A 288,358-nucleotide genomic window follows, 5' to 3' on the forward strand; every position below is an offset into this window, starting at 1 on the left:
CCTTCTGTGTAGCAGTGAGTACAATCCTCAGACTACGGCCCTAGTCCGCACAATTGCTTACAATATCTTTCAACTTAGTCTTTCTCTAGGAACGTATTATAACAGAGAGCTAAAGCACGAGTTATTAATCTACAACATAAATTGCAAAGACAATTTAGACTATGTTCATGATAATTAAGTTCATCTAATCAAATTATTCAATGAACTCCCACTCAGATAGACATCCCTCTAGTCATCTAAGTGATACATGATCCGAATCAACTAGGCCGTGTCCGATCATCACGTGAGACGGACTAGTCATCAACGATGAACATGTCCATGTTGATCGCATCCACTATACGACTCATGTTCGACCTTTCGGTCTCTTGTGTTCCGAGGCCATGTCTATACATGCTAGGCTCGTCAAGTCAACCTAAGTGTTTTGCATGTGTAAATCTGGCTTACACCCGTTGTATGCGAACGTTAGAATCTATCACACCCGATCATCACGTGGTGCTTCGAAACAATGAACCTTCGCAACTGTGCACAGTTAGGGGGAACACTTTTCTTGAAATTTTAGTGAGGGATCATCTTATTTATGCTAACATCGTTCTAAGAAAATAAGATGCAAACATGATAAACATCACATGCAAATCATAAAGTGACATGATATGGCCAATATTATCTTGCGCCTTTGATCTCCATCTTTGAGGCGCGGCATGATCACCATCGTCACTGGCATGACACCATGATCTCCATCATCGTGTCTTCATGAAGTTGTCTCGCCAACTATTACTTCTACTACTATGGCTAACGGTTAGCAATAAAGCAAAGTAATTACATGGCGTTTTCATTGACACGCAGGTCATACAATAAATTAAGACAACTCCTATGGCTCCTGCCGGTTGACATACTCATCGACATGCAAGCTAGTCGTGATTCCTATTACAAGAACATGATCAATCTCATACATCACATCCTTTTGGCCATATCACATCACATAGCATACCCTGCAAAAACAAGTTAGACGTCCTCTAATTGTTGTTGCATGTTTTACGTGGCTGCTATGGGTTTCTAGCAAGAACGTTTCTTACCTACGCAAAAACCACAACGGTGATATGCCAATTGCTATTTAACCTTCATAAGGACCCTCTTCATCGAATCCGATCCGACTAAAGTGGGAGAGACAGACACCCGCTAGCCACCTTATGCAAAGTCCATGTCGGTCGGTGGAACCAGTCTCAGTAAGCCTACATGTAAGGTCGGTCCAGGCCAATCCAACAATGCCGCCGAATCAAGATAAGACTAGTAACAGTAAGCCAATTGACCAAATCATCGCCCACGACTACTTTGAGTTCTACTCATGCATAGAATCTACGCATAGACCTAGCTCGTGATGCCACTGCTGGGGAACGTAGCAATAATTCAAAAAAATTCCTACGTGTCACCAAGATCAATCTAGGAGATGCTAGCAATGAGAGAGAGAGGGAGTGCATCTTCATACCCTTGAAGATCGCTAAGCGGAAGCGTTACAAGAACACGGTTGATGGAGTCGTACTCGCGGCGATTCAAATCACGGAAGATCCGATCTAGCGCCGAACGGACGGTGCCGCCACATTCAACACACGTACAGCCCGGGGACGTCTCCTCCTTCTTGATCCAGCAAGGGGAGAGGAGAAGTTGAGGGAGAACTCCAGCAACACGACGGCGTGGTGGCGATGGAGCTCGTGGTTCTCCTGCAGAGCTTCGCTAAGCACTACGGAGGAGGAGGAGGAGTTGGAGGAGGAGAGGGCTGCGCCAGGGGAAGGGGTCACGGCTGCCCTCCCACCCCCTCACTATATATAGGGGGAAGGGGAGAGGGGGAGGCGCCCTACGGTTTCCCCTAGGGGGCGGCGGCCAGGGCAGATTGGATCTCCCTAGGAAAATCCCAGGGAGACTTGCCCCCCAAGCCAAGTCAGGTGGAGGCTTTCCACCCAAGCCAGGTGGAGGTGCCCCACCTCCCCAAGCAACGTGGGAAAGGGTGTGGGGGCGCACAGCCCCTTAGTGGGCTGGTTTGCCCCCTCCCCTTGGCCCATGAGGCCCTGCAACACTTGTCGGGGCTCTCGAAACATCTTTCAGTCATGCTAGCCATAGCCTGGTACGTCCAGAACAATTCTGGACTCCAATACCCTTACATCCAATATATCGATCTTCACCTCCGGACCATTCCGGAGTTCCTCGTCACGTCCGAGATCTCATCCGGGACTCCAAACAACCTTCGGTAACGACATACTATTCCCATAACAACTCTAGCGTCACTGAACCTTAAGTGTGTAGACCCTACGGGTTCGGGAACCATGCAGACATGGCCGAGACACCTCTCCGGTCAATAACCAATAGCGGGATCTGGATACCCATATTGGTTCCCACATGTTCCACGATGATCTCATCGGATGAACCACGATGTCGGGGATTCTATCAATCCCGTATACAATTCCCTTTGTCCATCGGTATGTTACTTGCCCGAGATTCGATCGTTGGTATCCCTATACCTTGTTCAATCTCGTTACCAGCAAGTCTCTTTACTCGTTCCGTAACGCATGATCCCGTGGCTAACTCATTAGTCACATTGAGCTCATTATGATGATGCATTACCGAGTGGGCCCAGAGATACCTCTCTGTCATAGGGAGTGACAAATCCCAGTCTCGATTCGTGCCAACCCAACAGATACTTTCGGGGATACCTGTAGTGCACCTTTATAGTCACCCAGTTACGTTGTGACGTTTGATACACCCAAAGCATTCCTACGGTATCCGGGAGTTGCACAATCTCATGGTCTAAGGAAATGATACTTGACATTTGAAAAGCTCTAGCGAACGAACTACACGATCTTGTGGTATGCTTAGGATTGGGTCTTGTCCATCACATCATTCTCCTAATGATGTGATCCTGTTATCAATGACATCCAATGTCCATGGTCGGAAACCAAAACCATCTATTGATCAACGAGCTAGTCAACTAGAGGCTTACTAGGGACATATTACGGTCTATGTATTCACACATGTATTATGGTTTCCGGTTAATACAGTTATGGCATGAACAATAGTCAATTATCATGAACAAGGAAATATAATAATAACCATTTTATTATTGCCTCTAGGGCATATTTCCAACAGGCAGCCAAGTGCTAAAGCCTCTGTGGCGTGCGGTAGTATTGCTCAAGGGAGCGGTAGTACCGCAAGGGCCAGCGGTAGTAGCGCTCCTTGTGAGCGGCAGTACCGCTGCCTCCAGCCCCGACTTTGACTCATGCGGAAGTAGGCGCAGATGTAATATTTTACATCCGCCCTTACGCAGTAGTATCGCGACGTCTGTCCAGTACTACCGTGCTGGCCTTTTGCACAGTTCCAACCTCAGCGGAAATTGTTACAGAAGTAATTACATCTGTGCATTTCAAGTGCCAGTTGATACCTGCCTTATGGTAGTACCGTAGGGGCGCGTGGTAGTACCGCTCATTGCCCTATGCAACAGGTCCTCATCTGGTCACTACCGTGCAAGCGGTAGTACCGCACCCTGCAGCGATAGTACCGCACCCTGCAGCGATAGTACCGCAACCCTGTGCAGTAGTACCGCACCCGTGTGTTGTAGTACCGCGTCGCACGGGCTGAGAGAGGGGATAACGGTTGGATCTTTTCCCCCACTACATAAAGGGGGTCTTCTTCCCAAGAAGACCACCTCTTCCCTCCCCAGCTCCATTGTTACTCAAACCTCCATTTTCGCCCAATCTCTCTCCCTAGCCAATCAAACTTGTTGATTTTCTAGGGATTGGTTGAGAAGGCCGCGATCTACACTACCACCAAGAGAAATTTGATTCCCCTACTAACCCCTTGCGGATCTTGTTACTCTTGGGTGTTTGAGCACCCTAGACGGTTGAGGTCACCTCGGAGCCATATTCCATTGTGGTGAAGCTTCGTGGTGTCGTTGGGAGCCTCCAATTAGGTTGTGGAGATAGCCCCAACCTTGTTTGTAAAGGTTCGTTCGCCGCCTTCAAGGGCGCCAATAGTGTAATCACGGCATCTCGCATTGTGTGAGGGCGTGAGGAGAATACGGTGGCCCTAGTGGCTTCTTGGGGAGCACTGTGCCTCCACACCGCTCTAACGGAGACGTACTTCCTCTCCAAGGGAAGGAACTCCGGTAACACATCCTCGTATCACTACAAAAAAAAAAGACACTTCCGTGATGATACGTGTTTGTCACAGTAGGTCGCGTTTTTTGTCATGCATGTACATCCATGACAAATTTATGACAGAATCAAGATAGTCATACCTGTGCTGTCGTAGAAGTGTTCCATGACATTACCAAAATTATCATCACGGAAGTGTCCACTTCCATGATGATAAATCGCGCGTCACAGAAGTGCTTTCGTCAAGGGTGACCGACACGTGGCATCCACCGTAATGGAACGCCGTTAAGCTATCGGGTCGGGTTTTGGATCCGATAACCCGTTAACAGCCCCGACCAATGGGGATTTTCCACGTGTAAAATCATCATTGGCTGGAGGAGACACGTGTCAGGTCCGCGTTGGCATAGGTGTCACTCATCCAATGGGCGAGACGCGCCTATGATATGTTGACACGTGGACCGGCCCATCAAGTTTAAATGGGCCGGCACAACTGAAGGCCCACAAGATTTTGCGGACCATAATGGGCAGCCCAGCTAAAGGCCCACGAGATTTTGCGGACCATAATGGGCTGGCCCAGCTAAAGGCCCACAAGATTTTGCGGGCCATAATGGGCCAGCCCAGGTAAAGGCCCACAAGATTTTTGTGTGCCATAATGGGCTGGCCCAGGTAAAGGCCCACAAGATTCTTGCGGATCATAATGGGCCGGCCCAGCTAAAGGCCCACGAGATTTCGCCAACATTAATGGGCCAGCCCAGCTGTAGGCCCACAAGATTTTGAGGACCCTGGTAGGCCGGCCCATTAACTGGCTGCCATGTTTTGGGCCAAATGCCGGCCCATATTTGATCCGGTCCATCAATGGCCTGCCACGCTCCGGGCCTAATAGTGGCCCATATGAGATCCGGCCGTTAAAAGCCTACCACGTTCTGGGCCAAATTACGGCCCAGATCAGGTCCGGCCCTTTAAGAGGCTTTTGGCTCAATTATGGCCCATATCAGATTCGGCCCGTCAACTGGACACTATGCTTTTGGGCCCACTTGCTAAAGGCCCACTTAGTAATTCGGCCTGATATTAGTTTTGGCCTGTTAAGGGCCCATTTAACATTTCGGCCCTATATTAATTTCGGCCTGTTAAAAGCCCGTCATATAGTTGGGCCTAACTACGGCCCGGTTTGCATCCGGCCTGCTTGCAGCCGATATCTGATTGGGCCAAACAAGGACTGAGACAATTTTGGCCTGTTAAAAGCCCGTGATTTGATTCGCACAATCATGGGCCGGGGTTCATTTCGGGCTGCTGCCAGCCCGTGAGCTGTTCGGCATGTTTCAGGCCCAACCTACATCATGATTGCATGACGGCCCGATTATGTACCGTAATTTTACAGTTTGGCCGGTTTACTGCAAGGACAGGATATATATACAGTAAAATAACTGCAGCATCGTGAATAAGAAAAAACCTAGACTATACAATAAATAAATTACGTCATATTACATCCACTGGGCATCAAAGTTCGCCACTATGATAATAAAGCACAAGCAGACAGCAGATTACATACACTGGGCATCAAAGATCGCCACCAGTGCAAATAAACATGCCGACAAAATAATATACAAAACCGACAACACTTCAATAGAGTTCAAGAAAGGTTAGCCCTGTTGGGGAGCTGCAGCGCAAGCAGCTGAGCAAGATGATGAGACTGCGCTTGTTCAACACTTATATCTTCCTAACTCTGAAAGATAAACAAGCAGACAGATGACAGGTTTTGCACATAAAAGTATCAGTGCTGACAATTCATCACATTTCTTACCGACGAATAAAGTGACACAGTTTAAAATTGCATTAACACAATATGGTATTGTTCAGGTCAAGACATGGCAGGAAATGACATTGTGAAGGAGTTGGCAGCTTCACGACACCACTAGATTACAGATAAAGAACTCATAAGTATCAATGGTTAGTGTGCTGTCAATTTATACCATTTCAGATTGGCAAATAAAGAGAAGGTTTAAATAATAGTAGAATGATATGACATTGTTCATAGTTAAGACATTGCAGAATATGACATTGTGCTGTAGTGGGTAGGTTCACCACACCACTGGATTACGGATTAAGAACGGAAGCATACATGCAGTGCAAAATAAGATCACTTGCTCTGTATAGTTTAATTTACATGGTATGAAGAAGGAACTTGGTTGTACAACTGAAAACTTAAATTGAGAAAGGACAAACTTTTGTTTATGAACTACATAATAAACTTTAAACAAGCAATTTGATGCAAACACCAAAAATAAACAGCTGTTGCAGTCATGCCTAACCAAATATATACAACAAAGTTTGATGGCTTGAGATGGACAAACTTACATTATTGGTGAAGACAGGCTCTATAAAGGGCTTGTCCATGCTGATGGGGGGGGGGCAATTCAAGAAGTTTACCACAGAATCTTCTTCAAAAGCATTGCCTTTATTCTACATTTTGTTAAGAGTAAATATAGATGTGATAATATATGAAAAATGGAGAATATTTAAGATAAGATGAAGAGTGATGCTACATAACCAAGTAGCTATAAATGTAAGTGCAGCGATACAGGCAAAAGGTACAGCCAAGAGCAATGCACAGCTAAACTTCTTCAGTACCAACCTTATGGTAAGAGTAAATATAGATCTGATGTGTAGAAAATGGAGGGCAAAGGAAAATAAGCTGCAGAGTGATGGTACATGAACAACTACCTGTCATTATAAGTACACTAATAAAGGACAACATGTACTTACAAGAACAACGCAGAGCTAAAAAAACATTGGCATTGGATATATTCTACACTAACGTAACCATTCATACAGATCAGATAATTTGGAGCGAACAATTGATAAGCAAGCTATCATGCATCCTGCTGTCACATAATGAACCAGGTATGTATGCAAGTACAGTGATACAGGACAACAGGTACTAACAAGAGCAAAGCAGCGGGCAGCATATTTGCGATATCCTGTCGCTCTTGTCAAACTGGAATTCTTCTTCGAGCAGATTTCCTGCAAAAAAGATCCGTAAGGCACATGCGGAAAAGTAGAAGTTCAAATTGTCATGTGATTTCATATACAGTACCTCATGCTGGGAACGAGACCAGTGCATAACAAGGTTTTTCCATTCAATGTCTTCTAAATTTAGCACAGGAGACTTCACCGGAAATTCGTTTATAGACTTGCCATCAAAGTGTGATTTCCTCAGGTAACACCGATACTGCTGCAATGCTTCCTTGAAAAGCACAAGCAAGCTTTGCTCGTCATGACTATCCAGATTGACCCTCGCCTAGTTACAACAATGTAATGTAAATCATTGATGTGTTCAATCAGCAGAAAACAGGAAAATAATAACCATGAATAATAGCACTTACACGTAAGTTGGACAAGAAGATGTGAAAATGGTGTTTGTCTTCACAATAATCTTCCCATGATGGGAATATATGCACGTAGTCCCTAACAACATTGAAAGCATTGTCTTTTAAACTTGGAATAAATGGAATGGGGTTCCAATCTGCAGGAATTGGCCGTCTCTGCAGTTGGGATAGGTCTTCGGCCGGTGGACTTGCTGTACTTTTTGCTGGAGTGGGATTTTTCTGTGGTACAGCTGGTGCTATGGCAAATGAAATCGGTATACCTTTTGCTGGAGTGCAGGTCCTGTGTGGTGGGGCTAGTGGTGTGGCTAGTGAAGTATGGGTACAGTCTGCTGGAGTCGGTCCTACGTTTTGTGTCACTGGTTGTACAACTAATATAAGTGGGGTGCTGTCTGATTTCTCCGGCACCACCACGTTTTTCAAGGACTTTGCTGGTGCTCCTTCAGGTTCGGCAATCACCCTCTTCCTTTTTGATGTCTGATGCACAAGAACAGCATTTGAGTGGAAAAACATGGCATGATGACAGATGGAATATGTATTGATAATGGATGGGCATGGCATCTCGACATATATGATGAGTAAACTAAGCAGATGGCGGTGCAACAAAGTAGAAGAAATGCAAGACAACATATGCAAGATACCCGCAATCAATAAAACATTGCCAAATTAGAACAGGCACCTTGATGGGTGAACAGGACATGCCATCTGCCTTTGACTCCTCGAGGTTAGAATAGTCATTAGGATCATATTCTGAACAAGAATCAACAGGTGGGGAGCATATGAGTTTCATTGCATCCAGAATGGCACTCAATGTCTTGGTGCCAATTTTGTAAGTCATTGCAGTGTTTAGCTTCAAGAGTGGACTGCTGCTAGTGCGACACAAAGCAGCTACACAGATCATAGTGTAGATATAACGGGAAAACCTTAAGCATCAGAGTAAAATCAGCAAAGTGGAACTTGCTGGAATATATGTGCTAGTATTGCCGGTACGGCTAGAAAGGCTTCGGATACCAGCTCTCTTCAAGTGAAGGTGCGGTACTGTTAATATCAGTTGTAACGCCCGGATAATCAAGCTACAGTAATCCCACGCTGATGGTGCCACGTCACCACAGTTACTGTTGCTAAGCTACCGTTAGGTCAAACCGTTTCAAAATTCAAATTCAAATTAATGTCAACAATAAAAGTTTTTCAAAATTTACAACAAAAATGTTTGGGAGGTGCCATATTTTGCATAAGTAAATATGGTGTAGTAAACACATTTTTATAAAATGCCTAAATAATTTAAATTGAAATAAAACGGAAAAGCAAATAAATAAAAGAAAGAAAATACAAAAGAGAAAACAAACAAAAAAAGAGGAGAAAACCCCCTGGGCCGTGGCCCAACTGGGCCAACCCATCAGGCCCAGCCGGCCACCCAATTCCCCCCTTATCCACTCACCACCCCCAGCCACTCCACCGACACCCCCCACTCTCCCCCTCCCTCCACCGATCCAGATCCGATCGGGCTCGACGCCGCCGCCTCGCCCTCGTCCGTCGCCGCCCGGAGTCGCCTGGACCTCGCCGGACCCCCTCGCCGGCCTGCTTCCCCTCGACGCCGTCGTCCCCGCCTTCCACCCCGAGCCCCGCTGCCCCAGACCCCGCGCCCCCCGTGAGGAACCCCCTCCTTCTCCTCTAACCCACGCCCCGCCAGTGCGTGCCCGCACGCGCCCGCCGTGGCTGCGTCCGGCCGCCCTCGCTCCGCCCCGCCGCTGCAGTCCCGTCGCCTGCCCCGCACCCCCCTGTCCAGCGCGCACACGCCGCGGTCGCCGCGCCCCGCGCGCGCTCGGCCGCGCTCGTCTCCGCGCGCCCTCGCTCCCTCACTCTCTTCCTCGCGCGACCCCGCCTGCGCGCGCGCTCGCGCTCGTCACTGCGGCCGCTACCGCCGCCCGCGCGCACCGCGCCACTCTGGCCACTCCGGCCCCCCTCCCGCACCTGTCCCGCTCGCCTCCCTACTGGTCCTAGCCACCGTCGCGACCAGAGCGTCGGGGCCGTGCCCATGTGGCTCGGCCACGGCCACTCCCCCCCACCACGCGCGGCTGTGCCCCGCCTGCCGTCGATCGTTGCTTCCCGCGCCCTCCGGCGCCGCCCCAGTGCTCGCCTCTGCCTCCCGCCGGAGCTCCACACCGGCCGCCGCCCTGCTCATCCCCTGTGGCCTCGCCGCTGCCACGCCGGTGCCGCGCCGGCATTTTTCGCCTCGCCGTGGCCCCGACTGGCTGCGTCCAGTTCGGGCGCCCGCACCCGCACGTTCCGGCGCCCACCCGCGCCCGTGTGCCTGATAAGGCCCCCAGGGCCTATGACACATGGGCCCCCGCGCCCAGAACGAAATAAAAAAATGATTTAAAAAAATTTAATTAATAAAAATAAATAAATAATAATAAAGATAATTAATTAACTTAATTAATCTTTTTAATATTAATTAATTAAGATTAATTAACTTAATTACTAATTAACCTAATTAACTACTGTTAATTAGCTAACAGCCCCTGACAGGTGGGACCCACCTGTCAGGTTGACCAGGTCAACGGTCAACTGCTGACGTCATGCTGATGCATTAATTAAATTCGAATTAAATTAATTTATTAAATTCTAAAAATGATTTAAATGTTTAAAATTTAATATAAAAATAACCGTAGCTCGGATGGAAAAACTTTGTACATGAAAGTTGCTCAGAACGACGAGACGAATCCGAATACGTAGTCCGTTTGTCAGCCACATATTCCTAGCATAGCGAACATGGAACTTTCCCCCTCCGGTCCATCTGTCCGAAAACGCGAAACATCGGGAATACTTTCCCGGATGTTCCCCCCTTCGCCGGTACCACCTACTGCCGCGTTAGGACACACCTAGCACCACTCATTGTCATGTCACGCATCGTCATGCTTATGTTTGCATTGTATTTACTGTTTCTTCCCGCCTCTTCTCTCCGGTAGACTACGAGACCGACGCTGCTGCTGCCCAGTTTGACTACGGAGTTGACGACCCCTCCTACTTGCCAGAGCAACCAGGCAAGCCCCCCCCTTGATCACCAGATATCGCCTATTCTTCTCTATAATGCTTGCATTAGAGTAGTGTAGCATGTTACTGCTTTCCGTTATCCTATCCTGATGCATAGCCTGTCCTTGCTTCTACTGTGGTTACCTTTACCTACAATCCTACATGCTTAGTATAGGATGCTAGTTTTCCATCAGTGGCCCTACATTCTTGTCCGTCTGCTGTGCTATACTATCGGGCCGTGATCACTTGGGCGGTGATCACGGGTTTATACTTATATACTATATACATGACACATGTGGTGACTAAAGTCGGGTCGGCTCGTAGGAGTACCCGCAAGTGGATCTTTGTGGCGGAGCGACAGGGCAGGTTGAGACCACCTAGGCGAGAGGTGGGCCTGGCCCTGGACGGCGTCCGCGGTTACTTCAAAATAACATGCTTAACAAGTTCTTGGTATTTGATCTGAGTCTGGCCATTTGGTCTATACGCACTAACCATCTACGTGGGAGTAGTTATGGGTATCCCGGCGTCGTGGTATCAGCCGAAGCTCTTTTTGACGTCAGCGACTGAGTGGCATGCGCCGCATTGGACCGTAAGCTCGCGCTTGTATTAAGGGGGCTAGGTCTGCTTCCGGCCGCATACGCAACATGCAGGTGTGCAATGGGCGATGGGCCCAGACCCCTGCGCATAGGGTTTAGACCGGCGTGCTGACCTCTCTGTTGAGCCTAGGTGGGGCTGCCACGTGTTGATCTTCCGAGGCCGGGCATGACCCAGAAAAGTGTGTCCGTCCAAATGGGATCGAGCGTGTTGGGTTATGTGGTGCACCCCTGCAGGGAAGTTTATGTATTCGAATAGCCGTGTCCCTCGGTAAAAGGACGACCCGGAGTTGTACCTTGACCTTATGACAACTAGAACCGGATACTGAATAAAATACACCCTTCCAAGTGCCAGATACAACCCGGTGGTCTCTCTCTAACAGGGCGACGAGGAGGGCATCGCCGGGTAGGATTATGCTCTGCGATGCTACTTGGAGGACTTCAAACTACTCTCTCCTACATGCTGCAAGATGGAGATGGCCAGAAGCGTAGTCTTCGACAGGAATAGCTATCCCCCTCTTATTCTGGCTTTCTGCAGTTCAGTCCACTGATATGGCCCTTTACACATATACCCATGCATATGTAGTGTAGCCCCTTGCTTGCGAGTACTTTGGATGAGTACTCACAGTTGCTTTTCTCCCTCTTTTCCCCCCTTTCCTTTCTACCTGGTTGTCGCAACCAGATGCTGGAGTCCAGGAGCCAGACGCCACCGCGGACGAGGACTCCTACGACACTGGAGGTGCCTACTACTACGTGCAGCCCGCTGACGACGACCAGGAGTAGTTAGGAGGATCCCAGGCAGGAGGCCTGCGCCTCGTTCGATCTGTATCCCAGTTTGTGCTAGCCTTCTTAAGGCAAACTTCTTAACTTATGTCTGTACTCAGATATTGTTGCTTCCGCTTACTCGTCTGTGATCGAGCACTTGTATTCGAGCCCTCGAGGCCCCTGGCTTGTATTATGATGCTTGTATGACTTATTTATGTTTTAGAGTTGTGTTGTGATATCTTCCCGTGAGTCCCTGATCTTGATCGTACACATTTGCGTGCATGATTAGTGTATGGTCAAATCGGGGGAGTCACAAGTTGGTATCAGAGCCGACTGCCTGTAGGAATCCCCCTTTCCACACTCCTTGGCCGAAGTCGAGTCTAGACATTACAAAAACTTTTACTAACATGGTTGTGTGTCTTACGGGCCCACGTCGCCATTGGGTGGTACTAGGATCTTTTACTCCTCGACCTTTACTCTGGGACTCTGAACTCTCTTCTACTCGGGTTAAACGAATTTGCTAACTCTAACACTAGGATCCCGTGACCGCATTCACCCCAAAGTTGGATAAGCCATAGTTATTTCTTATAATAGTATTTTGAACAATTCACACACTGTCATTTGACTCATTTGAAACATCTTTGCTTTCAGATGGAACCCACGAGGCGGGTCGTGCGCCACACGACGGCCATTGGTGCCTCGGGATCACCTGCTGTGCTAGCTGAGATGATGACCTATCTGGGTTATCGCTGGCACCCTGAGTACACCGTCTACGAGGAGTACCAGGACTTTAACCAGGAGCAGAACTGTGCCATCGTCCACCTCTACTTGCGGGAGTATGACTCGACTACTGTGCAGCACACCGCTCATGGTGTTGGAGTGACCATCGATATTGCTGTCCACGATGCTGCCTATGCTGCTCTGACACGTCTTCGTGGAGAGTATCGGGAGTTGGACACCTCCCCTTTCAGGCACATTGCTACCGCATCTGATGTTGGTGCGGAGGGATACTATACTGCTGCCTACTCCACTGTCACCCGAGAGCCCTTCTACCATCAGAACCTGGTTTTGCATGCTGATGGGCTGGATCGAGCTAACCGAGCTCTTCGCCACGAGTTGTACACCACCCGTCAGCACCTTTACCGTGCTCTGACGCTCTTGCACCCCTTTGTCCGATCTAGGGAGCTGCCCCGTTCTGCGATCTACCCAGCCAGGACTGTGATGCCCCAGGGTGTCGGCTGGCCAGATGTGGGAGGCCACTCTCCCGCACTTGGACCTCTTCTGCCACCTGAGCATCAGGTTCTGCACTAGAGTATTCGCGGACCCCAGGTTGCTGACGTGGAGTTCCCGATGCGACACTACCAGCTTTTAGGCTACACCTACCTCCACAGTACCTCTTGGGACTGATGTAGGCTTGCTTGTTAGTGTTAGATGCATTCGCCGCGAGCCTGTGTGCCGCCTATGATGTTTTAGTCTATGTACTGAACTCTGTGTACTGAACTCTATGCATGACCCCTTTTGTAAGTTATGCCGACTACTATGTAGTAGCTATCGTGCTCCTTTTCATTATGCATGTTTCATCATGAATGATTCTTGTCTTTGCAAATTTCTCAATGCTGAACTACCCCTGTTATATATGAGCAGGATGGTTAGACCAGGTGGTCGTGGTAGTGGTGGCAATGCCCCACCACCACCTGAGTACATGGCTGGTATGATCCAACAGTTCGAACTGAACTGCCAATTCATGGAAAATATGATGGCTCAGTTTCCTCGCCCCAATATGGACCAGCAACCAACCCCAGTAACTCTGCAGGAATTCATGCGCCTCAATCCAACTGTGTACCGCAGCTCAACTCAGCCTCTGGATGCTGATGACTGGCTCCGTGACATCACCTATGAGATGGAGTCTGCCAATGTAGCCCCTGCCAGCTATGTCAACTTTGCTTCCTTCTTTCTGAAGGGACCCGCAGCTCAATGGTGGGACAGCCACAGGCGTACTCTGCCAGCTGAAACAATCATCACCTGGCCAGACTTCCAAGCAGCTTTCCGTGCCCGCTTCATTCCTCAGGGAGTCATGGACCGGAAGAAGCCTGAGTTCCGCAACCTCACCCAAGGCAACAAAACTGTTGAAGCTTATCAGCGGGAGTTTCTGGACTTGTCTCGCTATGCTGAAGAGGACATTGCAACTGATGCACGCAGACAGGAGAAGTTCCATGATGGCCTTCAAGCTGACATCAAGCTCACACTTCTAGTGCATGACTTTGCTGATTTCGCCACCCTGGTGAACAAGGCCATCAATGTCGAAACTGGTCTGCAGGAATACCAGAGCTCTCACAGGCGCAACCGTGACACGGGCTCATCTTCGGGCCCGCCCTCACAGAAGCGTAAGATATGGATCCCGAACAACATGTACCGTCCAAATGCATCTGCCCCAAGGCAGACCTATGCTGCACCTCGTGTGCCTCCACCACCATCTAGGCAGTCAAGACTTCCAGCTCCACCATCCCAAGCTCCTGTTCCCACTCCCAATAATGGCCTGTGCTACAAGTGTGGACAACCAGGTCACCGTGCCAGGGACTGCAATCAGAATCAGAATCAACTTGCCCTTCCCGCAGCTGGCCGTGGTAACAACCAGCCCCGCAACAACAATGCTAAGTCTTATGGTCGTGCTCATGCCAACCACGTTGATCTGAACGAAGCTCAAGACCAGCCTGCTACTGTGATGGGTACACTCATAAATTCAGTACCAGCATCCGTTTTATTTGATACAGGTGCATCGCATTCATTCATGTCAGAAGATTTTGCATACAAGCACGACATTAAATGTGAGGAGATGAACACCTCGGTATTGGTCAAAACCCCAGTGGGACAGTGTCAAACCTCCCTGGTTGGCATCGACGTCCCCGTGGAAATCGAAGGGCTGGAATTCTATGCCTCTCCCATTATCCTGAAGTCGTCTAACATCGACCTCATTTTGGGGATGGATTGGTTGAAAGCGCATACTGCTTCAATCGTTTGCGCCACTAAGACCGTCCATCTGCTACGCCCTTCAGATGAAATAGTTGCTTACCAAGCTCATCTGGTGCAAAATGCCGAGGCCAGGCTCTATGCATTGAATGCATTGAACGCCGCACCACTCGAGGGCATTGAAAACATTCCCGTCGTGCGTGAATTCCTCGACGTCTTCCCTGAAGAACTTCCAGGGATTCCCCCTGCTAGAGCTGTCGAATTCATCATCGACTTGAAACCAGGCACCACTCCTATAGCCAAGCGACCCTACAAAATGCCGCCGCATGAAATCCTTGAGCTTAAGGAGGAAATCGACAAATCTCTTCGCAAAGGATTCATTCGCCCAAGTTGCTCTCCTTGGGGAGCACCTTCTCTCTTTGTCAAGAAGAAGGATGGGACAAACCGATTAGTTCAAGACTACCGTCCTATAAACCAAGCAACCATTCAGAATAAGTATCCTCTTCCTCGGATCAATGATTTGTATGATCAACTGGCTGGTTCATCAGTGTTCTCTAAGCTCGACTTGAGGTTGGGTTACCACCAGATCCGTGTTCGTGAAGAGGATATCCCAAAGACCGCCTTCGTAACTCGCTATGGTTCATACGAGTACACCGTCATGTCTTTCGGTTTAACCAATGCTCCAGCCACCTTCTCTCGTCTGATGAACTATATACTCATGGATTACCTCGACAAGTTCGTCGTGGTTTATCTGGATGATATCCTGGTATTTTCCAAGAACGAAGAGGAACATGCTGAACATCTTCGACTTGTGCTGGAAAAGCTACGAGAGCATCAACTATATGCCAAGTTCTCCAAATGTGAATTCTGGCTACCCAAAGTAACCTATCTTGGGCATGTCATCTCTAAGGATGGTATTGCCGTCAACCCTGAACGAGTCCAGGCTATCCTTGATTGGACTCCTCCCAAGAACGTTAAGCAAGTCAGAAGTTTTCTCGGTCTCGCCAGCTATTGCCGTCGATTCGTCGAGAACTTCTCCAAGATCGCCAGGCCTCTGACTAACCTGTTGCATAAGGGCGTCAAGTTCCAATGGATAGACAAATGTCAGGAAAGTTTCCAGGCACTCGAAGACAAGTTGACTTCTGCCCCAGTTCTAGCTCCACCTGATACTAAGAAGGACTTCGTCATTTACTGCGACGCTTCCCGTCAAGGATTAGGCTGTGTCCTAATGCAAGACCGCAAAGTGATTGTTTATGCCTCTCGGCAATTGCGCCCTCACGAAGAGAACTACCCAGTTCACGACCTCGAACTTGCTGCTGTCATTCATGCGCTGAAGCAGTGGCGACATTACCTTCTCGGTAATCGTTGCGAGATCTTCACTGACCACCAAAGTCTGAAGTATCTGTTTACTCAGCCAGACCTGAACCTCCGTCAGCAGAGATGGATGGAGCTTGTTGCAGACTTTGACTTGGGTATTTCCTATACGCCAGGCAAGGCTAATGTAATGGCTGATGCCTTGAGCCGCAAGTCTTACTGCAACCACCTCCAGGTTCACAAAGTTCAGCCCTCGCTTGTTGAAGAATTCAGGAAGCTGAACCTCCATATTGTCCCTCCGGGTGCACTCGCTCCCCCTCCTAAGGAGTTTCGCAAGATGAACCTCCGTGTTGTTCCCCAGGGTTCCCTCAATACCCTGGCCGTCGAACCAGATCTCTTGGACTCCATCAAGAGAATATAGGGATATGACTCTGAAGCCCACAAGATTAAGCGCTACCTTGCAGAAGGAAAGCCCTCATTCTTCACTATTGCTGAAGATGGCACTTTGTACTTCAAGGGCCGCCTAGTGGTGCCATGTGCAGAGAAAAACCTGGATATGACACAGGAAGTTATGAAAGAAGCTCATGATACGCCTCTATGTATCCATCCTGGTAGTACAAAAATGTACCAAGACATCCGTCAGAGATTCTGGTGGTGTAATATGAAGCAAGACATTGCTCGTTATGTTGCTGAGTGTGACGTTTGCCGTCGTATCAAAGCAGAACATCAAAGGCCTGCTGGAACTCTGCAACCTATCTCTATTCCTGAATGGAAATGGGACCATGTTGAGATGGACTTCGTCACTGGATTTCCCAAATCATAGAAAGGTAATGATGCTATTCTTGTCGTCATTGACCGGCTTTCCAAAGTTGCACATTTCCTGGCGGTCAAAGAAACGATCACTGCTAGTCAGCTGGCAACGCTCTATATGTCCAGGATTGTTTCACTCCACGGTATTCCATTGGTTATCAGCTCAGACCGTGGCAGCTTATTCACTTCAAGATTCTGCGCAAGTTTCCAAGAAGCTATGGGAACTCATCTGTCATTCAATACTGCATTTCATCCTCAGTCGCAAGGGCAAGTTGAACGCGTCAACCAAGTTCTCGAAGACATGCTTCGAGCTTGTGTTATTTCCTTCGGCAAGAAATGGGAGGAATCTCTCCCGTATGCTGAGTTCTCTTATAATAATAGCTATCAAGGTAGTCTAAAGATGCCCCCCTTCGAAGTGTTATATGGACGAAAGTGCCGAACCCCTCTGAACTGGTCAGAAACTGGGGAACGTCCACTCTTCGGTCCGGATATTATCCAACATGCCGAAGAACAAGTCCGCATTATTCGTGAGAATCTCAAGACTGCTTAGTCACGTCAGAAGAGTCGGTATGACCGTCATCATAAAGACATGGTCTATCAACCTGGCGAAAAGGCTTATCTTCGAGTCACACCAATGAAGGGTGCTCACCACTTCGGAATCAAGGGCAAACTAGCTCCTCGCTATATTGGCCCATTCACTATTCTGGAAAGGCGTGGAAAAGTGGCATACCAACTGGAGCTACCGCCGAACCTTTCTTAGGTTCACGATGTGTTCCATGTGTCACAGCTCCGCCGTTGCTTCAAGGACCCAATCCGAGCTGTGGATCATGAAGTGCTCGAATTGCAGCAGGACCTCTCCTATAAGGAGCATCCGGTCCGCATTCTCGACCAAGCTGAACGCCGCACACGCCAGAAGGCGATCAAGTTCCTCAAAGTCCAGTGGTCGCACCATTCTGAAGATGAAGCCACTTGGGAATGCGAGGATCGCCTGCGTGATGAATACCCCGCACTGTTTCCTTCTACCTCCTAAATCTCGGGACGAGATTTCTTGTAGTGGAGGAGTTTTGTAACGCCCGGATAATCAAGCTATAGTAATCCCACGCTAATGGTGCCATGTCACCACAGTTACTGTTGCTAAGCTACCGTTAGGTCAAACCGTTTCAAAATTCAAATTCAAATTAATGTCAACAATAAAAGTTTTTCAAAATTTACAACAAAAATGTTCCGGAGGTGCCATATTTTGCATAAGTAAATATGGTGTAGTAAACACATTTTTATAAAATGCCTAAATAATTTAAATTGAAATATAACGGAAAAGCAAATAAATAAAAGAAAGAAAATACAAAAGAGAAAAAAAAGGAGAAAACCCCCTCGGCCGTGGCCCAACTGGGCCAACCAATCAGGCCCAGCCGGCCACCAACTCCCCCCCTTATCCACTCACCACCCCCACCCACTCCACCGACACCCCCCACTCTCCCCCTCCCTCCCCCGTTCCAGATCGGATCGGGCTCGACGCCGCCGCCTCGCCCTCGTCCGTCGCCACCCGGAGTCGCCTGGACCTCGCCGGACCCCCTCGCCGGCCTGCTTCCCCTCGACGCCGTCGTCCCCGCCTTCCACCCTGAGCCCCGCTGCCCCAGACCCCGCGCCCCCCCATGAGGAACCCCCCCTTCTCCTCTTCCCCACGCCCCGCCAGTGCGTGCCCGCACGCGCCCGCCGTGGCTGCGTCCGGCCGCCCTCGCTCCGCCCCGCCGCTGCAGTCCCGTCGCCTGCCCCGCACCCCCCTGCCAGCGCGCACACGCCGCGGTCGCCGCGCCCCGCGCGCGCTCGGCCGCGCTCGTCTCCGCGCGCCCTCGCTCCCTCTCTCTCTCCCTCGCGCGACCCTGCCTGCGCGCGCGCTCACGCTCGTCACTGCGGCCGCTACCGCCGCCCGCGCGTACCGCGCCACTCTGGCCACTCCGGCCCCCCTCCCGCACCTGTCCCGCTCGCCTCCCTACTGGTCCTAGCCACCGCCGCGACCAGAGCGTCGGGGCCGTGCCCGTGTGGCTCGGCCACGGCCACTCCCCGCCTCCACGCGCGGCTGGGCCCCGCCTGCCGTCGACCGTTGCTTCCCGCGGCCTCCGGCGCCGCCCCAGTGCTCGCCTCTGCCTCCCGCCGGAGCTCCACGCCGGCCGCCGCCCTCCTCATGCCCTGTGACCTCGCCGTGGCCTCGTCGCTGCCACGCCGGTGCCGCGCCGGCATTTTCCCCCTCGTCGTGGCCCCGACTGGCTGCGTCCAGTTCGGGCGCCCGCACCCGCACGTTCCGGCGCCCACCCGCGCCCGTGTGCCCGATAAGGCCCCCAGGGCCTATGACACATGGGCCCCCGCGCCCAGAATGAAATAAAAAATGATTTAAAAAAATTAATTAATAAAAATAAATAAATAAATAATAAAGATAATTAATTAACTTAATTAATCCTGTTAATATTAACTAATTAAGATTAATTAACTTAATAACTAATTAACCTAATTAACTACTGTTAATTAGCTAACAGCCCCTGACAGGTGGGACCCACCTGTCAGGTTGACCAGGTCAACGGTCAACTTTGACTGCAGACGTTATGCTGATGCATTAATTAAATTTCGAATTAAATTAATTTATTAAATTCTAAAAATGATTTAAATCTTTAAAATTTAATATAAAAATAACCGTAGCTCGGATGGAAAAACTTTGTACATGAAAGTTGCTCAGAACGACGAGACGAATCCGAATACGTAGTCCGTTTGTCAGCCACACGTTCCTAGCATAGCGAACATGGAACTTTCCCCCTCCGGTCCGTCTGTCCGAAAACGCGAAACATCGGGAATACTTTCCCGGATGTTCCCCCCTTCGCCGGTACCACCTACTGCCGCGTTAGGACACACCTAGCACCGCTCATTGTCATGTCACGCATCGTCATGCTTATGTTTGCATTGTATTTACTGTTTCTTCCCCCCTCTTCTCTCCGGTAGACTACGAGACCGACGCTGCTGCTGCCCAGTTTGACTACGGAGTTGACGACCCCTCCTACTTGCCAGAGCAACCAGACAAGCCCCCCCTTGATCACCAGATATCGCCTATTCTTCTCTATAATGCTTGCATTAGAGTAGTGTAGCATGTTACTGCTTTCCGTTATCCTATCCTGATGCATAGCCTGTCCTTGCTTCTACTGTGGTTACCTTTACCTACAATCCTACATGCTTAGTATAGGATGCTAGTTTTCCATCAGTGGCCCTACATTCTTGTCCGTCTGCTGTGCTATACTATCGGGCCGTGATCACTTGGGCGGTGATCACGGGTTTATACTTATATACTATATACATGACACATGTGGTGACTAAAGTCGGGTTGGCTCGTAGGAGTACCCGCAAGTGGATCTTTGTGGCGGAGCGACAGGGCAGGTTGAGACCACCTAGGCGAGAGGTGGGCCTGGCCCTGGACGGCGTCCGCGGTTACTTCAAAATAACATGCTTAACAAGTTCTTGGTATTTGATCTGAGTCTGGCCATTTGGTCTATACGCACTAACCATCTACGTGGGAGTAGTTAAGGGTATCCCGGCGTCGTGGTATCAACCGAAGCTCTTTTTGACGTCAGCGACTGAGTGGCGTGCGCCGCATTGGACCGTAAGCTCGCGCTTGTATTAAGGGGGCTAGGTCTGCTTCCGGCCGCGTACGCAACGTGCAGGTGTGCAATGGGCGATGGGCCCAGACCCCTGCGCGCATAGGGTTTAGACCGGCGTGCTGACCTCTCTGTTGAGCCTAGGTGGGGCTGCCACGTGTTGATCTTCCGAGGCCGGGCATGACCCAGAAAAGTGTGTCCGGCCAAATGGGATCGAGCGTGTTGGGTTATGTGGTGCACCCCTGCAGGGAAGTTTATCCATTCGAATAGCCGTGTCCCTCGGTAAAAGGACGACCCGGAGTTGTACCTTGACCTTATTGACAACTAGAACCGGATACCGAATAAAATACACCCTTCCAAGTGCCAGATACAACCCGGTGGTTGCTCTCTAACAGGGCGACGAGGAGGGGATCGCCGGGTAGGATTATGCTATGCGATGCTACTTGGAGGACTTCAAACTACTCTCTCCTACATGCTGCAAGATGGAGATGGCCAGAAGCGTAGTCTTCGACAGGAATAGCTATCCCCCTCTTATTCTGGCTTTCTGCAGTTCACTCCACTGATATGGCCCTTTACACATATACCCATGCATATGTAGTGTAGCTCCTTGCTTGCGAGTACTTTGGATGAGTACTCACGGTTGCTTTTCTCCCTCTTTTCCCCCCTTTCCTTTCTACCTGGTTGTCGCAACCAGATGCTGGAGTCCAGGAGCCAGACGCCACCGCCGACGAGGACTCCTACGACACTAGAGGTGCCTACTACTACGTGCAGCCCGCTGACGACGACCAGGAGTAGTTAGGAGGATCCCAGGCAGGAGGCCTGCGCCTCGTTCCATCGGTATCCTAGTTTGTGCTAGCCTTCTTAAGGCAAACTTCTTAACTTATGTCTGTACTCAGATATTGTTGCTTCCGCTTACTCGTCTGTGATCGAGCACTTGTATTCGAGCCCTCGAGGCCCCTGGCTTGTATTATGATGCTTGTATGACTTATTTATGTTTTAGAGTTGTGTTGTGATATCTTCCCGTGAGTCCCTGATCTTGATCGTACACATTTGCGTGCATGATTAGTGTACGGTCAAATCGGGGGAGTCACAAGTTGGTATCAGAGCCGACTGCCTGTAGGAATCCCCCTTTCCACACTCCTTGGCCGAAGTCGAGTCTAGACATTACAAAAACTTTTACTAACATGGTTGTGTGTCTTACGGGCCCACGTCGCCATTGGGTGGTACTAGGATCTTTTACTCCTCGACCTTTACTCTGGGACTCTGAACTCTCTTCTACTCGGGTTAAACGAATTTGCTAACTCTAACACTAGGATCCCGTGACCGCATTCACCCCAAAGTTGGATAAGCCATAGTTATTTCTTATAATAGTATTTTGAACAATTCACACACTGTCATTTGACTCATTTGAAACATCTTTGCTTTCAGATGGAACCCACGTGGCAGGTCGTGCGCCACACGACGGCCATTGGTGCCTCGGGATCACCTGCTGTGCTAGCTGAGATGATGACCTATCTGGGTTATCGCTGGCACCCTGAGTACACCGTCTACGAGGAGTACCATGACTTTAACCAGGAGCAGTACCGTGCCATCGTCCACCTCTAATTGCGGGAGTATGACTCGACTACTGTGCTGCACACCGCTCATGGTGTTGGAGTGACCATCGATATGGCTGTCCACGATGCTGCCTATGCTGCTCTGACACGTCTTCGTGGAGAGTATTGGGAGTTGGACACCTCCCCTTTCAGGCACATTGCTACCGCATCTGATGTTGGTGCGGAGGGATACTATACTGCTGCCTACTCCACTGTCACCCGAGAGCCCTTCTACCATCAGAACCTGGTTTTGCATGCTGATGGGCTGGATCGAGCTAACCGAGCTCTTCGCCACGAGTTGTACACCACCCGTCAGCACCTTTACCGTGCTCTGACGCTGTTGCACCCCTTTGTCCGATCTAGGGAGCTGCCCCGTTCTGCGATCTACCCAGCCAGGACTGTGATGCCCCAGGGTGTCGGCTGGCCAGATGTGGGAGGCCACTCTCCCGCACTTGGACCTCTTCTGCCACCTGAGCATCAGGTTCTGCACTAGAGTATTCGCGGACCCCAGGTTGCTGACGTGGAGTTCCCGATGCGACACTACCAGCTTTTAGGCTACACCTACCTCCACAGTACCTCTTGGGACTGATGTAGGCTTGCTTGTTAGTGTTAGATGCATTCGCCGCGAGCCTGTGTGCCGCCTATGATGTTTTAGTCTATGTACTGAACTCTGTGTACTGAACTCTATGCATGACCCCTTTTGTAAGTTATGCCGACTACTATGTAGTAGCTATCGTGCTCCTTTTCATTATGCATGTTTCATCATGAATGATTCTTGTCTTTGCAAATTTCTCAATGCTGAACTACCCCTGTTATATATGAGCAGGATGGTTAGACCAGGTGGTCGTGGTAGTGGTGGCAATGCCCCACCACCACCTGAGTACATGGCTGGTATGATCCAACAGTTCGAACTGAACTGCCAATTCATGGAAAATATGATGGCTCAGTTTCCTCGCCCCAATATGGACCAGCAACCAACCCCAGTAACTCTGCAGGAATTCATGCGCCTCAATCCAACTGTGTACCGCAGCTCAACTCAGCCTCTGGATGCTGATGACTGGCTCCGTGACATCACCTATGAGATGGAGTCTGCCAATGTAGCCCCTGCCAGCTATGTCAACTTTGCTTCCTTCTTTCTGAAGGGACCCGCAGCTCAATGGTGGGACAGCCACAGGCGTACTCTGCCAGCTGAAACAATCATCACCTGGCCAGACTTCCAAGCAGCTTTCCGTGCCCGCTTCATTCCTCAGGGAGTCATGGACCGGAAGAAGCCTGAGTTCCGCAACCTCACCCAAGGCAACAAAACTGTTGAAGCTTATCAGCGGGAGTTTCTGGACTTGTCTCGCTATGCTGAAGAGGACATTGCAACTGATGCACGCAGACAGGAGAAGTTCCATGATGGCCTTCAAGCTGACATCAAGCTCACACTTCTAGTGCATGACTTTGCTGATTTCGCCACCCTGGTGAACAAGGCCATCAATGTCGAAACTGGTCTGCAGGAATACCAGAGCTCTCACAGGCGCAACCGTGACACGGGCTCATCTTCGGGCCCGCCCTCACAGAAGCGTAAGATATGGATCCCGAACAACATGTACCGTCCAAATGCATCTGCCCCAAGGCAGACCTATGCTGCACCTCGTGTGCCTCCACCACCATCTAGGCAGTCAAGACTTCCAGCTCCACCATCCCAAGCTCCTGTTCCCACTCCCAATAATGGCCTGTGCTACAAGTGTGGACAACCAGGTCACCGTGCCAGGGACTGCAATCAGAATCAGAATCAACTTGCCCTTCCCGCAGCTGGCCGTGGTAACAACCAGCCCCGCAACAACAATGCTAAGTCTTATGGTCGTGCTCATGCCAACCACGTTGATCTGAACGAAGCTCAAGACCAGCCTACTACTGTGATGGGTACACTCATAAATTCAGTACCAGCATCCGTTTTATTTGATACAGGTGCATCGCATTCATTCATGTCAGAAGATTTTGCATACAAGCACGACATTAAATGTGAGGAGATGAACACCTCGGTATTGGTCAAAACCCCAGTGGGACAGTGTCAAACCTCCCTGGTTGGCATCGACGTCCCCGTGGAAATCGAAGGGCTGGAATTCTATGCCTCTCCCATTATCCTGAAGTCGTCTAACATCGACCTCATTTTGGGGATGGATTGGTTGAAAGCGCATACTGCTTCAATCGTTTGCGCCACTAAGACCGTCCATCTGCTACGCCCTTCAGATGAAATAGTTGCTTACCAAGCTCATCTGGTGCAAAATGCCGAGGCCAGGCTCTATGCATTAAATGCATTGAACGCCGCACCACTCGAGGGCATTGAAAACATTCCCGTCGTGCGTGAATTCCTCGACGTCTTCCCTGAAGAACTTCCAGGGATTCCCCCTGCTAGAGCTGTCGAATTCATCATCGACTTGAAACCAGGCACCACTCCTATAGCCAAGCGACCCTACAAAATGCCGCCGCATGAAATCCTTGAGCTTAAGGAGGAAATCGACAAATCTCTTCGCAAAGGATTCATTCGCCCAAGTTGCTCTCCTTGGGGAGCACCTTCTCTCTTTGTCAAGAAGAAGGATGGGACAAACCGATTAGTTCAAGACTACCATCCTATAAACCAAGCAACCATTCAGAATAAGTATCCTCTTCCTCGGATCAATGATTTGTATGATCAACTGGCTGGTTCATCAGTGTTCTCTAAGCTCGACTTGAGGTTGGGTTACCACCAGATCCGTGTTCGTGAAGAGGATATCCCAAAGACCGCCTTCGTGACTCGCTATGTTTCATACGAGTACACCGTCATGTCTTTCGGTTTAACCAATGCTCCAGCCACCTTCTCTCGTCTGATGAACTATATACTCATGGATTACCTCGACAAGTTCGTCGTGGTTTATCTGGATGATATCCTGGTATTTTCCAAGAACGAAGAGGAACATGCTGAACATCTTCGACTTGTGCTGGAAAAGCTACGAGAGCATCAACTATATGCCAAGTTCTCCAAATGTGAATTCTGGCTACCCAAAGTAACCTATCTTGGGCATGTCATCTCTAAGGATGGTATTGCCGTCAACCCTGAACGAGTCCAGGCTATCCTTGATTGGACTCCTCCCAAGAACGTTAAGCAAGTCAGAAGTTTTCTCGGTCTCGCCAGCTATTGCCGTCGATTCGTCGAGAACTTCTCCAAGATCGCCAGGCCTCTGACTAACCTGTTGCATAAGGGCGTCAAGTTCCAATGGATAGACAAATGTCAGGAAAGTTTACAGGCACTCGAAGACAAGTTGACTTCTGCCCCAGTTCTAGCTCCACCTGATACTAAGAAGGACTTCGGCATTTACTGCGACGCTTCCCGTCAAGGATTAGGCTGTGTCCTAATGCAAGACCGCAAAGTGATTGTTTATGCCTCTCGGCAATTGCGCCCTCACGAAGAGAACTACCCAGTTCACGACCTCGAACTTGCTGCTGTCATTCATGCGCTGAAGCAGTGGCGACATTACCTTCTCGGTAATCGTTGCGAGATCTTCACTGACCACCAAAGTCTGAAGTATCTGTTTACTCAGCCAGACCTGAACCTCCGTCAGCAGAGATGGATGGAGCTTGTTGCAGACTTTGACTTGGGTATTTCCTATACGCCAGGCAAGGCTAATGTAATGGCTGATGCCTTGAGCCGCAAGTCTTACTGCAACCACCTCCAGGTTCACAAAGTTCAGCCCTCGCTTGTTGAAGAATTCAGGAAGCTGAACCTCCATATTGTCCCTCCGGGTGCACTCGCTCCCCCTCCTAAGGAGTTTCGCAAGATGAACCTCCGTGTTGTTCCCCAGGGTTCCCTCAATACCCTGGCCGTCGAACCAGATCTCTTGGACTCCATCAAGAGAATATAGGGATATGACTCTGAAGCCCACAAGATTAAGCGCTACCTTGCAGAAGGAAAGCCCTCATTCTTCACTATTGCTGAAGATGGCACTTTGTACTTCAAGGGCCGCCTAGTGGTGCCATGTGCAGAGAAAAACCTGGATATGACACAGGAAGTTATGAAAGAAGCTCATGATACGCCTCTATGTATCCATCCTGGTAGTACAAAGATGTACCAAGACATCCGTCAGAGATTCTGGTGGTGTAATATGAAGCAAGACATTGCTCGTTATGTTGCTGAGTGTGACGTTTGCCGTCGTATCAAAGCAGAACATCAAAGGCCTGCTGGAACTCTGCAACCTATCTCTATTCCTGAATGGAAATGGGACCATGTTGAGATGGACTTCGTCACTGGATTTCCCAAATCATAGAAAGGTAATGATGCTATTCTTGTCGTCATTGACCGGCTTTCCAAAGTTGCACATTTCCTGGCGGTCAAAGAAACGATCACTGCTAGTCAGCTGGCAACGCTCTATATGTCCAGGATTGTTTCACTCCACGGTATTCCATTGGTTATCAGCTCAGACCGTGGCAGCTTATTCACTTCAAGATTCTGCGCAAGTTTCCAAGAAGCTATGGGAACTCATCTGTCATTCAATACTGCATTTCATCCTCAGTCGCAAGGGCAAGTTGAACGCGTCAACCAAGTTCTCGAAGACATGCTTCGAGCTTGTGTTATTTCCTTCGGCAAGAAATGGGAGGAATCTCTCCCGTATGCTGAGTTCTCTTATAATAATAGCTATCAAGGTAGTCTAAAGATGCCCCCCTTCGAAGTGTTATATGGACGAAAGTGCCGAACCCCTCTGAACTGGTCAGAAACTGGGGAACGTCCACTCTTCGGTCCGGATATTATCCAACATGCCGAAGAACAAGTCCGCATTATTCGTGAGAATCTCAAGACTGCTTAGTCACGTCAGAAGAGTCGGTATGACCGTCATCATAAAGACATGGTCTATCAACCTGGCGAAAAGGCTTATCTTCGAGTCACACCAATGAAGGGTGCTCACCACTTCGGAATCAAGGGCAAACTAGCTCCTCGCTATATTGGCCCATTCACTATTCTGGAAAGGCGTGGAAAAGTGGCATACCAACTGGAGCTACCGCCGAACCTTTCTTAGGTTCACGATGTGTTCCATGTGTCACAGCTCCGCCGTTGCTTCAAGGACCCAATCCGAGCTGTGGATCATGAAGTGCTCGAATTGCAGCAGGACCTCTCCTATAAGGAGCATCCGGTCCGCATTCTCGACCAAGCTGAACGCCGCACACGCCAGAAGGCGATCAAGTTCCTCAAAGTCCAGTGGTCGCACCATTCTGAAGATGAAGCCACTTGGGAACGCGAGGATCGCCTGCGTGATGAATACCCCGCACTGTTTCCTTCTACCTCCTAAATCTCGGGATGAGATTTCTTGTAGTGGAGGAGTTTTGTAACGCCCGGATAATCAAGCTATAGTAATCCCACGCTAATGGTGCCATGTCACCACAGTTACTGTTGCTAAGCTACCGTTAGGTCAAACCGTTTCAAAATTCAAATTCAAATTAATGTCAACAATAAAAGTTTTTCAAAATTTACAACAAAAATGTTCCGGAGGTGCCATATTTTGCATAAGTAAATATGGTGTAGTAAACACATTTTTATAAAATGCCTAAATAATTTAAATTGAAATATAACGGAAAAGCAAATAAATAAAAGAAAGAAAATACAAAAGAGAAAAAAAAGGAGAAAACCCCCTCGGCCGTGGCCCAACTGGGCCAACCAATCAGGCCCAGCCGGCCACCAACTCCCCCCCTTATCCACTCACCACCCCCACCCACTCCACCGACACCCCCCACTCTCCCCCTCCCTCCCCCGTTCCAGATCGGATCGGGCTCGACGCCGCCGCCTCGCCCTCGTCCGTCGCCACCCGGAGTCGCCTGGACCTCGCCGGACCCCCTCGCCGGCCTGCTTCCCCTCGACGCCGTCGTCCCCGCCTTCCACCCTGAGCCCCGCTGCCCCAGACCCCGCGCCCCCCCGTGAGGAACCCCCCCTTCTCCTCTTCCCCACGCCCCGCCAGTGCGTGCCCGCATGCGCCCGCCGTGGCTGCGTCCGGCCGCCCTCGCTCCGCCCCGCCGCTGCAGTCCCGTCGCCTGCCCCGCACCCACCTGTCCAGCGCGCACACGCCGCGGTCGCCGCGCCCCGCGCGCGCTCGGCCGCGCTCGTCTCCGCGCGCCCTCGCTCCCTCTCTCTCTCCCTCGCGCGACCCTGCCTGCGCGCGCGCTCACGCTCGTCACTGCGGCCGCTACCGCCGCCCGCGCGTACCGCGCCACTCTGGCCACTCCGGCCCCCCTCCCGCACCTGTCCCGCTCGCCTCCCTACTGGTCCTAGCCACCCCGCGACCAGAGCGTCGGGGCCGTGCCCGTGTGGCTCGGCCACGGCCACTCCCCGCCTCCACGCGCGGCTGGGCCCCGCCTGCCGTCGACCGTTGCTTCCCGCGGCCTCCGGCGCCGCCCCAGTGCTCGCCTCTGCCTCCCGCCGGAGCTCCACGCCGGCCGCCGCCCTCCTCATGCCCTGTGACCTCGCCGTGGCCTCGTCGCTGCCACGCCGGTGCCGCGCCGGCATTTTCCCCCTCGTCGTGGCCCCGACTGGCTGCGTCCAGTTCGGGCGCCCGCACCCGCACGTTCCGGCGCCCACCCGCGCCCGTGTGCCCGATAAGGCCCCCAGGGCCTATGACACATGGGCCCCCGCGCCCAGAATGAAATAAAAAATGATTTAAAAAATTAATTAATAAAAATAAATAAATAATAAAGATAATTAATTAACTTAATTAATCCTGTTAATATTAACTAATTAAGATTAATTAACTTAATAACTAATTAACCTAATTAACTACTGTTAATTAGCTAACAGCCCCTGACAGGTGGGACCCACCTGTCAGGTTGACCAGGTCAACGGTCAACTTTGACTGCAGACGTCATGCTAATGAATTAATGAAATTTCGAATTAAATTAATTTATTAAATTCTAAAAATGATTTAAATCTTTAAAATTTAATATAAAAATAACCGTAGCTCGGATGGAAAAACTTTGTACATGAAAGTTGCTCAGAACGACGAGACGAATCCGAATACGTAGTCCGTTTGTCAGCCACACGTTCCTAGCATAGCGAACATGGAACTTTCCCCCTCCGGTCCGTCTGTCCGAAAACGCGAAACATCGGGAATACTTTCCCGGATGTTCCCCCCTTCGCCGGTACCACCTACTGCCGCGTTAGGACACACCTAGCACCGCTCATTGTCATGTCACGCATCGTCATGCTTATGTTTGCATTGTATTTACTGTTTCTTCCCCCCTCTTCTCTCCGGTAGACTACGAGACCGACGCTGCTGCTGCCCAGTTTGACTACGGAGTTGACGACCCCTCCTACTTGCCAGAGCAACCAGGCAAGCCCCCCCTTGATCACCAGATATCGCCTATTCTTCTCTATAATGCTTGCATTAGAGTAGTGTAGCATGTTACTGCTTTCCGTTATCCTATCCTGATGCATAGCCTGTCCTTGCTTCTACTGTGGTTACCTTTACCTACAATCCTACATGCTTAGTATAGGATGCTAGTTTTCCATCAGTGGCCCTACATTCTTGTCCGTCTGCTGTGCTATACTATCGGGCCGTGATCACTTGGGCGGTGATCACGGGTTTATACTTATATACTATATACATGACACATGTGGTGACTAAAGTCGGGTCGGCTCGTAGGAGTACCCGCAAGTGGATCTTTGTGGTGGAGCGACAAGGCAGGTTGAGACCACCTAGGCGAGAGGTGGGCCTGGCCCTGGACGGCGTCCGCGGTTACTTCAAAATAACACGCTTAACGAGTTCTTGGTATTTGATCTGAGTCTGGCCATTTGGTCTATACGCACTAACCATCTACGCGGGAGTAGTTATGGGTATCCCGGCGTCGTGGTATCAGCCGAAGCTCTTTTTGACGTCAGCGACTGAGTGGCGTGCGCCGCATTGGACCGTAAGCCCGCGCTTGTATTAAGGGGGCTAGGTCTGCTTCCGGCCGCGTACGCAACGTGCAGGTGTGCAATGGGCGATGGGCCCAAACCCCTGCGCGCATAGGGTTTAGACCGGCGTGCTGACCTCTCTGTTGAGCCTAGGTGGGGCTGCGACGTGTTGATCTTCCGAGGCCGGGCATGACCCAGAAAAGTGTGTCCGGCCAAATGGGATCGAGCGTGTTGGGTTATGTGGTGCACCCCTGCAAGGAAGTTTATGTATTCGAATAGCCGTGTCCCTCGGTAAAAGGACGACCCGGAGTTGTACCTTGACCTTATGACAACTAGAACCGGATACTGAATAAAATACACCCTTCCAAGTGCCAGATACAACCCGGTGGTCGCTCTCTAACAGGGCGACGAGGAGGGCCTCGCCGGGTAGGATTATGCTCTGCGATGCTACTTGGAGGACTTCAAACTACTCTCTCCTACATGCTGCAAGATGGAGATGGCCAGAAGCGTAGTCTTCGACAGGAATAGCTATCCCCCTCTTATTCTGGCTTTCTGCAGTTCACTCCACTGATATGGCCCTTTACACATATACCCATGCATATGTAGTGTAGCTCCTTGCTTGCGAGTACTTTGGATGAGTACTCACAGTTGCTTTTCTCCCTCTTTTCCCCCCTTTCCTTTCTACCTGGTTGTCGCAACCAGATGCTGGAGTCCAGGAGCCAGACGCCACTGCCGACGACGACTCCTACGACACTGGAGGTGCCTACTACTACGTGCAGCCCGCTGATGACGACCAGGAGTAGTTAGGAGGATCCCAGGCAGGAGGCCTGCGCCTCGTTCGATCTGTATCCCAGTTTGTGCTAGCCTTCTTAAGGCAAACTTGTTAACTTATGTCTGTACTCAGATATTGTTGCTTCCGCTTACTCGTCTGTGATCGAGCACTTGTATTCGAGCCCTCCAGGCCCCTGGCTTGTATTATGATGCTTGTATGACTTATTTATGTTTTAGAGTTGTGTTGTGATATCTTCCCGTGAGTCCCTGATCTTGATCGTACACATTTGCGTGCATGATTAGTGTACGGTCAAATCGGGGGAGTCACATCAGTGTAACTCTCAAAGGCGACACAGCTCCCCGCATTTCCTTGCTATTCTTATAGGATTCAAGTGGGCAGTTCATTACAAATCCTATTCCTATGTTTACAAGATCCTTCAAATCAAAGAGGCTCAAAGTGTCCATCACAACCGACCGTATAGACCTCTACACTGCAAATGTCCCTGCTCATCTTCAGTACGAGGAACATACTGTACTAGTATCATACTCCCTCCGTTCCAAAATATAAGTCTTGGTAGAGATTTCCACTATGGATCACATACAGATGTATCCAGATACATTTTAGAGTGTAGATTCACTCATTTTGCTCCATATGTAGTCCATGGTGGAATCTATACAAAGACTTGTATTTAGGAACGGAGAGAGTACATATTAAAGAAGAATGGAAGAGGAACATGGTAAAGAAGAGCAAGCAGATTTTGGATAATAAAATGTTGGTTGCGCAGTGCCCACACATGATGAACCAGAGCGCATTAAGAATGCAACTCCCAGCTGTCTCTCGACCATTTCAGGCGGTTGGATGAAGATCCTACGTCTCCTAACCCTTCTTCTTCCTCATCTCTGATTCTTCCCATACAGAACACCGCACGGGCCGCCGGCCGAACCACCGGCCCCCACCGCATGTGTTCGTCCGCCACCCCACCCCCACCCCGCCCCAACCCCCACCCGCGTCGAGTTTTCTTCGTTTGGCGAGGCCCCACAACCACCCGAGCCCCTTCGATCGCACCAGCAAACTCCGGCGAGCTCTGGAAAATCGACTGACCCAATTTTGAAATTTAGTCTACTGTGATTTAACTAGTGTGGAATATAAAAGTGGAAAACCATAAGCATTGGGAGAATAGTGTTGAGCGTGCCATGGCGGATCTGAAGGTGCAAACCGGACAAAGGCAACTTCGCAACCAAGACAAGAAATCAGAGTAAAGCAGTGGCGATCTATTTTCTTGCTGCGATAAATAAGTTGAGCAGATACGAAAGGGTACCGCCTTTGGTGCGGCGCCGTGTACGCATCTGTTGAGAATTTGACGGTGCTGCGGTAGCGATGGCTGTCGGCGGCGTGGAAGCAGATCTAGGAGGGTAGACGGTGGCGGCGGGGCGCGGTGGACGAGACGGTCGTAGGAGTGGCGCCGGCAAGGTGGACGACGGCGGGGATGAAGCGAGAGGACGGGATGCAAGGATCCCGGTCCGAAGCCGTGGATGAGAGAGGTCGATCTCTTGTAATGGACAGCGGCGTCGGGGTATCAGCTCCGGCATGGTGGAGGAGGATGGCGGTGGATGGGGTGGCGGACGGCGGCGGACGGAGGAGGCTGGGGTGGAGAGGGTGTTTTGGCGCCCACGGAGTACGAATGGGGAAAAGGGAGGTAGAGAGGAAGGGGGGAACCATGTATTCAGGGCGCGCTTGTCTCAAATGCGAGGAAATTTACAAACTTAGCACCCGTTTCAAATTTCGACTACATCACAGCAACATTAGTCGGTTGGGGATAGGACGGTAATATCGCATACACCGAATATTTGCCGATGAGAGTTTGTTTTTGGCGCCCACCGTGTATGAATATGAATCGGGGAGGGAGTCGATTTCGGCCGAGGACACACTGTGTTTTGGCGCCCACCGTGTATGACTCCGGGTAAGAGGCGGTTACGTCACGTTTGGGTGAAATTACAAACCTACCCCTATCGAAACCTATAGAAATCCAGCAGATAGGCTTTGCGTGGCAGGGATAGGCAGTAGTGATTTCCATCTCGCAGATTTTGGTTTCGGGCGGTTACTGCGACTTTCCCCGCTTCATTCAAATTTTGCAGAGTGCACGTTTACCGTGCCAACTCAATTCGAATCCCGTTTGTATTCTATTTTTTCGGGCGGGATCCATTTTCAATTGGAATTACATTCTATATACATCATTTTTTATATATACTTTCAAAAGCACAACACCATTTATACATAAATATGGTTTACAAATGGCATGATCTCAGATTCATAAGGTTGTATCCATCAATTTGGATCTTCAAATATTTGAAACCACTTTATGTTGAAATCCAATGTATGCATTCCTCGCTAACTGTCTCCAATTAATGTGTGTTTCATGCGGGTTTTTTTACTTCTCAAACATGTATAATGTGTTTCACACACGCAACATATAGTGTAATCCCCTTTAGACATTAATTGCATATAAACTATGCATTGTTTGTAATTGAAGAATCTATGGATCACCAATATTGATAAACTATATAACATTACACGTGTGCCCAAATTCAAATGAATATGCATGTTTGATACACCAATTTGCGTTATGATATTATCGATGTCGTGATCTCCAGTTTAAATATTTGAATCCCCTTTAATCCAGATATTCGTCTCATATAGCTATCACTCATGCTTATATAGGACTATCTCTCTGGACCTATACGCGTTCATCGTCTCTCAGGTATCTCTCGTGCTACCTGTATGTCAACAATGATCTTTTATCTTCGTAACACACTGACGGTACTCTCTCCCTCGACCTTCATCACTCTATCTCTCTCTAAGTATATCTCACTCCCTGCTATGTGTCTCTAACTATGATTCTCCATGTGGAATCTCTTTCTCTCACACAAACACAAAACTTTGTCTCCCGGGGTCTCATTTCTCTCTACTATTCCCATGTGTGCCACTCGCACACTCCTCATACAGAGATGTCTTTCGCTCCTTAGATATGAGAACCTACAACTCTTCCTCTTCAATATCTCTTTCTCACACACAAACACAAACTCTGTCTCCCAGGGTCTCATATTTCTCCATTGTTCTCTTGTATGTCGCTCACACACACCCTCTCTCCCTAGAGATATCTTGCGTTCCCTCGTATGTCTCTCTAGCTATCACTCTCGTTGTGAAATATCTTTCTCTCTCGCAGACACAAAACTCCGTCTCTCTGGATCTCATTTCTATCTAATATCTGTTTGTATGTGACTCACATGCACCCTCTCTCTATCTCTCTCACACCCACACACATAACCCAGCCTTCTGATCCACTCGACTCCTATCTCTAATGCACACTAGCTAGCATCTTTATCTTTCTATTTATCTGTTTCTCCATCAACCTTCTTTCTCGCCCTCACTCTTGATTCCTATCACGCACACTACATATGTTTCTCTCTACATGCAGTCAAGTGGCCTCTCACACACATATATAACTTCACCCTTTGAACCACCCGACGGTCATCTCCAACACCCAAACTAGCGGATGTCCCTCTAGCTAGCATCTCCATCTCTGTATCTATCTGTAGTTTCTCTGTCAACATTTCTTTCTCGCACGGAGTCTTGCTTCCTATCACCCACACTATATATGTCTCTCCATACATATGCATTTATAGGTTGGTCTCTTTTGCACAATTGTTGCGCCTCACTCCCTCTGCTCGCCATAGATGCATGCTCCAGCCCACGCCACTATCTCTTAAAGACAAAAACACATGCTCAATTGTCGGGCATTCTTCCCTGTATTCTCACATGCATGCATATTGTCATACCGATCCGTCTCTCCCATGTCGTTGATCTTATGACTTATGTCTTCTTTCTTTTATCTCGATCATGCGCGCGCGCACACACACATCCCACGTATACATGTATACCTCTCACACATGCACGTTCAAGGTCTCTATGTCTCCATACGTAGTTAGTTACCCTCAATCCTAATGCCCCATCGAATCGTTCTCCTCTTTTGTGCACATAACTTCCGCCTAGATGGGTAAAACACACACTCACACTTAACAATCTCCTTCTAGCTACCCCCCACCTCTCACTCTTCCCCTATATCCCCGAAACCAATAAGACCATCCCTTTGTTTAATTCCCGCCTACATGCACCATCGATATATAGTAGTCTTCCTCGGTGTCTCTCGAACAAACACGTTCTCTCGATGTCGACTCCTCTCACGCGCACACACCTTCTCTTCCCTCTCTACGGGCATTTTCTCTCTCGCACCCCATCGTTGGTGGCCTCTGCCATACACATCACCTCTATATGATGAAGCCATGCACACTTAAATTACATCCGCCACAGAGGACCCCGCGACACACACACACGCACGCACGCACCCCCCCACACACACTAAGACTCCATCTCTCTCTCTCACACACACACAAACACACACGCACGCACTCACGCACCCCCCCACACACACTAAGACTCCATCTCTCTCTCTCTCTCACACACACACAAACTAAGACTCCATCTCTCTCTCTCTCCTCTCTCTCTCACACACACCCACACCCCACACACACACTAAGACTCCATCTCACACACACATGCTCTAGGCGGAGCATTTGTTCCTACCACCCTTCATCCAACCTTACCCGTATGATAAACAATCACCTTTATTTACTTGCATAACATGGACAAATTCCACTTTACTTTAGTAGTCAGCAAACTTATCATCTATACCCTTATAAAAAAAACAAGTTGGCGGTGATGGTGTGCCTGCCATCTTGTAATATAGACCGTATGATCTATATCTGAGGATAGAAAGCAAACTATGATAATTTTACAAAAGATACCCGCACCTCTCTCCACATCATTATCTCCCGCAACCTCATTGCTCAGCAATTAAAAAAGGAATAAGTCTCTGGAACAATCTAGCATGCATGGTGGCCGCTGCCGCCTGCCGGCGCCGTCCATCCCCATGCCTCCGCCCATTTCGACCACCAGTCACCACCACGCTCCACTCCTCCTCGCCTTATCTCTCATCTTTCATTTTTTCGATGACATTCTCGAGATACCAGTTTTCCGATAAAATTCTCGAGATATCATTAGTTTTTACACATGGGATTACTCCTGCATGGGTCAATCACAACAGGTGTTCTGTAAAAAAATGCATATTGATGTTCCATGCAATGCACGAGAATCTTGCTTGTAATTATATAACACAAATCACGAGCCGGAAGTGACATTTTTTTGACACAACCACGTTAACATGGCCACGTAAATCACTAGCTAAACTAAATACCATTATACTTATATCCCGCTGCAAAAGGTTGAGTACATGTCCGAAGAGTAGAGTCGCACACATGCACTCTGTATCTCAGAATCTCTCTCACACACACACCAGTTACGTGACGCCCACTTAAGCAGACATGTATGTTACAATTTGTGCACCCGCGGGTACACGTGATGCTGCGCATTTATTTAAGCCGGAGGGCGAACCCAAACAGTAGCTGCATTCATTCCCCTCCCGCCGCCTCTTCTCTGGTCGCCATCGCCCGGTAGCCATGGGCCGGCCGAAGGTAACAACATACGCCATACTCCCGCCGGAGCGGCGCTTTAATATGGAAATTTTAGTGGTCATGCATGCATCTTTTTGTGCTAGCACTCGTATATAAGGGTTGACCGGTCGCTTCCCGCGGACGTGCGCGGGTGGTGGAAGAGGAAGGAGAAGGGAAGCGGGCTGTGGAGTAACGTTTTTTACCACAATTTCTTAGGAAACTGAGTGCAATAATTGAGTAGTTTTGCAAACTACGAGTACTACACCTGAAACGGTTCAAAACCTATGCTCCCTTGCCAGCACGCGCTTCCCGCGTGAAACGGTCAGCGTCGCCTTGGAGCGTCAGTGCCGCATTAATGCCCGGCCAGAGCGGAGGTGACCTCTCACTGGCGCCAGCTTTGAAGTGGCGCGACGGCCGAGAGAGCGCCGCTTCCCGGTGCACGCGACTGCTCTGCGTCGAGACTGGCCATAGGCCCTGTTTGGATCCATGGGTTAGAGTTAGTTTGAGCTAGTTGGGGCTCAAATAGCCCTAAAGTATCCAAGCATGAGGGTTTAAATTGGAGCAAGTTGCACCGAACCCACCAAAAAAAACTATCCCACCCAAGAGGTGCTAACTGGAGATAGTTCTCATTGGGACCACTGAAAAATCACTTTTATCTCTCCATGAAGTGCATTTATTGTCAATCTAACCCTGTCACCCAAACACCTCTTTGGCTATAGTTAGTTCAGGGTTAGTCATGAGTTAGTCTAACCTCTAGCTAAGTTAGAGTATCAAACAGGAGCAGTATAGGACATGCAAGTTGCTCAAAGCATACAGGCAAATTCGTACGTGAAAGGATTTTTTTTCTTTTTGAAAACGGAACGTGAAAGGAATTTTTTTAGAATGCTCTTGGCATGTCGCTAACATGTGATAGTTAACCGACCTCAGTAGATGGCAGAAATGCCAGCCCGCCGCACTTTGATAGAGATGAGGAGGGAGAAGCGATACAGGCTGCTGGATTACTAGAGATAGGTGTCGCACGGAAGCCAAGAAATATGGTGATAGCGTGGGTTAGCCATGTACTAGTATGATGTAACTACACTGGGCTGCCGTGTTTCGTGCTCTTCCAGTCCACTGTGGAGATGATTGGTTAATTTTATATCGCTGAATAATATTAAATATTATGAGTGCAGACGCTCCACCACGAGGTTCCTTGCTCCTTCTCGGTCGTCCGGAATCTATGTTCTTCCACTCTATTTTTTTATGTGAGCTTTGTTCATCCTTTTGCCAACACGCGAGACATCTAGCATCAAGGTGCACGTGTTATGCAAGGATCGTTCCATCTATATGAAGAACACGTGGGACTGGAACTACGAGACGGACATGTACCCAGGAGTGGACGTACGAACCTGAGTAATGTAGCGCGGTAAGTGAAGTAGAAAGGCACAAATGGTATGAACATGCGTGGCATATAGGGTGTGTTTGGTTGCGTTCTCGTCTCAGCATAGTTGTTCCCTCTTCATGCATGCACAACTCAACACCCCTCTTCATGCATGCTTCTAGTGTATTTGTGCTAAACTAGTGTGGACTCATGCACCCTCCATACACTCTACCAAACACCCAAAAGTAGGTCGAGAAGGGAACTCTTGGGCGGCATTTGTCTCTTACTACGTACTACCACTAAATGGTGTACGTGCAATGCACGGTGATGTTATGGAGTATGTGCCTAAGTACTCTACTACTACTATATTAGTTGGAGGCACATATTAACTTTTATATTTGTTTACGTGTATGCCCCGAGACCTTCCAACTAGACGTGTCTTTCTCTCCAGGTCGCACTTTGTATCGTTCATACCACTAAGTACTACTACTGTGGTCTCCGACCCAGAAGTGGAAGAAGTGGAGACGCTCTACCACGCTGTTTTTTTACGCTGGGCTCTACCATGTTGTTCATGTCCCACTCCTTTCGCTGACGTGTGGGACATCCAGCACGTGCCGTGTTTGGCACCCTTCGTCGTAAGAGTTGAAACGCTAGCATTCATCAGAAATAAAAAATAATTATAAATCGGCAGTGATACTATTATTTTTGCAAACCAATCAGCAGTGATACTATACCACGCGGTTTCCTTGCTCCTCGATATCGGAAAGAATACTTCCGTTCGCCAACATGTGGGATGTCGACCATCCTGGTCCACTTGCCATGCACGCAGAACTCCAAGAGAGAGTCACCCAGGTCGTCGCGCCGCAGTAACAATGACTAATGAGCCGTCAAATTACAGGCCCACTTCCCACTTTGAAGTTGCTCGGATGAAGGAACCATCATGACTTCGTTGAATTCCGCTTCTTGAAGAAAACTACTGTACCAGCAGTACTGCTAGCTACAGTAGTTACTCCAACAGAGGCCTCCTTTCGTTCATAGGATAGGAATATGAAAATCATACGAAGTGAGATGACATGCATCTCAATTCCTATAGAGAAAGAGATGCCATTTGATGCTTAGGATAGGAATTTTTCCATTTAGTCTAGGCTAATGTACTGGTAATTTGCTCTGAAAACTACAATAGTAACTAGTAGTATTGGTACATGCTCGTACTCAGACATAGACACACACACTAACTACTACTACTACTACTACTACTACTACTACTACTACTACTACTACTACTACTACTACTACTACTACTACTACTACTTCTCACATGCTGGCCAGACGTCGTCGTTCTCCTTCCCAGCTTTGTCGGCGACACCCCACCGTGCTTGGATCTCCGCCGACCTCTCCGCAGCAGCGCGTCGTCCTTTTCTTTCTTGCGGCGGCGGGCCTCTCTTTTCTTGAGTGCTTTCTGACTTTTCCGCTCCCTCTGTGCGGCTTTGGCCGCCTCTTGCTCTACCGCCCATTCGGCCTTGGCATCTTCAAATTCCTCCCACATAGTTGTGAGGTCGCGAGTGGCGATGAACTCGGCACGGCGGGATGCCATCGCTTCCCTACCATTTTGTGTGCGGTCGTGGGCGGCGAGGAACTCGGCGTGGCGGGATGCCATCGCTGCCTTACCGGTTAGTGTGCGGCGCGGTGGCATGAACGACACTTGGTGAGAGCTCTGGGGTGGAGTGGCCGGACAACCGTATAGTGCATTGGTTTGTCAAGAGCTCAAGGACAGAAGATGAAGCAAATTTGGATTCCCCTTCAATCCTGGTCATTTATTACCGAGTAAAATGCATTGGCGGTCATCGAACTTGTCTTGATAGCTCACTTTGATCATTGTATACGAGATATGGTGATTATACGGTCACTAGCTCAGCGTATAGCTCCGTATTTGTCTGGTTGACCAGTCAAACAGTCCGCATGCGCCTCATCAGCTCGTGTTCTTTATCTATCTACGCGGGCCTACCTGTCAATGGAGAAAGAAATACTGTAAAAACCAAAATTATGCGTATGTGGGGAATCAAACCACGGACTCGTCGCTGCAACGCACCCTCATCAGCCAAATGAAAATGAAATACTTCGCGTCAGACACTCACGCTCACGCTATCAAAGCATGCTAATGCATGAACGTCGCCCTCTAAATAAAAGTCGTGCTCATGGCACAACGCAAACGGCGAGCCCATCACCTGCGCGCCCCGGCGGTGCCTGACATTACTGATTAGACGTTTGATGGAGGCCTACGCGAACGCCGAGCATGTATTCAGCTGGCTCAACACCAACGGTCATACTCGGACCGCCTTGCTCATGTATATCGTCCATCACAACGACAATCTATAAAACAGCCTAAGCTAGAGACGGTACTATGGTAGTATGGTACGGAGTATGTACTATCGTGAGCGACCGATCTTAGTGCCACTGCACACCGAAACCCCTTCCATCGCTAGCGCGCGCTTCCCGCCTGAAACGTTCACTGTCTCTCCAGAATGTCAATGCCGCATTCACCGGACTTAACTGCAGGTGCAATTGGTTTGTCACTGACATGCGGGCCAGATGCCCGTTGGGCCCACATGTCAGTAACCCAAACGCATCTGCAGTTAAGTCACTGAAGCAGCATCTGCATTCACGCCCGACGAACCTATTCCGGCGCCAGTTGTCCATCTGTCTGCCGCGGCTCATTGCCATTCGCCCGCTATATTAACTTGAGCCCCAACTCCCAGCCATAGCCAGAGACCCACACTTATTCTCCTACGGTCCCTTCCTTATGTCGGCACCACTTCAACCATGGCCTCCTGGTGCTCCGAAGCTCTCTTAGACGTACTGTCGCAGGAGCAGACGAGGGACATCGGCGGCTCCGCTCCGGGCGCGCTCCAAAGCTCTCTTCGACGTACTGTCGCAGGAGCAAACGAAGGATATCGCCGGCACCCCCCGGCCGCCCTCCGCCGCCACGACCACGAAGCTGGCGCGCGTGCGCGGGCGCAGCCGACGGCGAGGAAGAGTAGTAGACGGTAGGTCGCCGCCGCTCTGGAGGAGGAGGTTATCGAGGCGGATGAGGAGGAGGCAAAGGCAATGGCCGGCTTTCTCGGGTTCATGGACGGACATGGTGGTCGGGCGCCGGCGATCGTTTAGATTAGGTTTACAGTAGGTTTTAGTACAGTTTGTGCAAAATATGTAATGAATTTCGTCCAGTTTGTAGGAAAAGTTTTCGAAATGTAATGAATTTCATCCGGTTAATTTGAAATTTGCTTTGTTTGCACGAATTTCGTCCGGTTAGTTCATATAGTTATCGAAAGGTATGCGGGCAGCATCGGATGGCATCCAGCAGTGTCCTCGAACAGATGCCGGTGTAAATTTGTGGGCCAGCGCTAGAGATGCCCTAACTATCATGCTATAATCGCTAACAATCCTCCATTATTTGGTAGGGAACAGTTATCCCTCGATCAAAATCAGATCCGCGGTGTTTCGCACTCCTCCCGCGTAAGAGTGTAAACTCTTGCTTACATAAAAATGGAGCAAGTGGACGGCACTGTAGCATGTCATATCACTCGAACTAGCCCGCCTAACGAGTAGGAAAGCACCACCCTCGTCATTTTGTTCTGGATTTCTATCAATCGATCGCGCGAAAATGTTACGCTTCGCAAATGCTAAAGGAAAAGGCGGCACACTTATGACTCGTACGCGTTGCAACCCCGACAGTCCGGCTCGCACGCCGCTCACCAGAGGGGACACGCGTTGTCTTGCAATTTCACTGACATGTGGGACCGTAATTGAATAAACCGTCGATAGCCGAAATCTAATCGCTCGGCGGACGTCGGCTGAGAAGAGAGAAACGGGGGAGGGAGAAGAGATCGGCCGCCCGCTGCGCACGGACTCCAAGAAATATATGGTGATAATGTGAAGTGGGCCATGCTGGAGTCCGGACCGCTTCCGGAGCCCGCTCTCACCGCCTTGGCCCCTCAAGACGCGAGCTGCCCGCCGCATGCATGCATAGCAAGTAGTACTCCTTATGTGGAGGAGAGAGAGGCATTGACAAAGTCAAGCAGTGGGCTCTGCAAGAGCCCGTCTCTACACGTGCTCCTAGGTATAAAAAAATAATTCTAAAAAAGGCATAAAAAACAATTGTGTCTTAAAAAAAGAAAGGTAAAAAAAATTTGAGAGGAAATAGATAGAGAGAAAGTGAGAACAAGCTGTAACCTGGGCATTACATGAGGAAGGAGGGAGTGGTGCACATGCCAAGTTCACTGGGCTGCCGTGTTTCACACTCCTCCGTCGTAACAGTGGAGAAAATAGCTTTCATCAAAAATAAACAATGAATAATCGTTGCTCGTCCTCTATATCGGAAAGAATATTTTTATTCGCCGACATGTGGGACGTCGACCATCCTGGTCCACCTGCCATGCACAAAAATATCCTGGTCTACCCCAGTCGTATCGCAGGTCCAACCTTTCCCACTATAAGTTGTTCGGACAAAGGAACCATCATGACTTCGTTGAATTCCGCTTCTTCAAGAAAACTTACTGTACCCGCAATACTGCTACCACACGCGAAGACTGGACGACACTGTACCACGTCATATCACTGAAACCCACTAGGCCAAACTAGCCCGCCTAGGTCATCTACTATTTTGGAACGGAGGGAGTACGTCTCTGCACTGCTATGATTTTGTGTTACACGTTCTCTGTACTTTTGCTACGATTTTCCTACCCTATGAACCAAATGAGGCCTGAATGTATGTTGACTATTGTCTGATCAATCGCTAAGCCTACAATTTTAGGAGCTAGGGCTATTGGTCGATCGACGAGGGATAAGTATAAGCGTACCACAAGCTCATCAGCCCCAACGTTTCTCTTCGGTGAGTGTTTTGCAAGTACTATAGCTCGCACAGTAGCTAGCCTAGTAACACCAAGAATCATCAAACAAGCCCTGCTGATATGATAAACAGTTCAAACTTACATCTAAGCATGCCATATATTACATCAAAAGCTGGTGAGGATACATCTGTTTCCATAACTCGGAGAGGTTTCGCATGATTCATCGCATGATTCACTATCAAACAAAAGTAGCAAGTTCCGCCCACACAAGACAGTGCACTAGCCCTAAGATGGTTTGATAACACGCATCGTTCTGGTAATTAAACACAGGGCAATGCAAACTACCCTGAAGGATTAGCGCGGCCAACTATTTCTTGTCATCGATCTCTCGGGCAATGACCACAGCACGGACAGCGGCATGGGAATCGATTTCTGGGGCTATGTCCATAGGACTGACCGCGACATCGGAATCGATCTCTGGGGCGATGTCCACAAGATGGACAGCGGCATCGGAATCGATATCCGGGGCGATGCCAACAGGACGGGCCACGACATCGGAATCCTCAAGGACGTCCACCGGCACCTGCACAACCCTAACATATTAGCAAGCACATTGCAAATAATCAAAAACCACAACTATGGTAATAAGCCATTATTTTTTACCTTGTGCAGCTCACCGGGGGATCTCATCCCTCTTGGGGCCATCTCCTCGTCCTCGATGGGGGCCATCACCTTGCCAGGAGAATACTGCTTCTCAACGGCGACTATCTCCTCAAACTCGGTCTTGAGCCTCACATAGGTGGCAATCAAAGTTCCTGGGGTAGGCACGGTGGGGCCCTTGCTGTTCTTCCAACTTTCTTTGAGGAGTTCGTCCGCCAACGTCCTCAACTCTTTGGCCAGTGCTTGTTTCTTGGAGTTCTTCGTCTCCATGGGTTGGCCCGCCAACATGGTCAACTCGTTGGTCGGTGCTCGCTTCCTGGAGATCGCTGTCTCCAGTGGGTTGTCCGCCGGCAACTCTTTGCCTAGTGCTCCAGGATCCATCAATGAACTGACAAACAAAAAGCACTTGAAAGGAAACCACAATCGTAATGAAAATGGGAAAAGAATAGGATGTGAGAATCGGTCGGTGCTTCGCAAAAAGAAGATTCTTGGAATGAAAATATAGCAGCATAACTGATTCGCCCACCTTTCCTTCATCGGTACAGAAGAAAAATGGCAGAAGTGAGTAGCCTGGAGTGAGGTTTTCTTCAAGAAAGGGAAGAAAGGGCTTGAACGAGCATTCCAGTGAAATGATGGTTGCTTCGTCCAGTCCAACTTGGAGGCCACCTTACCACTGCTGGTAAAGGTGTGGGTTTTGTGATATGACGGGTCATGACGGCCACACCGGGGTGATAGGTGAGTCTCGACTGTAGCACCTCGCTGTGAATTGGTGGATGGCACGCGGGCCCGGATGCTTTGAAATGTCCCGCATGTAGATAGAGCGGCTAGTCATATAGGAGTGGTCAATATTGTGCACCGCGACCAAGGCGGAGAGGAAAATGAGAGAACTACGTAATTAATGCATGAGTTTAATTAGGGTAGTTTTGTAAAGTACGAGATACATTCCTCCAATCGCAAAATGCCTTGGTTCATGAGATTTGAGATTTGAGCCCTATAAACCGGAAGGGAGGGAGTACTGCACACGGTGTAGTCTAGTCACTTGTTGAAATCTCTAGAAAGGCAAATACCCCTTTCCGGTTTACAGGGCTATACTACTCCCTCCGTCTAGGTGTGTAAGTCATCTTACGAAAAGCAAATAGTCCCAAAACACTTAGGCGCGGTGCATTAACTTCTACCTTGTTTCTTGTTTCTTGACATATCAACCAATAAGAGATGAGAGGTGTGCTTGCTTTTAATGACTTGCAATGGCTAGTTCATTGCATGCAATGCTATTAATTAGCAAATAAACATTGGTGACCCCAGGAGGAAACGGTGCTAAGCGCGTGGACCTATGCAGAATGAGTATCAACCAATGGATAATGGAGTTTAATTGTTAAACAATAGGAATTTTGTCTCATGCAAGAGCCTGGCTAGTACTCCAAGGAAACGCACCACGCGAGCGTTCGCAACTGCCACGTTCGGGTTGCGCTTGGCTCTTCGCCTCTTCGAGAAGACGAACAATGATGTTACTCCTACTTCTACAGTATCGAATCCACTGCTGCATGTCCGTCCACCTCGTGCGGGAGGGATAGCGTGTAGCGAAAGCTTCTACTTACTGCTCCTGCCTTTGCGTCTATGACAGGTGGGCCCAACAGGTGGTTGGCCCTCCTGTCATGCAGCCAAAGGCAGGTGCAGTTAAGGCACCGGAGCTCAGTCCGCGAGGGAGAGGGCGTTGTATTAATCAAATTTCTCGGTCTTGTACGATTTGACGCGACACATCAAAGCACTGCACTTGATATAAGTCTTTTTACACATTTCAAATGGGCTACTTCGTATGTAGGAGTAGACATATTCTGCTTCGTATGTAGTCACTTGTTGCAATCTCTAAAAAGACTTATATTTGGAAACAGAGGGAGTACAACACATGCATGCATGCCGTGACTTTCCTTTTGATACTTGCATGTGTTGATTTGATGCACCTTGCCAAATTTTGACTATAAATTTAACTAACCAAATTTTCATGCATGTCACAAAAAATTACGGGGCTGTTTGGATTGTGACTATGTTTGTCTTATGTTGCCACATTATTTTTCCCACACTTGCCTAACCTGAGTTGCTCAAATTGTTAGACACACTTTGGCTTGCCTAAGGGAATCTTGCCACAATTTTTGTGTCTATGACATGTGGGGTGCACTGGTAATAAAAAAAATCTTGTCTTAGGTGTGGCTAATAAAAAAGACTTATATTTAGGAATGGAGGGAGTAGAAAATATAAATAATAATGCATGTTGGGGCAACCCACGTTTCTGCTAATTTTAGCCGTGGGCTTGTTCACAATTTTTACGAGGGGGTGGTTGTTCATTTAATGGAGGGACTTGTAGTACCAGACTTGAACGATACAAAGTGCGACCTGGCACACCGTAACACCACTTGGAACAAGCGGGTAGCTATCTCAAAAAACAATCAACAACTAAAAAAACTGCGACCTGGCATGTAGTAGTACAAAATTTTAAACGATTGTTTTGATGGAGTGAAAAAGGAAAACTACCCCACTACGTATATATAGGCCGGAGCCTCCGCGCTTGCTTGCTAGGGTTGATCTATTCACACACTCTCATCCTCTCCAGATCTAAAGAAGATAGGGGTAGTAACACTGTCTTTCTCCCTTCAAAAAACATTGGCTTTCTATCCTCACCACTGGTTACAGATCCGGACGTATCCCCCTCCGCCGGTGAAGGGGAGGAGGGGCAGCGTTTAGGCCGTCATCGACAGTGAGGGAGGAGACCCACTGCCGGCTGCACCGTTATCTCTGGCTGAGCGCCGGCGCGGGAGGTCCTCCAATCCCTTCGTCGTTGCCTGTGGGCGGATCCGGCCTCTCGCCGCCCACCTATCCACATCCCGACGACCTTCAGGTATATCTTCGTTCGAAACCGCCTTAGCTCTACTTCCCCAGCTCGCTACGTCGCTGCATGTGCATCATTTTCTACCTCTCAGCCCCTCTCGATCGGATGGTCCAACGTCACATATTTTTTTCTTCTATTGTTAGAGGTAAAGCTACTTCATGGAGTCGAATCTTGTACTCCCTCCGTCCGAAAATACTTGTCATTGAAATGGATGTATCTAGATGTATTTTAGTTCTAGACACATCCATTTTGATGACAAGTAATTCCGGACGGAGGGATTACTTGGTTCAAACAAGAAATAAAGTGGGGGTGGGGGAATTTAGTATGTATATCGGACTTGGTACAAACAGGAAGGAAAGGGGGTGAAAGTAGTACAGACTGGTCATCCAACCGGTCTCTTGGTCGAAAAGGGAAATATAGGTGTAACGCTGTACACAGTGGTATGACCAGGACTAGATTTGCTATTCACACATAGGAGTAGGTGGCTAGAGTGAACAAAAATGGGACCAACCCAGATATGTTTCTTGGATGTTTGTTTCTCGGGGCAACAAACTATGAATCACCACTTTATGCCCCTGTTTACGTACATGGTGCTGGACTGCTGGTGCACCCACTGTCCCATGCCCTTATACCAAATATTTAGGCTCCGTTCGGAATAAAAGGGCAGAAAACATAGGTCTTGATGAAAATAGAGGAATAGGAAAGGAATGTAGGTATAAAACTATGGAACAGCGAACCGGAGGAAACTCTCAAGAGAATGTGTTCGGATGGACTACGAAATGTACAGATTTGTTTTTTTAGAGTAGCATGCTTGGCAGTATGAGATGCTATTTGTTTATTTAGCTGCACAGTGACTACTCTTGTCCTCACCTCACGTACCACACATAGGTTGATTTTTTTATTCCGGCAACACAACACAGCAACCTGTCTAACGCATGGCAGCGAGCGCCTGCCTCGGGCTTCCGCCCAAAAAATGAGCAGCGCGTGGATGTTTCTAATCCTATGGAATCAGTACTACCAGACCAGCTTTCCTATGAAACACTATTCACCTTTCCCGTGTTCCGAACGGTTGGAAGGGAAAGAATACCGTAGGAATTGTGTTCCTACGAAAATCCTGCACCAAACCTATGAACCGAACGCAGCCTTAGCTGTTCTTAATCTAATGTCCCTAGTAAAAATGAAGCCATGCCACTATTATAAGCCATGACAAGTTTAGCCAAATGTTTTTGCCTGTAATTGTTTGAGACTCTGACTGTTTCCTCTGTGCCTTTTTGTGCAAATAGGGATATCCAATTCACCTGGTTGCTGTTGTGACCTTTTGGTGCACTGCACAAAACTCTTCTTAAAAGAAGTGACTTTTGTGTTGTTTAACTGGAATGTCAGAATGGAACAGTTGGTTCATTTTGGTGGAACTGCACAAAGGGAGATCTGTGTTCCAATCCTCATCATCCATATTGGCGCCATAACCTTCCTTTAGGTAAGAATGATATTTAATGCATGTGTTCATCTCTATTTTCCGACTGCCATGAGAAAATAATGCTGTTTTTTACTAGTACACTTGTACTCCCTCACTGACAAAACCAATTCTGAATTAGAAGGCCAATCATGTACTTGGTTTCACCAACTGGTGAGGAGAAAGAGAAACAGAGCATGAAGAGGAGGAAGAAGAAGAATAAATAGTGCCAAGGCGATCTTGCTGACGCCAGAGGCCTCAGTCGAGGCCATTCAAGGGCTCCGGCAACGACTACATTACATGTGAGACGATCCTCCAGGGAGCCCTTCCACTCCTTCTGTCTCACTTAATTAATTAGGAGTACTTAAGTACCACTAATTTATTACTGCCTAATTTTCCTGTTGGAGTTAAACAAATCTTTAGTAGGACCCTATGCTGAATCATGTACGTGTGTATGTTTGTCTATGGAGGTGAATCATGTGGTGGAGCAGGGAGGGAATATTATTAGTGTCATGACATAATAGTGCAATTGTTTTGCATGTCAATTTATTACCATTGGTTCAATGAGGCAATGTTTTGCGTATTGTCCATCATGAATTTGATGCTACTGTTTGAGTAATATGCTAATGTCTTCCTATCCTTTCTCACTAAGCTAATGAAGGTTTCACCTTGTTCCTACTTGTGCAAACAGGGATCATGTTGTGCCAATCATACATTTTAGTGGAACTACACAAGACAATACAATGAGCTTTATCCCAGCCAGTGCTTTAACTCTGCTGGAAGTTCTTGATAATCTTTCGATATAATCTCAGCACTGGTAAACAAGAGTGATTTCAACCATACATTTGAAGTGCACAAAAATATATACTATTGTGTGATTCCAGTGAGTGCTTTATCATCTCTTATGGGACTACATGAATAAGCTTTTTTTCTCAGGTTGGTACGGGCCTAAGGCCTTCATCCATATTAGTTTGCTGTCATCTCTATTTGTATCGTGCTACTGTCATGAGAAACTCCTTTATCTTTGCACGTTAAAGTTTTGCAACCTATGATAAATGGCAATGCTTTGAGTGTTGAGTTGAGCTAATTGGCACTGATTAAATAAACTAATACCTCTCTTTAAGCAAGAGTACTATGTTGCTAACTTTACCCATTAAGATAATGAGGGTGCTTCTATTTGTTAGTGTATGTTTAATCAACTAGTCCCACTATTACAGTAATCTCACTCAATATATGTGCCAACAGGGATGCTCGATTTTGGTGGAACTGCACAAAAACTTTGGGTGCTTCATTGCCTCGACAACTTCCGTCCTTTCCTGTCAGTCGCTAATCTCCGCTTGCTTTCTTCCTTTGCTGTCAGTCGCTTGGCTTATCTCGGCTTCCAGTCAAAGGAAATAGTAATTGATATGCTACCTCACACAGGTTGGTACTGGTCTTTATCCTGATTATTGTGCCTATCATATGTATTGGTAATTTGGTATTGTGCTACTGTTTGCCGATTTCATAAAGGAGTAATTTGGAGCCTGAACTCGCAGGCAAATCATTACATCGGGTGATTTCAGTAGAACTGCACAAAATGATCAGATGGACAGGTACTTATGCTGCTGCTATGTACTCCAAAGTTCACTCAGACAAGCATCGATGTTGACAAGAAGTGCCTATATTCATGCGAGTATCAACCGACGTCAACCAATTGTCAAACTCCAAGTATTAGGAGAGTGAACGCCAAAAATATTGCTTGGTGCACAGCCCAGAAAAACGCAGTCCAGTCTTTGGTCCCAACTTGTGCCTTTTGGTTATCGGCACATATGGTAGAGAACTATATGGCATGGAGTCTAAAGATTCCAGACAAGTTGGTTGACGCATATATTCATCTGGCACTTAATCAGTCTGCACGCCAAGGATGCTCCACTTCAGTTGAACTGCACAAAAAATTTGGGTGGTTCATTTTCTCAACCGCCTCCTTTCTCGTCTGCAATGTAGAATTTTGGCGAGATACAAGACCAAGATGAGCCAGTAAACTAGTTGGATGAAAGTAGTGGCCAAGTTGCTCAAACCTCCCTCGGCACGAGGCCACTATTTGAGGATAAACCTACAAGCAAAGTTCAGATTGTCTGTGCTGCCTCTTATGTAGTCGAAAGTTTACTCGTACAAGAACTAATTTTAGCAAGAAGTACCTCCGATTGAACACCATTTACCAGTCTGTACCCTAGGTAATTAAAGTTCGTCCATGGATCATATTGTCTGTGATCTCAATCATTTGGATGCATAAACATACTGAACATGTGTATATCTGAATCTTTTTGTGAATTATGTATGATTATTGTCGTGTGATCTATCAATCATTTGGATGCATAGATATGCTGAGCTTGTGTATATATGAATCTTTTGAGTTGTTGATAGTGAATGTTGGCTATGAATATGAACGTGTCCTGTGAACCTGAGCTTGATATGAATGTTTACCTTTTCTGTTGTGTTTGTGTGTGAACTTGTTAGTATGCCTACTGTGGGGTATAAAACGCAGGTCTCTTATAAAAGTAATGCTGTGTCCAATTTATGTTTTCGCTTCTAACCACATTATATATATTTATATTATTACTATTATCGTATATTTTACAGAGACTTATATATACATTATAAAAACATCCCACGTGTTATTAACTTATAAAAGAAAATGTTTAACGGAAGTTGGCAAGGAAAATCCTGGTTGTTTTTGACTCACAGGCAAGGAAAATCCTGGTGATTGCGTACAAAAGCTTGCGAAGATTTTAAGGACCAATTTAATAATAACGCGCTCATTTTTATTTTGAGCAATAACTCGCTAATTTCTTAATTATATATATAAAATGTGCCTCTCCGGTTTATTCTTTGATATTAATTGCTCCTTCTAACATAACATTATATATATAACGAGCCCACCTAATACGTGTATTTCAAGGAAGTGCAAATGGGCTGGGATTTCTTAGAAAATATAAATGGGCCCGATTGACGCGAAATTATTTGTTCACCCAGCCCAGCAAATGTACTGTACATTCTAGAAAACATGGGTTAAATATATGCCACATTTTTGCACGCTGACACGTGGGCCAATAGGTCGAAGCCTACGCAGGGCGTTGTCAACTTGGTCAACAAATGATTGTGTCATCCACAGCCATTGGATTTATATCCAACAGCTGGCATGCACCTTCAATCTCTTGTCTTCTTCCTCCAGCGTCGCCGGGACCGCCTGGTCCGGCCTCCGGCGGCTAGCGGCTCTTCTTAGCACGCATCGCTACGAAGCGCTACCCCACCGCCGGCCAGGCTATCCCTCCACCCCTCGACACCTCCTGTTATTCTCCACAGACTACAGCCCCACGCCGCAAAAGAACCAGTTATAACCCTTCTCCTCCTCTCAATCTGCGACTCCACTGCCGCGTTTTCCCATCTCCCAGTCGTTCCCGTCCGGGGCCTCGCCGTCGTCCACCGCCTCGCTACGTTCGGTGCGGCGTGGTCAACAAACGAGAGTCATTGGAAGAGGACTGTACGTGGAGAGCCTGACGGCTGGGACCCACGAGGTCCATGGTCGCACGCAAGGAAAGTTTCTCCTTATTAAGCCGAAAAAAATGTTTCCTCCACCTGACAGCTGGGACCCATCGGCTGTATCTTCGCACGGAAGGAAGTGCCTCCTTGTTTTGCGAAAAAAATTATTCATCCCGTTGACAGCTAGGACCCGTCAGATTTGGTGACTGACTTGTGGGCCTACTAAGCAGACGTGTATGCACGGCTTTGTCAACTTAATCAACAAATGATTCTAGCAGCTGGACCGTTGGATGTTAATCCAACAGCCGTGCTCCTTCTTCAACCTGTATTCTTGCTCCTGTCTCCCGTGGGCGGCACCGCGGCTGTGCTACCGCGCACCCGAACCAGTGAAGTTTCCCACTCCTCTCCATCTGCGACTCCACTGCCCCGTCTTCCCCATCTCCGGGTCGTTCCAGTCTGGGTGCGCTCGGCACGGTGTGGTCAACGTGGTCAACAACCAAGAGTCATCGGAAGATGACTGTACGTGAGAGGCTGACAGTGGGGACGCACCACACCCATGGACGCATGCATGCAACGGAACGCGGCGAGGTCAACGTGGTCAAGGAACGACTTCCATCGGAAGTATACTGTATGTGGAGAGTCTCAGCTGAGTCCACGGCCGCAGCAAGTAAGTGCCTCCTTATTACGCGGAAAATAATGATTCCTCCAACTGACAGCAGGGACCCACTGGACGGGCCACCGTATTTTGCGAAAAAATGTTTGCCCCCTAACTGCTGGGACCCACCTGACAAGTCCGAGGCGAGGCGGAGGACGCCGGTGCCGGCGTTTAGCGTGTACCGCAGATGGCGGCCGGCATCGTCTAGTTAGCTAAGAGTAAGTTAGTACTTGTACGCTACTAGAGTATTAGTGGAAGTAGATAGTTAACTTGGCTATGATGGTTGTCAACGTGGAAGTTCAGTACTCTATATGTGGATCAGACCTGTTACTTTGCTCTGAATGTTGAACTTTCTGTTTGAACATATGGAATGGGCTGTTATTTTTTTAAATAGGTTGTATTTGTCCTCCACGGGTTTAGAGGCTGACTTGTGGGCCTACCAAGTTGACGCGTACACAACCAGGAGATGATTGTACGTGGAGAGGATGACAACATGGACCCGCCAAGGTCATGGCAGTACACAAGCAAAGTGCCTCCTTATTTCAATCCAATAAAAAAATGGCTCCTCGTAATGGATTTCTGACATCTGGGTCCCATGCCATTGTCAACATAGTCAATAAACGAGAGAGTTGCACAACGAGCGACTAACATCAGAGACCCAGCAGCTCGCCCAGTTATTTTTGTTTTGGGTTAATTTGATAAATGCCACTCCAAATCTGGTGTTTCTAAGAAATGCCATTGCAATTTCCAAACTTTGAAAAATGCCATTTCATGCCATCCCCAGTGGCATTTTTCGAAGTCTGGAGTGGCGTTTTTCAAAGTTTGCAAATTGCAGTGGCGTTTTCCAAAGTTTGCAAAAATTGTAGTGGCATTTTTCAAAGTTTGAAAATTGTTGTGGCATTTTTATGAATCACCATATTTGTTGTGGCATTTATCTAATTTGTTTTTGAGACGGAAGCAGGGTGTCAACTGGGCTGTGCGGGGCACTCTGGCATGTCTAGACAGCCTTCTCTTTTATGTTTACCACAGACCAGCCCAGTAGTTTTTTTTCTTTCTGAAAATGGCTAGCCCAGTTTTTTTGTGATTTGCCAAGTAAGTCGCTTTGTCAGGCCTATTGGGCTGCAAATCTTTCAAGACAAGGAGAGCTTCATTCGGCTGGACGAGAAAATGGCCTATCAGTAATGAGAAATGGGCTGTACATTTTTAAAACACATCAAACCGGCAATTACTTTCAAATTTCTTTTTTTTCATTTCAAGATTTTAAATTGCATTAATTTTTATGCGTGGAAAATTTGTTGGATTTTATATTGATATACATTTATTTTTAAAATCAGTTTGAATGTGACTCGAAATTTCGGGATTAAAAACAGTTCGGACCGCACCAAAATATGCAACATTTCGTATAATTTTTTAACCGTGGCCACAATATGGGCTGTAATGCTAACAAAAAGAATATGGGCTCCAAAAAAACCTTCAGAATTAGCAAATGGGCTGTAAATTATTAGAAATAATGGCAGATGGGTTGTATGCTGTTTTCCCCAGATTTGAGGCTTTCCTAAAAAAAGGTTGACACACAAGCAGTGACTGTTGGATGTCCATCCAACGGCCGTCGTGCTTCTTCAATCTCTGCTCTTCCTGCTCCAGCCGCTCAAACAAGCGCCGGTGGGACAACCTGCTCCCTCCTCCCCACGGCCGGCTGTGCTGCCGCGCAGGCTTCACCGCCCTACCGTACTCCCATCGCTGGCCTAGCCATCCCTCTACTCACCCACACCTATTGTTATTCTTCGGCGACGGCAGACGAACCAGTAAACCCTCGTATAGTCGTACTCCCCTCCGCGTGGGAAACAACTGCCGAGTCTTCCCTGCCTCCGTGTCGTTCCCTTCCTAGGCCTCGCCGTCGTCCACCGCCCTGGTGCTCCCGGCGCGGCCTGGTCAACGTGGTCAACGATCGACATGCATCTGAAGTGGACTGTACGTGGAGAGGCTGACAACTGGGTCCACGGCCGCACGCAAGGAAATGCCTCCTTATTACGCGCAAAATAATTATTCCTTCACCTGACATCTGGGACCCACCGAAAGGGCCTCTGTATTTCGTGAAAAAAATGTTACCGCCGCTGACAGCTCGGACCCATCCGCTATATCTTCGCATGCAAGGAAGTGCGTCCTTATTACGCACAAAAAAATGAATACTCCCCCTGCTAGCTGGGACCCAGTATAGTGGCAGGCTGACTTGTGGGCCTACTAAGTTGACAGGGACGGAGGGCTTTGTCAACTTAGTCAATATGCACGATTCTAGCTCCAGTGACCGTATGATGTCCATCCAACGGCCGTAGTGCTTCTTCAACCTCTGGTCTTGTTGCTCCAGCCGCCCAAAGCAGCGCCGGTCGTGCCACATGCTCCTGCCTCCCGTGGCCGGCTGTGCTGCCACGGAGAACTCACCGCCCCCTACTATTCCCACCGCTGGCCAGGCCCTGCGGTGATGGCAGCCTCACACCGCAGCCGAACCAGTGAGCCCTCGTACTCCTCTCTGCGCGGGCTTCCACTGTCGCGTCTTCCGCGGCTCCGCGTCATCCCCTTCCTAGGCCTCGCCGTTGTCCACCGCCCTGGTGCTCTCGGTGCGGCGTGGTCAACATGGTCAAGGAGCGGCTTCCATCGGACGTGGACTGTACATGGAGAGGCTGACAGCTGGGTCCACAGCCGCAGCAAGGAAGTGCCTCCTTATTACGCGCAAAATAATTATTCCTCCACCTGACAGCGGGGACCCACCGGACGGGCCACCGTATTTCGCGAAAAAACGTTTCCCCCTGACTGCGGGGACCCACCAGCTACATCTTCGCACGCAAGGAAGTGCGTTCGGGCAAAAAAATGATTCGCCCCCTGACTGCTGGGACCCACCAGCTACATCTTCGCAGGCAAGGAAGTGCCTGACAGTCGGGACCCACCTGGTCGAAGCGTACGCAGCATTGTCATTCTGGTCGCGAACGTGTACGTACATACTGGTCGATGTAGAGGCGAGCACGTGTCGTAGTAGAGGCGCGCATGTAGCATGTACACGTACGTACATCGGCCAGTGTGCAAGAAAGAAAATACGGCCACGTACGTACATACGGGCAGGGTCTCGAACGCCTACTCGCGCATACGTACGGCCAGGGCTCGTGTACATGGCTGGGTCGAAACAGAGAAACAGCGTCATCGTCGTTTTCATGGGGAGCCAACCGGCTGGGTCGGAACGGAATGCGTCGTCGTGTTCATCGGGAGGGCTTGGATGGAACAGCCGATGGAAACGAGGCCTGGCGTACCGCAGAATGGAGGAAACGGCCTTGTGTTCGACCTGCCACGTTTGAAACGGGATCCTGTTCATCGGGAGGGGTCTGGCGTACCGCAAAACGGAGGAAACGGATCTCGTACGGTCGAAACGGGGGTCCTGTTGATCGGGAGGGGTGTGGCGTACCGCTATACGGAGGAAACGGACTTGTGTTGGAGCGCTACGGTCGAAACGGGGGTCCTGTTCATCGGGAGGGGTGTGGCGTACCGCAAAACGGGACTCCACGGGATACTGTTCATCTCCACCGTCGACCCCCTCCAGCCTCCACGGGCTACTGTTCATCCACCGTCGACCTCCTCCAGCCTCCACCTGCGACTGTTCATCCACGGGCTCCTGTTCATCCAGCCTCCACCACGCGCTACTCCACCGGCTACTGTTCAACCAGCCCTCTCCACGGGCTCATGTTCAACCACCCCTCCACGGGCTACTGTTCATCCAGCCCTCCACCATCTACTGTTCATTCTGCCCTCCACGGGGTGGTCCTGCCCTCCACGGGGTCCTGTTCATCCAGCCCCAACCGGCTCGATCAATCGGGGTCCTGTTCATCCAGAGGCAACACCACGGGGTCCTGTTCATCCACCCCCACCGGGAACTGTTCATCCAAACCCCCCTAGCAACGCTCACTGTTCATCCAGAGGCAGCATCGATCGGCTTCAGTTAGCAGCAGTAGCGAAGGAATCGCTCGATCGGGTTCAGTAACGCGTAGCCTGCAGTGCAATCACTCGGGTTCAGTTAGAGCCCAACGCCTCGCTCGGGTTCAGTTAGACCCCAACGCCTCGCACCCACGCGCGTGCGTGTACGAGAGAAACGCGCATCGCTCGGCCCCGACCACCCACCGTAACCGGGAACACCCCGATATTTTCCTCGCCCTCGCTTCTACCACAGGTTTTTCCGTCATGGACGGCCGAAAGAATGTCATGCAGCTGCGTCTCCGGCCCGCCCAGGACGAAAATCCCATTTTCTGTCATGATTTTTTGTCATAGAAGTAGGACCCCACCATATCTATGATGATACCGGGTTTTGTCACAATTATCGTCATAGAAGTGTCATAAGTATGACAGAAAAAATTTTTGTTCGGCCCAAAATGTCACGGATGTGTCTTTTTTACTAGTGTATCCACCGGCTCCACTCTTGGTTATCTCTTACCTTTACTTGTGCAAGCTTTTATTGTGTTGTATCCCTTGCTTGCTTGTGTGCTTGTTGTTGTTGCATCATATAGGTTGCTCACCTAGTTGCACATCAAGACAACCTATTTTGATTCTAAGTTTAATTTGGTCAAGAAAAGCTAAAAATTGTTAGTTGCCTATTCACCCCCCCTCTAGTCAACCATATCGATCCTTTCAATAGGGAACAAAGCAGCATATTACATACACTGGCCGTCTAAATTGGCCACCAGTGCAAATAAACGCGGCAGCAAAACAAGTCCATAACTGAAACAACTTCGGAAGAGCTCAACAAACGCTATCCTGGGTATCCACCATGCTGGCAATAAGCTTAGCAAGCTTATTAGCTTTCTCCTATTGGGCGCTAAAATCTTCCAACAGTTGCTGTTGCATCAGAAAGTATGCATCTGAATGCTCTAGGGACTTCTGCAGTCCTTCGGCTTCTTGTCGCAGCACAGCTGATCGATGTCTTTCAACTTGTAGTTGAGACTCAAGAAACCGAACAGATTCAGACAATGAGTTTGAATAGCTTGTGCTAGCGGTAGTGGCCAGTAACTCGAACACTACACCAAGACAAGACTTTGGGGTTGTCTCACTGTCTTCAAGATAGTTTTCCTTAGCTGTTTTATTAGCTTTGTTGGAGACAAACAAGGATGTCTCACTATCCTGAACCTTATCTGCATTACTTCCTTTACCATTGCTTAATAAGGGACTCTTCCCCAATATTCTTTCAGCATTCTAAAAGAAGAAACAAGCAGACACATAACAGGTTTAGCATGTACTAGTATATGAAACTCATTTTGGTGAACCAGTTCATTAGTAAGCTGGACAGGACTAAACTACCAAGTCTTCTATTGCCAAGTAGTACATAATAAAAGCATCAAACAAACATATATCTATGTCCTATGGTCACTGCATTGTCTTGCCAAATCAAAATAGAGACACAGTTCAAATCATATTAGTTCAAGACAAAGCAGCACTGAAAGAATACAAAGCGTGGGAAACTACATGGCACAACAAGATTTCAGATGGGCACCACTGGTCTACATGTACAACAACACTATTGGCTCTATTGTGATGCTAGTAATGTGCATGATATGAGAAGTCAACTGTATACACAATTGAAATTGAAATCAACAGATCTATTTATAAGAGCAAACCTGTTAAAGAAACATGCGTAAACATACCTGTTGTGCCATTGGAGTTTCGATTGTATCCTTCAATTTAAACATAAGTTTGTATGAGTAAATACAATGATACTAGAGCAAAGCAGTATGCACGATAGCAATTGAATCTTAAATGAGAATAGATGTTCTTCAGGTTTAAGCACTTGTTCTACATGAACAGAGTACAGTAAGACACCGACATATAGTACTTAAAAATAAAAATGAGCTCATAGACCTGTAAGTGCATCTAGTGCCCCTTAGTTATTTTGGTGTACTGAAGACTTATAGGTTAAGGGACTAATGTGTTTGTGAGTGTACACAGGTCTATAAGTCTATGAGGAGTTTGATACTTATGATGAAAGTCGACCCCTAAAAATGAATGTCTTCAGTTGAATACTTTTGGTTTTCTTGAAGAATTTGAAAGTGAGGAAATTGGTGTGACCTTGAAGACTTGATAGTCATGCGAGGATTATGAAGCGTGAAGACACTTTTGTTTTCGTAGTTTCATTTTATCTTTCTTGAGTCATAGGAAACACCGTACTGTTAAAGGGGGTCGAGGTAAAACTAAGGAAAAGCTTCCAACTGATGCTCATCTGAAAATCCTACACCCACCCAATCCTTTTGAGTCAAGCCATTGGAAATCTCATACAGTTCAGTCAATTTCTGCAATGACAGAGACGAAGTTCTTCTGGTCTCTGAGGAATTTGTTCTAACCGAGGAGTTAGGAATTCGCCAGTGTGGATTACCTACAAGTGAGGAACATGATAGCCCCGAGGAATTTGATACTCAAATATCCGACCATTGTTGTGCTACGCGCCAGCTGTCCCAAATTATCTACCCACCTAATGGTCATATCATTGAAGGGCATTTATGTCTTATCATGTCGGGCTACTCCCTAGGCTATAAATAGCCGCCCCCTACAACCACTAGTTGGTTGGCTGCTCCAAGAGAAACTGACACTTTTCATTGAGAGCATCCCATCCTCCGAGGACTTTGAGCAAAAATCATCAGTGAGGAAAACCCAAACCCAAAACACCTACAAACCCAAAGTGATTGAGCATCATTGAAGAGATTGTTCCTGTGTGGAACCGATGCTTGTTACCTTTGAGGACTGTGCATCCTCCAGACGGTTAGGCGCCATTGTCTAGAGCATCCAAGAGGAAATTGTGGATCGCCAAGTGACCGAGTCTGTGAAGGTTTGGAAGTCACCTGAAGACTTACCATGATTGATTGGGCAAGGTCTGTGTGACCTTAGCTCAAGGATAATACAGTGAGGACTGTGTGTCTGTGACTGTGTGTCCTCAGGTTTAAATACCTAGCCAGTCCAACCAGACGTACGACTGTCACAACAGTTGGAACTGGTCTACCAAATCATCGTCTTCACCAAGCAACTGGTTCTACTTCCTCAACCCTTTCATTTCCTCATTCATGTGTTGATGAACTTGACTGTTACTGTTTGAAGACTTTGACTGAAGACTTTCTCAATTTCCTCAATCCTATTTCTTCAGTCACTTTGTCTTCAGCCTGCTTATCCTGTTTACACGCTACTTGTGCTCTGTGTATGTTTCATTTCATCATGATGACTATGCTACTGCTCTGTTATGCATGCACCTGAGTACTTATTCCGCTGCCTGTAGTTCGTGACTTAGGAAATTCCTCAAGTTGAATTTCCTCAGTGAGGAATTTGTAAAAATCGCCTATTCACCCCCTCTAGTCGATATAATGCACTTTCAATTGGTATCAGAGCAAGGTACTCCCTTGTTCTGTGTGATTTTGGTTTAACCACCTGGAGTTTTAGTTATGTCAACTACAGGCATGATCAAGGTCTCGGCTGGGTGTCTTACCTTGGATGGAACGGACTACCCCTACTGGAAGATTAAGATGCGTATGCATCTTGAGGCAACTGACAACGATCTCTGGTACGTTGTGGAAAATGGTGTTCCATCCGTCACTCCTTCCGTGAATGTTGCTGATGTGAAGAGATTCAAGAAACTCGACTCTCAAGCGAAGAATATCATATGTGGCCATCTGAGCAAAGGGTAGTATGGTAGAGTGAGTGCTTTGGAGACAGCAAAGCTTATCTGGGATAGGTTGTCCAAGGTGAACGAAGGAGTCACAACACAACGTGACTCTCGAGTTGACATTCTTCGCAATCTCTTCAACTGCTTCAAAAGACTCGACAATGAAAATGTTCAGCAAACCTTCGATCGCCTCACTGACATCTCAAATGAGCTTCAAGCACTTGGTGCCACTGACATAACCGACCATGAGGTGGTGAAGAAATTGCTGAGATCGCTTGATTCCTCATTTGACACTCTTGCACTAATGATTCAAGAACGTGTAGACTACAAGTCACTTGATCCTTCTGATATCCTCGAGAGGCTAAAAACTCATGAGTTCCAACTTGCTGAGAAGAGAGATCTCTACAGACCAAGCTATGGTCGATCTCGCGCACTGAAGGCCAAGGCAGTCTCTGAATTTGAAGAAGAAAATTTTGGTAGCAGCCTTGGTGATCCTGAAGAACTAGGCCAGGAGCTAGCAATGCTCGTGAGGACATTCCAGAAGTTCTCAAGACGTGGTCGCTTTGGAAAATCCTCAAGAGGTGATGATATGAGATCAGATTCCTCATCCCGCGACTACAAGAAGAGGACTTGCCACAAATGCAAAAAACGTGGTCACTACATTACTGATTGTCCTCAGTGGGAGAAGGAATCAAAGAAGAAGAAATACAAGGATGATAGTTCTGATGACTCAAAGAAGAATAAGAAATCTTCAAAGTCCTCATCGTCAAAATCTTCGAAGTCTTCATCTCACAAGAAGAGCAACTCCAAAAAGGCTCGGGCATTCATTGACAAGGAAATGGACTCTGAACCTGAATCTGAGGAAAATGAGGAAGAGGAGGCATCTGAGGAGTCAGACTCTGGTGTGGCAAGCCTAGCTCTAGTTACTGCTTTCATCAGCAAGTCCATCTTCAACTCCGAGGAAAATGACTTCCCCAACACTGCTGGCGACGGTGATGATGACTACGCTTCCACCTATTGCTTCATGGCAAAAGGTGCCAAGATACTCAAATATCCCTCCTCTGAATCAAGTGAGGATGAATCTGATGAAAACCTCAAGCCTAGTTATTCCAAACTTGCTAAGATTGTTGTAAAAGAACTAAAGGCTTTTGAAAAGGTTCAAAACATGCTAGACAAAAGCGATGACCTGTTGGGTGAAGAAATGGATCGAACGCAAACTCTAACTGATAATCTTCGGAGACTTCGGTTTAAGTTTGATAACCTTCAGAGTCATCATAACACTCTCTTAGCTGATCATGAGAAACTTTCTTATGAATTTCTTCAAAGAAAGCAAGATCTTGAGAAGCTAAGAGTGAGTTATGAAGATCTTCAGAAGGAACGTGATTCATTCTTGCACAATAGACCAGTTCCGCTCAGGATGAATTCATTCCACCATGTTTGAAATGCATTGAATGTGAATCTGCTAATTCTTCACCTGAAAGTTCAAATTCTTCTATTGCTGCAAATTCTTCAACTGTTTGTGTGGTCACAAATTTCTCATCTGAGGATACCACAAGTATCACTGACAATGCAGGGTTGAAGGAATTGTATGTGACAGGCATGTACAAAAGCCTCAAAGGGCATCAGCCTCTTTGTGATGTGCTTAGAAAGCAAATACTCAACAAGAACCCTAGGAAAGAGGGTATTGCCTTTGAGAGGAAACTCAATGCTGATGGGACCTACTGGAAACTTGAGCAGTATCCCAAAACCTCATGGGTTGCTGCGAAAGGACATCTCATAGATCCATCCACTTTATCTGGCTTTTCATGTGAATCTTCATATTCTTCTGATGAGTCATTTGACTCAAACTATAAACTGTTCAAAAATCATAATGATGAAGTATTTGCTAGATATGTTGGAACTAACTGTAGGAACGGTTCCCCTATGAAGAAAATCCGGGTTCCCAAAAGGTGCCTTGAAAGTATTCAGGTGAATGTCATCATGATTTTACTTCCCTATATTGATTCTGATGATTTCCACAAAATCTTCAAAAGGTGTTTATTCTTCAACTTCCATGTCCTTAAACACCAACTTGCATCTGTTCTTGATTTCTAAGCAACGTTTTTCCTCAAGATTCCTCAATTGTGTGGATTTTCAATCTATACAACTCTGGAACCTAAGTCAAGAACACTTGGTGAAATTCCTCAAGACACTCCTGGTTAAATTCCTCAAACTTGATTCTTTTGAAAAACTTCTAAGAACGCATATGACCTCTCCAAATTCTTCGCACCTATATTCGGTTCACTGGTACACATTGTCGGTGTCAAAACCGGCAGATCTCGGGTAGGGGGTCCCGGACTGTGTGTCTGAGGATCAATGGTAACAAGGGACAAGTGGGACACAATGTTTACCCAGGTTCGGGCCCTCTTAATGGAGGTAAAACCCTACGTCCTGCTTGATTATATTTGATGAGTATAGGGGTTACAAGAGTTGATCTACCTTGAGATTGTAATGGCTAAACCCTAGCTGTCTAGCCTATGAGAATTCTGATGCCCTCTACGGACCAAACCCTCCGGTTTATATACACATCGGAGGGGCCTAGGGTTGTACAGAGTTGGTTTGTGGAGGAAGGAAACAACATATCCGGACACCAATCTTGTCGTCCACGCATACAGGAGTCTTACCCGGACACGGGGGAAAGTCTTCTGCTTGTATCTTCACGGCCCATCAGTCCGGCCCATGTTGAGTAGGCCGGACACCCGAGGACCCCCTAATCCAGGACTCCCTCAGTAGCCCCCGAACTTGCCTTCTATGACGATGTAGTATCCGGCTCATGTCTTCGGCCTTTGCAAGGCAGGTTCTTCATCATACCTCAGACGGATAACAGTCCGGCCTTGACCTTCACGTTCTGCCTTTATGACGCTTTTCCTACCGTCGCCTCCATTTCCATGTGCTGGATGAATGCGAACGGTCCATAATAACTTTTTACAAATACGCCCCTGACCACACAAGATGTCGCCTGTATAAAGGGGTTAGATCCCCAAATGCCAACAACATCATGCAGAGAACATCAGGACCAGCCACGAAAAACCGAAACATGGCCAGCGCTCCTAGCTCTTCCTCGTGCCCCCATGGCCCTCAAGAGGGTGACTGGCGGAGCTGCTCAGTGTCTCATCTTCAGTTGAGTTGACTTCAAACGCAAGGATATCTCCCTCTTGCAGATCTAGTCTCTGTGCGAGCGGGATTGGCCTCGATTGGCAATGATGTGCTAGCAGAAAATTTCCCCAACCCCAACAAGGAGGAGAGGGTGTGCTTTGTTTCATTTCTTCTGCGGGTTTAAGATTTCCGATCCACCCCTTTCTCAGGGGTCTGTTGGAGTTCTACGGGATCCGTCTGCACAACCTCACCCCAGGTTCGATTCTACACATCTCGGGTTTCGTCGCTCTCTGCGAACTGTTTCTGGGCTGTGAGGCTCATTTCGAACTATGGAGAAAGTTCTTTTGCCTCGTTCCTCGTCATCGAGGGGGTTCCATATTTGAAGTGGGCGGTGCCGAAGTATGGCGTATAGCCGGATCAGGCTACGCTGTTGGAACTCCCAAGGAAGTATCCCAAGAGTGGTCTTCGGAATGGTTTTACATTGAGGACGTCCCCCTTCCGGACCCAGTTCAGCGCGGCCTCCCCGAATTCTCCAGTGCTCCTTTGAAGAAGCGCCTCAATTGGCGCCCCCGGAGTCCCACGGAGGAAGACAGTGCGGAAGTAAAGAGGTTGGTCAGCAAGGTCAGATTTCTTGCTCATTCCGAGCTCTCGATAATCGAAGTCATAGCCATCGCAATAAAATGATGCATTCAGCCCCTTCAGTCCAGAGTAACTCCTTTATGGTGTTACAACGGAGAGGACGGTGCATCTCGTTACAGATGCAAGGGCCCGGATACCCCAACCGAACTGGCCATAATTCTGGACGATCTGTATAAGGGGGAGAAAGAAGACTTCCTCCGCTTAAACTGCCAAGAAGGCTTTTCTATGTACAAACCCATTGAATGGGTAAGCTTTTGATTATCAGCATTGTTGTACCTTGTTATCGAGACATGCTAATCAAATTGCTCTTGTTGTCTTAAAACAGTCATAGAGGAAGGTGGTCGAGAACACTCATTGTCCCTCCCCATAGCCAGGGGATCACACTTGCCATGAAGACCCCGGCTTCTGCGAGGATCCGGATATATATAGAGAGTTAGATGATGGAGTATTTTATCAGGCGAGCCTCAACGGCTCGAAAGTGGCTATTACGGCCGACTACCCCCCGCCTTTACCCTTTCTCCATTGTAAGTATTCAAAAAGCTTCCTCAAAAAGAAGCCCCTACTTGCACCTTATCCATTACACTAAACTGTACTTTATAGGATTGGCGCTCAGCAAGCCGCACTCCATCGAGAGCGGCCTGTATGCAGGGCGGTCGTTCAAAATGAAAGGAAGCCGAGAGCGCTGTCGAGGCCCCCTTCTTGAAAGAGGTATGTCCTTTGATGTGTGCCTAAGTATGAGAGCAGTTTGTTAAATTCCTCCTCTACCTTTATTTCAGGAGGAGCACGCGGCAAACCGTGGGAAATGCCCTGCCAGCCAAATATCAGCTAATCCGGCGCCAGACTCGTCAACCAGGACGAGAGCTGAAATAGTGCCAGATCCGCTCCCTAGTGAGGATACGGATAACGTATTCGTCATGAATTCCGAGGTGGAGAGCGTAATGAATCATCGTCGACTGAAAGAGGCCATGCGCGCTCCCGTGTTCACTGAACAAGCATTTACCCGCGCTCAGCTCCGTGGATGCATATATCCGAGCTGCCCGGGACGGACTTGCTGGAGTTACCCAACTATTTTCAAAGGATATGCAGGTAATAGTTGGTGCAATTGTAATAGATATATGCTAGTAGCCCCCGAGACTTAAAGCGGTTAGGCCAACCGATTTAAGGATCGTTATGACCTGCAGGTTCTCAGGGAGAAGAACAACACGCTGTCCCAGGAGCTGAAAACACACCAGACCAAGCTGAATGCCGCCACCACAGAGCTTGCGGAGATGAAAAAGGCCACAATGACCATTGACCAGAAGAACAAACTCGAGGAGGAGAAGGATAAGCAGGCTGAAGACATAAAGAGCTTAAAGGATCAATTATCGGTCATGCAAAAAGAGAATTAGAAGTTGAAAGGCGGCATATTCGGTATGACCTTTTGAACCATCCAAAGGATTTATAGTATCCCATAGTTCGGATTGTCACAACTTAGTTGTTGCAGGTCGGTTAACCGGTCGGCCTGAAGAGGAAGTGTCCAGATTTCAAGGTGACGTGCTTAAGGAGCTGTCCGTGGTGCATGAGCGGGCCCGGAAAGCTATGAGAAGTATGGCTAAGGCCTTATGGCCATCTAATGCCCCTCCAGAAAGTATGGAGGCGTTGGCGAACCTGTTCAAAGGTGCCCGGCGCCGTTTCGAGCTATGGAAGGCGTCTGCATGCCGAGAAGGTGCACGAGAGGCGTGGGAGATGGTAAAGACGCGCAACACCGGACCGAGTTGGACCTTGGGGACCAGACGGAGAAGAGATTCCCGTGAACTTGGTATATGACCAAGTGAGGATAGCTGCAAAATATTCGCAAGAAGACTGTAGTTTAGACAGTCTTATAGATGGCATAGATAAAGAGTAGGCGTTCGATTCTATGTATCAATGTACTTTTATCATCGAACTTATCTCCAACCGAACATGTCAAAATTTGCCATCGCAGGCCTTCGACTTCAGCCTCCCAACCAAAATGGTGGAGTGTTTCCAGCTACCATGTCGGAATGTAAGAAACATTCATTATGTCTGGAAACTAGGCAACCCAGCCATAGTGCTCAAATAGACCAAATTTTGTTCGGGGAGTTATGTTATATTACTTATTTAATGTAAGAAACATCTTCCAAGGAAAATAGTTCCGTTAAGGGTTCCTTTCCTTGGGTTGGCATGCATAATTATGCGTGCCTAGGCTTTGATCCAAATTACGAGGAGCCTATCCCGTATTATTTTTACGGGGAACCCATTTTTGGCTGCTCCATTGGCAACATGATGTTTACGTACCTGGGCCTGCCCATGGGCACCACGCGCCCGAGCGTGACCGACCTGATGCCGCTGGTGACCTCGGTTCGGAGGAGGGTCCCAGCAGCAGCTTCGCTCCTGGATTACGGCTCCAAGCTAACACTGCTCAATTTGGTGGTCACCTCTCTGGCTATTTATGCCATGTGTTCCATCAAGATAAACCCAAAGATCATCGAGCACCTTGATAAGCTGCGCAGGTCATGTCTATGGGTGCGAATGTCGGACGATGGGTACAGGGGCAGCTCGCTGGCAGCATGGGGTATGGTGTGCAAACCCAAGAGCAAGGGTGGGCTGGAGATCATTGATCTTAAGACCCAAAACCAACGGCTGCTGTTGAAACAACTTCACAAGTTCTATAACAAATATGATGTTCCTTGGGTAAGCTTAATTTGGGACACCTACTATGTGGGCAAAATATCGCATGCCTCTGATCCATGTGGATCTTTCTGGTGGAGAGACCTCATGCAACTATCCAATATATATAGAGGGGTCACAAAATCGGAGGTATTGGCAGGGGACACGATCCTGTTTTGGAAAGATAAATGGAATACTGAGATTTTTCAAGACAAGTACCCGAGAGCCTTTTCCTTTGCCAAGGAGCCAGATATATCAGTGAGGCACCTCTTGTCCTCTGAGAGATTGGGTGATGTGTTCCACCTGCCTCTATCTTTGGAGGCTAGGAATGAGGTTGCTGGACTGCAGTCAGAGACCTTGGATACCTCAATGACTGATGACAAGGATGTGTGGTCTTGTGTTTGGGGGGGGGGGTGAGTTTCGATCCTCAAAATACTATGCCCACTGTTTTAGCCAGAAACAAGTTGATGAGGTTTTTGGCTGGATCTGGGAAACCAAATGTACAATGCAATGGAAGGTGTTCTTGTGGTTGATGTTGGCTGACAGGTTGAACACTAGAAATATGCTCCAGAGAAGACACTTCAGAGTCCAAAATGATGACTACAACTGCCTACTCTGCCACCATCCGCCTGAGGAAGATATTGTTCACCTCTTCTTCACCTGCCCCTTCAGTCAGAGATGCTGGGATGCTTTGGGGATACAATGGCCAAATGACACTGACTGGTTCAGAATGCTGCATGAGGGAAAGGTCAGATGGGCAAGGCCGATGTTCTTAGAAGTTTTTGCAGTGGCAGCCTGGGGGATCTGGAAGGAGAGGAATGATAAACACTTCAGAGGAATTCAACCTTCTTTTGAATCTTGGAGGAGCAGATTCAAGCAGGACTTTGCCATGCTGGTTCATCGGTCAAAGCAAGAGCAGGGCCTTTACATTCTATCAATAGTTAGCTTGCTTTGATTTCACCTTCTGTTTGTGTTAGGCTATTTATCTAACCCCCCCCCTATGTAACTTGTACAGTGCTGGACACTCTAACCCCCTAATTTCGTCTTATTAATATAAAAGGCAGTGAGAGAATCTCACTGTCATCAGTTCTAAAAAAACGTAAACAATTTGTCATTGCTTGGCGACCAATTATTCTCTTAAGAACGCTAGCTTTCAGCTGCACCCGTCCGAGGTACAGGTTCGGATTACCCGGTTGTAACAATTGCAGAGGTGCTCCCTTTACACCCTAGCCGGACAATCGGGAACGTAGGGTATAAGAACAGGAGCGAGGCAACCCAGCTTGGGAAAACCTTAAGTCATAGAGGTGCATATAATGGCAGAAAATTGTATATAACAAACGACATAGACATGTAAGCCACATGCTTTTAGTAATAAGCTTCGTCAACACCACTGCAGGATGCTGCTAACGTGACACTATGATCAGAGACCCTTCGACGAAACTGTGCGTGATGCAATAATTGCAAACGGTGGTGTAAAAAAACCATCAAAAACGGTGCAAAACGTTTGCGATGACAGATGCATCAAACACGGTTCAGATTTTGGTTGCGTGTGTGATTCAGGGCATACGGTTCAGTTAAATTAACTGTTTGCGATGAGGAGGAACAAAAGAAATGGGCTGCCAGATGAAGGTGTGTGCGATATGCAGCATACACTTCACTCGGATGAACCATTTGTGATTAGGCAACACAAAAGAAACGGTCAGCCAGATCAAGGTGTATGCGATATACGGCATGCGATTCACTCGGATGAACTATTTGCGTTGAGACAAGAGAACAGAAACGGTTCAATATAACATGATGTGTGTGATACGCGGCAAACAGGTCTGTAATCAGAAATGTGTGCGAAGACCGATAATAACACAGACGATTGCTTCTAATAAGACGTATGTGATATGCTCTATCTACACAACATCTATTGGCCATTGGGGGACGGGCGGTCATCCGGATACGCCATAAGGATGCGAAGAGGCATCCTATATCAGCAAGGACTAGCTGTTCCACCAGTAGCTCATGTAAGAGAACTCTCAAGTTAAGTGTGCTCAGGCTGGAGCAGCCATCAGATGGGTGACTGGATGGGAAGTTGTGTTGATGTTAAATTAACTGATAGGATGGGTCGTATTTGTCAAATTAAATGACTGATATGACCCATCCCATGAGTTAATTTAACCTCGAGGTCCTTGTTTTCTAACACATGTTAAAGAAGGTCTACCGCATTACTTTTTGACAATGTATGATACGTGGCATACAATTGATCCATCCGACCTGTTTGTGATGGAATAAGCCGTGTGTGTTTTGGGCAAATGCTTGCTAGTATTCAACCATTTGCGATTGATGAATTCATCACCGACGGGTTCCCTAGTGTGGTCCGTGTTCATCTGATCATCATCTACTTCTTGTGCTAGCTCGATGTTCCTTCTATGCTAAGTTTCCATTAATTGATGGCATTTTATGAACACGCCACCATTTCCCGCCATTTCCTCACCTGTTTCCCGCCACCCAGCGATATTGCGTATAAACCTAGGCGGCGCACGACGCACAGAGGCGACAAGCGCAGCCTATAGTACATCCACCTTTTCCAAGCATGCCAACCCACCAAAGCGCCGCCTCTGCCATCAACCTCATCGACGAGGAAAACAAGCAGGCGTCACGGCCCGTCGAGGCCGAGGCGCTCCCCGCCAACGCGATGGACGACACCGTGATGCACGTCATCGCCAGGGTTGAGCAGACCTTTGGCGCATGGCGCTTGAGCGCCGCGGATCAAGATAGGCATGTCAGCGCCGACAGGCTGCAGCTCGCCGCACAACATGATCAATGGCGCGCTGCAGAGCAAGCTAGGCGCGTCTGCGCCGATAGGCTGCGGCTCACCGCATTGCGAGACCGTTGGAGGGTCACCGAGCGAGAGGCGCGGCGCGCCGCACAGAAAGAGCGGATCCATCGGCGCTTGCCTGCTGTCGACACAGTGTCGCAGCTGGGTACACGTCCCGTCAGTACCCCCATTTGTCGCCAGGAGTGGGCAGAGGCCCTCTACGCCGTACTTGCACCAGAGGCCGGCCGCGACGTACTTGCACCGGACACCCGCCGCGCCGTTCGCATGGGTCACGCCGTTCGCCTTGTCCGCGGCCCGCTCGATGCCAATGCGCTGGTCGGTAGGCTCGACCGCCTCCTTGGCCCAGGTGTCCACCTGGGCGCAGTAGAGGAACATGGCCGCCGCATCCTCGAGCTGGCGATCTCCGATGAAATAGCCAACTTGGAGCTCGAGATCGTGTTCTAGATGTACTGCGAGCGTGTCGACCGCTTGGACGAATGCCTGCACGAGTTCAGGCAGAGCCAAGAGCTACTGTAGGCAAGGGCTGCTGGTCATGGTCTCATGGATGCGTTTTATTTGTTGAGTCGTTTCGACGTGGATAGCTATGTATTCACAACAATCATAGTATTGCTCTGTTTATTCCTCTGTTTTAATGTGTGTACTCTGTTTTCCGTTCTTATGTGTTCTATTTCAATGTGTGTATATACGCTTTCCATTCTGTATATGTGGATGTTAACAGCTAGATTCAAATTAGTATGCAAAAACAGATAGAAAATGGAATTCATAATATATATATATATATTGTTCATTAGTTCATCACAGAATATATATATATATATATAATATCATCACATATACGTGATGATACTTAACTACTAGGTACAATGCATAAAATTGAAAATGAACAATACTAAAACTAATAATCCCTCCTGGGGCAAGTATTCTGGCAGCCCCTCGCCAGCAGCTCCCTGGTGCATGGCGTCTTCCCAGTGCGGAGGCAGTACTCTGCCTCCTCTGCCTCGCAACGCTTGACGTACCGATCTGCCTCTTGCTGGCCGACGAGCGCGAACGATCTTGCCATTTCGTTGGGCGCCCACCGAAGCTCCTCGTCGGTGGCACGCTGGAGCTTATCGGCCCACCTCCACGCAGGGATGAGGCGCTCAGCGCCTTTGACCTTCCTCGCGAAGTACCCGTTTTCATACACCTCCTCTGCACGACGACGCGCCCGCCCCAAAGCTCTGCCGCCTCCTTTTTCCAGGTGGCATCATGGGCTTCACAGGCCACCTGGTACCTGGCTTCCTCCTCCGCCTTCTCCTTCTTGAATGCCACTTGTCTGGCTTTCTCAGCCGGCGGTAGCGACTTCCACAGACAAAGAATGTACTGGCCCCAAAACCAATCCAAAGTTGGGGGTCCGGCGCAACCTCGTCTGGTGGCGCGTAGGGGTCCTCGTCGCTGCTATTTGAGAGAGCGTCCTCGGGGGGCGGCGACTCCTCGTCGGCGCGTGGGCAGACCGGCGTCGCCACGGCAGAGATTTGAGAGAGAGAGAGAGGGCGAGCGAGGGGAGGATGTAGATGAGAATGCAGGCGGGATGACGTGAGGAAGGTAGTATTTATTGGCGCCCGAAATCTAGATCGACGGGAACAGTACACACGCCGGTCGCCGAAATTTACAAGTACTGTAGTTTGAATTACACACGATTCCCGCAGCAAAATCCGTGTGTGAACATAATAGCTGATGGTTTCTAATACAGAATCGTGTCTGATTAATGATCCCCGCCACTCACCTACCAAACCTCGAGCCGCGAGATAGAGTGCCAATCGTGTGGGGGCCGGTTGTCTTGCCAGATCTTTACATTTTCTTTTTTGAACACCAGATATTTACATCGTCTGATGATTTTTTAACTCGCACACAAGTACACAAAAATATGATTTTTCAAACCGTTATGGTTAGCCGTTGCATGCAGATGTAGTTCAAATTTGAATTATGGTCATTAAATGGCTAGAAAACCAATTAAATGTCTTTAAAAGGTCAAATGACCCCTGAAATTTTCCAAATTTTCACATGACAGTTGTATTAGTGCACTTTAAACGTAGAAAAAAAATTGAAGGACGTAAGAGGAAGCTATCTCACGTTCGTCATCAAACATGCATTGTTCCCTCTCGGAACCACGAACCTTCTAGTGAGTTGCTCCGGTTTGTGAGGGGGTGTGTCCAAACTTTCGTCAAACATGCCAATTTTTTACCACCTCATCTTGGTGTCATGACATTACATCAACCAAGGTTTCATGTTTTTCTGATCATTTTTTATTTTTTTGGAATTGAAATGCCATGGCACTCCATGCATGTGCCCATGCCGTGAGACCAATATGTTTGAAAATTCCTTCTACTTTACCGCACATGGAAGTAACTCGCACACAAGTACACAAATATGATTTTTCGAACCGTTATGGTTGGCCGTTGCATGTAGATGTAGTTCAAATTTGAATTGCGGTCATTAAATGGCTAGAAAATCACTTAAATGTCTTTAAAAGGTCAAATGACCGGTAGAATTTTCAAAATTTTCACACTACAGTTGTAGTAGTGCACGTTAAATGTAGAAAACAATTTGAAGGCCGTAAGAGGAAGCTATCTCCTGTTTGTCATCAAACATGCATTGTTTCCTCTCGGAACCACGCGCCTTCTAGTGAGTTGCTCCGGTTTGTGAGGGGTGTGTGTCCAAACTTTTGTCAAACATGCCAATTTTTTTACCACATCATCTTGGTGGCATGACATTACATCAAGCAAGGTTTCATGTTTTTCTGCTTATTTTTTAATTTTTTGGAATTAAAATGCCATGGCACTCCATGCATACATATGCATGTGTCCATGTCGTGCGACCAATATGTTTGAACATTCCTTCTAATTTACTGCACATGGAATTAACTCGCACACAAGTACACAAATATTTTTTGTTCAAACCCTTATGGTTAGCCGTTGCATGTAGATGTAGTTCAAATTTGAATTACGGTCATTAAATGGCTAGAAAATCACTTAAATATCTTTAAAAGGTCAAATGACCCCTATAATTTTTCGAATTTTCACATTACAGTTGTAGTAGTGCACGTTAAACATAGAAAAAATTTGAAGGCCGTAAGAGTAAGCTATCTCCCGTTCGTCATCAAACATGCATTGTTCCCTCTCGAAACCATGAGCCTTCTAGTGAGTTGCTCCGGTTTGTGAGGGGTGTGTGTCCAAACTTTCGTCAAACATGCCAATTTTTTTACCACATCATCTTGGTGGCATGACATTACATCAAGCAAGGTTTCATGTTTTTCTAATAATTTTTTAATTTTTGGAATTAAAATGCCATGCACTCCATGCATACATATGCATGTGTCCATGTCCTGAGACCAATATGTTTGAAAATTCCTTCTAATTTACTGCACATGGAATTACCTCACACACAAGTACACAAATATGATTTTTCAAACCGTGATGGTTAGCCGTTGCATGTAGATGTAGTTCAAATTTGAATTACGGTAATTAAATGGCTAGAAAATCACTTAAATGTCTTTAAAAGGTCAAATGACCCCTATAATTTTCCTAATTTTCACATTACAGTTGTAGTAGCGCATGTTAAACGTAGAAAAAATTTGAAGGCCGTAAGAGGTAGCTATCTCCCGTTCGTCATCAAACATGCATTATTCCCTCTCGGAACCACGAGCCTTCTAGTGAGTTGCTCCGGTTTGTGAGGGGTGTGCGTCCAAAGTTTCGTCAAACATGCCAATTTTTTTACCACATCATCTTGGTGGCATGACTTTACATCAAGCAAGGTTTCATGTGTTTCTGATATATTTTTTTGGAATAAAAATTTCATGTCACCCCATGCATACATATGCATGTGGCCATGTCGTGAGACAAATATGTTTGAGAATTCCTTCTAATTTACTGCACATGGAATTAACTCGCACACAAGTACACAAATATGTTTTTTCAAACCGTTATGGTTAGGCATTGCATGTGGATGTAGTACAAATTTGAATTACGGTCATTAAATGGCTAGAAAATCACTTAAATGTCTTTAAAAGGTCAAATGACCCCTAGAATTTTCCAAATTTTCACATTACTGTTGTAGTAGTGCACTTTAAACGTAGAAAAAATTTGAACGCCGTAAGAGGAAGCTATCTCCCATTCGTCTTCAAACATGCATTGTTCCCTCTCGGAACTACGAGCCTTATAGTGAGTTGCTCCGGTTTGTGAGGGGTGTGTGTCCAAACTTTCGTCAAACATGCCAATTTTTTTACCACATAATCTTGGTGGCATGAAATTACATCAACCAAGGTTTCATGTGTTTCTGATATTTTTTTAATTTTTTTGAATTGAAATGCCAATGCACTCCATGCATACATATGCATGCGTCCATGTCGTGAGACAAATATGTTTGAAAATTTCTTCTAATTCACTGCACATGGAATTAACTCGCACACAAATACATAGATATGATTTTTCAAACCGTTATGGTTAGACGTTGCATGTAGATGTAGTTCAAATTTGAATTACGGTCATTAAATGGCTAGAAAATCACTTAAATGTCTTCAAAAGGTCAAATGACCCCTGAAATTTTCCAAATTTTCACATGACAGTTGTATTAGTGCACGTTACAAGTAGAAAAATTTGAAGGCTATAAGAGGAAGCTATCTCCCGTTCGTCATCAAACATGCATTGCTCCCTCTCGGAACCACGAGCCTTCTAGTGAGTTGCTGCGGTTTGTGAGGGGTGTGTCCAAACTTTCGTCACACATGCCAAATTTTTTACCACATAATCTTGGTGGCATGACATTACATCAACCAAGGTTTCATGTGTTTCTGTTTTTTTTAATTTTTTGGAATTTAAATGCCATGGCACTCCATGCTTAATTGTGTCATAGCCGTTAGACCAATATGTTTGAAAATTCCTTCCAATTTACTGCACATTGAATTAAATCGCACACAAGTACACAAAATATGACTTTTCAAACAGTTAAGGTTAGCTGTTGCATGTACATGTAGTTCAAATTTTAATTACGGTCATTAAATGGCTAGAAAATCACTTAAATGTCTTAAAAGGTCAAATGACCCCTAAAATTTTCCAAAATTTGACATGACAGTTGTATTAGTACTACAAAATTTCTCGTAGATTTAAAACACCATCCGTTGCCACTTTACTCCAAATTCGTCTTTCGCGGCTAATAAGAAATATCTACAACATCACACAGTTGTCTTCTAGGAACCGTTTGCGATGAAAATATCTGGGTCTATATAAGTGTCCCTCCTTAAGCTTCGCCGGCTCGTCTGCTCCCGATCCCCATTCCCGCACCAACTTTTTGCAATGATGACACCATGGAAACGATTCGTGAAGGACTGTACGATGGCCGCGTCCCCCCGGGCGCCGCCGCCTGCGCTGAGAGCGCCACCGCCTAAGCCGAGAGTGCCGCCGCATCCGCATTGAGCACGGCCGCTTCCACCGAGAGGGCGTCTGCGGCAGCCGACATGGCAGCTGTAGCAGCCGAGGCGGCTGCAGCTGCTGCTGTGACGGCGGCTGCAAACGCCGAGAGCACTCGAGCTGCCGTTCAGGCCGCCGATGTTGCCCTGGCCCGGGTCGAGGCCATCCACGCCAAGATCGTGGATGCACACGCCAAGATATTCCAGGCCACCTCAGACTCCAGCATGCAACCCACGTCCGAAAAGGCGGCACTGGCCATGGAGCACCTGCTTCCTCATGAGGTCACTGAGCGGGAGCTGCAGATGCAGGAGGTGGCGGAGATCGAGGAGCGCCGGGAGGAGGAGTTGCGCGTGGCCGAGGTCGAGGTAGAGAAGAGTCTGTCCATCGAGGAATCGGTGGTGGAGTACCAACGCGAGCTCTGGCACAGCCACTACTACGAGTACTACAACCTTGAGGGCGGCGTTGAGGACGAGGACGAGGACGCGGTCGACTTCAGCAGGGGGGACGCGGAGTCCACCAACAACGACATGTCTCCAGGACAAGTCATCGACGTCTCATCTCACACCGGCGATGCATAGGCCGGCGCGGTGGCGGATTTTCTAAAATCATGCGTACTTAGGCTTTGTTTTTCATGCTATAAAATTGCTCGATTCAGTAAGTGTGGTCTGTCTGCTGTATGCTCTTTTGTGTGCCCAAATTAGCAAGCGATGTTAAATTATGCAATGACGTACCCGAGGAAATTTCCACCAAAATTTGAATTATCAAACTCACCCCATGCGCGTAAAGAATAAGAATTGTTTGCGATGCACACAATCGTTTGAAGTGAATGGTCCGGCGGCAAAATATCTACCCCTGCCCCCTCCCCCCTTCCCCATCCCCTTTTCTCCCCGACCACAAGTCACATTTCCCATGTTTTCTCCTTCCTTCCTAAGCTATAGCCGCTTCCTCGCTCTCGCCATCTCGCATCCTACCGCTAGGGTCGCCATGGTCTTCTTCAAAGACCTCTCCAGCGGTTCCTCCTCCGGTGACGACTCCTTCACCACCCGGGTATGCCTCTCTTCTCTCTCTCGGGTTATGACTTGGAATGAAGGATTTTTACCCGACGGTCGATTTGAGTCATTTATTCCTCTTGTAGCTCCCTAGGACCATCAGTGGCAACGAATGGAGCGGGGTGGCTGAAGATCTATCTGCTCGTTGTCACCATCAATCTCCATGCGTGAAGCTAGTTGTGTTTGAATCTGTGGACAGTAGGAGGAAGTTTTTGGCATGTGCAAAGAAGGTTAGACCCTCTTTCATTGTTACAAATCATTTGTTAGATGTGATTTAGACACTGTCACAGTCCAAACCCATTCATACCACACCTTCAACCAAACGCATCCTAAGACAGTGTCACAGTTTGTACATAGTATCTAAAATTGTTGCCATCTCATCAGCGATGCCATTAGAAAATTATTCGGCACCGCTTCAGCAGTTTGTGTAGCCAACTTTGGTCCACACATCCGAGCAGCCAAGCAGTAAAATACTAAATATTTATGGCACGAAGGAACTGGGCATCGGAGCAACTAGGTGCTCCGGAGTCCGGGTCCCTGATTTTTTTCTTCTGCATCGGCTTGCCAGTGCAGGGCACCGGTGCGAGATGTAGCAACAGTTGTCTTTACACCAGTTTTGGCATACATAGTGGACGACCTTAGTGATATTAGTTCTATGTTACTAAATTTGTGCATGTACACACATGTCAGTATCAATTTGCTGTCATCCAAACATTGTCGCTATGTTGTTGCAGTTATATTTACCTTCCTCATAAAATGTTCAATTTGTGATTTATTGTACATGAGTAAGAACTTGTAGCGTTGTTGTAGTTAATTATAGCTTCTGATGTTCCAGAATTTGGTTGTTGTCTCAGTAGCAATTAATTCATTTGCACATTGATCTTTTTGAGAAGATATGTCATAATTAACATGTTTCTTCAGTTTTTCAAAATAAGCCTTGGTGATTTTCTATGTTGCTATACACCCATTTCCCCTACAATTGTTACTGATCTAGTTTTAAATATTATAGGATGAATGGAAGTGTTCTTACTTGGAGTGGGTTGATCAAGAGTGGCCACAGTCCTTGAAGATGTGCCTAGGGAAGCTCTGGAGCATGTATGAGGAAGAGAACAGACGTAGGCTTAGATAAAGTGTTGTCAACGCTGAAGAATATTTGAAGATGCGGGATAAAAAGAGGAAGGTGGAGAATGAGCTCAATTTTTTTTAAATTAGACTTTGCTAAGATGGTGTTGGCGAAGGAGGAGGCACTTTCCCAGTTGGCCAGTGCAAAATAGGTTCTTACTGAACTGAAGGCAGAGGTGGATAAGACGAGCCTAGATGATCTCGATTAGGGAAATGAATATATTGTTCTAATATTGTTCTTATGAAGTTGAACTAGCTATATGTTGTACCGTGCTGTTTTCATGTAGCTATCGTACTGTGGTTTTATGATATATTTACGTGCCTAATATGGAATTGGCAAACAGCTGTTCGATATGAAATGTGAATTTGCGTAATACTGGAATTATTAATTGTAAACTAATAAACTTGCTAAATGTGTCATGGAACTTTGCAAACGGTTCTAGCAGTAAAAGCGCTTGTGATGGATAGCCTAATGCCACATAGTTTTGTTCATCAAATCGTGTGTGATGTAGTTGATAAAAGCAAACAGTTAACCAAGGCAGAGCGTGTGTGATAGTTACACCTTTCACACACGAGCCTACACATAAAAATGTGTGGGTTGTACATACGAATGGAAACATTTTCCCTGGATTGACTGTGTGGGATGTACATAAGAACGGGAACGTATTCCTTGGATTGACTGTGTGTGATATACATATGAACGGAAACGTTTTCCCTGGATTGACTGTGTGGGATGTACATAAGAACGGAAATGTATTCCTTGGATTGGCTCTGTGTGATATACATACGAACAGAAATGTTTTTCTGGGATTCACCGTGTGGGATGTACATACGAACGGAAATGATTGGGTTTCGATGCCTCGCCCGATCGCACATGCCCCCAGTCTGTGTCCCAGGAGGGCCTATCCCCGACGATTTCTGTGTCGTGTGGGAAGGACAACCCTATCGCCCATACTCACTTGGCGACGGTTCCAAATGCCGTCACAGAAAGGGGTTAAAAACCGTTTGTATAGCACCGACGCGTACCAGTGCAAAGAAGACCCCAGTCATGTTGGGGTGTATACATTTAAAGATGTGTACCCCTAACATTTCGGCAGACCCGAACATACCCTAGGATTAAAAACAAAAAAAGGAAGAGGAGAAAAAAGGAAACTGGAAAAAAATAAAAAGAATGCGGCCGAACTATCTGTAGAATCGTCGGAGCCGAGCAGCAGTCCATGGATTCGGCTCAAGGCGATTATCCGATGCATTACGAAGGCGATAGGCTCCTCCTGTGAGAACTTGATCTATGATGAAGGGGCCCTCCCATTTTGGTTTGAGCTTATCCTTCTTCTTCTCTGGGAGGCGCAAAATGAGTTCGCCGATGTTATAAGTCTTGGCCAGCACTTCTCTGCTTTGGTATCTCCTAGCCTGTTGTTGATAAAATGCAGAACGGGCTCGTGCAATATCACGCTCCTCTTCAAGGCCGTCTAGGTCGTTCTGCTGATCGAGCTCGGCTTCTCTCTCTTCGTACATGTGCACTCGAGGTGAGTCATGAATAATGTCGCAATGCAAGACAGCTTCTGCGCCGTACACCATGAAAAAAGGTGTGTATCCGGTCATTCGATTAGGCGTAGTCCGCAGCACCCAGAGCACGGAATCGAGTTCCTCAACCCAGTGCTTATCTGACTCCCGTAGGGAGGTACTAGCCTGGGTTTAATGCCGCTCATTATTAGGTCATTAGCCCGTTCAACCCGACCGTTTGTTTGAGGGTGGTAGATGGATGCATAGTCGAGTTTAATGCCCAAATTGCCACACCAGATTTTCACCTCATCGACTGTGAAATTGGAGCCATTATCAGTGATGATGCTATGCGGGACACCATAATGGTGTACCACGCCGGATATAAAGTCGATCACTGTCCCTGCTTCAGCCGTTTTTACTAGTTTGGCCTCTATCCACTTAGTGAATTTATCCACCATAAGCAGTAAATATTTCTTCTTGTGGCTTCCCCCTTTAAGGGGTCCGACCATATCTAGCCCCCAGACCGCAAAAGGCCAAGTGATGGGGATTGTTCTTAAGGCAGTGGGAGGCATATGACTTTGATTGGCAAAAAGCTGACATCCCACACAGTGTTGCACAAGGGCTTGTGCGTCTGCTCGGGCCGTTGGCCAGAAGAAACCTGTCCGAAAGGCCTTGCTTATGAGGGCCCGAGTTGCGGCGTGATGGCCGCCTAGACCAACATGTATTTCAGGCAAGATTTGTCGTCCCTCTTCTTCGGAGATGCACCTTTGAAGGACTCCAGTAGTGCTTTTCTTGTATAGTTCACCTTCGTGGACTTTATAGGCTTTAGAACGTCGGACTATGCGAAGGGCCTCATTTTGATCATCAGGAAGCTCCTGCTTATTAAGTTAGGCCAGGAAGGGTTTAGTCCATGGAGCGATAACCGCCATGATTTCATGAGCGGAGGGTGGCGGTATCCAAACCCCTGACTATATCTGTATTGTGTTCGGCTGCTGGGGGTATGATCAGGTCCGGACTACCATTTCCACTCTCGTCCTGCCACACCATGGATGGCTTAAAGAGCCTTTCCACAAGGGTATTAGGTGGGACGGGGTCGCATTTGGCGCCCATTCGAGCAAGGATGTCCGCTGCCTGGTTACTGTCTCGAGCGATGTGATGAAACTCAAGCCCCTCGAATCGAGCAGATATTTTTAATACGGCGTTTCGGTATGTCACCATTTTTGGATATTTTGCATCGAACTCTCCATTTATCTGGGATATTGCGAGGTTTGAATCACCGTGCACCTCTAGGCGTTGTATGCCCATGGAGACAGCCATTCAAAGACCATGTAAAAGTGCCTCATATTCGGCTGCGTATATGGAGTCCATATACATGATTTGCAGCACGTAACAGACTGTGTCCCCTGTAGGGGATGTCAAGATGACAACGCCCCCCAGTCCGGCTAGCATTTTAGAGCCATCGAAGTACATGATCCAGTTGGAATATGAACCGTACTCTTTAGGGAGCTCGGCTTCCGTCCACTCAGCGACGAAGTCGGCCAGCACCTGGGATTTAATAGCTCGGCGCGACTTGTATGTTATTTCAAATGGTAAGAGCTCAATGGCCCATTTAGCTATGCGGCCGGTGGCATCCCTGTTGTTTATAATGTCATTGAGTGGTACTTCGGATGCCACCGTGATCGAACACTCTTGAAAATAGTGTCGGAGTTTTCGGGATGCCATAAAGACCGCGTAAGCTATTTTTTGGTAATGAGGGTATCGGGATTTGCATGGTATAAGGACCTCCGATACATAATACACTTGTTTTTGGATGAGGAATTTATGTCCCTCTTCCCCTCTCTCGACGACGAGTACAATGCTCACTACCTCGTGTGTTGCGGATATATAAAGCAACATGGGCTCGCCAACACTTGGGGCGGCGGATTGGGTTGCCTGCTAATAAGGTTTTTATTTCTTCCAATCCGGTTGTAGCCGCATCCGTCCACTCGAAGTTGTCGGTGCGTCGAAGCAGTCTATAAAGTGGTAGTACTTTTTCTCCTAATCTGGAGATGAAGCATCTTAACGCTGCCACGCACCATGCTAGTTTTTGGACCTACTTTAAGTCTGTTGGTATGGCCAATTGTGACAAGGCTCGGATTTTGGCTGGGTTCGCTTCAATCCCTCTATAGAAGACAATGAACCATATCAGCTTTCCGACTGGAACACCGAAGACACATGTTTTTCGTATTGAGCCATATGTCATATGTTCGGAAGGTTGTCAAATGTGAGACGGAGATCATCCACCAATGATTCGACGTGTTTAGTCTCGATGACCACGTCATCCACATATGCTTCCACTATTTTGCCGATTTATTTTTCCAAACATGTTTGAATCATGCGTTGGTAAGTGGCACCAAAGGCGGAGCTTCATTGGGGCAGGCCTGGGCCATGGCCCACCCATGATTTATGTATTTTTTCTACCTAGGCTATCCTTCGAAGTCCAGTCAGCCAGGCAATACACTCAGCCTCGAAAGACCGATGAGGGGACGAAATGAGAACATCCAAATACTTGACGAGCCCAACTGCTCACTCTCAGTCTTGCTCATCCAAAACATAAGGCCCTTCATTAAAATAAATGGATTTGCTCATAACCTCATCCAAAACTGAACTACTTCAATGCTGTCACACAGAAGAGCAACAGTTCTTATTCCAAAATTGCAAACCACATCTTTAACTGTAAAATATTTGGATGCCACCAAATGGTGGAGCTACCTGAGAGAAAAACTGGGTTGTGAGGTAAAAAATTTGTGCTCTCTTTTAGCCTTGCCCGCCCAACAATTTCTTCGACGCTCCGCCACTGAGTGGCACCGGCGTTTTTAAGCCCAAAAGGCATAGTGTTGAAACAGAAAGGCTCGTATGGTCAAACTCCTTCATTTTAATCTGATGGTATCCGGAGTAGGCGTCGAGGAAACATAATTAGTCGTGTCCTGCAGTCACGTCAATAATTTGGTTGATGCGAGGCAATGGAAAAGGGTCTTTGGGGCAAGTCTTATTGAGGCCTTTGAAGTCGACACATAGGCGCCAAGATTTATCCTTCTTCGGCACCATGACCAAGTTGGCTAGCCAATTTGGGTGTTTGATTTCTCTAATGAACCCAGCTTCGAGTAGTTTGGCTAGCTGCTCCCCAATAGCTTGTCGTTTGGGTTCAGAAAATCGCCATAGCATTTGTTTGACCGGTTTGAACCCCTTGATTATGTTGAGGCTGTGTTTGGCCAGTCTGCGTGGGAACCCGGGCATGTACGAAGGGTTCTAGGCAAAGATATCCCAATTTCCACGCAGAAACGCTCGTCGGGCGGCGTCGACCGTCGGATCCAACTGTGCCCCAATGGACGCCGTTTTGTTAGGATCCGTCGGGTGCACTTGAAATTTTACTATTTCATCTACTGGTTTGAAAGAGATGGATTTGGGCCTCTTATCAAGAATCACATCATCCTTGTCCATCGTGGATCGTAGGGTGGTTAGTTCTTCGGCCGCAAAGGCTTCAGATAGTGCATCAAGGGCCAAGGATGCGGTTTTGTTTTCAGCGCGGAGTGCTTTATCCGGATCACTTGTAACTGTGATTATTCCATTGGGCCCCAACATTTTAAGCTTCATGTACCCACAATGAGGTATGGCCTGGAAGCGTGAGAAAGCGTCCCGCCCCAAAAGGGTGTGGTATCCGCTATTGAAGGGAGCCACGTGGAAAAGCAACTCTTCAGACTTGTAATTCTAAGGCGTGCCGAATACTACATCGAGTTTGATTTTCCCTGAACATCGTGCTTCTTGACTGAGGATGATGCCTCGAAAGGTGGTGATGCTTTGCTCGATGCAGGACTTGTCAATTTGCATTTTATTGAGTGTGTCCTCGTAGATGAGGTTAAGTCCGCTACCGCCATCCATGAGCACTTTGGTGAGTCGAAATCCATCCACAATTGGGTTTAAGACCAAGGCGGCTGGTGCCTGGACTGATCGGGCCCTTGGTTCGTCGTCAACGGTGAAAGTTATTGCCGCGTCGTTCCATGGGCTCATTGTGGTTACTTGGTTGATTTCGGTGAGGTCATGGAGCGCCCTCTTGCGCCGATTATTTGAAGAGAAGGTCTCGAAGACTGTAAAGACGTTAAGATCGTCATCCTCCAGAGAATTCTTCTCTGGCGTAGCAGCGGTGAGGATAGCCTCACCGCTTTTAGCCACTTGCCGGAGTACCCAACATGCCCGAAGGCTGCGATTTGGTTCGGTGCTCGGCGTCACATGTATCTGACAGGGTTTGTCAAGGAGTTCGTCAAGAACGGTTCTGTATCCCGTAAAGGGTTTGTTTTTCTTGCCGACGGGCTTATGAACGGATGCCTCGTAAGGGTATACCCATTTTGCCTGGGCAGTACACTGCTTAAAGGCAGCATGTTCCAATTGGGTTTTCTGGGCCTTCCATGTGCTTTCCATCGCCCAATACTTCCGCACTGCGTGCGATAGTTCCGCGAAACCCTGTATGCGGCGGCGGTCGAGGGCATTCCGAATTCCCTCATCAATGCAATTGTGATAAAAAAACCGAGACCACGTCGTCGTCGCGGCAATCTTTAATCTTGTTTTTGCAAGTAGAAACCTGGCCCAAAAGTGATGGACCATTTCCCGAGGTTGTTGCCGTACATACATCAGATCGTATATATCAGGAGGGATGGAATTACTTGGATAGTATTCACTATGGTGGGCGGGTGGGCTAAAGCTTAAATCCCTGGCCAAAATTGTGTTCGGAGCTGGTAAAATCTCTGAGTTCACCGGTTCGGGTCCGGGAAGATCCGAGTGCTCCCCGGACTCTTAGTCCGACCCTAAGTTTGGTGGACGTGGGGTCTCCTCCAAAGGAAGAGTATCCGGTTCAATGGATTCGGAGATCCAAACATAGTGGGTTTTTAACTTAGGGGAAGACATGCTCTTGTCTCGTTCTTCGACGACCGCCACCAGGTGAGTGATCGGCGGGAGATTGATTTCCCTCTGGTCAGGTTTAAGCCCGATCCGATCATAATCCATTGAAAGCCCCAGGGCAGCGATGCGATCTAGCAACTCATTCAAGGTCGAGATCTCTGCTGGATCCATCTTTTCGGAATGTTCGAGACCGATGCGGAGGTGATGTTTGGCGATCGTGGGGGGCGCCGTCGGCTTGATGGCCGTGTGGGTGCCCACGGTGAAACCGCCGAACTGGAGGACATGTCCTGAAGTTAGGCTCCTTCCAGAAGTGATATTGTCGATGATGATAAGGCGAGCCATCGATTCTTCTATCGACAACACAGTGGAACTCTCAATGAAAGAACCAATGTTGGTGTCAAAACCGGCAGATCTCGGGTAGGGGGTCTCGGACTGTGCGTCTGAGGATCAATGGTAACAAGGGACAAGTGGGACACAATGTTTACTCAGGTTCGGGCCCTCTTAATGGAGGTAAAACCCTACATCCTGCTTGATTATATTCGATGAGTATAGGGGTTACAAGAGTTGATCTGCCTCGAGATCATAATGGCTAAACCCTAGCTGTCTAGCCTATGAGAATTCTGATGCCCTCTATGGACCAAACCCTCCGGTTTATACACACCAGAGGGGCCTAGGGTTGTACATAGTCGGTTTGTGGAGGAAGGAAACAACATATCCGGACACCAATCTTGCCGTCCACGCATACAGGAGTCCTACCCGGACATGGGGGAAAGTCTTCTGCTTGTATCTTCACGGCCCATCAGTCCGGCCCATGATGAGTAGGCTGGACACCCGAGGACCCCCTAATCCAGGACTCCCTCACACATGTCCGCTGCTGAATCTGTAGGTTCTCATCAACTTAACTCATTTGCAGTGTTCCTTGAAGACAAATTGCATACCTTGTCAGAAAACTCGATTGTTCAAAATCCTCCAGTGAAGAAAATGGCTGATGGAAAAATACCTCAAAAGGAGGAAAGAGACCAGAAGCAAATACTGCTTTTGAAATCCCTGATGACATATATGAGGAATATTGCACTCCTAACAAAGCCAAGCATGGCAAGGAGAACAAAAATCAGCGCAAGGTGCGCATTCAGCGGATTGAAAGGAGATGGGCCAGAGAATGGAGGGAGTATCGATATGTGACTCCGAAATACATGAAGAAATTCGCAGTACACCCTCCATGCCCAAGACCTCCATTGGCTCCAGGCCAAGTTGCTGACTCGTCTAGCATCAGAAGAGGTGAGGATTTTCCCAAGGAGTGGGCCAAGCGCCAAGCTAAGTTGGCCAAAATGGCCAAAGAAGCAGTGAAGAAGTTCAATGAAGATTCTACTGTTGCCGCTGCTGAGGCCTCTGCTAGCAAGCCTAAGAAGGCAATGCCAAAGAAACCAGCTGTCAAGCCAAGTTCCTCATTTGCAATGCCCTCACAGCCAAGCTCTTCAGAGCCCTCACGGCCTGTTCCTCAAGCAACATCTTCAAAAGCAGCTCCAACTCCCTCAGCTGCAAAATCCTCAGCCGCTGCTGCAAAGTCCTCGACACCTATGCATATTGCCTCTTGCAAAAGGACCACATGAATCTCTATTGCTTCAGGAGCTTCTACAAGTTCCTCAGCTCCGCCTCAGTCTTCAACTGGTCCAACCTTGCTGAAGAAAAAGGCCGCTGTTGGAGGAGGCACAAGGCCAAGTACTCACAGGAAGGAGGTTGCCTTTCAAGTTCCGTCAAGCGACGATGAAGCTGATGATGAAGAATTGGCTGAAATCATTAGAGACAGGCAAGCCAGGGTCCTAGAGCCAAAGGCAGTGAAGTGCCCCTCCTGCTAGATCCAAAGTTGATCCTTGATTTCATAGATCTGTGGCACAAGGACCCTAACACTCCTCTGCCTGACTTCAACCTCACTCCAGGTCAAAGTCATATGTTGACGGCCTTCATAGGCGAAGAAAAATGGAAATTTGAGAAGGCCAGTCAAGCGAAGAAAGCTCAGTACAAGAAGGAATGTTTTCTGAAGAAAAATGTTGTGAAAATGTCTCCTGAAGAACTTGTGACTGTGCAAACTGAGATCAAAGCACTCAGTGATGAATTTGACGTATATCGTGCAGATTGGCTAGGTGCCAAAGTCAGATTCGTCAGAATGGCAAAGTGATTCACACCAAATGTTGCAGCTTCATCGCAACAAGAAATTCCTCAGGCTGAGACATCTTCTCAGCCTACTGAAGAAAATGCAAGCACAGCTGATGAAAATCAGACTGTTGAAGAAAATGGAAGCACCAGGGCTACTGAAGAAATTCCAGCCTCTGAAGAAAATGCCAGGGCAATCTCCAGTGTTGCGCCTGAAGAACAAACCCGGCTAGTTGAAGCATCTGCTACTATGCCCGAGGAATCTGAACATGCCAGGGAAACTGCATCAGTTGCGCTTGAAGAAAACGAATCTATTTCATCTGCTCCTCCCACAAAGTCATCACAGATGACAAGTATCAACCTTCCTTTTGCATCAGAAGTGAAGAAGATCAAAGCTGCAGAGAGGGCAGTAGTGAAGAAAAGAAAAGCATCTACGAGTTCAGAGTCTTTAGCTCCTAAGAAAGTGAAGACTTTGACGAGCTCATTCGCGAACCCAATTGATGATGTTCCTATATCAAGCATGCCATCAAAGGAGATTGTTCCGTTTGGTGAGGAATATGTCATTCTAGATGATGGTGATGAAGAAAATCCTCCTGCTGCTTCTTCAGAGTAGTTGGATGAAGACATTGAAGTGGATAATATCCCTTCAACTCCGCTGGTATCATCGCCCATGCCTCAGTCCATAGCTGAAGAGGCAGGCATTGAAGAAATTGATGAAGAAGATGAGGATGTGGACATTGGGTCTACAACTCCTATTTTGAATGATGACTACTGCTAAAGTCATCACCCCAATTCACCACTGACAACCCCTGTGCATCAACTTCCTCAGTCCCCAGTTCAAACTGAAGATATTCATACGGGCTCTGATGGACATAAAGCTTCTCTTCTCTCTATTCCAGAAGAAATTCCAGCCGCTAGTGCTGAAGAAATGGAGGCCAAGGCTGCTGCTAATGAAACTGGCACTGAAATTCCTCAGCCTATGACTCCAGAGGTTGTGCATCAAGAGGCTGCAAAGACTTCAACTGTTAATCTTCAACCCAAGCCACAGAATCCTCATACCAAGAAGCAGAAATTCAAAGCTGATGATGTCTTTGCTGAGCATCATTTCTTCTCAGATTACAATCCTTATGACTCTACTAGACTTCGTCGAAAGCGATTCTGGACAGCCAGCCAAATGAATTTCTATTCCCCACTGTTGTTTGATAAAGATAAGGTATTTGACCATGAGCAAATTCCTCATGTGGATATGGAGTCTCTTCCATGCTTCACCCCAGTCCTCAGTGTTCTTCTAGCGACCCGACCTGAAATCGGTCAAGTCTCTGTGTAGCTGTACCATCCCAAGATCATGCTGGCACACACAGTACATTGATGAAAAGATTCAAAGTTCAATCACACATGAATTTATTACACGATTCTCATATCGAGTCTTTATTACATCATAATAAATTCGGCCGAAGGCCAACTCATGAGAAATAAACTAAATAAAGCTGCGGAAGCGTAGACAATAGTGCGAGTCCATCCGACTCCATAGGGCAATCATCGAGCGTAGATCGTAGCCTCACTCCTGGTCGGAAAACTCCTTTGCAACACGAGACGTTGCAGCCGTGTAGGTCAGCATTTTGAATATGCCGACAAGTCATAGAGAGAACAACAATAATAATGCTAACACTATTTGCAATTTGGCTGTGGGGCTCTAAGTTTTATGTTTTTGCGAAAAAGCCAATTTTTTCGTACAACAAAAAAAGGACTTGATTGCAATTACTACAAAATGTTGGTTGTTATTGAGATGGTTCCGCCAACCAATGTCTCATTCCCAAATTATTAAAATAACCCCTCAATTAATTAATTAAGTTTGGTGTTGAGATTTCCGAAATACTCTAATTCCATAGGCTCATTTGTCCGTAACCAGGGACACGGCTAATCGATTAGGTTGTTACTCTGCAGTGTCTTGTGCACTTTACCCGGAAGATTCGTTCCCTCGTTTATGTCCTCGCATTGCCTGTTGGTTGAAGACGGGACGAACGAAACAGTGTCTTCCGTAGAGTTTCTCTGGGCACTGCCGGTGCCCATCCATGTCCCACCGTTCTTCTACATCTGCTGGCACCGTCCGTCCAGAGTCACGCCTAAGGTCAACCCAGCCAGAGCCCATAATGGCTTGCGGCTGCACAGGTAAGCTTCCGGTCAAGGTGTATCCATCCGTCTCTTCGTGGCTGGGTGAAGCTTTCCGCAAGATGTCATGGCGCTTCTCCACGCATCCCGGCCATCCGCTGGTTTCTCCAGGGTGCTCGTCAACCGTCCTCCACCCAGTAGTGAATGTGAAGTCCATCTTGAGCTTGAAGTCATGGGGTTGTCATCATTTTGACTCTCACATCTCCCTTAAGAATCTCTCAACCAACCCCGTCTACGAGCATAGCAAAAAAAACTACATCGTCCCGGGCAATGGTAACAAGGGGAATTGTGTTCATCCTACCTCATGATACTACTCAAGAACATATCTTAAAATTCTCCTACTGCATGCAACAAAATCATAGGTATTGTAAAACATGATCAAATGACTTGTCTGGCTGACGGTCTTCGAAAGCTAGCGACTCGTAATAGCAGGCTTCGCACTCTGGATATTCTATCGAAGCAAACAATAATCATATGAGCATACAAACATGCAATCACATTAACATAACAGCGTGCTAACATAAATCACGCATAAGCAATCAAACCAAAACCAAAGAAAACCAATTGAACTACAAGCCAACAACTAGCAAGAGAAGAAAAAAAAGCATTTTCTTTTTTTCTGTAAATAAAAGTTCACGTTCTAAAACTATAGAAACTAATCTAAAATAAATTTTAACAGAGGTAAAATAAAATTTTAAAACAACTGGAACAATAGAAAACAGCAGCAAGGTGAAATAAACTAAAACAGTGTTTTTTTCGTGTAAAACTAATTTTAATAAAATCTATAAGCACCCAAATAAATCCTACTGCTAGGCAAGGTCCAAACAAAGCAGTGGCAAAAAGAATCACTAAAAAGGAATAATCCTAGCTCAATTTATAGCAGAAATACTAATCTGACTAAATCTAATATAAAACAATGTTTAAAAGGTAAAATCTGGCCGAAACTATTTTATACAGAAACTTTAGGAAATTTGCAAACTAGAGCAAAAAGAATCAATCAAAAACACTAAATAACCTAAGAGATATGAATTTTTCAAGATTGGAACTATTCTGTTTTAAACAGAAACAAAAAAAAACTAACACGCTAACGGGCCGAAACAGTGAGCGTTCTAAAACTAAACAGCGCTCGGGCGATATATAAACTAAAACGTACACGCGCTTAATAACAGAAAACCGGTTCGATTAAACAAACTAAACCACAATAAACCGTACACTAACCGATCTACTAAAGAAAAACCGTACCCCTTCACTAGTTCTAATCTAACGCGTTGATGGAAGATCGAACGGCGGAGAGGAGCTCGGGCTTACAGCGGTCGGCGGCGACGGACGAAACGACGATGGTGGCTCTGGCGACGGTGGAATGAGGCGAGGTCGAGGGTGGCGGCTACTGCGGTCGGGGACGACAGAGACGGCCGGGGCGACGACGACAGCTCCCTGGTGAGCTGCAGCTCCGGCGAGCGGCGGTCGAGCTCAGGGGCGACGGCTTCGGGGTTCCTGGGCGTCGAGGGGATGTCAAAAAGGTGCGGAACGAAGAGGGGGTTCGGGTGAACAACTTGGAAGCAAGGGGGATGCTCACCGGTGGCAGAAGCGGCGGCGAACCGAGGCGGCGGCGGCGACATGCGTTCGCCGAGGGCGCGAGCTATGGGTGAATTGAGCTTAGGGTTTTAGGGGGATCGAGAGAGGAGGCTGAGGGGTTTATATAGGGCAGGTTTCTTGCGTGAGGGGAAGGCTCGGGGTAGGGTTTTGGGAGAGCACGGACATCGAGACCGTCGGGCGCAAGCGAGATCCTGGCGCAGGAGGATCGGGAGGTTGGGGATGCCGCAGGCCCCGCGGGTCAGTGAGAGGGAGAGAGGAGGCGGCGAGTGGTCGACCGAGGGGAGAGGGTTCGGGCGTCAGGCGCTGGGGCAGGCCGGCTCGGTTGCTGGCTGGGCTGTGGCCTCGCTGGCTGGGCCGTCGGCCTGGCCAGCTCGCGGGGGGGCGGGGTTCCTTTTTTTTGAATTAAGGCAGAGAGAAAAACTAAAATAAGAGAAAACTATAATATTTTTATATAGTACTTATATATACTAATAAACTCATAAGAATTAATCCTACAACGTGGACATTTTTCAGAGGCAAACAGAAAAAAAAACATTTTCTGCAAATTCCAAATAAATTCAAATTTGAATTCAAACTTTTTGGCATTAATTTCTTCTGACATTTTGGAGTGTCATGTTAGCTCCTCTCATACTTTTGATCAAATATTTGTCAGGGATATTTGAAGTAAATTTTCAGATGCCAAGTTGAATCCAATTCAAACAAAACTCGAATGCCTCTGAAAATTTCCAAATGCCACACAATTCAAACAAAATGCATAGATGCTTAACTAATAATTGTAAAACATTCCAAATTGAAAATTTGGGATGTTACAAACCTACCCACCTTAAGATGAATCTCGCCCTCAAGATTCGGGTTGGCTAGCAAATAGGTGCGGGTGGTCTCGACGGAGATCTTCTTCTCTCTCCCAGGTGGCTTCCTCCTCGGAGTGGTGGCTCCACAGAACCTTACAGAATTTGATGATCTTGCTAGGGGTAACTCTGTTTGCAGTCTTGAGAATTCTGACAGGTTTTCCCTCATAAGTCAGATCACTGTCAAGCTGTATGGCCTCTAGGGGCACTGTGTCTCTCAAAGGAATATTGGCCATCTCAGCATGGCATTTCTTCAACTGGGAAACGTGAAAGACATCATGAACTCTTGACAATCCTTCTGGCAATTCCAACTTATATGCAACTTCTCCTTTGCGTTCGAGGATTTTGTAGGGGCCTATAAACCGAGGTGCTAACTTTCCTTTAACACCGAACCTTTTGATTCCTCGAAGTGGAGACACACAAAGATATGCTCGGTCTCCTACTTCGTGCGTTATCTCCTTGCGTTTACTGTCGGCATAACTCTTTTGTCTCGACTGGGCTATCTTAAGTCGGTCTCGAATCAGCTTGACCTTCTCTTCGGAGTCTCTGATAAGATCGGGACCAAACAATTTTCGGTCTCCAACACCATCCCACAACAGTGGTGTTCTGCACCTCCTTCCGTATAGAGCTTCGAAAGGGGCCATCTTCAGACTGGTCTGATAGCTGTTGTTGTACGAGAACTCTGTGTATGGCAGATTGTCATCCCAGCTAGGCCCATAGTCTAGCACACAGGCTCTCAACATGCCCTCCAGAATCTGGTTGACTCTCTCGGTCTATCCATCTGTCTGCGGATGAAAAGTTGTACTGAACCCCAGCCTCGTACCCAAAGTTTCATGCAACTGATTCCAAAACTTTGAGGTAAATTGTGTTCCTCTATCTGACACGATACTCCTCGGAACTCCATGCAGACATACGATCCTGGTCATGTGTATCTTGGCTAACTTAGCGCTGGTATATGTGGTCTTCACGGGAATGAAATGAGCTACCTTGGTCAAGCGATCAACTACTACCCAGATAGAATCATAACCTGAACGGGTCCTCGGTAATCCTGTGATAAAATCCATTCCAAGCTTTTCCCATTTCCACTCGGGAATCGGCAGTGGTTGTATTAACCCTGCCGGTTTCTGATGTTCTGCTTTTACTCGCTGACAAACATCGCATACTGCTACGTACTCGGCAATATCCTTCTTCATACCTGTCCACCAGAAACTTTCCTTCAAATCCAGATACATTGGTGTTTCCTGGGTGAATCGAGTACGGTGAATCATGGGCCTCCTGAAGAATTAACTTCCTGACCTCTGGGTCATTGGGCACGTAGATGCGATCCTCAAACCATAATGTTCCGTGCTCGTCTTCACGAAAACCTTTAGCCTTTCCATTACTCATCTTTTCCTTTATCTCTGCAATTTCCTTGTCCGTCTTCTGGGCTTCACGGATTCTTTCGGTCAAAGTGGACTGAATATCCAGGGTGGCAACATATCCTCTCGGTACTATCTCCAGTCGGAGCTCTCTAAGATCGTTGGCTAATTCCTGAGGTAATCCTCCAGCTATTAGGGTGTTCACATAGCTTTTACGGCTCAAGGCATCTGCTACAACATTTGCCTTCCCTGGGTGATAATGCAATCTCATGTCATAGTCCTTGATCAACTCTAGCCATCTCCTCTGTCTGAGGTTCAACTCCTTCTGCGTGAAAATATACTTCAAGCTCTTATGATCCGTGTAAACATCACAACTATTTCCGACAAGGAAATGTCTCCAGGTCTTGAGTGCGTGCACTATGGCTGCTAACTCCAAATCGTGTGTGGCATAATTCATCTCGTGAGGTTGTAGCTGTCTGGAGGTATAAGCTACAACTTTTCCTTCCTGCATGAGCACTCCTCCGAGTCCTTGACGAGAAGCGTCACAATATACCTGGTAATACTTGTGTATATCCGACAAAATTAGCAATGGGGCTGTAACCAGACGTTTCTTCAGCTCCTAAAACCTGGCTTCACAATCCTCGGTCCAAATGTACTTGGTTTCCTTCTTCAACAGCTCGGTCATGGGTTTAGCAATCTTGGAGAAATTCTCAATAAATCTCTGATAATATCTCGCGAGTCCGAGAAAACTGCGGATCTCCTTGACTGAGGTGGGGGACTGCCAGTTGGTGACCGATTCAACCTTGGTGGGGTCGACTGCTATTCCTGCTCCTGAAATAACATGTCCGAGGAATCCGACTTCCTTCAACCAGAATTCACATTTGCTAAACTTGGCATATAACTGATGTTCTCGGAGTTTCTCCAGAACTAGACGCAAATGTTCCTTATGCTCTTCCTCGCTCTTGGAGAAAACCAATATTTCATCGATGAACACCACGACAAACTTGTCCAGCTATTCCATAAATACCTTGTTCATCATGCTCATAAAATACGCAGGGGCATTAGTTAGTCCGAATGACATGACTGTATAATCATATAAACCATACCTAGTGGTGAAAGCTGTTTTGGGTATATCCTGTTCACGAATCTTCAACTGATGATACCCTGATCGAAGATCGATCTTGGAGAATACCTTGGCTCCAACTAGCTGATCGAATAAATCGTTAATCATCGGCAGAGGGTACTTGTTCTTGATGGTCACATCGTTCAATGAATGATAATCCACAACCATTCTCAGGGTTCCATCCTTCTTCTCTACCAAAAGAATTGGGGCTCCCCAAGGTGACGAGCTTCGCCGAATATATCCCTTCTCCAATAGCTCCTTAATTTGCTTCTTGATCTCTTCCAAATCATTCGGGGGCATCCGATAAGGTCTCTTGGATATTGGGGCTATGTCGGGCAATAACTCAATCAAAAACTCAATGTCTCTTTCCGGTGGCATTCCTGGTAATTCCTCCGGAAATACACCGGGAAAATCTTGCACTACGGACACTTCCTCCTAAACAACTCCAGTGAGGGAATTCACCTGATGCTTCGTCGGGGTGTGTCTGGATACATACTTGATCCTCTTCTGCTCCGGGGTGGTGACCAAAATCGTCTTGCGGGCAAAGTTGATGTTTCCTTCAAACTTCGTCAACCAATCCATGCCTAGGATTACTGTCACGACCGGTTTTCCAATAAAAATATTTATTGAGAAATCGATCCCTTTTATGGACCAGTAGAGAAGGATCCTTCTCACTGGTAGACAAAATCTTGATCACAGAAGAAAAACCAGGAGTACTAAATATAATACAAGGTTGAGCGGAGACTGCTCAACAATTTATTACAAGCACGCCAATAATACATAAAGGCGGATAGGGTGGCATAACTACTAACTCACGATAAAAGCGGTGGTGAATATATCAAAGTGACGTGTGAGACATGACTCCTGTATCTAATAGCTCTTCGAGCATCGGAGTGAGGCTCGAGGATACTTATTGTGGGTGGCGGAAGCGTATATAATACAAGTGACCAATATCCAGGATCGCACGGGACTGACTGGGACTCCTCTAGGCGTCGGACTCACTATCAAACTCTTCATCCATGAGATCGCCTTCGTCAACATCTGGCCAAATCAACAAGCCAGGTGAGTACTATGAAAGTACTCGCAAGACAGTTCGGACATAAGATATAACAAATGTAAACATGATGCATATGAACATATTAATAGAGCGCACTCAAACAACGAGATGGCAATGCATGGGAAATAAAAGGGAAGTCGGGCGGTAGTCCTCCCGAAATCCCAAAGTAATACTGAAGGCCAATCGAGTGTCTGAATGACTCCTCAAAAGGATACAAATGAAATAACAATGCCGCAGTCGAGCGTCAAGGCGACACCACATAAAGGGCTTATAATGGAAAAATAAATAACAGTGCGTGCCACAGTCGGACGTCTGAAGCGACATCACATAAAGGGCTTATATCAAAAGTAAATAACGGGCGTGCCACAGTCGGACGTCTGAGCGACATCACATAAAGGGCTTATATCAAAAATAAATAACTGGCGTGCCACAGTCGGACGTCTGAGCGACATCACATAAAGGGCTTATATTGAAAGTAAATGACAGGAGTGCCACAGTCGGACGTCTGAGTGACATCACATAAAGGGCTTATATTTCATAACTTAATATTTCAGTAGCTCATGAATTTAATTCATTTCAAGGGAATATTCAAGTACGAGATAAACAAAAGGTTAGTCCATCCACAGGAATAACAATTCAACGGGCATACTACTCAAGCTTTTTCACCGGGGATTTACCACGAGGACTGACATAGATATGGATATGCTGGCCATGGTCCTTGACCATGGACACGATGATTTGGAAGGATTTGACTCTGCAGAGTTTGTACTATTTAACCACAGCCAACGGATTTCAGTAGTCACAAGGGACTAGTTCCGTTTACGGTGTTTTAGGAGAAACACATCTAACCAGTACACACCCATTCAACATTCCGATGCCAGGAATCACCCTCGGCAACGTTCAAGAAAAACTTTGAGACGGGGAGGCTACAACCTCGCGTAGCATGGGATCAAATTTATATACGCGCGCTCTAAGGGGTGCCCTCCTCTCGGTCCCAACCGGAAACACCCATGCCCCCTGACCGGATGACTGGCTTTAATCCAGGGCCATGGAACCCTCATCCCGGCCCCTCTATTTGGTGTGTACACGGAAAGAGGTTAACAACTTACTAAACCGTATTCTTTGCAGAAAACATGTGGCAGAACGAAAGGGGAAGAACGATAACGTGACTCAGTCCACGCTAACGTCGGAGTTTATCAGATGACGTAAGACTGGCATGCTACAACAATACCATCTTACTCCCTTTCATGTCACCACATGATCAGGTCATCTCTCATCAAAGATTATGGTAACTTCGAAACACACGGTCAGTTGCCTTGCATGCAACGTAATACTCACCGATGCTCATATGCCATGCACAAACCATTCAAGCAAACATGCAAAACACCTATCATATCAAAGGTTCAAACATGCTTGCCTGGTTCGCAGAAGTCGGAGTCTAGCTCGGCGAAGTTCGCGGCTCCGTCACCTCCTCCGGAACCTACGGTATAACGAAACCGTATACTAACGTGAAAATCGTCGCGTGCATAAAAATTGTTCCAAAATTTTTCCAAATAAATACTATAAAAAACAAGACAAAAAACAAGACTGACAGAAAAAGAATCAATCAAAAAGCATCTTTTATTAAAAAGTTATAAGGGTTTTAGTCTAGGGACTGATCTGTGATGAAACAGAAAAGATCCAGGGACTTGTTTGAGAAAACAGAAAACGGTTCGGAAAGAAATGCGCCAGCCCAAAGAGAAAGCGCATTTTTCCCGAAGGCGCCATCAGAAAACGGTTCGAGGGGGGGAAAGAAGAGAGGCTGACGGGGGGGTCCCACCCGTCAGGTTTAAAAACTCCAAAGGAGCTCGCCGGCGCCCGAAGGCTGCGGTGGCCGCCGGCGTTGAACCACGGCGAGGCAGAGAGATCGGAGGGTACCAAGAGGTTCAGGGTGTTCTTCCGCGTCGGTGGGTGGTGGACTTGGTCGTCGGAGAGCACCACGTCGACGGCGACACTTTCTCCGGCGGACGGTGGTTCGGGCGATGGTGGAGTACTCCGGTGGGCGCTGCAAACTCCAAATTGAAGCGCGGGTCAGAAGAGTGGATGCATTAGGAAGCTACTGGCAAGAGCTGAGAGGTAGAGGTGCACGCACGGGGGTGAATCGAGCTGGACCCCGTGGCGGGTCGAGGCGGCCGGAGTTGGGGAAGAAGGCTCCCTCGGGGCTCTTCCAGTGGCTTGGCGTGGTATTGGTGGAGTGCAGAGGTGGTGTGGGTTCGAGTTCGAGCTCGGGGCCTCCTTTTATAGGCGATCCGAGTGGGTGGCCGTGAACGGGATAGCTCCGGCGAGCGATTACGGCGAGGCAGGGGTTGGGAAGGGGGTTTAGGCGGCTAGGCACCATCAGGGAGGATCACTGGTGCCGTTCCCCCGCTAAACCTCGGTCGGGCTTGGCGTAATGCGCCGATCCTCGACGGGGCGGCCGTACGGGCACGGCGGCGGCAGAGAGCGCGCTCCGCGCCTAGCAGTTCACGACGAAGGACCGCAGCGTGCACGGGTGAGTGGGTGGCCACGCGGCGGCCTCCGGTGGCTTGGGCGGCGCTGGACGGCGCCGTCCACCGCTGCGCCTCTCTCTGGCAGCCGCAAAGCCGCTGCTGCCATCGCTCACGGGTGGCGCACCTCCTCCTGCTCGTCGCCGACGCCCGCAAACCTCCAGGCGATCGTGCGGCGCAGGGATAAGAAGGAGGGAACAGGGAGCATGGCGCCACCATGGTACTGGAGAGATCGAGAACGAGCTCTGAAGAAAACGACAGTGGTATACTGAAACTGTTACTTTGAAAATCCGAACTTGACAGAAACAGTGCCCTTCAGGTGTTCGACGAAATGATTTGGCATGAAGAAAAAAAATTCTGGAGCTGGGACTTGGTGAGGTGACCTCTCAGTGCATCCAGAGGCTGCCTGAATTTTCTCAGATTTTTAGGAGGAGAAAACAATTGAATTTCATCAAATTTGGCAAATATGGTCCAAACTTGCAGCAAGCACAATTTGAAAAATTTGAACTGGAGACCAGTGGATCTTCATGGATCTTGGTTGAGGGTTCTAAGGACTAGCTAGGGAAATTGGTTTGGAGGCAAAACTCAAAGTAGAAAGGGTAGCTCCTTTGCAAATCTCCAAGAGCTAAAGTAGAAGGCAGAAATATTTTTGATAAGAATTAAATGGAAGAAAAATTCATGGGAAGGTTCAACTTGCTGGATTTGAAGTATATCATGACCCAAAGATGGGGAAAGGCTTTTGGGAGGGGATTTCCACTTGGGTCATGGCAAGAGGGGATTTTTGAAAGGGGAAAAGATCACTCCAAATGCCATAGGGCTATTTAAAAGATTTTGCAAAAGAAAATTTCCCAAATGAAAAGCATTTGGTTTTGAGTCCAAATAAGAAGGGAAAACCTCCAAGACCAAAAATCCAGTCTTGGGTGAATCCAAACAAAACACTTGTCATAAAAGGAAATTTTTTGAGAGGGAGAGTTCTTTAGAAGAAAATTTAACTACCCTCCTCAAATCAAAAGAAAGATTTTGATAAAATCAAAATTAAAATTTTTGGGTGTCACAATTACATCCAAACTCTGGGATTCCAATACTATGAGGTTTGCGGGAAAATCATGGTTTCCGATGCTGAGGGTTGAATGACAGCCTAAGCCTGCCGTCGTCTCTCCTCCTGGGGAAGTGACCTGAAGAGGGGTTCTAAGGGTTCTAGTGGGCAACCCGTACTTTTCCACAACTACCCTTGATATGAATGAATGCATGGCACCGGAATCAAAGAGTACCAATACTGGACGTGAATTTAATAAAAACATAACAACCACAGTGTCTGGCTGATCATAGACGTCCTCCACGTTGATGTGGTTCACCTGGGCACCAGGAAAAGGGTTGGACTTCTTTGCTGAGCTTCCATTGCCGTTGCCGTTTCCATTCCTCTGCTTGGCCTCCGGACAATCGGTGGCATAGTGTCCTGTCTTCTGGCACTTGAAACAGGTGATATGACTCAGATCCTTCTGAGACGGAGTAGGACGATGCTGGTTGCCATTGCCTCCATTGCCTGACTTGGAGTTGTTGTCATGGTTGCGATTGTTCCCATTCCCTCCATGGTTATGTCCTCCATGATTATGTCCTCCATGTGTGTGATGGGTATATCCTCCCGAGTACGGGGCATAGCGGGGCTTCTGCTGAGCTCCGGAGTTGTACTTTCACTGGCCATATTTCCACTTGCGGCTATCAATCTGCTGCTGCTTGCCTTCAAGTATGGTGGCCTTGTCTACCAGCTCCTGGTAGTTGTTGAAGGTAGCCACCATTAGCTGCATTCCCAGCTCATCATTGAGTCCCTCGAGAAACTTCTCCTGCTTTGCGGCATCTGTGGCCACATCATCTGGGGCATAGCGAGATAATTTGCCGAACTCATCCACGTACTGCCCCACAGTACGGTTCCCCTGGCATAAGTTGCGGAACTCACGCTTCTTCAGACTCATGGCTCCAGCTGAAACATGAGCAGTGCGGAAAGCCTGCTGGAACTGATCCCATGTGATGGTGGCGAGGGGATAAGTGGCGGTGTAGTTCTCCCACCACGAGGCTGCAGGTCCATCAAGCTGATGTGCGGCAAAGCGCACCTTCTCTGCATTTGTGCATCCAATAGTGGCTAACTCCCTTCCGACCTTGCGGAGCCAATCATCGGCCACAATCGGCTCAGTGCTGCTAGAGAACACCGACGGATTCAGCCTTAGGAACCGGGTCAGGTTGTCGACAGGGGGTGGTGGTGGTGGATTGTTGTTGTTGTTGTTGTTGTTGCCTTGGTTCTAGATGAGCATTTGCATCAAGGCATTTTGCTGCTGGATCAGCTGGGTAAGCTCCAGCGGGAAAGTGAAACCGGGGTCACGTCTCGGAGGCATCTGGTGTTTTGGAGTGGATGAGAATTTAGAATAGAACAAGGGTCTAATGAGAAAATAGCACTACCCAAATGAATGCACAATCATAATCACACCAATCATTTATTCATTCATCTCAAACAAGGTTCAATCTCGGATTACAAAATCTCACGACTAATAAAAAATAATGGCCTAACTGATTGACGAAAAAAATAACATGGCGGTCGACTAAATGTCTTCATCAATTATCCTTGCGTCCTCCGGTGCGGCGTCCTCTGGTGCGTCGTCCTCTGGTGTGGCGTCTCCTCTTGCGGCTTCCTTCGGTGGAGCTCTCTTCATAATCCTGGTCATTGCTCACGAGGGGCCCATCATCTCCACCCGGAAAAAGATCTTCTCCCAGGTCCATCTGCTCCTCCAGTGTGGCAATATATTTATCCCGGTCCTCGATTCTATCCATAAAATCCTTGACTTCTTCTCATGTTCAAGGAAGTCCGCGCGTGCTTTCTCCTCCAGTTCCAGTTCACAGAACAACAACCTCCTGTGTACCTTCGAGTTCGGCGTGTCTGGATTTCCTGGTTCCTGACGAGACTCTCCAAGTCCTGGACATATGAAAGAATTGAGTCGTCCTCCACGGTACGGATGATATCTCCATTCCTAGCTCTCGGTAAATCATGGCGAGGTCTGATGCGTTGAGCTCGGCCCTGTACTCTTCTCGGAGATGTCCAAGTGCACGATAAATCGCCATGTCTCTTCCGAGGATCCAAGTGAAGGCGGTAAACTCAAAGTCGATGGGTTCTGAATGTCCTCCGAAGGTCCTCCCTGGAATGTGCACCTTAATCCTGTAGCGGGTATCCATCGGAAGTGCATTGGTAGGCTTCCCGGTGATTGAGGGTAGAGCAATCTTCAGCTTCATCACGATCTGAACCAGCTTCTTGCCAAAAAGCATCGTCTCATCCGGCTGGCAAAACTCCGGTAGCATAACTGGGGTGAACTCGGCAGCCATAATGTTGAAAATCGGAGGGAAGTCAGAAATGAACAGGGGAGAATTAAGGAATAATAAGGACATAAAATAAAATAGTTTCTTCCTATGCCTTTCCGATCCTAGGGGTCACGTCCTACGGTCAGCGTGTGCTCTGAATACCATCTCTGTAGCAACCCGACCTGAAATCGGTCAAGTCTCTGTGTAGCTGTACCATCCCAAGATCATGCTGGCACACACAGTACATTGATGAAAAGATTCAAATTTCAATCACACCTGAATTTATTACACGATTCTCATATCGAGTCTTTATTACATCATAATAAATTCAGCCGAAGGCCAACTCATGAGAAATAAACTAAATAAAGCTGCGGAAGCGTAGACGATAGTGCGAGTCCATCCGAATCCATAGGGCAATCACCGAGCGTAGATCGTAGCCTCACTCCTGGCCGGAAAACTCCTCTGCAACATGAGACATTGCAGCCCTGTAGGTCAGCATTTTGAATATGCCGGCAAGTCATAGAGAGAACAACAAAAATAATGCTAACACTATACGCAATTTGGCTGTGGGGCTCTAAGTTTTATGTTTTTGCGAAAAAGCCAATTTTTTCCTACAACAAAAAAAGGACTTGAATGCAATTACTACAAAATGTTGGTTGTTATTGAGATGGTTCCGCCAACCAATGTCTCATTCCCAAATTATTAAAATAACCCCTCAATTAATTAATTAAGTTCGGTGTTGAGATTTCCGAAATACTCTAATTCCATAGGCTCATTTGTCCGTAACCAGGGACACGGCTAATCGATTAGGTTGTTACTCTGCAGTGTCTTGTGCACTTTACCCGCAAGATTCGTTCCCTCGTTTATGTCCTCGCATTGCCTATTGTTTGAAGACGGGACGAACGAAACAGTGTCTTCCGTAGAGTTTCTCTGGGCACTGCCGGTGCCCATCCATGTCCCACCGTTCTTCTACATCTGCTGGCACCGTCCGTCCAGAGTCACGCCTAAGGTCAACCCAGCCAGAGCCCATAATGGCTTGCAGCTGCACAGGTAAGCTTCCGGTCAAGGTGTATCAATCCGTCTCTTCGTGGCTGGGTGAAGCTTTCCGCAAGATGTCATGGCGCTTCTCCATGCATCCCGGCCATCTGCTGGTTTCTCCAGGGTGCCCGTCAACCGTCCTCCACCCAGTAGTGAATTTGAAGTCCATCTTGAGCTTGAAGTCATGGGGTTGTCATCATCTTGACTCTCACATCTCCCTTATGAATCTCTCAACCAACCCCATCTACGAGCATAGCAAAAAAAACTACATCGTCCCGGGCAATGGTAACAAGGGGAATTGGGTTCATCCTACCTCATGATACTACTCAAGAACATAACTTAAAATTCTCCTACTACGTGCATGGTGGGGAGGAATAATTCTAATGCAACAAAATCATAGGTATTGTAAAACATGATCAAATGACTTGCCTGGCTGACGGTCTTCGAAAGCTAGCGACTCGTAATAGCAAGCTTCGCACTCTGGATATTCTATCGAAGCAAACAATAATCATATAAGCATACAAACATGCAATCACATTAACATAACAGCATGCTAACATAAATCACGCATAAGCAATCAAACCAAAACCAAAGAAAACCAATTGAACTACAAGCCAACAACTAGCAAGAGAAGAAAAAAACATTTTCTTTCTTTCTGTAAATAAAAGTTCACGTTCTAAAACTACAGAAATTAATCTAAAATAAATTGTAACAGAGGTAAAATAAAATTTTAAAACAACTAGAACAATAGAAAACAGCAGCAAGGTGAAATAAACTAAAACAGTGTTTTTTCGTGTAAAACTAATTTTAATAAAATCTATAAGTATCCAAATAAATCCTACTGCTAGGCAAGGTCAAAACAAAGCAGTGGCAAAAAGAATCACTAAAAAGAAATAATCCTAGCTCAATTTATAGCAGAAATACTAATCTGACTAAATCTAATATAAACCAATTTTTAAAAGGTAAAACCTGGCCGAAACTATTTTATACAGAAACTTTAGGAAATTTGTAAACTAGAGCAAAAAGAATCAATCAAAAACACTAAATAACCTAAGAGATATGAATTTTTCAAGATTGGAACTACTTTGTTTTAAAACAGAAACGAAAATAAAACTAAAAAAAACTAACGCGCTAACGGGCCGAAACAGTGAGCGTTAAAACTAAACAGCGCTCGGGCAATATATAAACTAAAACGTACACACGCTTAATAACAGAAAACTGGTTCGATTAAAGAAACTAAACCACAATAAACCGAACACTAACCGATCTACTAAAGAAAAACCGTACCCCTTCACTAGTTCTAATCTAACGCGTTGATAGAAGATCGAACAGCGAAGAGGAGCTCGGGCTTACAGCGGTCGGCGGCGACGGACGAAACGACGACGGCGGCTCTGGCGACGGCGGTGCGGCGGCTCCGGTCGTCGGGGAAGGAGACAGAGGCGTTCGGGCGATGCGGCGGAACGAGGCGAGGTCGAGGATGGCGGCTGCTGCGGTCGGGGACGACGGAGATGCCCGGGGCGACGACGACAGCTCCTTGGTGAGCTGCAGCTCCGGCGAGCGGCGGTCGAGCTCGGGGGCGACGGCTTCGGGGTTCCTGGGCGTCGAGGGGATGTCAAAAAGGTGCGGAACGAAGAGGGGGTTCGGGTGAACAACTTGGAAGCAAGGGGGGTGCTCACCGGTGGCAGAAGCGGCGGCGAGATGCGTTCGGCGAGGGCGCGAGCTACGGGTGGATTTGAGCTTAGGGTTTTAGGGGGATCGAGAGAGGAGGCCGAGGGGTTTATATAGGGCAGGTTTCTTGCGTGAGGGGAAGGCTCGGGGTAGGGTTTTGGGAGAGCACGGACGTCGAGACCGTCGGACGCGAGCGAGATCCTGGCGCGGGAGGATCGGGAGGTTGGGGATGCCACGGGCCCCGCGGGTCAGTGAGAGGGAGAGAGGAGGCTGCGAGCGGTCGACCGAGGGGAGAGGGTTCGGGCGTCGGGCGCTGGGGCAGGCCGGCTCGGTCGCTGGCTGGGCTGCGGCCTCGCTGGCTGGGCCGTCGGCCTGGCCAGCTCGGGGGTGCTTTTCCTTTTTTTTGAATTAAGGCAGAGAGAAAAACTAAAATAAGAGAAAACCATAATATTTTTATATAGTACTTATATATACTAATAAACTCAGAAGAATTAATCCTACAACGTGGACATTTTTCCAGAGGCAAACAGAAAAAAAACATTTTCTGCAAATTTCAAATAAATTCAAATTTGAATTCAAACTTTTTGGTATTAATTTCTTCTGACATTTTGGAGTGTCATGTTAGCTCCTCTCATTCTTTTAATCAAGTATTTGTCAGGGATATTTGAAGTAAATTTTCAAATGCCAAGTTGAATCCAATTCAAACAAAACTCAAATACCTCTGAAAATTTCCAAATGCCACACAGTTCAAACAAAATGCATAGATGCTTAACTAATAATTGTAAAACATTCCAAATTGAAAATTTGGGATGTTACAGTTCTTCATGACGCTGGGCTACTCAACTTCTGCACCGACATCTGCGACTGGAATGAAGAACTCATTCTACAATTCTATGCAACGCTACACATCACTGGAAATGTTGAAGATGTGAATTCATGGGTGCTCGACTGGATGACCGAAAACACTCATTACAAAGCTCCGGCCTCTGAATTGCTTCACGCCGTCCCAGTCAGTCCTCCCACTGAAGGTGCAAGGCTCATTTATGCAGAACCAGAACTTTGAAATCACTTGATGCAAGTGCTGATGAAACCATTGAAGCCTGGCCAAGCTCCAAGGACCACATTCCTCGTCAAGGAGTTGCTTTATGTGCCAAGGACAGTATATAGAATATTGACCAAAACCGTCAGTCCCATCAAGGGCCACAATTCTAATGAAGAAGAAGTTGTTGGCATAATGAAGAATCTGCTGTTCAATATCATTAATGGTGTCCCTATCAAGTACCACGATTTCCTCATGAGGACTTTGGCAAATGCTGCTCTGTCACATTTTGAGTTGAAGCCTTATGCACCCTGGATTATGAGATTCATCAGATCAAGGTCTTAAATTCATTACAAGGATGACTATCAAAATCATCGCAGCTATTTGCACCGATTGAAGTCCTCAAAAGGACTATTTCCCCAGCTGATGAAAAGGACAAGGTTGCTGTTATTGATGAAGGCACTCGTCCATTAGATGGACAGTTTCACAAAGCTGCATCCTATTCCACCAATGATGACTCTGCAACACAAGGCTCTACCGCCAAAGCTTCAAAGCAAAATCCTCAAGCTACTGCTCTGCGTGTGATGACTAATCGTGAACTTCTCCTCAGTCTTCATTACAAAGTTGATCGAAATCACAAGTGGGTCAAGCGTCAGTTTGGTGCAATTCTTCAGAACATGGCAGTCACACAAAATACTATGAAGAAGAGCCACTACTACTTGCATGAAGTCTTTGACCGCACCTGGGCTATTCTATTTAATCTTTATAGTGCTGAAGATCTCAAGGAGATGGACTTCCAACAGGACTTTGACTAGGCACAACCACCCTCGAAGAAATTCAAGAAGGTCAAAGTTCCTCAACTCGTCACCAGCTCATATTCCTCATTGCGCGAGACAGATGAAGTTGAAGAGTTGAACCACACTGCGGCAGGCCCAACTCGAACGGACGACCCCAACAACGGTGGCGCTCCTCCATCAACATCATGATGATATTCTTCAGGGGCATTAGTCCTCATTTTTTCGCCCCTTTTGGTCATTCAATTCCAAAGGGGGAGAAATTTGAGTTAATCTTCAAGCGGGTCTCTTATATATGGGCGTTTTTGTTAAGTTACAACTCTTGCTCTTCTGAGGTGTTTGCTCTGATGTGTTGTAAAGTTAAGTCCTATGGTGCTTTGACTATTTTAAACTGCTTTTCTGCATACTTATTCCTCAACTGCCTTAATGCACGCATGCTGAATTCGTCAGAGTCCATATTTCATCATGCATTTCAAATTCTTCATATCATATGTTAAATGTGTGTATGAATTACAAGATATATGGGGAGATCTCCATGATTCTACTCTACAATGTGCATTTGCTATTCAAAGCAAATTCCTTAAACATGCACATATTTAGGGGAGTTCTTCTATATCTTGCAATCAAATTCCTCAATATCAGTACTTACACTTCATATATTTATCCCCGTTGAAAACTTAACCTATATTGTCATCAATCATCAAAAAGGGGGAGATTGTAAGTGCATCTAGTGCCCCTTAGTGATTTTGGTGTATTGAAGACTTATAGGTTAAGGGACTAATGTGTTTGTGAGTGTACACATGTCTATAAGTCTATGATGTTTGATAATTACGATGATAGTCGACCCCTAAAAATGAATGTCTTCAGTTGAAGACTTTTGGTTTTCTTGAAGACTTTGAAAGTGAGGAAATTGGTGTGACCTTGAAGACTTGATATTCATGCGAGGATTATGAAGCGTGAAGACTTTTGTTTTCGTAGTTTCATTTTGTCTTTCTTGAGTCATAGGAAACACCGTACTATTAAAGGGGGTCGAGGTAAAACTAAGGAAAAGTTTGCAAGTAATGCTCATCTCAAAATCCTACACTTACCCAATCCTTTCAAGTGAAGCCATTGGAAATCTCATACAGTTCAGTCAATTTCTTCAGTGACAGAGACGAAGTTCTTCTGGTCTGTGAGGAGTTTGTTCTGACTGAGGAGTTAGGAATTCGCTAGTGCGGATTGCCTACAAGTGAGGAACATGATAGCCCTGAGGAATTTGATACTCAAATATCTGACCGTTGCTGTGCTACGCGCCAGCTATCTCAAAATATCTACCCACCTAACGGTCATATCATTGAAGGGCATTTATGTCTTATCATATTGGGCTGCTCTCTTGGCTATAAATAGCCGCCCCTACAACCACTATTTGGTTGGCTGCTCCGAGAGAAACTGACACTTGTCATTGAGAGCATCCCATCCTTCAAGGACTTTGAGCGAAAATCATCAGTGAGGAAAACCCAAACTCAAAACACGTACAAACCCAAAGTGATTGAGCATCACTGAAGAGATTGTTCCTGTGTGGAACCAACGCTTCTTACCTTTGAGGACTGTGCATCCTCCAGATGGTCAGGCGTCATGGTCTAGACCATCCAAGAGGAAATTGTGGATCGCCGAGTGACCGAGTCTGTGAAGGTTTGGAAGTCACCTGAAGACTTACCACGAGTGATTGGGCGAGGTATGTGTGACCTTAGCTCAAAAAGAATACGGCTGCTCCAACCAGACGTACGACTATCACAGCAGTTGGAAGTGGTCTACCAAATCATCGTCTTCAGCAAGCAACTGGTTCTATTTCCTCAACCCTTTCGTTTCCTCATTCATGTGTTGATGAACTTGATTGTTACTGTTTGAAGACTTTGACTGAAGTCTTTCTCAATTTCCTCAATCCTATTTCTTCAGTCACTTTGTCTTTAGCCTGCTTATCCTGTTTACACGCTACTTGTGCTCTGTGTATGTTTCATTTCATCATGACGACTATGTTACTGCTCTGTTATGCATGCACCTGAGTACTTATTCCGCTGCCTGTAGTTCGCGACTTAGGAAATTCCTCAAGTTGAATTTCCTCAGTGATGAATTTGTAAATTCACCTATTCACCCCCCTCTAGTCGATATAACGCACTTTCAAGACCTTACCACATTCTTGGTTTGGAACCAGTACAGAACAAGGCGTTCCCAGTCAACGTCCAGTAAATGTGTCTCAAGAGAACGTAAGGGAATTTGATGAGTTTCTTTGCCAGTGAAGTACGTTTTCTTCAGGTAATTCCGATACTGCTATCAAGCATTGTTGAAGATAGTAGAGGTATTAGCATAGGTTACCTCATCCCGAGTTTCCAAATCGGTCCTTCTCTATAGAGAAAAAATGGGAAAATTTGATGAATTATAACCATCATGAAGGTAGAATGTATGTGACAAAGCAAAGTAATTGCCATGAATAACATTACTTACACATAACTCCTGGACAAACACCTGCAACTGACAATTTCCTTCATCTTCAGTATAATCTCTATTATTATATAATTAAAACAAGAGTCAAGCAAGCCATCATATTCGTCCACACAGATTAAATTATTCAGGTCATTATATTTAGATATTAAGGGCTGAGATTTAAAGAAAAACGTAACATACAAATAAATATTGGTATGTACCAAACGTTCAACCTGTCAGGCAATGGACAGTAAAAACAATCTGAGGTGTTAAAAAAAACAATTTGAGACGTAGAAGGAAATCTGAGCAGTTTAGATTTGACGTGGAAAAGAAGTGCTCTTTTTACGTGGAAGCTAATACTATACTTTGGAAGATATAGGCAAGTCCAAACCTATTACGTGTTCGCACAAGGACAGGATATTTGAGGACTGACCACGTAGGGCTTCTGGCTTAGCCAACGCCCGCCCGTCTAGAGAAAGGAGCTACGAGTTTGAGGAACAGCCGACAGGCTGTAACGACGACGAGAGAACCAGTGTGCACGTAGAAAAGCAGCTCTGGAGATCCGCGACTCACGAGCTGTGGCTTGATCCCAATCAGTCGGCACAGGATAATTAAATCCTTCCACGTCCGCCGGTGGCGATGTATAGCGACAAGGATCGAAAGCACTCGGGTATAAAGCGTGCACGAGCTGAGCGGAAGCTCGCTGTTGTCCATGCAAACATCCACCCTGTGCCATCACCGGCTGGGCACAACTATCCCACGCGAGCAATGACTGAGCTGCCGAGGCAAGTCTGCGGATTGGATCTTGATTTTAAACGTTTTTTGTCAAAAAAAAAGGTGGGGGCAGAAATAAGGGAGGCAATTGATGGATGCGAATCATGGATGGGAGCAAACGAGCGGAGCAGGCAAGCCCTATCCGACCAGGACCACCTCCATATCTCCGGCATAGCGATGCCGAGGCTGCTGCCATGCAAGGCGCAGTCTACGATTTGAAACAGTGCAAGAACAGTATAGGAGACGTACTTATGTGGCTGTGCACGGCATGAGAAGGAATATGACAACGAACTGAACGTCTCATCAGCTAGCCTACACCGGTGCGTGGCGACAGCAGCAAGAACGGCAGAGGTGCGTGTCACGGGACAGGAACGCTGCGGCGGCGAGTCAAGGGGCGAATGCGATGGGCTTCAGCCAAGCATAACACGCACGTACGCATGCATCAAGATGTGAACAGGTACACTGATTAATCTTTCTCTTGCCCACACGTACACTGATGGATTCTTCATGGGTAAGATATTACATGGCATATCTATGATCTTACCAGCTAGGCTACATATCATATCTACATACATTTGTTAGTTATATACGTCTTGCAGGGGTATATGCAGTTGTTTAAACTTACTACATGGGGTCTGCATCATGCATGTACGCGAGATCACTTGGCTATGAAGTATCTACATATTTCATGCATAGATGGTCAATGTGTTGGACCTTTTTATAGGATCTATTTGATAAAGAATCGATAGTTGCCTAATGCTTGGTACAATGTGTTGTACCTTTTGTAGCATAATTTAGTTTCCACTGGTCAGCCGACATAGTAAGTTTTTTATGTGGTCCTCCAAATAAATGCCTTGGTTTTTTGGAGATACCTCACCACATGGATAGAAAATCGCCATGATCTAGAATTTAGTTCAAATTTGTGCCATTGAGAAATTTATGAAGTTTTAATATTAGTTTTGCATAAGACTCTTACTTGGTGGATAAAGAGTGCATGTCCATTTTATACATAAGAAGTAGTATGTGGAATCCATAGCTGGCCAAATATTATATAAATTTAATATATGTATTAATAATTAAATTTTTATAAAACACACTAATGTGGAATAAATAATTTCAAAATAGAAAATTGGTTTCCATTCTATATAATCTTTTTATGTTGTGATGGAGGATCGGCGTGAATAGAACATGATCAAATGTATTAGTTTCTTGGATATATTAACAGGCATGAGCTCCATAGCATTAAAACATACGTACATCGCCACAACAAAATATCCACGAAGTGGACATGCATGAGTTAATGTTCATCCGTGATTTCATACCGGTCAGGAGCGACAAAAATTGGTGTATTTTGTAATAATAAAAAATATGCGTGTACAAAAATGAAGTACAAGGCAGCATAATACCGTGTATGAATTTTGCAAGCATAACCTTGTTGTGGCTACAACACTATGAAAGGCAAATGTCATGCACATAATGAGCCATGTCAGTTATGCAAAAGGAATATAATTTATGGAAAAAGATTATAAGACGATGAAAAAGGATATGATCAGAAAGTACAAGTTGTGGCGAGATCAAGTATAGGTAAATTTTAATAGTTTCAGTAAATATATAGTTAAATTACATTGCTTTAGAAGGGCTGGCGACATATAAAATTAGATTAAGATGGACATGCATGAAAGAAAATAAAATAAATAATATTGTAGGAGTAAAAATTTAAAATGCGACCAATAATGAGTAGAGAAAATGACGAATGCTTAAGTACGAACCAAGTGCTTTATAATTTATGGATAGATAATACTCCCCATGGATGTGGAGTGGAAGAGAGGAAGTCATACACCGCTCTGTGTTGCTCATAAGGAAAAAAAACATAACTCTGTTGTTTTGAATGGCATATACATATATCAGTACCAGTTAACCTTTTGTTTTGATTTACAAAGGTTCTTCATACAATCCAATGCACTAAAATGGAAAGACCTTATTCCAAACAAAAAAAGAAAAAAAAGAATATTTGTATGAAAGTTCTCAAGATATACCTTTTTGGTACTATACTCTTATGTCAATTTTTATTCTTTTGAATTGTATATTAGTACTAATATATCACTGAACTATAAGGTAAAGCTAGACGCACAACTGCGCGGGCCACCCATCTATTTCCATGATGGTAAGATACACACATAGGATTTAACAACATCAAATTTGTTAGATGCTAAACTACGAATGGCTGGTTGTGCTTCCTCCACAGGAATAGGTGTACTAACTGGTGGAGTTGGGGTTTGCCGTGGTAGTACTAACGCTTTGGGCACTGGAGGTGCCTTACTAACTGCTCTTGTTTGGGAGATCTATGGTGGAGATGGTGTTGTGTCAACTGGAACTGGGTTACTATCTACTGGGGTTGGGGTTAGATTGGGTGAAGCTGGTTCTCTGTCCATCGCAGTAGGGGTACAATTTGTGAGAGTCTGGGTTATGCCTGGTAGGGTTGGTTCTCGTGCATGTACAACCGGGGTGCTATCTCCACCAAGAAGTAGCATTGTTTTATTTGAAGGCAGTATTTTTACTCCACTAGATATTGCCATCACCTGCTCCAATTCAAATGGCTGATGAACAGGAAACATAGTTGAATGTACATACATTGTATGAGAGACAGATGCAATAGATAGTGTGGAAAAAAGAGGGCATGGAATGGTTGACATGTATATTGTTTAACTAAAAATGATAGCATGACATAATTTCACATATATGATGTCTATCTAAACTGGATAGCATAGCATGACATAATTCAAAGATATGATGACTAACTAAACAGGATGGCATGAGATAATTATATGATGTCTTTAGTAAACAGGTTCGCATGACATAATTCACATACATGTTATCTAGGTAATTAGGATCGCATGATTTAATTCACATATGTGATTTATATGCTAAGCAGAGGACGTTCACATATATGATGTCTAAACTAAGAACATGGTGTTGAATATTGTGTATATGATGTCTAAACTATGCAATGCAAGACATCATATGCATGATATGAGCAGTATAACCGTGCCAAGTTAGAGCATACAGCTCGGTGGGGGAATAGGACTGGTCATCTGTCTCTGAATCCATCTCCGAGGAGCTATCGGGACCCAGCAAGAGATCTGCTTTGACAGGTAGCACTGTCTGCTCTGAAGACCTTGTTTTCACTCCAGATTTTTTCATTACCCACTCAAATGGCTGATTCACAGGAAGAGTAGTTTAATGTACAAACATTGTCGACAAATAGAAATGTAATGAAGAAAAGGATGGGCAAGATATCATTCAAATATATGATGCCTGGTTAAACAGGATGGCATTGTATATTTCACGTATATTATGGCTGGCTAAAAAATATGAGACTGCATAATTTCCCATATATGATATAGAAACTAAACAGGTGGCATTACAGAACATGTCCAAACTAAGCAGATGACATATATGATGTCGAAAGTAGGCACTGCAAGGCAACATATGCATGGTATGACCAACATCATCATGCCAAGTTAGAGCAAACACCTTGGGGGGTAAATAGGAGTGGTCAGATGCGTCTGAATCCGCTTCGGAACAGATATCTTCCTCTGAATTACAATTTGGAGAGGGGGGGGGTTTGCCATTGAGCCCACCATGGAGCGATGTCTGCATGACATTGCATTGCCACACAAAACTCTTCTCTTTTTCTCTACATGTTCAGCATGACTGTGTACAATATCTGACATGCATACGAAAAAATATAGTGAGATTATGTAAGGAGAGCATGCAGAAATCTAGAGTAATGGTAACAACCAGTGGATGGATCCAAAAATAATGATAGTAGGCTGATGATAGCTTTAATTTAATAAAAAGACAGATGATGATTGCTTTACTATTTGTTTCCCACCCAAGATGAACAACATAGGCATACCCTAGGTGAACCAGATAATAGACAGAAATACTATTCATAGCTGCCTCGATATGTGCCTCACAAGTAATTTTAAAACTCAAGTTTGAGCATTAATTTGGACCTGACTTGGAGTCTTAGAGGTGAACAAGACGATAAAGTAGCAGGTAATATTAAGCAATGCATAACATAAGCAGAAATAAAAGAGTGCAACCTCTCTTGTGGACTCGTGTATTCCTCAGGTTCATCTGCTGAGTCGATGATGGTGATGCAGTTGAGGTGGGTGCCGACGGCAGGGAAGGAGATCTGAGGTGGCGAAAAACGGTTAGGAGTCGTGATGTCTGGTTTGGTGGATGTTTCTATCGATGAGCAGCTCAGGTGATGTGGACGACGTCACGACAGGAGTAAGACAAACCACACATAGTTTTCTTGGACACTTACCTGTAACTGAAGTAATTCTGTAAGGGCTCATTTGGCTTGCAGGATTCTAAAAATGCAGGGATAGGAAAAACACCGGAATAGGATAGGAATGCACGTGGGAAACAGAGCATTTGTAAACACGGGATTTCTGTCAACTTGGGTGTTTGGTTCACAGGAATTGGAAGAGCAGAGGAATGCAAAGAAACATGGCCAAATTAAAGTGAAACCATATGAAAGCGTGTACAGTTAGAATGTTATTCTGCCACTAATGCACTTGGTCTTGTTTTCATGCATAGGATTTTGAAAAGTAGGTCCAGGTGGATGTTTTGTTCCATTCCTTTCAACAAAATGCATGAATAATTGAATAGTAGAGTGCCATAGGAAAATTTCCTATTGCTATGTTTTTCCTTAAGTTTTTTCCTTTGAATCAAAATTGCCCTAATGGATCGACATGAATGTAGAGTAATAAGTGATGCGATAAGTGTACAACCTCTTTGCCATAGCCGTGTCGACCTCAGCATCATTGGGTTGGTCGCTGAAGAAGTTGAGGCAGAGGTGGCTGTCGGAGGTGTGGGAGGATGATCTGAGGAATCTGTAGACAGCATCCAGGGCATTGCTCTGTTGTGATGGATGGTTCCATCGTTGGAGCAGCTCCGGCGAGCCGTAAGACGTCGAGGCTGAAGCATTACAAGACATATATCGTTAATATCAAGTGGGATTCTAATAGCATCTCCAATAGATGATGTAAACATTACCAAAAAGTGATAGATGTAAAATTTACATCACCAAAAAACACATCACTACAACAGATGAGGTAAAAAATTTTGACTCTGAACTTAACTATCGAAACTGAAATTTACTGTGGAATCTGAATGTTACTGTCGAAACAAAACGCACTAGTAGCAGAGAGGCACTTCACATGTAGTTTAGGCCGCTCAAGCACTAGTAGTAGAGAAACAGTGATCTAAATCAGCAGGTGATCGGCGGGGAACACAGTAGCAGATAGCAGCCGGAGCAGCAGCGCCTGGAGGAGCAGCAACTGGTGCCAGAGCAGCAACTCGTGTAGCTGCAGCAGCCCCTGTACCAGCATCATCAGCGCGAGCGAGAGCAAGAGTAGAGTAGCAGCACGAGCGAGGGGAAGAGCAGAGCAGCAGCACGAGTGAGGGGGAGAGCAGAGCAGCAGCGCAAGCAAGCGAGAGTCGGAGCAGCAGCAGCAGCGCGAGCGAGGGAGCGAGAGCCGGAGCAGCAACAACAGCGCGAGCGAGCGAGAGCTGGAGCAGCAGCAGCGTGAGCGAGCGAGCAAGATCCGGAGCAGCAGCAGTGCGAGCGAGCGAGAGCCAGAGCAGCAGCAGCAGCAGCAGCGCGAGCGAGTGAGCGAGAGCCGAAGCAGCAGTAGTAGATCCGACTGCTATGGCCGCCGCTGCCGAAGGGGCCTCGCACTGGGGGAGAGCCGCCGTGGAGATGTCGCCCACGGCGCCGACTTCGAGGTAGTCGCACCATGGGGGTGCGGGATGGAGCACCGTCGGCGCCGGGAGGTCGAGTTAAGGAGCAGGTGTCATGTGATGAGTGTACAACCTCTTTGGTGGTGCCGAGTAGGCCTCGACTTCGTCCGAGGAGTCAGTGAGGATGTTGCGATTTCGGTGGAGCAGGTTAAGGCAACGCTGTGGGGATGGAGTAGCCGTGATAGACGAGGCAATCATCGTAGCAGCTCCTTGGAGGTGGAGGACGGGCCGGCTAAACCGGCAGGACGACGAATCCTCATCCGAGGAGGTGGATGAGGGACGTCGAGCTGTTGCGGTGGACGACGTCGTCGGGGAAGCGGCTGCGGCTGTGCAATGGTGAGGTGGCGGACGGAGGAGGGTGGGGTTTCACAGCTGGAGCAGGTTATGGCGGCCTGAGATTTCGAATGGCGAAAAGGAGGCGATGGGAGGGGGGACCATGACTTAGGGACGTGCTTGTCCAAAATGTAGGGCGTGTTACAAAAGTACCCCCACAAAATGTAGGGAGTTTTCGTGCGCATTGTAATTTCAGGATAGCAAGGCGCGGGTTGTGAAGGCGCGAGTTTTGAGAGCACAATATCTGAATTTTCGAGATATAGCAAGGCGCGGGTTGAATTTTACGGACAAGCCTAACGTGTAATATTGTACATACCAAATCAATTGGCACTTCCCTCAACGAAAAATAAATAAAACTATTCACACCACACAAAGAGAGTCTTGTCCCGTTTTACTGTACAAATGCTATTCAAAACTATGAATCCATGTTATGTCTAATTAAGTTTTTTCGTTGGCTGTATAATGCATGTAACCTACTGATACCAACATTTTAGTGCATTCCAAATGTCTATACTACCGCTGTAATTCGAACTAAATTTGAATTCATTTCTCTATTTGAATAAGAATCTACAATCATGATTGTTGCCAACTTAAACCATCATTCGTGTATTACCTTAACAAAACACCACATGATTACTATAGAGATAGATATGAACTATATGAACTCGAATTCAAATTTTTTAATACACTTGATGTTGATTTCAAATAATAGTACATTTGATGTACTAACTAGATATTCGTAATCTAAACCATGTTCCATACGTACACCGTGTTTATCACACAAATTATAGTGCCCCGCCCCTACATTATGACAAGTATGTAGCCCTGAGCTGCAAAAGCCACACATTATCCCAAATTATAATAAATGCTCTATATATTATATGTAGTATAACATGTTCATAACCACACCATGCGTATCACCATTATATATATATATATTCATTCATGCATGTGTCGGTTTAAAACACTATGATATCTTCTTCAAATATCCGAATCCACTTTTCTATAATGAATTATGATCTTTGTTCGTCTTTTACACCTTCACGATCCTGTTCTCTTTGTAGCTAGCTAGCGCTAACTTATTTCTATCATGCATGCACACGCCCACCCCCTCTTACCCTCCCCCAGCATCCCCTCCATCGCGCACATTCGTTATTTCTCTTTAGGTCGTTCACCCATGGTGTGTGTAGGCCCCCCGGCTCCTTCTTTCCGGTACACACTGGTCGATATACCTCTCTAGCCAAGTGTGCCTACCACAAACACACACTTCCCCTCTTCTCTTCTCACCGTCCATGCCCCCCTATGTCCAATACGGTTCCACGCAGGTGCACACTCCCGCCCCTCTTTTCATCGATCTCATACTCGCACACTCCTCCCCCTCGACATAGTAGGACTCTCACACCACCTCCTAGCACCCCTCTCCCCCTGTCCGTCTCTCCGGACCTTATTTGCTTCTAACACATGCATGCATGTATGCGTATCGATCTCCCTACATATAGCTAGGTCGACTATAATTCTTTTCCCCCACGCACCGATCGACTTACCTCACTAGTTATATCTCTCCCTTTCTCGGACACACGACGAGTGATCTTCCTATGCAGTTACGTCTGCTTACCACAACCATATCGTCCCCCTAACATGCTTGCATACCTCCCGACCCGTCTCTCACATGCACGTGCATAGACACGCAGACATCCCCTCTCTTATTGATATTGCACTCGTACCCTCCGTTTGTCTAGCAGGCCTCTCCCACCACTTGTGAGAAGCAACTCCACCACCAACCCTCCGACACTCTACCTTTGTCTTTCTCCCAACCTTATTCCTCTGCTACACATATGCATGGATGCCGATCAATCTCCCTCAATACATAGCTAGGTCTCTCTCCTTCTCCACACATATACTAGTCGATCTACCTCTCTATAGTTAGGTCTCTGCCCCCTCCGTCACCCACACACACCGATAGTCGAACGTTGTAGGTAGGTATCCATGCCACAGAGAAAAACTACACCTCTGCCCTCTCACATTCCAGTAGGCCAGCCGCCCTGTATCTTTGACGTGGGAAAACACAAATTCGATGGCACTCTTTATCGATCGTGCACCCACACACTTCATCCATGTTTTCGATTCCATCGATATCTCACGCTGATGATCCCTCCACTCTCTTCTCGTGGATCGCTCCCTCTATATATGATATATCCATGACTCTATTTCACGCACATTGTATATGTTACGTTTGTTTGTGCCTCTGTTTCACACAAACCATCTCTCTCACACCCACCCACGTACGTACCTGCACCTAAAGAAGAGGTGCGCGCACGACGCACATACTCACGTCTCGTTCCCGGCCACACCCGCGGGTACACGGTGGAGTTCATTTCTGTACGAAAAGGCAGCCCACGTGATAATTTACGTGTGTAGCGGTTGTTTACTCAAAGGTGGGTCGTGTATCACGCGTAGACGGAATAAAGTTCAACTTGACGCGTTAGTATTAAATAAAGTTATATTCCTCAATGGCACGTACAGAATATAAAATGATTGTCGTGGGGAAAAAAGAAAAATCCGCTCCACTATATATTGTGGAGCCTGCCTGCCGAGGTTTCTCTCTCGTCACACTATCTCACACAAAGCGGCGGTGGCCTCTTCCTCTCACCGTTGTTCACTGATCCGGCTGCATCCCGTCCGTTGGCGGAAAGGGAGAATGTGCATCGTTTCTCCGTTCGACGGCATTGAGGCAGCACGTCCCGATTTTCGGCACTCGCCATTCTCTCTGACCAAGCTCCGACATGGTAGGGCCTTTGCCACTTGCTCGTTGCCGCAGTATGGGCAGATCCCGGCCGCCGGCGCCCTCCTAGTTACATCCCGACGACCCTCAGGTACAGCTTCCTCCGGCCTTGCTCCACTGCCCATCTTCCCACGTTGCTACATGTGGGAAATCCTGCATGTGGATCTTCTTTAGTTGCTTGCTTAAAACGTATCTCGGCCAGCGTACTTTCCATCTTGCAATCTTGTCCTCAAACCGTTTTTGATAAACAACCATGCTGCTATCTTTCCCTTATTACATGGAATATGCATCTTTTTTGTCGGCGTATGTGTCTTCAACTCGTGTTATTGGGCAGTAATTGTTTCCTTTCTACCTCCTTTTGCAAATAGGGCTATCCATTTCACCTCATTGCTATTGCGACCTTTTGGTGAACTGCACAAATCACTTTTTCTTAAGAGTGTTTTGTGCAGCTCCGCCAAAATGTCACACGGGCAACATTTTTACATTTCTGTGGGACTGCAGAAAGGGAGATTGGTTTTGCTATCCTCCTCATCCAACTCCGTGCCTAATCTTCTCCAACAAGTAGTTAGTCCTTAAGAGAGATCGCAGAGGTGATCGGCTTCTATTTGTGTGTGTTATGTTTCATCATCTAGTTCCACTATTATTGTAATCACACTGACTGAATATGTTTGCAAACAGGGATGATCAACTCGATTTTAGTGGAGCTGCACAAAATGATCGGATTGTGATGTCCTCCATACACCTCTTTTTTGGCTACAGAGCTGGGTGAAACTAGCTGCCAACCAATGAACACTGTGCCCAGGAAATGGAGCCATGCCTACGAACAACATCGATCAATTATATATTTTTCTTTATTTGTACACCTTCTCACAACTTTGTCTTCAGTTGTGATGTGAATATTGGTGCTGATCTGCGAACCATTGAGATGCATTAGCAGCCATGGTAGTTGCATTTATATTTGATGGAATGTTGTAACGAGACAATCTTGAGGCAAGAGGACACATGAATCCTAAGTTGAAACCTTTTTTTTCTTGCGGGAACCAATGTTGAAACCTTCATAACATCACAGTACAATTTCATTATCCTAGAAAATTATGCGTACATATAAACAAATCCTGAAGGATTGATAGAAATGCCAGAAACTATTCAACTTTGTTTCGCCGACATGTGGGATGTCCTTCATCCGGCTCCACCTGCCATGCAGCAATATTGAGTGCACAACTGCACTGAAGATTCACCCTGGTCATTGCGCCGCAGTAATAATGACTAGTGAGCAGTCAAATCTCAGAGCCCCACCTTCGCCATGGTAAGTTGCTCGGACGAAGCAACCATCCTTTCTCTCTTCGTTGAATCTGCTGGTACTCCAATATTCCCAGAGTAATAAGTTGCTCGGGCGAAGCAACCATCACTTCACCTTTCCCACAGTAAGTACTACCTCCTTATTTTTATTCTAGAAACAACCACACGTGAATATTGGACAGTAGCAGCACAGCAACTGAATCAAAAATCGAAACCAACCAATGAACTACTACTAATGGTGAGTGTTTGCTAGGATCATGTACTTCGTCTATCCATGTTTACACGGCTTAATGCGTTTTCTGAGACTAACTTGGGCCTTGTTTGGATCCATGGGTTATAGTTAGTTTGAGCTAGTTGGGGCTCAAATAGCCCTAAAGTATCCAAACATGAGGGTTAAATTGGAGCAAGTTGCACCAAACCCACCAGAAAAACTATCCCACCCAAGAGGTGCTAATTGGAGATAGTTCTCATTGGGCCCACTGAAAAATCACTTTCTCTCTCTATCCCGCCAGCCAAGTGGTGCTAATTGGAGCTAGTTCTCGTGGGGCCCACTGAAAAATCACTTTTCTCTCTCCATCAAGTGCATTTATTGTCAATCTAACCCTGTCACCCAAACACCTCTTTGGCTAGAGTTAGTTCAGGGTTAGTCATGAGTTAGTCTAACCTCTAGCTAAGTTAGAGTATCCAAACAGGAGCAGTATAGGACATGCAAGTTGCTCAAAGCATACCGTCAAATTCGTACGTGAAAGGATCTTTTTTTTTGAAACAAAACGTGAAAGGATCTTCGAATGATATAATTTTCAAATTATATAAAATCTTATCAATATTCAAAGGCAACCTCGAAGAATACATTAGGCCCTATATAAAATCTTATCAGTAGTCAAAACCAAGTGTTACTACTACACCAAACAAGTTCGAAACGAGAAACTGGACCCACTCACGGCACGGCACGCCTGTCTTGTTTAGTCCGTCGGTCAAAGCGCTTCCTCTTCTTGACATAACAATAGAGTACAATAAATTTTTTGAATGCTCTTGGCATGTCGCTAGCATGTGATGAGTTAACCGACCTCAATAGACGGCAAAATTGCCAGCCCGCCGCACTTTGAGAGAGACGAGGAGCGAGAAGCGATATGGGCTGGTGGATTACTAGAGCTAGGTGTCGCACGGAGGCCAAGAAATATGGTGATAGCGTGGGTTGGCCATGTATGATGTAACTACACTGGGCTGCCATGTTTCAGACTCTTCCGGTCTACCATGCAGAAGATTGGGTAGATTTTATATCACCAAATAAAAATATTGAAGAGTCCAGACGCTCCACCGCGAGGTTTCTTGCTCCTTCTGGGTCGTTGGAAAGCGTTCTTCTAAGTTTTGCCGACACGTGGGACATCCAGCATCCAGGTCCATGTGTCATGCAAGAAAATGGAGTTAAGTATAGTAGGAGAGACTCACCAACGGTCATGAACGTAGGTGGAGTACGTGCACGAATCACCCGAAAAAAGGAATACAAGCACGAAGAGAAGAGGTGCAGGCACCGATGCAGGTACTCTTTGCCTCTTTCCCAAATACTCACGCGCGGGTACACGGAGAGCTCATTTCTGTACGAAGAGGAAGCTCACAAGATAATTTGGTGAGTGTAGTAGTTTTTCATGGGAACCACGCGTGGACGAATCAAAGTTCAACCATGACACGGTGGCGCGTTTTTTATAAATTAAGTTATTCTATTCGATGGAACGTACGCAACATTATTTTCTCAATGGAACGTGAATCGTGCACGCACTGAATGATGGAGCACGGAATCGTAGCCATGGACATGGTCAGCCCTTCTTGGAGACTAATACACTACTTTTGATGTCTCCCGTCAACTCGCAAACGAGGACAAGCTTTGCTTACTACGACTAGCCACAATGGAGAGTAACATACACTAGTAACATACACATATTCCTAGACTATGTTACTACCTTCATAGTGGGTAGTAACATAAGTGTGGTGTCATGCAAACTGCATTTATTAGGTTATAGACTCATATTGCATTGGGTCATGTGATGTTACAGTAACTAGCTAAGTTACTCAAACTACCTCTCTCCTCATTAACTCACTACCACATAAGCAAATTTGCTGAGTTGGACTTGATGTTACTACTGAAGTTACTCCCACTGTGGCTAGTGTACTAGTACGACCTCTCCCACGCTCACGCGTGCGCGGTGGAACACTGGACGAGGAGAAGCTTTTGCTTTACGATAGTGCGCTTAATACAGGCGGTGGACGTGCAACAGTTCATTCGGTGTCAGATTGCCAGAAGTATCTATAATGTAGTACCATCATCATTGTTCGACTTCGGGAAGAGGCGAAGAGCCAGGCGCATGGTCACCTGCTCACAGTATAACCGGCCGTGTTTGCATGAATTTTTTAATGTAGTACAATTTGAGTGGATTGCTTGAGTGGTCATCACACGTGAGCCAATCGATTCTCACCCTTTCGCACTCCATTTTGTCTTGCGTTCCTTCCTCCGTCTAGCACGTTGACAAATGGGCCCCATGCTCATGTATGCCAACGTGTAGTCAATTATTTTGCCAGAGTCAGCTATCACACCCTTTCGATGCCACGTCAATGTACCCACTAAAAACAAGTTAGACTTGTTTGGTTCAACCACCTCCCTAGGTGTTTGGAGAGGAATTGGCCGTCACGAGGCGGTTCTATAGGTGGGCAGGCGGCAAAAAACAGGGGAAAACGCGCGAACCAGCTAGACGAGAGATTTGGTTGATTATATGTCGCTGAATAACATAAAATATTATGAGTGCAGAAGCTCCACCGCGTGGTTCCTTGCTCCTTCTCGGTCGCCGGGAATCTATGTTCTTCCACTCTCTTTTTTTGACGTGAACTTTGTTCATCCTTTTGCCAACACGCGGGACATCTAGCATCAAGGTGCACGTGTCATGCAAGAAAATGGAGATAAGCAGTGCGTAAGTGAGTCATGCACTTCGATGGCACCTAGTACTACGCAATATTTTTTCTCCTTGATGGCACGTGAATGGTGCACATACTCAATGACGGAGCACGGGATGGTAGCCATGGACATGGTCGGCCCTTTTTGGAGAGAGTATAGATAACTTTGATGTGTCCCGTCAACTCGCAGAACGACGAGAAGCTTGCTTACTACGCCTTCTCCCTCGCCATCATGTGCGCCGTGGCTCGCAGCACGAAGAGAAACTTATGCTTACAAGCGGTGGACGTGCAGTAGTTCATTTGGTGTCAGATTGCCAAAAGTAGTATTGTAGTACCATCATTATTGTTCGACTTCCGGAAGAGGAGAAGAGCCAAGCGCAAGGTTACCTACTAACCTAGTACAGTAGTATACTATAGCAAAGCTGGTCCACCTTTTTAGAGCATGGTTAATTAATATAGGCGGCTCTTGCAGCGGCATGTCATTTAGAGCAAGTACTCTCTTCGTAGGAACTTAAAACGCGGGAATAGGAAAAATAAATGATTGGAGTGGCATGTCCACTTGAATCCCATAGCATTAACACAGTATTCCCCTAAAAAAACCAGAGTGTTTGACACAGGAAAAACAAAGGAAGTGAAAAAAAGTTGGAGTGGATGCTAGATTGGCAATTAACACATGATTACATAGGAAAAAAATCCTATAGCATTCTATCCTATGAATCAAATGACCAATGTAGGAAAATTATGAGGGGGGTCTCTCCAACAGTGTTCCTCGGCTCGCATCTAGCATCACAGTGGTCGAACTTGGAGTCATTCATCTGGTACACGTGGCATCTCAGATCTGGACACAAGGTGACGTACACCGTCAAGGATAATGTTGTCCTCAAAGCCGTACGTACACGGTCAAGGGGGTAAGGGTGGACGCGACCTCTCACTGCATTTGCCATTTGTAGTGGTGCGCCGGCCGAGGGCGCCGCCCACTGCACTCCCAGCTGTGCCCGCCTCCTCGCCGCATTCAAAAACCTACATTCACTAGCAAGATGCCCATGTGTTGCACGGAACATCAAGATGCATTTGTATGAGTAGTTTATCTTGTGGGAGAAAAGGATGAATGAGGGAAGGCCTTATTTCCAAATGTGGAGAGGGGTGTGGGTATCTTTTTGGAAAATTGCCATAGTTTCCTTCCTATCCGTCAAATATAAATCGGACAGCCTATATTGCAGAATGGAAGGCACACCATCATCACCAATTCGGTTTTTTATAAGAGTAGGGATAGAGAAACCCGCGTGGAATGCGAGAAACCCACTCCGGCCACACACGTCCGTTCAGGAGCAGGACGCCGGCCAAGCTCCTCCTTCCACTATTTTCCGCACTCTTTCGGTGGCATCCGACGAGCAGGAAGAATAGTTCTCTGACATAAAAGCCGTATGGGTGGCCCGCCGAGCCCGGAAGTTACGAGCAAGGCAGCTCACTGCTCCACCTACCTCGCCTAGCCCGTCGGAGGCAGTTGTCGCACTAAGCCAACATGTGGTTCTGCAGCTAGCCGCTCCAATACAGCTCGAGGAAGAGTGCCGACTTGCTCCATGCCGGCTTGTCGGTGAGCATGGCGGCATGGGCATTGTCGCTGCCCTCGACGGCGCCACATCATTCAGCGCCTCGAGTGCCTACGACTGCACCATCTGCCGTCGACGCGCGCGTAGCCGCACCATGCAGGCAGAGAAAGAAGCGGTCGCGGATGTCGACGAGGTGACGCGGCTACGCGGATGTCGACGAGGTAACGGCCAGCACGTCCCCGCCCGCTGCCATCATCGAGGAGATGTAGAACACGGGAGGCCACCGCCGATTCTATTCCATGAAGGCCACTGTCGAGGCGACGCCGGCGAAAACAGCCGGTGTCTTGCACGATTCTTCTTCAGCCGGATGCTGGAGGAGGACAAAGAGATCAGGCGGCGACCATTTAGATTAGGTATATTAATTCTACCCGGCTGGTTGTAATGGGAGTATCATAAGTAGTATAATGCATGCCAACTAGGCAGATTTGATGAGGTGGCGTAGAATTAAATGAAGAAAGAGAGGGTTGCGTATCATATTATGATACCGTATGGAATTAAGTTACTCCCACTGTGGTTAGTCTTAGGCCTTGTTCGGTTCAACATCCTCCCAAGGGGTTTGGAGAGGAATGGAGGGGAATTTGGCTTGTACATGATTTAATCCCCCACAATCCCTGTTAATCCCCGTTAAAACCCCTTAAACCACACATGCCCTTGTTACCACATAGTCATAATGCAATTGTTATGCATATTAATGCAAGCTCCCGTTAATCTAGTGCCAGTGTTGATTTGATGTGATGGCACTTCTTAGATAATGGCACTTTTTCATACTATCACTGTAATGCCATTGATAACATATGAGATGCTGCTGTTAATCATATGCCACTGCAAAAAAATGACACTTCTTAAATAAACCTGTTACATATTTGTGCAAATAGGGTTGTCTATCTCCATATGGTGTCTATTTGTGCAAACGGAAGAACAAACCTCAATTTTGGTGGAACCTTCTGTCAGCTGACCTCACGATGCTCCAGGTATTCCTACATTCTTAACTAGGTAGAATGACCAACGCAAGATGAAATAAGCTTATTCGTATGTTGACCGATGAAGAGCCATAATTAAGCTGGAGGCATCTCTTGTTTTCTTTTGAATGGGCAATAAGCTGGAGAGTTGGAGAGTGTCTCTAATGGGCTGCCTCTAGTGTTAAGGCCCTCCAGTATGAAACACGGGCAGCCGACTAGGCCGATACAAAAGCCTATCCATCTTAAAGCCCATTTGTTTTTGTTTTTTGCAAGGAGAAGCCCATATTTCTTGAAGAGGGGCGATCCCAGAAAAACCCTCCTTCCTCCTCGCTTCCACTTATACTACAGCTCGCAAATCTCAGAAAAAACTTATAATGCAGCTCGCTGGACTCTCCCGCTTCCGTCGCCCCCCAATTCCCCCCGCTCCCCATCTTCCTCACTCGTACAGAAAACCCCCGCTCACCTTCTTCCTCACTCGTATAGAAAACGCCTGCTCCTCTTCTTCCACTCCTACAGAAAACCCTAGCCCTCCTTCTTCCCCACTCGCACTGCCACTAGGCTCATCTCTGGCAACTCTGCTCAAACCCGTGAGCTCGGCGTGACGCCCGCAAGGAAAATGGAGTCAGCTGGCCCCAGCGCCAACAAGATGAGGCTCCTGCCAGCGGTGACGCCGGTTGTAGATCCCGCACCCGGCATCGCGTGGAGAAGCGGTGAGCCCCGCCCCACCCGGATTAGAGGAACCCGTAGAATCTCCGGTGGACCACATCAGCGACCTCCCGGACGACATCCTTGGGGAGATCATCTCGCTTCTCCCCACCAAGGATTGCTGCTGCACACAAGTCCTCTCAACTCGGTGGCGCCCTCTATGGCGCACCGCGCCCCTCAATCTCGACTGTCGTCAGATATCTGTGCTTCCTGAATTTGATCTCCTCAGAGCCACCGTCTCCTCTCACCAGCAGGGCCCTGTTCAATGCCTCTGCATCCCGACACGCTACCTACTGTCAATACCCTCACGGCTTGGCTGACATCCCCTGAATTCGAAAAACTACAGCAGTTTGAGTTCTACCATTACCATGAAAGTTTCATACCACGAACCGAACACCAAGAATTTGTGCCCACACCTCCGTTCTCCATCTCGTAGTTTTCCTCCTCTACACACCGCCATGTTCGCCCGGTGCCATCTACCAGACGATCTGGTACAAATGCTTCGACTCCGACTGCTAAAACAACTTTCACTTGTGGTGGTTTATCTGTCGGAGGCCTCACTGCAAAACATCATCCACTCCAGTTGCCCTGCCCTGGAGCGTTTGCTGATTGTTTTTGGAATAGAAATCCCTATCAGTTGTCTCCAAATAAAGTCGCCTCACCTTAAAAGCATTGGAATTTGTTTTGAAGGACGGCAGCTCATCATCGAAGATGCCCCTTCACTTCAAAGGTTGCTCCTTCATTATTGTTATAAACCTTCGCAAATAACTTTCGTCTCTCCGCCCAAACTGGAGACCTTGGGTGTAATTCGTGATCCATTTAATGATCATGAAAAGTTGTTGTTTGGCTCCTCACTTTTTCAGGTACCGTATATTATCATCTACACATTTGTAATCATAAGCTTCATTTTTCATTTGTGCGCGTATGTTTTATATCATCTTGGAGTACACTTTGGGTACTAATATTGTGTTATATGCTCAATGAAGAGTTCGTCCATGGATAGCCTATCAATGCTGCTTTATTCTGTCAAGATCTTATATATCAGAATGTTTAGTTATGATTTGAACATAATTATTGGCTTGCTGCGATGCTTTCGATGTCGGAGAATTTATATATAAAGGTGATGATTTCATGCACACTGAAAGCCCGTATATATTGTACTAGAATTAACCGTTCAGCTGTCGCTCTTTCGACATACTCTTTTTTTGGACCTTAACCATTTTCAATCTTCATGTCTACTTAGGAACTAACACACGAAGAAAAACATATAACCAATCAGTGGCGTAATAAGCACCAGGATTTTCTCAGTTCTCATGACATTCGTTTGAGGACAATAACGATGGAAAGATATGCATCCAACCAGGTAAACAGAAGCTTTGTCACATTCTTCCTGTTGCATGCGATGTTACTATTGTCCATGAGGCTTAAGTTTTTCAACAAGACATTTCTCATGGACGGACATGTTGAACAACAAAAAAAGAAGTTTTAGGTGGACAGATGGGCTTCTGAACGTGCTCTGCTTCTATTTACAACAACTTGTAGTCATCCTCCAATAAATGTTTTTGCACAGGATGTTGATTTTATGGATCAGACCAATCCATTTGTTTGTGACTGCAAAAAACTGTGGTTGGGTTAAATGTTATTGCCATGTTCAATCTGGGTTTTGTCTAAATTTGATGAACAATTAATCCTTGGGCTTTTTGTACTGTTTGTAAGCTTGAGTTACATGTTGCTGCCCTCGTACTCCCCTCCGCCTGCCACTACACTGCCGCATCTTCCACGACTCCTGTTCGTTCATGTCTGAGGCCTCACCGTCGTTCTCCGCCTTGGTTCGCTCGCTGTGCCCGCCGCCGTCTGGCATTGTCAACATGGTCAACAACCGAGAGGAAAGAGGAGATGACTGTACGTGGAGAGGCTGACAGTAGGGACCCACCAGGGTCATTGCATTACGCAATCAGGTGCCTCATTATTACAAGCCAAAAAATACTTCCTCCTAATTATTTGACAACTAGGTCCCACACCATTGTCAATGTAGTCAATAAACGAGAAAATTACACAACAAGCGGATAACACCAGGGACCCAGCAGCTCACCCAGTTGTTTTTTAGTTTTAGAGACGGTGCTCAATTGCACGCTGTGCGAGGGCTGTGGCCCGTCTAGCCCACGCTTACGCTTTTATTTAAGCACATGACGAGCCTAGTTTATATCTTTTTTCTTTCTGAAATTGGCTAGCCCAGTTTTTTTGGAGAATACCCAACCGAGGCCTACTTGCTTTTCTCAGCCCTGCTCGGCTGTAAATCTTTCAAGACGAGGAGGGATGTAAGTAGTAAGAAATGGGCTTCCCCAGAAAATGGGCTATAAGTAGTAAGAAATGGGCTGTAAATTTTTAAACCAAAGCCAACCGACAATTACATTCAAATATCGTTTTTCCTGGATTTCTCTACTCTTATAAAAAGCAGAGTTGGTGATGATGGTGTGCATGCCATCCTGCAATATAGGCCGTCTGATCTATATCTAACGGATAGGAAGGAAACTATGACAATTTACCCGCACTCCTCTCCACATTTGCAGATAAGGCCTTCCCTCGTTCAGCCTTTTCTCCCACAAGATAAACTACTAATACAAATGTATCTTGATGTTCCGTGCAACGCACGAGCATCTTGGTAGTCAAGATTTTAAATTTCATTCATTTTTTGCGGAGAATTTTTTTTGAATTTTTTTTACATAAGTTTTTAAAAATTATTTTTAAGGTGGCTCAAAATTTCATGATTAAAAGAGTTCAGACCCCAACGAAATATGCAGAATTTCCTTGAATTTTTTTAGCAGTGCCCAGAATATGGTCTGTAATGCTAATAAAAAGAATATGGGCTTCAAAATATCCTTAAGAATTAGCAAATGGGCTGTAAATTATTGAAAATAATGGCTTATGGGTTGTATGCTGTTTTCCACGGATTTGGAGGCTAACTTCTGGGCCTACTAGGTTGACGATGACGTTGTCCTAAAAAAATTGACGCGTACGCAAGGCTTTCACTACTGCAGGATGCTGCTAACGCGACACTACGATCAGAGACCCTTTGACGAAACTGTATGTGATGTATTAACCGCAAACGGCGATGTAAAAAAACTGTCGAAAAGATGAAAAACATTTGCGATGAATGATACATCAAACACGGTTCAGATTTTAGTTGCGTGTGCGATGAGGGGCATACGGTTGATCTGTACGAACTGTTTGCGATGAGACAGAACAACAGAAACGGGCAGCCAGATCAAGGTGTGTGCGATATTCAGCATATAGTTCACTCTGATGAACCGTTTGCGTTGAGTGAGGTGAACACAAACGATTCAGCGTAACAAGATGTGTGTGTGTGTGTGATGCCCCCGATTCGATCGTACACTAATCATGCACGCAAATGTGTACGACCAAGATCAGGGACTCACGGGAAGATATCACAACACAACTCTAGACACAAATTAAAATAATACAAGCTTCATATTACAAGCCAGGGGCCTCGAGGGCTCGAATACAAGCTCGATACACAAGAGTCAGCGGAAGCAATAATATCTGCGTACAGACATAAGTTAGACAAGACTGCCTTAAGATGGCAAGCACAAAAGAAGCAACGATCGAAGAGGCAAGGCCTCCTGCCTGGGACCTCCTAACTACTCCTAGTCGTCGGCGGTCTCCATGTAGTAGCATCCGTCGGCGGTGGCATCTGGATCCAAGGATCCCCCATCTGGTTGCATCAACCGGAAAGAAGAAGGAAGGGGGAGAAGGGGTAGCAAAGCAACCGTGAGTACTCATCCAAAGTACTCGCAAGCATCAGATCTATACTAAGTATGCATTGGTATCAAATGGAAGGGCTGTATCTTTGGACTGAACTGCAGAATGCCAGAATAGAGGGGAAGGCCTAGCCTATCAAAGACTAGCATCTTCAAGCAGCTCCAAGCATCTTGCAGCATGTAGAAGAGTAAAGAATAGCAGTTATATTTAACAAACATGTTGTAGCATTAATGCCCAGAGATCCTTCCTCGACTGCCTGCGAGAAAGCAATCCCGGAGCCACATATATCAAGTATCCATTTCTAGTTGTAAAAGATCAGGATATAAGTCTGAACGTCTGTTACCGTGGACACGGCTATTAATAGATAATCTTCCCTGCAGGGGTGCACCACGTTTTCCAACACGCTTGATTACTCTGGCCGGACACACTTTTCTGGGTCAATGCCTGGCCTCGGAAGATCATCACGTCGTAGCCCTACCTAGGCTCAGCAGAGAGGTCCCCGCCGGTCTACATCCTAAGCACTCTGGGGTCTGGGCCCATCGCCCGTTGCACTCTGGGTCGTTACGTGCAGGGCGGACCTAGGCACCACCTCTGGGGTGCCGGCCCAGCCGTGCCGCAATGCTGAACTGGACATCTGACAAAGCTTCGGCTGATACTGCGACGTCGAGGCCCATAACTATTCTCGCGTGGTGGTTAGTGCGTAAAGGCCAAAGGCCAACTCAGAACAAATACCCAAACCATAGTGTATTATTAGCTTGCGGAGACGAGCAGAGACTCACGATAATGTGACCCCGTCGCCCCGTCTCGAGGAAATACGGCAAGGGCTAGCCCAGCCCACTCGGGGGCGGCCTGCCGGCCCGGCCGTGCCTAGTAACCATCTTGCGGGTGCTCTCCGTGCCTGCCCGACTTTCCCAAAGGTCTCAAGTAAAGTCAAGGTAACCGTGTGTCTAGACATCAAGGGGAAAACCCGAGGAATCACCCCCGAAGGATTCCACTCGATGTAATCATCAAGGTGAACGTAAGAGGGACCACCCTTGAGGTTCACACTTGAGGTGTTGAACGATAGAGCCGTATCGGGAATGGTGAAAGAGGAAATCACCCTCGATGACCACGACCGAATAGCTACACTACAGAATTACCATCAGGAGTGCGTTATGAGGGATCACCCTCGGCACTCGATAGTAGCTCTGCAGAGTCGAGCAACAAAAGGGGCGTGATGTGATGTGAGGTGTCAGGCTCTGGTCGTCGATCACGCTGATCGAGTCATCTATGATGAAGCAGGGGGCAACAAGGAGAAGGTGGGGGTCACTGATGGAACTATAACCAACCTATACTATGCAGTTTAGGATAAGCAGGTAAGGTACAATGGCAGGTACAAAAGTGGGCTATGCATCAGAATAGGAGCAATCAATAACAGTAGCAAAATCTAATGCAAGCAAGAGAGAATGGAATGGGCGATATCGGGATGATCAAAGGGGGGCTTGCCTGGTTGCTCAAACAAGAAGAAGGGGTCGTCGTCGACATAGCCGATCATAGCGGCATCAGCGGCAGTCCCGGGGTCTACCAGAGAGAAGAGGGGGGAGAAACAGTAAATACATAGCAAGCAAGAGCATAACAGGACAACAAGTAGAGCTAGACGTGTTCTAACGTGGTGCTACACGTTACCGGCGAAGGGGGATAACATTCGGGAATGTTTCCCCAGGTTTAGCATTTTCGGACAGATGAAACGGAGAGGAAAAGTTGCATGTTCAGGTAGTTAGGGGCATGTGGCAGACGAATGGATCACGTATTCGGATTCGTCTCGTCGTTCTGAGCAACTTTCATGTAGAAAACTTTTTCATCCGAGCTACGGATATTTTTCTATGATTTTCCAAATTTTTAAACAATTTGAAATTATTAAATATTTCAAATTTAATTAGATAAAGCTATGGGTACACAGAAGTGTACCCAGCACTATGTACATGTGGCTTACAGGTGGGTCCACTGGGACCAGTTGACCATAGTCAACAGTCCTAGCCAGCAGTCAATTGGGTTGACTGTTGACTAGTCAAATATGACAGGCGGGGCCCCATTGTCATTGCCTGCCTATTTAACTACTAGGATTAGTTTAAACTAACTAAGTAGTTAACAGGTTAATTCACATGATTAATTGGTTAACTAATTTAACTTTTTTTTATTCTGTTTTTTTACATTTTTCATTTCGTTTAATTTTCTTAAACGTTTTGGGGCTGGTCCCACGTGCAGTGGCACACAGGCCATAGCAGGTGTGGGCGCTGGATCAGGGCGCGGCCAGCAGGCGGGGGTGGTTTCGGGCACGGGGCCGCGTCCAGGGCGAGGCGCACCGGCCGGCCACGGGCACCACAGCGCGGGCAAGCGCGCGGCGTGGCAAGGGCCAGCAACTGGAGAAGGCAGCAGGCGATGAGCGGGGCAAGGCTGCGAGCGTGCGGGAGCGCGCCCATGGGCGTGGGCGGATGCGGTGAGCGCGAGCTCCAGTGAGCTCGGCCACGGTGACGTACGATGTCAACGACGACGGATCCACGCGAAGGAGGAGGGGGATCGACGGAGGGGCTCACCAGCCCTGTAGTGGTGCAAACGCGTGCTCGGGGAGGGCCGTAGTCGCGGGGCGGTGGCGCGCGCCGGCGACGGGGACGGCGAGGCGACGACGACCAGCTCGGGGAGGAAGTAGCGCGAGGGAGAGGCGGGGACGGCGCGGTCCGGTGCGACGGGGGCGGTTCTGGGGCGAGGCGGCGGCGGGACGCGCCGGGCGGCGGCGTCGCGAGCGAGCGGCGTGCGCCCCCCGATCCAGATCGGGGGGGGAGGGAACCGTGCGAGAGAGAGAGAGTGGGGATCAGGGGAAGTGGATCGTGTCGGTGGGCTAGGGTTCCCACGGTGGGGGGTTAAGGGAGTGGGGGGGCTGGGCCGGCTAGCTGGGCTGGGCCGGTTGGCCGAGGCCAAGATGGGCAGGGGGTTGTGGCCCCTTTTATTTTATTTCTTTTATTTAGTTTATTCCTTTTTGCTTTTATTGACTTTAGAGCATCTATAAACATCCTATAAATTTTTGGTTTCTCCACCAATATTACCAAATGATTAATTGTAACAACTTGGACATTTTAGTTAGCAGGTTTGAAAAAATTTGAATTTTGACTTTAAACTCAGTTTCGAATTTGAGTTGCCATTTGGACCAAGCAAAGATTAGCAACAGTAACAATGGTGACGTGGCACCATTAGCATGAGATTACTGTAGCATAATTATCCGGGCGTTATAGTGTGATACCCGGCAAACAGGTTGGTAATCAGAATTGTGTGCGATCATTATAGATAGCCCATACGGTCTTTTTTTGTGAATTGTGTGCTTGTCAGGGCACATAGTTCAACAAACCAACCTGTTGGCGGAAATGTAGAAGATCTCTGTCGAATACATATTACTAACCGTCGGCGATGAGATTGACAGGATAAACAGAGATACATACAGTCTGCTTAATTTAGTCCTTCTTCTTGTTGTTGTTCTTGTTGGATGTCCCCGCGACATCGTCTTGGCGAGGACGCTTCTTGCCGCTGACCATTGCCTTTTCATCGCCACCGCCGTCGTCATCGTCATTGTTGTCATCGTCCTCCTCCTCCTCGTTCGACCATTCCTCCTCCTCATCATCGTCGTCCTCTTCTTCGTCCTCCGACGGCTCCTCGTCCGTCTGGTTGTCGTCTGATGACTCGGAGGCGGCGTCCCTTCCATGAACCGGATATAATCGAGGTCTGGGCTCGACGCAGGACTCGTGGAAGACGAGCGGGATGATTTTGATGTTGACCTATCATCGGGCGCTAGACTGCTGGCCAAATTGTCGTCCTCGCTGTCGCTTGACATGCCTGCAGAGTGTGTGCTAGTGTGTAGCGCGGCCTGCCGGGGACGATGAAGATGGTGGACACTTAAGAGGGGTTTGCAGAGAAGAGGAACTGCCAATTGAAGCGGGGATTGAAGCGGGGGTTAACGTATTATCTAACCGCTGATATAATCAACCGCAATTATTTGTACCCAGTCACTCCAAATTCCCGGGGTTGCGCAGTACTCCTATTGGCTATTTGGCTGGTTTCCTTTTTCAGGACAAAAACAAGGAACGAGTTTTGGGATTATGCACCGGTACCGGTACGAACAGAGTAGGATAGTTGGCAAGGAGTACATTGAGCTCTTCTTATTGATAAAGCCAGTAATAATCAAACTAGAAAGGAAAAGAGAAAAGACAAAGAAAAATATCTGCATGAATCTTCGCGTAACATCAATGGCATAGGACCTAGATGTGCATTACTTAGAGCACATCTAGATGTGCTTTAGCAATACTGTCAAACAAAACCCCTAATCATCATTGCAAACAGCGCATAGAACATGGCTAATGCGACAACCACAACTACACATGCTAGTTCCTTCTTGTCTCTTGCTTTCATATGTTGCCTGTGATTGATTCTTTCTCGCTTCATCGTACTGATTGTACATTCCAGATCAGCCAGTTTCTTCTTAAGCTTTACGTTATCTTCTTTGAGCTTGGTGATAACACTCCGAGCCCTGCCATGCCATTCTTCATCCAGCCAGTTAACAGAGGCACAAGCCTCATATCCCTGCCAATGTTAAATAGTATTCTGGATGAGCGGTGGCATTAACTGAAGTAAAATGATGAACTTAATTAGCTCTAACCTCTAAGGGGCAACTGAGAAACTGCGTGCCAATGTCGAATCCCTCCGTGCATACACGTCGAGCGGGAGTGTGCCCGTGCACACAACTCAGCTTTTGGTACTTCTCGGTGGCGCAAAAATCGGAGTCGAACTCGTGTTGCGGGAGTCTGGAGTCAAGCCCCGGATCCTGCGGCTGATCGCTTTCCTTGGGGGGGGGGGTCATTCAGGACGTATTCAGCAAGGAGCTATACTTTGGACATGCTAAAAAAGATCGAAACAGATTGGAACCTGATAGGACGATTCGGATCTGTAGTACACCTGCCTTCTGATGACCTTAGGCAAGTGCTCGGCGGCGACCGCCGTTGTGGCGGGGATACGAGAGGGGCAGCCACACCGAAACCATCAGCACCACTCGTCTGCATTCCCCCAATGTCAGCGCCACGCGAGGGAATTTGGAGGTTATCTAGGGATTTGGGGGAATGGGGAAACTATGGAGATAAGCTAACGGTTGGGAACTACTAATGGCACTATATATATATATGTTGTATACAGCACACTGTTTGTACATGTCGTTTGTGTTAGGTATTACAACGTGTGAGAAGACAACATAGGTTAGACACGGTTGCCGTTACATAACCCTATGTGATGTACTACCCTGTCCATATAATTGAGTTACGATGAGATACCGTGTAAACAGCCGCTCCGCGGATATCCGTAAAAAAAACAGCGGCTCTGCATATAGAGATGGCGACCGCGGCCTAGGCAGCGGCTACCGGAGAAGAGGTGAATCCTCGGTCGGTGGGCGGTGGCGGTGTCATAGGAGGTCAATCCTTGGTCTGTAGCTGGAGATAGGAGGAGCTCAACCATCGAGGTCGGTGGCGGCGTGATTCGAGCACATCCATCGTGGTCAATGGCGGGATAGTGGAGGTCGAACTTCAAGCGGTAGCCGCACTAAGCTTTGCTCCTCGACCCTGCTGTCTCGGTGTGCCGCCGCATCGCGCTTGTCTGTCTGCTGGGTGGAGGTCACCGCACGGCTAATTAATTAAGGTATTCATTTCGTGAGTGGCTTAATTAAGGTATTCAATTCCTAAGTGTAGTGTTGTACTAGTACTCTGCATGTAAATTGACTGGCCATTAATTTTTGTCATTGCACGTCTGGATAACAACATGGAGCGCCCTCAGTAATTATTAAAATAAAACCTTGTGATTTATGCACGCATCCTTGGGCAGCAGTTAATCCGTGTATTAATGTTGTTGTTTTGTTTTTAATTACCATTTGTGTGCTGCAGATGGAACGATCTCGATGGATGAAGAATCGGACAACCGCATATTTTATCAGTGGCGTGAAAGAGTTCATGAATTTGGCTGAAAGTACAAAGAGGAGAATTGGTGATGCGGATTACATCCTATGTCCATGTACTGATTGTGCCAATACAGAGTCACATGAAGTTGCAGATGTCCAGATGCACTTAGTCTCTAGGGGATTCATGGATGGATATACACGTTGGACCAGACACGGTGAAGAGGAGGTCATGGATGAAGATACCCAGGGAGCGAGATGCCAAACCCCGACCAGTGTCACATGGATGTTGAATCTAAAATCGGGGCAGAGGCGTCAAGCTACCAATGGAACACCGGAAAGCCGAAACGCCCATCGGAAAACCAAGAAATCGACGCAAATGACGACGATCTTGATATGCCAGATTTTGCTGCTATGATTGCAGATTTCGAGGGCCCAGATAAGGATATGATTGGGTACAAGGATCTGCCAACCATTGACGCGGACTCCAAGAAAGAATTGTATCCAGGTTGCAAAAAGAAATATTCCAGGTTGAGTGCCACCCTGGCGCTTCTCAGATTTAAAGCAGCAAACGGTCTATCAAACAAGGGCTTCACAAAGATGTTACGTATTTTCAAATAAATTCTTCCGGAAGATAATGTGCTCCCCAGAAGCACGAATGAAGCGAAGAAAATTGTTTGCCCATTGGAACTTGAAGTACAGAAGATACACGCTTGTGTGAATGATTGTATATTGTACTGTGGTGAGTACAAAGATTTGCGTGCATGTCCCACATGCAAGCATGCACGATACAAGCGCATGAGAGCAAAGGACAAGTACAAATTGGACGATGAGATCAAGACAGGAATCCCGTTCAAGGTTGTTCGGTACTTGCCTTTAATTCCAAGGTTGAGGCGTTTGTTTGCAAACCCTAGAGAGGCAAAGAGGTTGCGGTGGCATCATGATGAGCGAATTGCGGATAGGTTTATGAGGCACCCGAAAGATGGGGCTCAGTGGGAATTAATCAATAAAAATTTTGAAAATTTTGCCAAGGATCCTAGAAGTATAAGGCTCGGGGAGTGTACTGACGGTATGAATCCTTTTGGCGATATGAGCACCAATCACAGCACATGGCCGGTGCTTTTGTGCATACATAAGCTAGCTCCTTGGTTGTTTATGAAGAAAAAATACATTATGATTTCAATGATTATCCAAGGCCCGAAGCAACCTAGAAATGACATCGACATTTACTTTCAGCTACTGGTAGAAGAACTGCTGACAGTGTGGATAGATGTGCCTGCTGTAAAATGTTATGATGCTTACAGAAAGGAGATTTTTGATCTACATGCGATGCTGGTGCACACCATTCAAGATATGCCGGCATTAGGCAACACATCAGGGCAGAAAACAAAGGGAGATGTAGGGTGTGTCACATGCATGGATAGGACAGCTAGCAGAAGACTTCCCAACTCGCGCAAAATAGTGTATTTGCGTCATCATAGGTTCTTACGGAAAAATCACCCATACCAAAAGATGAAAGCTGAATTTGATGGTACGACAGAGGCAGGTGAGGGCCCAAGACCCTATGACAGGGAGGTGGTCCACAACATGGCTAAAACAATTAATGTTGTGCTTGGCAAGAACCACCCTTTGACGGTGAAACTAACACCCAAGGATCAAGTGTTTAAGAAGAAATCAGTGTTCTAGAAATTACCTTACTGGGAGATTCTACGTGTACATCACTACATCGATGTCATGCACGTAGAGAAGAACGTATGTGAAAGCATCCTTGGTACTCTGCTCAAGATTAAAGGTAAAAGAAAGGATGGTGACGGTTCACGGCTTGATATGCTTGCTGATCAATCACAACGCAAGAGTGAAGCAGATGATGATGACAAATTCATCAAAGCTCGCCAGAGTTACAATTTTAGTACAAAAGAAGCAACACAGTTCTTCACCTATTTGTTGTCAGTTAAGACACCCTCTTCCTACTATGCAAACATCAGAAGTCTTGTGGATGTGAGCTCAGGTAAAATGAAGTTGGGACACATGAAGTCACATGATTGCCACGTAATGTTGACACAAATCCTCCCGGTGGCCATCAAGAATCTGATGGACAAAGATATAAGAAACACACTCATTGACCTCTATGATTTCTTCAACCAACTATGGCAGAAAGTTGTAGATCCTGAAGAGTTGGATCATATGCAAGATGATATTGCAAGAATATTGTCCAACCTAGAGATGTTTTTCCCACCGTCATTCTTTGATGTCATGGTCCATCTCACTGTGCACCTTGTCGACGAGATAGAGTATTGTGGTCCTGTGTTTCTTCGCAACATGTATCCCTTCGAGCGGTTCATGGGAATACTGAAGCGCTTTTGTCGGAACCGAAACCATCCAGAGGCAAGCATCCTACAAGGTTATACCGCGGAGGAGGTGGTTGAGTTTTGCACCGAATAAATGAAACAAAAACATATAGGTTTGCCCCTCTCTCGCCACGAGGGAAGGCTCAAAGGTAAGCTGGTCCTTGCTGGCATGCAAATGGCTGCACCCGGAGAATTGGCAGAGAAAGCCCATTTGACGGTACTGCTTAACAACCTAGTTCTCATCGCTTATGCCTATGAACAATTGGCGGAGATACGCAGCAGCTTCTTACCAATGGTGCCTTCATCAGATGTGGGGATGAAGGAGCACACTAAGAACTGCGCCGAATGGCTGAAGAATCGTTTGGCACAAGGATCCATCGATGACATTGCTACGTGGTTGGCACAAAAGCCATCACCTATGGTGTTGACGTACCAAGCATATGACATAAATGGATACACGTTCTACACTGAGGAACGTGATAAGAAGACCTCGTATCAGAACAACTCTGTTCGGATAGAATGCATGACTGTAAATGAAGACGATAAAAGGGTATACTATGGAACAACCAAAGAGATTTGGGAGCTTGACTATGTGAAAGTTAAGGTGGCATTATTCAGGTGCGCGTGGATCCCTCTTGGTCAGGTAAGGATTGATGAGTACAGGAAGACCTCTGTTAACAGGACAACGATGACATATCACACGGACCCATTCATTCTTGCGAGCGATGCTACCCAGATTTTCTTTATGGAAGACCCCTTGCATCAGAACGGCCATTTAGCGATGCATGGGAAGAGAAGGGTACTGGGTGTCGACGATGTTGCTGATGAGGATGAGTACGATGAATTTGATGAGTTGCCAGCCAAGGGATCATGCGCCGGTGTAACAAAGAAGCGTAAAATCATCAAAAACCCCAAGTTCATTCGGGGTCAACTTAATGATCCCAGTTCCCCCATGTACATGGGAATTAAGCCGTAAGAGTAGTCTTTATGCCTACCTTGCAACTTAATTCGTTCAATTTAGAACTGTCGCGTGTACTGAACTTGTGAGTTATGCCCGGTTTTCTGTTGATGTAAGAACCGTTAATATGTTGAAATTGATATGCTCTCAGCTCAGGCAATGAATATGAACTGGTTTTTGTTATTATTATTATCATAATATCATAGAGGTAGCACACTCAATTGATCTCACTATAGTATATGTGAGCAAAAATATGCAATCTGGTTTGCGAATAGCACACGGTTCGTTGATGAAAGCCATGTGTCGACCAAACCCCGCCACCCCGCCCACGATTTGAGTCGTGCTTTCTGATTGGCCAGAACCCAAACCCCACGGATCGTACGTTTGCAACGTTGGATACTCCCAGATCGAACAGCGATCCTCATCCCTTTCGACAACACATGCAGTTCCGGTTATAATTTTATTTTTATGCACAAAATGCACGTTAATCTCAAAAAAATGTCTTAAATATAGCTAAAGATACCTGAAATGCGCCAGAAAATCAAACCCGTCGTATAATGGTGATTGCGTACCGTGGAAATTTTTATGAGGCCAAACAATGAAGTCACCGGCCACAGAAGTTTGAATTGACATGTCTCCTTTTGGAAAACCATGATCCTTCATGTGAGATGCTCAGGTTTGGAAGGAGCGGTCATCAAAACTTGTGCCAAACTTTACCAATTTTTTTCCACGGGGTCGTGAGAGCATGCCACAGGCACACATCGATTTTGATGATGTCCAAACTCCATCTGAATTTCCTGTAATTAAAATACCAACTAGGCCTACGCCAGTGGTCGCACCTCGCGGCCGAAATGTTTGAAACTTCTCCCCGCTTCTCGAACAAACGGATGAAAACTCAAAAAGCGACGCACAAATGATCTGTACACCTTTGCTAGGCTGATAGTAAGGGGGTATCATAGCTAGTATCATGCATGCCAACTAGGCAATTTTGATGAGCTCTCATAGAATTAATTAAATGAAGAAAGAGAGGGTTAAGTATCATATCATGAAACCGTATCATAATAAATGCTATGCTACTATGTGTCATGCATGACAATATAAATAAAGTACTACATATGACACTAGCTACTCTATGATATTGTGCATTAGAGAAAGTACACAATAGAGTGACATAAAACTAGCCACAATGGGTAGTAACATAGAATGTTACTAGTCTATGTTACTACCTCTATAGTGGGGAGTAACATATGTGTAGTAACATGCAACACTTCATTTATTAGGCTATAGACTCATCTTGCCTTGAGATGTGTGATGTTACTCATACTACTAGTAAGACTACCCATAGTGGGAGTAACATAGGTAGTAACATCACACATATCTAGATAAAATAGATGATGTGGCAAGCAATAAATGAAGAAATGGAGGAAAGTGGTAACATAGCTAGTTACTAGTAGTATGAGTAGCATCACACATATCTAGGCAAAATGATTCTATAGCCTAATGAATGAAATGTTGCATGTTACCACACATATGTTACTCCCCACTATAGAGGTAGTAACATAGACTAGTAACATGTGCATGTTACTAGTCTATGTTACTACCCATTGTGGCCAGTCTAACTAGCTATGTTACCACTTTCCTCTCTTTCTTCATTTATTGCTTGCCACATCATCTATTTTATCTAGATACGTGTGATGTTACTACCTATGTTACTCCCACTGTGAGTAGTCTAAGAAGGCTATAAGGAATAGAATAATATATATGTGCTTATTAGTTGGAGGAAAGAGAAGAGAAGCGGACTCTTGGTTAGTAGAGCCAGCTGCAACACGAGACCCAAGACACTTTGTGAGGATGTAAGTTGGGCCAACTATTGATAAACTAGTACGTATATAAAACTTATTATTGTACATGCCCGCTAAGAGGTTGGCTGTATATGACATGGAAACTTCTTATAGCCGACCCTTGGTTGTACTATTAACCATGCTCTTAGTGAGGTAGCTAGCTAGTATATCATAGATGACTAGCTAGTATCAGACTAGCCATAGTGGGAGTAACTTTAGCAGTAACATCGACTCCAACTCAGCAAACTTGCTTATGTGGCAATAAGTTAATGAGGAGAGAGATAGTTTTAGTAACTTAGCTAGTTACTGTAGCATCACATGTCCCAATGCAATATGAGTCTATAACTAATAAATGAAGCTTTGCATGACACTACACTTATGTTACTACCCACTATGAAGGTAGTAACATATATAGTCTAGGGATATGTGTATGTTACTAGCTAGTGTACTCTCCATTGTGGCTAGTCTCATACTCCCTCCTTTCCGGTTTAGGCTGGTTGTAATGGTATTATCATAAGTGGTATCATGCATGCCAACTAGACTTTCTGGATGATGTGGCACACAATTAAATGAGGAAAGAGATGATGTGGTATCATATCATGATACCGTGTCATATTAAATGTTGTACTACTACTTTGTGTGATGCATGACAATTAGTAAGGCAACCTAAGATGCTAGCTTATGATACTATGCATTACAGAAGTAGCTAGTATCCTACACTATCATATGCATGATACTAGTATATATGATACTCCCCATTACAACCAGCCTTATAGGGGCTCAATTAAAAAATCTCACCAACCAAGGTAGATGGTGAGTGGTGGAATACTTTTTGTAATTTGCAAAAGCACCCAATTAATGCTCTTGTTTTCCTCAAAAAATTATGTTTACCAATGTATTAATTGCAATGCATGCATGCATAAAGTACATGCATTGGTCCATTTTCTCTTAATTCTTGCATGCAATTATTTAATGCACCTTGGAATCTGAATTTGTGATGGGGAACAACCAAATTGAGCCTTATAAAATGGAAAAACTAACATTTTGAGATAAGCCCTATAAATCGGAAAAGGAGGGAGTACTAGTATATGATCGGCAATACCTCCATAATGCACGCATGCATAGTATCATAAGTTAGTATCTTACTAGGTTCCTTATTAATTGCCATGCATGACACAAATTAGTACAACATTTAATATGATACGGTATCATGATATGATACCACACCCTCTCTTTCATCATTTAACTGTGTGCCACATCATCCAAAAAGTCTAGTTGGCATGCATCATACCGCTTGATACTCCCATATTACGACCAGCCTTATTAGGGTGGCCATAGTGGGGTTATCATAGCCGGTATCATGCACTCGGGAATAGAAAATATGATGATGTGGCAAAGAAGCAGTAGCATAGGTAGATACAGTAACATATATATATATAATTTATGCTATACTACTTTGTGTCATGCATGGCCATAAATACGGTCATTTATGATATATACTCCCTCTGTAACACTACTGCAGGATGGTCCAAACGCGACACTACGATCAGAGACCCTTCGACGAAACTGTGTGCGAAGCTATAATCGCAAACGGTGGTGTAAAAAACCCGTCAAAAAAGGTGCAAAACGTTGGCGATGATAGATGCATCAAACACGGTTCAGAATTTAGTTGTGTGTGCGATGCAGGGCATACGGTTCAGCTCAATTAACTGTTTGGGATGAGGAGTCACAAAAGAAACGGGCAGCCAGATGAAGGCGTGTGCGATATACAGCATACGGTTCACTGGGATGAACTGTGTGTGATAAGGCAACACAATGGGAACGGTTCAACTGAACAAGATGTGTGTGATACGCGGCAAACAGGTCCGTAATATGAAATGTGTGCGAAGACCAATAATAACACAGACGATTGCTGCTAATAAGCCGTGTGAATTGCTCTGTCTACAGTAGAATAACATGTATATATAACTGAAATAAACATCCAATTACATAAGTGACTATACAGATCATTCGCACACACCTCAATAAACAATTGCATGCATTCAAAAGTAGGAGAAACGATCGTCTAGTCATCTACTTCTTGTGATGCTCCCGCCACTGCTATGTGGCTTGATCCCTCGTCTTTGTTAGGAAGAAGACAGTTCCTCATGTCAATGATCCGCCTGTACATCTCGTAGCTTGTGTACGCGTCCATGGCCGCGTACTTGACATGCTGTTCATCCAGTCTCTTATGCACACACTGTGCCAGGCGTTCTTGTCCTTATTGCTCTATTCCTTCATCTTCGCGTAGTAGGGGTCGATGATGGCCGAGGCGAGGTCAACCAGGGAGTTCAGTTTGTTTTTGTCGCTGCCCTAGACCTTGTAGTGGTGCTGGATGTTGACAAGAGCATTTCAAGTCTGAAACCTTGAGCGCTTTTAGATCGTTGGTGGTGTCCACTGTAGCGAAACTGTAGTCGGAGCTCTTGATAAACCTGGAGAAACGCTCGCAAGGCCTTGTGGCAAGGTGGAAGTGGTAGACGAGGACGTCATGTCGCACGCACAACTGGGCGACGACAACCTTTTGATCGTGCCCGGCACGACCGATGGTGTACTCGAGGTCGAAGCCGACCACTCGGTACTTGTCCTCGGCAAGGAACTGCTCCATAGTTTGGATGGAGCTCTCCACCGAGACCGGATCATTCTTGTACACCACCGAGAGGGCCTTCCCCCTCACGTGGGTGTCCACTGCGTGGTGCGTGGTGAACTGCTCGCCGTTGTCGTCGTCGGCCGCTGGGAGCGCCATTGGAGCCATTGGAACCGCTGGATGTCCTCTCTGTATGTGTCCTCGTGGGTGTGCTTATTGTGTCATGTGAGACGAGAGATGAAGGTAAATGGCCGCAGGAATAAAAGGGGGCCGGGAGGTGTGGATTGTCGGCGCGTCCGCATGGCAATTTTTGCAGCGGGTAACTGCATCGTTGCGCCGCGCCCGGCACAACCGCTTACACACGAATGTGCGTGATCGTGCGCCGGCCCCAAACACTGGCAGCACGCATGGAGGGGCGAGGGCAGAGCACCCGGAGGGATGCGAGAGCAGAGCGCACGCGGCGGGACGCGAGCAGAGCGCGTCGCGGCCGCCTGAACCGCAAGCAACCACACGCATAGAGCAGTTGAACACGCAGGAAATGGTCGCCTACAAGCCGGCCGACAGTTGCGTCGCTGCGTAGAGAGCGGCTGTGTGGTACCACCTCCGTCTAGTCTATAGTCTCCTTTATATTCCGTGCCATACTTTGCCCTCAAATTTAACCAACAAAATGTTAATGCATGTTTTAAAAATTATATAATTGGAAACTATGTTCAAATACAAATCCAACTATATAATATTTGGCGACATGCATTCGTATTTTATTAGTTAAATCATATTTATAAACCAGGACGGTGGTATAGTAGGTAATTAAATCGCAAACGTTTTTTATTAACCTTATGTGTACGTGGCCTTTCGTGCTCCTCTCGCACGTCTTGTCACCCCGCTGCCGTAGACGGCTTACAGCGCAAGCTTGCGCAGTGCGCGGGGGCGTTATTTTTGCCAAACGGTGGCGCCAATGAATCGTCGGTGAGCCCGTTCCCGCGCAACCTCGCAGGTTCCCGTGCAAGCTTCCCGCCCAACTTGGTGAAATCCCCCAAAATCCCAATGCTTACCGGCCTGCTATAAAAACCCTCACGACCGGTGAGTCCCGCGTCGCATTTTCCCCTCCATCCCTGTAGCTTATCTCGTCTGCTTCTCCCACAATCGCCAATGGCACCGGTCCGTCGTCGTCGCTCAGCCACTCCACCGTCATCAGAGGACAGCTCTAGCTGGGAGGCTACACTGCGGCGGCGGCGCAGTCCCCGGCGTAGTGTAGTGCGCGTGGCGTCCCTATTGGGTGTGCACGGAACACCCACCACACGCTCCGCCGCCGGTGCCCGTAGGCGCCGTTGCCGCCACACCACCATCGAAAGCCAGGGCCATCACTCGCTCCGCTGCCGCGGCCCGAAGGTGGGAGGTGGCCGTCGTGGCCGCCACCCCACTGCCGGCCACTGTGGCCATCACCCGCTCCACCATCGCGGCCCGAAGGCGGGAGGTGGTGGCCGTGGCCGCCACCCCGTCGCCGGCCGTCGTGGCCGCCCGCCCACCGTCGACCGCCGGGGTCATCACCCGCTCCGCCACCGCCGCCCAAAGGCAGGAGGCGCAGGTGGATGCCCGCACGTGCGTCAGCGACCTTGCGCACTACACTGAGTTCCTGCGGGAGGAGGAGGAGCGCCTCGTCGAGCACGCAAAGAGCCTTACCGCTGCCGTGGCCGCGGCACATGCCGCATCAGAGGCGAGGAATCAGGAGATCTACGAGGAGAACCACCGCTTCGAGAGGGGTCGTCTGGAGCGGCACAGGGTGTTCGAGGTGAGCGTCGCTGAAGCTGCATTAGCGGCAGGCACCACATTGCAGTTGCCCAGCTCGTCAGTAGGCTCCTCCTCCGCCTCTTACTGAGTGCGCTCGGCAGAGGAGAGGCAGCCGGAAGTAGTACAAAGCCCCTCCGCAGTAGTAGTATTTAGGGGCTATTTTGTTCAACTCATCTGACTATAGATATGGTGGAACTGTACAACGTACTTAAAATTAGCTAGTATACATAGTTGAACTAGCTATTTCAGTACGTAGTTGGCAACAATTGGGGAAAAGTTTGGTCCGTTCAGCTGTCGAGTTGAACTATTTGTATAAATTAAGAACGACTGCTTAATCTATGAATGAAATCTATGCTTAATTACTGAATTTTGACAAATAGCAGTGTTATAAGGATTGACAAATCTTACCAAATTGTTTGTACGTGGTTGCACACGTGTCATACAAAACAACCATTTGCATTGAAGGGATGCACAAATCCTGCGCTGCTCTCACTTTGCATACGGGTGTTCTATCTAAAACGTTTGCAATCAAGAGCTGCGGAAAATCCTGCTCGGCACATTTTCTCTTGGCTTCCTGGGGAAGTTGTCGGTTTGCATATGGGTGTTCTAACTAAAACGTTTGCGATGAGTGTTTTATATTTAAAAAGCAAATTAAACTGCGGCTTGGGCGGGCGGCCATGGAAGTCAAAGGGCTCGCTTCCCAGTGAGCCTGCGCAGCATACATCTTGCACGCTTCCCGGTGAGCCTGCGCACTTGAGGACAGCTTGCACACCTCTCGGTCAGCCTGCGCACCGGACGGCGCTCGCACGCCTCCCGTTCAGTCAAGGTCAAGCAGCTGTCCGCATGGCACCTCCTACAACCATTAAAGCCAAGACACATGGCGTCACGTGAATGGTTAACAGAATTTTGGATTTACTAGAATTTAAAACCAGGCATCTCAATGTTTTGCCGGCAATCAACGGCGCCCTGGTGTTTGAAATTCATTCCCATTTCTTGCATGGGACCTAAGCATGCACCTAAGGAAACAGATTTGATTTTTCGACCAATTTATATGCACTAGAGCATGTGCATGTAGTTCAAATTTGAATTATGCACATAAATGCATTGAAAACTCAGTTAATGCATCAAAATGTTGAAACGAACCCCGAAAAATCACAAAAATTCACACAATGCTCCTGTTGTTCCATGTTGACACGAGAAAAAATATTGAAAGCAACAAGAGGCAATGGATATCGTTTCGTCCCCAAAGGTGGGACGTTCCCTACCGAAAACCATCATGCTTGTTTTGAGAAGCTCCGGTTTGTGAGAAGCATATACCCAAACCTGCCCCAAATGGGACAAAATTTGTACCACGGCAAGTTGATGCCTCTCCATGATAGCATGCCAAGTTTCATCACTTTCAGACGAGTTTTGGATTTAATAAATTTAAAAACCAGGCATCTCAATATTTTGCCGGCAATCAACGGTGCCCTGGTGTTTGAAATTCATTCCCATTTCTTGCATGGGACCTAAGCATGCACCCAAGGAAACAGATTTGATTTTTCGACCAATTTATATGCACTAGAGCATGTGCATGTAGTTCAAATTTGAATTATGCACATAAATGCATTGAAACTCAGTTAATGCATCAAAATGTCGAAACGAACCCCGAAAAATCACAAAAATTCACACAATGCTCCTGTTGTTCTATGTTGACACGAGAAAAAATATTGAAAGCAACAAGAGGCAATGGATATCATTTCGTCCCCAAAGGTGGGACGTTCCCTACCGAAAACCATCATGCTTGTTTTGAGAAGCTCCGGTTTGTGAGAAGCATATACCCAAACCTGCCCCAAATGGGACAAAATTTGTACCACGGCATGTTGATGCCTCTCCATGATAGCATGCCAAGTTTCATCACTTTCAGACGACTTTTGGATTTACTAGAATTAAAAAACCAGGCATCTCAATGTTTTGCCGGCAATCAACGGTGCCCTGGTGTTTGAAATTTATTCCCATTTCTTGCATGGGACCTAAGCATGCACCCAAGGACACAAATTTGATTTTTTTTTGACCAATTTATATGCGCTGGAGCATGTGCATGTAGTTCAAATTTGAATTATGCACATAAATGCATTGAAAACTCACTTAATGCATAAAAATGTCCAAACGAACCCCGAAAAATCACAAAAATTCACACAACACTCCTGTTGTTCTATGTTGACACGAGAAAAAAAATTGAAAGCAATAAGAGGCAATGGATATCGTTTCGTCCCCAAACGTGGGACCTTCCCTACCGAAAACCATCATGCTTGTTGTGAGAAGCTCCGGTTTGTGAGAAGCATATACCCAAACCTGACCCAAATGGACAAAATTTGTACCACGACATGTTGATGTCGCTCCGTGATAGCATGCCAAGTTTCATGAATTTCAGACGAGTTTTGGATTTACTAGAATTTAAAAACCAGGCATCTCAATGTTTTGCCGGTAATCAACGGTGCCCTGGTGTTTGAAATTCATTCCCATTTCTTGCATGGGACCTAGAAATTCACCCAAGGACACAGATTAGATTTGTCAACCAACTTTAGTGCATTGGAGCATGTGCTTGTAGTTCAAATTTGAATTATGCACATAAAATGCCTAGAAAACTCAGTTAATGCATAAAAATGTCCAAACAAACCCCGAAAAATCACTAAAATTCACACAACACTCCTGTTGTTCTATGTTGACCCGAGAAAAAAATTAAAAGCAATAAGAGGCAATGGATATAGTTTCGTCCCCAAAAGTGGGACGTGCCCTACCGAAAACCATCATGCTTGTTGTGAGAAGCTCCGGTTTGTGAGAAGCATATACCCAAACCTGCCCCTAATGGAAAAAAAAATTACCACGGCATGTTGATGCCGCTCCATGATAGCATGCCAAGTTTCATGAATTTCAGATAAGTTTTTTATTTACTAGAATTTAAAAACCAGGCATCTCAATGTTTTGCCGGCAATCAACGGTGCCCTGGTGTTTGAAATTCATTCCCATTTCTTGCATGGGACCGAAGCATGCACCCAAGGACACATATTTGATTTTTTCGACCAATTTATATGCACTAGAGCATGTGCATGTAGTTCAAATTTGAATTGTTCACCTGAAATGACCAGAAATCCAATTTAATGTATTAAATGTTCAAACGAACCCTGAATAATTCCAATTCTTTTACGACACACATATAATTGCATGTTCACTCCAGATAAAAGGTCTAGCAATTCAAACACCGTCCATTACCACTGTGACCCCATTATCTAATTCAAATCAAGATGAAAAATCAAGTAGATCGCACACAGTTTATTATCAGCAACAATGTGAGATGCAACACAAAATATCCTGGAGCACCATCGGTGTATAGTACGCCTATGGCTTACGCGAGAAGGTGCATCGGCTACAGTCCACAACCGGCGTCTCAAGCACACTAGCTTGCTCCCCAAATATCATTTCGCTGTTCAATCATCACCGGTGAAAGATGGGCACGTGGACCCGCGTCGTGAGGGCAACTTCGGTGGCCCACTCCGGTGAGAGCGCGGCCGCAGCCGCCATGCGCGTGCTAACAAGGTGCATGAGCGCGGCCGCAATCTGCAACCGGGCGGCAAAGGCAGCCCAAATGCCCGCTGTTGCTTCTCAGGTGGCGGCAGCAAGATCTGCCTCGGGGATAGCAACTGGCGAGAGAGGCACAACAGCTGTCCGTTCCGCAGTGGCGGCCTTAGCCCTAATGGAGGCCGCCCACGACCATGTCGAGGCCGCCCACGCCCAGCTCCTGGTGGTCTCCGCACAAATCGAACGAAGCTTCTTCGACAACGGTTGGCAACCCACGGCCGAGGAGCTGGCAATTGCCGAGAGCATTCGAGCAGCCGTTCGTTCCTCCGACGCATACCTTGCAACGATGGAGCCCGTCCTAGCCCAGATCGTGTGCGCCCACACCCAGCTCGTGGCGGCCTTTTCCAAAGAGATGGTGGACGCGGATGGCGAGATGCTTGCCGAGTATGGTGCGATGGATGCCATGGAGCCCCTTCCCCAGGAGACCGTCGGGCGCGACCTGGACATGGAGGCGGCGGCGGAGATCGACGAGCACCAGCCGTAGTAGTACTCTTTGTTTTGTTTAATTAAGAGCGCCGGTCTTTAATTTGTTAGAGTAATGTTTAGGTCAGCTAGCTCTATTTAATTGCTGAACTTGCTCGATTAAGAAGTGTGGGTGTGCTGTAGTCTCCTTTGTGTACCCAAATTATGCAATGACGTGGATGCCCACTGTAACCATGGAAATTCGAACCAAAACTTTTGACGTTCAAACTCATCACACATGGGTTAAGCTATCTGAATCGTTTGTGATGTCCACATATCGTATACAGTTCTGAATAAGGGACCGTGTTTGATGACACTTTGCGCGCCAGTTTTTTCGCTGAAGCGATTCCAAATTTTTGGCTTCCGCGGAAATATCTAACTCCCCGCCCCCTCTGCTACCTCTTGAGCACTGCGTTGGTTTTCCCTTGGAGAGGAAAGGGTGATGCAGCAAAGTACAGTAAGTATTTCCCTCGGTTTTTGAGAACCAAGGTATCAATCCAGTAGGAGGCCACGCTCAAGTCCCACACACCTACACAAACAAATAAGAACCTTGCAACCAACGCGATAAAGGGGTTGTCAATCCCTTCACGGCCACTTGCAAAAGTGAGATATGATAGAGATGATAAGATAATATTTTTGGTATTTTTATGATAAAGATAGAAAGTAAAGATTGCAAAATAAACCGTAATAGAAATAACGGTAGATTAATATGATAGAGAATAGACCCGGGGGCCATAGGTTTCACTAGTGGCTTCTCTCAAGATAGCATAAGTATTACGGTGGGTGAACAAATTACTGTCCAGCAATTGATAGAATTGAGCATAGTTATGAGAATATCTAGGTATGATCATGCATATAGGCATCACATCTGTGACAAGTAGACCGACTCCTGCCTGCATCTACTACTATTACTCCACACATCGACCGCTATCCAGCATGCATCTAGAGTATTAAGTTCATAAGAACGGAGTAACTCTTTAAGCAAGATGACATGATGTAGAGGGATAAACTCATGCAATATGATATAAACCCCATCTTTTTATCCTCGATGGCAACAATACAATACGTGTCGTTTCCTCTACTGTCACTGGGATCGAGCACCGCAAGATTGAACCCAAAGCTAAGCACTTCTCCCATTGCAAGAAAGATCAATCTAGTAGGCCAAACCAAACTGATAATTCGAAGAGGCTTGCAAAGATAACCAATCATACATAAAAGAATTCAGAGAAGATTCAAATATTGTTCATAGATAATCATGATCATAAACCCGCAATTCATCGGATCTCGACAAACACACCGCAAAAGAAGATTACATCGAATAGATCTCCAATAGAATCGAGGAGAACTTTGTATTGAGATCCAAAGAGAGAGAAGAAGCCATCTAGCTAATAACTATGGACCCGAAGGTCTGAGGTAAACTACTCACACATCATCGGAGAGGCTATGGTGTTGATGTAGAAGCCCTTCGTGATCAATGCCCCCTTCGGCGGAGCGCCGGAAAAGGCCCCAAGATGGGATCTCACGGGTACAGAAGGTTGCGGCGGTGGAATTAGGTTTTCATGGTGCTCCCTGATGGTTTCGGGGTACGTAGGTATATATAGGAGGAAGAAGTAGGTCGGTGGAGCCACGAGGGGCCCACGAGGGTGGAGGGCGCGCCCAGGGGGTAGGCACGCCCCTGCCTCGTGGCTTCCTCGTTCGTTGCTTGACGTCCACTCCAAGTCCTCTGGATCATGTTTGTTCCAAAAATCACGCTCCCGAAGGTTTCATTCCGTTTGGACTCCGTTTGATATTCTTTTTCTGCGAAACACTGAAATAGGCAAAAAAGAACAATTTGGGCTGGGCCTCCGGTTAACAGGTTAGTCCCAAAAATAATATAAAAGTGTATAATAAAGCCCATTGAATATCCAAAACAGATAATATAATAGCATGGAACAATAAAAAATTATAGATACGTTGGAGACGTATCAAGCATCCCCAAGCTTAATTCCTGCTCGTCCTCGAGTAGGTAAATGATAAAAACAGAAGTTTTGATGTGGAATGCTTGTTTCAATGTAATTCTTTTTATTGTGGCATGAATATTTAGATTCGAAAGATTCAAGATAAAAGTTTAATGTTGACATAAAAACAATAATACTTCAAACATGCTAACCAAGCAATTATGTCTTATCAAAATAACATGGCCAAAGAAAGCTTATCCCTACAAAATCATATAGTTAGGTCATGCTTCAATTTCGTCACACAAAACGTTCTCATAATGCATAACACCGATGACAAGCCGAGCAATTGGTTCATACTTTTTAACGTGCTTCAGCCTTTTCAACCCTTACGCAATACATGAGCGCAAGCCATGGATATAGCACTATGGGTGGAATAAAGTATAATGATGGGGGTTATGTGAGAAGACAAAAAGGTAGAAAGTCTCACATTGACGCGGCTAATCAATAGGCTATGGAGATGCCCATCAATTGATGTCAATGAGAGGAGTAGGGATTGCCATGCAACGGATGCACTAGAGCTATAAATATATGAAAGCTCAACAAAAGAAACTAAGTGGGTGTGCATCCAACTTGCTTGCTCACAAAGACCTAGGGCATTTTGAGGAAGCCCATCATTGGAATATACAAGCCAAGTTTTATAATGAAAAATTCCCACTAGTATATGAAAGTGACAACATAGGAGACTCTCTATCATGAAGATCACGGTGCTACTTTGAAGCACAAGTGTGGAAAAGGATAGTAACATTGTCCCTTCTCTCATTTTCTCTCTTTTTTTTCTTTTTCTCTTTTTTTCTTTCTCCCTTTTTTTTCTTGGGCCATCTCTTTTTCTTTTTTTCTTTGGCCTCTTTTTTTATTTAGTCCGGAATCTCATCCCGACTTGTGGGGGAATCATAGTCTCCATCATGCTTTCCTCACATGGGACAATGCTCTAATAATGATGATCATCACACTTTTATTACTTACAACTCAAGAATTACAACTCAATACTTAGAACAAAATATGACTCTATGCGAATGCCTCCGGCGGTGTACCGGGATATGCAATGAATCACGAGTGACATGTATGAAAAATTAGGAATGGTGGCTTTGCCACAAATATGATGTCAACTACATGATCATGCAAAGCAATATGACAATGATAAAGCGTGTCATAATAAACGGAACGGTGGAAAGTTGCATGGCAATATATCTCAGAATGGCTATGGAAATGCCATGATAGGTAGGTATGGTGGATGTTTTGAGGAAGATATAAGGAGGTTTATGTGTGATAGAGCGTATCATATCACGGGGTTTGGATGCACCGGCGAATTTTCACAAACTCTCAAGGTGAGAAAGGGCAATGCACGGTACCGTAGAGGCTAGAAAATTGTAGAAGGTTGAGAGTGCGTATAATCCATGGACTCACATTAGTCATAAAGAACTCATATACTTATTGCAAAAGTTTATTAGCCCTCAAAGCAAAGTACTACTACACATGCCCCTAGAGGGATAGATTGGTAGGAAAAGACCATCGCTCGTCCCCGACCGCCACTCATAAGGAAAGCAATAAAAGAACACCTCATCTATCAACATTGTCACACAACTTTTACCATACGTGCATGCTACGGGACTTGCCAACCTTAGCACAAGTATTTATCAATTTCACAATTACTCAACTAGCACACTCTAATATTACCACCTTTATATCTCAAAGCACTTATCAAGTATCAAACTTCTCATGATATTCAATGAACTCAATATGGAAGTTTTTATTATGCTCATCTTGGATGCCTATCACATTTGGATTAATTTCACAATTAAAGAAAATTACCATGCTGTTTAAGACTCTCAAAATAATATAAGTGAAGCATGAGAGATCAATAATTTCTATGAAATAAAACCACCACCGTGATCTAAAAGATATAAGTGAAGCACTAGAGCAAAAACTATATAGCTCAAAAGATATAAGTGAAGCACATAGAGTATTCTAACAAATTCCGAATCATCTGTGTCTCTATCAAAAGATGTGTACATCAAAGATGATTGTGGTAAACTAAAAGGCAAAGACTCAAATCATACAAGACGCTCCAAGCAAAACACATATCATGTGGTGAATAAAAATATAGCTCCAAGTAAAGTTACCGATAGACGAAGACGAAAGACGGGATGCCTTCCGGGGCATCCCCAAGCTTAGGCTTTTGGTTGTCCTTGAATTTTACCTTGGGGTGCGTTGGGCATCCCCAAGCTCAGGCTCTTGCCAATCCTTATTCCATAATCCATCAAATCTTTACCCAAAACTTGAAAACTTCACAACACAAAACTTAGCAGAAAATCTCGTGAGCTCCGTTAGCGAAAGAAAACAAAACACCACTTCAAGGTACTGTAATGAACTCATTATTTATTTATATTGGTGTTAAAACTACTTTATTCCAACTTCTCTATGGTTTATAAACTCTTTTACTAGCCATAGATTCATCAAAATAAGCAAACAACACACGAAAAACAGAATCTGTTAAAAACAGAACAGTCTGTAGTAATCTGTAGCTAACGCAAACTTCTGGAACTCCAAAAATTCTACCAAAATAGGAAGACCTATATAATTTGTTTATTGATCTACTACAATTGGAATCAGTATTTTATCACGTTCTGATGATTTTAAACAATTGTTTTCGTGAACAGAACGTTTCTGGAATTTTCAGCAAGATCAAATAACTATCATCCAAGAAGATCCTATAGGTTTAACTTGGCACAAACACTAATTAAAACATAAAAAACCACATCTAACCAGAGGCTAGATCAAATATTTATTGAATAACAGCAAGTAAAAATATTGGGTTGTCTCTCAACAAGCGCTTTTCTTTAAAGCCTTTTTAGCTAGGCATTGAGATTTCCATGATGCTCACAAGAAAGACAAGAATTGAAGAACAAAGAGAGCATAATAAAACACGTGACAAACACATCTAAGTCTAAAATACTTCCTATGCATAGGCATCTTATAGGCAAACAAATTATCAAGGTAAGCAAAAACTAGCATATGCAAGGAAGCGGAAAGAAGCAATAGCAATCTCATCATAACGAGAGGTAATTTAGTAACATGAAAATTTCTACAACCATATTTTCCTCTCTCATAATAATTACATGTAGGATCATAGGAAAATTCAACAAAATAGCTATCACATAACATATTCTCAACACGATCCACATGCATGCGAAGTTGACACTCTTCCAAAATAGTGGGATTATCATTAACTGAAGTCATGACCTCTCCAAACCCACTTTTATCAAAAATACCATAAGATTGAACATTCTCCAAATATGTGGGATCTAAAGTTGACACTCTTCCAAACCCACTTTCAATATTATTGCAAACACTATTATCAATCTCATATTCATCATGGGGCTTAAATAAATTTTCAAGATCATAAGAAGAATCACCCCAATCATGATCATTGCAACAAGTAGTAGACATAGCAAAACTAGCATCCCCAAGCTTAGGGTTTTGCATATTATTAGCACAATTGACATTAAGAGAATTTATAGTAAAATCATTGCAATCATGCTTTTTATTCAAGGAGCTATCGTGAATCTCTTCATAAATTTCTTCATCACAATTTTCAGATTCACGAATTTCAAGCAAAACTTCATAAATATAATCTAGTGCACAAAACTCACTAGCAATTGGTTCATCATAATTGGATCTCTTAAAAATATGAGCAAGCGGATGAGGATCCATAGATCTTTAGGTTCTCTGTTTAGCAATAAATAAACAACTATTCCAACCAAACTAGCAAACGAGCCAAGTAAGACATCAAAGCAAACGAAAAAGACAAACAGAAGAAGGGCGAATAAAATGGCAACGGTGAAGTGGGGGAGAGGAAAACGAGAGACAAATGGCAAATAATGTAATGCGAGGGATAAGAGTTTGTGATGGGTACTTGGTATGTCTTGACTTGTGCGTAGACTCCCCGGGAACGGCGCCAGAAATCCTTCTTGCTACCTCTTGAGCACTGCGTTGGTTTTCCCTTGAAGAGGAAAGGGTGATGCAGCAGAGTAGAGTAAGTATTTCCCTCAGTTTTTGAGAACCAAGGTATCAATCCAGTAGGAGGCCACGCTCAAGTCCCACGCACCTACACAAACAAATAAGAACCTTGCAACCAACATGATAAAGGGGTTGTCAATCCCTTCACGGCCACTTGCAAAAGTGAGATCTGTTAGAGATGATAAGATAATATTTTTGGTATTTTTATGATAAAGATAAAAAGTAAATATTGCAAAATAAACGGTAATAGAAATAACGGTAGATTAATATGATAGAGAATAGACCCGGGGGCCATAGGTTTCACTAGTGGCTTCTCTCAAGATAGCATAAGTATTACGGTGTGTGAACAAATTACTGTCGAGCAATTGATAGAATTGAGCATAGTTATGAGAATATCTAGGTATGATCATGTATATAGGCATCACATCTGTGACAAGTAGACCGACTCCTGCCTACATCTAGTAGTATTACTCCACACGTCGACCGCTATCCAGCATGCATCTAGAGTATTAAGTTCATAAGAACGGAGTAACTCTTTAAGCAAGATGACATGATGTAGAGGGATAAACTCATGCAATATGATATAAACCCCATCTTTTTATCATCGATGGCAACAATACAATACGTGTCGTTTCCCCTACTGTCACTGGGATCGAGCACCGCAAGATTGAACCCAAAGCTAAGCACTTCTCCCATTGCAAGAAAGATCAATCTAGTAGGCCAAACCAAACTGATAATTCGAAGAGACTTGCAATGATAACCAATCATACATAAAAGAATTCAGAGAAGATTCAAATATTGTTCATAGATAATCTTGATCATAAACCCGCAATTCATCAGATCTCGACAAACACACCACAACAGAAGATTACATCGAATAGATCTCCAAGCGAATCGAGGAGAACTTTGTATTGAGATCGAAAGAGAGAGAAGAAGACATCTAGCTAATAACTATGGACCCAAAGGTCTGAGGTAAACTACTCACACATCATCAGAGAGGCTATGGTGTTGATGTAGAAGCCCTCCGTGATCAATGCCCCCTCCGGTGGAGCGCCGGAAAAGGCCCCAAGTTGGGATCTCACGGGTACAGAAGGTTGCGGCGGTGGAATTAGGTTTTCGTGGTGCTCCCTGATGGTTTCGGGGTACGTAGGTATATATAGGAGGAAGAAGTAGGTCGGTGGAGCCACGACGGGCCCACGAGGGTGGAGGGCGCGCCCCCTGCCTTGTGGCTTCCTCGTTGGTTGCTTGACGTCCACTCCAAGTCCACTGGATCATGTTTGTTCCAAAAATCACGCTCCCGAAGGTTTCATTCTGTTTGGACACCATTTGATATTCTTTTTCTGCGAAACACTGAAATAGGCAAAAAAACAGGAATTTGGGTTGGGCCTCTGGTTAATAGGTTAGTCCCAAAAATAATATAAAAGTGTACAATAAATCCCATTGAATATCCAAAACAGATAATATAATAGCATGGAACAATAAAAAATTATAGATACGTTGGAGACGTATAACCCTTCCCCTACCAAAAGCCACATTTCCCCTCTTTCCACCTTCCTTTCCAAGTTGAAACCTTCACTCCTTACTTGCAGCGCCGCCTCCTCGTCGGCGACCCTCCTTCAAGCTGCTCGGCCTCCTCTATCTAGGCAGGTAATCCACACACGACCCCCATCCTCCTCTTCCTTCCACATCCCACATGCCCCGACCCTCGGCGGGAGCGCGACACCTTCCACCCAAATCACCGACCCCTCCACCAAATAAGCACCAGCCTAAGCCATGGTGCATGCAGTATAGCCAGGACCTCAAGGAGCATTTGGCAGCGGAGAACCAAATCCTGACCGCACGCGCGGATGAGGTCACGATGGCTGCATTCGTGCCGACCCCCAGATCTTGAAGGAGCACCTTGCCATTTGCTAGCTACGCCGGTTAAGCATGCTCGGTTTACCCGTTGCGTGTGCTGCTCCTGTCTTTCCTTCACAAATTCTAGTGAATTGTGCTATCTAATTTTACCATGCAGTCTGTTTCTCTAGTGTATATGTTCTATATGTCGTGCAGTGCGGTGCTCACTTATTAACTATTTTGTTAATTAGTTGTCGTCTTCAGTTAACTGTTTGGTTCAATTCTGCAAATGTGATGTTCAATTCTTCAGGCTGCAATTTTGTATTTTCTTCTGTGTGAGAAATAAATTGAATTTATCTTTACAAAATTGTGGGTGCATTCTGTTATTGTATACCATGTGAGGAATAAATTGAATTTGGCTGTAGGAAATACATGAGAAACAAATACAATTGCTACAATTGGCTGTAGTTAACTGTTTGGTTAACTGTCTGATCTTCTATTAGGAGTATGTTATATTGTGCAATGTGGTGCTGAGTTAATGTTTGGTTCATTTGTTGTGGTGTTTAGTTAACTGCTTGGTTCAATTCTGCAATGCAATGTCCAATTGTCGTGGGTAGAATTTTGTATTGTTGTGCATGTGAGGAATAAATCGAATTTGGCTGCACTTAATACATGACAAACATATACAAGTGCTATATTTCCTAGTTCTTAATCATGCTTGGTTTGGGTAAATGGGTTTTCCGTGTGGCTTGAATTAATCTGATGAATCTGCAATGTGCTTATTTTTCATCAACATATTTTACTGATAGCACGCGAACCCTTACTTAACCTGATGACTAACTATCTTATATGTGTTGCAGGGAAACAATGGGAAGCACTGAGGTTTACAATCGAGGTTAGCACGTGCATGGTCCGTTGTCTAATAGCACATTATTGTGCAATTGCAAGAACCATTCTAATATTTAGGTTTTTAACAATTTGGTCTTGCACATGTAGGTCCTGCTGTCAGAGGTTTTGACCCATTGTTCGACCCTTTTTCCATATGGGGAAATGAGTTTTCCATGAATATCAATCAAATAAAGAAACTCAGAAAGATTGTTAGGATAAAGAAATTAGCAACAAAAAACAACAAGATCTTTGTCTGCACAATGAAGAAGACATCAGTTCACTACAAGATGGTATACTAACTATTATACCTTGCCTTTTTTTATTCCTTTGCCCCATTTTCAATACAGAGAAGATATTTATGCACATCCTTGTTTTCAGGCCTTTCCAAAGCAGTTCACTGATGATTACCTCTCAAACCACCTCTATGGTCAGGAGGCGAGGAAGGTTTTCATACAACACCCACGGTTCAATATTGAAGTGTTCCTGAAGAGGACGAAGGACGGACGGTCAATCATCCACAGGCACTGGCCTAAAGTTGCAAAGACCTTCAACATGAATGAAGGCTCAATATTCGCCTTCCGCTTCAGAAGTTTTCCAGATGAGATGCATTTGTCTATATACCGTCTATGATGCTAATTTCGAAAGGTTCTAGATGTTGCATGTGAAATTTACTGCTTGTGCAGTTGTGTAATGGGGTAGCTGAGTGCTGAAGCTATATCATGTTGTACTCTGATGTATTTCAATTATGAAATTCTGCTTCCTTAATATGGAAATGAAATATATTGTGTGCTTAATATGAAATGTCAATTAGATTAATAAATGGATTATGAATAATCGGATAATTAGCCTGCTAATGGCGAATTTGCCTGCTAATTGGGTCTTGCTATTGCAAATGGTTGTTGAAATAATACCATGGGCGATGAGCTCAGGCAACGCACACAGTTTCTAGGAATAACCCATGTTGGATCAATCAACAATCACACACGACTTTCTCTTGAAAACTGTTTGCGTTAGGCCACCTTGCGCAAATGTTTACCACCTAAAAACTATGTGTGATGGATAGCCTTTGCCACACAGTTTCTTCTATGGATCGTATGTGATACATTCAATAACGCAAACGATTTAACGGGAAAAATTATGTGTGATGTACCTGTGAATGGAAACGTTTTCCTTGGAGCCACTGTGTGGGATGCACATACGAACGGAAATGTTTAGGGGGGACTGACAGTGTGGGATGTACTTGCGACAGGAAACAATTTTGCCATATAATTGTATTTTTTAGCTCTACTGTATGTATTTTCGTATTTGAGCGCTCGCCGGTCGCACACGACCTCATTTTGCCGAACGTATGTGCTAGGAGGGCATATCCCCCACGGTTTTCGGGTCGTGTGGGAAGGACCCCCTATCGCCCACACTCACCTGGAGACGGTTCCAAATGCCGTCGCGGAAAGGGGTAAAAACCATTTGTTTAGGACCGATGCGCACTAGTGTAAACTAATATAAGAGCGTTTAGGTCACTATTTTAGTAATCTAAACACTCTTATATTAGTTTACAGAGGGAGCTAGTACTACTGTATGATACTATATATGCACTATGAAGGTACGTACGTAGTATCATATGCATCATACCATATATATAGTATATGATACTCCCCACTATATAAGGCTGGCCATAGTGGTGGTATCATAGCCGACGATGTCATGCACTCGGAAATAGCAAGTATGCTGATGTGGCAAAGAATTAAATATATATATATAAAGCGGGTTAGAGTAACATATAGGTAGATACCGTATCATGTTAAATGCGATGCTAATTTGTGTCATGCATGGCAATAAATATGATCTATATATGATACTATACTCTATCAATTATACTATGCACTATAATTAATTAAAGGTAGTATCATATATACTGTATATTCATGATACTAGTATATGACACTCTCCACTATACTGGTGATTTCTTACCGTGGATTAAAATTGGAGGCGAAACGATGAACTCATGTTTTCATTTGAACAAAAATATGATGTTAGGTAATGTAAATGTTTTCAAAGAGCACACGGTTCACTCACGAAAGCCGTGTGTCCACTAAACCGTGGCCTATGCACCCCCACCCCTCTGCCACGCACATGATCTGAGTCGTGCGTTCTGATTGGCCAGAACCCAAACCCCATGGATCATACGTCTGCACCGTTGGATTCTCCTTGATCGAACGGCGATCCTCATCCCTTTCGACAACACATGTACATGTTTTCAAATAGCCCCTCCCAAAAAATGTTTTCAAATAGCACACGGTTCACACATGAAAGCCGTGTGCCTACCAAACCGTGGCCGATGCCCCCCTACTGCGCGCGTGATCTGAGTCGTGCGTTCTGATTGGCCAGAACCCAAACCCCACGGATCGTACATCTGCACCGTTGGGTGCTCCCAGATGGAACGGCAATCCTCATCCCTTTTGACAGGAAATGCAGTCCGGCTAGGAATTGATTTATATGCCAACATGCATGGTAAATGCCAAAAAATGTCTTACATATAGCACACGAGACCTGAAATGCGCCAGCAAATCAAACCCGTGGTAAAATTGTGATTTGTTTACGTGGGAAAAATTTAGAGGCGAAACGATGAAATCATGTCTTCATTTCAAAATTAGTACGTCTTCATTTCAAACGAAATTATTCTGTTTGTGCACACGAGCGCTTTGAGGCAGCCGTTTGCATAGGCCTTTCCGCGCATGTGGCGACCGGGGATATTTTTCACCCTTTTCACCTAGGCCGCCAACACCCGGAGTCCCCAACACCCCCCCACCGTCCGCCCGCGTTTCACTCAACTAGTCCACCCAATCTCCTTCGCCAGCTCCCCCTCCCCCAGATCCACAGCAAAACCCTCTCCGGCACCGCCGTGCTCACCCCGGCCGTGTGCCCGCTCTTCGGTGTCAAGCCTACCTCCACTGCCGTTCCCAACACGCGCCGGCCCGCGCCTCGCCGTCTTCGTTTGCTCGCCAGCCACCCTCGAGCATATCGATGCAGTAACCCTCGCCTCTCCTGTGCCCGGCCGGGTTTGCATTAAGAAGCCTGTTAGTTACTACTCTCCATCGCGGTGAGGCATATTTCCTCTCAATCCCTCTTCCAATTTCGTTCCGTATGTTCCCAAATTGGCTACAAAATAACGGAGAGCGTATATATGTTCATTATCTACCTTCCTTATTACATATAAGCGATATTTGTTCCAATAAGTTACTGCCTAATTACAGATCGCGGGTGCCCGAGTCACACAAACTTAACAAATTAGCCGTACATTTTCTAAATTATTGCATGGCATGTTTAGAAAGCTTGATACCAAGTTGTTAGTTTTATGCTTATCCTCCTTTCCCGAGTTTCGCATGTGTTCTCCATAGATGCCGAGTAGCAGCGACAACACTCATTCAGGCCATGTATCTTCATTTGATTCAGACAACCCTAGGTCTTCAACAGATTGTGAGGGATCAAGTAGTCTTGAACGGGATAGAGCTGCAGCAATTACCCTTCCAGTCAGGACATGGAGGAATGCTCCAAGGAAGCCCACACACCGGCCTAAAGGTGTATATGAAGTAACCGAGATTGATTTAAAGTCCCGGGCTCCAACTAAACCAGATAAAGCACGCATGAGGTTCAGGAGTGTGGGTGGATTTGTTGGCAGGGCAAGGCTCAACATTAATCTGCCGGGGTTTCGGAAGGCTGACACAGAAACACGGCGAAGGATAGTCCGGGAGATCATGGATCACTTCAATGTTCCAGAGCAGTGGAGAATGCAGGTGGAACACGCTGCACTGAAGAAGGCTAGTGATGCTTGGAGAAACTGGAAGCACATGCTGTACAAGAAGTACTTGAGTGAAGGCAAGGACCCAATCCCCGCATACCCCAAATTACAAAGGCAGACTGGGCAGAATTCAAAAGGGTCAGGGCAACTACAGAGTTTGCTGAGAAGATTTTCAAGCAATCGGAACTTCAGAAGAAGAACATACACCCCCACCGTATGGGTGTGGCAGGATACTACGGCATGATACTGATATGGGAACAGGAGGAAAAAGAAGCAGTAGCGGTGGGTGGGAATCCGGTGAGGACAAAGAAGCAGTAGCGGTGGGTGGGTGAAACATATAATGGATGGATCCATTGTTTTCCATCTGATGAGGTCTTCGTATTTCGTACACTATGATTAATTATGTAATGCATATATGTGTGGACAAATCATTGGAATTTAGCTACCATATGTTCAATTGCAATTGTTGTGAAATCTGATGAATGTTCTTCCTGTGGACACTATTTGTCCAATTGAATATTGTGGCGAATTTGCTTTTTGCGTGCCGATTCAAAACGGGATATTTTTTATTTGTTCAATTGAATATTGTGGCGAATTTGCTTTTTGCGTGCCGATTCAAAATGGGATATTTTTGTTTTAACCTGGCAATTGCTCCGCACATGGTTCAACTAAATGAGTGTGTGCGATCCACATTGAAAAGCATACGTCAATTGTAGCGGTACCGTCGATGATACACAGCAGATCGCAAACGATTTGTAGTGCTACTACGTGTGCGTAGGGTCCCCGGAACCATTTCTGATATCGCGTTATCGCACACGAGAACTGGGAGTAAACCGTGCCCAATGCAAAATACAATCCCAGTCGTATTTTTTCAAGAAACGTGTGGGATCCCAAACGAAAAGCACACGTCACTCTTGCGGCAACCGTCGGTGTTACCTAACAAATCACAAATGGTCTGCATCACTTGTATGTGTGTGAAGGGGCTCCTGAACCGTTTGTGATAAACATTATCGCAGACGGTAATTGTTGGCAAACGTGTGCGATGGAGTCTAGCATGGCAGATGGGTTACGCAGAAAACTCGTGTGCGATGGGGCACAAATCGCACACAGTTCATATGTTGGCCCGTGTGCCTTACATATTGTTTCCCAAACGGTTCGTTACGACAGACCGTATGGTTTCACTGCGTCATTAGAAATGCTTAATCACCGATACCACACGTGCGAAAGAATTTAGTGTGTGCTGCATCGCACACGATTATATTTTGGAAGGCCTCTGGATCACTGCTCCATATCCCCGACAGTTTCTGGGTCGTGTGGGAAGGACACCCTATCGCACACACTCACTTGGCGACGGTTCCAAATGCCGTCGCGGAAAGGGGTTAAAAACCGTTTGTTTAGGACCGACGCGCACCAGTGTTTGTCAACTTAGTCAACATAGAGCAGTGACTGTTGGATGTCCATCCAACGGCCGTCGTGCTTCTTCAATCTTTGATCTTCCTGCTCCAGCCACCCAAACCAGCGCCGGCGGGACTGCCTGCTCCCTCCTCCCGTGGCCGGCTGTGCTGCCACCATGCCATCCCTCTACCCACCCGCACATCCTGTTATTTTACGGCGACGTCAGCCTCACCCCGCGGCCTAACAGTCAGCCCTCATACTCCCCTCAGTGTGGGCATCCACTGCTGTGGCTTCACTGGCTCCGGGTCGTTCCCTTCTTGGGCGTCGCCCTCGTCCACCGCGTTTGTGCTATCGGCGTGGCATGGTCAACATGGTCAACAAACAACAGCCATCGGAAGAGGGATGTAAGTGGAGAGGCTGACAGTAGGGACCCACACAAGCAAGTGCCTCCTTATTACGCGAAAACAGTGGGGCTTCTCCAGGTCGTTCCAGTCTGGGGCCTCGCCGTCGTCCACCTCCCTGGTGCTCTCGGCGGCCTGGTCAACGTGGTCAACGAAGAACATCCATCGGAAGAGGACTGTACGTGGAGAGGCTGACAGCTGGGTCCATGGCCGCACGCAAGGAAGTGCCTCCTTATTACGCGCAAAATAATGATTCCTCCACCTAACAGCTAGGACCCACTGGAAGGGCCTGTGTATTTCGTGAAAAAAAACCTTCCTCCCACTAACAGCTCGGACCCACCAGCTATATCTTCGCACGCAAGAAGTGCCTCCTTATTACGCACAAAAAAATGAATACTCCCCTTTCTAGCTGGGACCCACCATAGTGGGAGGCTGACTTGTGGGCCTACTAAGTTGACGCGGACGGAGGGCTTTGTCAACTTAGTCAATACAAACGATTCTAGCTCCAGTGACTGTACGATGTCCATCCTACGACCGTAGTGCTTCTTCAACCTCCGGTCTTCTTGCTCCAGCCGCCCAAGCGCCGGTCGTGCCGCCTGCTCCTACCTCTCGTGGCCAGCTCTGCTACCGTGCAGGCCTGACCGCCCCACCCTACTCCAACCTCTGGCCAGGCCATCCCTCTACTCACCCACAACCCATGTTATTCTGCGGCGACGGCAGCCTCACACCGCAGCCGAACCAGTCAACCGTCATACTCCTCTCTGCATGGGCATCCACTGCCGCATCTTCCCTGACTCCACGTCGTCCCCTTCCTAGGCCTCGCCGTCGTCCACCGCCTTGGTGCTCTCGGCGCGGTGTGGTCAATGTGGTCAAGGAACAACTTCCATCGGAAGAGTACTGTACGTGGAGAGGGTGACAGCTGGGTCCACAGCCGCAGCAAGGAAGTGCCTCCTTACTACGCGCAAAATAAGGATTCCTCCACCTGACAGCAGGGACCCACCTAACAGGCCACTGTATTTCGAAAAAAAAAAACATTTCACCCTGACTGCTGTGACCCACCAGCTACATCTTCGCACGCAAGGAAGTGCGTCCATATTACGGGCAAAAAATATGATTCTCCCCTTGACAGCTGGGACCCACCAGCTATATATTCGCACGCAAGGAAGTGCATCCTTACCTCCCTGACAGCTAGGACCCACCCGGTCGAACCGTACGTAGGGTTGTCTATCTGGTTGCGAACGTGTATGTACATACTAGTCGATTGGTCTGTCCGCAGGCTGCAGCGATGAACCGTGGCCGAGTAAGGAAGGGCACGTGTCGTAGTAAAGGCGCGGACGTAGCATGTCACACAATCCCGTCTATATCGTGTACACGTACGTACAACCTGGATGCAAGAAAGTAAATACGGCCACGTACGTACATACGGGCGAGGTCTCGAATGCCTACTCGCGCATACGTACGACTAGGGCTCGTGTACATGGAGAGGCAGCGGAGAGCAGCGACGGCGTCCTGTTCATCAGCAGCCAACCGGTTGGATCGGAACAGAGAAACTGCGTCGTGTTCATTGAGAGGCAATGGAATGCGTCATGTTCATCGTGTCAAGACCGGTTTTTCAATAAAATAATTATTGAGAGACCAATCCCTTTTACGGACCAGTAAGGAAGAATTCCTTCTCACTGGTAGAGAATATCATGGTCACAGAAGAAAAATACCAGGAGTACTGAATATAATACAAGGTTGAGCGGGGACTGCCCAACAATATTACATGCACGCCGATAAAACAAGACGGCGGATAGGGTGGCATAACTACTAACTCACGATAATAACGGTGGCGGAAATATCACCGCGAAGCGAGTGATATGACTCCTGAAGACTACAGCTCTTCGAGCGTCGGAGTGAGGCTCGAGGAGACTTATTGCGGGTGGCGGAAGCATATATAATACAAGTGACCAATATCTGGGATCGCACAGGACTGACTGGGACTCCTCTAGGCGTCGGACGCGCTATCAAACTCTTCATCCAAGAGATCGCCTTCGTCAACATCTGGCCAAATCAACAAACCAGGTGAGTACTATGAAAGTACTCGCAAGACAGTTCGGACATAAGATATAACAAATGTAAACATGAAGCATATAAATAAGTTAACCAGTGCGTTCAGACATAGAGATAATAAATACGGGGTGCCAAACGAGGGTCTGAAAGACTCCTCGAGAGGAAACTGCAAGAATAGTAATACTTGTGCCAAACGAGTGTCTGAATGACTCCTCGAGAGGAAACTGCAGAATAATAGTACTGGTGCCAAACGAGTGTCTGAATGACTCCTCGAGAGGACTGCAGAATAATAATACTGGTGCCAAACGAGTTTCTGAATGACTCCTCGAGAGGAAACTGCAGAATAATAATAATGCCACAGTCGGACGTCTGAGCGACATCACATAAAGGGCTTATAACAGAAAATAAAAGACGAACATGCCACAGTCGGACGTCTGAGCGACATCACATAAAGGGCTTATATTGTAGCTCAAAACTTCATTAGTTCGAGAGTATAAATCATCACAGGTACGAGACAAATATAAGGTTAGTCCATCCACAGAAATAATAATTTTAACTGGGTTTACCACTTGAGTTTGTTCACCGGGGACAAGTTTTCCACGCGGATAGATATGGGTATACTGATTTCACTACTTGATCATGGATACGATGACTTGGAAGGAATTTGACTCTGCAGAGTTTGTACTTAACCACAGCCAACGGATTTCAGTAGTCACGAGGACTAGTTCCGTTTACGGTGTTTTGGAAGAAACACGTCTAACCAGTACACACCCATTCAATATTCCGAAGCCAGGGATCACCCTCGACAACGTTCAAGAAAAACCTTGAGACGGGGAGGCTACAACCCCGCGTAGCATGGGATCAAATTTCTATACGCGCGCTCTAAGGGGGTGGCCCCCCCTCTCGGTCCCAACCGGAAACACCCATGCCCCCTGACCGGATGACTGGCTTTAATCCTGGGCCAAGGTACCATCATCCCGGCCCCTCTGTTTGGTGTGTACTCGGAAAGAGGTTACCAACTTACTAAACCGCATCCTGGCAAATGAAACATGTGGTAGCACGGAAGGGGAAAGAACGATAACGTGACTCCGTCCACGTTAACGTCGGAAGTTGTCGGATGACGCAAGGCTGGCATGCTACAACAGTACCACCTTGCTGCCCTTCATGTCACCACATGATTTGGCCATCTCTCTCCAGAGATCATCGCGACTTCGGAAAAATGCGGGTGGTTGCCTCACAAGCAACGGGGAACTCACCGATACTCATATGCCACGCACAAACTTTCACGCAAACATGCAAAACACCTGTCATATCAAAGGTTCAAACATGCTTGCCTGGTCCGGAGAAGTCGGAGTCTAGCTCGGCGAAGTTCGCGGCTCCGTCACCTCTTCCGGAACCTACGGCATAACGAAAACGGGCACTAACGTGAAAATCAACGCGTGCACAGAAACTTCTCCAAATTTTTTCCAAATAAATCCCATAAAAACTAGACAAAATAGTAAGAAGGTCAGAAAAAGAATCACTCAAAAATCACTTTTTATTAAAAAGTTATAAAGCTTTCTGTCCAGGGACCCATCTGTAATGAAACAGAAAAGTTCCAGGGTTTAAACTGAGAAACCAGAAAACGCTTCGGAAAGAAATGCGCTAGCTAAAGAGGGAAAGCGTATTTTGCCCGAAGGCGCCAACAGAAAACGGTTCGAGGGAGAATAGAACAGAGGCTGACATGGGGGACCCACATGTCAGGTTTAAAAAGGCTCGCCGGCGCCCGAAGACTGCGGTGGACGCCGGCGTCGAACCACGGCGAGTTAGGAGGATCGGAGGGTACCAAGAGCTTCAGCGTGTCCTTCCGCGTCGGTGGGTGGTGGACTCGACCGTCGGAGAGCACCACGTCGACGGCGACACTTTCTTCGGCGGACGGCGGCTCGGGTGGTGCTGGAGAACTCCGGTGGAGGGCTGCAAACTTCGAATTGAAGCGCGGGTCAGAAGGAGGGATGCATAGTGAAGCTACTGGCAAGGGATGGGAGGCAGAGGCGCACGCACGGGAGCGAATCTAGCTGGATCTCGTGGCGGGTCGCGGCGGCCGGAGTCGAGGAAGGATACATCCTCGGGGCTCTTCCAGTGGTGGCGTGCTCTAGGTGGAGTGCAGGGGTGGTGTGGGCTCGAGTTGAAGCTCGGGGCCTCTATTTATAGGCGGATCGACGGGGTGGCCGTGAATGGAGAATCTCCGGCGAGCAATTACGGCGAGGCAGTGGATTTGCAGGAGGTTTGAGTGGCCAGGCAGCATCAGTGGAAGTTACTGGTGTTATTCCCCCGCTAATCTCGGCTGGTCTTGGCGTAACGGCGCCGGCCCACGGTGAGGTGGCCGCACGGGCACGACGGCGGCAGAGAGCGCGCTCCGCGCCCTGCGGTTCACGACGAGAGTGGCAGCGTGTTTTGGGGAGTGGAAGGCCACGCGGCGAGCTCCGGTGGCTTGGGCGGCGCTGGGTGGCGCCGTCAGCGCCACGCCTCTCTCTGGCGGCCGCAAAGCCGCCGCTGGCGTCGGTCACGGGGCGGCGCACCTTCTGCTGCTCGTCGCCGACGTCCGCAAGGTGCCAGGCGTTCGTGCGGAGCAGGAACAAGGAGGAGGGGACGAGGAGCAAGGCGCCAACGCGGCACTGTCGAGATCGACAACATGTTCTGTAGAAAACGACAGTAGATTACTGAACTGAATTTCTGAAACTCTAAACTTGACATTGACATAGCACTGCAGGTGTTCGACAGAATGATTAGGCAAGCAGAAATTTTTTTCTGGAGCTGGTACTTGGTGAGGTGACCACTCATTGCACCCAGGGGCTGCCTGATTTTACATGGAATATTTGGAGAAAGATTTGAATGAATTTCACCAAATTTGACAAATCTGGTCCAAACTTGCAGCAAGTGTAGTTTGAAAAATTTGAACTGAAGACCAGTGGATCTTCATGGATCTTGGTTGAGGGTTCAAAGAACTAGGAAGGGGAATTGGTTTGGGGGCAAAAATCAAAACAGAAAGTGGAGTTCCATTGTAAATCACCAATGGCTAGAATAGAAGACAGAAATTTATTTGATAAATTTTAAATGGAAAAATAATCATAGGGGAGGTTCAACTTGCTGGATTTGATGCAAATCATGATCCAAAGATGAGGTAAGGTTTAGGAGGGTGGATTTGCACTAAGGCCATGGCAAGAGAGAAAAGTTGAAAGTGGTAAAGGATTATTCCAAAAGCCATAGTGCATTTTCAAGGAGATTTCCAAAAGGCATTTTCCTCAAGTGAAAAGTATTTTGTCTTGAGTCCAAATAAAAGGGCAAGGACCTCCAAGACCAAAAGCAATTCTTGGGTGAATCCAAATAAAACTCTTGTCATGAGAAAAATATTTGAAAGGGAGGGTCCTTTTGAAGAAATTTTTTAATTCACCTCCCTCAAGTCAAATAAAAACTTTTGAAAAATACAAATAAAATTTTGGGTGTCACAACACCTACCCCCTTAGGAAAAATCTCGTCCTCGAGATTCCTGCTGATCCTCAAATAGATATGGATATTCTGTCCGAAGGAAGTCTTCCCTTTCCCATGTAGCTTCATCCTCAGTGTGGTTGCTCCACTGAACTCTGAAAAACTTTGTCGTTTTCTGACGGGTCCTCCGTTCAGACTCTTCTAAAATCTTTACTGGCCTCTCTCTGTAGGTGAGGTCTGGTTGCACATCAATGTTTTCATGGGGTACCTGCTTCCCCGGGTTACTCACACATTTTCTCAACTGTGAGACGTGAAATACGTCATGGACGTCTGATAGCTCCTTGGGTAGGTCTAGTTGGTAGGCTATCGTGCCTCTTCGTGCCTTTACATAAAATGGTCCAATAAATCTTGGGGCTAGCTTCCCCTTAATTTTGAACCGTTGTAGACCCCTCATAGGAGATACTCGGAGGTATACGGAATCACCGGGTTCAAAGCTGACTTCACGATGCTTCTGATCATAGTAGCTCTTTTGTCGGCTCTGCGCTGTTTTCAGTCTGTCCCTGATCTGCTTAACTTTCTCCTCGGCCTCTTTAAGCATGTCTAGGCCGAAGATACGGCTGTCACCTGTTTCCGACCAATTCAGTGGGGTACGACACCTCCGTCCGTACAATGCTTCAAAGGGTGCCATTTGCAAGCTGGCTTGGTAACTGTTGTTGTAGGTAAATTCGGCATACGGCAAACTCTCTTCCCAACTGGATCCATAGGTGAGCACACAGGCTCTTAGCATATCCTCTAGGATTTGGTTTACACGTTCTGTTTGTCCATCGGTCTGAGGGTGGTACGTTGTACTGAAAGCTAGTTGCGTGCCCAGAGCTTGTTGTAGGTGATCCCAAAATTTGGAGACGAATTGTGTACCTCGGTCGGATATTATAGTCTTTGGGACTCCATGCAAACAAACTATACGGGAGAGATAAAGTTTGGCCAGTCTTTGCGTGGAGTAGGTAGTCTTCACGGGAATGAAATGAGCAACCTTGGTTAGTCGGTCTGTGATGACCCATATGGCGTCGTTTCCGCGTTGTGATCGGGGTAATCCGACAATGAAGTCCATTCCTATTTCATCCCATTTCCACTCCGGTATCCTGTTTGGCTGGAGTAGCCCTGCTGGCTTTTGATGCTCGGCTTTGATGCGTTGACATGAATCGCAACAAGCAATAAATGTGGCTATATCTCTCTTCATACTGTGCCACCAAAATCTTTCCTGAATGTCCTTGTACATTTTGGTTCCTCCAGGATGGATCGAGTATGGAGCGGTGTGGCTTTCGGTTAAGATTTGTTGCTTGAGTTCCTCAATGTTAGGTACGCAAAGTCTGTCTCCGTACCATAAGGTTCCTTCACTGTCCGTGATGAACTCTGAAGCCTTACCAAGGTTCATTTTCTTCTTTATACCCTCGATGCTGGGATGCCCCTGTTGAGCCTTCTTAATTTGTTCCACCAGGGTGGGTTGTATCTCCAGATTTGATACGGTGCCTTCAGAGACTAACATCATGTTGAGCCTAGCAAACTCTTGCTGAAACTCAGGCCTCAAGTTTTGCGGACCGTCATTGTCAGGGCTGGGGTTTCGACTAAGGGCATCGGCCACTACATTTTCTTTCCCTGGATGGTAGTGAATACCGACATCATAGTCCTTGACCAGTTCCAACCAACGTCGTTGGCGTAAATTTAGCTCTGGCTGTGTGAAAATATATTTGAGGCTCTTATGGTCCGTGTATATTTCACAGCAATTCCCCAACAGAAAGTGCCTCCACTCCTTGAGTGCATGAATGACTGCTGCTAGTTCCAGGTCATGTGTTGGATAAATTTCCTCATGTTTTCGCAGCTGCCTGGAGGCATACGCGACAACTTTGCCATCCTGCATTAGCACACACCCGAGACCTTTTCGGGACGCGTCACAATATACTTCAAAACTCTTGTGTATGTCTGGCACAGTTAAGACCGGTGCGGTTGTCAGCTTCTTCTTGAGTTCTTGGAAGCTTTTCTCGCATGCTTCCGTCCATACAAATTTCTTGTCTTTCTTGAGCAACTGTGTTATGGGCTTTGCCATAGTGGAGAATCCTTCAATAAATCTTCTGTAATATCCGGCCATTCCTAGGAAACTCCGCACATCTGTAACGTTGGCGGGCGGCTTCCAGTCAAGTATGGCTTTGACTTTTTCTGGGTCTACGGCCACGCCTTCTTGGTTCAATATATGGCCTAAGAAACCAACTTGTCTTAACCAAAATTCGCACTTGCTAAATTTGGCGTACAACTAATGTTTCCTCAATTCTCCCAAAACAATTCGGAGATGTTCAGCATGCTCTTCTGGTGTCCTTGAGTATACCAGAATATCGTCGATGAACACCACAACAAACTTGTCCATGAATTTCATGAACACCTTGTTCATGAGGTGGACGAAATATGCGGGGGCATTTGTTAGACCAAAAGGCATCACTGTGAACTCATATAATCCGTATCTGGAAGTGAATGCTGTCTTGGGGATATCTTCTGTCCGTACCTTCAATGGGTGATATCCCGATCTCAAATCAATCTTTGAGAATACCTTGGCTTGTGCGAGCTGGTCAAACAAATCATTTATCCGCGGCATCGGATATTTGTTTTTGATGGTGACCATATTGAGGGCTCGATAGTCTATACACAGTCTCAGTGTCCCATCCTTTTTCTTGGCGAACAACACTGGCGATCCCCAAGGTGAGGAGCTGGCTCGGATAAATCCTCTGTCCAACAATTCCTTTATCTGCTTCTTCAACTCCACTAATTCTGAGGGTGCCATTCTATAAGGCTTCTTATAGATGGGAGCGGTGCCAGGTGCTAGTTCGATGCTGAACTCTATCTCTCAGTCTGGTGGCATGCCTGGTAGTTCTTCAGGGAACACATCAGGAAACTCGCATACTACTGGAACTTTTCTCAGTTCAGAAATGTCCATTTTGTTCAGTTTTGGTTGCTGTGACCGTGGTCTCTCTTGAGCTGTAACCTTTATTGTCTTGCCATGATGGTGGGTGAGAATCACGGTCCGATTGAAACAGTCAATGAATCCTTTGTTGGTGGTCAACCAGTCCATCCCTAAAATGACATCCAGTCCTTTACTCTCCAACACGATGAGATTTGCTGGGAATTGTAGTCCTTCGAACTCAATGACCACTCCTTGGCAGTAACCCTGAGCGATTTGCTTATTTCTGGGGGACTTGATGATCATGGATTTTTCCAAGGGGAGTATCGGAAAACCATGTTGTAAAACAAAACTCTTCGAAACGAACGAATGGGAAGCTCCAGAATCAAACAAAACCGTGGCAGGTACTATGTTGACAGGGAACGTACCGAGCACGATGTCTGGGGCATTATGCGCTTCTTCCCTGGTCACATGGTTCAGGTGACCCTTCCTGTGGTTGTTGTTGGGATTAAAATTGTTGCGCTTGGGGGCTGGATTGTTTCCACCATTGTTTGGTTTGGGGGCCGCGTTCCTCGGCTTTGGGCACTGCTTAGCATAGTGCCCTTCTTGACCACAAGCATAGCAGGTGACCCCTGGACGGTACGTGTACTCCTTGTCCCTGGCATGAAACTGTCCGACGGGCCTTGGATCAGTAGTCGTGGATCTCCTTGCTTCTGTTCGTGGAACCTCAGCCTTGCTTCGGTTGTTGCGAGCAAGAGTCGTCTTGTCCCTCTTTCGCTTACGGATATCTTCCAGACTACGGCGCTCATTCTCCAAGGTAATGGCCTTGTCCACCAGAGTTTTAAAGTCCGGAAAGGTGTGTACAATCAGTTGGCATCTTAGTGCTGGTGCCAGGCCGTCTAGGAATTTTTCCATCTTTTTGTTTTTCTGTCATGTGCTCGTCGTAGGCATAACGAGATAGCTGGGTAAATTGACCATTGTATTCCCTGACTGACATGCCTCTCTGCTTCAGGTCATCAAACTCTCTCTTCTTGATTTTTATGATGCTCCTGGGGATGTGCGCCCCACGGAAGCCTTCCTTGAACTCTTCCCAAGTGATGTTGTGTTCACTGGGATGCATGTGTAGGAAGTTTTCCCACCATGCTGCAGCTGCTCCAGTAAGGTAGTGTGGTGCATAAAGCACCTTCTCATGATCTGAAAACTGAGCAATAATCAGTTTCCTTTCAATGTCACGAAGCCAATCATCGGCTTCCAGTGGCCTATCGGTGTGAGCAAAAGTTGAGGGGCGAGTCTTCTGTAACTCAGATAACTTGGAATGTGGTTGATAGGGCTCACGGTGGTTTCCCATATTGATGACATGATTCATCATCTCTTGGTGTTGTTGCTGGCTTTGCTCGAAGAGACGGCACACTTGAGACAGGGCTGCTTCGCTGTCTTGTTGACTGGACTGACCCTGAGTGAAATTGTTGCTAGTCTGTGTCCCATAAACCTCTTCTGGCTGATTGGGCATGGAGCGAGTCCACGGACGAGACATTTTTCCAGTCTGGGGTATTATTTTGCAAAACCCATGAGAAAAACTGTGTAGCACAAGGAAAACTTTGCAAAGGCAACAATTTAAAAGAACTCAAGGTTTTCAAGGAAAACATAAGCGGTTTTGCATGGAGAAAAGACTGCTTAACACAAATCTTACACGTGGAATACAAACACATGATACAGCACTCAGGATGTGCGTACACATTCCTGACATGTTATTTAGACTAGCGTACTACTCCGGAAGGCAGCAAACACACCAATACAAACTAGCGTACAGAGAAAACACATCATACAAGCAGACATAACGCGCGGCTACTCGGCGTTCTCAGTCGGAGATGGCGTAGATTTCCTTCCCCTTGCCGATGGCAAGACTCAGCGGTCCAGGAGAATCAACCTCCACCTCCTCTCCAGCTGGCTCCTGGCACGTAACGCTGCGCTGCGGTGACGGTGCGGGAGCGACGGGTGGCAGAGCGGGTGCGGCAGGCGGTGCAGCTCTGACTGGAGTAGGAGCGATGACTCGGTCGAACTCCTCAGTGGTAGGCAGACGGCGAGCAGTGGCCAAAACGGCTGGTGCATACGAGGCTGAAGACGAGACGAATGTCAGAGGCGGTGCCGTGTGGAGAAGCTCCTTCCTGCTGGCAGGACCGCCCCGGACTAAGTCCATGCGGGCAGCCACAAGATTGTCTATGAGGTTGTCGAAAGACTCCTCCAGAGCCTTGAGATACTCCACAACCATCTCGATGGCTTCATCTCGCTCTCCCCGATGGCAGGCGAATGCATAGTGACTGGTGTATGGCACATGGCCTGGGAGGTAGCGGTAGCGACGAGTCTTCATCGTAGGAAGGATGTCCCGAAGACGAGCTATCGCCTCACGAGCAGCCATCTGCATGGCATGCCTCTCCGTAGGCATGGCCCTTCCCACAAAACGGAAGTGGCGAGCTGCAGAGCGTCCTCCCTTGAATTGCACCACGGCTTGGTGCATAGACACGTCGTCGCTGAGCTTGTGCTGATAGAGTGTGAACTCCGGGCGAGTTGCTGGCCCGAGCGCGAGCTTGGAGATGGAGACGAGGAGCTTGACAAACCCCTCGGGCATGTTCGTGAACACTCGATTCTCACAGCTGCTGCCAGCCATCTACAAAAGTAGGCAAAAATTCTAAGTAGTCATGTCATAAATTTATGATGACCAACAGAAAATAGCTACAATTGCAAAATGCTGAAAAAGCACAAAAGACGCTAATAACCGATTAGCGATCGCACCTAGTGGCTTCCTACAGTCAGCCTGGCTCTGATACCAAGCTTGTCAAGACCGGTTTTTCAATAAAATAATTATTGAGAGACCAATCCCTTTTACGGACCAGTAAGGAAGAATTACTTCTCACTGGTAGACAATATCATGGTCACAGAAGAAAAATACCAGGAGTACTGAATATAATACAAGGTTGAGCGGGGACTGCCCAACAATATTACATGCACGCCGATAAAACAAGACGGCGGATAGGGTGGCATAACTACTAACTCACGATAATAACGGTGGCGGAAATATCACCGCGAAGCGAGTGATATGACTCCTGAAGACTACAGCTCTTCGAGTGTCGGAGTGAGGCTCGAGGAGACTTATTGCGGGTGGCGGAAGCGTATATAATACAAGTGACCAATATCTGGGATCGCACAGGACTGACTGGGACTCCTCTAGGCGTCGGACGCGCTATCAAACTCTTCATCCAAGAGATCGCCTTCGTCAACATCTGGCCAAATCAACAAGCCAGGTGAGTACTATGAAAGTACTCGCAAGACAGTTCGGACATAAGATATAACAAATGTAAACATGAAGCATATAAACAAGTTAACCAGTGCGTTCAGACATAGAGATAATAAATACGGGGTGCCAAACGAGGGTCTGAAAGACTCCTCGAGAGGAAACTGCAAGAATAGTAATACTTGTGCCAAACGAGTGTCTGAATGACTCCTCGAGAGGAAACTGCAGAATAATAGTACTGGTGCCAAACGAGTGTCTGAATGACTCCTCGAGAGGAAACTGCAGAATAATAATACTGGTGCCAAACGAGTGTCTGAATGACTCCTCGAGAGGAAACTGCAAAATAATAATAATGCCACAGTCAGACGTGTGAGCGACAACACATAAAGGGCTTATAACAGAAAATAAAAGACGAACATGCCACAGTTGGACGTCTGAGCGACATCACATAAAGGGCTTATATTGTAGCTCAAAAATTCATTAGTTCGAGATTATAAATCATCACAAGTACGAGACAAATATAAGGTTAGTCCATCCACAGAAACAATAATTTTAACTGGGTTTACCACTTGAGTTTGTTCACCGGGGACAAGTTTTCCACGCGGATAGACATGGGTATACTGATTTCACTACTTGATCATGGATACGATGACTTGGAAGGAATTTGACTCTGCAGAGTTTGTACTTGACCACAGCCAACGGATTTCAGTAGTCACGGGGACTAGTTCCGTTTACGGTGTTTTGGAAGAAACACATCTAACCAGTACACACCCATTCAACATTCCGAAGCCAGGGATCACCCTCGGCAACGTTCAAGAAAAACCTTGAGACGGGGAGGCTAAAACCTCGCGTAGCATGGGATCAAATTTCTATACGCGCGCTCTAAGGGGGTGCCGCCCCCCTCTCGGTCCCAACTGGAAACACCCATACCCCCTGACCGGATGACTGGCTTTAATCCTGGGCCAAGGTACCATCATCCCGGCCCCTCTGTTTGGTGTGTACTCGGAAAGAGGTTACCAACTTACTAAACCGCATCCTGGCAAATGAAACATGTGGTAGCACGGAAGGGGAAAGAACGATAACGTGACTCCGTCCACGTTAACGTCGGAAGTTGTCGGATGACGCAAGGCTGGCATGCTACAACAGTACCACCTTGCTGCCCTTCATGTCACCACATGATTTGGCCATCTCTCACCAGAGATCATCGCGACTTCGGAAAAATGCGGGTGGTTGCCTCACAAGCAACGGGGAACTCACCGATACTCATATGCCACGCACAAACTTTCACGCAAACATGCAAAACACCTGTCATATCAAAGGTTCAAACATGCTTGCCTGGTTCGGAGAAGTCGGAGTCTAGCTCGGCGAAGTTCGCGGCTCCGTCACCTCTTCCGGAACCTACGGCATAACAAAAACGGGCACTAACGTGAAAATCAACGCGTGCACAGAAACTTCTCCAAATTTTTCCAAATAAATCCCATAAAAAACTAGACAAAATAGTAAGAAGGTCAGAAAAAGAATCACTCAAAAATCACTTTTTATTAAAAAGTTATAAAGGTTTCTATCCAGGGACCCATCTGTAATGAAACAGAAAAGTTCCAGGGTTTAAACTGAGAAACCAGAAAACGCTTCGGAAAGAAATGCGCTAGCTAAAGAGGGAAAGCGTATTTTGCCCGAAGGCGCCAACAAAAAATGGTTCGAGGGAGAATAGAACAGAGGCTGACATGGGGGTCCCACATGTCTGGTTTAAAAAGGCTCGCCGGCGCCCGAAGACTGCGGTGGACGCCGGCGTCGAACCACGGCGAGTTAGGAGGATCGGAGGGTACCAAGAGCTTCAGCGTGTCCTTCCGCGTTGGTGGGTGGTGGACTCGACCGTCGGAGAGCACCACGTCGACGGCGACACTTTCTCCGGCGGACGGCGGCTCGGGTGGTGGTGGAGAACTCCGGTGGAGGGCTGCAAACTTCAAATTGAAGCGCGGGTCAGAAGGAGGGATGCATAGTGAAGCTACTGGCAAGGGATGGGAGGCAGAGGTGCACGAACGGGAGCGAATCTAGCTGGATCCCATGGCGGGTCGCGGCGGCCGGAGTCGAGGAAGGAGACCTCCTCGGGGCTCTTCCAGTGGCTGGGCGTGCTCTAGGTGGAGTGCAGGGGTGGTGTGGGTTCGAGTTGAAGCTCGGGGCCTCTATTTATAGGCGAATCGACGGGGTGGCCATGAACGGAGAATCTCCGGCGAGCAATTACGGCGAGGCAGTGGATTTGCAGGAGGTTTGAGTGGCCAGGCAGCATCAGTGGAAGTTATTGGTGTTATTCCCCCGCTAATCTCGGCTGGTCTTGGCGTAACGGCGCCGGCCCACGGTGAGGTGGCCGCACGGGCACGACGGCGGCAGAGAGCGCGCTCCACGCCCTGCAGTTCGTGACGAGAGTGGCAGCGTGTTTTGGGGAGTGGAAGGCCACGCGGTGAGCTCCGGTAGCTTGGGCGGCGCTGGGTGGCGCCGTCAGCGCCGCGCCTCTCTCTGGCGGCCGCAAAGCCGCCGCTGGCGTCGGTCACGGGGCGGCGCACCTTCTGCTGCTCGTCGTCGACGTCCGCAAGGTGCCAGGCGTTCGTGCAGAGCAGGAACAAGGAGGAGGGGACGAGGAGCAAGGCGCCAACGCGGCACTGTCGAGATCGACAACATGTTCTGAAGAAAACGACAGTAGATTACTGAACTGAATTTCTGAAACTCTGAACTTGACATTGACATAGCACTGCAGGTGTTCGACAGAATGATTAGGCAAGCAGATTTTTTTTTCTGGAGCTGGTACTTGGTGAGGTGACCACTCATTGCACCCAGGGGCTGCCTGATTTTACTTGGAATATTTGGAGAAAGATTTGAATGAATTTCACCAAATTTGACAAATCTGGTCGAAACTTGCAGCAAGTGTAGTTTGAAAAATTTGAACTGAAGACCAGTGGATCTTCATGGATCTTGGTTGAGGGTTCAAAGAACTAGGAAGGGGAATTGGTTTGGGGGCAAAAATCAAAACAGAAAGTGGAGTTCCATTGTAAATCACCAATGGCTAGAATAGAAGACAGAAATTTATTTGATAAGTTTTAAATGGAAAAATAATCATAGGGGAGGTTCAACTTGCTGGATTTGATGCAAATCATGATCCAAAGATGAGGGAAGGTTTAGGAGGGTGGATTTGCACTAAGGCCATGGCAAGAGAGAAAAGTTGAAAGTGGTAAAGGATTATTCCAAAAGCCATAGTGCATTTTCAAGGAGATTTCCAAAAGGCATTTTCCTCAAGTGAAAAGTATTTTGTCTTGAGTCCAAATAAAAGGGCAAGGACCTCCAAGACCAAAAGCAAGTCTTGGGTGAATCCAAATAAAACTCTTGTCATGAGAAAAATATTTGAAAGGGAGGGTCCTTTTGAAGAATTTTTTTAATTCACCTCCCTCAAGTCAAATAAAAATTTTTGAAAAATCCAAATAAAATTTTGGGTGTCACACATCGGGAGCCAACCAGCTTGGATGGAACAGCCGAAACGAGGCCTGGCATACCCTAGAACGAAGGAAACGGCCTTCTGTTCGACCGCCTACGGTCGAAACGAGATCTTGTTCACCGGGGGGTCTGGCGTACCGCAAAACCGAGGAAATGGACTTCTCTTTGACCTCCTACGGTCGAAAGTGGGTCCTGTTGATCGGGAGGGGTGTGGTGTACCGCAAAATGGAGGAAACGGACTTCTCTTCGACCTCCTACGGTCGAAAGGGGGTCCTGTTGATCGGGAGGGGTGTGGCGTACCACAAAACGGGACTCCACGGGCTACTGTTCATGTACCGTCTACTACCTTGCTCCAGCCTCCACGGGCTACTGTTCATCCACCGTCGACCTCCTCCAGCCTCCACCTGCGACTGTTCATCCACGGCGTCTCCCTCCTGCCTCCACCAGCTACTGTTCATCCACGGGCTCCTGTTCATCCAGCCTCCACCGGCTACCGTTCAACTAGCCCTCCACGGGCTATTGTTCATCCAGCCCTCCACGGGGTCCTGTTCATCCACCCCAACCGGCTCGATCGGGGTCCTGTTCATCCAGCGGCAATGGCCTCTACTACCACGGGGACATGTTCATCCAACCCCCACCGGGAACTGTTCATCCAACCCCCAACAACGCTCACTGTTCATCAGGAGGCAGCTGGTTCAATCGGCTTCAGTTAGCAGCAGTAGCGAAGGAATCACTCGATCGGGTTCAGTTAACAGCCAAGGATCGATCGATCGCTCGGGTTCAGTTAATAGCCAGGGATCGATCGATCGCTCGGGTTCAGTAACGCGTAGCCAGTGCAATCGCTCGGGTTCAGTAGGCGAACGCCTCGCTCGGGTTCAGTTAGAGCCCAACGCCTCACACCCACACGTGTACGTGTACGAGAGAAACGCGCAATTCCTCTGTGCATCGCTCGGCCCCGACCACCCACCGTAACCGGGAACTCCCCGATATTTTCCTCGCCCTCGCTTCTACCACGGTTTTTTCCATCATGGACGGCCCAAAGAATATCATGTAGCTGCGTCTCCAGCCCACCCTGGATGAAAAGCCCATTTTCTGTCATGATTTTTTGTCATAGAAGTACGAGCCTTCCACATCTATGATGATACCGGGTTTTGTCAGAATTATCATCATAGAAGTGTCATAAGCATGATAGAAAAAAATTCGTTCGGCCTAAATGTCACGGATGTGTCTTTTTTGTAGTGTTGCAGAGAGACCGATCGACCAGTATGTATGTACATGTTCGTGACCAGACAGACAACCCTACGTACGGTTCGACCGGGTGGGTCCCAGCTCTCAGGGAGGATAAGGAGGCACTTCCTTGCGTGCGAAGATATAACTGGTGGGTCCCAGCTGTCAGGGGGAATTTTATTTCCGCAAAATACAGAGGCCCTTCCGGTGGTTCCCTGCTGTCAGGTGGAGGAATAATTATTTTACGCGTAATAAGGAGGAACTTACTTGCTGTGGTCGTTGACCCAGCTGTTAGCCTCTCCATGTATAGTCCTCTTCGATGGAAGTCGATCCTTGACCACGTTGACCACGCCGCGCCAAGAGCACCAAGGCGGTGAACGACGGCGAGGCCTAGGAAGGGGACGATGCGGCAGTGCATGCCCACGCAGAGGGGAGTACGAGGGTTGACTGGTTCGGCTGCGGTGTGAGGCTACGGTCGCTGCAGAATAATAGGGGTTGTGGGTGAGTAGAGGGATGGTCTGGCGAGTGGTTGGAGTAGGAGGCGGTGGTGAGGCCTGCGCGGTACCACAGCCGGCCACGGGAGGCAGGAGCAGGCGGCACGACCCGCGATGGTTTGGGCGGCTGGAGCAAGAAGACTAGAGGTTGAAGAAGCACGACGGCCGTTGGATGGACATCGTACGGTCACCGTAGCTAGAATCGTTTATATTGACTAAGTTGACAAAACCCTGCATCCGCGTCAACTTAGTAGGCCCACAAGTCAGCCTCCAAATATGGTGGGTCCCACCTAGCAGCGGGCTATTCATTTTTTGTGCGTAATAAGGAGGCACTTCCTTGCGTGAGACCGTGGACCCAGCTGTCATCATCTCCACGTTTGACCACGCCGCGCTGAGAGCACATGGGCGGTGGATGACGGGGAGGCCTAGGAAGGGAACGAACCGGAGCCGGAGGAGACTCGGCAGTTGTTTCCCACATGGAGGGGAGTACGAGGGTTTACTGGTTCATCTGCCATCGCCGGAGAATAGCAGGAGGTTTGGGTGAGTACAGGGATGGCCAGGACAGTGATGTGATTAGTGTGGGGCGGTTAGGCCTACGCGGCAGCACAGCCGGCCACGGTAGGCATGAGCAGGCAGTACGGCCGATGCTGGTTTGGACAGCTGGAGCAAGAAGACGATAGGTTGAAGAAGCAGCACGGCCGTTGGATTAACAATCCAACGGTCACTGCTGCAAGAATCGTTTGTGGACTAAGTTGACAAAGCCTTTCGTACACGTCAACGTTGGAGACCCACAAGTCAGCCTCCAAATCTGTCCCAAACAGCATACAACCCAAAATTTCTAGCCAGGTTCAAATTAGTTTAAAAATAAACATACCTTAATGTAAAATCCAATGAAATTTTACCCGCACGAAAACAATGAAATTTAGAATATCAAAATTGGAAAGAAAAAAGTAATTTGGAACTAATTGCATGTTTGCTGTATTTTTCATTTTACGGCCCATTTCTTATTACTTATAGCCCATTTTATGGGCAAGCGGAATGCATCCCTCCCCGTCTTGCAAGAATTCAGGCCCAGCAGGGCGTAGAAAAGCAAGTAGGCCTCCGTTGGTTATTCTGCAAAAAACAAAATAGCCGGGCTAGCCATTTTCAGAAAGAAAAAACAAAACTGGGCTGGTCATGTGATAAACATATATTAAATAAAAGTCTGGGCTAGATGGGCCACAGTTGATACCCTGCTCCGTCGCGAAAACAAAAAAAATAATACTGCGCAAGCTGCTGGGTCTCGGGTGTCAGCCGCTCCTTGTGCAGTTATCTCGCTTATTGACTACGTTGACAGTGGCGTGCAACCCAGATGTCAGGAAACCATCAGGAGGAACCATTTTTTTGCAATAAAGAGGCACCTGCTTGCCTACTGCCATGATCCTGGTGGGTCCCTACTGTCATCCTCACCATGTATAGTTATCTCCTTATTCCTCTCGGTTGTTGACCATGTTGACAACGCATGAGGGCGGCGCTGCGGCGAGCAAACCAAGGCAGAGGACGATGGTGAGGCCTCAGACGAGAATGAACAAGATCCAGGGAAGATGCGCAGAGTTTTAGGGTGCGATGTGGCCGCGATGCGTGCGCGGTAGCACAACCAGCCGTGGGAGACGGGAGCAGGCGTTCCCACCGGCGCTGGTTTGGCTTTGGCGGCTGGACGACGAAGAGACTAAGGAAACATGATAGACGTTGGGTGTCAATCCGATGGTTAAGGTTGGCACAATCGTTTGTTGCCTAAGACGACACCACGTAGCATACTTTATTATAGGAAGAAAAGAAAAACAGGGCTCGCTCGCTAGATAGCATTCCCGAAACTGCCACCGTTTGATCTTGCGAGGCAACTAAAACTGCAAGGAAAATGCGTTCGTTTGCCGTCCTCCTCCCAGGGAACGTCCGCCACATAGCATTCCCAAAAATCAAAGACTTGAGAAGGCATACAAAACAAGCTAGTGTACTAGTAAAGAGACGTTGCAGAGTTTTAGAAAAAAGAGAGACGTGCTCCTGTAGCTAATTCGAATCCAAACCTAGACTATGACTATATATAGTGCTATGCTACTCTGCAAGTAATGAAACTGACATATCCAACGTTCGCTTCTCCTCTTCTTTAGTTACTCTACCTAGCATCAGAAGCTCCGGCCGCTGCAACCATGTCCGCTAGCAGCTCATCCACCTGCTCTTCAGCAGGCAACAACCAGATATGCGCCAAGTTGCCACCCATACCATCCCCTATGGGTCTCATCACACCCCTGCCGGCACAGTCACGCAGCCGGTTGCTCATCGCAACCCGCTGCCATTGTTGTGGTGACACTGTTGCAAATCATGCAGAGTCATTCGTCGCGTCTCAACTATAATCCTCAACCCTGGCCGAGTCTTCTACAAATGCCCGAATCATGGGGTAATAATATGTTTTAGTGTTTTTCGCCTGCTTTCAGTTGCTGATTTTTTAAATAGTTTCGTTGCTGATCTTCGAATTTGACTCGTACAGAAAAGGGAAGATTCGTGTGATTTGTATTTCTGGGAAGTTGCTGATTTGGGGGAATGGAACTACGCTGATTATTTGGTTAGCCGAGGAATCTCAATACCAGCAGGTTGGGGTGTTCGACAAGTAACTGAAGGAACAACAGAAGAGGAAGATGCAGAGCAGAAGGTTAAAGATGTAGTTCACTTGATCATGGCCAAGCAACAGCTGCCGAACGGCCTTGACAACAATGGGGAGATGAAAGAGCTTGTGAAGATAATGGGCAAGATCGTTGTGCTCTGTGATACGTCTCCAATGTATCTATAATTTATGAAGTATTCATGCCATGTTTACAACAATATTATATGGTTTTGGTATGATTTGATTAGAACTAACCCAGACTGACGCCGTTTTCAGCACAACTACCGTCGTGTCGTTTTTTGTGCAGAAATAAAAGTTCTTGGAATGGGCTAAAATTTTACGGTGATTTTTTATGGACCAAAAGAGACCCCTAAAGCACAAGAGTTGGGCTAGGAAGTGGACGAGCATGCCACAAGCCCTCTAGGCACGCCCTACCCCCTGGGAGGGAGCTCCAGGCTTGTGGGCACCTCGGGCACCCGCTTGACGCGAGACCAACACCAAAATATCTTATAAATACACAAACCTCTGAAAAGAACCCTAGATCGGAAGTTCCACGGCCGCAAGCCTCTGTAGCCATGAAAAATCAATCTAGGCCCTCTCCGGCACCCTGTCGGAGGGGGCCGTCATCACCGGAGGCCATGAAGGAGGAACCCGGAGGGTTCCATCATCACCATGGAGGCCAAGGGCCAGAGGGAGAACCTCTCCCCATCTAGGGGGGAGGCCATGGAGGAGAAGCACAAGGGGGGACTCTCTCCCCCCCTCTCTCGGTGGCATCGGAGTGCAGCCGGGGGAACCATCGCTGTGGTGATCGTGTTCATCAACATCACCTTCCACATCTCTTTCCGGCGGTCCACTCTCGTGCACCCCGCTATAATCCCCTACTTGAACATGGTGCTTTATGCACATATTACAATCCAATGATGTGTTGCCATCCTATGATGTTTTGAGTAGATTTCTTTTGTATTTTGGGTTGATTGATGATCTAGATTGGTTTGAGTTGTATGTTTTATTTTGGTGCTGTCCTATGGTGCCCTTCGTGCCGCACACACGTGAGGGATTCTTGCTGTAGGGTTTGCAATATGTTCATGATTCGCTTATAGTGGGTTGCTAGAGTGACATAAGCTATATCGAGTAAGGGGGTTGTTTGCGTATGGGAGTAAAGAGGACTTGATACTTTAATGCTATGGTTGGGTTTTACCTTAATGATCTTTAGTAGTTGTGGATGCTTTCTAGAGTTCCAATCATAAGTGCATATTATCCAAGTAGAGAACGTATGTTAGCGTATGCCTCTCCCTCATATAAAATTGCCATAATGATTACTGATCTTGTTAACAATTGCCTAGGACAATTCCGCACACCATTCCATCATTATTCCACACTCGCTATTTGTAATATATTGTGATATATTCTAACATTATGATAACAACACCTATTTTTATATTTTAGTTCTCCGATATCATGCAAAACTATCCTCTTCATACCCACAACGTAGTTTTATTTCTCGGTTCTAGATGGAAGCAAATGTTCGTTGTACGTAGAGTCGTATCAGTGGCAGATAGGACTTGAGATAATATTGATCTTACCATTAGCTCCTTGTGGGTTCGACACTCCATACTTATCACTTCCAACTTTGGAAATTGCTATGATGGTTCCTAGCACTTGGGGAACAAGCTCTTTTCTGGCGCCGTTGTCGGGGAGCAATAGCGTGGGGTTGATATTCTCATGTGTGCCTGTTTGCTTTCTTCACTAAGTAGCTTTTGTTTTCCCTTTTGTTTTTGTTTTCTTTAGTTGTGGGTGAAACAAACAAAAAAATCTTAAAAGAATGAAAAATACAAAAAAATACTTGCCTCTTATGCCTAATAACTTTTTCAAAAAGAGAAGTGATTGGAAGGTTATGCATTGGAGAAGTGAGGGTCGACCTTGAACACTTGTGTCCATGCTCATGGAAACAATGTAGAATTTTTCATGGAAGTTTCTCAAAAATAAGTATCCCATTGTATATATCGTTTGTATTATAAAAATAATGTGCCAAGGTTTATGTTCAGAATGTTTAAATTGCTTGTTTGGTGTGTGCAGCAGAAGAAACATAAACTTTTGCTGCAGTAATTGAATTTACATTTTTTTACTGGAGCGCGATAAAATCTTGCAATTTTTACACAGTACTTATATGCAAAAAAAAGGTTTTCCTAATTTTTTAGAATTCTTGGACTTACATAAGTATACGAAGTTTCCAGATTACTACAGACTGTTGTATTTTTGACAGATTCTGTTTTCTATGTGTTATTCGCTTATTTTGTTGAATCTATGGGTTGTATCCGGGGGTATGAACCATGGTAAAGTTGGAATACAGTAGATACAATGCTAATATGAAATTGCAATGAGTTTACAACAGTACCTAAAGGTAGTGCTTTGCTTTATTATACTAACGGATCTCACAAGGGTTTTGTTAAGTTTTGTGTGGATGAAGTGTTCGAAGATCGAGGAGTTATCAATATGAGAAGAATAAGGAGAGACAAGAGTTCAAGCTTGGGGGTGCCCAAAGCACCCCAAGTAAATATTTCAAGGATACTCAAGCATCTAAGCTTGAGGGATGCCCCGGTTGGCATCCCATCTTTCTTCTTCGACAATTATCGGTATATCTCGGTTCTTGTTTTGTTCACATGATATGCATCATTTGTTTATTTATTCTCTTTTCCTTTATGCACCATGCTATTATGAGATAGTCCTTCATTGATTTATATAATTCTTAATGTGCTTCACTTAAATCTTTTGAATATGGCTTTATAGAATACTCTTTGTGCTTCACTTAAATCTTTTGAGTATGGCTTTATAGAATGCTTCATGTGCTTCACTTATATATTTTGAGCTTGGATATTGGTAAATCTATATTAATTGTAGAATGATCTCTGAACTTCACTTATATCTTTTAGAGTATGAATAAAATTATCATCGGAATTGGGCTTGGAAGAGTATCATTAAAATGTCATGCCTAGCTAAAAAGGCATTAAAGAAAAGCGCTTGTTGGGAGACAACCCAATATTTACCCCTACTGTTTTTGTGTGTTCTCATGATTATGCTACTGTAGTAATAATGTTTTATATCTTTTGTTTCAATAAAGTGCCAAGTAAAACCTTTGGGATGATTTATGGTGGTAGTTGATTTGATCTTGCTGAAAAACAAGAACTTTTGCGGTCATTGATAGAATTTATAAAAATCACAGAAGTGTGCTTTTGATCTCAATTTTTTACACAAGATTTATATACAAATTTCCTACGTTGTCCTAATTTTTCAGAATTGTTGGAATAGCATAAGTATGGTTGTTGTTCAGCTCATTACAGACTGTTCTGTTTCTGACAGATTCTGTTTTCAATGCATAGTTTGCTTATTTTCTAGTTTCTATGGCTTATATTGCACAATATAAATTGTCGAAATGATATGGTACAGTAGGCATTGTTTGAAAACAATTATGAATCTTATCTTGACAGTAACAAAGTGAATGATTTGTCTTTATCATACTAACCCATCTCACGAAGTCCCGTAGTTTTGTGTGATTGAAGTTTTCAAGTTTTGGGTGAGAAATCGATATAGGAGAATAAGGAGTAGGAATACACTAAGCTTGGGTATTACCAAGGCACCCCAAGGTAATATTCTAGAAAGACCCAAGCAACTAAGCTTGGGGATGCCCCAGAAGGCATCCCCTCTTTCGTCTTCGAAACTATCGGTATACCTTACTTGGAGCTATTATTTTATTCATCACATGATATGTGTTTTGCTTGGAGCGTATTTTCATTTTACTAGCTGTTTGAATAAAATCATTGGATCTGAAATCTTGAATGAGGGAGAGTCCTTACATGTCTACTAAACTATTTGACTACTCATTGATCTTCACTTATATATTTTTGAAGTAGTTTTGTCATTTACTCTCGCGCTTCACTTATATCCTATGAGTAAATGGTTGAATGAATTGAATATCATAAATCTGAAATTATATATGTTTCATATGATTATCCGATGGGGAGTAATGACTTCACATATAAGAAGTATATGTGGTAAAATTTATTGAAAGAGCAAACTCAACATTGATCACTTGACCAATTCATGAAAGAATATTGAAGGAAGAGAGAATTCACATATAAATATACTATCTTGGACATCTTCTATGATTGTGAACCCCATTAATTATTTTCAAACTTGAGCAAGTTAGTTGAAGTTGGACAAGGAAGACAACGTAATGAGTTGTGTTTGGGTATATTTGTATAGAAGTTATATTGTTATGGATCCTGCAACATGTGGCGTTTGCTTAGGATCTTTTGCTAGCCAAAAAATTGTACTAAGTAGAGATACTACTTGTGCATCCAAAGACCCATAAACCCTGTTTCTTGCCATGAGTGTCCAACATATCTACCTATGGATTGAATAAGATCCTTCAAGTAGGTTGTCATCGGTGCAAAAAGCAATAAAAATTGCTCCTAAATATGTATGATCTTTTATTGTAAGGGAAAATAAGCATTGTACGGACTTGTGATGGTAAAGCAATAAAAGCGACGGATCGCATAATAAAGGTTGCTATCACAAAGTGCAATACAGCGTGATGTTCCTTTGCATTAAGGGTTTGCACATCCAAAATTTAAAAGCGCATGACAACCTCTGCTTCCCTCTGTGAAGGGCCTATCTTCTACTTTCATGTATTTACTTTATGCAAAGAGTCAATAGTATTCCTTCTTATTTCAACCTCAATTATTCTTTAGTTGGCAAGCATCATGTGGTGGGGAAAGACCAAGAATATATGGCCATTCAAATATATCTGATCATGAATTATTATTGTTGACAATTATATGATAAATAAGTTAGGAGGCGAAGCATTAAGCCCCTATCTTTCTCTATGTTCGACGGATGCTATTTGTTCTAAGAATATACTTTGAGTGTTAGTAATCATGGAAGACTATATGATAGTTGAGTATGTGGAATTTGCTAAATCAAAGCTTTTACATAGACCCTTCCTGAAAATAAGATGAATTGCAATTGTTTGATGACTGAGAACACAGTTTGTTAGGTTTCAAGAAAGTTTATGGTCTATACTTTAACATGTGAATAGTTTGCTACTTGATCATGAGAAGTTTTATGAGATGAGATACTATTTGTGATATATATAATGATGCTAGAAAAAGTGATTAAAATTATCATTGATCAAATTTATGCACTTGCTAGCATTCACGCTTCATAAATTATTTCTTTTATCATTTACCTACTCGAGGACGAGCAGGAATTAAGCTTGGGATGCTGATATGTATCCAACGTATCTATAATTTATGAAGTATTCATGCCATGTTTACAACAATTTTATATGGTTTTGGTATGATTTGATTAGAACTAACCCGGACTGACGATGTTTTCAGCAGAACTACCATGTGTCGTTTTTTGTGCAGAAATAAAAGTTCTCAAGAATGGGCTAAAAAGTTACTGTGATTTTTATGGACCAAAAGAGACCCCTGAAGCACAAGAGCTAGGCCAGGAAATGGACGAGGAGGCCACAAGCCCTCTAAGCGCGCCCTACCCCCCCCCGGGAGGGTGCTCCGGGCTTGTGGGCACCTCAGGCACCCCCTTGACGTGAGACCAACGCCAAAAATTCTTATAAATAGAAAAACCTTCGAAAAGAACCCTAGATCGGAATTCCGCCACCGCAAGCCTCTGTAGCCACGAAAAGTCAATCTAGGCCCTCTCCGGCACCCTATCGGAGGGGGCCATCATCACAGGAGGCCATGGAGGAGGAACCGGGAGGGGGCCATCATCACCATGGAGGCCAAGGACCAGAGGGAAACCTCTCCCCATCTAGGGGGAGGCCATGGAGGAGGAAGCACAAGGGGGAGACTCTCTCCCCTCTCTCTCGGTGGCACCGGAGTGCTTCCAGGGGAACCATTTCCGCGGTGATCGTCTTCATCAACATCACCATCTTCATCACCTTACGCATCTCTTTTCGGCGGTCCACTCTCCCTCACCCCGCTATAATCCCCTACTTGAACATGGTACTTTATGCCACATAATATGATCCAATTATGTGTTGCTATCCTATGATGTTTTGAGTAGATTTATTTTGTCTTTCGGGTTGATTGATGATCAAGATTGGTTTGAGATGTATGTTTTATTTTGGTGTTGTCCTATGGTGCCCTCCATGCCGTGCACATGTGAGGGATTCTCGCTATAGGGTTTGCAATATGTTCATGATTCGCTTATAGTGGGTTGCTAGAGTGACAGAAGCTTAAACCCGAGTAAGGGAGTTGTTTGCGTATGAGAGTAAAGAGGACTTGATACTTTAATGCTATGGTTGGGTTTTACCTTAAAGCTTTTAGTAGCGAATGCTTGCTGGAGTTCCAATCATAAGTCCGTATGATCCAAGTAGAGAAAGTATGTTAGCTTATGCCTCTCCCTCATATAAAATTGCAATAATGATTACCGATCTTGTTAACAATTGCCTAGGACAGTTTCGCACACCGTTCCATCATTATTCCACACTCGCTATTTGTAATATAGTGTGATATATTCTAACTTTATGATAACAACGCCTATTTTTATATTTTAGTTCTCCGTTATTGTGCAAAGCTATCCTCTTCATACCCACAACGTAGTTTTATTTCTCGATTCTAGATGGAAGCATACGTTCGGTGTACGTAGAGTCGTATCAGTGGCAGATAGGACTTGAGAGAATATTGATCTTACCTTTAGCTCCTTGTGGGTTCGACACTCCATACTTATCACTTCCAACTTTGGAAATTGCTACAATGATTCCTTGCACTTGGGGATTATCACTATGTAGGATGATTGTCTCTTTATTTGCAGTGTATGTAGCACTCGTTATGTATTCAGTGTCTATAACATCAACACTTTGCTGAAACTAGTATGAATGAAACTGTTTAGCAGGCTAGGCGTAGTGTTGTGAACATTTAATGATTTCTATTAATGGAAATCGGGCGGTATCCCCTTTTGCTCATAAATAAATAAATAGCAGAGGCCCTTTTGCTAATAAATAAATAAATTAGCGGAGGCCCTATCGGGTCAACTTTGTTCCCATTCGAAGACGTCGAGCAAAATGTAGTGCAGCAACAAACTATGTCATCAAATACAAGTTTCACAACCAAATATGAGTACAAGTAAACAACAATGTCATCATGTTTTAGTCGTCATACAATCAGCAAACACAAACCAACATACATAATAAGTGATGTTCTCACAGCAAAATACCAAACAACAACTTCAGTAGGTTTCAGTTGTCATAGCAAACACAATTTCACATAGTAGACAAAAAGTTGTCTTCTCACAGGCAAATACAACAAAAGCAATCTTATCATCATCCGCAGCAACAGCGTCAACATCTTCGCCATGTGTATCAGTCTGAATCGTAATCCCCCCAGTTTCATCTTCTTGTTCATCCTCAATCTCCTCGAACGTTGGCGTCTTATTGATCAACTCTCGTATGTCCACAACCCCACAGGCAATCTTTTTGCCAGCGTCATTGACATGATGGTTCTCAAAGATATTAGGAACATCTATGGAATCTTGTACATCAGAAGCAGTGTAAGCATCATCTTGTTGTGCAACTTCATTAAACGAATTCCTTTGCAAACCTTTGCAATACAGTCCAGTCATCGCTACATGCATATGTGTCTTCCAAGAAAAAATATCTGTGTTGCTTGATTTTCCAAAATAAAAGGCTCGTTGGTTCGGTACGCCGCCTTGACATTGATGGATTTGAAATAATCATCAGCTCTGGGTTTTGCGATCCTGGAAAACAGGTTATACTAACGACAGCACAACGGAACCACACACCGATGAACCTCGAAGCTTGAGATATACTACAACATAACAATGTTTGTTATGTTAGCACACATTTCAGTTGTCTCTTTGCCATACGTATCTGTGCTCATGATTGCACTGTTTGGTGTCTTCCTGCCTTCGTCGCGTGCAAGGGTGTTGTAGTGCACATCTCCAACAACGCAAGATTCATAATGTCTTACCCGAGTATCAGGACCCATTGCTAGTGCGTAAAGGGCATCATCAATTTCCTGCCCATCCTCCCGCATCTTCTTAACCTATGGTTAGAAAATAGACAAGCTGATCATCTTATGTACTCAATATATTAAAAAAAACTGACAGTGCAATTCAAAAGCTTACATGGCTCTTGAACCATTTCGCAAATCCTGCCATAACCAGTTTGTCAATGTTTCTTGGATTTTGTGGCAATAACTCCTTTTTGTAGATGCTGCACAACATAGTGATCGCGTCAAACATCTAAATATATAAGAATGTGCTGCAAGTTTAGTAGATTACGATGTATAAGCTGCATTACTTAGCACTTACTCGATATAAGGTAGAATCTCAGCACAATTATTCAACATACCAAACCATTTTGTCCAAATCTTTAGTTTTGTCGTCTTGTCGACTCTTCCCTGTAACTCGAATAGAACAATCGAAAACATTGAGCTCGGGATTGTCTTCACCCACCTCTTTGCTACGATGATCAGCTGTTTCAGAGCAGAATGTCAACGCTTCTGTAGCAATGTAGGCCTCTGCAATGGACCCTCAGGTCTAGCTCTGTTCCTAATGTAGCCCTTGAAAGTGCCTAGCCGCATTTCAATAGGGTACATCTAGCCATACTGTACTGGACCTCTAATTAGTGCCTCATCAAGTAGATGAACAGCCAAATGCGCCATCACATCAAAGAAGACTGGAGGATATATCTTCTTAAAGTCGCACAGGATAGTTGGTATCTTGTCTCTAAGACGCTCCAAAGCATCTATCCTGATATTTCTACTGCAGAGTTCCCTGAAGAATTGTCCCAACTCTGCAACTGCTCTGTATAAGTCAGGGTGGCCCAATCCTCTAAGGATAGCAGGTAAAACCCTTTGAAGTAGGACGTGCCAGTCATGAGTTTTCAACCCTTGTACCTTGTTTCCATCTGCACTGACTCTCCTTTCAGGGTTGGAAGCAAATCAATGTGGGAATATCACACGTGACAGAACCTTGCAGAATTCTTTTCTTTTTACCTTGTCCAAGACGTACACAGCTGGTGCCATATCCCGTGGTGCACCTTAATATCCCACCTGCAAATCCTTTCTGACACCCATGTGTGTCAAATCAATCCTAGATTTTTAGGTATCATTCGTCTTGCCTTCAATATTAAGAAGTGTGCCGATAATGTTGTCACATATATTTTTCTCGATGTGCATCACATCAAGATTATGCCGCAGATCCAAATCTTTCCAGTACTCCAAGTCCCACAAAGTGGACCCGCGGGTAAACAATAATCTCTCTTCTGCACTGCCACGCTTCATTTTCCCGCTACCATTATCAGGATGGTTTCCTGGTGTAATATGCCTGACCTTCTCTAATTCCACTTGCAACTCATCGCCGGTGAGCCTCTTTGGCGCATGACGGTTTTCATGCTTTGCATTGAACAAATGTCTTCGGTATTTTGTAGGACACGGCTTGTCCTTGGCAAGGAAACAACGGTGTCTAATGTAACAGATCTTGCTAAGTATTGCGTATGACAGCGGATTCTTGTCACAGCGAACACATGCATTGTAACCATGTGTCGTTCGCCCTGACATAGTGCCCAAAGCCGGATAATCATGGATGCACCAAATTATAACATCACGCAGAAAGAAATCAGCTAGTGTGCTACTATATAGGTCTCGAGTGAGAACACCCCTCCATAGCTGTTGAAGTTCCTCCACAAGAGGCTCCATGAATAAATCAAAATCCTTTCCAGGACTTTTTGGATCTGGGATGAGCAAGGCCATCATGTAGTTTGATTCTTTGGTGCAGACATTTGGTGGCATGTTGTAAGGGATAACAAGCACTGGCCACATGCTATACGTGGCGCTCTGGTGGCCAAATGGGTTAAATCCATCTGTAGCTAAGCCAAGTCTAATGTTTCTCGGGTCAGCAGCAAACTTTTTGTGTTTTTGGTTGAAGCTTTTCCAGTCACTACCATGAGACGGATGGCTCGTTACATTCTGATCTCTGTACTCCTGGTTCCTAGAATGCCATAGTACATCCTCTCTTGTTTCAGCATCATGAAACAATCTCTGCAATCTTGGTATAATTGGAAAATGTCTCAGAAACATTATGAGGAATCCTCTTCACAGCATCGCCATCTTTCCATCTTGATGATTTGCATTTTGGTCATTCACTTAAGTTGGCATAATCCTTCCGGAACAGAACACAATTATTCTTACAAACATGGATCATATCATATCCAATTCCAACTGCACGAAGGAAATTCTTCATTTTACTGTAGGTGTGTGGCAGCTCAGACGCATCTGGGAAAGATTTGCGGAAAGCAGCTAACATCACATTGAATGATTTGTTGGTCATCCGCTCCAATGTCTTCACCTGAAGAAAGGTGACCATAGCTGAGAATACTGATAGCTTATTTCCTCGGGTGACTACCACATTGCATTGTTCCAACATGCGGGCCCACCATTTTTCTTCTACAGGTGAAAGTTCATGAAATGCGCGAGCATTTCGTAGCATTGTTTCAATGTTACTCAAACTCGCTGGCTCCGCCACCAGCACCTCCTCCTCCTCCTCCTCCTCTTCCACCTGAGCATCAGGCAGATCAAGATGGTGATCTGCTGCTTCCACATAGTCAGTAACATTGACGTTCACAGCTTCACCATGATGAACCCACCTAGTATATGTGACCGACATCCCATACAAGTGTAGATGCTTTTGCACAGTTGACTGGGGTCTTGTAACTAAATTCATACAACTACTACACGGGCAGAGCACATCTAATTTCGGACCATCGTACTCAGCTCTGATAAAGTTCATGAAGTTTTCAACCCCCTCGACATATGCAGCGGAGAATCTTTGAGCAGAAGTTATCCATGTCATGTCCATCTGTTAGACATACAAATTAGTTCTTCTACTAGATATTACAGGAAAACATATATGTTTTTTTTATAAAGTCCAAAAATATACCTAGGTCGATGTCTAAAGCTATGGCAAGATATTTGGAGAAGCAGTATGTAACGAAATATATGTAAAGCTAATTTAGCAAACATATTTGAGTGCTAAATTATGGCAGGCTATTTCAGTAGACAATGAGGCCGAGCACACAGCCATCGAAGGCCATCTGAGCAACAAAGAACGAGTATGAAATGGTGTCGAGCTATTTCACCTAACAAATTGGCTACTAGACCATGGCAATCTACTTCACAATAAGTATATGGCAGGATATTTTAGCAACTAATCGGGAGTGGCATGCCATCTCAACAAAGCAGATTGAGTGCAAAATAGGGCAAGGAAGCTTCTTAAGCAGAGCATATTGACTGTAAACTATTTCGGCAAACAGTGAGATTAACCACGTCTATCAGCTAACATTCAGCGCTACTCCGACATGCACGGGGCCTCAGTCTAGAATGTGCGTACCGTGGGAGAAGCTGACCGCCGTGCGTCTCCACAAGAACGTCGCTAGCAGTGGCGGCGCGGCTGGAGGATGACAGCTACGAGAGCGTACTGTGGGAGCGAGAGGATCGCCGTGCGTCCCCTCGACGAACCGCGACGCCGACGTATCGGCGCGGCAGGGAGGGCAGCTTTGGCGGAGCGAATGGAGTGGAGGGGGCCGGGGGTAGGGGGTTTGGGGAATATTATTGGCTAGTTGGCCGAAGGGCAGTTGAATTTGGGATATGGGGGGAATTTTCGCGTGGTGGGCGGGAGAGTTTGGCGCATGTTTGGTTTCTCCAAATGCGGTCCCACGTGTCAGTGAAGAGGCAAGCCAAAGCGCGTTCCGTTTGTGTGAGCCGTGTGCAGGACCGACCGTGTGAGGGGTGCAATGCGACCATGACAAGCATGCTGTGAGTGTACCACCTTTTTCCTTTTAAACTTGGTGCTTCGCGTGATCCATCGATACTACTACTAGTAATCCGGTAATCCCGACTAAAACGGCGCGGCCGGGTCTTTTCCCTCGCGATATGCTGGGAGGTTGGCTTAGTTTTTTTTAGGACTTTATTTTTTATTAGGACAAGGCTTAGTTGGTTTGACTGACAGAGCAAGAGAAAGATGTGAGATGCGTGAATGTCTAGTGGACGTACTATTGGAGTGCCTAAGATAAATTGTGTATGTATACCCATGTGTTTATTTACTTCGCATGTTAGCTTTCTCTCGGGTCAAACCTTCTAAACTTAGACCAAGTTTATACACACAAAAATGAATCATCATTCAATATATCTTACTATTATTGTGAAAGTTCATATACACCGGACGAGATTCATGCAAACACGACAGATTTTCATTACATTTCGAACTTTTATACGACAGAAAAAGAAAAGAAACCCGACCCTAAACCTATTCTACAGCTCCGACTGGCATCCACTTTCCTTTGTACTTCTGCATCGGCGATGACGTCCTCCATCTGTCGTCTCCATGAACGGCGGCGGGGTTCAAGACCCGTGAAGTGAAGGTGCGGTCTCGGCCAGTTGGCACACCATGCCCTGCAACCTCCCTTGCCCTACTCATCCTCGGAGTAGTCCCCGACCTCGGCGGTGATGGTGGATGTGGGGTCGATGATGATGGACGTGGACGGTATGTCGCTTCACCGTCCACATGCGCCACCGAATGTTGGACGGCGGCAAGTAGGATGTGTGGCTGGCGGTGCTCCCGTCGTCGGCCGCCAGCGTGGCCAACACTTGTGCGATCGCGTCCGCGTCCAGCTACGCCGGTATTGCATTGCGAGCGGCGAGTTGAGCGAGGGGGGCGACCTCGAGCTTCATCCCTGAAGACAAGCTCTCTCGTAGAGCGTTCCCGCTCGAGGTCATGGTGGATGTGGTGCCAGGTAGGAGGATGCGCTATGGTGTGGTGGTTAGCTGGGCGTTGCCTCTTTAAGTAGCGCATTCCGATGAGGCCAAGTGTCCGGGTGCGTCAATAAGTCGCCGGAGTTGGTTCCTCGGGCAGTGAGCCTGCTTAATGACAGCATATGGACGGACGACACGAATGCAGGCAGCTGGTGCAGGCTGGGAATGCACTCGCGCGATGGCGTGACGGACGAGGGTTTTTTGTGTGCCAGGGTAGTCAGGTGCGGGCGTGGCAACATTGGACATGCTTTTTGCTCACATGCGATCCCACATGTCATTGAAAGACGACCCGGCATGGTCTCAGTGAAGGAAATATGCCCTAGAGGCAATAATAAAGTTATTATTTATTTCCTTATATCATGATAAATATTTATTATTCATGCTAGAATTGTATTAACCGGAAACATGATACATGTGTGAATACATAGACAAACAGAGTGTCACTAGTATGCCTCTACTTGACTAGCTCGTTGATCAAAGATGGTTATGTTTCCTAGCCATAGACATGAGTTGTCATTTGACTAACGGGATCACATCATTAGGAGAATGATGTGATTGACTTGACCCATTCCGTTAGCTTAGCACACGATCGTTTAGTATGTTGCTATTGCTTTCTTCATGACTTATACATGTTCCTATGACTATGAGATTATGCAACTCCCGTTTACCGGAGGAACACTTTGTGTGCTACCAAACGTCACAACGTAACTGGGTGATTATAAAGGTGCTCTACAGGTGTCTCCGAAGGTACTTGTTGGGTTGGCGTATTTCGAGATTAGGATTTGTCACTCCGATTGTCGGAGAGGTATCTCTGGGCCCACTCGGTAATGCACATCACTATAAGCCTTGCATGCATTGTAACTAATGAGTTAGTTGCGGGATGATGTATTATGGAACGAGTAAAGAGACTTGCCGGTAACGAGACTGAACTAGGTATTGAGATACCGAAGATCGAATCTCGGGCAAGTAGCATACCGATGACAAAGGGAACAACGTATGTTGTTATGCGGTCTGACCGATAAAGATCTTCGTAGAATATCTGGGAACCAATATGAGACGGCCTCCCCATTGCTCCTTTATATACGGGGGCAGGGGGGCACCCCATAGAGACAACAATTGATCTATTGATCTCTTAGCCGTGTGCGGTGCCCCCCTCCACCATATTACACCTCGATAATATCGTAGCGGTGCTTAGGCGAAGCCCTGCGTCGGTAGAACATCATCATCATCACCACGCCGTCGTGCTGACAAAACTCTCCCTGAACACTCTGCTGGATCGGAGTTCGAGGGACATCATCGAGCTGAACGTGTGCTGAACTCGGAGGTGCCGTGCGTTCGGTACTTGATCGGTCAGATCGTGAAGACGTACGACTACATCAACCGCGTTGTGTTAACGCTTCTGCTTTCGGTCTACGAGGGTACGTGGACAACACTCTCCCCTCTCATTGCTATGCATCACCATGATCTTGCGTGTGCGTAGGATTTTTTTTGAAATTACTACGTTCACCAACAGTGGCATCCGAGCCTGGTTTTATGCGTTGATGTTATGCATGAGTAGAACACAAGTGAGTTGTGGGCGATATAAGTCATACTGCTTACCAGCATGTCATACTTTGGTTCGGCGGTATTGTGAGATGAAGCGGCCCGGACCGACATTAAGCGTACGCTTACGCGAGACTGGTTTCACCGTTGCGAGCACTCGTTGCTTAAAGGTGACTGGCGGGTGTCTGTCTCTCTCACTTTAGTTGAACCGAGTGTGGCTACGCCGGTCCTTGCGAAAGTTAAAACAACACCAACTTGACAAACTATCGTTGTGGTTTTGATGCGTAGGTAAGAACGGTTCTTGCTAAGCTCGTAGCAGCCACGTAAAACTTGCAACAACAAAGTAGAGGATGTCTAACTTTTTTTTTGCGGGGCATGTTATGATGTGATATGGTCAAGACATGATGCTACATTTTATTGTATGAGATGATCATGTTTTGTAACCGAGTTATCGGCAACTGGCAGGAGCCATATGGTTGTCGCTTTATTGTATGCAATGCAATCGCCATGTAATTGTTTTACTTTATCACTAAGCGGTAGCGATAGTCGTAATAGCAATAGTTGGCAAGACGACAACGATGCTACGATGGAGATCAAGGTATCGCGCCGGTGACGATGGTGATCATGACGGTGCTTCGGAGATGGAGATCACAAGCACAAGATGATGATGGCCATATCATATCACTTATATTGATTGCATGTGATGTTTATCTTTTATGCATCTTATCTTGCTTTGATTGACGGTAGCATTATAAGATGATCTCTCACAAAAATTTCAAGATAAAAGTGTTCTCCCTCAGTATGCACCATTGCGAAAGTTCTTCGTGCTGAGACACCACGTGATGATCGGGTGTGATAGGCTCTACGTTCAAATACAACGGGTGCAAAACAGTTGCACACGCAGAATACTCAGGTTAAACTTGACGAGCCTAGCATATGCAGATATGGCCTCGGAACACGGAGACCGAAAGGTCGAGCATGAATCATATAGTAGATATGATCAACATAGTGATGTTCACCATTGAAAGCTACTCCATTTCACGTGATGATCGATTATGGTTTAGTTGATATGGATCACGTGATCACTTAGAGGATTAGAGGGATGTCTATCTAAGTGGGAGTTCTTAAGTAATATTTTTGCAAATTATGTTGTAGATCAATAGCTCGCGTTGTTGCTTCCCTGTGTTTATTTTTGATATGTTCCTAGAGAAAAATTATGTTGAAAGATGTTAGTAGCAAAGATACGGATTGGATCCGTGATTTGAGGATTATCCTCATTGCTGTACAGAAAAATTATGTCCTTGATGCACCGCTAGGTGACAGACCTATTGCAGGAGCAGATGCAGACGTTATGAACGTTTGGCTAGCTCAATATGATGACTACTTGATAGTTTAGTGCACCATGCTTAACGGCTTAGAACCAGGACTTCAAAGATGTTTTGAACGTCATGGACCATATGAGATGTTCCAGGAGTTGAAGTTAATATTTCAAGAAAATACCCGAGTTGGGAGATATGAAGTCTCCAACAAGTTCTATAGCTAAATGATGGAGGAGAATAGCTCAAGCAGTGAGCATGTGCTCAGATTGTCTGGGTACTACAATCGCTTGAATCAAGTGGGAGTTAATCTTCCAGATAAAATAGTGATTGACAGAATTCTCTAGTCACCATCACCAAGTTAGTAGAACTTCGTGATGAACTATAGTTTGCAAGGGATGACGTAAGTAATTCCCGAGCTCTTCGTGATGCTGAAATCGACGAAGGTAGAAATCAAGAAAAACATCAAGTGTTGATGGTTGACGAGACCACTAGTTTCAAGAAAAGGGCAAAGGGAAGAAGGGGAACTTCAAGAAGAACGGCAAGCAAGTTGCTGATCAAGTGTAGAAGCCTAAGTCTGGTCCTAAGCCTGAGACTAAGTGCTTCTACTGCAAAGGGACCGGTCACTGGAAGCGGAACTACCCCAACTATATGGTGGATAAGAAGGATGGCAAAGTGAACAAAGGTATATTGGATATACATATTATTGATGTGTACTTTACTAGTGTTTATAGCAACCCCTCAGTATTTGATACTGGTTCAGTTGCTAAGAGTAGTAACTCGAAACGGGAGTTGCAGAATAAACAGAGACTAGTAAAAGGCGAGGTGATGATGTGTGTTGGAAGTAGTTCCAAGAATGATATGATCATCATCTCACACTCCCCAAACTTTCGGGATTAGTGTTGAAACTAAATAAGTGTTATTTGGTGTTTGCGTTGAGCATGAATATTCACTACTGGAATCAGCTAATTTGCCATCTGCCAGCTCTTTGCCGTCTGCTAGCTGACGGCAAAGAAGCTCTTTGCCATCAGCTACCCAAAAGCAGACGGCAAAGAAAGGGCAGACGACAAAGAAGCTCTTTGCCATATGCGAGCTCTTTGCCGTCCGCTGGCGGACGGCAAAGAGTGAGGTGGCCCCCACCCCCCGCCCGTTTGGGAAAAACTTAACGGGCCACCTCTTTGCCGTCCGCTAGCAGACGGCAAAGAGGCAAAAAAGCGGACGGCAAAGAGGGCACTACCTAACGGCCCGTACCCGCCGCCCGTTAGTCACTTTCTCTCCTCGCCGGCCGTTCTCTCCTCCCACCCCGCCCCCGCCGCCGCCGCCCCGTCGCCCCCGCCGCCCCGTCGCCCCACCGCCCCGGCTCCACGCCGCCCCACCGCCCTGTCGCCCCCCGCCCCGGCCCCCCTCGCGCCCCGGCCCCCCGCCGCCCCAGGTCGCCTCCTCCACCGCCCCGCCCCGGCCCCCCGCCGCCCCGCCCCCCCCGCCGCCAGGGCCCGGCCCCCGCCGCCCCAGGCCGCCTCCTCCACTGCCCCGCCCCCCTCCTCCACCGGCCTCCTGCACCGGCCCTGCGCCCCAGCTGAGCCCCCCTTTTTTTTTCTGTTTTTTCTGTTTTGTTCTGTTTTTTTTCCTTTTTAGTTTTAGTTTTAGTTTAGATTTAGTTTTAGTTGTAGTTTTAGGTTTAGGTTTAGTTTAGTTTTAGTTTTAGGTTTAGTTTAGTTTGAGGAAAGAAGAAGAAGAAGAGAAAAAGAGGAGAGGAGGAGAAGAAGAAGAGGAAAAAGGAAAGGAAGAAGAAGAAGAGGAGGAGGAGAAGAAAAAAGAAGAAGAGGAAGAAGAAGAAGAAAAAAGAGGAGAGGAGGAGAAGAAGAAGAGGAAAAAGGAAAGGAAGAAGAAGAAGAGGAGGAGGAGAAGAAAAAAGAAGAAGAGGAAGAAAAGGAAGAATAGGAAGAAGAAGAAAAGGAAAAAAGAGGAAAAAACCCCGACCCGACACGGCACCCCGACCCCGACCCGGCACCCCGACACGACACCCCGACCTCTAGACCCCGACCCCGACACCCCGACCCCAACCCCGACCCCGACACCCCGACCCCGAGCCTGACCCGACACCCCGACCCCGACACCGACACGGCACCCCGACCCCGACCCCGACCCCGACACCCCGACCCCGAGCCTGACTCGACACCCCGACCCCGACACCGACACGGCACCCCGACCCCGACCCGGCACCCCGACCCGACACCTCGACCCCGAGACCCCGACCCCGACACCGACACGACACCCCGACACTGACACCCTGACACCACACCCACCCTTACCCCGACACCGACACGGCACCCCGACCCCGACCCGGCACCCCGACCCGACACCCCGACCCGACACCCCGACCCCGAGACGGCACCCCGACCCGACACCCCGACCCGACACCCCGACCCCGAGACGCCGACCCCGAGCCTGACCCGACACCCCGACCCCGACACCGACACGGCACCCCGACCCCGACCCGACACCCCGATCCCGAGACCCCGACCCCGAGCCAGACCCGACACCCCGACCCCGACACCGACACGGCACCCCGACCCCGACCCGGCACCCCGACCCCGAGACCCCGACCCCGACCCCCCGACCCCAAGCCTGACCTGACACCCCGACCCCGACACCGACACGGCACCCCGACCCCGCCCCGGCACCCCGACCCGACACCCCGACCCCGACACGGCACCCCGAGACCGACACGACACCCCGACCCCCGACACCTCCCGAAAAGGTGTTCTTTGGCCTTCCAGAAGCCGACGGGGTCAAATATTTGTGAATTATTAGTTAGGTCATATATCTTTCGATTTTGTTATGAAAAACATCATATATAATTGTGTTGATCGGGTAGTTTTAAATGTGCAGTTGTTTCATCGCTGCGAGGTTTGGTGTTCGACGACCTCGCCGTGCGTTTGACGAGCTCTGCCCCTTCATTCGTGGGTGAGCACAAATGACATGTCCTCCTCCCCCATTAATTATTTGATCTATTCCGATGAAACTTGATAGCTAGCTACATATGTGTCTTGAATCATCAGTATGGGTAACCAATATGTGTCACCCGTTCGAAAGCGTCATAATATGCATGCATTTGCATATTTATAACCTTGATTCTTTCGAATTGTCCAACGCTATCCATGGACAGCCTGAGTATGTTTAGATTGGGTTCGTTTTCCCATATGCTTTGCTCCGAATCTGACGCATAAATTTCGTCAGTGCCTCCCCTGTTGTTCTCCGGGTACACATCCTCTCTGTTTATTGCAGAGACATGCATCAGGAGAATAGCGGGGAGGTGCTGCCGAAATTTTGCGTAGGATCCGGAGCATAGCATGGGAAAATGAACCCAATCTAAACATACTCGGGTGGGATTAGGACCTATCATTACCTATTAGAGTGTAGGTTGCATGGACGTAATAAAATTGACAAAGTAGATCAACTGATGAATATATACATGCTAACGAGACATTGGAAATGATCTTTGGTGCAGCTTACCTCCAGAAACGCATCGCACGATCCTTCTCCAGGTAGCGGCACTAGCCACCCCGCTCCTACACCTCCCTGATCACGGTAAGTTTCTCTAGTGTTTTGCTTAACAAATGCATAAAGACCTAGACTTAGCTTTATTTCCTCCAATATGCTTACCATAATGACCTAGAGTTAGCTTCTTTTCCTCCAAAATGACCCATTTTACCTAGGTTAGCTTATAAATGATGCAGTTCATCCAAGTTAGCTCAAAAATGACCCATTTTACCTAGATTAGCTCCTAAATGATCCATTTTACCTACGTTAGCTTTAAAATGGCCCATTTCACCTAGGTTAACTCCAAAATGACCCATCTTACCTAGGTTATCTCATAAACGATCCATTTCAACTAATTTAGCTCATAAATGATCCATTTGAGCTAAGTGAGCTAAAAACGATCCATTTCACCTAAATTAGCTCTTAAATGATCCATTTCACCTAAGTTAGCTCAAAAATATCCATTTCAACTAAATTAGCTCATAAATGATCCATTCCAACAAAGTTAGCTCAAAAAGATCCATTTCAACTAAATTAGCTCAAAAATGATCCATTTCAACAAAGTTAGCTCAAAAACGATCCATTTCAACTAAGTTAGCTCTTAAATGATCCATTTCACCTAAGTTAGCTCAAAAAGATCCATTTCAACTAAATTAGCTCATAAATGATCCATTTCAACAAAGTTAGCTCAAAAAGATCCATTTCAACTAAATTAGCTCAAAAACGATCCATTTCAACAAAGTTAGCTCAAAAACAATCCATTTCAACTAAGTTAGCTCATAAATGATCCATTTGACCTAAGTGAGCTAAAAAACGATCCATTTCACCTTAGTTACCTCAAAAAGATCCATTTGACCTTAGTTAGCGCATAAACGACCCATTTCAACTTAGTTAGCTCATATATGATCCATTTCACGTAAGTTAGCCCATAAATGACATACTCTTCTTGTTCTAGTCTTCTTCTTGTTCTAGTCACCTATTTCTAACTTTCTTATTTTTCATTTTGCAGATTTCATTCACTTGACGAAAGCTTGCATAGATGGAGTGCTCCTTATCCCTTTCTCTGTTTCTTTTGTATCGTTGAACTATGCATGTATCTTGGTAGTTGGATGAACTATGCTATGTATGATGGAACTTGCTAGTTGGATGGAACATATGTGATGGAACTATGTATGATGGAACTCTGCATGTTGGATGGATATCTTATATGTTTGCACTTTGCTGTGAAAATTGTTGTCATATATATCTTATATGTTTGCTGTGAAATATATCTATATATGTCATATATATTTGTGATGAAAATTGTTGGATTTAATAAAAAACAGAAAAAAGAGCCAATATGCAGGCTCTTTGCCGTCTGCCACCGACGGCAACGGGCTCTTTGCCGTCAGCCGCAGACGGCAAAGAAGCCACGTGGCAACCAACTGTGCTTCCTGGGAGCTGACCCATTTGGTCAGTTTGCCTACAGTGGCAGACGACAAAGACTTTGCCATCAGTGGCAGACGGCAAAGAACCTGCACTTTGCCATCAGTGGGAGACGGCAAAGAACCTGTCATCTAGTGACGTGTAGATGACATCATACGGCGGACGGCAAAGACACTAGAAATTTTGCCGTCAGCGGCGGACGGCAAAGGCCTGCCGTTAGCCACTTAACGGACTGATAGCGCAATTATTGCCGGCCGCTCTCTTTGCCGTCCGCGGCAGACGGCAAAGGGCCTTTGCCGTCCGCGGCAGACGGCAAAGCAGCTGTTTACCGTAGCCTACTTTGCCGGAGCCTTTTGCCGTCTGCGGCTGACGGCAAAGGCCTTTGCCGTCCGCCGTTCGAGCCTTTGCCGTCCGCCGTGGCAAACGGCAAAATAGCTGTTTCCTGTAGTGATTATTTGATCGTGTTTGTTGCAATACGGTTATTCATTTAAATTAAAGAATAATTGTTGTTCTGTTTACATGAATAAAACCTTCTATGGTCATACACCCAATAAAATGGTTTGTTGGATCTCGATCGTAGTGATACACATATTCATAATAATGAAGCCAAAAGATGCAAAGTTAATAATGATAGTGCAACTTATTTGTGGCACTGCCGTTTAGGTCATATTGGTGTAAAGCGCATGAAGAAACTCCATACCGACGGGATTTTGGAATCACTTGATTATGAATCACTTGATTATGAATCACTTGATGCTTGCGAACCGTGCCTCATGGGCAAGATGACTAAAATGTTGTTCTCCGGAACTGTGGAGAGAGCAACAGATTTGTTGGAAATCATACATACAGATGTATGTGGTCCGATGAATATTGAGGCTCATAGCAGGTATCATTATTTTCTGACCTTCACAGATGATTTGAGCAGATATGGGTATATCTACTTAATGAAACAGAAGTCTGAAACATTTGAAAAGTTCATATAATTTCAGAGTGAAGCGGAAAATCATCGTAACAAGAAAATAAAGTTTCTACGATCTGATCGTGGAGAAGAGTATTTGAGTTACGAGTTTGGCCTTCAGTTAAAACAATGTGAAATAGTTTCACTACTCATGCCACCTAGAACACCACGGTGTAATGGTGTGTCCGAACATCGTAACCGCACTTTATTAGATATGGTGCGATATATGATGTCTCTTACCGATCTACCACTATCGTTTTGGGGTTATGCATTAGAGACAGCTGCATTCACGTTAAATAGGGTACCATCTAAATCTGTTGAGACGACATCTTATGAACTGTGGTTTGGCAAGAAACCAAAGTTGTCGTTTCTTAATGTTTGGGGTTGCGATGCTTATGTGAAAAGGTTTCATCCTGATAAGCTCAAACCCAAATCGGAGAAATGTGTCTTCATAGGATACCCAAAGGAGACAGTTGGGTACACCTTCTATCACAGATACGAAGGCAAGAAATTCGTTGCTAAGAGTGGATCCTTTCTAGAGAAGGAGTTTCTCTCGAAAGAAGTGAGTGGAAGGAAAGTAGAACTTGATGAGGTAACTGTACCTGCTCCCTTATTGGAAAGTAGTTCATCACAGAAATCTGTTCCTGTGACTCCTACACCAATTAGTGAGGAAGTTAATGATGATGATCATGTAACTTCAGATCAAGTTACTACCAAACCTTGTAGGTAAACCAGAGTGAGATCCACACCAGAGTGGTACGGTAATCCTGTTCTGGAGGTCATGTTATTTGACCATGACGAACCTACGAACTATGAGGAAGCGATGATGAGCCCAGATTCCGCGAAATGGCTTGAGGCCATGAAATCTAAGATGAGATCCATGTATGAGAACAAAGTATGGACTTTGATTGACTTGCCGAATGATCAGCGAGCCATTGAGATTAAATGGATCTTCAAGAGGAAGATAGACGCTGATAGTAGTGTAAATATCTACAAAGCTAGAATTGTCGCAAAAAGGTTTTCGACAAGTTCAAGGTGTTGACTACAATGAGAGTTTCTCACTTGTATCTATGCTTAAGTCTGTCCGAGTCATGTTAGCAATTGCCGCATTTTATGAAATCTGGCAAATGGATAAACAAAAACTGCATTCCTTAATGGATTTATTAAAGAAGAGTTGTATATGATGCAACCAGAAGGTTTGTCAATCCTAAAGGTGCCACCAAAATATGCAAGCTCCAGCGATCCATCTATGGACTGGTTCAAGCATCTCGGAGTTGGAATATACGCTTGGATAAGTTGATCAAAGGATATAGTTTTATACAGACTTGCGGTGAAGCCTGTATTTACAAGAAAGTGAGTGGGAGCACTACAGCATTCTGATAAGTATATGTGAATGACATATTGTTGATCGGAAATAATGTAGCATTATTCTGCAAAGCATAAAGGAGTGTTTGAAAGGAGTTTTTAAAGAAAGACCTCGGTGAAGCTGCTTACATATTGACCATCAAGATCTATAGAGATAGATCAAGACGCTTGATAAGTTTTTCAATGAGTATATACCTTGACAAGATTTTGAAGTAGTTCAAAATGGAACAATCAAAGAAAGAGTTCTTGCTGTGTTACAAGGTGTGAAATTGAGCAAGACTCAAAGCCCGACCACGGCAGAAGATAGAAAGAGAATGAAAGTCATTCCCTATGCCTTGGCCATAGGTTCCATAAAGTATGCCATGCTGTGTACCAGATCTATTGTATACCCTACACTGATTTTGGCAAGGGAGTACAATAGTGATCTAGGAGTATATCACTGGACAGCGGTCAAAATTATCCTTAGTGGAATACGGATATGTTTCTCGATTATGCAAGTTTTGACACTAATCTAGATGACTCTAAGTCTCGGTCTAGATACATATTGAAAGTGGGAGCAATTAGCTAGAGTAGCTCCGTGCAGAGCATTGTAGACATAGAAATTTGCAAAATACTTACGGATCTGAATGTGACAGACCCGTTGACTAAAATTATCTCACAATCAAAACATGATCACACCTTAGTACTCTTTGGGTGTTAATCACATAGCGATGTGAACTAGATTATTGACTCTAGTAAACCCTTTGGGTGTTGGTCACATAATGATGTGAACTATGGGTGTTAATCACATGGTGATGTGAACTATTGATGTTAAATCACATGGCGATGAGAACTAGATTATTGACTCTAGTGCAAGTGGGAGACTGAAGGAAATATGCCCTAGAGGCAATAATAAAGTTATTATTTATTTCCTTATATCGTGTTAAATGTTTATTATTCATGCTAGAATTGTATTAACCGGAAACATGATACATGTGTGAATACATAGACAAACAGAGTGTCACTAGTATGCCTCTACTTGACTAGCTCATTGATCAAAGATGGTTATGTTTCCTAGCCATAGACATGAGTTGTCATTTGATTAACGGGATCACATCATTAGGAGAATGATGTGATTGACTTGACCCATTCCGTTAGCTTAGCACACGATCGTTTAGTATGTTGCTATTGCTTTCTTCATGACTTATACATGTTCCTATGACTATGAGATTATGCAACTCCCGTTTACCGGAGGAACACTTTGTGTGCTACCAAACGTCACAATGTAACTGGGTGATTATAAAGGTGCTCTACAGGTGTCTCCGAAGGTACTTGTTGGGTTGGCGTATTTCGAGATTAGGATTTGTCACTCCGATTGTCGGAGAGGTATCTCTGGGCCCACTCGGTAATGCACATCACTATAAGCCTTGCAAGCATTGTAACTAAAGAGTTAGTTGCGGGATGATGTATTACGGAACGAGTAAAGAGACTTTCCGGTAACGAGACTGAACTAGGTATTGAGATACCGACGATCGAATCTCGGGCAAGTAGCATACCGATGACAAAGGGAACAACGTATGTTGTTATGCGGTCTGACCGATAAAGATCATCGTAGAATATCTGGGAACCAATATGAGCATCCAGGTTCCGCTATTGGTTATTGACCGGAGAGGTGTCTCGGTCATGTCTACATAGTTCTCGAACCCGTAGGGTCCGCACGCTTAACGTTACGATGACGGTTATATTATGAGTTTATGTGTTTTGATGTACCAAAGGAGTTTGGAGTCCCGGATGAGATCGGGGACATGACGAGGAGTCTCGAAATGGCCGAGACGTAAAGATCGATATATTGGACGACTATATTCGGACTTCGGAAAGGTTCCGAGTGATTCGGGTATTTTTCGGAGTACCGGAGAGTTACGGGAATTCGTATTGGGCCTTAATGGGCCATACGGGAAAGGAGAGAAAGGCCCCAAAGGGTGGCCGCACCCCTCCCCATGGACTAGTCCGAATTGGACTAGGGAAGGGGGCGCCCCCTTCCTTCTTTCTCCTTCTCCCTTCCCTTTTCCTACTCCAACAAGGAAAGGAGGAGTCCTACTCCCGGTGGGAGTAGGACTCCCCCCTTGGCGCGCCCTCCTCCTTGGCCGGCGGCCTCCCCCTTGCTCCTTTATATACGGGGGCAGGGGGCACCCCATAGAGACAACAATTGATCTATTGATCTCTTAGCCGTGTGCGGTGCCCCCCTCCACCATATTACACCTCGATAATATCGTAGCGGTGCTTAGGCGAAGCCCTGCGTCGGTAGAACATCATCATCGTCACCACGCCGTCGTGCTGACAAAACTCTCCCTCAACACTCGGCTGGATCGGAGTTCGAGGGACGTCATCGAGCTGAACGTGTGCTGAACTCGGAGGTGCCGTGCGTTTGGTACTTGATCGGTCAGATCGTGAAGACGTACGACTACATCAACCGCGTTGTGTTAACGCTTCCACTTTCGGTCTACGAGGGTACGTGGACAACACTCTCCCCTCTCGTTGCTATGGATCACCATGATCTTGCGTGTGCGTAGGAATTTTTTTGAAATTACTACGTTCCCCAACACTCAGGTCCTAGGGATGCAGTTGGCCGTGCTAGAACCTTCCGCGGACGCGTCGCGGCACGCGCGCACTTCGGCGCCCCGTGTGTTGGGGATATTACTACTGGGCGTAAACCGGCCAAGAGAGGCGGGGTTAACCCCATAATGGTTCACTGTATCTGAAGCCCATGAAGACAAAGACGGTGACGCTTTGAGAAGGCCCAGGGCCCAAAGCCGGTTTAAGGCCTATAGACATAAACCGGCATTGCTATGTAAACTTGTGGTGTAAGATAGAAAGAGCAGAGATCGAGCCGGGCACGTTTATGAGCCGGCCTCGGGATTTTGTAAACCGACGGGCGTCAATCCATGTATATAAGGGGACGACCCGACGGCGGTTTAGAGGGACAGACAACAACTCGAGACTCAGGCAAAGCGTATTCGCTCCCTCGTCATCGAAACCCTAGCAATTCCACAACAACTGGATTAGGCTTTTACCTTCACCGCAAGGGGCCAAACCAGTATAAACTCTCTGTGTCCGCCGGCTCAGGTTCTATCTGATTTATTTGACGCTTTGGCAACGCTGATGGCGGAGGTTAACCCAGCGGATCAAGATGCGCATAATGTGGAAATCGCGAAGGTGAAAGATCAAATCACCCAGGCCGAAGCCGACTTCACAGCTGAGGATACCAGGATGGCTGCGGAACGGGCCGCATTGGATGCACAGGCTTACCGGCTTATGCTGGATCAGAGTGTGCCGAACGATGTCCTGAAGAGGAGGTACCGATCTCGCCTACCGCCGGTTTATGAAGCTAGGAACCTCTTTAATACCCCAGGAGCAGGGACCAGTAATCCGTCGGTGGTAAACCGGGCGGAGGCACCTGGAGCGGGGGTGCCGGTTCAGCCACGTTTGGTGGATCCGCCTCACCAGAACAACATTGTGACACAGCATGTCCCAACACCACCGGGTCATTACTCTAACCCGATGGACAACATTGTCGCTGCCGCTTCATGACTGGCGGCCATCCCGATCGAAGGCGAGACTCCGGTGGCAGTCGAGACGCGACGTGTTAGGGAGCTTCTTCAGACAGCTTTGGTTCAGCAGCAGGCTTATTCATATAGTCGCGAGAGGATCCATTCTACTCCCCGCCCAAGCCGGAGCTACAGTAGGCGTATTGACGAACCGACCGTATCAAGCAATGCCCGAAACCGTGTTCCGCCCCGTGGCCATAACCCGGCGGGTGGTGGCGGTGATGCTCATGATGTGGTGGATCGCGCTCGAGCTCGTCGAGAGGCCGAGGTAGCAGCACAGCACGAGGCCCGCCAACTTACTCCGGTTCGTCCAACCACGTCAGTGGAACCAGGAGTTACTTCCAGCTCTTTGGGAGTACCGTGTCTCGTCCCAGCACTGCGCAACGTGCGCCTGCCCAAGGATTTCAAAGGCCCGCGCAAAGTGCCAAATTACACCGCCGATTTATCCCATGGCCATGGAGATGCTGGATGTGGATGATGCGGCGTGTGCTAAATACTTCACCATGATGCTAGAGGGGACGACCCGCAGTTGGCTGAAGAGCTTACCAGCTAATTCTATTAGGTCATGGGCCGAGTTGAGAGCCCGGTTTATCCAGAATTTCAAGGATACATGCAAGCAGCCCATGTCAATTGTGGACTTAGCTGCCTGTGTCCAGGAGGAAGGAGAATCAACAACCCCTTGGGTGCGCCGGGTTTCGGAGATTTTGCATTCATCGGACCGCATCAACGCTGATACCACAGTTTTAACATTGGAAGGCAATTGCCGGTTTGAACCCCTGAAGTTGAAGTTGGGACGACTCAAACGTCATTGTAATGACATGCGAACACTTATGGCAGCTCTGGTAAAGTATGCCAACTCTGATAGTGCCAAGGACCCCGAGTCTGACGATGATAAGACAGGGAAGGGAAAGAGGAGCGACAACGCCAAGGGGCAGCAGCATAACCCGGCGGGTCATGGAAATGGTGGCAAGCGTAAAGCGGACAACAGCTTAGATTTTGTGGCTAATACCAACACACATGATAAAGGCCAGCGGCGTAAGGGTAAACCGCCCCAGCGCGGTGGAGGGCCAAGTTCTAACCCGGACCGCCTGTCTTATCTGTTGAACCAGCCTTGCCCAAAGCATGGAATGAAGGAGACACCGTCCACGCACCTCTGGAAGGATTGTTATATCATGCAGGAGTTCAAAAATTCTGATCTCTTTCGGTATGATCATGGACCGGGTGGCGGTTCAGGCCCCGGATCTCATGGGCCGGGTTATGGTGGAGGCAATTCCGGTTCAGGTTTCCACGGTAATCAGGGTGGACATAACAATCAAGGCAATCAGGGCAACCAAGGAGGTTATAATCATCAGGGCAATCAGCAGCAACAGCAGCGGTTGGGTTATCAGAGCAACCCAAAGCCGTTAAATAGTGGGCAGTATCATGTCTTCACCACTAGCTTGTGCAAGCGCGATCAGAAGCTTCATAAGAGGGCAGTGAACTCCGTTGAACTAGTGGTGCCCCGTTACTTGCGCTGGTCTGAGCAGCCGATCGTGTGGAGTAGAGAAGATCATCCACCCCGGTTGGACAATCCCGGACATCTGGCATTGGTGGTGGCGCCTCAGGTGGGAGGTTATAAGTTTACTAAGGTACTCATGGATGGGGGAGTAGTATCAATATCCTTTATTACAAAACCATCCGTTGCATGGGGTTAACAGATAAAAATCTTAAACCGTCCAATACGGTGTTCCATGGTGTGGTGCCTGGTAAATCGGCATATCCTGTTGGTAAAATAGCTCTGGAGGTGGCTTTCAGAGATGAGCATGACCCGAGATCAGAAACATTGACCTTTGAAGTGGTGAAAATCAAAAGCCCGTATCATGCCCTGTTTGGACGGCCAGCTTATGCTAAGTTTATGGCTCGGCCTTGTTATGTCTATCTGCAGCTCAAGATGTCGGGTCACCAGGGAACTATAACAATACATGGGAGCCGCAAGATCGCTTTGGAGTGTGAAGAAGGTGATGCGGCTTATGCAGAGTCTGTTTGTGCAACAGAAGAGTTGAAGTTTTACAAAGACAATGTTGATCCGACAGATATGACTTCATTGAAGAAACCAACTACAGAGCATGATCTGGCCCTGAAGTTTAAATCGGCTGATGAGACAAAGCTTGTTGATTTCGTACCTGGCGATTCGTCCAAGCAGTTTAACATCAGCGCTAACTTGGATCCGAAATAGGAAAGCGCGCTCATCGAGTTCATCCGTGAGAACCAGGACATCTTTGCGTGGAAGCCTTCTGACATGCCAGGTGTACCGAGGGAACTCGCTGAGCACACACTTAATGTGGATCCCAAGTTTAAACCGGTCAAGCAATTTCTTCACCGGTTCAATGAAGAAAGGCGCAAAGCTATTGGTGAGGAGGTAGCCAGGCTCTTGGCGGCTGGATTTATCGTCGAAGTGTTTCATCCTGAGTGGTTGGCTAATCCGGTGCTAGTACTTAAGAAGAATGGAACTTGGCGTATGTGTGTGGACTATACAGATCCCAACAAGGCTTGCCCAGCAGATCCTTTTGCTCTCCCGCATATTGATCAAATCATTGATGCTACAGCGGGTTGCGAGCGTTTTAGCTTTCTGGATGCATATTCTGGTTATCATTAGATCAAAATGGCAGTTAAGGACCAGGAAAAGACATCCTTCATAACTCCTTTTGGAGCCTTCTGTTATGTGTCTATGCCCTTTTGGCTCAAGAGTGCCCAGGCGACTTATCAGCGCTGTTTGCAGAATTGTCTTCATGATCAGATCGGCCGCAATGTTCATGCTTATGTGGATGATATTGTGCTAAAATCTAGATAGAAGGAGACGTTGATAGATGACTTGAAGGAGACCTTTGATAACCTGCGGGTTTATAAAATGATGCTTAATCCGGCCAAGTGTGTTTTTAGTGTACCGGCAGGCAAGCTCTTGGGTTTTCTTGTATCTAACAGAGGCATCGAAGCTAATCCGGAGAAGATCAAGGCTATAATTTCTTTGGCTAAACCGACGTGTATTAATGATGTTCAACGCCTGGCAGGCCGGACTGCCGCGTTGAGCCGGTTTATCAGTCGCCTTGACGAGAAGGCCATCCCTTTATATCAGATGCTGAAGAAAACCGATAACTTCGTCTGGAGTAACGCCGCCAATGAAGCATTTGAGGACTTAAAGCGGCAGCTGGCTAATCCGCTGGTTCTCGCTGCTCCTGTTGATAAAGAGCCATTGTTGCTATATGTGGCAGCTAACGCCCGGGCTGTTAGCGTGGCTATTGTGGTGGAGCGCAAGGAGGCCGGAAAGGAATATCCGGTTCAACGACCGGTTTATTATATCAGTGAGGTACTTATTGAGTCCAAGCAAAGGTACCCGCATTGGCAGAAGCTGGTGTATGGAGTTTTCATGGCAAGCCGGAAGCTTAAGCATAATTTCCAAGGTCATCCCATCACTGTGGTCAGTTCTGCTCCTTTGGGGGATATAATCCAGAACAGGGAAGCAACTGGCCGGATTGCTAAGTGTGCTATTGAGCTTGGGCCTCACGGATTAAAATATATGCCCAGGACGGCGATCAAATCTCAGGCACTTGTGGATTTCATTAATGGTTGGACAGAACTACAGGCGCCAGAAGAGAAGCCGGATCATACTTATTGGACTATTCATTTTGATGGGTCCAGGCAATTGGAGGGCTCGGGGGCTGGAGTCGTATTAACATCCCCACGAGGTGATAAGTTTTGTTATGTTCTCCGTTTAATGTTCCCTTGCACTAACAATGCAGGTGAATATGAGGCTTTACTCCATGGTCTTCGGATGGCTAAAGAGATGAATCTCAGCCGAGTTAAGTGCTTTGGTGATTCAGACCTGGTGGCTCAACAAGTATCCGGCATTTGGGACTCCAAGGACCCACTCATGGCAGCATATCATCGTGAGGTGGATATTGTTGCAGGTCACTTCAAAGGTTAACAGGTGGATCATGTGGACCGGCGGAAGAATGAAGCGGCGGACGCTTTAAGCCGCTTGGGTTCCCAACGTAAACCGGTTCCACCTAATGTCTTCCTGGATGTGCTGCATAATCTGTCCGTCAAGTTCCCTGGTGAAAAGGATTTGGCTGTTCCTGATCCGGAGGCTCAGTTGGTGGCGGCTCTTCATGTTATTCCGGATTGGATGGTTCCATATTTGGCGTATATGAACCGGGGTGAGTTACCAGAAGACGAAACTTTGGCCAGGCAGATAAACTGGCGGTCCAAGTCCATGACAATCATCAATGGAGAGTTACATCATTGCAGTGTGACAGGGGCGTTTCAACGCTGTGTAGATGGCTGTGAAATTTTGCATGAGATCCACGAAGGAGATTGTGGTCACCAGGCCGGTTCAAAATCGATGGTGGCCAAGGCGTTTCGTCATGGTTTCTATTGGTTGACGGCTCATGCTGATGCCGAGGACTTGGTCAAAAGGTGTGATGGATGTCAAAAGTTCTCACGACGGGCTCATGTACCGGCTCAACAATTCAGGATGATTCCAATTACTTGGCCGTTTGTGACTTGGGGGCTCGATATGGTTGGACCCTTTAAGGGATCCAAGGATAAGAAGACCCACCTTTTGGTGGCGGTTGATAAGTTCACCAAGTGGGTGGAGGCAGAGCCAGTCAGTAAGTGTGATGCAGCTATGGCAGTTCAATTCATCAAAAAGGGGATTTTCCGGTTTGGCTTTCCACACAACATTATAACAGATAATGGTACCAATCTGTCAAAGGGTGCCATGAAGGAGTTCTGTCAACGTGAGCACATCCGGCTTGACGTATCATCAGTGGCTCACCCCCAGTCTAATGGTCAAGTGGAAAGGGCCAACCAAGAGATCTTGAGAGGCATCAAACCCCAGCTTATGGTTCCTTTGCAACGGACGCCTGGTTGTTGGGTTGAGGAGTTACCTTCTGTGTTATGGAGCATCAATACCACACCCAACAGATCGACGGGGTACACGCCTTTCTTCATGGTTTATGGAGCGGAGGCGGTTCTTCCTAGTGACATCCATCATGACTCACCCCGTGTAGCGGCATATGTCGAAGCTGACAATGAGAAGGCACGGCAGGAAGCTCTCGACCTGTTAGATGAGGAGCGCGACATGGCAGCAGCCCGTTCGGCAATTTATCAGCAAGATCTGCATCATTATCACAACCGCCGGGTTAGAACCAGAACCTTTCAAGAAGGCGATTTGGTGCTTCGACTCATCCAGGATCAGACGATATGCACAAGCTATCCCCCCCTTGGGAGGGACCCTTTGTGGTCAACAAGAATCTGCACAATGGGTCATACTACTTAATCGATGTTCGAGAGCGCAAAGACTCACCTAAATCAGAGGAGGAGACCCACCGGCCGTGGAATATAGCTCATCTGCGGCCCTACTATACTTGAGCCATGGGCTCTGCTTATGTACATAGTTATGACAATGTATATATTATGATCAATACAATAAAACAGAACCTCAGCTAAAGTGGGGTATCTGTTGTTCTTCTTACATCATGTGTGGTTACATGGAGCTTCTGTTTATAAAGCGGCGTCCGGTTTACCTCTTGATTCAGCTTATCAAAGCTTTATACAACATCACATGGGGGCTTGGTCATATCCGAACCATAGCTACACCTCTTGATCGGCGCAATGACACAACATCACTTGGGGGCTTCGTCGTATCTGAACCATAGTCACACCTCTTGATCGGCTCAAAGCCAAATCAATCCGGGGCCAAAGAGAGTGTTGTAAAACAACAACTCAAACATAGGCACCCACTAAACACAGCTCAAAATGTTACTTGGGGATTCTTTGCTGTCGAAATGAACAAAGAATCTACACTTGTAATAGGCTATCAAGCCATGGCTTGGAAGCCTGGTGTATACACCTAAAACCCCGGGTTAGCCTGCCTCTTTAAGTAAGTCACTCCGCCCAGGTAAACCTGGTATGACCCATCAAACTTTGACAAGTTACTCTAATAAGACCCTGAACTTGTGAAGTTAAAATGATGATTGGTTAAGGATTGAGGACCATCTTAAAAGGCTTTGTAAAATGGTTTAACTCAGTGGCTTGCCAGCCCATGAAAAGCTTCGAATTTGGGGCCTGGCAGCCCATGAAAAGCCTCGACTACAGGGTTTCATTTGCCTTTATTTGCTAAGTTTTTCTCTTTGGATGAGATTTCTACTGTTTTGATAAACCGGCATTAGTTTACCCGGTTTAACTTTCAACTACAAGTTGTCAATACATAATCACTTATAACCCGGAGTTTCTTAAACCTGGTCTGGTTTCAATTCAAAGTCACCAGTATTGAATAAACCGGTGTTTATCACAACCCGGAATGGTTTTATTGTAAACCGGCATAATATGACAGGAGTTACTGATACTCCAGATTAGGGTTATTACCCTCACTACAAAGTTGGTCAGCCAACATTATGACTCAAGGTCACAGGTATCAATTATTTTCATAGTTTATTCTCTTTTTGCAGCCTCGGTTATAAACCCTGGCCATATATCTGGGCATCATGACCCGTCCGGTGGTAAACCACCAGGACACTATAAACTTCTTGTGTGCAGGAATGACTTGAGTAATACGCTACGGTTTATAAGCATCGTATGTCTTAAGCGTGGCGGATTAACAAGTGGCAGGCACAAATAAATATGCATGAAGGCATAACAGACCAAGTACTTTAACTAGCCTATTACAAGGCGTTCCAGTGCCCAAAAGGATAATTGTATCTCAAATTAGTGTTGCAGCACATGGAAGACTAAACCGGCCTCCGGATTATGATTGGTCACCAGCTTGACCTGACGGCTACGGATCATCTTGCACCGGTTCATCTTCTTCGTCTCTACCCAGCGGCTGGAAGTCAATAGTTGTCCAGTCGATCCCAGTTAAAGCTTGGAACACAGCTTCATCGCTTATAAGGGTGGACGGTTCAATGTTAGGGGCATAAGTGTGCTTACGAATTGGAGGGATCAGGTTTTGAACCCCAGGAGTTGGTGCAGCAACCCGTTTGTTGTTGGTGTCATAACTCGCCTGGTAAAATGAAAGATCAGCCTCTTCAGCAAGTTGACAAGCCAGTGGACGAACTTCCCGGTTTATGGCGCGGAGATCTTCAGTGCCAAATTCTGATCCGTCTTCTTTTAAGCTTGGGTAGCCTTTAGCCACATCCGCCGGATCAAGATCAGGAAGCCATGCTTTTGCCCGGGTTAGTGTGGCTAGAGCGCCAGCCCTTGCAGCAGATCTCTTTAGCTCTTCTACCCGAGCAGGCAGCATAGATAGCCTGTCTAAGGTATCCTTGATTAATGACGGGGGCGGCTTATTGTGAGAAGTGGTGCAGATAATTCGTTGCGCGCTGGTGTACAGTTGCTCTATCAGTGTGTAGGCAGCCTTCAGCTTCTTCTGAGCATCAGAGCCTAGATGACTAATACGAGTTCCTGCATCATTACAAACGTCAGTAAACCGGCAACACATGGGAAGAAATGTTGAAAGTATAAAGCAAGGATGCTTACCGAACACAGCAGCAGTCATGGCATGTATCTGCCGCTTTACGCGAGTCAGCTCATCTACCATCGGTTTAAGAACTGCTTCTGCTTCCTTGGCTCTTTTCTGCAAAGCGGATTTTTCCGTGTTCCAATCCGCACATTCTTTGTTGAAATTCTCCTTTAGCTTTTCCATAGCGGCTAAAGTGCTAGTCAGCTCATCCTTTGCCTTGGAGGTTTCAGCTTGCTGGGATTTGATGTTCTCTTATAGATCAGCGGTTTGAGCTTCCTTTTTGCTCAATTCAGCCTATCACAGACAGCAGTATAATGAGTTGATGCTACTTAATTGAAGTACCAAGCACATAACAAGTTATACACTTGATACTTGGGGGCTAATGCATATTTGCTTGTTCTCAGAAATTTTTACAAGTCCCAAGCACAATACAAGTATTACTCTTGGCACTTGGGGGCTAATGTATGTTTGCTTAAAGTACTGCTTTGGGAAATCTTTTAATAGTCCCAGTTCATCTTTTACAAAGTTAAACCGGCCCTTGGGGGCTACACCAATGAAAGATACAGTATTGCAATTATATAATGTCGGTTCATCTTAAAGAGATAACCCGGTCCCTGGAGGCTAAGCATGATAGGTTATTACTAAGTCCCGGTTCAGATTGGTATCATAAACCGTCACTTGGGGGCTACTGGAGTTGATAAATTGCAATTGGACGTAAGAGGGAAACAGTTATGTAGTTACCTCATATCGCTCCTTCATCAAGTTTACCAAACCAGCTTCATAGTCACGGCTGGTATACAGACGGTTCAAGAAGCCAGAGTGAATGTCTTGAGCATTGAGATGGGCGTAGCTTGATAAATCAGTGTTCCATTTGCCTTTGCCGATAGCAGAAAGCTCGTCCTTGGCAGTATGCTTTGACAAAGCGACATGATTGCCAGGAGTGGTGTGGCCAATGCCAGTAATCATAATATCATCCTCTTTATCATCAGCAGCCTTTACTGGAGTTGGCGGTTTGTGAGTATCCTTAACTGGACTGACTGGTTTTTCATCAGTTCGGACAGGGCTGGTCGGTTGATCAGCATGGCTTGTGGTGTCAACTTCCACTTGTTCAGCAAAGAAGTCATGGTCTTGAGGCGGCGGATCATTAAGCATGGCATCAGCATTGGTTTCTTCAGGGTCTGGAGTCTTTTCCGGTTCAACTGCCATGTTATCATCAGCCGGTTTATTCAACCGAGCCTTCTTGCTGGGTCTAGGCTTGGCGCTGAGAAAAATAAACATGAGGATCAGTACAATATGCAAAAAAAATAACACATCAAGGATAAAAAATTCATGGTACGACTCACCCAGGAACCATTTTGAGGGGTGGAAGCTTTGTGGCTGATGACTCGCCAGAAGATGAGTGGCAAGTACCCTGATAATTTGAATCAGACGGGTTAAGTGGCTGACGGAAACAACCCATCTGAGGGCAAGTAGTATCAAGAGTGTAAGAGACCTCTGATCAGCGTTTTCGAACCGGAGTATTTGGTAAACCGGCGCAGGTAACTACCTGGCCACTGTGTCGGGTTGTGCGACGAGCTTCGTGTTGCTGTGTCTTCAAAAGAAAGTTTGGGTCCAAGTAAGCAAGGGGGTGAGAAAATTTTACTTTCCGGTTTGCTCGACGGATTTTTGATGTGGGCAGAGGATCTGAATCGGAGGAAAGAATGATTACCTCTACATCATCAGCGTGACTTCCTTCAGCGTCGTCCTAATAATAATCATTGTCAATGAGGTGTATGAAAAATGAACCAAGAGAGTCAAGTTCTACCTCTGAGTCCGGATTAGCTACATCAGCATCAGCATTTGCATCGGAAGACGCAGTGGTCCTTTTCTTGGCAGGTTTTTTAACAACCTTGGTCTTTGGGCAAAGTGGCTTTGCTGTTTTGTCTTGCGGCTTTGCCAATTTGTCTTGTGGTTTTTTATTCCAGAACGGATCATCACCCTGTCAAAATCAGACAAACTTTCAGAGAATATTTTGAAAGAAGCAACTTACGGTAAGGAGGTTATATAATTCTTACAGATGGCGGTTTGTTGAAGGTGCAGAAAGGACTTAGTCCGGTTTGGCTGCAGTCGGCCTCCGGTTCATTCAACATTTTCTTGATAGCCTTAGTAACTTCAGCCTCTGTCAGTTGAATGTTAATATGCCATTGATGGTTGGTCAAACTCCCTGTGTATTCACACATCAAACCAGGGCGCCGGCTTAAGGGTAGAATGCTCCAGCCGATCCAGCAACGAGCAAAATCAATACCGGTTAAACCGTTGGCCATAAAGGCTCTAAGCTTCGACAGCTGTGGGGCATAGATGGCTCTTTCCTTTGCAATTAACCTCTGAGGGAAAGGATGCGTATTGCTAAGGCGGTGAGGGCGGTAACCCGGCAGGGGGTTTTCATCAGATGGAGATGTATCCTTGCAATAAAACCAGGTCTGGTTCAACTCTTTGGGGTGACTGTGGAGCTTGGGATGAGGGAAAGTAACTTCCTTCCTGTTCTGGACTGCCATTCCGCCTAATTCAGTATTGGGTCCATCCGTGAACTCTGTGTGATGGTTTAAGTGAAAGAAATCCCTAAACAGTTCAACTGTAGGTTCCTCTTGAAGATAAGCCTCACAGAAGAGTTGGAAGTGGCAGATGTTCGTCACAGAATTTGGACCGATGTCCTGAGGGTGAAGTTGAAAACTAGCCAGCACATCTCGGAAGAATTTTGAACCGGGAGGGCTAAAGCCTCGGCCCAGATGGTCAACAAAAACGACTACCTCTCCGTCCTTGGGTGTAGGAGGATTTTCCGGGCCAGGGGCCCTCCAGTGGATGACATCTTTCTTGGCTAAAGCGCCCGTTGCGACGCATTTGTTTAACTGATCTTCCGTGACCTGGGAAGGAGCCCAGTTGCATTCATAGACTTGTTTGGCCATTTCAACGGAGGCTGAAACATGATGACTACCAGTTTAAGATTGATAATGGACAGAATAAAAGCGATGCAAGTTAAAGTAGAGATGTACACATATTGTTAAACCGGAATCAGACATGGGAGATGTACAAAGATAAAGCGGTTTGGTGGTTCAACAGGGGACTAATGGTACCTACCGGATTATCATTCGTCTATGAGATTAAACCGCCAATTCTGGAATATAAGGTACATATCTAAAGTACTTAAGTGAGGGAAAAACAAGTTTGGCAGATTGATGTGATAAATTTCAAATATGCGGTATGACAGAAAACTAGAAAAAATTTAGACCTAATTTCAAGTGCATAAACAGTTTGGCAAGTTCAGATGAGTTCTGTGTAAAGGAGAAGATCTAATAAGGAAAAAGAGGACTATGGCTACGGCCGCATAAAAAGTATCAGATCCAGCTAGTCGTTTGTGCTAATGGGAGGAACAAGGAAGAACAACTCCAAGAGCTTCGAAGAACTACGAAGAACACTGAACCCTAATAGTGGATCTATAGAGAGGAGAAGAGGAACTCACTGGTGCTGAGGAGCAGCGGAAGATCGTCCCGTTTCTCTGGTGCGGTCAGGTTGATGCAGCGGCCGTTGTTGAGGCAGAGGCGAAGACCGACGGCGGCGGTGGAGCTCGAAGGGTTGGTCGGCGTGAGGAAGAAGACGATGCGAAGAGGCACGAGGGGGGAAAAGTGAAAAGAACTCCTCGGCATTATTTATAAGGTGAATGGATAAGTGGTAGGCGCGAGAATTGAGGAGCCCGAAAATTGGGATATGTGACAGCTCTGTTGCCTCGATTGTCAGAGGCCCATTAATGAAGATGGGTTATGCGCAGTTTTTTAATAACAGATGACGTCTTGGCGATTTATCATGGTCCTGGAAGGTGACGTCATGGCGGTTTACAAAATTTCTGTGAAGATGATGATGCATTGAGGATTGACATGAACCAGTTCAAATCAATCTGGGGCCTAATGTTGGGGATATTACTACTGGGAATAAACCGGCCAAGAGAGGCCGGGTTAACCCCATAATGGTTCACTGTATCTGATGCCCGTGAAGACAAAGACGGTGACGCTTTGAGAAGGCCTAGGGCCCAAAGCCGGTTTAATGCCTATAGACATAAACCAGCATTGATATGTAAATTTGTGTTGTAAGATAGACAGAGCAGAGACCGAGCCGGACACGTTTATGAGCCGGCCTCGGGATTCTGTAAACCGACGGGCGTCAACCCATGTATACAAGGGGACGACCCGGCGGCGGTTTAGAGGGACAGACAACAACTCGAGACTCAGGCAAAGCGTATTCGCTCCCTGGTCATCGAAACCCTAGCAATTCCACAACAACTGGATTAGGCTTTTACCTTCACCGCAAGGGGCCGAACCAGTATAAACTCTCTGCATCCCTTGTCTGCTTTAACCCCTTTAAGCTAACCCGCGCGATGGCTCCACGACTAAGTCCTTTCCTTAGGACATCTGTCGTGACAAAACCACAACACCGTGCATCCTCGACGACCCGGGTGTTGATCTGCTGGTCGTGCCACAGCGGTAGTGCCACCCTCGGCACCCTGAAGCCAAGCGTGTCCAGCGGCGATGAGCTTGTCGCTCACCACGGTCGCCGTGCCCAGAGGCGGTGCGGGAGCTGCACCACGTTGCTGGCCCCCATGACCCACATGAATGGTTGTCGGTGGTGAGGAGGTTGTGGTCCAGCTCCTCCATTGGACTAGTCTGTGCCACGTCATCCCGATAGGTGTGCCCCACATGTCGGTTTCCCTGTTTTCCCGGCCAAATTTGAGCGTCAGTATGGCCTCATTAAGACTCGGCCGACCTCTCTCTCTTCTAGTCTAGTAGTATCTGTAAATGACGCAGCTGGGGGAGGGGACGGACGTCCGTTTTCTCTCAACTGTGGTCCCACAAGAAAGCAAAAATGCAAGACGAAGCGCGTTCCATTCGGTGAGCGACGTGTAGGGTCCACCGTGCCGGGGTGCAACGCGAACGCGACAAGAGTGATGTACACCGTCCGTTCGTTATGAACTTGCATACTTCGAGTACTCCTTTTTTTAACACAGTACAGACGCAAGCACTCATACATCCGCGCATACACTCACCCTATGAATGCACACACGCACACCCTACCCCTATGAGCACCTTCGAGAGACTGAGCCGTCATATCTATAATACTATATCTCTACTCTCGGTGATGATGGTGTGCCTGCCATCTTGCAATATAAATCGTCCTATCTATATCTGACGGATAGAAAGCAAACTATGTCAATTTTTTGCAAAAGGATACCCGCACCTCTCTCGTTCATCCTTATCTCCCACAATTTCATTGTTGAGTAATTAAAATAGGAAGCCTCTCGAACAATCTGGCATGGTGGCCGCTGCAGGCGTCGTCCATCCCCACGCCTCCGCTATGTCCGACCACCAATCACCACCGCGCCCCACTCCTCCTTATCTCTCATCTTTCTCGAGATATCATTTTTCGATGAAATTCTCGAGATACCATTTTTTCGATGAAATTCTCGAGATATCATTAGTTTTTACACATGGGATTACTCCTTCATGGGTCAATCACAACAGGTGTTTCATAAAAAATGCATCCTAATGTTCCGTGCAATCTACGGGCATCTTGCTAGTCATCTTGAGATTTATGAAGTCACCGCCTCGTCGTCGACAGGAACGGTGGGGAGGTCCGGACGTCTGCCACGTGAAATTCCAAAACATTGGTCCATCCCACCCCACAACTCTCCAGGCTCCAGCCATCCGGCTTTGCAAACTCCGCACAGTCAAAACCGATTGACCGGTCATCACCAGAACCACTATTCACACCAGAACCTTCGCTGCTCGGCCTACGCCAGCTACTTGCAGGCCGGTCACCACTGCCCCAAAACCACACCTCCTCTCCAGCCCATTCCCCCACCCTTTGATCCCCTAGCCCGCATCAGCCGTCACCTAGTTCCTCGAAAAGCCATGGTACGCTGCAAGATCACGTACTACAAGATGCTGACGTCGGAGCGCCATGCAAAAATCGCGGCGGCGGTCGGCGCCACAGACCTCCGTTGCCAAGCTCGCTTTGCAGCGGGCCAATCCCCGAGTTCTCTGGAGCCAAGCTCCGAGGAGGAGGAAGCCAGTCCAATGTTCATGGCGGAGGTCGCGGCGCAGAAGGCCCCCGATGCGTATGAGACGATGGACGTCGACTTCGTGCCGGCGTCCGGGTCCCCCATGGTTCAGGCGGACCAGCGGTTCAACCTGGCGATCCTAAAGGAGGACCGGGAGGTGAAGGCTCAACTCGACGTGGAGCGCGCGGATGCCGCTGCCATCGAGGCCCTCCTGCAGGCGGAACTGGATGTCGTGGATGTGAATCGGGCGGCGAAGGCTCAACTTGACACGGAGCGCGCGGATGCCGCTGCCATCGAGGCCCTCCTGTAGGCGGAACCGGACATCCTGGAATTGAACCGGGCGACGGAGGCTCAACTCAACACGGAGCGCACGGATGCCACTGCCAGCGAGGCCCTCCTGTAGGCGGAACCGAACGTCATGGACGTGAACCGGGCGGTGCTCGCATCTGTGCAGAGCGCCCGCACGCTCCACGTGAACGACTAGCTGGAGGCCGAGGACAACTACGGTGCGGAGACACACGTCGGCAGCTATGTAGTTGGTTCGCGCCGATAGAGAAAACAACGAGGCCATCTCGTTCCACGAGCAGTGATAGTTTTTCTTTATGTTGTTATTTTTAGGGTTCTTTTGTTGTGTAAAAATATATTTATGCAAGTCGCCTGACTTTCATCATTTGGGTCAGTCGACCATTTCAGGCGGTTGGATGAATATCCTACGTCTCCTAACCCTTTTTCCTCCTCACCTCTTCTTCTTCCACAACAGACCACCGCACGGGCCGGACGGATCTTCCCCAACATGCAGTTGGATAAACATACTGTACGAATGAAAATTGTGTTTCAGCGGTAGGATGGATGAGTTTGGTTTGATGACATGCGGTAGCACGTGTCAGTGAGGGCGCGTTCCCTTGGTTGGTTTTGCGGCATGCAAGAGCGACAGTGTGAGGGTGCGGTGCGACCGCGACAGCCGTGTGCAAGTGTACCTCCTTTTCATTTTGAAAAACTTTAGGAAATCTTGGCAAAAATGTGTGGCGAAGTAGCAAGGCCTAGACCCAAACAGGATACAAGTACGTATGTACTACTTGTGTTAAAAAAGAAAGGCGAGGTTTTCCTTCGCGGGATTGGTCAATACAAATCCTCGTTTGACGTGTCAATTAATGCGTATTTTTTTCTCCAACGCCCAAAGAGCTAACCATGTCACTCATCATTGCTTGATTAATGCAGCACCATGCAAACAAACCTTCTCACTTCTGCATGCATGCAAGGGTATATTAATGTCCTTGGTTGCTAGTATGAGGCAAACCCCATCAATTTTGCCTCAATTAGTGTTAGTGGCCTTCTGCAAATTGTAATTTTGATACTGGCCTTGTATACAAAAAATGGAGGTAGTAACTATTTGACTTCCTTCCCCATTGTGGTGACGTCAATGATATCTCGAACATTGTAGCTTTGGCGAAGTGCGTTCGACGGAGCACGCCATTGAGGGAGGCCACGGTAAGTTGTTCGCAAGTGCCGCCTGCAAGCCAAGACAACCGCCTTCTTTGCATCCAGGAAGTCCGTTGAACCGAAGGAGGTGTAAATGTACTAGTACTACACAATAGCGTCATTCGTCCAGCTTAGTACTTTAAGTTGGTTTCTCGAAGAAGACGATGGAGAAGCGGAGTCAGCGAAGAGTGAAATGATGGTTGCTTCGTCCGTGCTTTGTGATTTGATGTCTCACTGCTTTGTGATTTGTGATAGAAGGGACATGGGAGTAGACTCTGTGATCTATACTGTACATGCGTCCAAGCACGGGAGAAAGAGGAGAGAGGTTGCATTTTTTTATTCCTTCAATCAATCAATTGGGGAGCTTTAGTTCCATCTTTTTGGCTTTGGCAACACCCTCCATAATGGTTCCCATCGATGCCAAAAGCTATTTTCACATTTGGCTACACATTGTGGATGCCCTTAATCGTACCACTTGGTTTTGCTCCTGTGTGCTATCTATACAAATCTCGATTATATTGATCTAAAAAGTTATAGTGTCAAGATTAGTAAAAAGGAGGTGATGCTGCGCAGAAGGCGTGGGAGGTTTCTTATTTTTAGAGGATGTTGGCCTAGCGGTTTGCTAACATGCGGTCCCACATGTCAGTGCATTACCAAGCCGATCCGCATCCCACATGAGGCAGAACAACGGCAGAAGCAACACGTGGTTAACTTGAAGAAGATGAGGGAGAAGTGGATTCAGCAACGAGTGAAATGATGGTTGCTTCGTCCCTCCAACTTCTTTTTTTAGCATTACTTCGTCCCTCCAACTTAACTGCGGGAAAGGTGCAGCTTTGTGATTTGATGCCTCATTGCTCATTACTACGCCGGCGCCATGACTGGGGTGCTTCACCCCTGCTGCTCTGCACTGTTATTTCGGTATCGCACATGGACCCATTTGCTTGATGTCCCACATGTCTGTGAAAGGGACTAGAACATTTATGAAATCGAGCGCTCCACTCTTACAACGGAGGAGTACACGACACGGCGCGGCCGAGTGAACTGTTACTTGTACTGTAGTACTACTATAGTTTTGTTGTTTCGCACGATCATCGATACAAACCCGATTAAATAGGCAAGGGCGGGATTTTTCTTGCGTGGTAGATGATACTAGCCATACATTTCAAAGGCAATTTTAATGTATGCAAACTGAATAATTAAGTAACAATATGTGATCTAGTAAAACTAAAAACACATATGATTTATTGTGTTAGAGTGTAGTAGTAGTGTTGTATTGCATAGTTATTAGATGTAACATGCGAGAACGTGTAGAGATGTACTTTTGGAGGGCCTACAGAGAGAAATTGGGCATAAAGTGGATTCAAATATTGTATTCGTCTTCATAGCATTTGTAACTCATATCTACAGTTTGTATAGTAGACGTGAATGCTTGTTCGCTCTTACGAAACCAGTACAGCAATAATGGGGTGGCATGCGCCAATTTAGGTACTGGCACGTTGGCCTACTCGGCTCCACAGAGCGAGCGAGAGAAGAGATAAATAGACTAGAGTTCAGTGTATTTCAAGCGAAAAGCGTAATACGGTCACCGAACTTTAGAATATGCTCATTATAGTAACTATATATGTTTTGCGGTGATTATACGATCACTTGCTCACCGCACTGGTACAGCGAGGTGCTATACAAACGGTTTTTAACCCCTTTCCGCGATGGCATTTGGAACCGTCGCCAAGTGAGTGTGGGTGATAGGGGGGTCCTTCCCACATGACCCAGAAACCGCCGGGGGTAGGGAGCCTTGATGCATACAGTTGTCCCTATATAACCATTTCCGATATCTCGAATATCCCAAATGCTTCATCCTTGCTACTCGTTTGTGCTCGCATTGCCATCATAGTCGAAGTTTTGTGGTTTTACCTAAAACCAGGCAGATTCCAGGCACGGGAGTTTTCCAGGCACATCCCAAACTCACTCTACGTTTTCAATGCCTGGCACATCACAAACAGTTCATGATTATAAACCGTGTACGATAGGTAGACAATCACACACATTTAGTTTTCCCACACCATATGTGATAGTGTCTGACATCACACACGCTTTGCAGACGGCAACTGTGTGCGTTGTTACACATGTTTCCTCTCCGTGAACCGTGTCAGATTATGATGTACATCGCACACGCTATGCTTTATTGACCGTGTGCGCCGTAATGACCTGCACACCATAATTTCACCCTAATTAATTGCTGCTATTTAAAATAATACCTAATTTGAACTTCAAAGTAGGCTATAGCTTTATTCATATCCATCAGGTTCAAACAACCAATGCATTATTCGATTCACGGGTACATATGTTCAAGAATTACATAAGCACCAAATAAAGAATGATGAACCAGGGTTCTATACTTGTACTATTACAGATGGTAAAGAAAGATGCGACATACATTCTGGTTGCTGAACAAGGTGAAGCGGAATGGCCCTATTGTGCTCTCCTGGATGCAGAAGGCACGCACGACTCTAGTCCAACCCCTTGTGATGTTCGGCCGCCAATCATGTAGTTTGAGAGGTAATCTTGAGTAAACTGCTTCAGGATCCACTTCAAAGGAAAAAAGATTCAGACATTGTCATCTAACACAACTCATTACGGGCAGTAAAAAGAAGGCTATAGGGTTCTTACTTACCATCCTGCAGTTCACTGTGGTCTTGCATAAAGTGTAAACAAATAGTTCGATTCACATATTTTGACCCATTTTAATAACAATCTTTATCAGTTTCCGCACTTGATGCTGGTTCATGAATATCTCATTGCCCCATACGCAGAAAGGGTCGAAGTGAGGATCTTTGGCAATGACATATGTACCTAAAAGCACTAAGTTAACATTATAGAAGCTAAACAACAATTGCAAAATGATGTAGTACAACACTCCCTCCATCCCATTATATAAGATTTTATTACATGTATATCTAGACATCGTCAGAACATTAAGGTGACACTCTTCCTTGTTGCTATGTAGCCTGGGATTGCATATTGAGTCATTCAGTACAATGCATATTGCTATGTAGCCTCAGATATATTAAATATGGCCCTAGTTAACCTACTGATAAATGGGTTACAGATATATTCAGTGAAATGTCCGATTCGACGATTAATCCCTTATCAGCCCCTGGCTATATGGTACCAGCTACCGAAATCCTGAACAGTGAGTACATATAAGCAATGGGATGAAACTAACATCGATGGAAAATAGCACTGTTCTCAATATTGTCCTATATGAGTACATATAAAGGCATGTTAAGCACAATAGGCTAAACATCAACCAAATATATCCATGGTAAACAACATAATCTACAAATGATAACTTCAGTGTGCAGGCTTAAGCACGCTAGTTAAGCAAAACAAGAAGTGGAAAGGTGTGTTAACTGCATCAGGCATAACATTTAAAATAGTCATTCAAACTGGTATTGGGCAGGTCTAAAGTACACTAGTTATTGTTATAAAATGAAAAGGCATGTTAACTGCAACATCCTTAACAACAACCAAATATCGTAATTCATAGTGGTATTTTTGAAACTGTTATTGATGAAATTGAACTCCACGACAAATAGTTGCACATATAGAGCATCACATTGTGAAGAACTGAAATAAACAAGGCATAAGGCCATCTCTAGCCGACCCTTTAAAAGTTAACGGACTAAAACCCTTAGTGGATATATATATATATGTATATATATATATATTCTCCAGCAATTTTTGGCCGTTTCTGGTCGATCCCCTAAACTTAACGTTGTAAACTTCAATTTGATCAAGTTCAAAGCAGGTTCGACCGAAAGTAGCATGCATTCAAACCTAAACATACATAGTTTTGCATAACCAAACATAAAACATAAATTTAAACTAAGCAAAACTACTTTCGGTCGAAGTGGAGGTCGAGCCAATCCTTCCTCGTCAGGTATGGTGTGCCGCGAGCCGTGTCCGGGCCGGTGCCGTCGTCGAGGTCGTTGGGGAAGACACTCCTGCAGTCATCGACGTCGATCTCCTCGTCCTCGCCGCCCACCTCGACGCCCTCCATGCCGCCGTTCTCGCCGCCTTCGACCTCGTCATCGGAGGAGAGCGTGATAACCTCGCCGCCCTCCGCGCCGGCAAAGATCGGCCGCTCCGCCTCCACGAGCTCTGGGTGCTGCCGGCGGAGCTCTTGCATGTAGGCCATGTCCGCGGCCTCGGCCACGAGGTGCTCCCACACCTCGTGGTCCTCTCGCGCCATAGCCGAGCTCACCACCCCTGGCTTCGGTGGAACGAGGTCGACCAGACATGTGCCGAAGGGGAAATTGATCCTAGCCGCCGCGCCGTGGTAGCGGACCTGCCAGCGGTCGTACTCCATGGCCGCGAGCTCGGCCGTGTGGAAGCTACCGAGCCACCGGCGGGTGTGGGTCTACCGATTTGTAATCTCGGCGACCCACGTCCCCCACCGCTGCTGTCAGACCCCTAGGTAGGACCTCGTCGGCTGCCGGGACCAAGGGAGGATGGGGAAGTCCACGAACCAGCGTAGGGGTGCGGCGGCGGCTGGATCGGGCGACCGACGATGACCTGATCGATAAACAGCCTGCGGAGGACGACAGGGACACCTTGGCGGCCACCTCGTCGGCGTCGGGCGAAGAGGCCGCGATAAACCTGTTTTTGGCCATTGGCTCATCGAGCTCCCCAGCACATAGGTAGAGGTTGAGGATGGAGGCGGCGGCGGTGACGACCTACCAATGGTTTCGAGAGAGGGAGGGTGGTGTGTGTTTGTGTGAGCGGAGGTTTTGGGGAGTGTGTGGTGTGTGTGGAGGGGGGCAAGGTGGTGTTAGAGGAAATACCGCGGCAACTGAAAATGTTACTAGGCGAGAGTAACAAGGCGGGGCTATTGAAAATTTGGATCAAGGGCGAGCATATATTTTTGAGATTGCGAGGGATGCAAAGGCGGGAGTAAAATGTTGGGGCAACTGAAAATTTGAATCGAGGGCGAGCATATAATTTTGAGATTGTGAGGGATGTAGAGGAGGGAGTAAAATGTCGGGGCTACTAAAAATCTGAATCAAGGGACTAAAGCAGAGCGGGAGAATAGACATCGCACACGGTCCGCACATACTAATCGTGTGCTATCAAACATTAAAACCTTCCAGGCGCTAGATATTTTCGAGATTATGAGGCAGTAGATATTTTCGAGACCGGGAGGTATGCCTCGTGGAGTCCAATCTACTGTGCTGATGTGAGGGACTACATGGCACGGGCGTGGTACACGGATAGTCTGACCGAACCGTGTGTGTTGCATACCCAATCGCAGATGGTTTCTTCATCCAACTCGTGTGCTGTTTATAAATTTGGAAAAAAGAATATTGCAGGAGAGGGTCAGAACACGAACACACTTGTATGTGGACCAAATATATGTATGAAAAGGGTGGTTTGATGTTCGAATACCCAATGCACAACTTTGATGTGGCACATGTCGCACGAAAGCATAGTATTGCTAGTCAGCCACCCCCTATGAACCCCACTTCGTGTCGGTGGTAAGGGGATCCTACCTACGAATGCATGCCCCCATATAGCTAGGTCTGAAATCTCACCCTACCGTAACACAAAACCTATAGGGCTCCATCATATATATATGGTCAAACTTCCCCTTTCGCTTCCCGACAAAGGTGGACCGTGTGCCGACCCACAAATGTGTGCTTGTGGCGCGAGATGGGTGAGACCACATACGAACCACATGCGGGTGGCCCTACTATATGTATGAAAAGGGTGTGGTGTGTGATATTTAACTACCATTCACAACTTTGATGTGGCACGTGTGTGTCGCAAATTAAGAGGACTTCCTCGACCCCACGGAGGTTGCAGGTAGCGCGAAGTAGCCCCCCCCCCACACACACGTCGGGGGGAGGGCATCTCACCAAGATTTACTGTTACACAGACCAAGAAGAATCCAACTTGGTCGTGCAACCTCTCCCCGCTTGTTGTTGGTCAAAGTGATGGACGTCCACACAGCCCCGCAAAATGGGCTAGCTTGTCACCGATAACCTCATGAAGGAGTACTGTATGAAGACAAACCCACTATGTGCATGTGGCCCAAGTATGTATATTGAAGTGGTGTGTGTGGTGTTTGAATACCCAAAGCGCAAATTTGATGCGTGGCACCATGCTTTGGAACCGTAAAATCCCCACACTGAGCGAGGGTTCACGACGCATAGCATGCACTCAAACTTAATTAGGCTTGGAATGGGTCGACCTACTATACGGTAACTCGAAGCAAAGAAGAAGAATCCACCCTGGTAACCTTTCTCGTCGTTGGTCGAAATGATGGACGTCCATGCGGGCCCACGAATATATATAGGCTTGCCGCCCATAACCAAGTGAGTGAGAGTGTGTCCAAAGCCAACCATTATTGCATGTGTGTGTCCCGAACATATTTATGGAGGTGTGTGATGCATGCATATGTGTTGAATACCCGACCCAATGCACAACATTGATGTGGTGCATGCGTTGAAAATCGTAGAGGTCCCCACACAAAGCAAGAGGTCGTTCATGACGTGTCGTGTGCTCGCCCCCCTCGATCTAGCGAGATGGATTCATGTTACAGATGCGCTATTATCTATATGTAATATCACATCATGATCTATATCAAGACAAAACAAAAAATTAATCCCCTCCTAAGTCAAATTAGTTAACCTCTCTCGCGCTGTCGGTGAAAGTGATGGACCAAGCTGGTCACCCCCCTCGACACGTACTATATATACACCTAGTAACACAGCCCTAAAAGAATTAATCCTCCTTGTTTGTCAAACATACCTCTCTCTCACTGGGTCAAAGTGATGGAAGACGAACTCGTGGGCCCAACACAGAAGCGAAGCGTACATCGCACGCGAGTGATCATCCTATATAGGACTACGTACCACCATGCATGTGGCCCAAAGAGCTGTTTGTGTGATGTTTGAATATGCAATGGACAACTTTGATGTGGCACCGCGTATATAGGAAACCAAAAAGTCCCCATAGAGAGCGCGAGGTTCATGACGTGTGGTATGTGCTATATGTACGCCCCCATTCGATGTGTGGTATATATGTACTTCTACTGTATAGCACAAACCAAAAAAGAATCATTCCTTGATGATCAAATTAACCTCTCTCTCATTGGGTCAAAGTGATGGAGGACAACCTCGCATGCCCACGGATGGAAGCGCCACACGCGAGGGAGTTCCTATATATAGGGCAACCACCGCCTGCATGGTATTGCGTGATATTTGAATACCAATACAATGTACAACTTTGATATGGCACCTGCCTCATGAACCGGAAAGTCCCGACATGGAGCAAGGTTATGACACGCATATATATAGAGTATTCATGCTGCCCCCTCTTTGACATGTACATACTCCTATACCGTGCATATACGTAACACCAACCAAAAAAGAACCATCCTTGCTGGTCAAATTAACCTCTCTCTCGTTGTACGTTCAACTGGTCGACGACGACCTGAGAGAGGCACGCGCGAGTGGTGTCATAGGTCAAAACCACTTTGTGCATGCGCCCGTGTGTTATGTGATGTTTGAATACCCAATGCACAACTTTGACGTGGCACATGCTTCTCAAACCGGAAACGCACTACACCACGATGCGTGTAGCCCCCTCACTTCAAGCCGGTGGGAGTGTGTACGCACGTGCTCGAACTTGATATGGAATCCCACCATGATCCACACCACACACATGCTAAGATGAATCCGCCTTTTGGTCAAATGCCTCTCGTTGTCGGTGGAAACTGAAAACCTTTGCAGGCTAATGAATGGGCACGTCGTTGATAACCACACTAGGGAGAGTGTCCGAGAGGACCACCAATGCATGGATGTGGCCCGAACATTATGTATGAAAGGGCTAGGTAATGCTTCAAATAACCAATTCACGACTTTGATGTGGCATATATGACTCACAAAATGATCAATAATAATCCCACATGGAGGTTCACGACTCGTAGTGTACTGTCGGACCCCTCCCCCCACCGCCCACACACACAGACACACACATCCCGCACCACCATAGCCACTCTGAGGCATGTCAAAATTTTTCTGCAGTGATCATGTGACCAAAGGCGGAGTGTCGTGTTAAAATTAAAAAAAACAGACATCATTCGACCGTTTTTATACATTGATTGATTTCCTAGGGATTTAATGTGCAAAAATCAAATTTGAGCTACATGTGCACCAAAATGGGTTGCAAAATCATATGTTTCCTTGGGTGCATGTTTCTCTGCGCAAGAGATTTCAAAATATTGAGAATACATATTTTTAAAATCCAGTAAATCCAAAACTTAGTTGAAATTCATGAAACTTAACATGGTGTCATATATGGACACCGGTAGACTGTCATATTGTATTTTTTTCGTCAATGAGACCCGTTTTGATATAATCTTCTTACAAACGGGAGATTATTAAAAATTGGCAACCAATATCTCATACGGATTATTTATTCGGACCATGTGCGTTAGACCGTGCCATGCTTTACTTAAGCAGTAAAGCGGCAGAATGAATCATCAATAAACCAAAAAATATACATGTTGCCACACGCCTCGTGTGTCGTGCGAGCAGTCCACCGCGCACGCATACCGGGAGACGTGCGTGCAGGTGTGCGTATTGACGGGAGGCGTGCGAGTAGCTGTGTGAAATGATGGTAGGAATGGCAGAATTCCACCACGCAGGCTCACCGGGAGGCAGGACAGCCTGTCGCGCTCCCACTGGTCCGTATTAATTGCGCGCCCGAGCCGCCGGCCATAATAGGCGGCCCCACCCCCGGTCCACAGTGGTCATCTATGTCTAGACTTTGGAGTGTATGAGGATGCCACCAAAGCGCACCATCGGAGGGAGTGGCGACGCCGGGGCTGGTGAAGCACCCACGCAACGCGTGAAGCTGGGCACAAAGGTTGCCGTCGCCGCCGACGAGGTCTCGCACGGGCAGAAGCACGACCTTGACTTCGTTGGTGCCGTCGTGCCCCCCCCCCCAAGCCGGAGCCAGAGGTCAACAGCAACTCTGGCAACGACTGCGACTCCAACGGAAAACCGGTTAGTCATCTATATACCCATTTGTGCGGCAAACATATCATGTGTTTTCTCTGGATACTCCCCCCTCTATAACTTTTTTGGAATACAAATCCTATGGTTATTTTCTCTCAGCCCATGAAACCAGGGTAATTAAGATCTGTTAGATGCACGTAGTGTATTGATTGTTTGAATGTTATCCATATAGACTTAGTGATTAATTGTTTGTTCTGTACAAATGATTTTTGCTAATAATCCAACTAGGCTTAGCTTGCATGCTAATAATTCATGGCCAGATCTTGAGAATTGATTTTGAATGTCCTACCTATATGTTTGTGCCTTTTTTCTTCCAGATCTTGAGAATTGATTTTGAATGTCCTGCATGTATGTTTCTGCCATTTTTTTCTTTCAGATTGGTATGTACACAGGTGAGGCTCCGGCCAGCACCACCGCTGGATGTAGATCTTGGACTTAGCTACGCGGCCAGAAGCGGCCACACCCCCAGGACCTGAGGAACCAGTAGAATCTCTGACAGAGCACATCAGCGATCTCCCAGACGGCATCCTTGGGGAGATCATCTCCCTTCTCCCAATCAAGGATGGCTGCCGCACACAAGTCCTCGCATCTCAGTGGCGCACTCTTGACTGTCGTCAGCTATCTGTCGATGATGATTCTGAACTCCCCGGAGCCATCATCTCCTCCCACCAGGGCTCCGTTAAATGCATCTGCATCCCGACGTGCTACCTGCTGGACATACCCTGCATGGTGGCTGCCTGGCTGACATCCCGTCAATTCGATAAACTCTAGCAGCTTGAGTTCTACCATGACTATAACGATAGGTTACCACCAAGAGCTGCATCTGTGCCCTCACCACCGATGCCCATCTCATGGTTTTCCTCCTCTCTCCACACCACCACCTTGACCCGGTGCCATCTAGCACACAATCTGGTACAAATGCTTCGACTCCCATTACTAAAAAACTTGCGCTTGTGTTAGTTGATCTGTTAGTGGCCTCACTTCATAGCATCATCCACTCCAGCTGCCCTGCACTGGAGCGTTTGGTGCTTGTTTTTGGACTAGGAATCCATATCCCTTGTCTCAAAATAAAGTTGCCTCACCTTGTAAGGATTGGAATTCATTTTGAAGGACAGGAGCTCATCATCGAAGATGCCCCTTCACTTCAAAGGTTGCTCCTTGATTGTTGTTATAAACCTTCGCAAATAACTGTGGTCTCTGCGCCTAAACTGGAGACCTTGGGTGTATTTCCTGGTCCGTTTGAAGGTGTCAACTTGGTGGTTGGCTCCACACTTGTTCAGGTACTGTATGTTATCCATGTACACTTTAGTAATCAGCATTTTTCATTTGTGCGCATAAGTTAAATATCATCTTGGAGTACACTTTTGGTGCTAATATTATCTTCTATGCTGAATGAAGAGCTTGTCCATAGATGGTGTATCAGGGGTGCTGGATTGTGTCAGGACCTTATATATTTATATAGGGTGTCTTGATCTGAACACCACTATTGGCTTGCTGCGATGCTTTCCATGTCTGGAATTTGTATATAAAGGTGATGATTTCACACACAATTAAAGCCCATATATAATGTACTAGAATTAACCGTTCAGCTGTCGCTCCTTCGACATACTCTATTTTAGAAATTAACCGTTTTCAATCATCATGTCTATTTAGGTACTAGGACTAAGAGAAAGAGGTCTAACCAATCGATGGCAGAGGAAGCACGAGGATTTTCTCAGATCCCATGACATTCGTTTGAAGACAATAACGGTGGAAAGATATGCATCCAACCAGCTAAACATTGGCTTTGTCACATTCTTCATGAGGAATGTGAGGGCACTATTGTCCCTGAGGATTAAGTTTGTCAACAAGAAATTTCTCACGGAACAGTATGTTGAATAGCATAAAAGAAGTTTCAGGTGGACCTAAGGGCTTCTGATCGTGCTCGGCTTATATTTACAACAAATTGTCATCATTATGGACCGGTAGATCTTTTGTATCGGGATCTTGATTTTATGGATCGGACCGATCCATTTGATTGTGACTACCAAAAACTTTGGTTGGGTTAGATGTTATTGCCCTGTTCAATTCGGGTTATGTGTAAACTTGATGAACAATTAATCCTTGTGCTTTTGTACCTTTTGTAAGTTGGAGTTAGACATTGTTGCCCTTTACAACTAGGGTTTGACCCATATTTTCTTTCATACTGGGCTTTGATATTTGTTCATTACAGAACCCGCAAGTTCTTAGCGTCCGCCTGCACCAACCGAACTTATTTTCAGCTAGCACACCAAATGGGATGTAATTCTTAATAGTAGAAGCTGCATGGTAGTGGCAGATTTGGATTCTGACAATTGGGACCCACGAGGAAAAAGCCTATCCAGGGCAGTGCCGACTCGACAGTAAAAGTTGAGAAAACCTAGTTTTAAAATTACTGTAAATCCAAAACTCGCCTCAAAATCATGAAACATCGCATGGTGTTATGACATGGCACCAACATGCTGTGGTAAAAAAATAGTCCAATTTGGGACAAGTTTTGGTATAAACTTCTTAAAAACTGGAGCTTCTCTCAAGAAGCCTCATGGTTCCGGGAGGGAACTTGTCACCTATATGTGTGCGAAACGACACATGCTGTTTCATCCCGCCTTGATTTATTTTCAGAGGCAACATGCAACTATAGGAGTATCGTCCTAAAATATATGAAATTATTGAGCATTCATTTTGCTTTTATGCATTGTTTGACTTTTCTAGGCATTTTTGAACATACTTTGGTGTGCGTAATGGTCATGTGTCTACTAGCCACCTATGTAATTGGATGTTCACTTTGGTTATGGAATCAAGTCCTTATAAGTACATATATTGTTGTTCTATATGCAATGACAATGCACACGGACCATACTAGGAAACCCATCGGTGATGAATTCATCAATCGCTGACAATCGTATACCAGCAAATGTTTGCCCACAACACACACGACTTATTAGCAAAAATTGTCTATGTTATTATGGGTCTGCGCACACATTTCTGATTATTAACCTGTTTGCTGTATATCGCACACACCTTGATCTGGCTGACCGTTTATGTTGTGTTGCCTAATCACAAACAGTTCATCTGAGTGAATTGTATGCCGTATATCGCACACACCTTCATCTGGTTACCCGTTTATGTTGTTCCGCCTCATCACAAACAGTTAATCCAACTGAACTGTATGTCGTATATCGCACACTCCTGCATCTAGCTGCCCGTTTCTGTTCTTCTGCCTCGTCGCAAACAGTTCGTTGAACTGAACCGTATGCCCCGCATCACACACGCAACTAAAATTTGAACCGTGTTTGATGGCTCCGCCATTGCAAACGTTTTGCATATTTTTTGATGGTTTTTTACATCACCGTTTGCGATTAATGCATCGCACACAGTTTCGTCAAAGGGTCTGTGATCGTAGTGTCGCGTTAGCAGCATCCTACAGTAGTGTCATTCAGCATCGGATTACACTCTGTTGACCGGCCAAATAGTCTGTGTGGCACTATGTTGACTGGTTAAATTGACCATGTTCCTTGTGGGTCCCATCTGTCAGTTCGCATAGGAAAAAGGTAAGATAAACACAAATTTTTACGCAGGCGCAACAAGACTCCAACCCATGCACTGGAACCACCTGGTTGTGTATGTGTCTGTCAGGGCCTGATGTGTGCGCATGCATGTGTAGGTTGAGCACTTGAGCGTGAGCGTGTGTGTTGGTCGTGTGGTGTGTGCATGCATGCGTGCGTGCGCGCGTGTGTGTGTGTGTGTGTGTGTGTGTGTGTGTGTGTGTGTGTGAGTGTTGCGTGCGTGTGCGTGGCTGCGTGTGTACGTGTGAGTGTTGCGTGCGTGTGCGTGGCTGCGTGTGTACGTGTGAGTGTTGCGTGCATGCAGTTCGTGTGCATGCGTGTATACTCACCACACCAGCTCCTGTGTGTTAAAACAGATGGCTCAGCATACCAATACAAGGCCACCTTGGCTGATGTGCCTGCGATCACGACTTCGAACCATCGTCCAATTTTTTTATCGTTTGTTTTCATTCTTATACACGCTGATAGGTGGGCCCAATGGTAGTGAGATAATATGATGCAATACTAGAGGTGCCATGTGGAGCGTTTAACTGGTCAACAAGTCATGTCTTGAGCAAATACAGAGCTGTATGGTGAGCCCATGACTGTATAATAACCACATGGTGACCGTAATGAGTGGATTCTGAAGTCCAATGTACGTATCATGCTTTCGCTTCAAATACAATGATCATCACTGTATTTTTTTTGTGATAGAAAGAGAGTTTTATTCCATATGCATAGGGTTACAATCAAGAGGCACCAAATCCTCGATACAAGGAGGGCTTCTCCCTAGCCATATGGCAGTAGTGAACTCCGTACGACTATACAAAGCCAACTGATGTGCTACCCTATTTTGCTCACGCTTGATTTTTGATGGAACAAACTCCCGAGTCTCCATATGATGCTTGATCTCCATGACCAAGTGTCCATAAGTTGACCTGGTTAAACTCTCCCCGGTCAAAGCTGCCAACACCGATGCTGAGTCTGACTGCACAACAATTGGCATGGAACAATGCTGCACGGCCAGTGCCATGCCTTGCATGATCGCATGCAGTTCCGCTTCCAACGCGTCGTTGCAATTGAATATACACCTGTATGCTGCCAAGATTACGCTCCCATCTTGACGCTGAAGGATCATACCCGCCGCAGCAGACCCGTCCTCCTGCATGTAAGCACCGTCCACCGAGAGGGCAGCGAATTCAGCCGGCGGCCGCGGCCAAGCCAAAGGGGCGCTCGGCCTGGGAACCACGTGTGTAGCCTCCTGTACCCTCGGCATGTTCCCCTTAAGAATTTCTTCCGTTGAAAATTTGCCGCATAGGTTGAGGGAGTTCATGTAACTTTGGAGGTAGTCTGACGTCGCTGACAACGGGGGAGCCTCCTTGGCATGAGTGAGGTCTGAGTGCAAAGATGAAAGATGAAACATGCATGAATGTGCTGGGGGCGTACTTTTAGAGGACCTGGAGATAGTTTGTGTGCGTACGTGAAAGGGGCGTAGAGGGGGTGTATGAGATGGAGAGAGAGATGCTCCTCGTTTCTCTTTATTATGACTAACTTTATATATAGTATAAAAAATATAAAAATTCACAGTGCGGAATAAATATCATTGGGTGCACCATGCAATGCAAATCAATGTTCATACTCCTCCATATAACTTTGTAATGTTGTATACATGTAGAAATTCTAAAATAATGTTTTGGCCACACTTTGTGTGGTTTTATTCAAAAAGGAAAGTTGTATGCAAAATAAACGTGAAGAGAGGGCTTTTTAGATCAATGGGGTACGTGATGTAACATGTGTGAATGTGTAGTTGACTTATTTGGCAGGGCCTTGAGAGGGTATGTGTATGTATTACGTATTCGAGAGAGGCATGGATAGAGGGTCCGGCGGGGGGGAGGCGACGTGGGAGAGATAGCACGAGAAATGAGAGAGGTCTAGAGAGAGAGAGATGAATAGGATGTCACAGCGAGAGATGCCCCTGAGTGTGTATATGCAAGGGGGAGGGGATAGAGGCATGAGGAGAAAATATTTTGTGTGGTGTCTGTGTTGGTATGTGTGGGTGTGAGAAGATAACGAGACCTAGGGGCAGAGGGCACTACAAAAAATTACACTTCCGTGATGATACATGTTTGTCACAGTAGGTCGCGTTTTTTGTCATGCATGTACATCCATGACGATTTTATGACAGAATCAAGATAGTCATACCTGTGATGTCGTAGAAGTGTTCCATGACATTACCAAAATTATCATCACGGAAGTGTCCACTTCCATGACGATAAATTGCGCTTCACAGAAGTGCTTTCGTCAAGGGTGATCGACATGTGGCATCCACCGTAACGGAACACCGTTAAGCTATCGGGTCCAGTTTTGGATCCGATAACCCGTTAACAGTCCCGCTAACCCTGGGCCCGTTTATGGCCTATCCGAATTAGGCACAGTAGCGTCATTTGGGCCGTCCAATATAATTCCAGCCCATTTTAACTTCCGGCCCATGTATGGCCCATGACGTCTTTCGGCCCATATGAGGCCCTTAGTAACCCTTGGCCCATTAATGGCTCATGGTAAAACTGGCCCGTAATGAATAGTGTATCACTTTATACCCATTAACGGCCCATTATTCCGTTGGGCCGTTTCCAGCCCATGTTATCTTTCGGCCTTCTCAGGACCCATTTATTCTTGGGCTTATTTCCAGCATTCGTTTACTTTTGGCCCTATACTGTCATTTTCTGCTTGTGGGCCAAATTCAGCCCGTGGTTACAGTTGGCCCGTTTGTGGCCCGTTAATACGTTGGGCTGTTTTCATAGCGTCATCAAATACGGCCGATTAACGACGGCCCGTTATGGTCGGCCCATGAACGGACAATTTCAACTCTAGCCCATTTACGGCCATAATGTGGTCTGTTATTGGCCCATGTTTGGCCAACTGATCATACGACCCGTAGAAGGCCCATTGATGATACGGCCCGTAGAAGGCCCATTATGTCTATGGCCCGTAGAAGGCCCATTATGTCTACGGCCCGTATAAGGCCCATTGTTTCTACGCCCCATAGAAGGCCCATTGTTTCTACGTCCCTTAGAAGGCCCATTGTTTCTACGGCCCGTAGGAGGCCCATGTTAACTACAGTAAATATGTAGCCCATGGTTAATGTGGCCTAGTTTTAAAAAATAGGTTATTGCGGCCACTAGCAAACCGCGGAAAAAGAACTGCACTGACTACAAGAAAACAAATAACAAGACAATAAGGAAATAAATAAGCAAGCAACTTACACTAGGCTATCACGGCTATTACACATATTACATCCACTGGGCGTCAAAGTTCACCACCAGTGCAAATATAGGGAACAAAGCAGCATATAAACGCCGCAGCAAAACAAGTCCAGAACTGAAACCACTTCAGAAGAGCTCGAAAACAATATCCTGGGTACCCATAATGCTGGCAAGATGCTTAGCAAGCTTATTAACTTTCTCTTGTTTGGCGCTTAAACCCTCCAGCACTTGCTGTTGCACCAGAAAGTATGCATCTGAATTCTGCAGGGACTTCCTCAGTCCTTCGGCTTCCTGTCGCATAACATCTGATCGATGTCTTTCAACTTGAAGTTGAGACTCAAGAAGCCGAACTGATTCAGGCAGCGAGTTCGAAGAGCTGGTGCCAGCAGTAGTAGCCAGTAACTCAAACACTACATCAAGACAGGACTTTGGGGTTGTCTCGGTGTCTTCAATATAGTTTTTATCAGCTTTCTTGGAGACCAACATGGATGTCTCACTATCTTGAACCTTATCTGCATTACTTCCTTTACCATTGCATAACGGGGTACTCTTCTCCAATATTTATCCACGTTCTAAAAGAGAAACAAACAAACACATCATAGGTTTACAATGTAGTATATGAAACTCATTTTGGTAAACCAGTTCAGTAGTAAGGTGGACAGGATAACAACATGAAACAAACATATATCTATGTAGTATGGTCACTGTATGGTCTATATCATTCTAGTTTATGTTGCCAAATCAAGATAGATACAGTTCGAATCATATCTATTTAAGACAAAGCAGCATAGACAGAATATAAGTATGGGAAACTACACAGCAATAACAACACTTGTAATGTGCATGGCATGAGAACATAACTGTTTATTCAATTGAAACTGAAATCAACATAGAGCAAGTTACAACAGCAAACACGTTGAAGAAACAGGTTTAAAACATACCTGTTGCGCCATTGGTGTTTCAATTGCATCCTTCAAATTTGAAATTAGTTGGTATGAGTAAATACAGTGATGCAAGAGCAAAGTAGTATGAACCATAGCTACGGAACCTGACTTGAGAATGATTCTTCTTCTGCTTTAAGCGTTGACTTGGGGTTCGGAGTGGTGGTCCTCGTGCTTTGGGCACTGCAGTTTCCTTACTAACTGCTCGTGTTTGGGTGCTCTGTGGTGGAGACGGTGCTGTGTCAACGGGAACTAGGTTACTATCTGCTGGGGTTGGGGTTAGAAGGGGTGTAGCTGGTTCTCTGTCCAACTAGGTAGGGGTACAATCTGCGTGAGTCTGGGTTATGTGTGGTGGCGCTGGTTCTTGGGAAAGTACAACCGTGGTTCTATCTCCATCGACAGGTAGCACAATCTTTTCTGAAGACCGTGTTTTTACTCCCACAGACACTGCCATCACCCCCTCCAATTGAAATGGCTGATAAACAAGAAAAGTAATTGAATGTACAGACATTGTTAGATAGACAGGTGCAATGGATAGTAGGGAAGAAAACAGGGCATGAAATAATTCACATTTATGTTGTCTAACCAAACAGAATAGCAGGACATAATTTCACATATATGATGGCTAATTAAACAGGATATCATGACACAATTTCACATGTATGATGGCTAACTAAATAGGATAGAATGACATACTGCAAAATATGATGACTATGTAAACAGGATGACATGATATAACTATACGATGTGTCTATTAAAGTGGTTGGCATGCCATAAATCACAAACATGCCGTCGATGGAAACATGATGACATGATATAATTCACGGATAGAATGACATAATTCAAAATATGATGACTATGTGAACAGGATGAGATGATATAACTATATTATGTCTTTAGAAAATGGGTTGGCATGCCATAATTCAGATACATGCTGTCTATGTAAACATCATGGCATGATATAATTCAAATATATGATTTATATACTAAGGAAGTGAGCCGAGGGCAATCGCATATATGATGTGTCAACTAAGGAGATGGCATTCAATATCGTGTATATGATGTAAAAACTAAGCATTGCAGTACAACATATGCATGATATGAGTAATATAACCCCGCCAAGTTTGAGCATGCACCTCAGGGGGATAATAGGATTGGTCATCTGCCTATGAATCCTCCTCTGAAGAGCTATCTGTAACCAGCAAGATATCTGCTTCAGCAGGTAGCATTGTTTGCTCTGAAGACCTTGTTTTCGCTCCAGATTTCTCCATCACCAATTCAAATGGCTGATGCACAGGAAGAGCAGTTGAATATACAAACATTGTCGACAAAAGCAATGAGAAATACAAAAAAAGGACGGCATGATATAATTCACATATATGACGCTTGGCTAAACAGCATGGCATTACATAATTCACATATACAATGCCTTGCAACAATATAGCATTGCATAATTCACATATATAATGTCTTGCAACAAGATGGCATTGCATAATTCACATATATGGTAATTAGACACTAAACAGGTGGCATTCACACAAAGCATGTCTAAACTAAGCAAATGACATAGCAATGCAAGATACCATACGTACGATATGAGCAACATAACCCTGCCAAGTTAGAGCATGCACCTCGGGGGGGGGGAATAGGACTGGTCATCTGTCTCTGAATCCTCCTCTGAGGAGCTATCTGTAACCAGCCAGACATGCGCTTCGTCAGATAGCATTGTCTGCTCTGAAGACCTTGTTTGCACTCCAGATTTTTCCATGACCCTGCCGAATGGCTGATGCACAGGAAGAGTAATTGAATGTACTAAAATTGTTGACAAATTTAACATGTAATAAAAAATGATGTCATGATATAATTCACATATAAGATGACTGGCTAACCAGGGTGGCATTGTAAAATTCACATATATGATGCCTGGCTAAACAAGATGGCATTGCATGATTCACATATACGATAAAGAAACTAAATAAATGGCATTGACACAAAGCATGTCTAAACTAAGCAGATGACATCTTTGATGTATATAGTAAGTAATGCAAGGCACCATATGCATGATATTAACAACATCAGCATGCCAAGTTAGAGCGAAGACCTCATGGGGTAAATAGGAGTGGTCTTCTGCTTCTGAATCCCCCTCAGAACAATTATCTTCCTCTTGATTACAATCCGAAATGGGTGGAGGGGCGCCTGCCTTTGCGCCCACCATGGAGCGACGTCTGCATGAAATTTTATTGCCATGCAAGGCTCGTCTCTTTTGCTCTACATGTTCAGTTCCATTGTGTACAATAACTGACATGCATAGGAATAAAACATAGTGAGATTATGTAAGGAGTGCATGCAGAAATCTAGAGTGATGGTAGCAAACTATGGATAGACCCAAAACCAATGATAGCAGGCATATAATAGCTTTAGTTAAAAAATACAAATAATTTCTCCTTTAATGTTTGTTTGCACCCAACATGAAAATCATAGTAGACACCCAAGATTAACCAGATAGTAGACAGATAGTACTGATTGCTGCCCCAATATGTACCCCACAACCATTTAAAAACTCAAGTTTCAGCATAAGTTTGGACCTGACTACGAGTCTAATAGGTGAACACGACGATAAAGTAGCATGTCATCATATTAAGTGATGCATAACGTAAGCAGACACGGAAGAGTGCGACCTCTCTTGAGGACCCTTGTAGTCCTCAAGGTCATCTGCTCGGTTGATGATGGTAATGTTGTTGTCGTGGCTGCCGGCAGCGGGGAAGAAGATCTGAGGCGGCGAAAGACAGTCTGGAGAGCTGATCCCTGCTGTGGTGAACCCTTCCATCGTTGGAGCAGCTGAGCTGGGGTGGAACACAACACCGCAGGAGCAGGACAAACCACACAAGGTTTTCTTTGACACATATCTGTAACAGAAGTAATTGTGTAAGGGCTTGTTTGAATTTGAGGATTTTAACAATGCAGGGATAGGAAATAGACAGGAATAGGATAGGAATGCACGTGCAAAACAGAGAATTAAAAAACATAGGATTTCTGCCAATCTGGGTGTTTGGTTCACAAGAATTGGAAGATCACAGGATGCAAAGAAGCATGGTGAGATTAAGTCAAACCACAAGAAGTGTACAACCTCTTTGGCGAAGCCATGTCGATCTCAGCGTGATTGGGTTGGCTGGTAAGGATGCTCCGGCTGACTTGGCTGTCGGAGGAGGGGAAGAAGATCTTAGGCGTCTGGAGATGGAGCCCGAGGTACTGCTCCGCTGTGATGGAGGGTTTCGTCGTTGGAGCAGCTCCGGTGAGTTGTACGACACCGAGGCTGAAGCAGGACAAGAGAGACAACGTTAACCTGAGTGGAATTCTAATAGCATCTCCAATAGATGACATAAAATACATAACCACAAAGTGCTAGATGTAAAATACATCAGCCGCTCATCTCTGAACTTAACTGTCGAAACTGAATTTAACTGTCGAAACTAAACTTGATTGTCGAAACTGAATTTTGCTGTCGAAACTGAATTTTACTGTCGAAACTGAACGCACTAGAGGTGAGGCTACACGTCAGTCGACTGACTTTTTCCTCTCTGGTCAGTCGATTTTGCAGCCGTAGGATACGAAATCAAGGGCCTGCAGTTCATCTTCAACATCCACCCCCTGAGCCGCCAGCCACCACCGGCCAAACAGCCGCCTGCGGCCGGCGGTGCGCCGCCCCGCCCGCCCCGAAAACACTCCCCACCGCCGGTCCGCCGCCGCCCCAGCCATCCCTCTAGGCCCCCCGTGCCGAGCTTTTTCTCCGGCGATCCCCACGCCACCGCTCGCCCAGAAAACACTCCCCACCGTCGGTCCGCCGCCTCCTCGGCCATCCCTCTAAGCCCCCCCCCCGTGCCGAGCTTATTCTCCGGTGATCCCTGAGGGAGTCCTGGACTAAGGGATCCTCGGGCGTCCGGCCTATTAGCCATGGGCCGGACTGATGGTCTGTGAAGATACGAAGACCGAAGACTGCACCCGTGTCCGGATGGGACTCTCCATGGCGTGGAAGGCAAGCTTGGCGACCGGATATGTAGATTCCTTTCTTTGTAACCGACCTTGTGTAACCCTAGATCCTCCTGGTGTCTATATAAACCGGAGGACTTAGTCCGGAAACATAGATACTCATTACCATAGTCATACATGCTAGACTTCTAGGGTTTAGCCATTACGATCTCGTGGTAGATCAACTATTGTAATACTCTTATCCATCAAGATCAATCAAGCAGGAAGTAGGGTATTACCTCCATAGAGAGGACCCGAACCTGGGTAAACATCGTGTCCCCTGTCTCCTGTTACCATCGACCTCAGACGCATAGTTCGGGACCCCCTACCCGAGATCCGCCGGTTTTGACACTGACATTGGTGCTTTCATTGAGAGTTCCACTGTGCCCTCCCCAAAAGGTTTGATGGCCCCTTCAATCATCAACAATGACGCTGTCCAAGGAGAAACCTTCCTCCCCGGACAGATCTTCGAGTTCGGCGGCTTCGCGCTGCGGGCCAACTCGTTTGGCCGCCTGGAGCAGATCGATAGCTACACCCCTGGCCATCAGGTCAGATTTGGGAGCTTGAATTACGTTGCGGACATCCGTGGAGATTTGATCTTCGCCGGATTCGAGACCACGGCGATCGCTCCTGGTCACCTTGACAAACATGACCTAAATCTGTCCTCAGACCGCACCCCAGAGATAGCTCCTGTAACCACTCTGGCCTTAGATCCAGAGCACACTGCGGCATCCAAGGATTGGAGGCTCAGCCCCAGCACGGAGGCCACAGATTCCCCAGCGCTGGAGCCGCACATGGACTTAACCTCACTCAATACTCATGTCACCGGAACTCCGGACTCTTCTCCGGGTATAAGTTCCGAACCATCTGAGTCTGTGGATACCGAACTTGATCACTTATCGATCTTCGAGTTCAGCACCGCAGACATCTTCCAGCACTCGCCCTTGGGCGATGTGTTGAACTCATTAAAGAACTTGTCCTTGGCGGAGGACTCACAGCCGAACTATGTACGGTTCGAACTAGAGGCTGATGATGGGGAATTTCGCTTCCCACCCGCCACCCACTTCATAGCCACTATCGAGGACTTAACCGACATGCTTGACTACGGCTCCGAAGACATCGTCAGTATGGACGATGATGCCGACAAGGAGCAAGGCCAAAACCCGCCATTCACTGGACGAAGGACGGCCACTCCTTCCTACGACGTATACATGGTGGACACACCTGAAAAAACAAACAAAGAGGATCCAGTTGAGGATAAACCTCCTGAGAGACAGCCCAAGCGCCAGCCTCCTCGACGCTACTCTAAGTCATGTCGTTCCAAAGACTGCAATACGGGCACCGGAACAAATAATATTCCGGACGATACCGAAAACAATGAAGACCCTGTCAAGGTAACCTCTGAATAGGAGGAACGGGAAAATGGGAAAGTTAGCCCTGATGAACATGCCATACACGGAGACTCGGAGGATAGTAATTATCTTCCGCTCTCCGAGGAAGAGGAGAGCCTTGGCAATGAGGACTTCATCGTGCCCGAGGAACCTCTCGAGAAGGAGCGCTTCAAACTCCGACTAATAGCCACTGCAAGAAGCCTGAAAAAGAAGCAGCTGCAGCTTCAAGCAGACCAAGATCTACTCAATGATAGATGGACCGAAGTCCTGGCCGCCGAAGAATACGGCCTTAGTGGCCTAGCCAAAAGCTACCCGAAGTGTAGATTGCTACCTTAGTTCAAAGCCATTCAAGCTCAACTCTGATAGGGACGACGGAGAGGTTCACCAACCAAATACTGGGGGTCAGAAGCAATTTCCCCCCGAGGATCGATCAATCCCGGAGCAGAAATAGCAGTTTGGCATCCGCCACCCACCTCATATACCCGCAAAATTTGTACCGCGCATACATCACTACGCACTTAAGATACCATGGGCACTGGCGGAAGCACAATACGGACAAGCCGGCAAGCATTCCCGTAATATTTTTTATCAACTTTCCTTTTTCTTTCTCCATTATCTCTTAAAAACAGGTGGCGCAAAGGACAAACATCTAAAACTGACTCTATCGGAGTTCGGATCCGTACACTCACCTGCGGGACTACTTCCGTCAAGGATTCCCCTCCTCGAGGACAGGCGGCACAGACGTGCGACAGGAGGTCCAAAATAACTTTTTGTAGACCGCACTCTTTATTTCGAGCCTGTAATATGCCTTTTTCCTCCGCCTTCGACCCCGGGCATGTCAAATAGCCGGGGTTGTGGTCTTTATATATATATCGAGTAATCACTGGCATATCGCTCAGGTCCTAGTATACATTATCCGAATTAATCATTCGTGTCTTTTCGCAAATGAATATGGCTCCTATGGTTGTTTCACAAATATACCCCGGCATAACCTGCCAGGGGCTCGGTATGGGAACAAATGAGTTGCCAACAAAGTCTGAACAGCTTTACAGCGTACTTCGGCATCGCGAGTTTGGCCTTATATGCATCAGCCCTGAATCATGTCTTGGGTCAATGGTTGGGTTGCCCGGCTCCTGTGCTTGCTACCTTATGTTTCGCTCTATCGACTAGGGTAGTAAAGGGAGAACTACTGCGATTGTGCTTCCGGTTCATCTGGTCAAGCACCTCAGTAAAGAAAGCTGAAAACCGACTGTCATGATGCTTTGAGAGCTGGTCAACCACTCGATGACTTATCGGAATCTGTCGCGATTCCCTCCGTATCACACGAAGGACCTTTTTTCAGGTCATATATGTAACGCACCATATTGGAATAAGCCGTACACATACCAGGGGCTATATCATAGTCCCACCTATAAAACTCCTATGGCTAAGTGAAAGTGTTAACGCCCTATAGTCTGATTGCCTGGTTCACCGCATTATCACCTCCTTCATGGACCAAGACGTTGGGTCAAGAGTGATCAAATGCTTTTCGAAGACCCACGTACTTCCTATGAGGGGGCTGAAGCCGATGACTGGAAAACTTTCAGATTATATTAAAACGGCCGCACAGGAGGAACACAAGCTTTCGAGCAAAACATAAAAATAGATTAACTATAAAATTGTCTTTTACAATTCCCATACATCTCACTCGAACATTATGTCTTTCGAGCATTGACCCTCTATTAAGCGGGCGGCCTCCAAAACATCTTCAAAATAATGCTCCAGTGCTTAACGGTCCTTGCCCTTGGGTGGACTCTTCGCCGCAACATCGATGGCCTTCATCTTCCCCCAGAATGTCTTGACTCGGGCAAAGGCCATCCATGCACCCTCAATGCACACCGACCGCTTCACAGCGTCGATACGTGGCACCGCATCAACAAGCCGCTGCACCAAGCCGAAGTAGCTATTTGGAACAGGCTCAGTTGGCCACAACCGGATTATGATGTTCTTCATGACAGAGCCGGATATCCTATGAAGCTTGGCCCATTGGGACATCTATTCATTCAGCAACAGAGGGCGCTTTGACGCGCCAAATTGTGACCAGAAAAGCTTCTCCGTTGCATACCCCTCTCACGCTTGGTAAAACTGCACAGCATCGGAAAAACTCTTCGGCAAGTCTAAAAACTCGTCCGGAGAACTCCACACTTGGTTCAGCTAAGCATAGTTCGGATCGCCAAACTTAGTCTGTAGCAAAAAGGGCTTGCCGGCCGCAATCTCCCCAGCTTGCCGGATCTCCTCACGGGCTGCTCTGGATTTAGACTGCGCTTCTTTCGCCTCTCGTAAGGCCTTGTCAAGTTCAGCCGTTTTGGCTTCATTCTCCTTCTCAAGAAGTTCACAGCGGCTAGCAGCATTTTTTAATTTGAGCGCCATCGTGGATATCTTCTCCTCGTCTTGGCGACGAGCAGCTTGTTCGGCTTTTAGCTCAGCCGATGCCTTTTCGGCAGCCACATTACTAAACCAGACCTGCTCCTTGGCCCGGGCCAGCTCCGCCCGAAGAATTTCAACAGCGGCAGCACCATCTGCAGCCATGCATATTCCAGTATATAACTTTCAGCGTCATGCTTATATCACAAAAATTTATGTGAAGGGACTGCCCCGAATACATACCTTGCGACTCGTCAAGACGCATATTGATTAACGCAATGTTATCCTCTGCCACATCAAGCTTCCGTTGCACCTCGGCAATATCTGTAGTCTGGGAAGTAGCCAGGGGGGAAGCAGCCTGTGTTCAAGTTAATCAGATTAGTCCTTGAATATTTCTTCTCGATCCTCCGTTCGCCTCTCATGGGAAGCCAACCCGAGTCTCAGGGGCTACTACCTATACACAGGTGCATCTTTGCAAATAAAATATAGTTCAAAACATTACATCACAAACCTTGAAGCCTTTTAGCAGGCTCATGAAGGCTTCATTCAATCCGCTCTTCGCGGATAGAATCTTCTCAACCACCGTACCCATCAAGGTACGATGTTCCCCCGAGACAGATGCTTTTCACATCATATCCCGCAATATATCCGGCGCCGCCGGGTCTCCGGAAGCCGCTCTAGGAGCACGACCATCCTTTGAAGGAACCCATTCACCCGTGTCTAGAATCATCGTTGGCTGAAAACCCGACAGTCCGGGGCCTTTATTATTGGCCCCCGAATCCCGGACGATCGGAGGTCCACCTTCGGGTACTGCCTCTTTCATCCACTGCACAGCTTTTAGATCAAGAAAAACCCTCTGAGATGACACTTTGGAGTCGTCCGCCTTATTAGGCGAGGAGGTCGGGGGAGGCGTCTCGCTTTCCATCATCTCTGGGAGGAGATCTCCCAAAGAAGAGGATTGCCCAGAAAAACTCTGTGCCGAACTGTAAAAATACACAGGCACGTTACGTATCTCTTCGGTAACAGGAAAGGAGCGGGACGCTACCAAAGCACCCCGGATTCACTTACGGTTTGGCTGAGGGCTTGTCCTCATGATGGAGCTGTTCAATGGCGTCGCCTCCCAAAGCCATTCAAGGACTTAGTATCTGAGCCGCTCGACAGTGGCATCTTGCCCCTCTTAGGAGACCGCCCCTCCCAACCTTCAGAGGCGGCCCTTTTCCTCCTGAATGGAGAAGGGATACTGGCTTCTCTTTCGCCTTTGTCTTCAGGCGAGGAAATGTCGATTTCTCCGGACTCAGTATCCGACTTACCTCCGGAACGAAGGTCATCCCGGGTCTTCTCACTCTCCCCTTTACCATCCCTTGTCGGTGCCTGGTACGGTGCTGGTGCCAGGATCCTTGTTAACACGGGGTTAGCTGAGTCTTCGGGAAGAGGGGCCGGACACCTAATCCGTTCCGCTTTCTTTATCCAGCCCTGAAAAAGGATGGTTTTATCAGTGTCTTACCACTGGATATCTGACTATGAGGTGTTCGGCGGACGAGTACTTACCGGGGTATCCGGATGGTTGCAGTCTAGGCCGGTATCTTCGGTGGTGCCCGGCCATTGTTTTCGCTTCCCAAAGAATAAATTCCACATTCCTTCGTGCGTAGTGCCGAAGAAGTGCTAAAGGGTCCGTGGCCCTTCTGGGTTAAACTCCCACAAGCGGAGAGGCCGTCGTTGACACGGCAGGGTTCCGCGGACTAGCATTGCATGGATAACATTGACAATATTGATGTCCTTCTCAATGAGACTTCGGATGCGACTTTGCAGAGTCCGCACCTTGTCAACTGATCCCCAGTCCAATCCCTTATTAATCCACGATGCAAGATGAATTGGGGGGCTGGATCAAAATGCAGGTGCAGCTGCCCACTTGGAACCACGGGGCTCGGTGATATAAAACCACTCCTGCTGCCATAAGTCGGAAGATTCCTTGAAAGATCCTTTTAGCCAGATAGCGCTGGTAAGCTTGCTCACTGAGGCACCACAGCACTCCGCCGATTCCCCCTCTATCATTTGCGGTTTCACATTGAAGGTCTTAAGCCACAAGCTGAAGTGTGGGGGAGTTTGGAGGAAGGCTTCGCACGTGACGATAAACGCCGAGATGAGAAGGACGGAGTTTGGGGCGAGATCGTGAAAATCTAACCCGTAATAGAACAGGAGCCCCGGGACGAAGGGATTGAGGGTGAACCCCAATCCTTGGAGGAAGTGGGAGACAAACACGACCCTCTCGCTGGGTCTGGGGTAGGATAACCTGCCCCTCCGCAGGAAGTCGGTGGAGGATTTCTGTGGTCAGGTATCTGGCCGCCCGAAGCTTTGCGACATCCTCCTCTATGACAGAAGAAGCCACTCACCGGCCTTGACGGCTGGATCCGGGCATGACTTAGGCTTACAGAGGGTGAGACCTGGGTGTTGGAACTCGAGGTAGTTAGAGTCAAAGAAGAAGCAAGCGTGGAGAGGAAAGGCGAGTCTGTGCACCTTTATAAAGGCCGAGAATATCGAATGCCTCCTCCCGGGCCTTAAAATTCGCCTATTCCCAAGGAGTTGTACCCTAAGGACGGTTGGGTTACCCACGTATGTGTCGATAAAGGAATCCCTTAATAGGGGGACACGATCTCTGCTGGGATGAGACATGTCAATGACAACCGCGTTTCGGAAGGTGGGGCCGCGGGCGAAACAACGGTTCAAAATAATGAACAGACTGACATAATGTCGTATTGTAAAAAAATGCAAGGATTGGATTCATAAATTATTATGCCCTCTATGGAAATATGTGCTGCTCGCCGAACTCGATCGTTCGAAGACCATTGTGGAGTATCCGGAAAGAAGGGAACCCGCCTTGCAATGCCGAATACAAATTTGCGCGCCGGACTCCTCGTCATTGAAGCTAGGTTCAGGGGCTACTGAGGGAGTCCTAGACTAAGGGGTCCTCGGGCGTCCGGCCTGTTAGCCATGGGCCGGACTGATGGGCTGTGAAGATACGAAGACCAAAGACTGCACCCGTGTCCGGATGGGACTCTCCTTGGCGTGGAAGGCAAGCTTGGCGACCGGATATGTAGATTCCTTTCTTTGTAACCGACCTTGTGTAACCCTAGATCCTCCTGGTGTCTATATAAACCAGAGGACTTAGTCCGGAAACATAGATACTCATTACCATAGTCATACAGGCTAGACTTCTAGGGTTTAGCCATTACGTTCTCGTGGTAGATCAACTCTTGTAATACTCATATCCATCAAGATCAATCAAGCAGGAAGTAGGGTATTACCTCCATAGAGAGTGCCCGAACCTAGGTAAACATCGTGTCCCCTGTCTCCTGTTACCATCGACCTCAGACGCACAGTTCGGGACCCCCTACCCGAGATCTGCCAGTTCTGACACCGACAATCCCCACGCTACCGCCCCACCACCGCCGGCGACCACCGCCCCCACCCTGAACCCTAAGATAGATAGTGGGGTACCTCTCCGGAGAGCCCCCCTCCCCGCTGCGGCTGGTTCTTCCTTAACTCCGGTGAGCCCCCCACCCCCTGAAAATCGACTGACCCAAAAGTCGATTCAGTTGATTGAAGTGTAGCTAAATCGGAGCAGCATCGCAAGGAAGAGCAAGAGCGAGAGCAGCAGCGCGAGCAAGAGCAAGAGCAAGAGTAGACAAGGCAGGGGACCGAGAGCAAGAGCAGAGCAGCAGCGCGAGAGAGAGCTAAAGCAGCAGCAGCTCCTACGGATGTGGATGTCGCCGCCGAGGGAGCGACGCCGTGGAGGCAGTGGTCGGCGACACCGCAGTGGATGGAGCCGCACCGTGTCGGCTCGGGACCGAGCGCGCGGCAGCACCATGAGATCGAATCAAGAAGAAAATGCGGCGATTAGTCTACAACCTCTTTGGTGGCGCCGATTAGGCCGCAGCTTCATCCGAGGAAACGGTGATGATGATGCTCTTCCGGTGGTGTAGGTGAAGACGGCGGTATGGGAATGGAGGTGGCGCAAAAGACGAGGGGAACGTCGGGGCAACTCCTTGGAGGTGGTGGACGGGGTGGCTGAACCGGCGGGATGACCAGATCGACGACGGATCCTCATCCGGTATGGTGGATGACGGACGTCGAGGTGTTGTTGGGATGACGTCGTCGGGGAAGAGGCTCCGGCTGGGTGGCGGACGAAGGAGGGTGTGGGGCTTCGCGGGTTTTCCCGGCCTCGGTGTACGAATGGGTGGGCGGATGGGATGGGAGTGGGGAACCATGGCTTAGGGACGCGCTTGTCCGAAATGTGGGGTAATTTACGAAAGCACCCCCACCGATTTGAGGCGGTTCTTTCGGTTCAAGGGTATCACGAGCATTTCACGTGTCGGGATTTCACAGGAGGTGGGAGTTTTCGTGCGCGTTGTAATTTTGGAATAGCAAGGCGCGGGTTGAGGTGGAGGGAGTTGTCGGAGCACAACGAGACAAAGATTTATCTTAAATATTTCGGGGTAACAAGGCGCGGGTTGAAGAGGCGGGAGTTTCGCAGCACGATAGACAGAGATGCTAGCTTGAAATTTCGGCATAACAAGGCGCGGCTTGAAATTTCGGGAGAACAAGCTTAACGTGTACCCAAGAAAAAAGACAATTTAGACTAGTATGATATACTACATACAATGTGTTTAACACGCACAACACACACACATACACCATTTAGACTAGTAAGGTACACGTGCATTGCACGCATGAGATTTGGCAACCAAATTATGAATAAATACCACATTATAGCATGTAAGCTTTGAGTCATATATGCATGATGTAGATGTTCGTTTAATTCTTATAGTTCATTTCATTCAAAATCATCTAGTTTTTATAAGAAAGCTAATCTATGTTAAGATTCATGGAATTGTGCGTTGTAAGGCATAAAGTAAAAACAAATCATGTACAAAAACATTTGGGCAATTCTGATATGGAAGATTCTAGAACAAAGAAGAAGTGCTTGTGTCTTGAGGTTTGTGCATTATGCTTAAGTTCAACCATAGAGTCTTCTAGATTTTACATGTGGCAAAATCTGGTGGAATCTAGATGATATCCAACGACCAGTAGTGCTCAAATTTGCCAGCTCTGCACCATCGGATTGGCCTCATCCAACGACCATCTTTCAAAGTTAAAGTTATCCGCACACTATATAAAAAAATATAAAATATAATATATATATAGGGGTATAATATAGATATGTGATGCGAAAGCCACCCATCATCTCCAATTAGAATAGTGTGTCCATGCACGGATGCAATGTGGCCAAACGATGTCTTCCATCGGTATCTCAAATTCAAACCAGTCTAACCTTGTTCAATGTGTATACATTACAACATGCTCGTTTCCAAACCACACCGCGCAGATCTCCGTTATATTCATGCATGCATGGTTTCAAACATCATGATCTCTTATTCAAATATTTGAATTCAACTTTACATTGATTATGACCTCTCACCTAGTCTTTTACACCCACAGATTGGTCTTCTCTTTATAATTGTACCACTAACTTTCTCTCGTGCATGCATGCACACACACTACCAGTCGGCATTATCCATCGCACACATGTAATCTTTTTCTTCAGGTCGGTCTGCCATGAAGGCACACACACACACATCCCCCTCTCCATCATATCGAGCATTCTTTATCTCTCACGTGCATGCGCCACGATCGATGTTCCTCTATGTGTGTGTGTATATAGCTAGGTCTTTCATAGTTTTCCACATAAACCGATCACTCTATATATCTAGTGAGGGCTCACCCTCTTTCCCACGTCCACATCGATCAATCAATACCTCTCTATATAGGATTACATATATAGCTAATACACCCACATTAATTATATATCCAACGCCCCCCTCTCATGATCCATGCCTTCCGCTTCATCTCTCAGACGCGCGCACAATGGCGAAGACAGGGGGCAGCAAGGGCCCTGCCCCCCTAACATCACTATATATCGAGGCTAATATGAATGTGATCATTAGACAATTGTTGGTAAAAATGGTTTAAGTTGATGAATTGGCCTTCCTCGTAAAGGATTAGCAATGCTTGGCCCCCTAGCTCATGGGACATTTTTCATGGCTCCGCCACTACGCGCAACAGCGCACGTTCTCGCCCCCTCTCTCTAAATATCGATCTCGCAGTTGTGCACTCCTTCATAGTCTCCCTCCACTCGGCCCCTCGCACCATCTTCTAGCCCCCACCGGATTTTGCCACATGTACAATCTAGCAGACTCCATGGTTGAACTTAAGCATAATGCACAAATCTCAAAACAACAGTGGTTCTCCTTTGTTCTAGAATCTTCCGTATCATAACTGCCCAAACTTTTTTTCTAATTGAATTGCCATTATTTTTTTTACTTTATGCTTTACACGCACAATTCCATGAATCATAAAATAGATTAAGGGCTTCTTTGATTCAAAGGATTCTCAAAGGAATTTTGGAAGATTCTAATCCTTAGGAATTTTTCCTATCTTGATTGTTTGATGCGTAGGATTGTAAACCATAGGAATTTTTCCATATGATTCATTTGCACTAGATTTCATAGGAAACATCCCATCCACTCAAACCTCTTTGAAAGAATTCTGCGTTTTTTCTATGCACAATCAAACACTCGTACAATCCTGTAGGATTCAAGACGACATTCCACTCTAATCCCATGTTTTTCCTATTCCCGCGTTTTGGAAATCCTACGAATCAAAGAGGCCCTAGGTTTTTTTATACAAACTAATTGATTTTGAATGAGATGAACTATAAGAATTAAACGAAGGTCTACATTAGGCATATATGACTCAGAGCTTACATGCTATAGTGTGGTATTTATTAATAATTTGGTTGCAAAATCTGACACGTGCAATGCACGTGTACCTTACTAGTACTTCGAGTATGTACAAAACACAATGGCACGCTACACAGTGTCTCTCTTACAGTTCATGAAGCCACATGGCACATGTGGAGGCGTTGTCGCGACATCCTTGTGTGGATTGATCACAGTGACGTGCTGCTGGTTCCAGAAGAATGTACTCGTCCTCCCTGAGCCACACTGGCGGTACATGCATGAAGCGAAGATGGGCACGCACGCCATGCACACACTCATTCCCTCGCACGCACACGCGGGTACACGGGCGGACGCAATTTTGTACCAAGATCCACCCCATGTGATAATTTGACGCGTGTAAACTCCTTCACTTCATTGATGGTCAATCAATACAGCGCATGCAAATTGAGTGGACGTGAGGGCGGAAGAAAGACATTACTACTCCACTGCGCGCATGCGAGTAGTTAAATCATGGGTTGCTAGTAGTACCTCCATTGGTCTCCTTCGTATTTTGTGCCAATTTTTGACAGTAACATAATATTTACGCATCTGAGTAGTGTAGTCTATACTTGAAATTTATGTTCCACTAAACTCATCGGGAGCCGTTTCGGGCCTCGAAACCAAAAACCATCAATTTATCTTTACCTTGTTCCCATCACATTCGAAAGTACTAGTGCTACAATTAAGTGCAAGCCTGCTCACACCTACTAGTACGTACCAAACCTGAACGTGTTCCCCCCATGCAGGTATTAGTACTAGTGCTAGTACTTAGGTTATAAAAAGAGGAACTACCTAACCAAAAATTACTCTACCTTTCCTCCTCATAAGTGCTTCTTCTTCGTCCGTCCTTGCCATGTCCGGTGCACAGAGCTCTAGGTCGAGAACTACTCGTAACAAGGGAGTGGCAACCAAGGTTGTGGAAAAAAAGAGGGCTCATCGCCACGCAGAGACCTCGAAAGATCTCTCACGGGCTGGCGATGGCTCCCAGGACCGCCCTAGCCGTGGAGGCGAACATGCCGAGCTGGCGGCGCTGGAGTCGTTATCCCTCGACGGCATGCCCGATCAGCTCAATAAGCACCTCAATAAGCAGAAGGAGTTCATCCACGGCTTGGTGGAGCTGCTGAAGGAGAGCCTCAAGGACATACCCGCTGAGCTCAATAAGCAGTGGGAGTTGACCGCCAGCTTGGTGATGCTACTGAAGAAGAGCATTGCCTCGGAGGAGAAGGCAACCGGCGAGATCCTGCAACTTTGGGAGGACAAGGCGAAGCTCTGCCACGATCTCGATCTGCTGAAGGAGAAGAACACCGGCTGGAAGAAGCTGCATGAGAGTAGTAGTTCCGCGATGAAGATGCTGCAGGCCCTCGTCATGGAACAGAAGGAGGAGTTGGCGAAGCTCCGCATCGAGCACCCGGCTGCTGTCAAGGTACGTAATGCGGCCGTGGAACAGATGATGAAGGCTCACGTCGAGAAATCCCGCGTGATGGACAGAATAAAGAAGATGGCGGAGGAGACGCGCAAGGAGATGGAGGTCGTGGAGGCGATGAAGAAGCAGTTACGACTCCGCGGTGAATTAGATCATTTGTTGTGATAATCTTCCTTCTTCTTTTGCTCCTGTGTTTCTTCTTTTGCTTCGGGTGTTTCGCCGCACGTGCCACGTTCTCTGCGAGGCATGAATAGAACAATGCTAACAATGAGATGACTAGCAAATTAGATCATTTTTTATCGCTATATGGCACTGGGCTGCCGTGTTTCGTGCTCCTCCGTCGTAGTACTACTCCAGTGGAAAACTTGAGTATACCACACGGTTCTTTGCTCCTCCTCAGGTCGTCGGCACATTTATACGAACAGTCAAATCACAAGGCCCCGGCTTCCAACAGTAATGAGCCGTCAAATCACAAAGGCCCTCGCCTCTCGTGAAAAGGACCAAGCTAAACTGCCCCACCCTCTAGCCTTTTAAAAAATGTATACATTTGTACAGTAGTAGTATCGATGGATTGCGTCATGGAGCAAAACAAACAAGATGAAATTAAAGAAAAAAGGTCGTACACATAGAGAGCGCTCGTCGCCAAATTATGCATATACTATATGACAATACCCACTATGAAGGTACTAGTAACATAGACTAGTAACTAGTCTATGTTACTCTCCACTATGACCAGCCAAAGTCGAGGCGCGGATACCAACGAGGGTGGTTGTGTATATACTTGGACAACTCACCCAACTGCATGCGCACTAGGCAGACGAAGCTCGTGTCGTGTTGGTGCCGTGTGCGGCCCGCACATTAACCAAAACCTCACGCCTCCATCTTAGCCTCCGTGTTTTAAACTTCTCAATCTCAAGGCCAAGGAGCAACGTGAAACCTATGATAGAGCCAATCGGATGGTTGAGAACACTACAATTCATATCTACAGATGCGTGTGTGAGAGAGGACGAGTGTGTGCGTGTACCTCTTATCAGAGTACAAGTGTATGTGGGTGGCATCGACCTAGGGAGCAGTGATGGTGCATGCGAGAAGTCCTGAGAGATAGGTGTAATGCGTCTGAAAAAAAGACTAGTCTATAGCTCGCCACGAGGCTATTCCTGTCGAACGCCAAGCGTAAGATATGTATCCGACGGTGCCAGTTTTTGCACTTACACAGCAGTAGAAAAAGAACTAGTACCATGGCATATGCTACACCACGGCCGAGAAAACATGCCGACGTTACACCATCCGGGAATAGTGCTGCACTTCAAAACTAGAACAGTCAATAAATTTTGAGCGCGTCTCGTCACATTCCAGATTACTACTACTACCACGCTATATTTAATTGCAAACCTGTTCACACCGATCACAACCTAAACGGTTTCCCACTTAGGAGCGTATTAGTAGTACTCGGTTATAAATACTACTATGCTAAGATGAGTGCACATTCCTCCTCAACTCCTCATCCACAAAAAACAATCAAGTCAATCAAGCCATAGCCAGCGTGAGTTCTGGGTCGAGAGATTTCCACCAGGGTGAGGTGAGCATGGAAGACGAAGCACGAGAGATGTCCCGCGTCGCTGCGAAAGCAGCCGACATGTCCAGCCACGCAGCCGTAGCAGCACAGAGATCCCACCGCACCGCCGATCCAGCAGGGAGGTCCCACCGCGCCGTTGATGTAGCAGACTAGTCCGGCCACGCCGTGGAAGCAGCAGAGATGTCCCGTCACGCCGCCGAAGCAGCAAGAGGTCCCGCTGTGCCGTGGCGGCCTGGGAAAATTTCTCGCGGGCAGGCGAGGACTTTTACAGGCACATGCATGCGATGGTCCATAGCCAGATGGATCAGATCTCTGGCTGGGCGAGGTTGCAGGACGAGGCTACCGGCGTCATCCGGCAACTAGGGGAGGGCAATGCGAAGCTCCGGGGCAAGCGCGACCTGCTGAGGGCGAAGATCGCCGGAAGGGCGAAGCAGGAGGAGGAGACCGCTGCCTTGTTGCAGAGGACGGGCGTCATCATCAAGAAACTTATGGACGAGAATGCCATGCTCCGCATCGAGCGCAACAGGCTAGTGGAGGAATCCATGGATGCTGCCAAGCAGCGTATTAAGGACATGAAACTTATGAAAGAGATCATCGCCCGCCGCGAGAACTAGTCTCTGTGACCTGCAGTGCATAAAGAAAGTAGAGATCAGCGAGCCAGATCATTGTATGCGTCTTCCTTCTTCTTTTTCCCTTGTGTATTTCGGGCGTAGCCGCATGTGGCTTTTTTAATTATCTTCCTAATTACGTAAGACAATTATTATCCACTCTCGTCGTCCTTATATATATTCATCAGTCTTGCTATAAGTCGCAGTAGATGCTATATAGGTCCATCGGATCTTACATCAAGATTCGTGCAAAATTTTCTTTTCAGATTTTCTTTTTTCTCTCTTAAATCTCAGTCGAGTGAGACATTGCCACACCATTAAACAGAGGCTCGGGCGCCATTAATGGAGACCTTGGGAGAGAGGTGCACGGCAGATGGAGGTCAAAGGGCTCTCCTCCCGATAAGCACGCGCAGGGGTCTGATCGCACGCCTCCCGTACTCAAATTGCTACCCTGCACGGCGCCTCCTAGCTAATAAAAAAAGGGGACGAGTGGCGGCACGTAAATGGTAAATATAACGCCCACTGTTTCAATAATACTTGTGTTTCCGATTGTAACGTGAGAACACTTATTCCAAAATGACTTTGTTGATTGTTAATGTGTGCGCCTTCGCAAATCGGACAGCAAAATTACCACAACATGTTGGTGCCATGTCATGACACAAAGCCAAGTTTCATGATTTTCATGCGTGTTTCGGATTTACAGGAATTAAAAAAACCAAGTTTGTCAATGTTTCTAGCCGAGCCATGACGCGCAGATGTTTGAATTTCATTCCCATTTCTGGCATGGGACCTAGAAATTTACCCGAGGACACTCATGTGATTTTTCAACCAGCTTTGGTGCACTGGAGCATGTGCTTGTATTTAAAATTTGAATTATGCACACAAAGGTGACACGTTCCCTCTCGGAACCACGAGCCTTCTTGAGAGAACCTCCGGTTTGCAAGAAACTTATACCAAAACTTGTTCCTATTCTACAATTTTTTTACCACAGCATGGTAGTACCATGACATGACACCATGCCAAGTTTCATGATTTTCAGGCGTGTTTTGGATTTACAAGAATTTTAAAACCAAGCTTGTCAATGTTCTCGGCCGAACCACGATGCCCAGATGTTTGAATTTCATTCACGTTTCTTGCATGGGACCTAGAAATTCACCTGAGGACACACATGTGATTTTTCAATCAACTTTGGTGCATGGGAGCATGTGCTTGTAGTCAAATTTGAATTATGCACATTAAATGACCAAAAACTCAATTAATGTATAAAAAAGGCCAAATGAACCCGGAATAATTCCAAAATTTAAGAGGGCACTCATATAGTTCTATGTTGCCTCTGTAAAGAAAATCTGGGTGAGGCATCATATATTGTTTCACACACAAACGTATAAAGAAATAAAGAAATTAGCATACCTATTTAATTCTTGGGTTCTTATTATTTATGCTACTAGTTGTGTATCACTACTCAGTTTTGCCATTAGAAGTTATAACTACTCAAAAAATGCCATTGATCCGTGAGATGCCTGCTCAAAAATGCAATTCGATATCTAAAAATGCCATCGTTAAGTTAGATGTTTGCTCAGAAATGCCATTAGACAATGTTATTTTCACGTCAAACCCGTTGACCATGTTACATGACAAAAGTAAGCCGATTCTCACAATGATAAGTTAATGGTGTCCATCACAACACACCCCTCAAATAAAACTAAGCACCCTGGAATTCTTTGACAAAACTAAGCACCCTGAAATTCTTTGACAACTAAACTGCTGGCTATATGATGTTGGCCATATATATTGTACATATATAATGTGAAGAAACGAGTGGTAGTACTATACCAACTAAATGATGAAATGTACGAAATATAACGAGAAGAAACATAACATAGTTCTGCTGGGGGCTCAGCACAACACACCCCTCAAATAAAACTAAGCACACCAGAAATTAAACTAAGCAACTAATCCGGTAGACACTGCATTAGAACCACCATGAGCAACGACACTGCCACCTTACTCGGAGTCCTCGTCCACGTCCTCGACTTCGTCCTTGTCCCTCTTCCTCTTGGGCGATACTTCTTTGCTTGAACCGCACACTTGGCTCTTGCTCTTCATCCAACCCTTGTAGATATTGAATCAAAGGTAGCCATCCATTGCAGCGTAGTGGATGTGGTCTATATCTAGTACAGTCCACTGCCATGCACGATGAAACGTGTGCGGAGGTTTCTTCAGTTCACCGTACGAAGGATGAACCATGGCTCCTGCCAGGGTCAACATTGAAGGCTGATCAAGGTTGGGCACCAGCCCTTCCTTCTGGAGGTCGAAGGGGTCGCCTACAATGAGGCCTATCCGACCCGGGATTTCCTTGTCGTTCCTAAAGTCTACAGTAACAAAATTGACTCGGCCTCCCTTGAGGAACTTCTTAAATTCCTCGCACTCAACGTCGGCATGGCATATGTGGTAGACCAAGCATAAGTCATGCACGCAAACCTGGATCACGGTGGGCTTCTTCTTCTCTGCCTCCTTTAGTTTCTTCTCGCTTCCGAGGACTGTGGTGTACTCAACATCTAGCCCAGCAACCCGCTCACCATTTTAGTTTTCGAACATGCGTTCGAACCGAGCAAGGCATTCTTTCACCGTTGCGGAAGAATGGGTGTAGATGACGTCGAACTCATCGCCGGTGATGGTTCTAACCTTGTACTCACCGCCGATCATGGAGATTTGGGACGCCATGAATTTGGGAGGAGGGTTAGGATTAGTGGAACTGCCGTAATGTGAAAGGATGGGACGACTAGGAGCGGTTTATCGATTGTAAAAATGTCGAGTGGGGGGGCGTGCGAATGGCAGGGTAGTGGCTTGCCTGGTGGATAAATGGATTCATGCATAGTACTATGGGGGCCCAATTAGATGTCATGTCTACTCGACGCCCAATTAAATGGCTTTCGATGTCATGTCAAGCGTCGGGAAAATTATAGGTGATACGAAGCTTTCCATTCTCCCATGATACGGGCTTCCGAGAGCCCTTGGATCTAAGATTGAACGGTTGCATGGTGTGATTCTAGACCTATGGGTGAATATCCTATCCTGGAGGGTTATTCTGCAAATTTTCAGCAACTTAGCATGCGACCGTTTGATCTCAGATCCAAGGGCTGCCAGCAGCCCGTATCATGGTCGCGCCAACCACGACCGTCACCTCGCTCGCGCGGTCGCGCCCTTGGAGATTTAACACAGTGCGTTAGGCTATCTGATGTTTGCATGTCATACATAGTCATCACTTAGTCAGTCATACAACAAGGTTAGCTATAAGGTTGGCTATAAGAGTATTTTTTGTTTACTTCTCTCTATCTCTTTCTTCGTAGTATTTATTGCATTTGCCAAGGAGTGACCTCTTCCAATGAAATGGTGCTTAGATGAGGTGCTATGGGCATTAAATGGCTTAGCAACTCAAGTCCCCAATACATAGGTGCTTAGTTTTTTGTTGCTAAGTTTGCTTCATCTAGGTACACGCGCTAATCATCGTTTGTTCCTGGGGTCACCAAACTAGTCTCTCTCTTCCTAATTAACTTGCCACATCAGACTTTATGCCTATGTGGCAGGCTTAGCACCTGTAGGATCAAGTACAATAGTGGGCTATAAGCCCGCTTTACATGGCATTTTTGCATATGTGGGGGAAAGAGGCAAGGAAAAAGTGGAGGAGTGGGCTCTCAACCAAGAGCTAGCCTCTACATGGTGGAGCATCGGGAGAGGCACCTGTATGGAGGTGGTCAGGAATCAGGAGACTCACACCGGTCGTGGCGCCGCAGTTAAAATGATAATGGCAAGTCAAATCACCGGGCCCCACCTGTCCAGCAGTAACTCACTGCCAAATCACACAACCCTACGTTTGCAGTAGCCTACTCCCTCATCTTCTCGCGTCTCTGTCAAACCGACTAGGCGGAACTGCCCCGCCTACCGTGCGGGAAAAGCCCCACCCTCGACTTTTAAATAGTACAATATGCTAATTTTGTATCCATGGATTGCGCCATGGAGCAAAGCCTCAAGAAAACGGCGGTACACATGTACGGAGTATACAGCACGCCCGTCGCGTTCGCGTCGCACCCCAGATGGTCGGTCGGTCTGGGACGCCGCTCTCCGAATGGAACACGCTTCATATTGCGTTTGCACACACTTGTGGGACCGCAATTGAGAACTGACCATAGGCACACTCCCCGGCACCGCAAGTCGGGTGAGTTCATAGAAGAGAGAGACGAGCGATAGTACTACTAGAGAAGTGTTGTAGGAGTACACACGTTGGTACCTGGACGATCCCTGCAAGACACAGAAGATCAGTTCGTCCATGCATGTGACCAGACTCCAGCAGACACGCCTGGATTGGCTGTCGTCTACATATCGTGCAGGTTGTGTTGTACAGGGCTGTAGTTCTGGTGAGAAATCTAAAAAAAGGTTTCTTGTCATCTCGCAAAATTAGCTGTCATGTGCTTCGGATCACTGCGAGGGTTAAACAGCGACAACTGAGTTGGGCTAGTCATTGGGGGCACATGCACGAAGACTACTCAGCTGCATCTAGGTCAAGCCGGCTATGTTAATTAGGACGTGTATCGACGGACCCCTTTTCTACGAGTTTATCTTTAATTTGAGCTTTGATCCTCGTCTAGTTTGTCCATTGGGATTCATCTTGTGTCCTTTGGGCAGTGAGGTTATGATTTCTTATCATGTGGCATTTTTTCGTGTTATAAGTTATAATCCGGTGCTTCGAATCAAAATGACGACAACTGCGCCTCCGGGGCATGTGCATGAAGACTTCTCGACAGTCATTGCCGAGGTCAAGCCGGCTCCGGCTGGTAGACAAAAGAAAACTAGTACTCCACTATATAGGCAGGAGCCTCCGCGCTTGCTTGCTAGTGTTGCTCTCTTCACACTATCTCGTCCTCTCCAGATCTAAACACGACAGCAGTGGCCACACTCTCTCTCTCTACTCACCGCTGGTCACAGATCCAGCCGGATCCTCTCCGCCGGGGAAGGTGAGAAGGTGCAACATTCACGCAGTCGTCCTCGGTGACGGCTCTTACCCGCTGCCGGCGCATCCCGATCAGCGTGCCTTGCCGTTCTCTCACAAGCATCGCTGGCGAGGGAGGGCCTCCCACCCCTTCTTCCTTGCTGTCCCAATGTGGGCAGATCCGGCCTCCCTCCGCCCACCTAGCGACATCCCGGCGACCCTCGGGTATAATTTCCTTCGAAACCGGCCTTGCTCTAGTTCCCGAGCTCCTGACGTCGCTACATTTGTATCTTTTACTATTTCTCAGGCCCCCTCGTAGAGAGGATCGATCGGCTGTTCGAAAACCACCTAATTTTTTACTGTTAAGAGGTAAAACTAGTTCATGCACTCGAATCTGGTAGTATTTGGTTCAAACAAGGAAGAAAGGGGGTGGGGGTGGGGGAAGATTTGTTACCTGAATTTAGGACTTGGTCGAAAGAGGAAATAATGGGGGCGAAAAGTAGCAGAGACTGGCTATCCAACTGGTCTCTAGGTCTAATAGGGAAATAAAGGGAACGTTGTACAAACTCAATATAAACCCAATCTATTGGTTCAAAAAGGAAAGAAAGTGGGCACTGGGGGCAAGTCAACAGAGTAAGTCCAGCACTAGATTTGCTAGCCTCACACAGTATAAGGTGGCTATATACCGAACAAAAATGGGACCAACCTAGATATCCTCTTCAGATGTTTGTTGCTCCGAGCCGCTCTTATGTAATGCCACTGGTAAAATGTAGCAGTCGCACTGTTAAAAGTAAGGACACGTTAAACCAATGTTGTTTTCAATGTAATGCCTCCAGTAATATGAATCAATGGCACTTTTTTTCATGTCCTGCTAAATTTCCAATTAAGATAAGTTGCTTCTTTTCGTTAGAGATGCAACTGTCCTGGTCCGCCTACTCTCCCGTGCCCAAATACCGACTCTGTAGCAGCTATTAATGTAATGTTGCTGGTAAAATGAAGCAATGGCACCATTAAAGTATTGTCGTATTTAACGGTTGTCATAGTTAATCCTAATGCCCACACTAATATCGAGCAATGCTGCTAGAAATTGCTACTGTCCTTGTACGATTTCCATTCGGATAAGGAACATGCTTTTTCATTTGATGCATGTTTCATCACTTGTTAGTCACCCTCCTTTCCACCTTTTTTGTGCAAACAGAGATATACATTTCACGCTTGATCTTAGTTGAACTGCACAAATGTTATCCAAATTATAGTTGAACATTCCAGGAGCTTCACGACCAACCTTGATGTTGCTCAATTTTATTGCAACTAATGAAGAAGAAGCTCTGTGGGTTTCGTTTTCTGATGGAAATGGAACCGGGGCTGGAGCCCTTTTCTTAAAAAAAAGAAGCTGCTAGCTCATGGGACATTGCTTCATTTTAGGTGAACTGCACCAAAAGGTCCCATGAATTGAATCATCCATGTTAGTGACTGGTGTCATCCCTTCTACGATGGCATTGACTGCAGATATGGTTCCCATGATGAGGTATGTTCCTTTTTGGTCTGACCGTTTGCCAAAGATCCTGCATGTTGATCCTGCTCTTGTGCTACTGTTATGGCACTTCCATGATAAAGCAGTAATGTTATTATTTTGCACCTTAATCTAGTGGCACTATTAATTTGAGGCAATGTTTTGGCACCGCAGTGCCACTGTTTTTTTCTATATCGATAGAGGGGGTTCCCTCCGATTTCATTAAAGAAACCCAACCATAGAGAACCATTATCCAACAACATCTCAGTGTAAACGGGCAGTTATCCAACTACTACTTGAACGGACTGAGTACTAGCAGGAGACAAGTTCGCCACAAAAGCTAGGCAGGTAGGGGGACGCAGCACCAGCTCGACCAAGTTTGGATTACAACCCAAATGCTACCACAGAAACATCAGGGGGAAGATAGGGACTGAAAGAGCCAGTTTCAGCATCCCAGTCTAAGCACCCCCGACCTTCATCCTTGTGACGCACGGTACACCTCGTTTACCACCTGCTCGACCCTAGTGTCACTGATGAAATGAAGTAATAATACAGTTAAAATAGAGCGAGTATCCTCTCTATCATTTCATTTCCAATGTAGATAAAGAAAGTGCTTCTCTTTGTTAATGTATGTTTCATCAACTAGTCCCATTGTTAATGTTTAAGCGTTTCTGCAAACTGGGGTGCTTAATTTTAGTTGATTTGCAAAAAATAGAGATTTGAATGTCTCAAGGCCCCTCCTTGTACTACCGCTGTACACTGATGTTCATCACTGACAGAAGGTGTATCGGGGAGACATGGGACGATTTCCAGTATGAAGCGTGGCGTACCGTATGAGGCGTCGCAGGGCCCATCTCACCCTCCCAGCATGGCATACTATGATACTATCGCAATATTTTCTTCTATTTATTTTGCGTGTTTCATCAACTAGTGCCACTATAATGTAATCACGCTTTCTCATTATTTGTGCAAACAGGGTTATTCAGCTGCATTTTGGTGGAACTACACAAATGTACGGATGGAACCGGCATATATGCAGAGTGGTAGGTGTGCCAAGTAAAAATTACCGACACCAACCATGCTCCATGCACGCATTGGCATCCACCACCACCAATGGGATGTGTGGCGCTCTCTGTGGACGGATCTTTCTCGGCAGCAAATCCTCTAACCAAATACTAGTAGCTTATATTGGCAGTTTTCTAGGGAGTACTCTTTTCTGAAAGAAGCACCAATCTATTTTTCTTTATTTGTACACAGTGTCACAACTTTGACCCAAAGGTTCAGAGCTATTTAAGGGTGATTGGCGTAGTACTTTGAGACTGATTGTAAGCATGATTTTCATTAGCTGTCACACTAATTGTAAGCATGAGCAGGTGGAAGATTAGGTTAGTGTGAAGCTTACCTTAACCATACCGCCGCCGTTGAAACGAGGCGCGCGTCGAGGGAACCGTGGAGAATGGCGGGGAAGCGACGTTGCGCCATCCAGCCTCCTCTTGTGGTGGGAGAACGAATACTCCTATGGTTCCGGCTAGCTCTGCACCCTCACGGACGGCACACCGTACTCGATCGATTCGTTATCCTCTGGGTGCTCGACCTTCGACCTGTACGCCCACCACCTCCGCCTGACTTTCGCCTTGGGGCGAATCTATCTGCTCCATCGCCCAGAGGAGATACTCGATGAACTCGAAGGACTGCGGCGTGACTGCCGCCGAGGAGTACATGTACATCGCCGCCCTCATCGCTGTCATCTCGCTCTTTCGCATACATTGCCACATGGCCATCACCGTCCTCGAAATCTCCCACTCATTGTCAAACCAAGTAAGGATCTCCTTCAACCTGGTTAACTTTGCCTGGTCGCCGCCGGCGATCTGCCTGATTCGCTGCTACATCCTCTCCAAAAATGTCCTTCTGAGTGTGCCGGTGCTAGCTTTGGAAGATGGGAGGAGAGACGGTGGTCTTGCAATAGAGAAGAGGGAGAGGCGAGACGGTGGTTTTGGAATGGAAATGATGGAGATGAGAGGAGGTGGTTTTGCAATGGAGAAGAGGGAGAGGCGAGACGGTGGTTTTTGAATGGAGATGATGGAGAGGAGAGGAGGTGGTTTTGCAATGGAGAAGAGGGAGAGGAGCGTGCGGTAGCGATTTAAGATTGGATGAGAGGGCCGGCGCGCTGTGACTGGATCAAAATCAAAATCAATTTACCCTTCAATTAAGAAAGTGACCCCACATTAACTAGTCTCCCTTTTATTCTGGGTCATAATTGACCATGATTTTCGCAAATAAAATATATGTTATACGTTGCAAAAATAATATAATTTGAAAGTACATTCAGATACGAACCAAACGATACAATTTTTGGTGACATGCATTCACATTTTGCTTGTCAAATACAGTACGTGGTCAAACTTTGACCCAAAATACACAAAACAAAAAAATACTTCCAAGACCAGTGCTGCTCTTCCGCTCTTCTCCTCTTAAACTACCGCCGCTCCTCTCCTGTTCCAATCTAAATCCAGCGCCGCTCCTCTCCTCTTCCATTTCAAAACCACTGCCCCTCCTCTCCTGTTCCAATCCAAAACCAGCGTCGCTCCTCTCCCGTCCTAATCCAAAACCAGCGCTGCTCCTCTCGTCTTCCATCCAAAAACCACCGCCGGCGAGTGAAGGTGCTGTGGAGAAGTAGATCGATGGAGGAGTACAACCGATACATGAGGATCGCAGACGGCGACCCTGTGAAGCTAGCTAGGATGGTGGAGACACAGTCTTGGTTTGACAACAAGGACCAACTAGCGGCGACGGCGACATTCATGGCCAAATATCTGCAACAAAGCGAAAAGGCAGCGATACTCTCGGAGGGAGTCGCGCGGGAGTACATAGAGTTGCTCCTCTGGGCCATGGAGCAAACAGATTCACTGAATCCAATCATGAGGGAGCGGTGGTGGGAGTATTGATCCCAGATGGAGCATCCACCAGAGATTGAAGGATCGAGCATCTACAGGGTGCCATTTGTGAGGGTGTCGTGCCAGAGCGAGCTAGTGGAGTCTTTGTCGACCGAACCCAACTGCAAGAGGAGAAAAACAGTTGGCCCGACGACGCTTCCCCGCCATCCTCTCCCTCGTCATTCACATCGTCTCACGGGGCGGCTGTCTGCCGCCAAGGAATAGGAGGGACTGCTCCCCCCAGCCCAAAAGTCGGGCAGGTTGCAAATTGTCAGGAGGAGCTTAGGGTTGTTAGTATTTACAGGTTGTGAATTGTGTATTTTGAGAGTACTTTCAGATATGAATGTCTTTTGAATTTCAGATTTGCAGTATTGAGCATATGAAGTATTTTATGAATTCTAGCGATCTATTTTTAGCACTTAAAAAATGTAGTTTCATAGGAGTATAAAAGTGCACACAATGTGATTCTCAGAGAAGAAACTGCAAGTTTCAGTTTCAGATAAGAAACTCCAAGTTCAGTTTCAGATAAGAAACTGCAACTTTCAGAGGCAGAGCATTTATATTAACACGGCCTTTTCAAACAGTGTTAACATCATGTTGGAAGTTTTATTCATGGTCGAAACTGGAACTACCAGCCAGTTAACATCATGCTGATCAACATTCATGCATAGCACATCTTCATATGATGCACAGTAAAAAAGATATGCTATTTTCAAAAGGCCCACAAAATGTCGAGTGTGCAAAAAACGGAGAAAACGAGGGACGAAGTTTCGGCGAGTGTTGGACGTGGTGTGCGTAGATGACAATTGGGACCCACATGTCAATAAAGGCAGAGGCAAAAAATTTGGAGATATTTTCTCTGCACAGGTGGAATCAAACCCGGGCGGAACAGCTATCGGGTAGTGTCACTCGGCCACTAGGCTAGTTCAGTTGTTTCGTTACTAATAAGGCACTTCCTCAGGTGGTCGGATCTCCTCCTGCGCCTTTCTGCGCTCGCCGCGATGCCGCTATCTGCCGTTGTGAACATGTTGAACAAACGAGAGGAATCTGGAGAGGACTGTACGTGGAGAGGCGGACAGTCGGGACCTACCAGGTCTATGGCCGTACGCAAGCAAGTGCCTCATCGAAAAAACTTCCTCCTAATGCTATACTGACGTTGGGGCCCACGGGTTTGTCAACATAGTTACATTTTTTTAGGTGCTTCAACGTAGTTACTATAGGAGATAAATTCACAACGAAGTCGGGGAACTGGCAGGTATCATTTATTATCACTGGGGCAGCAAGTATCAGCTGGGTTTTGGGCTGCCCCGTCTAGGCTTTCTTTTTTAACATGCGCAGCCCACGACCTCGGATGGGAGGTCCATAGGCCAGTTTATATTTTCTTGAGGGCCGTCATGTATCGACCGTTCTATGGACCTCCCATCCGAGGTTTTATTTTTCCTGAAACATCGGCAGCCCAATTTATGTTTTTTTTTGAAGAAAATGCAGAGGTCTGTTCTATTTTTCTATATAAGAATAGGAACGCCTGGTCCAACTTATGTTTCCCTTCTAACTATATTATATATATATCTAAATTATTTTATATGTTATTATATATTACTGTTATTTTCATCATATATTTAACAGATACTTACATATGTAAGAAAACAATATCCCACATCTTATTAACTTATAAAAATAATTTCTTAACAATAAAATCCTGGATTTTTTTGGCAACGAAAATCCTGGTGATTGTGTACAAAAGCTTGGTAAGATTTAAGGACCAATGTAATAATAAATCACTTATTATTTATATATATATATATATATATATATAAATGCTCAGCCCCTGTTTATTTTTTGATAACATTGCTGCGCCCACCCCAACATTATAATTAGAATCCGCCCAGCAAAATCGTGTATTTCGAGAAAGTGCAAATGACATGTAATTTTTTAGGAAAAACATAAATGGGCCGCATGGACGCTGCATTATTTGTTCACGCAGCCCAGCTAATGGATTGTAATTGAAAAAAAAGAGATCAAATTGACTATAAATTCTACCCCGCAAAAAAGACTGTAAATTCTGGAAAAAATGGGTTGAATACGTGCCACATTTTTGGAGGCTGAAATGTGGGCGAATAGGTCGAAGCCAATGCAAGTCGTTGTCAACTTAGTCAACAAATGATTCTGACATCGTTAGGCATTGGATTTACATCCAACGACCGACATCCATCTTCAATCTCTCGTCTTCTTCCTCCAGCGCCGTCGGGACCATCTGCTCCCGCTTCCTGCTACTACCAGCTCTGCTTAGCACGCTTCGCTGTGAAGCGCTACTCCACTGTTGGCCAGGCCATCCCTCCACCCCTCCACACCTCCTGTTCTTCTCCACCGACTGCCGAACCCCACCGCACCAGAAACAGTTAACCCTCGTACACCTCTCTGTCCGTGACTCTACTCCTGCGTCTTCCCATCTCCGGCTCGTTGCTGTCCGGGGCCTCGTCGTCGTCCACCATCTTGGATGCGCTCGGCGCGGAGTGGCAACGTGGTCAACGAATGACACCATCGGAAGTAGACTGTGCGTGGAGAGGCTGACAGCTGGGTCCACGGCTGCACGCAAGTCAATGCCTCCTTATTACGCGCAAAATAATGATTCCTCCACCTGACAGCTGGGACCCACCTGAAGGGCCTCCGTATTTCACGAAAAAACGTTCCCACCGCTGACAGGTCGGACCCACCAGCTATATCTTCGCACGCAAGTAAGTGCCTCCTTATTACGCACACAAAAATGAATACCCCCTGCTAGCTGGGACCCACAATAGTGGGAGGCTGACTTGTGGGCCAACTAAGTAGACGGGGATGAAGGGCTTTGTCAACTTAGTCAATATGAACGATTCTAGCTCCAGTGACCGTACGATGTCCATCCAACGGCCGTAGTGCTTCTTCAATCTCTGGTCTTCTTGCTCCAGCCGCCCAAACCAGCGCCGGTCGTGCCTCGTGCTCCTGCCTCCCGTGGCCGGCTGTGATGCCGTGGAGGCCTCACCGCCCCCTACTACTCCCACCGCTGGCCAGGCCATCCCTCTACTCACCCACACCCCCTGTTATTCTGCGGCGACGATAGCCTCACACCGCAGCGAACCAGTGAACCCTCATACTCCTCTACGCGTGGGCATCCACTGTCGCATCTTCCACGGCTCCGCGTCGTCCCCTTCCTAGGCCTCGCCGTCGTCCACCGCCCTGGTGCTCTCGGCATGGCGTGGTCAACGTGGTCAAGGAACGGCTTCCATCAGACGTGGACTGTATGTGGAGAGGCTGACAGCTGGGTCCACGGCCGTAGCAAGGAAGTGCCTCCTTATTACGCGGAAAATAATCATTCCTCCACTTGACAACAGGGACCCACCGGACGGGCAACCATATTTCGCGAAAAAAACGTTTCCCCCCTGACTGCTGGGACCTACTAGCGACATCTCCGCATGCAAGGAAGTGCGTCCAGGCAAAAAAACGATTCGCCCCCTGATTGCTGGGACCCACCAGCTACATCTTCGCACGCAAGTAAGTGCCTGACAGTCGGGACCCACCTGGTCGAAGCGTACGTAGCGTTGTCATTCTGGTCGCGAATGTGTATGTACATACTGGGCGATGTAGAGGTGCGCACGTGTCGTAGTAGAGGCGCGCACGTAGCATGTACACATACGTACAGCGGCTAGTGTGCAAGAAAGAAAATACGGCCACGTACGTACATATGTGCAGGGTCTCGAACGCCTACTCGCGCAAACATACGGCCAGGGCTCATGTACATGGCTGGGTCAGAACGGAGAAACTGCGTCGTCGTCGTGTTCATGGGGAGCCAACCGGCTGGGTCGGAACGGAATGCGTCATCGTGTTCATCGAGAGGGCTTGGACGGTACAGCCAATGGAAACAAGGCCTAGCGTACCGCAGAACGGAGGAAACGGCCTTGTGTTCGACCGGCCACATTCGAAACGGGATCCTGTTCATCGGGAGGGGTCTGGCGTACCGCAAAACGGAGGAAACGGACCTCCTACGATCGAAACGAGGGTCCTAATGATCGGGAGGGGTGTGGGATACCGCAAAACGGAGGAAACGGACTTGTGTTGGAGCGCTACGGTCGAAACGGGGGTCCTGTTCATTGGTAGGGGTGTGGCGTACCGCAAAACGGGACTCCACGGGATACTGTTCATCTCCACCGTTGACCCCCACCAGCCTCCACGGGCTACTGTTCATCCACCGTCGACCTCCTCCAGCCTCCACGTGCGACTGTTCATCCAGCCTCCACCGCACGCTACTCCATCGGCTACTGTTCAACCAGCCCTCTCCACAGGCTCCTATTCAACCACCCCTCCACGGGCTACTTTTCATCCAGCCCTCCACCGTCTACTGTTCATCCAGCCCTCCACGGGGTGGTCCTGTTCATCCAGCCCTCCACGGGGTCCTGTTCATCCAGTCCCAACCGGCTCGATCGATCGGGGTCCTGTTCATCCAGAGGCAACACCACGGGGTCCTGTTCATCCACCCCCACCGGGAACTGTTCATCCAAACCCCCCCAGCAACGCCCACTGTTCATCCAGAGGCAGCATCGATCGGCTTCAGTTAGCAGCAGTAGCAAAGGAATCACTCGATCGGGTTCAGTTAACAGCCATCGATCGATCGCTCAGGTTCAGTAACGCGTAGCCTGTAGTGCAATCGCTCGGGTTCAGTTTGAGCCCAACGCCTCACTCGGGTTCAGTTAGAGCCCAACGCCTCGCACCCACGCGCGTGCGTGTACGAGAGAAACGCGCATCGCTCAGCCCCGACCATCCACCGTAACCGGGAACACCCCGATATTTTCCTCGCCCTCGCTTCTACCAAGGTTTTTTCCGTCATGGACGGCCCAAAGAATGTCATGCAGCTGCGTCTCCGGCCCGCCCTGGACGAAAAGCCCATTTTCTGTCATGATTTTTTTTCATAGAAGTAGGAGCCCACCACATCTACGATGATACTGGGTTTTGTCACAATTATCTTCATAGAAGTGTCATTAGTATGACAGAATTTTTTTCGTTCGGCCCAAAATGTCACGGATGTGTCTTTTTTTTTGTAGTGGGGTGTGTCACCGCGTGAGGTCTGGTGGGCTGAGGTGAGGCCCTTGGTTCGGTTCCATCCTGCGCCACATTGGTCGGCCCGTGACGCATTCAGGGAGACCCATGGAGGACTAGTCGTACAAGACAAAGATACCAGAGTCGTGAAGGACTCTGTGTCCACTGACAAAGCCAGTTAGGATTTGTAACCCTAGGTCCTCGGACTAAGGTAACCGCTTATCTGAGATATTACCATTCATCCAACCTAACTTTAAGGGGAATCCTACATAATGCTCTGCCAGAATCATACTCGTCAATTAGGAAGAGAGGTGGAGACAATGCGTGCGAGACAGGCCTAAAGATAATGTGTGTGCGGGAGACACGTAGGCAGGTCTATGTATAGAGAAAGGGTCGATGGGGATTGTGCGTGCGTATGGGTGTGAGAGGAAGAGTGCTTGTGATAAAGGTTAGTGAAAATAGTCGTAAATGGTTGCGAGAGGGAGGGAGGGTGATATCGAGAGCACGTCTGCAAGAAAGACACCTCAGGAGAGAGAGTGTGAGCATGTGTGAGAGACCACCGATGGATATACTGAAAGTGCAACTAATCCCCAGGTGGTTTTGATAATTCATAACAACATATAGCTCATTGAACTAATATCCATTGAAGTTAAATATTTCAGAAAGTTCAATGATTGGCATGCCATAGACTAGAGATGTGGACCCCTCAAAATGCTAAGGACAAAGATTGGCAAAGGCTCAAGACTCTTCATTTTCATTTTAGTGATCCAATATCACATTGAGTCCATAGGAAAGCCAATACTATTAAAAGGGGATGAGGTGTTGCTTAATGGTCTACTTTCTCAAAGTGCTTAGTGATATTGCTCCAAAACCCTCAGCCACTTTCTCATTTCCACATATGTCCAAAACCTAAAAGTCAAACTCGACCCCACCGATTTGATCTATCTGGCGCCACCGAGTTCATTCGACATAGCCACTGCGAGAAACCCTAGTCAATTCGGTCTCACCGATATGGCCTTGCAAACTCTCTCTTGCCTGTTGTAATTATTTTGGTCTCACCGAAATGTGCAATCGGTCCCACCGAGTTTGCTTGACCAACTCTCTGTTTACTCATTGTTGAAATCGGTCTCACCGAGTTTATGCAATCGGTCTCACCGAGATGAGGTTTTGCCCTAACCCTACCACATCGGTCCCACCGAGTTGATCATGTCGGTCCCACCGAGATTCCTAACGTTCACATTTTGAACTAAATCAGTCTCACTGAGTTCTTCTATTCGGTCTGACCGAGTTGGGTCAAATGTGTGTAACGGTTGGATTTTGTGTGGAGGCTATAAATACCCCTCCACCCCCTTCTCCATTTGGGAGAGAGCCATCAGAATGTGCCTACACTCCACTACTCATTTTCTGAGAGAGAACCACCTACTCATGTGTTGAGACCAAGACATTCCAATCCAACCACAACAATCTTGATCTCTAGCCTTCCCCAAGTTGCTTTCCACTCAAATCATCTTTGCACCATAGCCAAATCTATGAGAGAGAGTTGAGTGTTGGGAAGACTATCATTTGATGCACAAGAGCAAGGAGTTCATCATCAACACACCATGTATTACCTTTTGGAGAGTGGCGTCTCCTAGATTGGTTAGGTGTCACTTGGTTGCCTCCGACAAGATTGTGGAGTTGAACCAAGGAGTTTGTAAGGGCAAGGAGATCGCCTACTTCGTGAAGACCTACCCGAGAGAGGCAAGTCCTTCGTGGGTGATGGCCATGGTGGGATAGACAAGGTTGCTTCTTCGTGGACCCTTCATGGGTGGAGCCCTCTGTGGACTCGCGCAACCGTTACCCTTCGTGGGTTGAAGTCTCCATGAACATGGACGTACGATAGCACCACCTATCGGAACCATGCCAAAAATCTCCGTGTCTACATTGCGTTTGCCTTCTCCAAACCCTTCCCTTTACCTTCATATGCAATGTTTTACTTTCCGCTGCTACACTCTTAGAATTGCATGTGTAGGTTGATTGCTTGACTTGTGATAATTGGTAAAATCTGCCAACATTTAAAATTGGGAAAAGGTTATATTTTTATTTGGTCAAGTAGTCTAATCACCCCCTCTAGACCTACTTTCGATCCTACAAGTGGTATCAGAGCTTTGGTCTCCATTTGCCTTGATTTCCATAGCTTTGGTGATCATAGCCTTGGTTTCACAACCTAGGAGAGCATGGCATCTAGCGAGGGAAATTACCACCATAGAGGTCCTTACTTTGATGGTACTAATTTTGCTAGTTGGAAGCATAAGATGAAAATGCATATTCTTGGTCATAACCCCACCGTTTGGGCTACTGTGCGTATTGGCTTGCAAGGTGAATACTTTGAGGATGGAAGAGAACCGGATCGTCAAGCGTCCGCGGAAGAATTGAAGATGTTGCAATACAATGCTCAAGCTTGCGATATTCTCTTCAACGGATTGTGCCCTGAAGAATTCAACAAAATCAGCTGCCTTGAGAATGCAAAGGAAATTTGGGATACTTTGGTTGATATGCATGAAGGTACCGAGTCCGTCAAGGAATCCAAATTGTATGTGCTTCAAAGTCAACTTTGGTGAGCCATCGGTTTGACTGCCGCCCGCCTCTCTCCCACAACTCCCACTACTTCATATTAATGGTGCGCCCGAGCGGCCGCACCCCCCATCCTCGCTACGCACACATAGTCCTCTCTCTCCGCTTGCAACCTTGACGCCGCTCTCAGTCCTCAAAGCCGTCAGTGTATGAGGATGCCACTGAAGCGCCCCATCGGAGGGAGTGGCGATGCCGGGGCTGCGAAAGCACCGGAGCACAGCGTGGAGATGGAGACTGAGGTTGCCGTCTCCGCCGGCGAGTTATCGCTGCACCCTGACGTCGTCGACGGCATCGAGCTTCCACAGCCGGAGGCGGAGTTCCACACCAACTCCGGCGACCACTGGCGACGACTCCGATGACCACTCCGGCGATGACTCCAACGACGACGGACAGCTGGTTAGTCATCTATACCCATTTATGTGTCAAATAGATCATAGGGTTTCTCTGGTTACTCCTGCCTCCCCCTTTTTGGAATAGAAATCTTGTGGTTATGTTCTCCCAATCCATGAAATCAGAGTAAGTTTTGTTAGATCCGTGTAGTGTATTGATTATTTGAATGGTACAGGTGATAAGTGATTAGTTGTTTCATCTATGCAAATGATTTCTGCTAGTAATCCGACTAGAGTTTGTGTTCGTGCTAATAATTCCTAGCCAGGACTTGACAATTGATTTTGAATGACCTACATATGTTTGTGCCATTATTTTCTTCAAGATTGGTCTGTACATAGACGACTGTGCTTAAAAATCGAACCATAATCCCTGAATATGTATAAATAAATAGCCATAAATTCCTAATCCTACTTCACGACATGTAATGGGTGATTTGATGCCAAATTTGTTTTATTATATGTATAGGTGATGTCTGACGATGTGGACAACGAGGATGAAGATGCCCAGAGGAGGTACAAGAGGCGAATCTTGAGGGAGCTTTATGCTGGAATGCATAACAGGCGTATTAGGACCTGGAACGATGGCTATGGATGCCCATTTTGCAACCACAAGATTCATGACGCGTATCTAAGTGTTCTTGCGCATGCAAGAGGACGGGCCATTGGCTCCTTCAAGCAGAAGTATTCTCGCAGGGTGGCGCAAGGCGCGTACGCCGAGTACCTGGAGAAGCTTCAGGATCGTGTCGGCTGCATGTGAGATGAGATGTGGGATGGATCGAACTATGTACGCTTGAGTATGCTTAATCACAGTAGAACTATGTACTTATGGTTGAACTATGCTTATGTACATGTACGCTTATCATCTATGTCTGAGAATGTTAAATATTTCACCAAATTTTGGTAAAAATTGCAATAGGGGACCAATAGACCAGGACGGAGGTAGTACGTCAATCACACATGGTTCCCAAAATTGGAACCGTGTGCAATGACTATCATTTTGCCTGCTGCGTCAATCACACACGGTTCGCTCTAGCAAACCGTTGCCCCCAAAATTCTTTGTGGGACAGAAAACCCTCACCACCCAATTCAAAAAAGAAAAAAGAAAACCCTCACCATCCCCACGTCACAAAAACCCTCACCCCGCCCGCCACCCACCTCGGCCCCTCTGGTACATTCCCCATTCACACCTGCACAAGCTCCTCCGCGTCTATGCCATGGCACCGCCTATCGCGGCAGTAAACACTTAGCTCGACGCCTGCCGCCGCCTGCCAGGCTGCCGGCAAAGCTCACCACATTTTGCCACTTCCGCTTGCCGCCGCCTATCGCCATCGACTTTCTCGACGCTGCTTGCGGTCGACCCAGCTTCGCTCGGTTGTGGAATCTGCCGTACTGAGGGTTCTTTCTCATGGACGACAAGGTAACTAATTTAACGAGATATTATCTCATCTCTTATCCCAGTTCATCTGCCTCCTTTAATGACCCGGCGGAAATCGCCATGAATTCATTTTTATTCGAGCTGATTTGAGGGTTTTCTTTCATTCATAGAATGTACAGTGCGCCGATAGTTTAGGACTTGGCGACCACCGCCAGAGATTCCATCTCATCATACCAGATAACTTGAGGATGCGCGCGGTATGTTCAATCTCACCCTAAATCATTTGGCATGGCCTACTTTCCTTAACATATTCTAAATATTGCTACATTTGGATAAAAGGTGCCACATGCACCATATACGTCAAAGGGGATTTTTCCCCCTCTTCTTTCTATATTAGGCAAATTAATGATGTATTGTTCTTTCGATTACTCTCATATTTCCATGACATCATGTTTACCCTATCTGTTTAATTATAGAATTTTGTCCTTCGATTTCAACTGTTGTATAGTTCTTTCAATTTGGGCCCATATTTGCATGTTACCATATTTTCTTTAACAACCCTACCATTTTCTGCAGGACATCCCTCACTACACAACAGATTATGTAGTGCAGAATTTTTCCCTTTACATACATCAAGGCTCCACGAATGTCATACTGCTCACAAACCATGGATTTACAGTCGTTGCTACTGTAAGACTCGATGAACGTGGTGACTCCTATTTTGGCACTGGCTTTTGGAATGAAATTGCAAAGTTTTATGTACTGAAAGCTGGCACTAAAATTGCACTGCACATAGAAGGGCCTGGTCATGAGATATATGCTAACTTCCCCAAGAAAATCATCCATCCAGACTTTGTTCGAAGTAAGTTTTCTTTTCAACTATCTGCATATGTTGACTTACCCAGCAATGTCAAATGAATTGTGTAGTATTTAAGCAACCAATTGTTATTCCCTTATCTTACTATATTCCTACCTAATAACTTCTAGTTACCAATACACTTTTCTATTGCCCTGTTTTAACTAAATATTCCCTGTACTCCCATTTCTATCAAAAAGCGCCGCTGACAAGGAGACTCCGGAGGTGGAGAATGGGACTGCCAACAAGCGGAGGCGGGGCGAGCTAGAACCACAAGCGACTCCAGCAGGCCTAGACTTAATCAGCAGCCTCCCCGATGATATGTTGAGAGTCATCATCTCCCTCCTCCCAATCAAATAGGGGGCATGGACAACCTTCCTTTCCCAGCGGTTGCGCCCCCTATGGAACTCTAGCCCTCTCGACCTCATCGACACCCACGAGCTCTGCCATGGCTATCGCAAAAGCTTGGATGCGTTCTCCAAGATCCTCGACAGTCACCTTGGCCCAACCAAAGGCCTTAGAATGGGAAAGTTCCACTCCAACGGCAAGGACCATGCCAAGCTTGGCGACTGGTTCCGATCCCCCGCCCTAGATCAGCTCGAGGAGCTCACTTTTGATGATGGGCATATGCAGTCATTGCCAACGTCCGCACTCCGCCTCGCGCCCACGCTGCGCGTCGCCAAGTTCAGGAACTGCCATTTCCCGCCCCTTAATTGTTGGGGAACGTAGTAATTTCAAAAAAATTCCTACGCACACGCAAGATCATGGTGATGCATAGCAACGAGAGGGGAGAGTGTTGTCCATGTACCCTCGTAGACCGAAAGCGGAAGCGTTATCACAACGCGGTTGATGTAGTCGTACGTCTTCACGATCCGACCAATCAAGTACCGAACGCACGGCACCTCCGAGTTCTACACACGTTCAGCTCGATGACGTCCCTCGAACTCCGATCCAGCCGAGTGTTGAGGGAGAGTTTCGTCAGCACGACGGCGTGGTGGCGATGATGATGTTCCACCGACGCAGGGCTTCGCCTAAGCTCCGCAACGGTATTATCAAGGTGTAATTTGGTGGAGGGGGGCACCGCACACGGCTAAGAGATCTCAAGGATCAATTGTTGTGTCTATGGGGTGCCCCCTGCCCCCGTATATAAAGGAGCAAGGAGGAGGCAGCCGGCCAAGGGAAGAGGCGCGCCAAAGGGGGAGTCCTACTCCCACCGGGAGTAGGACTCCTCCTTTCCTTGTGGGAGTAGGAGAAGGGAAGGGGGAAGGAGAAAGAAGGAAGGGGGCGCCCCCCTTCCCTAGTCCAATTCGGACTAGCCCATGGGGAGGGGTGCGGCCACCCTTTGGGGTCTTTCTCTCCTTTCCCGTATGGCCCATTAAGGCCCAATACGAATTCCCGTAACTCTCCGGTACTCCGAAAAATATCCGAATCACTCGGAACCTTTCCGAAGTCCGAATATAGTCGTCCAATATATCGATCTTTACGTCTCGGCCATTTCGAGACTCCTCGTCATGTCCCCGATCTCATCCGGGACTCCGAACTCCTTTGGTGCATCAAAACTCAATAAAACTGTCATCGTAACGTTAAGCGTGCGGACCCTTCGGGTTCGAGAACTATGTAGACATGACCGAGACACCTCTCCGGTCAATAACCAATAGCGGGACCTGGATGCCCATATTGGCTCCCACATATTCTACGAAGATCTTTATCGGTCAGACCGCATAACAACATACGTTGTTCCCTTTGTCATCGGTATGTTATTTGCCCGAGATTCGATCGTCGGTATCTCGATACCTAGTTCAATCTCGTTACTGGCAAGTCTCTTTACTCGTTCCGTAATACATCATCCCACAACTAACTCATTAGCCACAATGCTTGCAAGGCTTATAGTGATGTGCATTACCGAGTGGACCCAGAGATACCTCTCCGACAATCGGAGTGACAAATCCTAATATCGAAATACGCCAACCCAACAAGTACCTTTGGAGACACCTGTAGAGCACCTTTATAATCACCCATTTACGTTGTGACGTTTGGTAGCACACAAAGTGTTCCTCCGGTAAACGGGAGTGGCATAATCTCATAGTCATAGGAACATGTATAAGTCATGAAGAAAGCAATAGCAACATACTAAACGATCGGGTGCTAAGCTAACTGAATGGGTCATGTCAATCACGTCATTCTCCTAATGAGGTGATCCCGTTAATCAGATGACAACTCATGTCTATGGCTCAGAAACATAACCATCTTTGATTAACGAGCTAGTCAAGTAGAGGCGTACTAGTGACACTCTGTTTGTCTATGTATTCACACATGTATTATGTTTCCGGTTAATACAATTCTAGCATGAATAATAAACATTTATCATGATATGAGGAAATATATAATACTTTATTATTGCCTCTAGGGCATATTTCCTTCAGTCTCCCACTTGCACTAGAGTCAATAATCTAGTTCACATCGCCATGTGATTAAACATCAATAATTCACATCACCATGTGATTAACACCCATAGTTCACATCTCTATGTGAACAACACTCAAAGGGTTTACTAGAGTCGATAATCTAGTTCACATCGCTATGTCATTAACACCCAAAGAGTACTAAGGTGTGATCATGTTTTGATTGTGAGATAATTTTAGTCAACGGGTCTGTCACATTCAGATCCGTAAGGATTTCGCAAATTTCTATGTCTACAATGCTCTGCACGGAGCAACTCTAGCTAATTGCTCCCACTTTCAATATGTATCTAGACCGAGACTTAGAGTCATCTAGATTTAGTGTCAAAACTTGCATCGACATAACCCTTTACGACGAACCTTTTGTCACTTCCATAATCGAGAAACATTTCCTTATTCCACTAAGGATAATTTTGACCGCTGTCCAGTGATCTACTCCTAGATCACTATTGTACTCCCTTGCCAAAATCAGTGTAGGGTATACAATAGATCTGGTACACAGCATGGCATACTTTATAGAACCTATGGCCAAGGCATAGGGAATGACTTTCATTCTCTTTCTATCTTCTGCCGTGGTCGGGCTTTGAGTCTTTACTCAATTTCACACCTTGTAACACAGGCAAGAACTCTTTCCTTGACTGTTCTATTTTGAACTACTTCAAAATCTTGTTAAGGTATGTACTCATTGAAAAACTTATCAAGCGTCTTCATCTATCTCTATAGATCTTGATGCTCAATATGTAAGCAGCTTCACCGAGGTCTATCTTTGAAAAAACTCCTTTCAAACACTCCTTTATGCTTTGCAGAATAATTCTACATTATTTCTGATTAACAATATGTCATTCACATATACTTATCAGAAATGCTGTAGTGCTCCCACTCACTTTCTTGTAAATACAGGCTTCACCGCAAGTCTGTATACAACTATATGCTTTGATCAACTTATCAAAGCGTATATTCCAACTCCGAGATGCTTGCACCAGTCCATTGATGGATCGCTGGAGCTTGCATATTTTGTTAGCACCTTTAGGATTGACAAAACCTTCTGGTTACATCATATGCAACTCTTCTTTAATAAATCCATTAAGGAATGCAGTTTTGTTTATGCCTTTGCCAGATTTCATAAAATGCGGCAATTGCTAACATGATTCGGACAGACTTAAGCATAGATACGAGTGAGAAACTCTCATCGTAGTCAACATCTTGAACTTGTCGAAAACCTTTTTGCGACAATTCTAGCTTTGTAGATAGTGACACTACTATCGGCGTCCGTCTTCCTCTTGAAGATCCATTTAATCTCAATGGCTCGCCGATCATTGGGCAAGTCAATCAAAGTCCATATTTTGTTCTCATATATGGATCTCATCTCAGATTTCATGGCCTCAAGCCATTTTGCGGAATCTGGGCTCATCATCGCTTCCTCATAGTTCGTAGGTTCGTCATGGTCAAATAACATGACCTCCAGAATAGGATTACCATACCACTCTGGTGTGGATCTCACTCTGGTTTACCTACGAGGTTTGGTAGTAACTTGATCTGAAGTTTACATGATCATCATCATTAACTTCCTTACTAATTGGTGTAGGAGTCACAGGAACAGATTTCTGTGATGAACTACTTTCCAATAAGGGAGCAGGTACAGTTACCTCATCAAGTTCTACTTTCCTCCCACTCACTTCTTTCGAGAGAAACTCCTTCTCTAGAAAGGATCCATACTAAGCAACGAATGTCTTGCCTTCGGATCTGTGATAGAAGGTGTACCCAACTGTCTCCTTTGGGTATCCTATGAAGACACATTTCTCCGATTTGGGTTTGAGCTTATCAGGATGAAACTTTTTCACATAAGCATCGCAACCCCAAACTTTAAAAAACGACAACTTTGGTTTCTTGCGAAACCACAGTTCATAAGGCGTCGTCTCAACGGATTTTGATGGTGTCCTATTTAACGTGAATGTAGCTGTCTCTAATGCATAACCCCAAAACGATAGTGGTAAATTGGTAAGAGACATCATAGATTGCACTATATCCAATAAAGTACGGTTATGACGTTCGGACATACCATTATGCTGTGGTGTTCCAGGTGGCGTGGGTAGTGAAACTATTTCACTTTGTTTTAACTGAAGGCCAAACTCGTAACTCAAATATTTTACCTCTGCGATCATATCGTAGAAACTTTTATTTTCTTGTTACGATGATTCTCCACTTCACTCTAAAAATTCTATGAACTTTTCAAATGTTTCAGACTTGTGTTTCATCAAGTAGATATACCAATATCTGCTCAAATCATCTGTGAAGGTCAGAAAATAATGATACCTGCTACGAGCCTCAATATTCACCGGGCCACATACATCTGTATGTATGATTTCCAACAAATCTGTTGCTCTCTCCATAGTTCCGAAGAACGGCGTTTTAGTCATCTTGCCCATGAGGCACGGTTCGCAAGCATCAAGTGATTCATAATCAAGTGATTCCAAAATCCCATCAGTATGGAGTTTCTTCATGCGCTTTACACCAATATGACCTAAACAGCAGTGCCACAAATAAGTTGCACTATCATTATTAACTTTGCATCTTTTGGCTTCAATATTATGATTATGTGTATCATTACGATTGAGATCCAACAAACCATTTTCGTTGGTGTGTATGACCATAGAAGGTTTTTATTCATGTAAACAGAACAACAATTGTTCTCTAACTTAAATGAATAACTGTATTGCAATAAACATGATCAAATCATATTCATGCTCAACGCAAACACCAAATAACACTTATTTAGTTTCAACACTAATCCCGAAAGTATAGGGAGTGTGTGATGATGATCATATCAATCTTGGAACTACTTCCAACACACATCGTCACCTCGCCTTTTACTAGTCTCTGTTTATTCAGCAACTCCCGTTTCGAGTTACTACTTTAGCAATTGAACCAGTATCAAATACCGAGGGGTTGCTATAAACATTAGTAAAGTACACATCAATAACATGTATATCCAATATACCTTTTGTTCACTTTGCCATCCTTCTTATCCACCAAATAGTTGGGGTAGTTCCGCTTCCAGTGACCAGTCCCTTTGCAGTAGAAGCACTTGGTCTCAGGCTTAGGACCAGACTTAGGATTCTTCACTTGAACAGCAACTTGCTTTCTGTTCTTCTTGAAGTTTCCCTTCTATCCCTTTGCCCTTTTCTTGAAACTAGTGGTCTTGTTAACCATCAACACTTGATGCTCTTTCTTGATTTCTACCTTCGTCGATTTCAGCATCGCGAAGAGCTCAGGAATTACTTTCGTCATCCCTTACATACTATAGTTCATCACGAAGTTCTACTAACTTGGTGATGGTGACTAGAGAATTCTGTCAATCACTATTTTATCTGGAAGATTAACTCCCACTTGATTCAAGCGATTGTAGTACCCAGACAATCTGAGCACATGCTCACTAGTTGAGCGATTCTCCTCCATCTTTTAGCTATAGAACTTGTTGGAGACTTCATATCTCTCAACTCGGGTATTTGCTTGAAATATTAACTTCAACTCCTGGAACATCTCATATGGTCCATGACGTTCAAAACGTCTTTGAAGTCCCGATTCTAAGCCGTTAAGCATGGTGCACTAAACTATCAAGTAGTCATCATATTGAGCTAGCCAAACGTTCATAACGTCTGCATCTGCTCCTGCAATTGGTCTGTCACCTAGCGGTGCATCAAGGACATAATTTTTCTGTGCAGCAATGAGGATAATCCTCAGATCACGGATCCAATCCGCATCTTTGCTACTAACATTTTTCAACATAATATTTCTCTAGGAACATATCAAAAATAAACAGGGAAGCAACAACGCGAGCTATTGATCTACAACATAATTTGCAAAATACTATCAGGACTAAGTTCATGATAAATTTAAGTTCAATTAATCATATTACTTAAGAACTCCCACTTAGATAGACAACCCTCTCATCATCTAAGTGATTACGTGATCCAAATCAACTAAACCATGTCCGATCATCATGTGAGATGAAGTAGTTTCAATGGTGAACATCACTATGTTGATCATATCTACTATATGATTCATGCTCGACCTTTCGGTCTCTGTGTTCCGAGGCCATATCTGTATATGCTAGGCTCGTCAAATTTAACCTGAGTATTCCGCGTGTGCAACTGTTTTGCACCCGTTGTATTTGAACGTAGAGCCTATCACACCCGATCATCACGTGGTGTCTCAGCACGAAGAACTTTCGCAACGGTGCATACTCAGGGAGAACACTTTTATCTTGAAATTTTAGTGAGAGATCATCTTATAATGCTACCGTCAATCAAAGCAAGATAAGATGCATAAAGGATTAACATCACATGCAATCAATCTAAGTGATATGATATGGCCATCATCATCTTGTGCTTGTGATCTCCATCTCTGAAGCACCGTGCTTGTGATCTCCATCTTCGAAGCACCGTTATGATCACCATCGTTACCGGCGCGACACCTTGATCTCCATCGTAGTATCGTTGTCATCTCGCCAACTCATTGCTTTTACGACTATCGCTACCGCTTAGTGATAAAGTAAAACTATTACATGGCGATTGCATCTCATACAATAAAGCGACAACCATATGGCTCCTGCCAGTTGCCGATATCTCGGTTACAAAACATGATCATATCATACAACAAATTATATCACATCATGTGTTGACCATATAACATCACAACATGCCCTGCAAAAACAAGTTAGACGTCCTCTACTTTGTTGTTGCAAGTTTTACGTGGCTGCTACGGGCTTAGCAAGAACCGTTCTTACCTACGCATCAAAACCACAACGATAGTTTGTCAAGTTGGTGCTGTTTTAACCTTCGCAAGGACCGGGCGTAGCCACACTTGGTTCAACTAAAGTGAGAGAGACAGACACCCGCCAGTCACCTTTAAGCAACTAGTGCTCCGAACGGTGAAACCAGTCTCGCGTAAGCGTACGCGTAATGTCGGTCCGGGCCGCTTCATCTCACAATACCGCTGAACCAAAGTATGACATGCTGGTAAGCAGTATGACTTATATCGTCCACAACTCACTTGTGTTCTACTCGTGCATAGCATCAACGCATAAAACCTGGCTCGGATGCCACTGTTGGGGAACGTACTAATTTCAAAAAAAATCCTACGCACACGCAAGATCATGGTGACGCATAGCAACGAGAGGGGAGAGTGTTGTCCACGTACCCTCGTAGACCGAAAGCGGAAGCGTTATCACAACGCGGTTGATGTAGTCGTACGTCTTCACGATCCGACCGATCAAGTACCGAACGCACGGCACCTCCGAGTTCTACACACGTTTAGCTCGATGACGTCCCTCGAACTCCGATCCAGCCGAGTGTTGAGGGAGAGTTTCGTCAGCACGACGGCGTGGTGACGATGATGATGTTCCACCGACGCAGGGCTTCGCCTAAGCTCCGCAACGGTATTATCGAGGTGTAATTTGGTGGAGGGGGGCACCGCACACGGCTAAGAGATCTCAAGGATCAATTGTTGTGTCTATGGGGTGCCCCCTGCCCCCGTATATAAAGGAGCAAGGAGGAGGCAGCCGGCCAAGGGAAGAGGCGCACCAAAGGGGGGAGTCCTACTCCCACCGGGAGTAGGACTCCTCCTTTCCTTGTGGGAGTAGGAGAAGGGAAGGGGGAAGGAGAAAGAAGGAAGGGGGCGCCCCCCCTTCCTTAGTCCAATTCGGACTAGCCCATGGGGAGGGGTGCGGCCACCCTTTGGGGTCTTTCTCTCCTTTCCCGTATGGCCCATTAAGGCCCAATACGAATTCCCGTAACTCTCCGGTACTCCGAAAAATATCCGAATCACTCAGAACCTTTCCGAAGTCCGAATATAGTCGTCCAATATATCGATCTTTACGTCTCGGCCATTTCGAGACTCCTCGTCATGTCCCCGATCTCATCCGGGACTCCGAACTCCTTCGGTACATCAAAACTCAATAAAACTGTCATCGTAACGTTAAGCGTGCGGACCCTTCGGGTTCGAGAACTATGTAGACATGACCGAGACACCTCTCCGGTCAATAACCAATAGCGGGACCTGGATGCCCATATTGGCTCCCACATATTCTACGAAGATCTTTATCGGTCAGACCGCATAACAACATACCTTGTTCCCTTTGTCATCGGTATGTTACTTGCCCGAGATTCGATCGTCGGTATCTCGATACCTAGTTCAATATCATTACTGGCAAGTCTCTTTACTCGTTCCGTAATACATCATCCCGCAACTAACTCATTAGTCACAATGCTTGCAAGGCTTATAGTGATGTGCATTACCGAGTGGACCCAGAGATACCTCTCCGACAATTGGAGTGACAAATCCTAATCTCGAAATACGCCAACCCAACAAGTACCTTTGGAGATACCTGTAGAGCACCTTTATAATCACCCATTTACGTTGTGACGTTTGGTAGCTCACAAAGTGTTCCTCCGGTAAACGGGAGTTGCATAATCTCATAGTCATAGGAACATGTATAAGTCATGAAGAAAGCAATAGCAACATACTAACCGATCGGGTGCTAAGCTAACTGAATGGGTCATGTCAATCACGTCATTCTCCTAATGAGGTGATCCCATTAATCAGATGACAACTAATGTCTATGGCTCGGAAACATAACCATCTTTGATTAACGAGCTAGTCAAGTAGAGGCATACTAGTGACACTCTGTTTGTCTATGTATTCACACATGTATTATGTTTCCGGTTAATACAATTCTAGCATGAATAATAAACATTTATCATGATATAAGGAAATATATAATACTTTATTATTGCCTCTAGGGCATATTTCCTTCATTAATGACGCGCCCGCTCTTATTCTACCACGACTGAAGCACCTCGAGCTCGTCGTCGTCTGCCTCTCAAAGGGTGACATGGAGCGCCTGCTCCGTGGCTGTACTGCACTCGAGTACCTTCATCTTCAGGCGATCAATGGGTTGAGTACCTTCCACATCACCTCCATGACTCTCCGGACTATTTATGTGTGTTGCTAGTGCGGCAGGAAGACATCACAAAAGGTGGACCACGGTATGGTCATCCAGGACACACCTGCACGTGAGAGATTACTTGTAGTTGATCAAGAAGGTCCAACAAGAATCATTGTCATTTGTGCGCCGAAATTGATAGTGGTGGGCTACTCGTCTGACAAATACTCCGAACTTGTTATTGGATCCACACCCGTTCAGGTACGGCAACCGCGTTCTACCTCTCCTTCTACAAATTAACATTATTTCTAATTTTGAAGATTCTTGTTCGTCTGTCATTCAGAAGATGATTCCGACAAGCTTGACCCCGAAACTGCGCACAGTGAAGGTCTTGGCACTAGAATCTATCGGGCCCGACCTGGAGCAAGTTGTCAGTTTCCTGAGATGCTTTCCATGTCTGGAGAAGCTATATATCGAGGTGATGTTCCTTTCTTGTTAAATGTTAACCATAAGGGAGTTCTTGTGACACCTTTTTCCAAGTTTACAATGACAATGTACTACGATTTCTGAAGGTTATTTTGGAGGATTTCAGTATATAGATGCCCCCCCCATATTGGTTGCTTGATCCATATGGTTACAATCAATAAGCATTTCTCCTTTGGATTCATCTGTACTAGTTTTCTTAGGGAACTTTTCATCCACTCCAACTCTTGTGAAGAAGGCTACATTTTTCTAGAATGTAATCAAATGCCCATGTTAATCATGTCAGATTGAAGATGGCATGTTAGTGCATTTTACAAATCCTGCAAACCAAATAGCTAGTCCTGTAGTAATGTTCAAAACTGCATGTAGGCACTAACACGTTTTCTTCTTTTGCAGATAAGATTAGGCCCAGTGGTGGATAATGTGATACAATATAACAATCACGTCGAATGCCTAGATATGCATCTCTCAGAAATTACTTTGAACTCCTACCGAGGGACCTTACCGGAGATTATATTCGCCAGGTTCTTTGTTCTCAGAGCAAGGGTGCTGAAGGAAATGAGGTTTGCCCTACATTTATTTCACAAAAATGAATAGTCTATTGATCAGCGCCGGCGCCCGCGGCAGAATGGAGTAGGCTCCAAAAATGCTGAATTTCATTTTGGAACTTCAGATGAAAGAGTAATCGGAAGTCATCGAGTCAACCCCATACATGACTTCTCAGTGGCTGACCCCTTTGCAAAAATTGTGAGGTTGCGAAGCCAGACTTAGAAACAGTGATATTAGTTTGAACCTCTCTAATATCCATATTCAGCGCATCAGCGCGAGCGTTTGCAGGTGATGAGCTGAATTTCATTTCTAATATCAGTTTGAACCTTGTAATCTTCGAATTTGAGCCATATAACTCTGGAATTTGAACCTTGTAACATTTCGAGCTTTTGTCATACAATCGTTGAAATGGCATCGTATGAGACTCGTATATTCCTAGCACTACTTTGACCTTAATATGCAATGGTCTTAGATTTTATTAACCATTCTCGAATCAGTTTACCTTGTCGATCTCACAACACATGATCTGTATAGCTAACTCGACTGTGATCTTTGACATTATTGCACACAGTTGGTTTCTTCCACCGTGTGCACTGTAGAGCGCAAAATTAATTATCGCACTCGAGTGTCCACGCCTGGGGTGCAGTGTTTTCAAGCGTGCACTGGATTCTGGAATCCTCTGCTATGAACGCTGTGACAAGACGTGACGGTTACAGGCCGGCCGGCCCCCATTTATTATTGCAGCGGCCATTTAACCTACCCTTGTGTCTCTTCAACCTTTCGATCGCGCCCCACCATTGCAAGAAGCACACCAACCACGAGAAATTCTTAGAGGGTATCCTGCGCGGCTCCAATGGCGCTCCGAGCGGCTACCGACGACGAGCAGCAGTTCACCATGCGTGCCGTGGTGGACA

This window comes from Aegilops tauschii, chromosome 3, assembly GCF_002575655.3.
Source record: "Aegilops tauschii subsp. strangulata cultivar AL8/78 chromosome 3, Aet v6.0, whole genome shotgun sequence".
NCBI classification, from domain to species: Eukaryota; Viridiplantae; Streptophyta; class Magnoliopsida; order Poales; family Poaceae; genus Aegilops; species Aegilops tauschii.